Source organism: Grampus griseus (assembly GCF_964374135.1).
Source record: "Grampus griseus genome assembly, chromosome: Y".
Taxonomy (NCBI): Eukaryota; Metazoa; Chordata; class Mammalia; order Artiodactyla; family Delphinidae; genus Grampus; species Grampus griseus.
In genome coordinates, this window is record NC_139016.1 from 15,117,734 (window position 1) to 15,352,408 (window position 234,675).

The window sequence follows — 234,675 nt, forward strand, 5'->3', positions numbered from 1 at the left end:
GAGGAAGGAAAACCTAATCTTCCAGAACATGGCCAGAAACCATTCAAGCTCCAAGAAGTTAAAGAGGAGAGGGGTGTGGTATTCTCAAGACCTATTTACCCAGAAGAGGAGAAACAATTTTGAACTTTGGTGCTTTCAATATGCATGCTACAATTTCTACAGTTACCTTTTAAATAGCAGTATCAGAAATGGCTAACATTTAAAATCATTGAGGAAACATAACTACCGTATGACCCGGCAATCCCACTACTGGGCATATACCCTGAGAAAATCATAATTCAAAAAGAGTCATGTACCAAAATGTTCATTGCAGCTCTATTTACAATAGCCCGGAGATGGAAACAAGCTAAGTGTCCATCATCAGATGAATGTATAAAGAAGATGTGGCACATATACACAATGGAATATTACTCAGCCATAAAAAGAAATGAAATTGAGCTATTTGTAATGAGGTGGATAGACCTAGAGTCTGTCCTACAGAGTGAAGTAAGTCAGAAAGAGAAAGACAAATACTGTATGCTAACACATATATATGGAATTTAAGAAGGAAAGTGTCGTGAAGAACCTAGGGGTACGACAGGAATAAAGACACAGACCTATTAGAGAATGGATTTGAGGATATGGGGAGGGGGAAGTGTAAGCTGTGACAAAGTGAGAGAGAGGCATGGACATATACACACTACCAAACATAATGTAGATAGCTAGTGGGAAGCAGCCACATAGCACAGGGAGATCAGCTCGGTGCTTTGTGACCACCTGGAGGGGTGGGATAGGGAGGGTGGGAGGGAGGGAGACGCAAGAGGAAAGAGATATGGGAACATATGTATATGTATAACTAATTCACTTTGTTATAAAGCAGAAACTAACACACCACTGTAAAGCAATTATACTTCAATAAAGATGTAAAAAAGAAAAAAGTTTTGGTTATAGACAGTGGTGATGGTTACACAACACTGTGACTGTATTTAATGCCACTGAACTGTATATTTATAAATGGTTAAAATAAATATGCTTTATGTGTATTTTACCACAATACCAAAAGAGGAATATAAAAAATTTTTTAAAAAGTTGGAACATTACAAAATAATCAATCCAGGAAAGCTATGAAAGGGAAAGGGAGTGGGGGAAATAGCTGTACACAGAAGAGGCAGGACAAGCAGAAAGCACCATAAAAAGTGATATATATATGTGTGTGTGTGTGTGTGTGTATATATATATATATACACACATATAAATATATATCTCAAACCTTAAATGGGCCACACAAAAAGCCAGCATCAAAAAATAAAATACAGGTCAGGTTTATCAGGTTTACCTACGATCTACAGATATCAAATATCTGGAAAGAAACTGATATGCTGCATGAATGCTAAACAAAAGGATGCTATAAGAGGTGAACTACCAGGGAGATACTGTATTTTAAATTTGTGTGTTCTAACAAGCTTCAAGTAGATACTGCAAAAACTGACAAATATAAAAGGACATATAAAGAATATCACACCCAACATTCCTGGACACTATATTTAATTAAGCACCAAGACTGTCTCCACCATGCCAACCTTCTAGTGGGTCAAGCATGAGCTTTGAACTTGTTTCTACTATCATGAAAGAAATTACTGGAAATACAGTTTGGTTGAAAGAATGGCAGATCAGGATCAAGAACCCACTTCCTTAGATGAAACCTATTTTAAAATTTTATTTTATTATTAAAATTAAATAAATTTAATTTATTAAATTAATAATAAATTTAATTGGATCTTTGTTGCTGCGCACAGGCTTTCTCTAGTTGTGGCGAGTGGGGGCTACTCTTCGTTGTGGTGCACGGGCTTCTCATTGCAGTGGCTTCTCTTGTTGCGGAGCATGGGCTCTAGGCCCGCAGGCTTCAGTAGTTGCAGCACACCAGCTCAGAAGTTATGACACATTGGCCCTAGAGCACACAGGCTTCAGTAGTTGTGGCACATGGGCTTAGTTACTCCAGGTCATGTGGCATCTTCCCAGCCCAGGGATCAAACCCGTGTACCCTGCATCGGCAAGCAGATTTTTAACCACTGTGCCATCAGAGAAGTCCTGAAACTTTTTTGATTATACTTTTCCATACTGTTTTCTTCACTTCTGATACAATCAAATTGGTCTTACATATTCAAAGGATGTGGATGAACAGGGAAAAAAAAGAGGAACACAACCTCATACTGCAAACAGAAGCAAACAAGCCTATCCAACAGCACTCTGTTAACCAAGCATAGAGAAAATGCTGAGTAGTAAAGAGACTTCTAGTCTTTGCCTTCCTCAGCCCCAAGAGGTGACCTCTTAGCTCTTAGAACATCCAGCCTGGTAACAGTGTTTCTGGTGACCTGGGGGCTTCCGGCTACACTTGACAGTCTAACAGTGTGATATATGGTAGGGACTTGGGGCCATTGGGTATTAGCTCTACCACTGAAGGGACCAGAGGCTAGGATCAGCCACAGGGGTGGTCAGCCACATGGCTGAGCCCCAATAAAAACTCTGGACACTAAGGCTTGGGTGGGTCTGTCTGGTTGACCAAACTTCATGTCTGCTGTCACACGTCACAGCCAGGAATACTTAGCAATATCCATGACTTCACTGGGAGAAGACAATTGGAAGGTTTGTGTGTGTAGCTTTCCTAGACCCTGCCCTACTGCACCTCTTCCCTTGGCTGACTTTAATCGGTATCCTTTCCCTATAATAAATTGTAACCATGAGCGTAACAGCCTTCAGTGGGTATTGCAAGTTGTTCTAAAGTGTTATTAAATCCGGGTGTGGTTTGGGGAACCCTCCCACCCACAAACTTGCAAGTGGTATCAGATATCAGCGTGTGGTATTGAGGATGACAATCTAACACTGCCACTGCTCGTAATCTACCAATACCACATTAGTAATACCAGGAATATAATTCCAGGGTCAAAAAGAACTACAAAAACACCTTTGCCTCCACTCAGTGGATTTCTTGTCCCTAGGAAAACTGGCTTTGCAATTTTCATGTTATTTTATGTGTACTGTTTATAAAACTAAGTAACTTAATTAATACCAGGAGTTTCATCACAAGAGAAAGAGATACAGATATATGTAAAACAAAGTTAAGTTGGGGGGAAAATCTGTAAAGTTAAATTTTAACTGGAAATTTAATTTAATAAATAACGTTTACTTTAATTGGAAATAGGACATACAATTCAACTTCAAAAATTATTTTCAAAGGATTGCAAAAGTTGAGAAAATAAGAATAACGAGTCCCCATGTACGCACCCCCAGCTTCAACATTTTCTAACCCACGGCCAGCCTTGATTCATCTTTACCTAAGCAGTCCTGCACTGGGTCATTCTGAAACAAATGCCCAGCCACAGATCATTTGAACCTGAAATATTCTGGTACTCCTCTCTAAAAGGCAAGCAACTGCATCAGACTGCTAGGTTTCTTAGTCTCTTCCAATTTATGCTCTCCTCTCTCTTTTCATCCACGTTTGAGTCTGTTCTCCTTTTTGACAAGAATTCCTCACGAGAGGTATCGTGCACTGCCACTGGGAGGCACATCATGTCTGGTTATCTCTTTTGTTGTCATGTTGAAATCAAGCAACAGGTTTAGGTGTCATAAGCGTGACCCCCAACACTAATATCCACTCGCAATGTTTTCACTTAAGGAAAAGAACTTTGACATCAACGAAGTATTCTGGTCTACAATTTCCAGGTGAGTAGTAAATAATCAGGAGTGCAGGTAGCACAGGTGCAAAGTCCTTATGGTGCAATAATACTTGAACAATCCCAGACTGTGGAGTACTGAATTAGACAGGAAGCCTGTACTCTTTAAAATTCAAAACAGGGAGGCAAACTCAGGGTAAAAGAGTCCCAAAGAGACACTACAGAAAACTGTGTGTGAGAACATTGGCTGGTCCTTGGATCCACGTGGGGAAGGGAACACAGGCACAGGAAAAGAAAGAAAGAATATAAAAGCAATAGAACAAGATGTTAACAATCATTTGCAGGTAGGTAGAAAATAAGCTGCCATCGGTTATTTGTCGTTGCCCTATTTTTTCAGTCTTTCTATATTTTGTGGTATTTTTGTTAAAACCAGTTGGGGAAAATATTGTACTTCATTAGCACATCAGATACCAGCTAACACTGGATGTGAACCTCTGTCAGAGGAATCTGAGGAGTGGAGAGGGGAAACAACTCTGCAGAGAAACATTTCATCAACACTAGGTTAAGGTTATTCGGACACCTTTAGCCCTTTACCTCAAGGAACTCACCTAAAGTCATCAGAGTCGAAACACAAAGTTTCCCTCTCGTGGCCAACTGTAGTTTATATAGCTAACCTGCAGAGACTGGGCTGATGGATGCAGCCCAAAGGGAAGTCTCACAACTGTTTAGCGTCAAGTTCAAGAGACCGTCTGGCAACTTCTCGTCCTAAATGTGTGGACTGGGATGAGAATGGGACTCAAGGAGAACATCTCTGCCAGAAGCAACCGTCACTTCTCTCTCTGACTTCCACATTGCAGTTCTATCTAATCAAGGTAGGGTACAAGTAAAATAGAAGGAGCAACAGGAAAAAGGAAGAAAGAGAGAGAAGGTTGGGAGGGAAGAAAGGAAACAAATACTTACCTGTGTCCAATTTGATAAAGTTGGGTATCTTGCCAGTCCCTAAATCAATCAGTACTGTGTCGTTCACCTTGATGAGACAACCTGGGTATTGAACGGTACAAGCATATGAGTTACCAAGTGCAGGATTCCCTTTGTACCCACAGTTAACTTCCTCACTTCGCGTACTATCTCACACAGCAAAGAAAACCGATATAAAGTGTAAAAGCAAAGCCAACTGAAACCACCACCTAATTATTATCCCATCTGCATGATCAGATCCCCCAGATGGCTGTCCTCTTGCTCTCTGTACATCCCCTGCTGGACCAGTGCCTGCTTCGCCTACACCCTACTCACATGATTGACTTTGTCCTACATACCTGCCCCTGCCCCAGCTAGTGATTGCTGTAGCTTTAGATCAGAACACCTTTACCAGGATAGCTTAACAAAGGGGCAGTGAGGGGTGTGCCCCTCTACTAGTTTCCCTGGTAACTAATGAGCCAACCTGGTGTCAATTCCACCTATAACTGGTAACCTTCCCCCTACCCCAGGAGTCCTGCCTGCTGTGAGCTGCACATAATGGGGTGTTGCTCCAGGACCTTGCTTAGATGTGTAAGCCCCGCCCCCAGCCATTAAACCACTGATGTCTACCTTGCTGACCCCAGGCTCTTTCTTTGGTCTTAAAGCTGGGCAAGTGCAGGGTTTGCAGGCCTAGGGCTTGCAGGCCTCTGGCCTGCAGCCCAAGAGTGAGACAAAAGAAATCTCACAGGGATGAAAGATTCAGGATATATAAAATTTAAAAAATAATAAAGTAAGATAAAATAAAGTAAGGTCAATAGAACGCTATGATAGTTTGATTTAAAATAAGAAATATGTTACTTTGGTCTTCATCCAAGGTTCTTCCTAACACAGAAATCAGTGAAAAGGTGAAATCAATGTCTTTTTTTATTCCTAACAAGCTTTTCAACCATGAGTTTAATTTAATGAGGAGACTTTTGGAAAACCCTGGATTACTATAGGATGGCAGCTGAAATATTTACAGACAAAATGATATTGTGTGTGGGATTTGCTTCGAAATATGAGGAGAAGTGAATGGAAGTGTAAGAGAAACAAATTTGGCCATGACTGATTCATGTTGAAATTTGGTCAGAGGACCATAGGGATTTATTTTACTATTTTTATACATTTATAGTTCTCCAAAACTTAAAAGGAATTTTAAAATATATTTCCACTCTGTTTTAAGAACTCTAATTTTAAGAAATACTTTCAAACAATACAAATCGGAGGCAATGGTGACATAAGCAAAGAGAGGAATATTGATTATTACTTATTCCCACAACAGAAGAATATTTATTTAAGGAGTTTTCAACCAAAGTTTGACAACTCAGTGATCATAGGAAGAAAAAATTAGTTTACTTGTAGCTCTGTTTTAAAAGAAGCTGGTGGCAGCATTTTGACAGTTTCTTGAAAAGGGATATCAACATTTGCAATCTACCTCTGACTACCCTGAGTAAGACTGCCAATAAAATAGGGCAGTTTTCTTAATGACAAAGGAAACATATAAACATATTATGTCATACAGTTTATGATGCTCCCACGACGTCAGGAATTTATTCTAGGGCCTACAATAGTGCCAGGTAAGTAGCAGGTGTTCAGTAAATATGTTTTATTAATAAAGGAATGAATACATGAAAAAACATATGAATGACTGAGTTCTAAATTTTAATTGAGGAAGATATAGTATTTTATATCACTTCATCATGGGGACACAAAACTTAAGGATATAGAAAGATAAACATAAGGCAACAGGACTTAACTTTTCGTTCATGTGGGATATGCTCCTGACAGTCTTAATTGATCAGAAGTTGCAAAATCAAGCCCACCATCTGCTCCACCACAGCCTCTAACACAGACCATTTGTCTTTTCCAGCATGAACAATGAACACTCAAAAAGGGGTCCTCCACAGGCAGCACAGAACTTTTCTTCATTGGTCTCGATTTTACTTCCTTACTATGATCTTATAAAAGCAATCACATGCAAGGCAGAGCATGGAGAAGTAAATCAGAGAAGTGGCAAATGTAAGAGGCCACTGCACGGCCATAGAAGCTGCATTTGGCTAAGATGGGATTTAAAACAACAAAAATCCCCCAGCTCTCTATCAGGGAAACACTTCCAAATGGAAATCTGTTTGAGCTGGGGATAGAGGGTGGAGAGGGGTATGTTATTCAGTGTTATTCAAAAGCACCTGTCTGGGGCATTTCTATGCTGGCACAGCTGCTAAGAAGAAGCACAGAGAAAATGCATTCTGCAAGCCTCCTCACATGAATGGAGACTGTACCTCAGATATAAATAACTTGCCATTTGCATCCTCTAGAGTCCCGTGGTAGACAGTTCTTTGTTTGATTTTAAAGTTTCAAATAGCTCAGGGAAGTTAGAGAGGGCCTAACTGTCCTCACTTGCTTACCCATGCTGTCTGCTTGGCTGCTAATTCTACTAAGGAATGTTTTGTGAGTCTCTACTTCCACTGCCAGTATATACACTAAGAAATTGACGAGGGAAAAAAAATCAAAACAAAGATTAGAAACACATAGCAACAGATGACAACTGTGAATAGCATAAAGTTTTCAGTCTTAGTACTACTTACAAACTATTGTCCATATTTTCAACGGAAAAGAGGGAGAAGAAAGCTACAGGAAGAGTTGTATTTTCTTTCTGTCTTTCTTTCACATTTTGTGACTGATCTTGTTTACTCATCCAAAGCTTCATGAAGAAGAGTGCCTTTTAAATATAATAAGTATATATTAGGCAAAATATTTATATCACTTGGCAATTCAAAGAATAGTTGTACCCTTTTATTGAATAAAAATATTTTTCCTCATGAGCTAGTTCTAAGATTTCTTAAGAAATGTTGGCAAGATTCCAGCATGGGCAGGGGTCTTCTGAGCGAAAGCACATGCTCTCCTGTGAGTGACTCGCCTGGTAACTGTAGTTCCCACGGAAGCTGGCTTCCTCAAGAAAGCGCCTTCAAAGGTTATCGTGTCCATGTCGTGACTGCTCTATCCATCAGCGGATCCAGTGACTCAGTGAAAACACACCTTCCTTCTTCTATTTTCACTTTCCTGCAGGGCAGAGCAGCAGAGCAGAAGCTCCACCACTGCCCTCCTTGTCGGTCAGGATCAGATGGGGCGGACTGGAAAGGCAGGCGGGGCTGCCGAGGCCGGGTGAGGGTGGGCTGTGTGCCTGCCGGGGGGCTTCGTGACCAGCCTCAGACCCGGGGTGGGCACGGAAAGGTGCACGGAAACCAGGGGCTATGGGTGCCCAGCCCGCGCGGGAGACCAAGCTCCACAAAGCGCACCCCGCACTGACTTAGGACTGAGCCCCTAAGGTGGCATCTTAACAGAACATAAAGGGTGCGAAAGTGTACACTATACATGATAAATGCACACAGGAGAAACGGGACGAGTGACGAGTTCAGCACATAGTGTTTGCATTTCCGATGTCAGAACACAAAACCGGCCCCAAAGATCCATTCTACCACATGGCAAATACTGAAGAACCAAGTTTCAGTCTTAAAATACATCTTAAAGTCAGTATTCTCCTTCAAGGAGGAAGAAAAGAACCATGAATAAATGACAATAGAGTGAATTTGCCTGAGTTTCTGTCTTCCACCCTTCAAGTCAAAGAAAACTGCATGGAAACTGTCGAATCTTTACACAACAGCTACTCTTTTATAAAATAACCTGTTTGAGATGTTAATTTAACAACAAGGAAAAGCCAAGCCCTGCTCCTATCACTATCAAAAAATACATATTTATAGACTTTCGAAAAAAAAATTGTATATTAATAACTTTGCACACATATTTGAAAGACAATTTTAGCTAGACAATTTTAGAACTTCGCAGAAATAAAATAGGCAGATAAATACTCCAGCAAACATCATCAACCGGCAGCGGAGGTATGTTAGCCCGCGGTCTCGTGAAAAATGTTATCTTCTCCCTGGGTGGGCATGGAAAAAATTATGTTAGAAGGTGATATGCAGACACTGAAAGCTGGCAGGAAGCTCTCGTATCAATGATGGCTTTCCTTGTTCAAAGAATAATCAGAATTTGAATTTCCATAATATATGTTCGTATACAAATTTTCAAAATTTTAATAGAAGTTATGATACTCCTAGGAGGGCAGGGATTTATCTCCAGTGGCTGGAAGAGTGCCTGCTACATAGTGTTAACTCTTGTTCTATCAACAAATGAATACATTTTAAAAATATATCAATAGATGAATTCTAAATCAAAACTGAAGGAAGTGGTTATAATATCTTGTGTTATTTTATGATAAGGACATAAAAATTACAGGTATAGAAAAAAACAAAGCTAAAAGTCAGGCACAAAGTAGTATGGATAGAACTGTGTTAACTGCGGCTGTATAAAAGAACAAAACCATGCAAAACTAATTAATGTCATTAGAATTCAACACAGTGTTTAAGGAAATTTGCAGAGTAATCTGGAAATGCTGATAATGTTTTGATTTCTGTCATGTTCAGTTTATGAGAACTCACTAAACTATATTCGTAAGAAAAGAACATTTTCCTGAATATAGAGTATGCTTCACTCTAAATTTTAAAAAGCAAAGATAACACATACTATACATATGTAAATTGCTGTTATTTATGATCATAAACATAAAAAGATGTTACAAGAGCCGGTAAGTGATTTATGTTTATTAGATGAAATCAGTCATGAAAAAAATAACAGGTTAGGTAGTAACATGTGGTATGTTAATTCTTAATAAGCTGAGTGCAAAATTAAACAAAAATGATCATACCTGGCCTTAATTAAAGCTCCACAGAAAATAAATCAGGAGAAAAATCGCACAATGCTAACAGCAGTGGGGATTCCAGCTTTGTTCTCGACTTCCTTGTGGGTCTCTCTCAATACTTACTTTACTCTTCATAATGACAAAGGTATGACAGTAAAAATCAAGCGCGAGAGTGAGGCCTGGGCTTCTCCCCACCTGAACGCCTGCACCCAGCTGGATGGGCTCTTTGAGGTTCCGCCCGCGCAGCTGGCACACCCCTTTGGAGGCCTTCTTCAGCGTCTTCTCAGCTGCCTGTTCTTGAATGGAAGTCAAGTTTGGTCTGTCTCGTCTGGAACAGCAACGCGGGGTGAACCAGACGGGTTTGCTTCCAGTTTTAAGGAAGAGCGATGGAAGCCCCTGCCAGCTCCGGGCACCGGGAGGCGAGAAAGGCCCGGCCGCCTGCCCCCTCCCCGCGTTGGCGGGACGGGGCCTCACCTGCCTCTCGGCCTCCCGCAGCAGGCTCCGGAAGCGCTCGTCGCGCAGCAGCCAGGCCGGGGGCTCGGCGTGGCCGCGGAGCTGGGCGTCCTCCAGGCGCTGGCGCAGCTCGCGCAGGTCGCACCGCTCCTCGGTCAGCTGCCGCTGCCGCGTCCGCGACGCCTGGAGGTCCAGCTCCAGGTCCAGGGACGTGCGCGCCGCCAGCGCCGCCACGGAGGACCTGCAGGGCTGCGAGACCGCGGCCGTGAGCGCGCCCACCCCGCCCGCGCCCTTCCCGCAGCTTCTTCCCCGAGTGACCGACCCCACTGGAGACAGACAGCCGCAGCGTGGCCCGACGCCAACACAACACGGATGTGGGCCACACGGGTTCAAACCTCCACTCCGGTAACGAGCCAGGGACAGCAAGCTGTCCGCTGTAATGACGACCTAGGCTTTAGCTAAAGCGCAGAGAAACAGACCCTCTCACACGGGGCAGGAGGGCGTCATCTTTCTCAAGTGCTACTTGACAATATAAGCAAGAGCCACAAAATGTTGTGTTTTCTTTGGTTCTGAAATTTCATGTGACTTGCACCTGAAAGGCACAGCTGATGATGTGCAAAAGCTTTATGACAGAAAAATTCTAAATACCTGACAAGAGAAAAGTGATCAAATACATTATAAGGCCCGCAGAAAACGCAGCTACTGTAGAAAGATGAAAAATAGACCGACATGGCAAAATCTTAATGGCCTACTGTATAACGGGAAAAAAGCACGTTATAAACCACGTTGAGGGCTTTCTGGTTAAACACACACAAGCTGTCAAAAACGTTCCTCCCCAGGGAATTCCCTGGTAGTCCGATGGTTAGGACTCCCCGCTTCCAATGCTGGGCTGCAAATTCAATCCCTGGTCAGAGAACTACAACTGCAAGCCGCGCAGCGAGGCCGAACATCAACAACAACAACAACAAAAAACGCTCCTCCCCACACACGCCTGAAGTAAGCAAGTCTCCTGTTTTCAAGAAAGCTCTAAGACGACAATAGAATTTTGTACACGGAGCTGAGAGCAGTACTTCCCACGCCACGGCTAACAACGCTGGGGAAGGCAGTTAGTGCAACAAAATCACAAATCCACGAGCCTATCAGCGTTGTTGGGAGGACTGAATAACTGTATGCGTTTTACACACCCATAACACTATTTTGCACATATACAGAAGTTAAATGCAAATCTAAGTGACTTAATAAACACAAACTCATTTAAAAGCTCTCCTGAATTCATAGTAGAGCTCACTGGTTCCCAACCACGGGTGACTTGGGCCCTCCGGGGACATTTTTGGTCGTCACAACTGGGGGAGGGGGTGATACCGGCAACTAGTGGGTCAAGGCCAGGGATGCAGCTCAACGGCCCACAGTGCACAGGACAGCCCCCAACAAAGACAGACCTAGGCCAAAATGCCAACAGCATGGCTGCTGAGAAATACTTTCGTTGCTGAGTTATGTATTTTCTTATCACTCTCAGTCAGCGGCTACTCTAAATACAACCACCACAAGGAGATCTGGGAATTTCTTTTTCTTTCAAAGAATTCTTGCCCGGGAAAGTCAGGGAACCACTACCTTACAAATTAAAAGGAGCAAAACTGTGTACACTGGCGTGACGTGGAGAAAAAATCCGGTGTATATAAAGGAAAACTGTAGAACAGTCCTATGTAGGAGAATGCGCCACGGTGAAAGACCCAAATTTTCTAAACTGTATATACTCCCTTGTCAAAAAAGAAAGAAGAATCTCTTATACAGAATGGCTGTTTATTAATTTATTATATTTTAAAATGTAAAGATCATGTATTATCTTAGATTATGACATTATCTTAGGAAATTAACAAATACTGGTAACATTGACATTATATACACTTTTAAAAATTATATCTAAGTAAACAAGGAAATAAACATATTACCTTTCAATTAATCTTACCTAAAATATTACCCCTTCAGGTTTGTGGAAATAACTCCCAGCGTACATACAGACGGCAGATTAGTCTACGTGGCACATACCTGCTTATAGCGAAGGGTTCGTCTTTCCAAAGTGTTTCGGACAAGGGGGGACTTGCGGGCCAGCATTGAACTGTCGCTGTCACTACGATAAAGCTACACCAAAAAGATGGAGGTTCAGAAACACTTCCTCAAGAGTTCAACATTCATTCTCTGTGTACTCTGAACTGGATTATTTTGGTTCTCGTGCAGGTACTCAAACAGTTATGACGTTTAGAGCTTTTACCAAGACTTTGGGTTTCGCGTACAAGAAAACCCCACACAAGAGTTTCAGGCCAAACAAAGACAAACCAAATAAGCAGACCAACCCCCGGCCCCACCCCTGCTTCAGGTCCATCAACCGAACCAGCTGAGGTTTTCCAGGCTAATCGAGCAACTTCGGTCCTATCAATGCCAACTGCCACTTGGTACGGTGTGACGCTCATGAAAACCCGCACTCTCCTCAGCGCTTTTCACTTTTTATCAGTCATTCTCATTTGCTGTGTTTCTAGCTTTGGCAAGAGCTGGGAAGAGTGGCGTTCCAGATAAGAGCCTCGTTCCTGGCAGGAGGACAAGCCCACACCACTAACACCCACCCTGCCCGTCAAGGGAAAAGGCCTGTCTTTAAAAAGAAAAATAAATAATGCCGACTTCACGGGAGCCGAGACGTTACGTATTTCATTTGGCGGCAGGTTTTCATTTCAGGATCAACATGTATCTGTGTGAAAGCAAAGTCCTGGCCTTCACGGCCTTACTTTCCATGCCAGTGAACCCCAGATAGCAGGAAATGTTGCAGCACTGCACTTACGTGCCTCCCAGTCATCACAAACATATATAAAAACAGAGGCCTCTAGAAGCATCGCCGGTCAGTGCGTGTGCCTTTGTGCTGGGCACAAAGCACAGTGCAGGGGCTGGAGGCCTGTCTCTGGGGAGGTGAAGGGCTTCCTCCTTCACCGCCCCGTCCTCCTCAGCAAGCAGGCGGGAAGCTGCTCCACAGGGGTTCGGCAGGAGTCTAGGATAAGGAAGGATGGCCTTCGATCAGGCACCTCCAGCCGCGTGATGAAGCATCAGGCCCCACAGGGCCGCAGCCTGATGGGGCGGGACTGCCCCGCCTGACCCTGGGCTGCCCGGGGCAGTGCGACCGGGACACCTCACTGTGTGGGGAGAGGAGCTGCAGGCCTCGCAAACGTGGCCACCCGGGCCCCAGCCCCTGTTGCTCCCTCCTGTGAGTAAAGGATTCCCTGCCCAAGTATCCATTGACAGACGAATGGATAAAGCAGGCGTGGCACATATATACAGTGGAATATTCCTCAGCCATAAAAAGAAACGAAACTGAGTTACTTGTAGTGAGGTGGATGGACCTAGAGTCTGTCATACAAAGTAAAGTAAGTCAGAAAGAGAGAAAGAAATACCCGTATGCTAACACATATATATGGAATCTAAAAAAAAAGGCTCTGAAGAACCTAGGGGCAGGACAGGAATAAAGACGCAGACGTAGAGGATGGACTTGAGGACATGGGGAGGGGGAAGGGTGAGCTGGGACAAAGCGAGGGAGTGGCATGGACATATATACACTACCAAACGTAAAATAGATAGCTAGTGGGAAGCAGCCGCATAGCACAGGGATATCAGCTCAGTGCTTTGTGACGACCTAGAGGGGTGGGATAGGGAAGATGGGGGGCAGATGCAAGATGGAGGGGATATGGGGATATATGTATACATATAGCTGAAATATAGCCAAAATATCTGAAGAACTCCTATGAGTCAAAAACAAACAAATCTGATTTTAAAACTGGCAAAGAACTTAAAAAAGATATACAAAGAGCCATTAAGCTACATGAAAATATGATCACACTATGAATCCCTAGGGAAATAAAAAGCAATTCCACAACGAATACTACTTTACATCCATTAGGATAATTATTGTGAAAGAAGCAGAAAATAACAAGTTTTGGCAAAGACTGGGAGAAAATGGAACTTCAAGTGCACTGCTCACAGGAATGCAAAATTGTGCAGCCACTGTAGAAGAAAATATGATGGATTCTTAAAACATTTACTGTTGAATTACCATATGATGACCCATTTTTATCTCTAGGTATATACCCAAAAGAAATGAAAGCAGGGACTGAAACAGATATTTGTATAACAATTTTCTAGCAACATTATTCATCATAGCCAAAAGATGGATGCAACTCAAGTGTACATCGACAGATGAATGTATAAACAAAACGTGTCACATATGTACAGAGGAATATTGTTCAGCCTTAAAAAGAAAGGAAATTCTGATGCAACCAACATGGATGAACGCTGAAGACATATGCTAAGTGAAATAATTCAGACACAAAATTATAAATATTGTATGACCGCATTTATAGCAGGTAGCCAAACTAGGCAATCTCATAGAAACAGAAAGTGGAACAGTGTTTACTAAGACCTGGTTTGGGAAGAACTGGGAGTTACTATTCAATGGGTACAGAGTTTCAGTTTGAGATAATGGAAAAGTTCTGGAAATGTAATGGCAATGACTGTACAACATTATGAACGTACTTAATGCCACTAAATTATACACCTGAAAGGGTTAAATAGGTAAATTTTATGTTATATATTTGCCACAATAAAAAACTTAATAAAGCTTTAAAAGCTCAAAAGAATCAGTATTATACTTTACTGATTTATTTGGTCTCTTGCATGCATGCTCTTGAAAGCAGGGCTGTTTCTTTTCTGTGCTGTTGCATGTGCAATCGGTGGTACATAACAGGTGTTCAATAAATACTTGAGGAAAGAATAGATATGGCTAGTAGGTACTGGTATCTATAAAAATTAAAGAAAACTATATATTGTCCCTGCTATCAATAAATGTATCATCCATTGAGCAGATCAGTTACACGCATTAAATACCTGAAGAATTCCAAAGAAACATGAAAACAATATGCAACAGTGTAGTATTGACTGTAATATGTAAATACTCACGGAATTCAGGATGAATTACTACCGGAAAATCATCAAGAAGAAAATCTGAGTAATGTGCGACATAAAAGGAAAAAGAACGCAGTCTGAAATGGCATAGAGTGGGCACAAAGCAAATGTAAAAATTCAGGAGAAAACTTTAAAGTGGCACCAAAAAGACTAGGGGGTTGGGGGAAGCCATAAAAAGCCTATTAGATCTATTTAGCTAATAGCAGGTCTGCAAGTTAGGATAAAGTACCTAGGTTTGCACTGATGAGTCAGAAAAAAGATACAGCATCCTAAGCAAAGTGATGACCTAAGGGAAAGATGTTTAAGGGAATCAATCTGAGGCTGAAATGAAAAATAAACTAATGTGGGTGGAAAATAAAGGCAATTTATGCAAAAAGTTCCCATAATGATCCGTTAAAGATATACTGAAGCCTATGGATCCTCTCCCCAAGAAAAAAATCCATATACTTTGTTTGGCATATGATTATCAGGTTGAGGACCTCAGACCTAGGCTAAAGAACTGGCTGTGAAAAGAGAATGGCATGATTAAATCTAGGAGTTTACAATAAAGTAATGTAAAAAAAACTTAAAATCAGACACTTGTACTATGGATCCATTCACATAAATCAAATAGGACTAAAATTGACCGGTATTTTGATTTTTAGATCTATAAACTGTTCGCTCTCTAGGCACATGGTTTCCTAGGACTGCTTCAGGATTTTTAGCAAAGACTGAAACTCACAACTTCATGTTTTCTTTTAAAAGCATAAAACTAGCATCAAAATAAATGACAGTGTTGGATTATGATACAGAGGACAGGAAAACAAAGCTGTGATTCCAAACTTATAACAAAAAATTTACTTTTAAAAATTAAGGGGGACGATCTCCCCCCAAGACACTTATTAACTACAAGGGAAAAATATTAATTTTATTGTGGAGAAACGTTGACAGACGTCATTTTAACAACATAAATAAAGCTGACTTCTTTAGCAGTATAGCAAATTCACAACATGTGTCTCCTGATAGTATACATATGACTCAATGTCACTTCTAGATATTTCTGCCAAAAACACAAACCTGAATCTAATGAGGAAAAATCAGACAAAGCCACATGGAGGGACATCCCACAAAATAATGGGCCTGAATTTGTCAAACATGTTAAGGTCATAAAAGACAAAAATGTTCCAGAATAATGAAGATAAAGGGACTTGAGAGGTAAAAGCAAAGCATAAACCTTTATTGGAACCTTGACAAAATTTTTTTTCTTTTTCTTTAAACCACATTTGTGTTTCAATTGGTTAAATTTAAATATGTCTATAGATTTGAAAATAGTACTAATTAGTTAATTTTCTGATTTTGATTACTATGGTAATGAGGCAGAATCATTGTTTTTAGGAAAATACACTGAAGAATTTGACTGGAAAAGGGTATGATATCTATAACGTATTCTCAAAAAAATCAGAAAAGAAATTATATTATGTTAAGTAAATGGAACACTTGATTGTTAACTGGATCCCAAATAAACAACAAAAGAAACAAACCAAAATGCAACTAAATAATAAACAAATAGGACTTCAAAGGAAATACCTAACTTTTTAAAAATACTTATGAAGCTGTGGACTAAGGATGCCACCTGCCATATCAGTGAACAACAGCCATCAGCCACTACAGCTGCCGCCAGTGCTGAGCCCTGAGGGAACGGAACTCAAGATAAAAACAGGAAGCCCACCATCAAGCCCTCAGCCACTACAGCCGCCCCCGATGGTGCACCCAGAGGGGACTCAGGATGGGAAAGAACATGATTCTGACCCTAGATAGCTAAGGTGCATATCAAAGGAATGCTTTCAGTGAGCCCAGACTCTTGTATCTTCCCCTATGTAGAAAAGTGCTGCATTCATTCACTTGAGATGTCCGGTTTTGTATAATTAACTTGCAGCAGTGGTGGAGGCAAGTCCTTGTACTGTGCAACCATCCCTATGCGGAAACCCACTCATTTTAACGAAAGCTTGCTCTGCTGGGAGCACGGATAAGTTCTGAGCATTGTGGTGGTTTTACACTACCAGAGGGAAAACCCAAGACACGTAAAAGGAGCTAAAACGACTTTAGGGCAAAATCCCGGAGGAGTTAGACTCACAAGCAGCACACTGGCCCACCCCACAATTTCACTAGAAAATTTTATCCCCAACAAATTCAACTTTAAAATGGGAAACAGATACTCTCAAACAGAGAAACATGGAGTGTCAGAAAGCCAGCCTCCACGCTAACACTCTAGCCAGATTCACGTGCAATACGTATGGAGCTCACACTTACAAGCACCAACCGAATTAGGGCAATTACACTAAGAGATCTCAACCTTAAATGGCCAAATTGGGTCTGTTTTGACATGTGAAAACTGGGGGATTTTTTTTTGCATATGCAGCTAGAAAAAGATCAAACAGAAATGGAATGCTTATTTCAATTGGTATTTAGAAGCTTCTAAAAGGGGAAATGATAAAGTAACTTCTTCGCAAAAAATCAACAAAAGGTTGCTCAAAATGATACTAGAATTTTTAAAAGCCACTAGCGTTAACCTTGTCTCTCACTCCGTTCCTTCTTTATATCCTCCTTTATCCAAACTGCCTAACCCAGACGCGCTCTCTCTCTCTTCCACCAACCCATTCTCCTGCTGCTTCCCCCTCCCGGGAAAGGAAGACATAAGATCAGAAGTACTCATAGCTCCCTTGAAGGAGAAACCTATTACAGGAAGAGGTGAACTGTACTCTGCGCTTACGTACACATCCTGGACCCGAGCAGAACTTAGTTTAGCTAAGGACTTTCTCGAATGTAGTCAAGATCCATTGGGATTTGCTAAGGAATTTGAGCTAATCGTCCAAACCTATGAGCTCAGGTTTTCCGATTTATATCAAGTAATACAGCTATTAGTTTCTAAAAGTCAAACAAAGGAATAAGTAGAGAAAGCAGGATGGAGAGACCCCTTAACAAATTTTCATTTATACAACCTACAGGCTCAAGGTGAATGCAAGGAGTTAGCTCATAAATTACTCAGAATTATCACAGAGCTTTTTCCAAAAACTGCCGACTGGTCAAAGATTCAGCAAGTAAACAAACACAAGATGAATCAATCCTGGATCACTATGAGAGGTTCAAGGAAACTTTTAAACAATATTACGGCATGACACTCGAATCATTCTTTAACCACCAAGATGATTCTTTGCTTAACTCCATCTTTTTAGAAGGTCTGGATGAGGAATCGGCTGCTCTAAACGACACGATTTAGGCATGTTAATCATTTAGACATGATTTGTCTGTATCACATACAAATGCCCTTGTCATGCTGGCTGACCAACTTTTCAAAAGTACTAAAAAGAAAAAGATGCCTCTATAAAAATTATGAACATTCAGTTGCAACAATTAAATAATCAATGTCAGTCTAAAGTTAACCCAACCCTATTCAATCCGCGACTGGTAAATTCTGAAATTTGCTTTTACTGAAAAACACTGGGTCATTACTGGGGAAACTGCAAGACAAGAAAAGAGAGACCTAGAAGGGAAACCAGATACAGACTGTAATTTCAAGTTAAACAAGACTAAGGCTGATCTGAGGGAACATGGGGAGTCTTTCCCCTTCTCCTCTCTAACACCCTGGAAGAAATAGAAATGATTATATGAGAAGAAAACAATTAAAGCAGTAATAGATACAGGAGCTACCTTTTACATTTTGAACCCTATCAAAATTAAAGGCTCTCTCTCTCTAACACCTCAGTACAGATGGTAGGGGTTTCTAATGCAAATATTAAGACGCTCAGATCATTACCTTTAGAATTATAACTAGGAGAACTTAAAGGAACTCCTTTTTCCTAGTAGAATATACCCCTATGAACCTGAAAGGTATAGATTTATTAGGAACTTATGATGCTCATATTTCTTTTACTGTTAAGGGAGAAATGGTTTTAGCCCTAAAAGATTACTCAGATTTCTTCATCATATAATGTTTGTGACTGAGAGTGATGCTGAACAAGAAACTGTCAGGCTTAGTACCTGAAGAATTGGGGTCACTTGATCCTACTGACATAGGGAAAATACATTCTGCAGCAGCCATTAAAATTACCACAGACCAAAATAAACCCCTGTCCAATATCAGTCAATACCTATCGAGGTGGGAAGCCACAGAAGAAACAGAACTTTTGATATCAGCTTACATTAAGAAATGGCTTACTGTGCCTTACAGTAGCCCCTGTGACACTGCCATTCTGCCAGTTAAAAATCGAATGGCAAGAAAATTGAAATTGTCTCAAGCATCTTTTCTGACCACAACGCTATGAAACTAGATATCAATTACAGGAAAAGATCTGTAAAAATACAAACACATGGAGGCTAAACAATACACTACTTAATAACGAAGTCATAACTGAAGAAATCGAAGAGGAAATAAAAAATATCTAGAAACAAATGACAATGGAGACACAATGACCCAAAATCTATGGGATGCAGCATGGGCAGTTCTAAGAGGGAAGTTTGCAGCAATACAATCCTACCTTAAGAAACAGGAAACATCTCGAATAACAACCTAACCATGCACCTAAAGCAATTAGAGAAAGAAGAACAAAAAAACCCCCAGAGTTAGCAGAAGGAAAGAAATAATAAAGATCAGATCAGAAATAAATGAAAAAGAAATGAAGGAAACGATAGCAAAGATCAATAAAACTAAAAGCTGGTTCTTTGATAAGATAAACAAAATTGATAAGCCATTAGCCAGACTCATCAAGAAAAAAAGGGAGAAGACTCAAATCAATAGAATTAGAAATGAAAAAGGGGAAGTAACAACTGACACTGCAGAAATAGAAAAGATCATGAGAGATTACAACAAGCAACTCTATGCCAATAAAATGGACATCCTGGAAGAAATGGACAAATTCTTAGAAATGCACAACCTGCAAAGACTGAATCAGGAAGAAACAGAAAATATGAACAGACCAATCACAAGCACTGAAATTGAAACTGTGATTAAAAATCTTCCAACAAAGAAAAGCCCAGGACCAGATGGCTTCACAGGCGAAGTCTATCAAACATTTAAAGAAGAGCTAACACCTATCCTTCTCAAACTCTTCTAAAATATACATATGTATATGTATAACTGATTCACTTTGTTATAGAGCAGAAACTAACACAACATTGTAAAGCAATTATACTCCAATAAAGATGTAAACAAAAAAATCTAATGGCAAGAATTGGAGATTTGTACAAGGTTTGAGATCTATCAGTGCTACTATCTTCCTTGCTATTGTGCAGTGCCAAATACCCATACCTTACTGTCCTATATCCCTAAAATAGTGACTTCTTTACTGTGAAAGATTTCTGCAGTTCATTCTTTAGTATCCCTGTACATCCGGATGCCCAATATCTTTTTGCCTTTGCTTGGAATGAACTATAATATACATGGACCATGATGCCACAGGGCTACACTGAAAGCCCCACTTACTTTTCCCAGATATTAAAAGTGTACTTACAGGGGAGACCTTCAAGATGGCAGAGGAGTAAGACATGGAGGTCATCTTCCTCTCCACAAATACATCAGAAATACATGTACCCGTGGAACAACTCCTACAGAACACCTACTGAACGCTGGCAGAAGACCTCAGACTTCCCAAACAGCAAGAAACACCCCACATACCTGGGTAGGGCAAAAGAAAAAAGAAAAAACAGAGACAAAAGAATAGGGATGGGACCTGAACCTTGGGAGGTAGCTGTGAAGGAGGCAAAGATTCCACACACTAGGAAGCCTCTTCACTGGCGGAGATGGGGTGGGCAGTGGGGTGAAGCTTCCGAGCCATGGAGAGGGCAGTAATAGGGGTGCAGAGGGCAAAGCGGAGAGATTCCCGCACAGAGGCTCGGTGCAGACCAGCACTCACCAGCCGGAGACGCTTGCCTGCTCAGCCACCGGGGCGGGCTTCGGAGGGCAGGTCCCAGGGAGAGGACTGGGGTTGGCTGCGTGAACACAGCCTGAAGGGGGCTAGTGCGCCACAGCTAGCCGGGAGGGAGTCCAGGGAAAAGTCTGGAGCTGCCGAAGAGGCAAGAGACCATTGTTTCGGGGTGCGCGAGGAGAGGGGAATCAGAGCATGGCCTAAACGAGATCCAGAGACGGGTGTGAGCCGCGGCTGTCAGTGAGGACACAAGAGACGGGATTGAGACGCTAAAGCTGCCTGCTGCCACCACCAAGAAGCCTGTGTGCAAGCACAGGTCACTATCCACACCACCCCTCCCAGGAGCCTGTGCAGCCTGCCACTGCCAGGGTCCCATGATCCAAGGACAACTTCCCCGGGAGAACACAAGGCGCACCGCAGCCTGGTGCAACGTCATGCTGGTTTCTGTGGCCACAGGCTCACCCCACATCCGTATCCCTCCCTCCCCCCCGCCTGAGTGAGCCAGAGTCCCCGAAGCAGCGTCTCCTTTAACCCCGTCCTGTCTGAGAGAAGAACAGACGCCCACCGGCGACCTACACGCAGAGGCAGGGCCAAATCCAAAGCTGAGCCCCGGGAGCTGTGAGCACAAAGAAGATAAAGGGAAATCTCTCCCAGCAGCCTCAGGAGCAGAGGATTAAATTTCCACAATCAACTTGATGTACCCTGCATCTGTGGAATACATGAATAGACAACGATTCATCCCAAATTGAGGAGGTGGACTTTGGGAGGAACTGTAGACTTGAGGTTTGCTTTCTGCACTTAATTTCTTTTTGGTTTTATTTTTATCTTAGTTTAGTACTTAGAGTTGATTATCATTGGTAGATTTATTTATTTGGTTGCTCTCTTCCTTTTTTTTTAATATATAGATATATATTTTTTTCCTTTTTCTCTTTTTGTGAGTGCGTACGTGTATGCTTCTTGGTGTGATTTTCTCTGTACAGCTTTGCTTTTACCATTTGTCCTAGGGTTCTGTCTGTCCATTCTTTAGTATAGGTTTTAGCACTTACTATCACTGGTGGATGTGTTTTTTGGTTTGGTTATGCTTTTCTTTCTTTCTTTTTTATTTTTCTCTTCTTAATTACTTTTTAATTTTTTCAATTTTTAATATTTTTTTATTTTAATAACTTTCTTCCTCCCTCCTTCCCTCCCTCCCTCTCTCTCTCTTTCTTTCTTTTTTTTTTCTCCTGATCTGTGTGGCTGACAGGGCCTTGGTGCTCTGGTCACGTGTCAGGCCTGTGCCTCTGAGGTGAGAGAGCCGAGATCAGTACACTGGTCCACCAGAGACCTCCCGGCTCCATGCAATATCAAACGGCGAAAGCTCACCCAGAGATCTCCATCTCAACGCTAAGACCCAGCTCCACTCAGTGACCAGCAAGCTTCAGTGCTGGACACCCCATACCAAACAACTAGCAAGACAGGAACACAACCACACCCATTAGCAGAAAGGCTGCCTAAAATCATACTAAGTTCACACACAACCCAAAACACACCACCAGACGTGGACCTGCCCACCAGAAAAATAAGATCCAGCCTTATCCGCCAGAACACAGGCACCAGTCCCCTGCACCAGGAAACCTACACAGCCCACTGAACCAACCTTACCCAGTGCAGGCAGACACGAAAAACAACAGGAACTATGAACCTGCAGCCTGAGAAAAGGAGACCCCAAACAGAGTGAGTTAAGCAAAATGAGAAGACAGAGAAACACACAGCAGATGAAGGAGCAAGATAAAAACCCAGCAGACAAAACAAATTAAGAGGAAATAGGCAGTCTACCTGAATAAGAATTCACAGTAATGATAGTAAACATGATCCAAATTCTTGGAAACAGAATGGAGAAAATACAAGAAACATTTAACAAGGACCTAGAAGAACTAAAGAGCAAACAAACAATGATGAACAACACAATAAATGAAATTAAAAATTCTCTAGAAAGAAAAAAAAATTCTCTAGAAGGAATCAATAGCACAATAACTGAGGCAGAAGAACAGATTAGTGACCTGGATGATAAAATAGTGGAACTAACTACCACAGAGCAGAATAAAGAAAAAAATGAAAAGAATTGAGGACAGTCTTAGAGACCTCTGGGCAAAAATTAAACGCACTAACATTCGAATTATAGGGGTCTCAGAAAAAGAAGGAAAAAAAAAGGGTCTGAGAAACTATTTGAAGAGATTATAGCTGAAAACTTCCTTAACATGGGAAAGGAAATAGTCAACCAAGTCCAGGAAGCGCAGAGAGTCCCATACAGGATAAATCCAAGGAGAAACATGCCATGACACATATTAATCAAACTATCAAAAAAGAAATACAAAGAAAAAATATTAAAAGCAGCAAGGGTAAAACAACAAAAAACATACAAGGGAATCCCCATAAAGTTAACAGATCATCTTTCAGCATAAACTCTGCAAGCCAGAAGGGAGAAGTAAGTCATATTTAAAGTGATGAAATGGAAAAACCTACAAGCAAGATTATTCTACCCAGCAAGGATCTCGTTCAAATTCGATGGAGAAATTAAAACTTTTACAAACAAGCAAAAGCTAAGAGAATTCAGCACCACCAAACCAGCTTTGCAACGAATGATAAAGGAACTTCTCTAGGTAGGAAACACAAGAAAAGAAAAAGACCTACAATAACAAACCCAAAACATTAAGAAAATGGTAATAGGAACAAACATACTTATCTATAACTACCTTAAATGTAAATGGATTAAATGCTGCAACCAAAAGACACAGACTGCCTGAATGGATACGAAAACAAGACCTGTATATATGCTGTCTACAAGGGACCCACTTCAGACCTAGGGACACATACAGACTGAAAGTGAGGGGATGGAAAAAAGATATTACATGTAAATGGAAATCAAAGGAAATCTGGAGTAGCAATTCTCACAGCAGACAAAATAGACTTTAAAATAAAGACTATTACAAGACACAAAGAAGGACACTACATAATGAGCAAGGGATCAATCTAAGAAGAAGATATAACAATTGTAAATATTTATGCACCCAACATAGGAGCATCTCAATACATAAGGAAAATACTAACAGCCATAAAAGGGGAAATTGACAGTAACACAATCATAGTAGGATACTTTAACACCCCACTTTCTCCAATGGACAGATCACCCAAAATGATAATAAATAAGGAAACACAAGCTTTAAATGATACATTAAACAAGAGGGACTTATTTGATATTTATAGAACATTCCTTCCAAAAACAACAGGATACACTTTCTTCTCTAGTGCTCATGGAAAATTCTCCTGGATAGATCATATCTTGGGTCACATATCAAGCCTTGGCAAATTTAAGAAAATTGAAATCGTATCAAGAATATTTTCTGACCACAATGCTATGAGACTAGATATCAATTACAGGAAAAAATTTGTAGAAAATAGAAACACACGGAGGCTAAACAATACACTACTTAATAGACAAGAGATCACTGAAGAAATCAAAGAGGATATCAAAAAAATACCTAGAAACAAATAAGAATGAAAGCACGACGATCCAAAACCTATGGGATGCAGCGAAAGCAGTTCTAAGAGGGAAGTTTATAACAATTCAATCGTACGTCAAGAAATAAGAAACACCCCAAATAAACAATCTAACCTTACACCTAAAGCAATTAGAGAAAGAAGAACAAAAAAAAACCCCAAAGTTAGCAGGAGGAAGGAAATCATAAAGATCAGATCAGAGATAAATGAAAAAGAAATGAATGAAATGATAGCAAAGATCAATAAAATTAAAAGCTGATTCTTTGAGAAGATATACAAAATTGATAAACTATTAACAAGACTCATCAAGAATAAAATGGAGAAGACTCAAATCAATAGAATTAGAAATGAAAAAGGAGAAGTAACACTGCAGAAATACAAAGGATCATGAGAAATTACTATAAACAACTATATGCCAATAAAATGGACAAACTGGAAGAAATGGACAAATACTTAGAAAAGCACAACCTTCTGAGACTGTACCAGGAAGAAATAGAAAATATAAACAGACCACTCACAAGCATTGAAATTGAGAGTGTGATTAAAAATCTTCCAACGAACAAAAGCCCAGACCAGATGGCTTCAGATGGCTTCACAGGACCAGATGGCTTCACAGGTGAATTCTACCAAACATTTAGAGAAGAACTAAAAACTATCCTTCTCAAACTCTTCCAAAATACAGCAGAGGGAGGAACACTCCCAAACTCATTCTGTGAGGCCACCATCACCCTGATAACAAAACCAGACAAGGATGTCACAAAGAAAGAAAACTACAGGCCATTATCACTGATGAACATGGATGAAAAAATCCTCCACAAAATACTAGCAAACAACATCCAACAGCACATTAAAGGGAGTATACACCATGATCAAGTGGGGTTTATCCCAATATATGCAAATCAATCAATGTGATAAACTATATTAACAAATTGAAGGAGAAAAGCCATATAATCATGTCAATAGATGCAGAAAAAGCTTTTCACAAAATTCAACACCGATTTATGATAAAAACACTCCAGAAGCAGGCATAGAGGGAACTTACCTCAACATAATAAAGGCCATATATGACAAACCCACAGCCAACATCGTTCTCAATGGTGAAAAAGTGAAAACATTTCCTCTAAGATCAGGAACAAGACAAGGTTGTCCACTCTCACGACTATTATTCATCATACTTTTGGAAGTTTTAGCCACAGCAATCAAAGAAGAAAAATAAATAAATGGAATCCAAATTGGAAAAGAAGACATTAAGCTGTCACTGTTTGCAGATGACATGATACTATACATAGAGAATCCTACAGATGCTACAAGAAAACTACTGGAGCTAATCAATGAATTTGATAAAGTAGTATGATCAAAATTAATGCACGGAAATCTCTTGCAGTCCAATACACTAATGATGAAAAATCTGAAACAGAATTTAAGGAAACACTCCCATGTACCACTGCAACAGAAAGAATAAAATACCTTGGAATAAACCTACCGAAGGAGACGAAAGACCTGTATGCAGAAAACTGTAAGACACTGATGGAAGAAATTAAAGATGACACAAACAGATGATATAAACAGTGTTGTATCATCTGCGAAAATGACTCTACTACCCAAAGCAAGCTACAGATTCAGTGCAATCCCTATCAAACTACCAAGGGCATTTTTCACAGAACAAGCATAAAAAATTGCACAGTTTGTATGGGACCACCAAAGACGCCGAATAGCTAAAGCAATCTTGAGAAAGAAAAACTGAGCTGGAGGAATCAGGCTCCCTGACTTCAGACTATACTACAAAGCTACAGTAATCAAGACAGTAAGGTTCTGGCACAAAAACACAAATACAGATCAATGGAACAAGATAGCCCAGAGAAAAACCCATGCACATATGGTCACCTTGTTTTTGATAAAGGAGGCAAGAATATACAATGGAGAAAAGATAGCCTCTTCAATAAGTGGTGCTGGGAAAACTGGACAGCTACATGTAAAAGAATGAAATTAGAACACTCCCTAATACCATAAACAAAAATAAACTCAAAATGGATTAAAGACCTAAATGTAAGGCCAGACACTATAAACTCTTAGAGGAAAATATAGGGAGAGCACTCTATGACATAAATCACAGCAAGATCCTTTTTGACCCACCTCCTAGCGACATGGAAATAAAAACAAAAATAAACAAATGGGACCTAATGAAACTTCAAAGCTTTTGCATAGCAAAGGAAACCATAAACAAGACCAAAGGACAACTCTCAGAATGGGAGAAAATATTTTCAAATGAAGCAACTGACAAATGATTAATCTCCCAAGTTTACAAGCAGCTCAATATCAAAAAAACAAACAACCCAATCCAAAAAATGAGTAGAAGACCTAAACAGACATTTCTCCAAAGAAGATATATGGATTTCCAACAAACACATGAAAGGATGCTCAACGTCACTAATCATTAGAGAAATGCAAATCAAAACTACAATGAGGTATCACCTCACACCAGTCAGAATGGCCATCATCAAAAAGTCTACAAACAATAAATGCTGTAGAGGGTGTGGAGAAAAGGGAACCCTCTTGCACTGTTGGTGGGAATGTAAATTGATACACCCAATATGGAGAACAGTATGGAGATTCGTTAAAAATCTAAAAATAGAAGTAGCATACAACCCAGCCATCCCACTACTGGGCATATACCCTGAGAAAACCATAATTCAAAAAGAGTCATGTACCATAATGTTCACTACAGCTCTATTTACAATAGCCAGGACATGGAAGCAACCTAAGTGTCCATCAACAGATGAATGGATAAAGAAGAAGTGGCACATATATACAATGGAATATTACTCAGCCATAGAAATATACAAAACTTGAGTTATTTGTAATGAGGTGGATGGACCTAGAATCTGTCATGCAGAGTGAAGTAAGTCAGAAAGAGAAAAACAAATACCATATGCTAATATATATATATGGAATAAAAATTAAAACTGGTTCTGAATAATCTAGGGGCAGGACAGGAATAAAGATGCAGACGTAGAGAATGGACTTGAGGACACGGGGAGGGGGAAGGGTAAGCTAGGACGAAGTGAGCGAGTGGTATGGACATATATACACTACCAAATGTAAGATAGATAGGTACTGGGAAGCAGCCGCATAGCACAGGGAGATCAGCTCAGGTCTCTGTGACCACCTAGAGGGGTGGGATAGGGAGGGTGGGAGGGAGATGTAAGAGGGTGGAGATATGGGCATATATGTATATGTACAGTTGACTCACTTTGTTATACAGCAGAAACTAACACACCATTGTAAAGCAATTATACTCCAAAAAAGATGTTAAAAATAATAATAATTTTTTAAAATGTGGACTTAATGTGATCCAGCTTTTCCTCATAAGTCGATTTTCATACCATATGTAGATTATTTGCTGTTGTGTTCAAACCCTTGATACATAATCAGCAAGACACCCTGTGCTTGCTTCAGAAGTTAGCCTCAAAGGGATATAAAGCACCCAAAGAGTAATTACAATTTTGTGAGGCTAATGTAAAATACTTAGGATGTTTGGTATCTAAAGAAGGGGTTTCAATTGCTCTAGAGGCAATTTGGCTTTCCCTGCTCCTAAAACAAGAAGGCAAGTAAGGGGATTTCTAGGCCTTGCAGGCTACCAAAGGCGCTGGATTCCAAATTTTTCTTTAGTGTCTCGACCATAAATAATTTGCCTAAACAATACGAACCTGAACCTCTTGGTTGGGGAATTGACCATTGCGAAGCCTCTGGTTTCTCTAAAGGGCTTCCTGGCAAAGGGGCATCCGATCTATGATTTTCCCTTTTTTTTCTCTTTGTGCATAAAAACAAGGGTGCCACACTAGGAGTATTAACTCAACTGTATGGCAGTCACTAATGACCAATAGGATATTACTGCCAGCAGCTAAATCCAGTAGCTAAGGGCCTCCCCTTTGCCTCCAAGCTGTCACAGCAATAGCTGTTGTTTGTCAGACAACAGAGGAGACAGTCATGAGTCACCCTCTCACCGTCTTTGTTCCCCACTCCATGAAAACTCTACTAAACTCTCTTCACACACAATCTTATTCAGCAAGCCATTTAACTTGAGATTGTAATCATGAGATTGTATTCCTCTCACCAAACATAATTCTCCACAGGTGTAATGAACTTAGTCCAGTGACCTTGCTCCCAGAAGAATCAATAGCAATAATGAAAAGTAAGATTGCATTGTTTTAACTGACAATTTTTTATCTTAAGAATCAAATGGCAATAATGAAAATTATGATTGCATTGTTTTAACTGACAGTTTTTTATCTTCTAGGATTGACTGTCAAGAAAGCCCACTGTATAATCCTGACTTTATGTTATTCACTGATGGTTCATACTTAAGAGGACCTCGTGGAATGTACCAGGCTAGTAACGCTGTCGTTTCTCCACTGTGTATCCTTGAAAATGGGCCCTACCTAATATCTTTTCTGCCCAACAGGCTGAACTAACAGCACGAACAAGAGCCTGTCTGTCATTTGGCAAAAGGAAAATCTGCTAACATTTACACTGCCAGCCTCTATACTTTTGGGGTGGCACATGATTTTGGTATGCTTTTGGGAAAAAAAAGAGGGGGGATTTTTAACAACCTCAGGACAGCCTGCCAAAACTGGGAAACAAGTAGCAGAATTATTAGATGCAATTCTGTTGCCATGTGCACCTGCTGTTACTAAGGCATGGGGCCGTTCAAAGGCTGACACTGCAGAAGCAAAAGGAAACTCTCTAGTCGATCATGCTGCCACGACAGCAGCTCTGAAAAACAACAACAACCAACTAACCACTGTCTTTCCCTTTCAGCCTCCCAGTAACCTTACTGATATACTGCTGAAGTTTCAGGGAATGGTGTTTGCTGAAAATGGTTAAAGTTTTCAGAAAAAGGAAAAAGACACCTAAACACAGAATGGAGGAAGAGTCAACTAACAAAGAGCTGTGGACAGGTCCAAAGGGAAAGCCTATCTTTCTGTTTGGAGCTCAATATCCTATTTCACAATATATTTATGAGTTAACTCATTGGAACCCAGATAAGGTGGTATTACGACGTAAACAATATTTTTCAAAGCCTATTTTACAATAGCCCAGAAGGTTTACTCAAGATGTGCAACTTGTCCAAAATATAACCCAGGGAAGCATTTACACAGTTCTCAAAGAAATTTCCCATCACCTGCAGGTCTTTTTGAAATTTTGCATGTTCATTTTATACAAATGCCTCACTCAGAAGGTTATCAATACATTCTTGTTATATTTTGAATGTTTTCACATTGGGCTAAGACATTCCCATGCAGAAAGGCCACAGTGCAGTAAGTAGAGAAATCAATTTTAGAAAGGGTGATACCTCTTTGAACAATCCCCTCAGAAATACATAGTGATAAAGGAACTCATTTTACTGGCCAAATTATTAAGAAAATTTGCAAGATTTTTCCAATTACGCAGCACTTCTATTGTGTTTATAATCCCCAGTCTTCTGTTTAGTAGAAAGAACAAATGGAACAATTAAAAAACAACTGGCTAAAATTATGGATGCTTATTCCTCACCTGGCCTAAGGCCGTTCCATTTGTTCTCAACCTCATATCCACCTCTCTTGGCAAACATCACTTCTCTCTCTTTGAGATGATCACAGGGAGAACAATGAGATTGAATGATGAACTATATTAACATATTATTAAAAGGAGACGTATTACATCATGGCATAGGCTTAACTGCATTTTTCAAAGGATATTCTAAGCTTGTTTCTGAAGCATATCATAGTAATCTATCCTCAAACGAAGATCATATACCCCATGACTTACAACCTGGAGATTACGTACATTGGAAAAGGCAGTATTTAAAAGACTACCTCCACCCTAGATGCAAGGTCCCTTATCAGGTTCTTTTAACTAACTCATGTGCAGCAAAACTGAAGGGAACTGACTCTAGGATTCATGCTTCCCACCTAAAAAGGGCTCCTGCACCAGACTGGTCTATAGGGAGGACTGATGACCTCAAACTCACCTTAAAGTGATGCTCCAATAGGAAAGAAACACCAACACCAGGATGAGAAGGTGACATCAGAAATAGACAGCTATCCCAACAGGCTGGACCTGACCCATACGGTTATTTACAACATTTTATTCTTGGTTTCTTGGACTTCTGCACAGAAACCAAATGTTTTCCTATAATGGGAACAATTCTGTGCAAATTTTAGAAATCCCTCCAATTGTTGGGACTATGGTCAATTACCTGCACCCGGTACTTCTGGGTTATCTTGGTGGGTTTCTCCACTCCAAGGGTCTGATTGGATGGCCCTCAGGAAATTTATTTTAGAAGAAAGAAATTATAGTTCTGTCAGGCCACTACTGATATTACTAGATGGGACCCCCTCACTTGGCCAATCAAACATACTTATTCTGACCCTAGCCATAAATATGAGTTTTCCATTGAGGTCAGTCAAGCTCAGTCAGAACAATGAACTGAATTTCAATCAAAAGGTGTAACTTTTTAATTATTAGGAGTGACCCTCCCTCAGTTATGGGATGGATTTTTATGGCTGAAAATGGTCATCAAATACGCTATGGCCGTCTAAGTTTAAAGACCTCCCTACGTTGGGAACAGTTAAATCACTCTAAAAATCATCAGCCTGACGACACTAGTACATTATGAAAAATGGTAATATATCATTTCCCTTAAAGATAGTGATAGGTATGGAGCAGACTGGGTCAGGCGATGAGAATACAGTGGATCGTACGTAATGGAACTCAATGGCTTTGTGGGTCCAATATACGGCCCTGGCTTCCACCAGGATGGCTAGGAAGGTGTACTTTAGGATTTCCTTGGGCTCAAGCCCACTTATGTAAAATTTAGATATAAGTCCAGCAAATTTACCATCAGTATGAGCTCAATGGACCAAGAGATCTGTATCTCACTGGTATGATTACTTAGCAGTTATTTTTGTGCCTTCAGTAGGTCTGGAAGATATAGTTTCCCACATCGAAGGAGTAACAGAATTCAGTCAAAAGGCCTTAAATGATAGCAACCATGCTATTAGCCTACTGAATTCTGAAGTCTCTATGATGAGAAATGTGGTGCTACAAATTGCTTAACTTGAGGTGCCTGGTTTCCTTTAATTAACTATAATCTTTCAATGTTCCAACTACATGGTTTTTGTGGCAAAACCCCTATATATCCTGGCTCCTCCCTTACCTTTTTGGAGCAGTCTCTCAGAGCTACCTGAGAGGGTGTCTCCCAGGCTATAGTCCTCAGAAAGTCTGCCAAATAAAACAGAATTCTCAGCTTTTAGATTGTGCTTTTTTTTTTTTTTTTCAGTCAACAAAGCACAACGGAACAACGGAGGAATTTTGTGCGTGGACTTTATACTCGATGTCATTGTTATATTTTCTGAGTATAACTCTACTGTTAAGTATGAAAATGTGCTTGTTCTTAGATTTGTACTGAATTGTTTAGGAGGAATGTGTCACAATCTTGAATTAGTTTTCAAATGATTCAGAAGGAAAAAGAAGCTGGGTGCACACTCACATATATACACACAAAGAATGGAAATGTGAAGTATTAACAAAAGTGACTAGGGCATAATTTAAACGTTGGGGGAGGGGGAAATACCAAAACTGCATCCCATGGCTGCTTAATCTGATTTGGGTCAATGATTGTAAATAAAAGTGTTATAAAGTAGAACAATCATAATTATTGGCAGCCTAATCCAAAATAATTATTCCTGATGTAATGCACTTTAATCCACTTTAGAAAGATGCCAAGCGAGGGGCTGTATGTCCCCATTTGTTATGTGCTGAATAGTTTCGGAACAAATATCTCCTCACTGGAGATACGGTGATGGGCACAACTAGGATCAGGTGAACAGAAGGGCCAAAAGGATGCTTCACTGCTCTTAATGTCAGAAACGGAGAAAAACGACAAGCGTCCAAAACGTTAGGAACGCACAAAACACCCTGAGCCACACGCGGCCCTGAAGATGGCACCTGAAGGAGTAAAAATCCACCCCATTTAGTTGTCCTTTCCTTTTAATTTAAAGTAGACAGACGTTTCCATGGTACCTGCTGTTTACAGATCTGAGGCCACTCACTTCAGTTCCCTCGCGTAGGGCACACAGGCCCTCCTTCCAGGGCAGCACCTGGTGCTGTGAGGCAAAACATCAGGGGCTCCGCGAAATCCTTTGTCCTTTTGTTCTTACCTTCAGAGGTGGGGGCTGAAGTTTCTCCAGGCCGTAAGGGTCTGCCTGGCCAGCAAACGTGTGTCCGTGGATGGAGCTGACACCAACGCAGCAGGGCTCTGGGTGCGGGGGGCTGGTCTGGGCGCAGCTGCTACAGCCACTGTCCACCGAGTCGGCTTGCCAACTCCTTAAGGCGGGCATGGCAACAGCCCCCAAAACGTTCATCAGGGCACTGACTTTACTGCTGCACTCAGAGCACAGCAGCAGACACACCCAATATTTGCTTCCAGTGACTGAAGACGGTTGCTTTTCTTATAAAATGAAAGGCAGTTCTGTTTCGTAGGGAAGACAGAGCTACAAGGCCTTTCATTAAGAGGGTCTGTCTGTGTGTATCGCCCAGTTGCAGCCGCTGAAGACGCCAGCATCCCGGAACCCCTCTCCCCGAGCCCGCCCAGCCTCCTACCCATCCCTGAACACACACCCTTCCCCCTCTGCCGTGCACTTTCCCTTTCGGAAATAAATTCCTCTCGAAAATAAATCCAGAGAAAGCTATTAGGAAGAAGTAGCAAGCTTTGGAAACATGATGCTCTTTATGGAAAACCGTGGAAATAAAGCAACACGAAAGTGCTGCTGGAAAGGACCCGCCGGGAAGCGATTCCCTCGCGGTGCCTGCCCATCTGAGCTATTCCTCTACTGCAGACACGTCTGCCCCGAGTCCAGCGTTCACCCACGGGCTGCTCCGGGGAAGACGTAAAGGGGTATCGCAGGCTCCCGGGAGTCGCTGTGTCCCAGCCGCTCGTCCTCCCGCCACGGGGGCTCAGGGCCGGTGAACACCTGCACCGAGTACCAGCGCAGCTGCATCTCGCTCGAACCATTGTAATCAGCCAAGTTAATCTGACCAATGCCCTGCGTGGTGTTTAAAAAAAAAAAAAAAAAAAAGGCACAACAGGCCCTGAATGACTACACCTTAACAACCAATGGGCATCAAGGTTACCCTTGAACCTTAAGCAGAAAGAATGAAAGTATTTCATTCTTACTAACAGGACTAAGGTAAAATGAAAGTAGTGTTAAAGTGGTGTTGGAGGATCCTAGGGAGGATGGCTCTCATGTTGCTTATTCAGCTCTATTAGAAACTGCTAGGAAGGGAACAAGGACAGACAACAAAAGGTAACACACAGTGAAGAAAATGGAAACTTCAGGATTGGATCTCACCTAGACTCTGGCCTATATGCTTCCTCCCTTGCTGATTTTAATCTGTATGTTACTCTGAAACAAACTGTAACCAAACAGAAAAACAGACAGAAACTGAGGAAGAGAGACAGGAAGAAAAGCAGGATTAAGGGAGAAGACAGGACAAGAGAAAGACTGATGTCAGAGACTGACAAAAAGAGAGGGGGAGAGAGGGGTGGAAGGTAGGAAGGAGAGGGTGAGGAGGGCACCGTACCAGCAGTTCTTCCTGCAGCTGAGGATTCACTGAGCACATGTATAACTGAAGTGACTTCAACATCACCATGTCTAAATGCACGGGGATTCTGCAAACTTCATTAAACACCAAGGGGGCTTTCAATTCCAGAGCCTTAGAGCAGAACGTGTTTGGTGTGCCAGGGTCAAGCGGAGGCAAACAGACGCAGATGTGTCTGGAATCGAGACAGGGAGAAAAGAGCATGGACCACATACACGAACACCCCTGTATGTTACGCTTTGAATGTGAATAGGTAAAACTGAAAAGTCCTTTGGAAAAAGCCCTTTTCTCAACAAAAAGAAAGTCCAAAGAACTGACCTACCTTTGGAGAGGAAAAAAAAAAAAAGGAAAAGAAAAGAAAAGAAAAAATTAGCAAAAAGAAAACATAAAAATCAGCAATTATAACTTCAGGGGGAGTCAAACAGACTTTCTACTTTCATCATCTTTGTGGCAAAACATCTGCACTGATCTCTCCACGGCCCCCTGGCTCCCTCTCCAAGCCCTACCTGCCTTGCCTCTCAGAGTGCTGGCCCACCCAGGCACCCGCTGGGCTGGGCTCCCGGCCCTATCCACCCCCAGCGTGGAAGCCAGCACCCAGGAGAAGCTCCAGCATCAGTGGAGTGAAGTACACGTCAGGGCGAGCAGAATCCCAGGGCGAACCCTCAGCCGCTGAAAACCAGGCTGCTTCCAAGGCCTTCGGGAGGCCAGTTTACAAAGACGACTCACGGAAGGGGAGGGCACCGTCGGGCGTGAACACCCATCACCGGTGGGTTCACCCGCCAGGGTAAGTGGGACCTCACACCCCCATCGGGCACCCATCTCCCCACTGGGGACAACACAGATTTCCTTCTCCCTGCTCGGACAAGGATGCCTGAGCCCAGCCTGAGGCCTCTTCAGGCACCTCATCAGATCGCAAGAGCCGAGTGTGGCTGTGTCGCCACCAGCCTTGTGACCAGAATGGACGTTTTACGCCCCAACGCTGCTGATGATGGGCACCGGCACTTTGTCAGCACGGCCACGGCACATAATCAGCCTGGCTCCAGTAACTCCACCTGCCTCAAATAATAAACCAGCCTCTTCTTAAAACTTACAATCCTTTAGATTTCAGACAGACACCCCCTAGCGTTTTATTGTAAATTCAGGTTCCAAGACAGTCTTTTCCCTCCCCAAACTGCCACGTGCAGCAGGTCAGCCAGTGGTGCCATGTGGAGGAGGGCCCGGGGGGAGGACACGGCCCCCACTGGTGCGGGAGCTTACATTTTGCAGTCTTCCTTCACCACCAGCCCGGCAAAGTTCTTCAGCTGGAGCACGTTCACGAGGAGACACTCGCTGGCACTGTCGTGCCTAGAAAATAAAATGCACGTTCACAGACTGCAAATGCCCCACGGTGCAGAAATCCTGCTTGAACGCCTGCAGTGGTCCTCACCCCACCCCCAGGGGACCTGTGCAAAGTCTAGAGGCGTCTCTTACTGTCACACTGAGTGGAGGGGGGCTACTGCGTGTAGTGGGCGGAGGCCAGGGCTGCTGCTCAACACGCCAGAGGGCACAGCACGGCCCCCCACCAAGAGTGACCCAGCCCGAACGCCACGAGTGCCGGGAAACACTAGGATGACAAGAGTGAGCAAAAGAAAGCTGCTGGGATGTGAACATCCTGCCTCGTTCGTCTGAACACTGCTGGTTACTGCCTTTCTAGACACTGTAGCTAGAAACCAGAACGCTTAGTGTTGCACAGCACCTGGCTACCCCAGCTCCGGCGGGAACTTCCCCGAGGGCCGGACTGTGCCCATGGGGTGAGAGTCCCTGGCTGTGACTCGCTGTTGGAGGACGACAATGGAGCCGCTCTTGCCCATCTCTCCTTCCCGCCACCTCTGTCCTTTCACCTGAGACCGCTGAGATGGGCCCAGGGGCACCCAGGCCAGGGAGCAGCAGCCGGATCACGCGGGTCCCTCCATCCCTCCTGGCCTGTGTGTGGAGGTGTGAGTCGCCGGGCGGGCCCCAATCTACCCATCGTCTTTACGAGCAACAAGGAAGGAGTCTTCTGTACTCACAAAAATCCAACATGGATCTGGGGCCCCTCGTTACCGCAAGCGTCTCCACGCGCAGGGTCATCAGCATCCTCACTCCTGAACACAGTCGGAAAGGCACCGCGTTATTCCGGGGGGGCCTGGTTACCTCGGACTCGGCAGAAGCTCTCTCACACTAGGGGTGCTTCTTACTGAGAAGGGCTTTATTAAGTTGCAACATAAATAAATGCTTTAAGTGACTGGCAGGGCACGGCAGGTCCCCAGGATCCATGACGTCACCTCCCAGGGTACCTGCTGACGAAGTGGCCTTTTTCAGAAAATACCTCTCAAAACCACATGTGATATTCACGACAAAGTTCAAAAACATACTCTTAAAAGCTTTGCAGGCGGGACTTCCCTGGCGGTCCAGTGGTTAAGCTGAAAAAATGACATCAAAGGTCTCAAACAAAATAAAGCCCACAAGGAGTTTTGCCCTTGCAAAGTGATTCCTCCAGCTAAGGAAAGGGGATGGGGGGAACATCCATTTCTAGTGAATGTCCTTTCCAGAAAAGCAGGTCTCCCTCGCACACGGGTTCTCCTTTTCCGGCTCTACTGGGCTCATGCCTTCAAACCCCCGGGGCCAGAGAGAAAGCAGTCATGCTAGATGCCCGAAGCCAGGCCAGTCCCCAGACGCCACCTGGGAGCAGAGGGGGTCCGTGGGGATGCTCAGGGCCCCTACCGCATGGAGAGAAGCCAGGAAAGCTGCACCCCGGAGACACACAGAGTGTCAAGCCAGACAGGTCTCAGCAGGGGTGCCTTCTGGGAAGTCAGCCCAGGGAGGCCAGAAGGTCAGCTTCTAACCTTTCGGTGGGAGGTTCAAACACGCCGCTGTCGCTGGCCAGCGAGTAATCGGACAGGCAGGCGGACACGCAGCGCACTCTCCGCTCCAGCCTCTGGGCGTCGCTGTCTTCTTGGGGGGTCGCTGCTGCAGGCGAGAGAGACATGGCCAGTCTCAGAAGGCAACAGGGCGGGAGCCCAGGGCAGAGCAGAGACAAAGGCAGGAAGGGGCAGAGACAGGCCAGCACGTTTGCAGATGTGTGTTTACATGCACTCTGCTCCAGTCTTTTCTTATACTGGAACAAACAAATGGAACAAACAGGCTTCTGGCTACTTCTTTAAAAGCTCTTTAAATGATCATCAATCTCCCTTCACCTCCTTAATGAGCGCACAGGTCAGAAGGTGGCGGGAAGGCCCTTGGCGTGGCCCTTTGAGAGTGTGTCACACGGGAAAGCCTGGAGAGAGATTTCGCCTGCACGTGGACGGCAGAGCGCTCTCCGAGAAGCAGGTGGGGGATGTTTCCTCCTTGACGCTGCTTGGTATTCTCCATACTTTATACAAGGAACACAGGCTACACTGCTTTATAATCAGAAAACAGAGTTTTTAAAAATCATCAAATAACCCCCCAAAAAATGGAGTGACTTTCGAGTCAGAGGACACAGATGCACCCAGACTGGGCCTTTGCCAACGTCTCCGTGACCCCTCTGCCGCTCTAACTGCAGCATCCTCCTCAGCAGCCCTGGGGCCACACTGGCTTCTAGAACTGTCTCCTGGGATTAGGAAGGACCATGACTGGGCAGCTTATTTTTGTCTCATATCTATTGTAACCAAGAGCAAAGACAACTACTGACATTTTCCCTTTTATCATTTCATCAACTCTTTCTACTCCTTCCCTCACAGCAACAAGTTTCTTTTAACAAAAGCAACAGAAAGAGGCATGCTGTCTCCTGCTGCTAAATGTGACGACGGACACAGGAACCTCAATGCTTCTGAGAGAGGCACACACAGTTAGAACACAGGCTTAAAGCATGAAGCCCCAAACTGAGCCTCACTCTGGCATCACAATGCCTCTTGTTAATAATGCAGGTCCCTCTTGTCTTTCTATGTTCTCCGGCCATCTAAGCTCTAGAAACTGAAAATCTAGACATCTGTGCACCCCTGACACCAATGACCATCTCTTTTCTTTTTTTTTTCTTTTGCCTGCGTTGGGTCTTCGTTGCTGCGCTGGGCCTTCTCTAGTTGTGGCGAGCAGGGGCTACTCTTCATTCCAGTGCACGGGCTTTTCAGGGCGGAGGCTTCTCTTGTTGCAGAGCATGGGCTCAGTAGTTGTGGTACACAGGCCCTAGAGCATGCGGGCTTCAGTAGTTGCAGCTCTGGGCTCAGTAGTTGTGGCTCGCGGGCTCTAGAGGGCAGGCTCAGTAGTTGTGGTGCACGGGCTTAGCTGCTCTGTGGCATGTGGGATCTTCCTGGACCAGGTTTGAACCCGTGTTCCCTGCATTGGCAGGCGGATTCTTAACCACTGCGCCACCAGGGAAGTCCCCAACCATCTCTCTTTTCAGCCAAATTATTATTCACAGCAACCATTAAACCCAAATATATTCATCGGGGTACAAAACAGACAGGGCTGTGGCCTTTGGCCTCACGATGTTAACTGCAGACAAAAGCTGACCTTTCAAAGGCCTGCAGCGCCCAGTGTGGGGGCCACTGGCCCCGCCTTGGCCAAGGGCAGAAGCTGGCTCCGTCCTGGGGTGGCCGGAGGCACCGACTCTCAGATCGTAGATGACGACTCCCAAGTCCAGCTCTGCTCGTCACCCCGGCCCCATGGAAGGACCCAGAGCCTCCAGCTCTAAACTGCAGATAGAACCCCTCAGTTTGCTCCATGGAACCCCAGCAAACACAATGGCTCACTACTCCCATTCCCAGCCCTGACACTCGGCCCTACACGCCTTTAAGGAAGTAACACCACACAATGATCCAGTTAACTTCCAGGCAACCCAATGGTGTGACTGCCAAAATTTCTCTCTCATTGCAATGAAAGTGGATGAAGAGAGAAAGGAAATGGGGGAATCAATCCTCAGTGATCCTGAGCTTAGCACCTTCAAGGAGCAACTGGATGCAGGAGTTGACAGAAGGAGGTACGGTCAGCACTTGCCCTGGGTGAGAAAGAAAGCACACGGCACACCCCACAGTACACACCGCAACCATCTGCTCTTGGGTTTCAAGGCAACGAGACGGAGAGTGGGGAGCAATGCCAGTGAAGTAAGGAATAAACAAGCTTCCACACGTTCATTTTATAAACCTCAGACCTTTCCATCATTAAACACAGACAAACAGACACTGAAACCTAAGGACAGCAACGCTGCTTGACAAAAGGGAGGAAAGTATAAGGAAAATCACATCGTGGGCAAAGCTGCCAGCTGGCATATTAAAATAATGAAAGTGTTAAAGTCTGGGGAAAAAACGCAAGAAGGAAAAAATACGTCAAGCTCTTAGAAAAGTTCTTACACAACTTTCATAGCCAGGATGAATACCGTTCAAACGACAACAACAATAATAAGAGCAACTGTTGAGCTACATTAAAGCACAGCTATGAGCTATGCCCTTCCTGACCACACCCCAACCATCCTAAATACATTGATTCACTGCACAAAGATGTGGCACAGCCTGACCAGCAAGGCGAAGGAGAAGTCCAAGGTCACTTACAGTGAACGTTTCTGTCGAGCCGCATGAGAAAAGAGATTAAAAAAAAAAGCACAAAGTGAAAAAACTGTAGAATTTAAGACAACAATTTTAAACAGGGTATGAATGTAATAAAAACATCAATAAACAGATGAACAAAGTCAAAATATTTATGGACTTATATTAGCAAACACCAGTGCGAAATGAAAACAGGAACAGATTTTAGAATCGTGACACATTTGACTTTTAAAGTGTGGGGAATATAAAACTGTAGTAAACATGTAAAAACGGATAAAGATGACAGTTTATTTCCCCACTCCCTTGCCCCACCTTCTGTCCCCTCAGACTGACTTAAAACACAATGGGAAATTCTGAATTTTATGTTACTAAAATTTTTCTCACTAAAGCTTGCTTGAGTCAAACTTAGACTGTACTGTTCTTAGTCAGACTGGAGAGTGGAGGGAACTACATGACCTCGGGCATCATAAATGAGGGGTGGGGTTATTATAACGAGTACTGAGATCCTCGCCAACTTTATGAAGCTGCAATGACTCTAGGCTCAGGCATTCCCACAAGCATCAAGGGAGGCAAGGAGTCACCCTGTGTCCATGCCTGTAGCTGCTCACCCAGCCCTGCGCAAGCACCTGTCAGGATCCATTCACTGAGTCAAGTACCTCTAGTTTGTAAGGGCCCAATTCCACTCATATGTGAATGCACTACCAGGTGGCAGTATCTGACCGTACCGATAGCAAAGACCTCCCAGTCTAAGAAGCTTGAAGAACTATAACATCCACCACCAAGTGGTGGATGAAAAATAAGGAAATCAAGTCAGCTCTTCTCCTTCCCACCCAGTCTCTCCCGTGGACCGAAAGGGGTCCTTAAATCTTTTGCTGACTTTGTGTATAACTGGATTGATACTTCTATATTTCGGACGGTTTGCATAGCGAAAAGAAAAGTCTGCACAGGGAAAAGAAGAGTAAAGGCTAGACAATAAGTGAAAATGGAAAAGTTTTAAGGAAAGTTTGCAAAGGGAAAAGAAAAGAGTAAAGTTAGACAATGAGTGCAAATGGACAAGAGTATATGTGTATAAAAAAGAACAAAGTAAATGCAGCTTACATATGCATACGAACTATGGAAATAATTTATATTGGGATGTTGAAATAATGTATAAGCAGCATTTGCAAACAAAAAAGATAGGAAAACAATGGAGGTGCCAATTAGCCAAGGGACTGATTCAGAACATAGCTGGTCTGTCATTAGATATGTAAATGCTAAGAGAACTTTCTCTTCACTAAGAGAAACTAGTACTATGTATATAACCCATGGGTAACAAAATGGTGTATTTGTTGAAGAGCAATGAAGCCGAGAGTCAACCAGGTCTAAGGGTGTGCCCAAGGATATGCAGTTAGAGTTGAGTAGGCAAGGATTTGAAGAATACCAGAGAAAGTAATTTGGTAGAAATTACTAATGCTTACTGGGACAACTTCTGAAATCATGCAAAATACTGTCATTTCCTGTTTGACAGAATTAAGTCTTTGAAAATTCTGGGAACAAATGATGAAGAGATGAAGTCACAAGGCCAACGTCAGTAGAGATTTCTGCCGGGCCACAGCCAGACAGCAGTCCCAAGGCTGGTCTGAGGCGGGCACACAGAACATTGCATGTGGGCACACGCCCTGGAGACTTCATTAAGGCCCGAGTACTTCTTTAGCAGCCTCCGAATGAGGAGGAACTGTCTCATTTTTGACAAATAAGTATATTCTGAAAACAAGCCAAATGCCTGGGAAAGACTACTTTGCCAGTTTCCATGACATTTCAAGCACCCAGGGCAAAAGCACGCAGAACGAGCGAGCTAGCGAGCAGGCGGGTGTGGGGGCCTCCTCTTGCCCTGGAGGGTCCTAAGCTGAGGGCTCACTAGGCCACAGCAGAGCCAGCTGGCTTCTATGCGGATGCACGCAGCTTCCTCCCTGAACTCGAGACATTTCCTCCCCGGCCCTGGGTCACCCACCAGACTCATCCGTACGTACTTGCAGCCGTGGGAGCGGCAGCCGCTTGGGGTCCTCGCTCGCGAGGTCCTTCCCTGTCCCTGGGGCACCCGTGAGGCGGCAGGGACACCGCGCCAGGCGGGTCTTCTTCCCCCATGGTGGAGGCCTGAGCGCGCAGCCTGTCCAGGGTGCCCACTCCCGCCACTTCGAAGGCGTCCAGGAGCGGGCCACCCTCGGCGTCGGGCTTCTCGTACTGAGGGAAGCCATAGATGTCAGTGAAGCTGACGGAGCTCAGGAAGCCCCAGCTGGAGGCCAGGGAGCCGCGGCTGCTCCCCGAGGAGATGGTCAGGGTGCTGGCAGACAGGCTGAAATGAGAAGAGCAGCCTGGAGCCCGCGACTGGAGCCTGCCCGTCCCCACCGGGAGCCGCGCCTCCGGTCTGCTCCACAAGGAGCAACACTCTGCCTCGGGCCCGTTCACCCTGGCGCCTCTTCAACACCTCTGAGCATTTTAAGACACCCCCCCACCCCCGCCCCTTCGTAAATATTTCCTTTGTTTCTTTGAATGTCGGTCGAGAGCAGTAGTTAACTTCAAGGGCTCTTGCTCGAGTTCAAGTTCCAGCTCACACTCAAGACTAGCTGAATGCATTTGATTTGGTCAAGGGCTTTGCCCTTTCCCAGCCTCCCACCTTCTCACCCTGCACTGGGACGACAGCGGTTCCTGCCTCAAGGCGCTGTGAGGGGGAGAACTGAGAAAATAATACACAGAAAGCCCTTAACACTACACTTCACGATACGGTAAGTGCTTGAAAACTGGAGCTCTTACTGAGCATCCAAATCGGATTTTAAAGATATTCATGCCTAACTAAAATGAATATCTTAAAAGGAAATAATTAAACGCGTATGTGTGCATCTATGTAGATGGATATATACAGTCCTGATGCTGTGAGTGACAAAATCCTTCGATAAATCCGACTTAAGATTCATTATTCTGAAGTCACTTTTGGTTCTCCTCATATTCCTCGTGTCATATATAAGCAGCTCATCTTAAAAATACCCTGTCTTCACTTTCCTGTCCTGTGCTTACAACCACTGCAGGTTCTAAGTTCTGGGAGAGAAAACCAGGCTAAATGAATCATGAAGTTCACAGCCACTATGTTATAACATGATAATCAAGTTACCTACCTTTGTAACTGGGACTGGAGATAGGACATTAGTCAGGTGGCTTCTTCCAGTGGCATCAGGAGACAGTTTCTTTTTTCCTGAAGTATAATCCTGTAGGTACAAAAACAGTCCACTGGTGGATTTCAAAGTTGCCAAGTATATTTTCCTAACAAGAAATTAAACTATATATTCTGCCAAAACAGATTAATGACTATCAGTTCTAAAAGCACATCTATGTCACAAGTTCCAAGATAACTGTTTTTGTTTTATTTCACAAAGTACCTCTAGAATCCTGAACAGTGCAAGTGATCCACACTAGAAGTTGGATGTGTGATGGAACAGATGTATGGATAGAGAGATAAGATGGATGGATGGGAGGATGAGTGGGTGGACAGGCAGGTAAATAGACAGATGGATGGGAATCCAGCAGATGGGTTCAAAGGCAGGGCTCATAGAAAGCTACTGGATTTCCTTGGAATAAATCTGATTCCCTCATCCTAGGCAGTCTTCAAGGCAAAAAATAAATGCAATTCTAGTATCTAGAGAATAAAAGATCACAATCAAATAAAACAAAATATCAACAGTCATGGGTTGATATGGGTTGGAGGTATATATTTCTTCTTCCTTCTGCCTTCTTCTACTTCATAATTTTCTAGAATATTTTTCTCCTACTGTAGTAAGCTAACTGCCGAGACTAGAGCCCTACACATATAATAAATAATTGTTGAACTGTGGGGACTGATTAATCTTGCCTTTATAATGAAAGACTGATTTACAAATCAAAATGATTGCATTTTGATACGTGGCAGTGGAAAGAACCCATTAAACAAAGTTTTCCACCTGTTACGGAAGGCAAAATGCTCAAGGAGAGGAAACCAGAAGGAGGTGAACTTTGGCAGCAGCCAGAGTTACAAAGTTTTGACTATTACTGATAAGCAAAACTGATATACCGGGAACGAGGGGAAGATGGCGGAAGAGTAAGATGCGGAGATCACCTTCCTCCCCACAGGTACACCAGAAATACATCTAAACGTGGAACAGCTCCTACAGAACACCTACTGAACGCTGGCAGAAGACCTCAGACCTCCCAAAAGGCAAGAAAGTCCCCACGTACCTGGGTAGGGCATAAAAAAGAATAAACACAGACAAAAGGATAGGGACGGGACCTGCACCAGTGGGAGGGAGCTGTGAAGGAGGAAAGGTTTCCAACACACTAGGAAGCCCCTTCGAGGGCAGAGACTGCGGGGGTCAGAGGGTGAAAGCTTCGGAGAAGTGGAGGACAGCGCAGCAACAGGGGTGCGGAGGGCAAAGTGGGGAGATTCCCGCACAGAGGATTGGTGCCGAACGGCACTCACCAGCCCGAGAGGCTGGTCAGCTCACCCGCCGGGGTGGGCGGGGCTGCAAGCTGAGGCACAGGGAGCACAGGGAGAGGACTGTGGTTGGCGGCGTGAACACAGCCTGCAGGGGATTAGTGCACCACGGCTAGCCGGGAGGGAGTCCGGAAAGTCTGGACCTGCCGAAGAGGCCAGAGACTTTTTCTTCCCTCTTTGTTTCCTGGTGTGCAAGGAGAGGGGAATAAGAGCACTGCTTAAAGGAGGTCCAGAGACGGGTGCGAGCCATGGCTAAAAGCGCGGACCCCAGAGACAGGCATGAGACGCTAAGGCTGCTGCTGCCGCCACCAACAAGCCTGTGTGCGAGCACAGGTCACTATCCACACCCCTCTTCCGCGGAGCCTGTGCAGCCCGCCACTGCCAGTGTCCCGGGATCCAGGGACAACTCACCCAGGAGAACGCATGGCGAGCCTCAGGCTGGTGCAACGTCCCGCCGGCCTCTGCCGCCGCAGGCTCGCCCCGCACTCCGTACCCCTCCCTCACCACCCCCCTGAGTGAGCCAAATTCTCCGAAGCACCTGCTCCACTAACCCCGTCCTCTCTGAGCAAAGAACAGATGCCCTCAGGCGACCTACACGCTGAGGCGGGGCCAAATCCAAAGCTGAGCCCCAGGAGCTGTGAGAACAAATAAGAGAAAGGGAAATCTCTCCCAGCAGCCTCAGAAGCAGCGGATTAAAGCTCCACAATCACCTTGATATCCTGCATCTGTGGAATACCTGAATAGACAATGAATCAGCCCAAATTGAAAAGGTGGAATTTCAGAGCAAGATTTATGATTTTTTTCCCCTTTTCCTCTTGTTGTGACTGTGTATGTGTATGCTTCTGTATGAGATTTTCTCTGCATAGCTTTGTTTCCACCATCTGTCCTAGGGTTCTATCTGTCGGTTTTTATTTTGTTTTGCTTTGTTTTTCTTTTTTAAACAAAATTTTTTTCTTAATAATTATTTACTTTTATAACTTTATTTTATTTCATCTTACTTTATTTTACTTTATCTTCTCTTTCTTCCGTCCTTTCTGTCTTTCTTACTTTCCTTCTCTTTCTTTCTTTCTACTTTTTCTCCCTTTTATTACGAGCCATGATGAAAGGCTCTTGGTGCTCCAGACAGGTGTCAGTGCTGTGGCTTGGAGGTGGGAGAGCCAACTTCAGGACACTGGTCCACAAAAGACCTCCCAGCTTCATATAATATCAAACGGCAAACAATTCCCAGAGATCTCCATCTTAATGCCAAGACCCAGCTCAACTCAACGACTAGAAAACTACAGTGCTGGACACCCTATGACAAACAACTAGAAAGACAGGAACACAACCCCACCCATTAGCAGAGAGGATGCCTAAAATCATAGTAAGTCCACAGGCACACCTGCAGCCTGCAAAAAGGAGACCCCAAACACAGTAAGATAAGCAAAATGAGAAGACAGAAAAACACACAGTAGATGAAGGAGCAAGGTAAAAACCCACCAGACCTAACAAATGAAGAGGAAATAGGAGGTCTACCTGAAAAAAGAATTCAGAATAATGATAATAAAGATGATACAAAATCTTGGAAATAGAATAGAGAAAATGCAAGAAACATTTAAAAGGACCTAGAAGAACTTAAGAAACAAGCAACGATGAACAACACAATAAATGAAATTAAAAATACTCTAGATGGGATCAATAGCAGAATAACTGAGGCAGAAGAACGGATAACCGACCTGGAAGATAAACTAGTGGAAATAAATACTGCAGAGCAGAATAAAGAAAAAAGAATGACAAGAACTCAGGACAGTCTCAGAGACCTCTGGGACAACATTAAACACACCAATATTCGAATTATAGGGGCTCCAGAAGAAGAGAAAAAGAAAGGGACTGACAAAATATTTGAAGATTTTATACTTGAAAACTTCGCCAATATGGGAAAGGAAATAGTTAATCAACTTGAGGAAGGACAGAGAGTCCCATACAGGATAAATCCAAGGAGAAATACGCCAAGACAAATACTAATCAAACTGTCAAAAATTAAACACAAAGAAAACATATTAAAAGCAGCAAGGGAAAACAACAAATAACACACAAGGGAATCCCCATAAGGTTAACAGCTGATCTTACAGCAGAAACTCTGCAAGCCAGAAGGAACTGGCAGGACATATTTAAAGTGATGGAGGAGATAAACCTGCAACCAAGATTACTCTACCCAGCAAGGATCTCATTCAGATTTGATGGAGAAATTAAAACCTTCACAGACAAGCAAAAGCTGAGAGACTTCAGCACCACCAAACCAGCTTTACAACAAATGCTAAAGGAACGTCTCTAGGCAAGTAACACAAGAGAAGGAAAAGACCTACAATAATGAACCCAAAACAATTAAGAAAATGGGAATAGGAACATACATATCGATAATTACCTTAAATGTAAAGGGACTAAATGCTCCCACCAAAAGACACAGACTGGCTGAATGGATACAAAAACCAGACCCATATGTATGCTGTCTACAAGAGACCCACTTCAGACCTAGAGACACGTACAGACTGAAAGTAAGGGGATGCAAAAATATATTCCATGCAAATGCAAACCAAAAGAAAGCTGGAGTAGCAATTCTTATATCAGACAAAATAGACTTTAAAGTAAAGACTGTTAGAAGAGACAAAGAAGGACACTACATAATGAACAAGGGATCGATCCAAGAAGAAGATATAACCATTGTAAATATTTATGCACCCAACATAGAAGCACCTCAAAACATAAGTCAAATACTAACAGCTATAAAAGGGAAAATCGACAGTAACACACTCATAGTAGGGGACTTTAACAACCCACTTTCACCAATGGACAGATCATCCAAAATGAAAATAAAAAGGGAAACACAAGCTTTAAATGATACATTAAACAAGATGGACTTAATTGATATGTATAGGACATTCCATCCAAAAACAACAGAATACACATTTTTCTCAAGTGCTCATGGAACATTCTCCAGGATAGATCATATCTTGGGTCACAAATCAAGCATTGGTAAATTTAAGAAAATTGAAATTATATCAAGTATCTTTTCTGACCAAAACGCTATGAGACTAGATATCAATTACAGGAAAAGATCTGTAAAATAATACAAACACATGGAGGCTAAACAATACACTACTTAATAATGAAGTGATCACTGAAGAAATCAAAGAGGAAATCCAAAAACACCTAGAAACAAACGACAATGGAGACATGATGAACCACAACCTGTGGGATGCAGCGAAAGCAGTTTTAAGAGGGAAGTTTATAGCAATACAAGCCCACCTTAAGAAGCAAGAAACATCTCAAATAAACAACCTAACCTTGCACCTAAAGCAATTAGAGAAAGAAGAACAAAAAAACCCCAAAGTTAGCAGAAGGAAAGAAATTATAAAAATAAGATCAGAAATAAATGAAAAAGAAATGAAGGAAATGACAGCAAAGATCAATAAAACTAAAAGCTGGTTCTTTGAGAAGATAAACCAAATTGACAAACCATTAGCCAGACTCATAAAGAAAAAAGGGAGAAGACTCAAATCAATAGAATTAGAAATGAAAAAGGAGAAGTAACAACTGACATTGCAGAACTACAAAAGATCATGAGAGATTACTACATGCAACTCCATGCCAATAAAATGGACAACCTGGAAGAAATGGACAAATTCTTAGAAATGCACAACCTGCCAAGACTGAATCAGGAAGAAATAGAAAATATGAACAGACCAATCACAAGCACTGAAATTGAAACTGTGATTAAGAATCTTCCAACAAACAAAAGCCCAGGACCAGATGGCTTCACAGGCGACTTCTATCAAGCATTTAGAGAAGAGCTAACAGCTATCCTTCTCAAACTCTTCCAAAATATAGCAGAGGGAGGAACACTTCCAAACTCATTCTATGAGGCCACCCTCTTCTTGATACCAAAACCAGACAAGGATGTCGCAAAGAAAGAAAACTACAGGCCAATATCACTGATGAACATAGATGCAAAAATCCTCAAAAAATACTAGCAAACAGAATCCAACAGCACATTAAAAGTATCATACAGGCTTGCCTGGGTGGCGCAGCGGTTGAGAGTCCGCCTGCTGATGCAGGGGACAGGAGTTCGTGCCACGTGCCGCAGAGCGGCTGGGCCCGTGAGCCATGGCCGCTAAGCCTGTGCTCCGCACGGGACAGGCCACAAAACTGAGAAGCCTGCGTACAACAACAACAAAAGAAGGATCATACACCATAATCAAGTGGCGTTTATTCCAAGAATGCAAGGATTCTTCAATATACGCAAATCAATCAACGTGATACACCATATTAACAAATTGAAGTAGAATAACCATATGATCATCTCATTGGATGCAGAGAAAGCTTTCAACAAAATTCAACACCCATTTATGATAAAAACCCTGCCGAAAGTAGGCATAGAGGGAACTTTCCTCAACATAATAAAGGCCATATATGACAAACCCCCAGCCAACATCGTCCTAAATGGTGAAAAACTGAAAGCATTTCCACTAAGGTCAGGAACAAGACAAGGTTGCCCACTCTCACCACTCTTATTCAATATAGTTTTGGAAGTTTTAGCCACAGCAATCACAGAAGAAAAGGAAATAAAAGGATTCCAAATCGGAAAAGAAGAAATTAAGCTGTCACTGTTTGCAGAGGACATGATATTATACATGGAGAAATCTAAAAATGCTACCAGAAAACTACTAGAGCTAATCAATGAATTTGGTACAGTAGCAGGATACAAAATTAATGCACAGAAATCTCTGGCATTCTTATACACTAGTGATGAAAAATCTGAAAGTGAAATTAAGAAAACACTCCCATTTACCACTATAACAAAAGAATAAAATAGGAATAAACCCACCTAAGGAGACAAAAGACCTGTATGCAGAAAATTATAAGACACTGATGAAAGAAATTAAAGATGATACAAATAGATGGAGAGATATACCATGTTCTTGGATTGGAAAAATCAACATTGTGAAAATGACTCTACTACCCAAAGCAATCTAGAGATTCAATGCAATCCCTATCAAACTACCACTGGCATTTTTCACAAAACTAGAACAAAAAATTTCACAATTTGTATGGAAACACAAGAGACCCCGAATATCCGAAGCAATCTTTTTTTTTTTTTTTACATCTTTATCGGGGTATAACTGTTTTACAATGGTGTGTTAGTTTCTGCTTTATAACAAAGTGAATCAGTTATACATATACATATATATATTACCGTATCTCTTCCCTCTTGCATCTCCATCCCTCCCACCCTCCCTATCCCACCCTCCAGGCGGTCACAAAGCACCGAGCTGATCTCCCTGTGCTGTGCGGCTGCTTCCCACTAGCTATCTATCTTATGTTTGGTAGTGTATATATGTCCATGCCTCTCTCTTGCTTTGTCACAGCTCACACTTCCCCTTCCCCATATCCTCAAGTCCATTCTCTAGTATGTCTGTGTCTTTATTCCTGTCTCACCCCTAGGTTCTTCATGACATTTTTGTTTTCTTAAATTCCATATATATGTGTTAGCATACAGTATATGTCTTTCTCTTTCTGACTTACTTCACTCTGTATGACAGACTCTAGGTCTATCCACCTCATTACCAATAGCTCAATTTCGTTTCTTTTTATGGCTGAGTAATATTCCATTGTATATATGTGCCACATCTTCTTTATCCAGTCATCAAATGATGGACACTTAGGTTCTTTCCATCTCCGGGCTATTGTAAATAGAGCTGCAATGAACATTTTGGTACATGACTCTTTTTGAATTACGGTTTTCTCAGGGTATATGCCCAGTAGTGGGATTGCTGCGTCATATGGTAGTTCTATTTGTAGTTTTTTAAGGAACCTCCATACTGTTCTCCATAGAGGCTGTACCACTTCACATTCCCCCCAGCACTACAAGAGTGTTCTCTTTTCTCCAAAACCTGTCCAACATTTATTGTTTCTAAATGTTTTGATGATGGCCATTCTGACTGGTGTGAGATGATATCTCATGGTAGTATTGATTTGCATTTCTCTAATGATTAATGAAGGTGAGCATTCTTTCATGTGTCTGTTGACAGTCTGTATATCTTCTTTGGAGAAATGTCTATTTAGGTCTTCCGCCCATTTTTGGATTGGGTTGTTTGTTTTTTTGTTATTGAGCTGCAGGGCTGCTTGTAAATTTTGGAGATTAATCCTTTCTCATTTCCTTCATTTGCAAATATTTTCTCCATTCTTAGGGTTGTCTTTTGGTCTTGTTTATGGTTTCCTTAACTGTGCAAAAGCTTTGAAGTTTCATTAGGTCCCATTTGTTTATTTTTTTTTAATTTCCATTTCTCTACGAGGTGGGGCAAGAAGGGTCTTGCTGTGATTGATGTCACAGAGCGTTCTGCCTATGTTGTCCTCTAGGAGTTTGATAGTTTCTAGCCTTACCTTTAGGTCTTTAATCCATTTTGAGCTTATTTTTGTGTATGGTGTTAGGGAGTGATCTAATCTTATAGTTTTACATGTACCTGTCCAGTTTTCCCAGCACCACTTATTGAAGTGACTTTCCTTTTTCCACTGAACACTCCTGCCTACTTTATCAAAGACAAGGTAACCATATGTGTATGGATTTATGTCTGGGATTTCTATCCTGTTCCATTGATCTATCTTTCTGTTTTTATGCCAGTACCATACTGTCTTGATTACTATAGCTTTGTAGTATAGTCTGAAATCAGGGAGCCTGAGTTCTCCAGCTCCGTTTTTTGTTCTCAAGGTTGCTTTGAGTATTCGGGGTCTTTTGTGTTTCCATACAAATTGTGGAATGTTTTCTTCTAGTTCTGTGAAAAATGCCAGTGGTAGTTTGATAGGGATTGCATTGAATCTGTAGTTTGCTTTGGGTAGTATATTCATTTTCACAATGTTGATTCTTCCAATCCAAGAACATGGTATATCTCTCCATCTATTTGTATCATCTTTAAGTTCTTTCATCAGTGTCTTATAATTTTCTGCATACAGGTCTTTAGTCTCCTTAAGTAGGTTTATTCCTAGATATTTTATTCTTTTTGTTGCAATGGTAAATGGGAGTGTTTTCTTGATTTCATCTTCAGATTTTTCATCATTATTGTATACGAATGCCAGAGATTTCCGTGCATTAATTTTGTATCCTGCTACTTTACCAAATTCATTGATTAGCTCTAGTAGTTTTCTGGTAGCATTTTTAGGATTCTCTATATATAGTATCATATCATCTGCAAACACTGATAGCGTTACTTCTTTTCTGATTTGGATTCCTTTTATTTCCTTTTCTTCTCTGATTGCTGTGGCTAAAACTTCCTAAACTATGTTGAATAAGAGTGGTGAGAGTGGGAAACCTTGTGTTGTTACTGATCTTAGTGGAAATGCTTTCAGTTTTTCACCATTCAGGAAGATGTTGGCTGTGGGTTTGTCATATATGGCCTTTATCATGTTGAGGAAAGTTCCCTCTATGCCTACTTTCGGCAGGGTTTTTATCATAAATGGGTGTTGAATGTTGTTGAAAGCTTTCTCTGCATCTATTGAGTTCATCATATGTTTTTTTCTCCATCAATTTGTTAATATGGTATATCACATTGATTGATTTGCGAGTATTGAAGATTCCTTGCATTCCTGGAATAAACACCACTTGATCATGGTGTATGATCCTTTTAATGTGCTGTTGGATTCTGTTTGCTAGTATTTTTTTGAGGATTTTTGCATCTATGTTCATCAGTGATATTGACCTGTAGTTTTCTTTCTTTGTGACATGCTTGTCTGGTTTTTGTATGAAGGTGATGGTGGCCTCCTAGAATGAATTTGGGAGAGTTGCTACCTCTGCTATATTTTGGAAGAGTTTGAGGGGAGAGGTGTTAGCTCTTCTCTAAATGTTTGATAGAATTCGGCTGTGGTGTCATCTGGTCCTCGGCTTTTGTTTGCTGGAAGATTTTTAATCACAGCTACAATTTTTGTGCTTGTGATTTGTCTGTTCATATTTTCTATTTCTTCCTCATTCAGTCTTGGCAGGCTGTGCATATCTGAAAATTGGTCCATTACTTCCAGGTTGTCCATTTCATTGGCATAGAGTTGCATGTAGTCATCTCTCATGATCTTTTGTATTTCTGCAGTGTCAGTTGTTATTTCTCCTTTTTCATTTCTAATTCTATTGATTTGAGTCTTCTCCCTTTTTTTTTTGATGTGTCTGGCTAATGGTTTGTCAATTTGGTTTATCTTCTCAAAGAACCAGCTTTTAGTTTTATTGATCTTTGCTATCGTTTCCTTCATTTCTTTTTCATCTATTTCTGATCTGATTTTTATGATTTCTTACTTTCTGCTAATTTTGGGGTACTTTTGTTCTCCTTTCTCTAATGCTTTACGTGCAAGGTTAGGTTTTTTATTCGAGATGTTTCCTGTTTCTTAATGTGGGATTGTATTGGTATAAACTTCCCTCTTAGAACTGCTTTTCCTGCATCCCATTGGTTTTGGGTCGTCGTATCTCCATTGTCATTTTTTTCTAGGTATTTTTTGATTTCATCTTTGATTTCTTCAGTGATCACTTCGTTATTAAGTGGTGTATTGCTTAGCCTACATGTGTTTGTATTTTTTTCAGATCTTTTCTTGTAATTGATATCTAGTCTCATAGCGTTCTGGTTGGAATAGTTACCTGATAGAATTTCAGTTTTCTTAAATGTACCAATGCTTGAATTGTGACCCAAGATATGATCTATCCTGGAGAATGTTCCATGAGCACTTGAGAAAAATGTGTATTCTATTGTTTTTGGATGGAATGTCCTATACATATCAATTAAGTCCATCTTGTTTAATGTATCATGTAAAGGTTGTGTTTCCTTTTTTATTTTCATTTTGGATGATCTGTCCATTGGTGAAAGTGGGTTGTTAAAGTCCCCTACTATGGGGCTTCCCTGGTGGCGCAGATGGTTGACAGTCCACCTGCCGATGCAGGGGACACGGGTTCGTGCCCTGGTCCGGGAGGATCCCACATGCCGCGGAGCAGCTGGGCCCGTGAGCCATGGCCGCTGAGCCTGCGCGTCTGGAGCCTGTGCTCCGCAGCGGGAGAGGCCACAGCAGTGAGAGGCCCACGTACTGCAAAAAAAAAAAAAAAAAGTCCCCTACTATGAATGTGTTACAGTCGATTTCTCCTTTTATGGCTGTCAGTATTTGCTTTATGTATTGAGGTGCTCCTATGTTGGGTGCATAAATATTTACAATTGTTATATCTTCTTCTTGGATTGATCCATTGATCATTACGTAGTGTCCTTCTTTGTCTCTTCTAATAGTCTTTATTTTAAAGTCTATTTTGTCTGATATGAGAATTGCTACTTCAGCTTTCTTTTCATTTCCATTTGCATGGAATATCTTTTTGCATCCCCTTACTTTCAGTCTGTATGTGTCTCTAGGTCTGAAGTGGGTCTCTTGTAGACAGCATATATATGGGTCTTGCTTTTGTATCCATTCAGCCAATATTGTCTTTTGGTGGGAGAATTTAGTCCATTTACATTTAAGGTAATTATCAATATGTATGTTCCTATTCTTATTTTCTTAATTGTTTTGGGTTAGTTATTGTAGGTCTTTTCCTTCTCTTGTGTTACTTGCCTAAAGAAGTTCCTTTAGCATTTGTTGTAAAGCTGGTTTGGTGGTGCTGAACTCTCTCAGCATTTGCTTGTCTGTAAAGGTTTTAATTTCTCCATTAAATCTGAATGAGATCCTTCCTGGGTAGAGTAATCTTGGGTGTAGGATTTTCTCCTTCATCACTTTAAATATGTCTTGCCACTCCCTTCTGACTTGCAGAGTTTCTGCGGAAAGATCAGCTGTTAACCTTATGGGGATTCCCTTATGTGTTATTTGTTGTTTTTCCCTTGCTGCTTTTAATATGTTTTCTTTGTATTTAATTTTTGACAGTTTGACTGATATTTGTCTTGGCATATTTCTACTTGGATTTATCCTGTATGGGACTCCTTGTGCTTCCTGGACTTGATTAACTATTTCCTTTCCCATATTAGGGAAGTTTTCAAGTATCATCTCTTCAAATATTTTCTCAGTCCCTTTCTTTCTCTCTTTCTCTTCTGGAACACCTATAATTCGTATGTTGGTGTGTTTAATGTTTTCCCAGAGGTCTCTGAGACTGTCCTCAGTTTTATTCATTCTTTTTTCTTTATTCTGCTCTGCAGTAGTTATTTCCACTATTTTATCTTCCAGGTCATTTATCCTTTCTTCTGCCTCAGTTATTCTGCTAATGATCCTATCTAGAGTATTTTTAATTTCATTTATTGTGTTGTTCATTGTTGTTTGTTTCATCTTTAGTTCTTCTAGGTCCTTTTAAATGTTTCTTGCATTTTGTCTATTCTATTTCCAAGATTTTGGATCATCTTTACTATCATTATTCTGAATTCTTTTTCAGGTAGACTGCCTATTTCCTCTTCATTTGTTAGGTTTGGTGGGTTTTTATCTTGCTCCTTCTTCTGCTGTGTCTTTCTGTCTTTCCATTTTGCTTATCTGTGTTTGGGGTCTCCCTTTTGCAGGCTGCAGGTTCATAGTTCCCATTGTTTTTGGTGTCTGTCCCCAGTGGCTAAGGTTGGTTCAGTGGGTTGTGTAGGCTTCCTGGTGGAGGGGACTAGTGCCTGTGTTCTGGTGGATGAGGCTGGATCTTGTCTTTCTGGTGTGCAGGTCCACGTCTCGTGGTTTGTTTTGGGGTGTCTGTGGACTTATTATGATTTTAGGCAGCCTCTCTGTTAATGGGTGGCTTTGTGTTCCTTTTTATCTAGTTTTTTGGCATAGGGTGTCCAGCACTGTAGCTTGCTGGTTGTTGAGTGAAGCTGGGTGCTGGCGTTGAGATGGAGATCTCTGGGAGGTTTTCGTCATGTGATATTATGTGGAGCTGGGAGGTCTCTTGTTGACCAGGGCCCTGAAGTTGGCTCTCCCACCTCAGAGGCACAGCACTGACTCCTGGCTGCAGCACCAAGAGCCTTTCATCCACACGGCTCAGAATAAATGGGAAAAAAGTAGAGAGAAAGAATTAGTAGAAGTAGGAAGAAAGAAAGAAAGAAACAAACAAAGGAAGGAAGGAAGAAAGAAAGGAAAGAAGGAAGGAAGGAAGGAGGAAGAAAGAAGGAAAGAAGGAAAGAAAGGAGGGAGGGAGGGAGGGAGGAAAGAAGGAAGGAAGGAAGGAGGGAAGGAAGGAAAAAAGAAAGAAAGAAGATAAAGAAAAATAAACTAAAGTAAAATATAATAGAGTTACTAAATTAAAAAAATAATTATCAAGAAAAAAATTGTTTAAAAACAAAACATAAACAACAAAACAAAAACAAAAAACCAAATGGACAGAACCCTAGGACAAGTGGTGGAAGCAAAGCTATACAGACAAAATCTGATAGAGATGCATACACGTACACACTCACAAAAAGAGAAAAAGGGGAAAACATCATAAATCTTTCTCTCAAAGTCCACCTCCTCAATATGGGATGATTCGTTGTCTAAAGGTGGGAAGGAAGGAAAGAAAGAATGCAAGAAAGATAAAGTAAAATAAAGTTATTAAAATAAAAAATAATTATTAAGAAAAAATTATTTTAAAAAAATGAACGGATAGAACCCTAGGACAAATGGTGGACGCAAAGCTATACAGACAAAATCTCACAAAGAAGCATACACATACACACTCACAAGAAGAGGAAAAGGGAAAAAATCATAAATCTTCATCTCAAAGTCCAACTCCTCAATTTGGAATGATTCGTTGTGTATTCATGTATTCCACAGATGCAGGGTACATCAAGTTGATTGTGGAGCTTTAATCCACTACTTCTGAGGTTGCTGGGAGAGATTTCCCTTTCTCTTCTTTGTTCTCACAGCTCCCAGGGGCTCAGATTTGGATTTGGCCCTGCCTCTGCGTGTAGGTCACCGGAGGGCGTCTGTTTTTCCCTCAGACAGGACGGGGTTAAAGGAGCTGCTGCTTTGGGGGCTCTGGCTCACTCAGGCTGGGGGGAGGGAGGGGCACAGAGTGTGGGGCGAGCCTGCAGCGGCAGAGGCCAGCGTGACGTTGCAGCAGCCTGAGGCTTGCCGTGCGTTCTCCCGGGGAAATTCTCCCTGGATCCCGGGAACCTCACAGTGGCGGGCTGCACAGGCTCCCCAGAAGGGAGGTGTGGGTAGTGACCTGTGCTTGCACACAGGATGTTGGTGGCGGCAGCAGCAGCCTTAGCTTCTTCTACCCATCTGGAGTCCGTGCTTTTAGCCGCGGCTCACGCCCGTCTCCTTTAAGCAGCGCTCTTAATCCTCTTAATCCTCTCCTCCCACACCAGGAAACAAAGAGGAAAGAAAAAGTCTCTTGCCTCTTCGGCAGCTTCAGACCTTTTCCTTGACTCCCTCCCGGGTAGCTGTGGTGCACTAACCCCTTCAGGCTGTGTTCACGCTGCCAACCACAGTCCTCTCCCTGCGCTCCAACCAACGGAAGCCTGAGCCTCAGCTCACAGCCCCGCCCACCCCAGCGGGTGAGCAGACAAGCCTCTCGGGCTGGTGAGTGCCACTCAGCACCGATCCTCTATGTGGGAATCTCCCTGCTTTGCCCTCCACACCCCTGTTGCTGCGCTCTCCTCCGCGGCTTCGAAGCTCCCCTGCTCTGCCACCCCCAGTCTTCGCCCGCAAAGGGGCTTCCTAGTGTGTGGAAACCTTTCCTCTTTCACAGCTCTCTCCCACTGGTGCAGGTCCCGTCCCTATTCTTTTGTCTCTGTTTTTTCTTTTTTCTTTTGCCGTACCCAGGTACGTGGGGAGTTCTTGCCTTTTGGGAGGTCTGAGGTCTTCTGCGAGTGTTCAGTAGGTGTTCTGTAGGAGTTGCTCCACGTGTAGATGTATTTCTGGCGTATCTGTCGGGAGGAAGGTGATCTCCGCATCTTACTCTTCCATCATCTTCCCCTCGTACCCCAAAGCAATCTTGAGAACGAAAAACGGAGCTGGAGGAATCAGGCTCCCTGACTTCAGACTATACTACAAAGCTACAGTAATCAAGACAGTATGGTACTGGCACAAAAACAGAAAGATAGATCAATGGAACATGATAGAAAGCCCAGAGATAAACCCACGCAAATATGGTCACCTTATCTTTGATAAAGGAGGCAGGAATGTTCAGTGGAGAAAGGACAGCCTCTTCAATAAGTGGTGCTGGGAAAACTGCACAGGTACATGTAAAAGCATGAGATTAGAACACTCCCTCACACCATACACAAAAATAAGCTCAAAATGGATTAAAGACGTAAATGTAAGGCCAGAAACTACCAAACTCTTAGAGGAAAACATAGGCAGAACACTCTATGACATAAATCACAGCAAGATCCTTTCTGACCCACCTCCTAGAGAAATGGAAATAAAAACAAAAATAAACAAATGGGACCTAATGAAACTTCAAAGTTTTGCACAGCAAAGGAAACCATAAACAAGACCAAAAGACAACCCTCAGAATGGGAGAAAATATTTGCAAATGAAGCAACCGACAAAGGATTAATCTCCAAAATTTACAAGCAGCTCATGCAGCTCAATAACAAAAAAACAAACAACCCAATCCAAAAATGGGCAGAAGACCTAAATAGACATTTCTCCAAAGAAGATATACAGACTGCCAACAAACACATGAAAGAATGCTCAACATCATTAATCATTAGAGAAATGCAAATCAAAACTACAATGAGATATCATCTCACACCAGTCAGAATGGCCATCATCAAAAAATCTAGAAACAATAAATGCTGGAGAGGGTGTGGAGAAAAGGGAACACTCTTGCACTGCTGGTGGGAATATGAATTGGTTCAGCCACTATGGAGAACAGTATGGAGGTTCCTTTAAAAAGTACGAATAGAACTACCACATGACCCAGCAATCCCACTACTGGGCATATACCCCGAGAAAACCAAAATTCAAAAAGAGTCATGTACCAAAATGTTCACTCTAGCTCTATTTACAATAGCCCAGAAATGGAAAGAACCTAAGTGTCCATCATTTGATGAATGGATAAAGAAGATGTGGCACATATATATAATGCAATATTACTCAGCCATAAAAAGAAACGAAATTGAGCTATTTGTAATGAGGTGGATGGACCTAGAGTCTGTCATACAGAGTGAAGTAAGTCAGAAAGAGAAAGACAAATACTGTATGCTAACACATATATATGGAATCTAAGGAAAAAAATGTCATGGAGAACCTAGGGGTGAGACAGGAATAAAGACACAGACCTACTAGAGAGTGGACTTGACGATATCGGGAGAAGGCAGGGTGAGCTGTGACAAAGCGAGAGAGAGGCATGGACATATATACACTACCACATGTAAGGTAGATAGCTAGTGGGGAGCAGCCGCATGGCACAGGGAGATCAGGTCGGTGCTTTGTGACCACCTAGAGGGGTGGGATAGGGAGTGTGGGAGGGAGGGAGACGCAAAAGGGAAGAGATATGGGAACATATGTATATGTATAACTGATTCACTTTGTTATAGAGCAGAAACTAACACACCATTGTAAAACAATTATACTCTGATAAAGATGTAAAAAAAAAAAAGAGGTTCCCACTTGAAGGAAAAAAAGAACCTCTGATATATTACTATCTACAAAGTGGAAGACAAGCTACTCAGAATTAATTTAAAGCCTGAATGATAAACATAAACTCTATCATACCTTTGTTTCTCTTAGATGGAAACAGAACTTCAAAATGTTTCCATGTAAAGCTCTTGTTTCATAGGAAAGACACATCATTCCTTTATAATCTAGCGTGCAGGAATCACAGTACTTTCTGACTAATCAAATACCTTCTTAGCAAGAGCAAATTACCAAATTTAAATCTGATTTGTAAACGAGTGGTTTTCCAGGTGTCATCCAAGGATCAACGGGGATCCCAGACACCCTTTTACGCTGTCTAGTAAGGCTCCATTTCTCAATGACACATCCATATGCAGTCAGATTTTCTTCATATACCTAATCAAACTGACACCTCACAACACCTGGTCAAGCAGCTTTCTTTCACTAAGTAAACTACTTGACAAAAAATGTAAAACCATACCACTCTTCTACACAATTATTAAAAAATACTTTTTATAAAATAAATTTTTCATGTTAAACTATGATGGGCGTTATTATCACATAATAGATGATAAATATTTTTAAACTTCTCCATTCTGATTACTCATACATTAAATATAATCAGATAAAATCCACATAAACAAAAGTGCTTGAGGATCCTTAGACTTTTTTTTTTTAAACATCTCTATTGGAGCTTAACTGCTCCATAATGGTGTGTCAGCCTCCACTGTACAACAAAGTGAATCAGCTACACACACACACACAAACACACACACACAAACACACACACACATCCCCAAATCTCCTCCCTCTTGCGTCTCCTTCCCACCCTCCCTATCTCACCCCTCTAGGTGGTCACAAAGCACTGAGCTGATCTCCCTGTGCTACACAGCTGCTTCCCACTAGCTATCTATTTTACGTTTGGTAGTGTATATATGTCCATGCTGCTCTCTCACTTCGTCCCAGCTTACCCTTCCCCCACCCCATGTCCTTAAGTCCATTCTCTACAACTGCGTCTTTATTCCTGTCCTGCCCCTAGGTTCTTCACAACCTTTTTTTTTTTGTTTAATTCCATATATATGTGTTACCATATGGTATTTGTTTTTCTCTTTCTGACTTCACTCTGTATGACAGACTCTAGGTCTATCCACCTCACTATAAATAACTCAATTTTGTTCCTTTTTATGGCTGAGTAATATTCCATTGTATATATGTGCCACATCTTCTTTATCCATTCACCTGTCAATGGACACTATTGTAAACAGAGCTGCAATGAACATTGTGGTACATGACTCTTGTTTTTGAACTATGGTTTTCTCAGGGTATATGCCCAGTAGTGCGATTGTTGGGTCATATGGTTGTTCTATTTTTAGTTTTTTTAAGGAACCTCCACATAGACATTTTAATAGTGTAAAAATGTTCTAGAACCAAAAACATCAAAAATGCTACAGTAAATTTTTCTAACTATAGGCTTTTAAAGTATCCATTTCCCTATAACATTTTAATATTTAGGGAAAATATTTTAGTAAAGTCTTGTATAAAATGAAAATAACTTTTTAAAAGCAATTCTGAAGTTATAGTGAATGAATTCTTTATATCATAATGCAAGAGACATATTATCTAACAAAAGCAGCACAGTATGATTGCCCATTTCAGGATGGCAACATGGAAAGATCCTGAACTCACGTCCTCCCACAAACATGTTGAATCTACAGATACATATGGAACAGTTTCCTCTGGAGAAAACATAAGAATGGGTGGAGTGACCCGTTCACATCAGGCAAATGAGAGGAGAACACACTCAAGTAGGTAGGAAAGGCTGAGACACAGTTTTGCCATACCCAGCATGGTGACCCACAACCAGTAGGGAAGTCAAAACCAAGAGTTTCTCCCTGAGAAGCAAAGAGTTTGAACCCCACGTTGGGCACCTCAACTTTTAAGGCCTGCACCTGAGCGATGAGCACCCAAAACATATGACTGAAGACTGGTGGGGCTGACACCCACAAGACCTGCAGCGCTGTGGTGAACTAAAAGTCCTTAAAGGACCCCCACATGAGCTCATCCACCCCAGGGCCCAGGGCAGAAGCATCACTTTGAAAAGGATGAAATGAGTGAATTTGCTAATTATAAAGTGTTGGTCTGAGGGGCAGAGGGCTGGCTGTGATACTCTCTGGTGATGGAGGCTGGGGGTGCCATCCTCCTGCTTTCCCTCTGCCTTGCTAAATCTAACTTGTACCACATTTTTCCTTTCCACTGGGTACCATCTTTCATGGTGTCCCTTTGCGTTGCTAATGCTAGTGGGTGCCCTATTGGTTTGCTTGTTTCTTTTCATTTCTTTTTTTTCTGTTTATTTCTCCCCCACCCCTTTTTCTGGGTGCCATTTTTATGCTCTGTGTTTTAGGTCACCTGTATATCTAAGAGGGGGCCTTCTACACATATCCTGTACCCCAATTTTTATGTGTGGTAATGAGGTCTTTGTGGCTGCCCCTTGATTGCCTGGCTGTGGAAGTCCAGAGTCTTGGGTGTCTGGGTCCCTCAGGACTGTAACAATTGAAAGACAGCTCTTGGCAACCTACCACTCGGAGGGCACTGCACAGACAACAGACTTAAACCCAGCCTTAGTCTTTCTGAGAAAGAGGACTGTTTGCTTGTCCAGGAGCTTTAGCTTGAGGGGAAGGCTTCTAGTGTGGCACACTTCTAAAGGCCTGTGGAGTTGCTGTCAGGGAACAGAGGCTGGAGGACAGGATCTTTGCACTCTCCCTCTGCTTTGCTTCAGGTTGCTGCTATCTTCCATAACGCACCTTATCTGGTGCCCCAGTTGTTGTGTCTGCTGCCAGGGGACACCTCTACATTGCTTGGTTCTGGGGGCCAGTGATGGTCAGTGGGTACCAGAAGACCGTATCCAATGGAGGAAAGTTCTTAAACAGCTACCATCCCAGAGCACAGCAGGAGGCAATGGAACAGGGAGCTAGGGCTTTCTGTGAAAGAGGCTGATGAGCTTATTTTCATGGCTGTGGACTGAGGGGCAGGCTTCTAAGTTAAACACACATCAAAGGGCTAACTGTAAGCCTTCCAGAGACCTAGGAAAGCAGGTGTTATCTTTGAGCTCCCCCTCTTATGCTCCAGAGTGCTAGACTCTCTTGGAGCGGAGCTCTTAACACGTGTCTGGTGCCTTGCTTTTGTGGCTGCTACCCATGAAATCCCCCTCTCACCCCCTCCAATGAATGCCTGGCCTGTTGCCCTGCAAGGTTTGTGTACCTGGGTCCCACAAGAGTCAGAGACACAGCTGGCTACCACAACCAGGGCACTGCACTGATAGCACACTGAAAACACCCCCTCCTTCTGTGGAAGAAGCCTGTTTGCTTGTCCAGGAACGTTGGTGTGAGGGTCAGTCTTTGGGTTTTGCACACATCCAGAGGCCTATGGACTCGCTTTCTAGGAAAACAGGCTGAAGGATGACATCTTTGTACTCTCCCATTGCCTCACTACAGCTTACCATAATCCCCAAGAAGGTGCTTATCCATTCTTATGGAGGCCTGAATTTTACAACTGTCACCAAAGGGGCACCTGCAGATGGCCTGGTCTGGTAGCCAGCAGAGCTTAGCTCACAGTTGTATGGGACTGTACATATTTGCATTTTTTAAAAGCTGCTGCCTTTCAGGGTCAGGCTTCCAATCAGCCTGAACCTAGGTTGTGCTGAAGTCTCCCCTGACCTCTTTGGGACACTGACAAGTCCTGGAACACACTCAACAACTGGGAGATATTAAAAATAAAATGAGCTGCTTGGACAAGCAATCACCAACGTTTGAGACACAAGCAAGAGCTGCAAGGTTGAAGGATAAGATTCATCTCCTAAATGAGGCCACTCCCCCAAGACTGGGAGAGGTGGATATTTCATGGACTGTATAAAAGCAAACACAGAAAGTCAAGCAAGATGAGGAAGAGGGGAAATATGCTGTACGTGGAACAATAAAATAAAACATTGGAGAAAAACATAATGAAATGGATATAGGTAATTTACCTATTAAAGTAATACTCATAAAGATGCCCACTGAGCTAGGAGAAGAATGCATGAACACAGTGAGGAGTTCAACAAAAACAGAAAATATAAGAAAGTAACAAATCGAAGTCACAGAACTAAAAAATTGAAAAACACTGAAAAATACACTAGTGGGGTTCAATAGAACCCTTAGATGAAGCAGAAGAAAGGATCAGTGAACTCAAAGCAAGGGCAGTGGAATTCACCCCAGCAGAGCAGCAAAAGGAGAAAAAAAAAATTTTAAAGTGAAGGCAGCTTTAGGAATGTGTGAGACAACATCAGGTGGACTAACATGCATATTATAGGGGACCCAGAAGGAGAAAAGAGAGAGAAATGGGCAGAACTCTTATTTGAAAAAGAATGACTGAAAAGTTCCTTAACCTGGGGGAGGAAACACATCCAGCTCCGAGTTCCAAATAAGCTGTACTCGAAGGAAACCACAGCAAGATGCAGTATAATTAAAATAATTATAAAAAAAGTTAGAGACTTAGGGCAGCAAGAGAAAAAGCAATTTGTTACACATAAGGGAATACTCAGAAGACTATCAGCAGGTGTTTCAGCACAAACTTTGCTGCCCAGAAAGAAGCTGCACAATATAATCAAAGTGCTGAAAGAAAAAAAAGAATACCTAGTAAAGTTACCATTCAGAAGGAGAGAATTTTCCATATAAGCAACCCTACAGGAGGTGATCACCACTAAACCAGTCTTATAAGAAAAGTTAAAGGGACTTCTTTAAGCTGAAAAGAAAGGGCACTAAATAACAGGAACATATATCAAAATATAAATCACTGGTAAAGGTAAATATATATGAAAGGCAGTGGATTAATCTTTGTAAAGCTAGTATGAAGGTTAAAAGATGAAAGTAGTAAAAATTACTGTAAAAATAATAATTGGTATTAGGAAATACACAAGACAAAAGATGTAAAACATGACATCAAAAACATAAATATTGTGTGTGGGAAAATAAAAACTTAGAGCTTTAGAATGTATTCAAACTTAAGTTGTTATCAACTTAAAATACACTGTTATAAGCTGTTACATGTAAGCCTCATGGTAACTACAAAGCAACAATCTGTGGTAGATAACACAAAAAATAATGACAAAGGAATCTAAGCATACCATTTGCAAACTGCAAAGGAAGAGAGCAAGAAACAAGAAAGGAATGCTGGAACGAGAAAACAATTTTTAAAAAAATGAAATGGCAATAAATACAAATGGACTAAATTCTCCATTCAGAAGTAGTAGAGTGACTGAATGGCTAAAATAAATAACATATTTATACACTGCCTACAAGAGACTCACTTCAGGTTTCAGGACAGGCACAGACTAAGAGTGAAAGGGGGGACAAAGATATTCCATAGGAATGGAAACCAGAAGAAAGCTGTGGCAGGTATATATATATCAGATAAAATAGAGTTTATGAACAAAGACTGTAATAAGAGACAAAGAAAGGGATTACATAATGATAAAGGGGTCAGTACAGTAAGAGGATACAACATATGTAAACATTTATGCACCCAACACAGAACCATCTAAATATATAAGCAAATATTAACAGTCCTAATGGGAGAAATAGACATCAATACAATAATAGTAGGGGATTCTAATACTCCACTTATATCAACAATACAGATCATCCAGGCAGAAAATCAGTAAGAAAACGTAGGCCTTAAAGAACATGTGAGATCACATAGATTTATCAGATATATACAGAACATTCCATCAAAAAAAAAAATCAGCAGAATCACACATTTTTCTGAAGAGCATATGGAACATTCTGGAGAAGAAATTATTTTTTAGGCCACAAAACAAGCCTTAATAAATAAAGGAAGATTCAAGTGTATTCAACAACAGGTGTAAAAGTAGAGATCAATTATGAAACAAAACTGGAAAGTTCACAAATGTGTGAGATCAAACAACATGTAGTGAACCGCCCATGGGTCAATGAGGAAATCAAAAGAGAAATTTAAAGAAAAACAACCTCAAGAAAATGAGAATACAACATAACAGATTTATGGAACGCAGCAAAAGCAGTTGTAAGAGGTAGGTTCTTGGTGATAAAATAAGAGGTAGGTTCTTGGTGATAAAATGCCTAACTCAAGAAACAAACTAACTTCACACACGAAGAAAATAGAAAAAGACCAAATGAAGCCCCAAGTTACTATTAGGAAAGAAATAACAAAGATCGGGATGGAAATAAATGTAACAAAGACTCAAGAGACAATAGAAGAGAGGAATGAAATTAAGAAGCTTTTTTTCTTTTAAAAGATAGACAAATTGACGAAAGTTTAGCTAACCTTGTCAAGAAAAGGACAGGGCTTAAATACATAAAATCAGAAATAAAAGAGGAGACGTTACAACAGACACCATGGAATACAAAGGATTACAAGAGGCTGCTATAAACAATTATATGTCAGCAAATTGAATGACGCAAAAGAAATGGATGCATCCTAGAAACATACAAGGCAGGACTGAATTATGAAGAAATAGAAAACTGAACATACCAATAAATAGTAAGGACATTGAATCAGTAATCCAACACTTCCCACCAAACAAAAGTTCAGGACCAGCAGGCTTCTCTGGTCAATTTTACCAGTCAAAGAAGATTTACTACCTGTCTTTCTCAAACTTTCTGAAAATGTTGAAGGTGAGGGATGCTTCTTAACTAATGATGCTAGCATTACCCTGTTACTAAAACCTGACAAGGACACCACAAGAAAAAGAAAATTATACTTCTATATCTGTACACACCAAATACACACATCAAACTTCTGGAATGCTACACAGCAGTTCTAAGAGCAATGTTTTTAGTGATACCTATTACAAGACATAAGAAAATCTTCAAATACACAGCCTAACTTTGAACCTCAAGGAATTAGATAAAGAAGAACAAATGAAGCCTAAAGTTAGCCCAAGGAAGGAAATATTAAAGATGAGAGCAGAAATAAATGAAATAGAGGCTAAAAAGACAGTAGAAATTATCAATGAAACCGAGAGCAGGTTCTTTGAAAAGATAAACAAAATTGACAAAGCTTTAACCAGGCTCACCAAGAAAAAAAGACAATTAAAATCAGAAATATCACAAATAATTAAACTAAGAAATGAATGAGGAGACATAACTAATACCACAGAAGTACAAAGGATCATAAGAGACTACTATGAACAATTACATACCAACAAATTGGACAACCTATGAGAAATAAATTTCTAGAAACATATAACCTTCCAAGACCAAACCATAAAGAAACAAAATTTGAAGAGACAGTTTACTAGTAACAAGACTGAATCTGTAATTAACAACCTCCCCCAAAAGTCCTGGAGCACATGATTTCACTAGTGAATTCTACCAAACTTTCAAAGAAGACTTAATAACAATTTTTCCCCAACTCTACCAAAAAATAGAAGATGAAGGAACAATTTCAAACTCATTTTATGATGCCAGCATTACCCTGTTAACAAAACCTGACAAGGACACTACAAGAAAAGAAAGTTACAGGCCAATATCCCTGATGAACATAGACGAAAAAATCACCAGCAAAATATTAGCAAAGTGAATTCAACAATAAATTAAAAGATTCATACACTATAATCAAGTGGGAATTATTCCAGAGATGCAATAATGGTTCAATATTTGCAAATCAACATTGTATACCACATTAACAAGATGAAGGACAAAAATGATATGATTATCTCAATAGATAAAAAAAAAGCATTTAACAAAATTCAAACCATTTTTGACAAAAACTCTAAAAAAAGTGGGTATACAGGGAGCATACCTGAACATAATAAAGGTCATTATGACAAACCCACAGCAAACATCATACTCAAACATGAAAAACTAAAAGCTTTTCCTCTAAGACCAGGAACAAGGCAAAGATGCTCACTCTCGCCACTTTTATTCAACATAGTATTGAAAGTCCTAGGCACAGCAATCTGACTAGAAAAAGAAAGAAATCCAAAATGGAAAGGAATAAGTACACCTATAACTATCTGCAGATGACATGATATGACATATAGGGAACTCTAAGGACTCCACCAAAAAGTTGTTAGAACTAATAAATGAAGTTGCAATAAATTTGCAGGATACAAAACCAATATAGAGAAATATTTTACATTTCTAAACACTAACAGTGATCTGTCAGAAAGACAAATGATGAAAGACAATCCCATTTACAATTGTATCAAAAAGAATAAAATACCAGGAATAAATTGAACGACGGAGGTGAAAAACCTGTACAATGATGAGAGAAACTGAAGAAAAAAACAAATAAATAGAAAGATATTCTGTGCTTGTGGATTGGCAGAATTAATACTGTTAAAATGTCAATAATACTCAAAGCAATCTACAGAGTCAATGCAATCCCTATCAAAATACCAATGGCATTTCCCACAGAAAGGGAATAAACAATCCTAAAATTGGCATCCACAAATGACCCCAATAGTCAAAGCAATCTTGAGAAAGAACTAACCTGGAAGAATCACACTTCCTGACTTCAAACTAAATAACAAAGCTATAGTCAAATCAGTATGATATCTGTTTAAAAGACACATAGATCAATGGAGGAGAGCAGACAGCCTAGAAGTAAACCTACTCATATATGGTCAGTTAACTTACAACAAAAGAGACAAGAATATAAAATGGGGAAAGGACATTCTCTTCAATAAATAGTGATAAGAATACTAGACAGCCACACACAAAAGAATGAAACCGGACCACTAGCTTACACCATATAAAAAATTAACCAAAATGGATTAAAGATTTGGCTATAAGATGTGAAACTACAAAACTCCAAGAGGAAAACATAGGTGGTATGTCAAAACCCTGACACTGTTCTTGGTGACAACATTTTGGATTTGACATCAAAAACACAGGCAAAAGTAGCAAAAATAAGCAAATGTACTATATCAAACTAAAAACTTTCTGCACAGCAAAGGAAACCATTAACCAAATAAAAAGGCAACCTAATGAGTGGGAAAAGATACCTTCAAATTCTATATCTCATATGGGGTTAATATCCAAAATATATAAAAAATTCACACAACTCAATTGAAAAAAACAAAAAAATCAATTAAAAAAATGGCCAAAGAATCTGAAATAGACATTTATCTAAAGACATACAGATGACCAACACATGTAAAGGCACATGTAAAGATGCTCAACATCTCTAATTATTAGAGAAGTGCAAATCAAAACCACAGTGAGATACCACCTCACACCTGTCAAAATGGCTATAATCAAAAAGAACAGAAATAACAAGATTTAGTGAGGATGTGGAGAAAGGGGAACCCTCCTACACCGTTGGTGGGAATGTAAATTGGTGCAGCCACTATGAACAATAATATGGAGGTTCCTTAAAAATCAAAAATAGAGTTACCATATGATCAAGCAACACCACTTCTGGATATTTATCCAAAAAGAAATAAGTGATAACATTAATTTGAAAAGATACATGTATCTCAATATTTATAACAGCATTAGTTACAACAGCCAAGATATGCAAACAAGGTAAGTGGCCATTGTCAGGTGAATGAATAAAGAAGATGTGGTAAATACACACACACGTTGGAATATTACTCAGCCAGAAAAGAAGAAAATCTTGTCATTTGTGACAACATGGAGAAATCTTGACAGTACTGTGCTAAAATGAGGTAAGTCAAAGACATAAAGTATGGTCTCACTTATATGTGGAATCTAAAACAAACAAACTAAGACGGTCATAGATACAGAGAGAAGATTGGTGGTGGCCAGAGCTGAAGGACAGAGTGAAATGAGTAAAGGTGCTAGACTTAATCATTCTGTATTGTGTATTTGAAAGTTGCTATGAAAGTAAATCTTATAGGTTCTCATCACAAGAAAAAAAAAAGTTGTAACCATGGTGGTGATGAACGTAAATGTAAATTCCCTGTAAAACAGAGGTGGAAACATTTATACAAGACAGTCTATCAATTATTGAGAGATGTAAAAACTGTCTGGGATGTAAGCGGTCATATTTCTTTTCTGTTTTTCTATAAAAATAGGAATCTTAAATACATGCCAAACTTCTGTACACATTTTTTCTACTAGGAAGCAAAAGACATACAGGAAACTTGCCAGGGTTCAGCCCTAGAAGTAGAGTCTCATGTTTGCACATTAAAGAAGGTGAACTTCTAAGAACATTAAGAACTCCTTCTACAAAGAGGAGTATTTTAAGAGATAATAGATTTTAAAATGTAGAGTCTAATTTACTATCTTTAAGTCATTTACTTTAAATAGTACTTTACTTTTTAAATGTTTATTTTTTATTAATTTCTACTGAAGTATAGTTGCTTTATAATGTGTTAGTTTCAGGTGTACAGTCAAGTGATTCAGTTATACATATATAAACAGATATTGCCTTTTTATACTCTATTCCATTATAGGTTATTACAAGATATTGAGTATAGTTCCCAGCGCTATACTGTAGGTCCTTGATGGTTATCTATTTTATATATACTAGTATGTATATTTTAATCCCAAACTAATTTATCCATCCTCCCTTTCCCCTCTACCATTTCTGACCCAGGACCAATATATTTCATGCTCAGAAGACAAGTTCACTTCTCCTTCTTCACCCCATGGTTTCAGATCCCAAGACTCAGCTCCTGCATTGTTCCCACAAAAGACCGCATAAACTGGACAAGTTTGGAGGACCCAGGCCTTGAATCCAAGCATAATGGTAACACCTGCTCTGGGGGTTCCCTGGATTTGTGCCCTGGGATCTCCACATGGCAAGGGCAGAATCAGTCACTGGTGTGTGGGTGTCAGGTCCTCAGAAGCAAGTAGTATTCACAGGACTGAATCCATCCCATTAACAGAGAACCAAGTGGAACTGCCAGGGCCTCCCACCCAGAACGTACACAAGAGAATACCATGGGAAGAATGGAAAGTGATATTAAGCGGAAACAATACAGAAGCACAAGAGCACAGATGAAACTTCCATTTCATATCCCTTTGCAGAGTCAGAAGCAATAAATTCTGGGTTTATTTTGAGCGAGGTGAGAGGGCACTCTACCATGCCAGGCAAATTAGAATGTACTCTGCCCATTCCTATGCACTGGACTCTCCAAACCACACCGCTTCCCTCCAGCGCTGACATTAGCCCCTAAGGACAGGACACAGACCTATCAATTAATGATGAATAACCAAGCAGAGATAACCCCCAGCAAATACAGAGGACAATCCTAACATTCGATGAAACAGTCATTATAAGGGCATCTGTACTAACCAAATAATTCAGGTGACTATTAAACTCTACCTAGAGAATGCTCACAGAGATACAGCTTATGATCCTGGTAATACAGTGAATTTTAAGGAGCCAGTATGTTATCAAATGGGCGGTGGGCTCTCCAAAGCTCAGCAAATATCCCCAAACTTCTAACAGCTGTGCAACGTGGAAAGCAGACCCAGCCTTCCACGCAATCCGTGATCACACAGCAATCTGTGATCACACACAGCAAACGCAAACCAGGAGACAGGGCACACGATGAAAGGGCGAGCAACAGAGGACAAAGGACTCTGTGCTGGCTTCATGTGTCCCACACTGGGAGAGCCCCAAGACCAACTGAAGAGGCGCACGTTCAGAAAGACATGCGAGAGAGCGGAGACTTCCTGCTGCCAAAAGGGCAGCCTTTGCTGGCGAGAAATCAAAGTCTGAGATAAAAGTAAGAGGTAGACTGCGGAAACGGAGATGCTGCTGATGTCAGGAACGAGGTTCCTCCGTGGTCACGGAGCCGACCACCACCTGCCTCCGGCCCCCTGTTGGCTGGAGACCCGACACCTGTCCTGGGCGCTGTCCTGGAAACACAGGGGCCGGGTGCACCCGGTACCTGCAGCGGGAGTGGGCGGGGTCTAAGTGGTGGGTTCCCTGGTCTTCCTTACTCTATCCGGTTCTCGACCACCTCCCACTTGTAATAGGGACCGGGAGCCTCTGAGCCCTGGGCACCCCCTGCAGATGGCAGGCACCGGCTCCCTCCACCTTCCGCCAGGCCGTAGCTGCCTGAGTAACAAGGCTTCGGCTTTGCCAGCTGCTCCTCCGCCGGAAGCCGGCCCCGCCTGCCCAGCCAGCCCACCTTTCCGTGGCACCCTGCACGGATGTGGCCCGGGAGCGCTGGATCTCCTCCTCCAGGCGCCGCCGCTCCTCCTCCAGCCGGGCCACGTCCTCCGCCGGCCTCCTCTGCTGGATGATGAGCTGCAGCTCCTGAAGCAGGGCCTCCTTCTCCTTGATGAGCTTCAGCCGGTCCCTGTCGGCCTCGGCCATGCGCGGCCAGGACTCGCTCTCAAACTGGGCCACCTGCCTCTGGATATTTGCGACTCTGCGAGACAGGGACACTGAAAAATCCATGAACTTCATTTTTAAAATTCTCTTCACAATACAGACGCTAAAATCCTCAACTAAGTATTAGCAAATAGAATCCAACATAACACAAAAAGATTTACACCACAACCATCAAGTGGGATTTATCCTAGATGTGCTGGTTCAACATTCAAAAATCAATTAATATAATCCATCACAGCAACAGATTAAAAAAGATCATGTGACCATATCAAGAGATGCAGAACAAGCATCTGACAAAATCTAGCATTCATTTAGTATATATGAAAAACAAAACCAAAAACACCCCTCTAAAATAGAAACTTCCTCAATTTGATAAAGCACATCTACAAAAAAAAAATAATAATACAACTAATACCATTCTGTTTTTAATTTTTTTATTAATTTATTTTGGGCTGTGTTGGGTCTTCATTTCTGTGCGAGGGCTTTCTCTAGTTGTGGCAAGTGGGGGCCACTCCTCATCACAGTGTGCAGGCCTCTCACTATCGCGGCCTCTCTTGTTGCGGAGCACAGGCTCCAGACGCACAGGCTCAGCAGTTGTGGCTCACGGGCCTAGTTGCTCCGTGGCATGTGGGATCCTCCCAGACCAGGGCTCGAACCCGTGTTCCCTGCATTAGCAGGCAGATTCTCAACCACTGCGCCACTAGGGAAGCCCCAATACCATTCTTAATGGTGTGAAGCTCAAGCTTTCTCACTGATATCAACTTCAAAACAACGGTTTACCCCATCACTAATCCTTTTCAACGTCATATGGAAGTCCTAACTAATGGAATAACATAAAAGGAATACACTGTGCACAGATTGGAAAGAAAGACATAAAACAGTCCTTGTTCACAGCTCACATAATCATCTATGAGGAAAACCCAAAAGAAACTGATAAAAAAAAATTTCCCTTGGAACTCTTAAGCAATTAGTGCAAGATTGAAGTATACAAGCTTATACAAAAGTCAATTGCTTTCCTAAATACCATCAATAAACAAGTGGATCTTAAATTTAAAACACAATACCATTCACATGGCACCTCCAAAAATGAAATACTTAGTTATAAGTCTAACAAAACTTGTACAAGATCTATACAAAGGAAATTACAAAACTGTGATGAACTGAAACAAAGAAGAACTAAATAAATGAAGAAACATTCCATGTTCATGGATAGGAAAGATTCGACACTGTCAAGATGTCACTTCTTCCCAGCTTGCTCTATAGATACAAAACAATCCCAATCAAAATTCTAGCAACTTGTATTTGTGGACATAACGAAATTGATTCTAAAGGGACAACAGGCCCAGAACAGTCAACACAATACTTAAGGAAGAGAACAAAGCTGGAGAACTGACACTATGAGACCTCAAGACTTAATATAAAGCAGTACGGTAATCAAGATAGTGTGGCACTGGCGAAAGAATATGATAGCAAAGACAGTCTTTTCATCAAATGGTGCAGGAACAACTGGACATCCACATGCAAAAAAAAAAATCATCTAGACACAGACTTCACACCCTTCACAAAATTTAACTCAAGACCTAAATATAAAATGCAAAACTATAAAACTCTTAGGAGATTACATAGGAGAAAACTAATAAGACCTTGGTTTGGAAATGTCATTTTAGATACAATACCAAAGGCATGATCCATGAAAGAAATAATGGGTAAGTTCAACTTCATTAAAATTAAAACTTCTGCTCAGTGAAAGCCAATGTCAACACATGTGAGACAACAAATCACAGACTGGGAGGAAACATTTGCAAAAGACACATCTGATCAGAACTGTTATCCAAAATATAGAAAGAATACTTAAAACTCAACAGTGAGAGAACAAAGAACTCAATTAAATGGGCCACCACCAATTAATGGACACCTCACTGAAGAAGATAAACAGACAGCAAAGCATATGAAAAAAAGATGCTCTAAATCATACGTCACCAGGGAAATGAAAATTAAAACAACAGTGAGGTTCTACTGCACACCTATTAGAATGGCCAAAATGAGGACACTGACAACGTCAAATGCCGGTGAGGATGTGGAGTAACAGGAACTCCCATTCACTGCTGGAAGGAATGCAGAATGCTACAGCCACTTTGGCAGTTTCTCACAAAACTAAACACTCTTACCATGTGATCCAGCAGTCACACTCCTTGGTGTTTACCCAAAAGAGCTGAAATTTTATGTCCACACAAATCTACACATGGATGTTTTTAGCAGCTTTGTTTATAACAGACAAACCTTGGAAGCAATTTGTTTCCATCTCACTGCTTATTCATTTTGTCCTGCTTTTATTTATATCGTCTATGTATCAAGAAACACTTCCCTTTATGTTTTTACATTTTATCAATGGAAATATACGTTTATTCCATCAATAATATTGTACATAGGATAAAAAAATAAACTTGGAAGCAACCAAGATGTCCTACTTTAGTAGATGAACAGAGAAATAAACTATGGTACATTTAAACAATGGGATATTATTCAGCACTAAAAAGGAATGAGCCATCAAGACATGAAATACAGGAAGGAAATTTACACAGTATTATAAGTGAAGAAGTCAATCTGAAAAGGCTACATACTGCATGATTATATGTATATGACTTTCTGGAAAACTATGGAGTTAGTAAATACTCAGTGGTTTTCATAGGTTAGTGCTGAGGAAGGAATGAGTAGGCAAAGCACTGTGGATTTTTAGGGAAGTGAAAAGACTGTACTGAATACCATAATATTGGATACATGTCATTATACATTTGTCCAAATGCACAGAATGTACAATACCATGAATGAACCCTAATGTAAAGGAACGATGGACTTCAGGTGATTATGATGTGACAATGTAGGTTCATGAATTGTAACAAATGTACCTACCCTCTGGTACATCTCTGGAGATGTTTATAGTGAGGGAGGTTACATGTGTAGATAGGTAAGAAGTACATGGGAACTCTATATTGTCCACTGAGTTTTGCTGTAAACCTGAAAATGCTCTAAAAAATAAAATATATGTAAAATATAAAATATACATAAGAAGGTGAAATGCAATGTTCTTTCATGAATAATCTACCTAAGTAGTTACCTAGACATTTTAAAGGTTATTCACTGTAACCTTATAGGTTACATCTCTAGAAAATAAGAAATCACTCACTGTGTTTGGTAAATGTTACAGCAAAACATGTAACAATTACTTGCTAAGCATAGCATTGACCTATTTTCTGAGTTTAGTGCAGCCTGGCAAATTCCAGCCTACACTATGCATTTTCAGAACAAACATGCAAAATGCCCAGAGGAATATTCACAAGAGGCAACATTCCTTCAAAAAATACGAGCAGGCTAAAGAGAAGAAGTATATGATTAATAATGTGACCACTGTAGATAATCAATATGGATAATGAATTTTGAAATATTACATGTGGAAATTTTAAAGTCCAACACTACTACATCATAACAAGCAAGAATAAATTGAATATAAAACCACTTAGCAAACTGAAGACCTAGGTCAGTTAATGCTTGTCCTTAGCAGGGAGTCATGTGAGCTGCTTCTGTTGATATTTTTACATTTCCTAAGAAGCCAAGAAAAGTGAAATTCCAGACATACATAAATTATACACAATGATGAGAGCCAATTATTTAGCCAGAAAGTATCCTCCTTACACTAGCTGGTATCCTGCTGTTTTGTCTTCAAGATAGTATTTCATTTTTGACGAAAGAAATTTCTTTTTGATACGTTTTATAGCTTTAAGTACGACATATTTTAAACAACTGTGTTTTAACAAGTTACCAAAGGGTGAAAAGAGATAAAGTCGCTAAGCAGGTGACAGTAATGCTAAAGCAGTGGGACAATATTGAAAACAAGGGGCCCTAAGCATTTGAGGAGAAATATGACGTATTAATTGTCTCAGTTTTGCCCATGTTCTAAAATTAAGACTAGGAAAGATAAACAAACAGGCACAAATATAGTCAAATACTGAATTTCAGAAGCCAGACTATTTATTATTATTTAGGTCAATATAAATAATTGCATCTAAATTCTTTCAAACAAAATGAAATGGAATATCTACTGCTATTACCTGTTACTCTAGTACTTAAAATGTCTTTGAAAACAATTATGTGTGGCTTTTTCCATTAATGGCTCAACATTAACCTATTGAGCTAAATAACTAAAAGGAAAAAACAATAGTTTAACTTAGGCTGGTCTGAGGGACTGATAGTCTAAGAGGAAGGAAAAAGGGAGTTCTCAGCCAGAAGGATAAAAAAAAGCTGAAAAATCTCCATTCTTAATGAATCAGATCTTTACAAGTGTTAGCAATATTTTGAATTTGACATTTTAAATGCACTTGACATTTTGTTACATGTATTCGGAAGCTAAACAAAAAATGAGAATCCATTATTTTGTATTAAATTAGACACTGCATTTTGGTAAAATTGTAGGTAGACACATACTGAACTGTGTTCAATTTCTCTCCAGGGAAAAAGAAGTAAGCAGGAGGCAAGATATTTAAAATGAGTTTCTTACCTCTTTCTGGCCTCCTCACATTGCCGATTAAGTCTGACTTGGTCTACAAGGTTTGCTTTATCATCAAAGGCAAACTTTGGGGAATAAAAGAAAAACAATAAAAATTCACATTAAAACATTTTCAAAATTGTAAATTCATTTAAATTTCAGCAACAGTTAAAAATATTCTTTTAATTCTTCTTTAAATTTCAATTTTTTAAAGCACTGGAAGGAAATGTACCAAATAAAATTCTGTTGCAATCTCTGACCAGAGGGGTTTGGGAATCTGGGTTTAATATTATCTAAACAGTGGACTTTTTTTCCCCAGGGGAAAAATATTCGTTTGTTATTATATCAAACAAAATTGAAGTTTTTTGTTTTTGTTTTTTGTGGTACGCGGGCCTCTCACTGTTGTGGCCTCTCCTGTTGCGGAGCACAGGCTCCGGACATGCAGGCTCAGCAGCCATGGCTCACGAGCCCAGCCACTCCGCGGCATGTGGGATCTTCCCGGACTGGGGCACGAACATGTGTCCCCTGCATCGGCAGGGGAACTCTCAACCACTGCGCTACCAGGGAAGCCCAAAATTGAAGTTTTTAAAGAAAGAAATAATTTATTAAGAGTTGATACAAAGTTTAAAATATTACCCCATTTTGTACAGTGTTCTCAAATATCAAGTTTCTCAATGAATACGGAATGATCATGTCCTACTAAGAAATAATAAAATCTGAAGAAGACAGACTAGTATGTGTTTGGGATATAGGATACCTCTCTCCAATATGGTATGCTATATAAAAGAACAAAATGTAAAAATAAGGAAATCAAAGAATAAAAATGACTGGGATTGGGCAATATTACTTTAAGAGCTAGAATATAAAATGTGGTGTTCTGGATCCAATCAGTAGTTGTATTTAAATATTTTTCCTACTAATTACACTGAAGTGAACGACATGCTAGACAAAACAAAAAGACCTATACGAAACACAACTGTGGCTTACTTTTTTTCATTCCTGGAAATGTCATAAAAATGTATTTTCAACAAATCCTTCAGGGACTTCCCTGGTGGTGCACGGGTTAAGAACCCTCCTGCCAATGCAGGGGACACGGGTTCAATTCCTGGTCCAGGAAGATCCTACATGCCATGGAGCAACTAAGCCTGTGCACCGCAACTACTGAGCCTGTGCTCTAGAGCCTGCAAGCCACAACTACTGAGCCTGCATGCTGCAACTAATGAAGCCCGCGCACCTATAGCCCATGCTGCGCAAGAGAAGCCACCACAATGAGAAGCCCGCGCACCACAATGAAGAGTAGCCCCCGCTTGCTGCAACTAGAGAAAGCCTGCACACAACAAAGACCCAACGCAGCCAACAATAAATAAATTTTAAAAAAATCCTTCTAGGTGTAGACTTGACTTTATTAGATCATATATTATGACCACTAAGTCTTTTTCCTTTTAATAACTTCATGTCAACAAATATTTAAGAACATTCTACTTGAATGATTAGTAATTTATCTGTTGATACACATTTTGATAAGTTTCTATTGTGAATTTCTCTACACGTGTATTGCCTTGGAAATATACTGAACAACAAGATGAAGAAGTGGCTTATGGTGCACTGAAAATTCTCCAATGAAATGAGTCACAATCATATATTTAAACAGTTCTATCAGCTCACCCTTTCCACAAACTCTGCTCAGTATACATATTTCGATATGAAGTTTGACATCTTCAGAAACTTTCCAGAAAGGAAATGCTCTACTTGTCTTTTCATCATCCTCTTTATCACTGAGCTGATTCTTCAGTGAGATTAATACACTTCACTCCTTAAATCTCTTCTAAAAGTAATTTACAAACTTGTAGGCTTCACTCTTCTTTGAGACAAATAAAAATGTTTTAGTCAAAAACAAAGCAACCTACAATTAAAAAATACCAAAATGGTTCCTGTCTCAGTTTCTATATAGTCCTATACCATGTACCACAAATTCCAAATTCCAATGTTATGCTGATATTGCTTGTAAGTCTCTGGTTACAAATCCCTATTCTTGGAAAACATGTCATATACCTAACACCTGTCCTCAAAACTGGCTCATAATATTAACTAAAATAGATACACTTCTAAGTTGGCCCTCAACAATCTTCACTTTCTGTTATTCAGCCCAGGTGTGTTCACCTCTACTAGAAAGTAGGTTGGACCCAGTGACTTGATTCGATCCAACAGAAAAGAGCAAAAGTAAAGAAAAGTCATTTCTGTGATTAGGTTACAATGGATTGTTACTCCCATTATGTTAGGTGACTTTCTCTATTGCCTTCTCAGCTTGCACATTTTGGTGAAACAAACTGCCATGCTGAAGAGTATAGGTGATTTACAATGTTGTGTTAGTTTCAGGTGTATAGCAAAGTGAATCAGTTTTACATATACATGTATCCACTCTTTTTAAAATTCTTTTCCCACGTAGGTCATTACAGACTGTTGAGTAGAGTTCCCTATGCTATAGAGTAGGTCCTTATTAGCTATAAACTTTACACATAGTAGTGTCTATATGTCAATCCCAATCTTCCAGTTTATCCCTCCTCCCCTTTCCCCGTCTAACCACAGTTTGTTTTCTACATCTGTGACTCTATTTCTGTTTTGTATATAGGTTCATTTGTATCGTTTTTTTTGATTCCACATATAAGCAATATCATATATTTGTCTTTCTCTGTCTGACCTACTTCACTTAGTATGGTAATCTCTAGTTCCATCCATATTGCTGCAAATGGCATTATTTCATTCTTTTTTATGGCTGAGTAGTATTCCATTGTATATATGTACCACATCTTTATCATTCCATGGTCAATGGACACTTAGCTTGCTTCCATGTCCTGGCTATTGTAAATAGTGCTGCAGTGAACACTGGGGTGCATGTATTTTTTCGAATTATGGTTTTCTCTGGATATATGCCCAGGATTGGGATAGCAGGATCATATGTAGCTCTATTTTTAGCTTTTTAAGGAAGCTCCATACTGTTATCCATAGTGGCTGCACCAGTTTACATTTCCAACAACAGTGGAATTTATTGCTTGTAGACTTTTTGATAATGGGCATTCTGACTGCTGTGAGGTGATATCGCATTGTAATTTTGATTTGCATTTCTCCGATAATTAGTGATGTTGAGCATATTTTCATGTGACTTTTGGCGATCAGTATGTCTTATTTTGAGAAATGTCTACTTAGATCTTCCACCCATTTTTTTGATTGCCTTGTTTGTTTCTTTTTGATATCCAGCTGCATGAGCTGTTTGTATATTTTGGAGATTTATCCCTTGTTGGTCACTCTGCAAATATTTTTTCTCATCTGTCTTTCCCTAGTCTTTTCATTTTGTTTATGGTTTCCTTTGCTGGCAGAAGATTTTCAGTTTAATGAGGTCCCATTTGCTTATTTTTGTTTTTATTTTCATTACTCTAGGAGGTGGGTCAAAAATGATCTTCCTGTGATTTATGTCAAAGACTGTTCTTCCTATGTTTTCCTCTAAGAGTTTTATAGCGTCTGGTCTTACTAACCCATTTTGAGTTTATTTTTGTGTATGATGTCAGAGAATGTTCTAATTTCATTCTTTTACATGTAGCTGTCCAGTTTTCCCAGCACTCCTTATTGAAGAGACTGTCTTTTCCCCCTTGTACATTCTTGCTTGTTTGGTCACCTAATCTGAGACTGACTTTCTAATTGACCTGACACTTTGACTGCAGTTTTAAAACCCACATAGCAAGAGCTAATATATGATATCATATGTACTTATGATATAGGGCATAGCTTTTTGGTATTTTTCTCTATAGTAACATGATGTAGTAGACAGTGCAGGAGTTTAATCATCAGAGATGTAATTTTGAACCCAGACTTGCCTCTCTCAGCTTTAAGACCTTAGGTAACCTGGCACCTTAGTCTCCTCATCATACTACGTAACAGAGATGGGAACAACTGGTTAAAATGAGGTCAGACGTGGGAAGATGCCTGCCCCCGTACACTTAAGAGTTTCATCAATAAGAAGAATTTACTGCTATTGTTATTATAACTCTGTAACAAGCTTCACACCAAAAGGTTTAGGACATTCTATATAAATCATTACAAAAGTTTTTGATCTAACCCCTTTCTCCTCATGCTAGTTAGAAATAAATACATTCTAATTCTAACCTCCTGACAAGAAGCAATGACTAACTAAAGAAACTGAGTGAGTCAGAATTCTTTCCTTCTCTCAGTCACTCCAAAATCTTTAGAAAAAAATATTATTTTTTGGGTTAACAGATTCTTCCCTGTGTGTTACAGTTAGTGACCATATTCTTTAAACCACATAATACATGTGGTTGAAAATGTACAAGTGTACAATTAGGAAAATGAGGGGAAAACTGAAAATAGGCTGTTCCAGAAAATTCAAGAAATACTCATTATTTACTATACTTCCAAAAGAGGAAACGTTTGCTGAGTTTCAAAATAGTAGCTAATTATTTTTTTTCTCATTTTGAATATTTAATGACTAGTACTGTTAACAACACAAGATTTACAATCAAACAAGAATAAGCTGTGTGACCTTGGGCAAGTCACTTCACCTCTCTGAGCCTCAAATTCCAAACCTGCAATATAAAAATTTTTTTAACATCTTTATGGGAGTATAATTCTTTTACAATAGTGTGTTAGTTTCTGCTTTATAACAAACTGAATCAGCTATACATACACATATGTTCCCATATCTCTTCCCTCTTGCGTCTCCCTCCGTCCCACATTCCCTATCCCACCCCTCTATGTGGTCTCAAAGCACCAAGTCGATCTACCTGTGTTTTGCGGCTGCTTCCCACTAGCTATCTATTTTACATATGGTAGTGTATATATGTCCATGCCACTCTCTCGCTTTGTCACAGCTTACCCTTCCCAGTCCCCATATCCTTAAGTCCATTCTCTACTAGGTCTGTGTCTCTATTCCTGTCTTACCCCTAGGTTCTTCATGACATTTTTTTCTTAAATTCCATATATATGTGTTAGCATATGGTATTTGTCTTTCTCTTTCTGACTTACATCGCTCTGTATGACAGACTCTAGGTCCATCCACCTCATTACAAATAGCTCAATTTCGTTTCTTTCTATGTCTGAGTATATTGCATTATATATATGTGCCACATCTTCTTTATCCATTCATCCAATGATGGACACTTAGGTTGTTTCCATCTCTGGGCTATTGTAAATAGAGGTGCAATGAACATTTTGGTACATGAATCTTTTTGAATTATGGTTTTTTCAGGGTATATGCCCAGTAGTGGTATTGCTGGGTCATATGGTAGTTCTATTTGTAGTTTTTAATGAACCTCCATACTGTTCTCCACAGTGCCTATCTCAATTTACATTCCAACCAACAGTGGAAGAGGGTTCCCTTTTCTCCACACCCTCTCCGGCATTTATTGTTTCTAGATTTTTTGATGATGGCTTTTCTGACTGCTGTGAGATGATATCTCATCGTAGTTTTGATTTGCATTTCTCTAATGATTAATGAAGTTGAGCATTCTTTCATGTGTTTGTTGGCAGTCTGTATATCTTCTTTGGAAAAATGTCTATTTAGGTCGTCTGCCCATTTTTGGATTGGATTGTTTGTTTTTTTGTTATTGAGCTGCATGAGCTGCATATAAAATTTGGAGGTTAATCCTTTGTCAGTTGCTTCATTTGCAAATATTTTCTACCATTCTGAGGGTTGTCTTTTGGTATTTTTTTATGGTTCCTTTGCTGTGCAAAAGCTTTGAAGTTTCATTAGGTCCCATTTGTTTATTTTTGTTTTTATTTCCATTTCTCTAGGAGGTGGGTCAAAAAAGATTTTGCTGTGATTTATGTCATAGAGTACTCTACCTACGTTTTCCTCTAAGAGTTTGATAGTTTTTCTCCTTACATTTAGGTCTTTAATCCATTTTGAGTTTTTTTGTGTGTGTGGTGTTAGGGAGTGATCTAATCTCATACTTTTACATGTACCTGTCCAGTTTTCGCAGTACCACTTCCTGAAGAGGCTGTCCTTTCTCCATTGTACATTCCTGTCTCCTTTATCAAAGATAAGGTGACCATATGTGCATGGGTTTATATCTGGGCTTTCTATCCTGTTCCATTGATCTATCTTTCTGTTTTTGTGCCAGTACCATACTGTCTTGATTACTGTAGCTTTGTAGTATAGTCTGAAGTCAGTGAGCCTGATTCCTACTGCTCCGTTTTTTATTCTCAAGATTGCTTTGGCTATTCGGAGTCTCTTGTAATTCCATACAAATTGTGAATTTTTTTGTCCTAGTTCTGTGAAAAATTTCAGTGGTAGTTTGATAGGGATTGCATTGAATCTGTAGATTGCTTTGGGTAGTGGAGTCAGTTTCACAATGCTGATTCTTCCAATCCAAGAACATGGTATATCTCTCCATCTATTTGTATCATCTTTAATTTCTTTCATCAGTGTCTGATAATTTTCTGCATACAGGTCTTTTGTCTCCTTAGGCAGGTTTATTCCTAGATATTTTATTTTTGTTACAATGGTAAATGGGAGTGTTTTCTTAATTTCACTTTCAGATTTTTCATCATTAGTGTATAGGAATGCCAGAGATTTCTGTGCATTAACTTTGTATCCTGCTACTTTACCAAATTCATTGATTAGCTCTAGTAGTTTTCTGGTAGCATATTTAGGATTCTCTATGTGTAGTATCATGTCATCTGCAAACAGTGACAGCTTTACTTCTTCTTTTCCAATTTGGATTCCTTTCATTTCCTTTTCTTCTGTGATTGCTGTGGCTAAAACTCCCAAAACTATGTTGAATAAGAGTGGTGAGATAGGGCAACGTTGTCTTGTTCCTGATCTTAGTGGAAATGATTTCAGTTTTTCACCATTGAGGACAATGTTGGCTGTGGGTTTGTCATATATAGCCTTTATTATGTTGAGGAAAGTTCCCTCTATGCCTACTTTGTGCAGGGTTTTTACCATAAATGGGTGTGAATTTTGTCAAAAACTTTCACTGCATCTATCGAGATGATCATATGGTTTTTCTCCTTTAATTTGTTAATATGGTGTATCACTTGATCACGGTGTATGATCCTTTTAATGTGCTGTTGGTTCTGTTTGCCAGTATCTTGTTGAGGATTTTTGCATGTATGTTCATCAGTGATATTGGCCTGTAGTTTTCTGTCTTTGTGACATCCTTGTCTGGTTTTGGTATCAGGGTGATGGTGGCCTTGTAGAATGAGTTTGGGAGTGTTCCTCCCTCTGCTATATTTTGGAAGAGTTTGAGAAGGATAGGTGTTAGCTCTTCTCTAAATGTTTGATGGAATTTGCCTGTGAAGCCATCTGGTCTTGGGCTTTTGTTTGTTGGGAGATTTTTAATCACAGTTTCAATTTCATTGCCTGTGATTGGTCTGTTCATATTATCTATTTTTTCCTGATTCAGTCTTGGCAGGTTGTGTATTTCTAAGAATTTGTCCATTTCTTCCAGGTTGTCCATTTTATTGGCATAGAGTTGCTTGTTGTCATCTCTCATGATCTTTTGTATTTCTGCAGTGTCAGTTGTTACCTCTCCTTTTTCATTTCTAATTCTATTGAGTCTTCTCCCTTTTTTTCTTGCTGAGTCTGGCTAATGGTTTATCAATAATATTTATCTTGTCAAAGAACCAGCTTTTAGTTTTATTGATATTTGCTATCATTTCCTTCATTTCTTTTTCATTTACTTCTGATTTTATGATTTCTTTCCTTCCACTAACTTTGGGGTACTTTTGTTCTTCTTTCTCTATTTGCTTTAGGTGCAAGGTTAGGTTGTTAATTCGAGATGTTTCCTGTTTCTTAAGGTAGGATGTATTGCTATAAACTTCCCTCTTAGAACTGCTTTTGCTGCATCCCATAGGTTTTGGGTCGTCGTGTCTCCATTGTCATTTGTTTCTAGGTATATTTTGATTTCCTCTTTGATTTCTTCAGTGATCACTTCGTTATTAAGTACTGTATTGTTTAGCCTCCATGTATTTGTATTTTCTACAGATCTTTCCCTGTAGTTGACATCTAGTCTCATAGCATTGTGGTCGGAAAGGAAACTTGATACAATTTCAATTTTCTTAAATTTACCAATGCTTGATTTGTGACCCTAGATTTGATCTATCGTGGAGATGTTCCATGAACACTTGAGAGAAATGTGTGTTCTGTTGTTTTTGGATGGAATGTCCTATAAATATCAATTAAGTCCATGTTGTTTAATGTATTATTTAAAGCTTGTTTTTCCTTTTTTATTTTCATTTTGGATGATCTTTCCATTGGTGAAAGCGGGTTGTTAAAGTCCCCTACTATGAATGTGTTACTGTCGATTTCCCCTTTTATGGCTGTTAGTATTTGCTTTATGTATTGAGGTGCTTCTATGTTGGGTGCATAAATATTTACAATTATTATATCTTCTTCTCGGATCGATCCCTTGATCATTGTATAGTGTCCTTCTTTGTCTCTTGTAGTAGTCTTTATTTTCAATCTATATTGTCTTATATGAGAATTGCTACTCCAGCTTTCTTTTCATTTCCATTTGTATGGAATATCTTTTTCCATTCTCTCACTTTCAGTCTGTATGTGTCCCTAGGTCTGAAGTGGGTCTCTTATAGACAGCACACATATGCGTCTTCTTTTTGTATCCATTCAGGCAGTCTGTGTCTTTCGGTGGAAGCATTTAACCACTTACATTGAAGGTAATTATCGATATGTATGCTCCTATTCCCATTTCTTAATTGTTTTGGATTTGTTACTGTAGGTCTTTTCCTCCTCTTGTGTTTCTTGCCTAGACAAGTTCGTTTAGCATTTCTTTTAAAGCTGGTTGGTGCTGCTCCACTCTCTCAGCTTTTGCTTGTCTGTAAAGTTTTAATTTCTCCATCAAATCTGAGTGAGATCCTTGCTGGGTAGTGTAATCTTGGTTGTATGTTTTTCTCCTTCATCACTTTAAATATGTCCTGCCAGTCCCTTCTGGCTTGCAGAGTTTATGCTGAAAGATCAGCTGTTAATCTTATGGGGATTCTGTTGTGTGTTATTTTTCCCTTGCTGCTTTTAATATGTTTTCTTTGTATTTAATTTTTGACAGTTTGATTAATATGTGTCTTGGTGCGTTTCTCCATGGATTTATGCTGTATGGGACCCTCTGTGCTTCGTGGACTTGATTAACTATTTCCTTTCCCAAACTGGGGAAGTTTTCAACTATAATCTCTTCAAATATTTTCTCAGTCCCTTTCTTTTTCTCTTCTTCTTCTGGGACCCCTATGATTTGAATGTTGGTGTCTTTACTGTTGTCCCAGAGGTCTCTGAGACTGTCCTCAGTTCTTTTCATTCTTTTTTCTTTATTCTGCTCTGCAGTAGGTATTTCCACTATTTTATCTTCCAGGTCACTGTCTTCAGGTCTTCTGTCTCAGTTATTCTGCCATTGATCCCTTCTAGAGTATTTTTAATTTCATTTATTGTGGTGTTCATCATTGCCTGTTTCATCTTTAGTTCTTCTAGGTTCTTGTTAAATGTTTCTTGCATTTTCTCTATTCTATTTCAAACATTTTGGATCATCTTTACTAACATTATTCTGAATTCTTCTTCAGGTAGACTGCCTATATCCTCTTCATTTGTTAGGTCTGGTGGGTTTTTGTCTTGCTCCTTCTGCTGTGTGTTTTTCTGTTTCTCATTTTGCTCATCTTACTGTGTTTGGGGTCTCCTTTTTGCAGGCTGCAGGTTCGTGGTTCCCTTTATTTTTGGTGTCTGCCCCCAGTGGTTAAGGTTGGTTCATTGGGTTGTGTAGGCTTCCTGGTAAAAGGGACTAGTGCCTGTGTTCCGGTGGATGCGGCTGGATCTTTTCTTTCTGGTGGGTGGTCCACATCTGGTGGTTTGGGCGTGTCTCTGGTCTTATTATGTTTTTTGGCAGCGTCTCTGCTAATGGGTGGGGTTGTGTTACTGTCTTCTAGTTTTTTGGCATAGAGTGTCCAGCACTGTAGCTTGCTGGTGTTGAGTGCAGCTGTGTGTTGGTGGTGAGATGGAGATCTCTGGGAGGTTTTCACCACGTGATATTACGTGGAGCTGGGACATGTCTTTTGGACCAGTGTGGAGAAAAAGAAAGCAAGAAAGAAGGAAGGAAGGAAGGAAGGAAGGAAGGAAGGGAGGGAGGGAGGGAGGGAGGGAGGGAGGGTGGGAGGGACGGAGGGAGGGAGGGAGGAAGGGAGCAAGGGAGGGAGGAAGGGAGCAAGGGAGGGAGGAAAGGAGGTAGGAAGGAAGGAAGGAAAGAAGGACGGAAAGAAAGAATGAAAGAAAGAGGATAAAATAAAATAAAGATAAAACAAAATAGAATTATTAAAATAAAAAATAATTATTAAGAAAAAAAATTTTTTTAAGTAAAAAAATAACTGGACGGGCAGAGTCCTAGGACAAATGGTGAAACCAAAGCTATACAGACAAAATCTCACACAGAAGCATACACAAAGACACTCACAAAAAAAGGAAAAGGGGAAAAAATAATACACCTTTTAATATATTAAAATTCTCAAAATCTACCTCCTCAATTTGGGATGATTTGGGGGCTCTGGCTCACTCAGGCTGCGGGGAGGGAGGGATCCGGATGTGGGGCGAGCCCATGTGGCAGAGGCCGGCGTGACGTTGCAGCAGCCTGAGGCTCGTCATGTGTTCTCACCAGGAAGTTGTCCCTGGATCCTGGGACCCTGGCAGTGGCGGGCTGCACAGGCTCCCGGGAGGGGAGGTGTGTAGAGTGACCTGTGCTCGCACACAGGCTTCTTGGTGGTGGCAACAGTGGCCTTAGCGTCTCCCGCCCATCTCTGGGGTCCGCGCTGTTAGCCGCGGCTCGCGCCTGTCTCTGGAGGTCCTTTAAGCAGCACTCGTAATCCCCTCTCCTTGTTCACCAGGAAACAAAGAGGGAAGGAAAAGTCTCTTGACTCTCAAGCAGGTCCAGACATTTCCCCGGACTCCCTCCCAGCTAGCCGTGGTGTATTAACCCCCTGCAGGCTGTGTTCAGGCCACCAACCCCAGTCCTCTCCTTGCACTCCAACCGAAGCCTGAGTCTCAGCTCCCAGCCCCGCCTGCCCCGGCAGGTGAGCTGACAAGCCTCTCGGGCTGGTGAGTGCCAGTTGGCACTGATCCTCTGTGCAGGAATCTCAATGCTTTGCCCACCACACCCGTTTCTGTGCTCTCCTCCGTGGCTCCAAAGTTCCCCCCTCCACCACCCGCAGTCTCCGCCCGTGAAGGGCCTTCTAGTGTGTAGAAACTTTTCCTCCTTCACAGCTCCCTTCCACTGGTGCAGGTCCCATCCCTATTCTTTTGTCTCTGTTTATTCTTTTTTCTTTTGCCCTACTCAGGTACGCAAGGAGTTTCTTGCCTTTTGGGAGGTCTGAGGTCTTCTGCCAGCGTTCAGTAGGTGTTCTGTAGGAGTTGTTCCACGTGTAGATGTATTTCTTATGTATCTGTGGGGAAGAAGGTGATCTCCGCGTGTTACTCTTCCACCATCTTCCCCCTGCAGTACTAATTATTTCAAGACCTGAGTTTTATGTCAATCTATTTTCTTTATTCTCTCATCTTTTTCTGTCTTCACTTTTCCACTTACACATCTCTGTTTAATAAGTCTTAGGAAAAAGAAGCAGTCCAAGTGGCTTTCTATTTGGTAAAATCTTAACAGCAAATGTCACTCAATGACATTACAAAAGTACTGCTTTTAAATATCCACAGTCCAGTTTCAAATACTGATTCCCAATCCTCACCTAACTCAAAGATTCACACATTATCAAAAGTGCATTTTGAAATTCTACCAAGTCTCAAACAAAATTAATTTTAATTCAGGTAAATTTCCTAACCTTTTTTTAGAACAATGACAAACAGTATCAAAGTAGAAGCCAAGAGTGCCTCAGCTACAAAGACTTTAGTAACCTAGTGTTGTAAAGTCAATCCTCAGGCAACCAGGGGAAAAATCCATTCTGCCACCTAATAAGTAAAGTTTTATAGGAACATAGTCACACCAATTTGTTCTTCTAGAACCTATGGGTCCTTGTGTACTAGATGGCAGAGCTGAATAGCTGACAGACACCACATCCCTGAAAAGCCTAATACATTCACTGTCTGATCCTTCTACAGAAAAAGCTTGCCAATCTGTGCATTAGAAAGTCATGTTTTGTTGAAAAAGTGTTTAATCTCAACTCTGCAAAGAGTTCTTTTAAAAAATCTAAGTCACAAGGACAAAGGTAGCTAAAAATTTAACTGCATCCCATACCATTGAACCTTCACAAGAGGGAATCAAACAATATGCTGTCTTTCAACCTAACTGCATAAAACATTAAATATTTGTGAAAATGGAAAATTAAACAAAACTGCTGATGGCAACACAAAAGAAGCCCTTCTCTCTCAGCACACTTGTTTCTTGTCCCTTAAGCAAGCATACCTCTCCAATGATATCCGTTTGAGATGAAGCATCACAGAACTGTTGAGGCAAATGAGAATCTACAAGTGAGCCCGAACTCTGAGAAAAATCCTGCAGAGAGTCAGTAATAAAGGAGAAATTCTTGAAACCATTGGTAAGGTTCACCAGGCTCTGTAACAGAATAAGACAAACTATTTGAAGAGAGATGTAATGCTTCCCTTCTCTTTAAAGCAGTCATTTCACTCCAATTATAGGTCTCCAACTCTCACTGGGCAGTTGACCCACCCCACTCTCCATTCTTGTTAGATTTAAAAGAAAATTTTCTCACTACTTGCACCTTTAATAAAATTTTTTATAATTTAAACCAGTGATTGACTGATTCTGATGGATTGTGACTAAAATGGCAAATAATTGTGGTACCATTTTAACTAGCTTTTAAAATCTTTGTTTCCTAAAGAAAAACAGTTATGTTAGTAAGAAAAAAATGCTAACATCCCTTGAGATCTTCATAGATAAACCACAGAGAATGTGAAAACAATTCCCATACTGTGCTCATATATGTTTTAGAGAGCTCAAATGCACCTAACACAATGCTTTCAAACTGAACCATTCTGTGGCAGTTAATGCAATCACCATGTTGTACAACCACTGCTTCTTATCTAGTTCCAAAACATTTCCACTGCCCCAAGAGGAAACTTGTAACTCTTTGAACAGGCAGTATCACTGGTTCCCTGACCTTAAGCAAATGACAATCACTTTTTTCCTCTAACGATTTACTTATTGTGAATATTTCATATAAAAAAATCATACAAAATCATACAACTTATGTCTGGCTCCTTTCATTTATAACAACATTTCTGAGATTCAAACATATAGCATGTTAACTACTTCACTCCTTTTTATGGCTGAATAATATTCCATTCTATATATAATTGAATATATATGCATTCATCGGCTGATAGGCACAAGCTATTTCTATCTCTTTTCTACTGAAAAATAATGCTGCTATGAATATGTATGAATTCATATGAATACCTGTTTTAAACTCTTTTACATATAGATAAATTTGGCAGTGGAACTGCTGGATCATACAGTAAGTTGTACTTTTTGAAGTATTCTCAAACTGCTTTCCAGAATGGCTGCATGTTTTATAATCAACAGCAACATACAAGGGTTCGATTTCTCCATATCCTCACCAACGCTTGTTATTTGCAGTTTTTAAATTATATACCATCTTATTGTGCGGGAAATATTATTTCACTGTTCTTGGCTTTGCATTTCCTCAATGATTAATGATGCTGAGCATTTTTTCATATGCTTACTAGCCATTTGTCCATCTTCTTTCAAGAAATATCTGTTTAGGTTTTACCCCCTTTCAATTGAATTGTTTGCCTTTCTTTTGTTAGGTTTAAGAGTTTTTTTGTTCTTGTTCTGCATGCTACTTAAAAAATATATGATTTGCAAATATTTTCTCTGATTTTTGTGGATACCTTTTAACTGCTGGCATCACTTAATGCATAACACTTTATTTGAATTACAAAGTTTCTATTTTTTCTTTTATTCTCTGTGCTGTCTTGTGTTATATCCAAGAAAAGACTACCAAATCCAATGCTCTGAAGATTTTCCTCTGTGTTTTCCTCAAAGAGTTTTGTAATCTTAGCTCCTGCATTTACATCCTTCATCAATTCTGAGTTAACCTTTTTATAGTGTAAAGTAAGGCTGCAGCTTCATTCCCCTGCATGTGAATATCCAGTTTTCCAAACACCATTTGTTGAACAGAGTGTCCTTTCCAGTAATGAATAACAGTCTTGACTCCTTTGTGGAAAATCAATTGACCATATATATGAGAGCTTATATATGGGCTCTGTATTCTATTCCATTGGTCCACATGTTTGTCCTTATGCCAGTAGCACACAGTCTTACTTATTGTGGCTTTGTGCTAAGTTTTGAAATCAGGAAGTATGAGTCCTTTCACCTTGGTCTTTCTTTTGCAAAATGTTTTGGCTACCTAGGGGATCCCTTGAAATTCCATATGAAGTTGAGGACGGATTTTCTATTTCTGAAAAAGAAAACACTATTGGGGCTTTGACAGGGATTGAACTAAAACTACTGATTACCATGGATAGTATAATCCTTTGAATAATGTTAAGTCTTCAAATCCATGAGCATGGAATAACCTTCTTTTATTTATGTTTTCTTTACCGATTGTTCATCATTAGCATACAGCATTTTCCTTTGTCAGTATTCTCATTTTGTTCACACTGTTTTCTCGACTTACTGTAGTATTTTGTCCACATTTTTTATTATGCTTTTCGATGATGTCTTACACGTGTGTTTTAAACTCTTTGTAGAGGGAGTTGAGGAAGATGGCGGAAGAGTAAGACGAAGAGATCACCATCATTCCCACAGATACATCAGAAATACATCTCTGCATACCTGGGTAGGGCAAAAGAAAAAACAGAGACAAAAGAATAGGGACGGGAACTGCACCAGTGGTAGGGAGCAATGAAGGAGGAGAGGTTTCCACACACTAGGAAGCCAACCAAGAAGCCTGTGTGCGAGCACAGGTCACTATCCACACACCCCTTCCGGGGAGCCTGTACAGCCCACCACTGCCAGGGTCCCGGGATCCAGGGACAACATCCCCAGGAGAACGCACAGCGCGCCTCAGGCTGGTGCAACGTCACACTGGCCTCTGCAGTCGCAGGCTCACCCCGTACTCCGTGCCCCTCCCTTCTCCTGGCCTGAGTGAGCCAGAGCCCCCGAATCAGTGGCTCCTTTAACCCCGTCCTGTCTGAGCGAAAAACAGATGCCCTCAGGCGACCTACATGCAGAGGTGGGGCCAAATCCAAAGCTGAGCCCCGGGAGCTGTGCAAACAAAGAAGAGAAAGGGAAATCTCTCTCAGCAGCCTCAGGAGCAGCGGATTAAAGCTCCACAATCAACTTGATATACCCTGCATCTGTGGAATACACGAATAGACAACAAATCAGCCCAAATTGAGGAGGTGGATTTGGGACTAATATATATTATTTTTTTCCCTTTTTCTCTTTTTCTGAGTGTGTATGTGTATGCTTCTGTGTGAGATTTTGTCTGTATAGCTTTGCTTTCACCATTTGTCCTAGGGTTCTGTCCGTCCGTTTTTATATTTGTTTGTATTTTTACTTTTTTAAAATATTTTTCTTAATAATTATTTTTTATTTTACTAGCTTTATTTTGCTTGATCTACTTTATTTTATTTTATCCTATTTCTTTCTTTCATTCTTTCTATTTTTTCTGCCTTTTATTCTGAGCCATGTGAATGAAATGCTCTTGGTGCTGCAGCCAGGAGTCACTGCTGTGCCTCTGAGGTGGGAGAGCCAACTTCAGGACACTGGTCCACAAGAGACCTCCCAGTTCCCTGTGATATCAAACGGCAAAAATCTCCCACAGATCTCCATCTCAACACCAGCACCCAGCTTCACTCAACAACCAGCAAGCTACAGTGCTGGACACCCTATGCCAAGCAACTAGCAAGATAAGAAACCAACCCCACCCATTAGCAGAGAGGCTACCTAAAATCATTATAAGGCCACAGACATGCCAAAACACACCACCAGATGTGGACCTGCCCACCAGAAAGACAAGATCCAGGCTCATCCACCAGAACACAGGCACTAGTCCCCTCCACTGGGAAGCCTACACAGCCCACTGAACCAACCTTACCACTGGGAACAGACACCAAAACAACAGGAACTATGAACTTACAGCCTGCAAAAAGGAGACCCCAAACACAGAAGATAAGCAAAATGAGAAGACAGAAAAACATGAAGGAGCAAGATAAAAACCCACCAGACCTAACAAATAAAGAGGAAATAGGCAGTCTACCTGAAAAAGAATTCAGAATAATGATAGTAAAGATGATCCAAAATCTTGGAAATAGAATAGACAAAATGCAAGAAACGTTTAACAAGGACCTAGAAGAACTAAAGATGAAACAAACAACGATGAACAACACAATAAATCAAATGAAAAATACTCTAGAAGGGATCAATGGCAGAATAACAGAGGCAGAAGAACGGATAACTGACCTGGAAGATAAAACAGTTGAAATAACTACTGCACAGCAGAATAAAGAAAAAAGAATGTAAAGAACTGAGGACAGTCTCAGAGACCTCTGGGAAACATTAAACGCACCAACATTCAAATCATAGGGGTCCCAGAAGAAGAAGAGAAAAACAAAGGGACTGAGAAAATATTTAAAGGGATTATAGTTGAAAACTTCCCTAATATGGGAAAGGAAATAGTTAATCAAGTCCAGGAAGCACAGAGAGTCCCATACAGGATAAATCCATGGAGAAACATGCCAAGACACATATTAATAAAACTATCAAAAATTAAATACAAAGAAAACATATTAAAAGCAGCAAAGATGCCGCAGAACGGCTGGGCCTGTGAGCCATGGACACTGGGCCTGCACATCCGGAGCTTGTGCTCCACAACGGGAGTGGCCACAACAGTGAGAGGCCCGCGTACCACAAAAAAAACAAAACAAAAAACTCACAAACAAACAAAAAGCAGCAAGGGAAAAACAACAAATAACATACAAGGGAATTCCCATAAGGTTAACAGCTGATCTTTCAGGAGAAACTCTGCAAGCCAGAAGGAAGTGGCAGGACATATTTCAACTGATGAAGGAGAAAAACCTACAACCAAGATTGCTCTACCCAGCAAGGATCTCATTCATATTTGATGGAGAAATTAAAACCTTTCCAGACAAGGAAAAGCGGAGAGAGTTCTGCATGACCAAACCAGTTTTACAACACATGCCAAAGGAACTTCTCTAGGCAAGAAACACAAGAGAAGAACAACACCTACCATAACAAACCCAAAACAATTAACAAAATGGGAATAGGAACATACATATCGATAACTACCTTAAATGTAAATGGATTAAATGCTCCCACCAAAACACTCAGACTGGCCGAATGGATACAAAAACAAGGCCCATATATATACTGTCTACAAGAGACCCACTTCAAACCTACAGACACAACAGACTGAAAGTGAGGGGATGGAAAAGATATTCCGTGCAAATGGAACTCAAAACAAAGCTGGAGTAGCAATTCTCATATCAGACAAAATAGACTTTAAAATAAAGACTATTAGAAGAGACAAAGAAGGACACTACATAATGATCAAGGGATCGATCCAAGAAGTAGATATAAAATTGTAAATATTTATGCACCCAACACAGGAGCACCTCAATACATAAGGCAAATACTAACAGCCATAAAAGGGGAAATCGACAGTAACACAGTCATAGTAGTGGACTTTTAACACCCCACTTTCACCAATGGACAGATCATCCAAAATGAAAATAAATAAGAAAACACAAGCTTTAAATGATACATTAAACAAGATGGAATAATCGATATTTATAGGACATTCCATCCAAAAACAACAGAATACACATTTTTCTCAAGTGTTCATGGAACATTCTCCATGATAAATCATATTTTGGGTCCGAAATAAAGCCTTGGTAAATTTAAGAAAACTGAAATCATACCAAGTATCTTTTCTGACCACAACGCTATGAGACTAGACATCAATTACAGGAAAAGATCTGTAAAAAATTTAAACACATGGAGGCAAAACAATACACTACTTAATAACAAACTGATCACTGAAGAAATCAAAGAGGAAATCAAAAAATACCTAGAATCAAATGACAATGGAGACAAGATGACCCAAAACCTATGGGATGCAGCAAAAGCAGTTCTAAGAGGGAAGTTTATAGCAATACATCCTACCTTAAGAAACAGGAAACATCTCAAATAAACAGCCCATCCTTGCACCTAAAGTAATTAGAAAAAGAAGAACAAAAAAACCCCAAAGTTAGCAGAAGGAAAGAAATCATAAAGACCAGATCAGAAATAAATGAAAAAGAAATGAAGGAAACGATAGCAAATATCAATAAAACTAAGAGATGGTTCTTTGAGAAGATACACAAAATTGATAAACCATTAGCCACACTCAACAAGAAAAAAAGGGAGAAGACTCAAATCAATAGAATTAGAAATGAAAAAGGAGAAGTAACAACTGACACTGCACAAATACAAAAGATCATGAGAGACTACTACAAGCAACTCTATGCCAATAAAATGGACAACCTGGAAGAAGTGGACAAATTCTTAGAAATGCACAACCTGCCAAGACTGAATCAGGAAGAAATAGAAAATATGAACAGACCAATCACAAGCACTGAAATTGAAACTGTGATTAAAAATCACGGTTGATAGAATCTTCCAACAAACAAAAGCCCAGGACCAGATGGCTTCACAGAAGAATAGTGTCAAATATTTAGAGAAGAGTTAACACTTATCCATCTCAAACTCTTCCAAAATATAGCAGAGGGAGGAACACTCCAAAACTCATCCTACGAGACCACCATCACCCTGATACCAAAACCAGACAAAGATGTCACAAAGAAAGAAAAGTACAGGCCAATTTCACTGATGAAATAGATGCAAAAACCCTCAACAAAATACTAGCAAACAGAATCCAACAGCACATTAAAAGGATCATACACCGTGATCAAGTGGGGTTTAATCCAGTAATACAAGGATTCTTCAGTATATGCAAATCAATCAATGTTATACACCATATTAACAAATTGAAGGAGGAAAACCATATGATCATCTCAATAGATGCAGAGAAAGCTTTCAACAAAATTCAACACCCATTTAGATAAACACCCTGCAGAAAGTAGGCATAGAGGGAACTTTCCTCAAAATAATAAAGGCCATATATGACAAACCCACAGCCAACATCATCCTCAATGGTGAAAAACTGAAACCATTTCCAATAAGATCAGGAACAAGACATGGTTGCCCACTCTCACTACTCTTATTCCACATAGTTTTGGAAGTTTTAGACACAGCAATCAGAGAAGAAAAAGAAATAAAAGGAATCCAAATGGAATAGAAGTAAAGCTGCCACTGCTTGTAGATGACATGATATTCTACATACAGAATACTAAACATGCTACCAGAAAACTATTAGAGCTAATCACTGAATTTGGTAAAGTAGCAGGATACGTATTAATGCACAGAAATACCTGGCATTCCTACACACTAATGATGAAAAATCTGAAAGTGAAATTAAGAAAACACTCCTATTTACCACTGCAACAAAAAGAATAAAATATCTAGGAATAAACCTACCTAGGGTGACAAAAGACCTGTATGCAGAAAATTATAAGACACTGATGAAAGAACTTAAAGATGATACAAATAGATGGAGAGATATACCATGTTCTTGGATTGGAAGAATCAACATTGTGAAAATGACTCTACTACCCAAAGCAATCTACAGATTCAATGCAATCCCTATCAAACTACCACTGGCATTTTTCATAACTAGAACAAAAATTTCACAATTTGTATGTAAACACAAAAGTCCCCGAATAGCCAAAGCTATCTTGAGAATAAAAAACGGAGCGGTAGGAATCAGGCTCCCTGACTTCAGACTATACTACAAAGCTACAGTAATCAAAACAGTATGGTACTGGCACAAAAACAGAAATATAGATCAATGGAACAGGATAGAAAGCCCAGAGATAGAACCACTCACATATGGTCACCTTATCTTTGATAAAGGAGCCAAGAATATACAGTGGAGAAATGGCAGCCTCTTCAATAAGGGGTGCTGGGAAAACTGGACAGGTACATGTAAAAGTATTAAATTAGAACACTCCCTAACACCATACACAAAAATAAACTCAAAATGGATTGAAGACCTACATGTAAGGCCAGTCACTAACAAACTGTTAGAGACAAAACATAGACAGCACACTGTATGACATTAATCACAGCAAGATCATTTTTGACCCACCTCCTAAAGAAATGGAAAGAAAAACAAACAAATGAAACCTAATGAAACTTCAAAGCTTTTGCACAGCAAAGGAAATAAAGAAGACCAAAAGACCACCATCAGAATGGGAGAAAATATCTGCAAATGAAGCAACTGGCAAAGGATTAATCTCCAAGATTTACAAGCAGCACATGCAGCTCAATAACAAAAAAACAAACAACCCAATCCAAAATTGGGCAGAACACCTAAATAGATATTTCTGCAAAGAAGATATACATATTGCCAACAAACACTTGAAAGAATGTTCAACATCATTAATCATTACAGAAATGCAAATCAAAACTACAATGAGATATCATCTCACCAGTCAGAATGGCCATCATCAAAAAAATCTAGAAACAATAAATGCTGGAGAGGGTGTGGAGAAAAGGGAACACTCGTGCACTGTTGGTGGGTATGTAAATTGATACAGCCACTATGGAGAACAGTATGGAGGTTCCGTAAAAAACTAAAAATAGAACTACCATACAACCCAGCAATCCCACTACTGGGCATATACCCTGAGAAAACCATAATTCAAAAACAGTCATATACCAAAATGTCCGTTGCAGTTCTATTTACAATAGCCAGGACATGGAAGCAACCTAAATGTCCATCATTGGATGAATGGATAAAGAAGATGTGGCACATATATGCAATGGAATATTAGCCATAAAATGAAATGAAATTGAGATATTTGTAGTGAGGTGGATGGACCTAGAATCTGTCATACAGAGTGAAGTAAATCAGAAAGAGAAAAACAAATACTGTATGCTAACACACATAAATGCAATCTAAAAAAAAAAAAGATCATGAAGAACCTAGGGGTAAGACGGGAATAAAGCCACAGACCTACTAGAGAATGGACTTGAGGATATGGGGAGGGGGAAGGGTAAGCTGTGACAAAGGGAGAGAGTGGCATGGACATATATACACTACCGTACGTAAAACAGATAGCTAGTGGGAAGCAGCTGCATAGCACAGGGAGATCAGCTTGTTGTTTTGTGACCACCTAGAGGGGTGGGATAGGGAGGGTGGGACGGAGGGAGACATGATAGAGAAGAGATATGGGAACATATGTATATGTATAACCGAATCACTTTGTTATAAAGCAGAAACTAACACAGCAGTGTAAAGTAATTATACTCCAATAAAGATGCTAAAAATAAATAAAGTCTTTGTAGAATATGTTTGATATCTGGGATTCTTACAGGTAATTTCTATCAATTAATTTCCTCCCTTGAATGAACCATGTTTTCCTGGGTTTTTTTTTTTATGCCATGTGATTTTCTCTTGAAAACTGAACATTTAACTTTATAATGTGGTAATTCTTAAAATCAAGTACTCCCTCTTCCCCATGGTACTTTTTTTTTTTTTGGAAAGTTACAAAAGTCCGTTTGTTTTTACAAACTATATTTGCAAAGACTATTTCTAATTATGTGTGATCACCAAAGTCTGGTTCCTTTATCTAATGTTTCGCTAATGTTTGATAGTGACTTCATTGAATGCCAGGAGCTGCAAAAACAAAAGTAAACCACCTCTCTATCTTTGTAGACTGGCTCTGTTTTCAGGCATTCCTCTACCATTTAGCTATACTTAGCTTATACTCTGAGTCTAAGAGAGCAGCACAAGCTCTAAAGCTCTTCTGAGGACTTTTCTGAGTATGTCTTTTACCTTTGCATACCCATAGCTTTCTAAATTCCTCCTCATATATAACTGCTTTAGATGTCCTAGTTTACCAGAGTCTCATCCCAACTTCTTCTCAGGTCCTTAAATAGTCTACTGTATGACTCCACTCATAAGCTCTCATCCAAGGTAAGTCCATGCTTACAGTCAGCCTTGTAACTTTTAGACTAGTGACTGATGTTTTTCTCATGCAGGTTCCAAGTTATACAAAATGAACACCTCGCGTCAGATTTTAAGGTAATCCCAAAATAGGTTTGAACAGGTATACACATTAATTTCTACATAAGGTCTGCTGTGATCCCTCCAGTTCAAGGCAGGGAGCTAGATCACCATTTCCTCAAGACCTAGATAGTGCTGCATTGGTAATGGAATGGGGCAACGGCAAGGGATGGGGTATCAAGTAAAAATGCCATGAAATTTCACAGTGTTTTGAACATAGATTTTTCTTGATTGTAAATTTGTGTGGTTCCTATAAGCCTCTGTCTGTTTTGTAGAATGCCCACAAAGTTGGATCAGTCAGTGTTTCATTTTTTTTTCTTTTTTTTCTTTTTCCAAGGGCTTGGGACTTCTGAATCTTCCATGTCACCTCTACTATGTGTTTCTACAACCTAATATTTTCCACCCTAATTGTACAGAGTTAAGATTAATATACATGCTAGTTTGCCAAAAAACACAGAAACTTTGGCAAACAGAACCTCTCAATATAAAAATTAAACAGATTTCAAATTTTCTACACTGATTTTACATTTCTAAACATACTCCTCTTCCACAGTTCTTACTACAAACTCAAGAACCAGAATACCTTGGTGCAATATAACTTGTATATGTGGTTGTAAACAAAAGTTTCTTAGAAGGGGTCAGTTTTTAGCATAAGAAAGCTAAAATAATTTATTTGATTTTAAAATAACTTATTTGATTTTAGTGCAATATAACTTGTATACGTAGTTGTAAACATAAGTTTCTTAGAAGGTGTCAGTTTTTAGTATAAGAAAGCTAAAATAACTTATTTGATTTTAGTGAAAGAGGGTGTTGCTCTTGCCTCTTCCTGGAGGTTCCCATAGATTGTGAAGCTATGGACATCTCAGAGAAAATTCTGAGGCCTGAAACTCCTTCCATAAACTCTCTATCCTTTCTCAAGCAACACAAGTGGATGATTTATCCACTGCTATGCACTGTAGCCTCAGAGGGGCCAGAGCAGGGAAACCAACTTCAACCTGGGCCAAAGCCTCCATATATATACTATCAAACACCACTGCGTTCACTCTGAGGTTTTGGCTAGGCTTAGATGGGTAATGCAGGCAGAACATCTTGTCCAATTCTGCACACACAGAAGGTTCACTAATGGTAGCTAGTCTTGTTACCATTGTTCACAGCAAAACTAAGAATACATCATTTACCTACCATGACCTGGAAAGTCATTTACAAATACAGATTTGTGGGCCCCAACTACATCATTCTAATTCACTAGAATAGGTTAGGGCCCAACAATGTGCATTTTAACCACCATTTAGGAAACTCTACTTAATTCACTGCAGCCTTGACTTTAGGAAGCACTGGTATACATTAAAATTATATATATGCATCTGTCTTATTTTGCCTCTATGTTTGATATTTACTTTATATATCCCTGTATGTCTTATACTGTGCAGAATCTACATAAATGTGTATAACGTAGTACCTGCCCACTTGGCGGATTGAGTACATGAAGAAAAACTGAAAAGAAATTTAAAAAAACTATAACTAAAATGAGACCATAGGGATCTCCCTGGTGGTCCAGTGGTTAAGACTCCGGCCTTCCACTGCAGGGTACAGAGGTTCAATCCCTGGTCAGGGAACTAATATTCCACAAGCCACGTGCTACAGCCAGAAAAAAAAGAAGTAAAAACGAGAGAACGTAAAAGGAAAAACTGAATGCATTACAGCATCAAGCAAAAAGACCATCATATATCCACCTGCAAAAGCACATCTTTTTCTAAAAATAACAGAAGCTACAGGAGTTAAGGGGCCAAAAAGATAGTAATAACAATAAAGCAAAATAAAACTAACGATCTCAGATATATAATTTTTCAACATCCACATTATGGAATACTGTGCAGTTATAACTAAAGAATAAAGAGGTATTTGTGTATTTATTTGCAAAAGTACAGGATAGTATTATTATATGAGTAAGACAGCAAGATCAAACTGTATGTACATAATTAGCTTTTGCATGAAGGCTATTTTTGTGTCTTTATAAACACTAGAAGAGTACACAAGAAACCATTAAAAGCAGTTATGGGCTATGAAAGAACATGGTGATTCCAAGACCTCTTATTGTATACCTTTTGAATTGTTTTGATTATTGAACAACATGAACATTCCCAATTTTTAAAAAAAACTTTTAAACATAAATTACATATACATAACAAGTAATAAACCTATTAAAATGCATGTGTGTATAGATACACGGACATATATAGATGAGAAAGGGAGGATACATATGTATGTATGTGAATATATACAGAGAGGAAAGGAAGACAGACAAGCAGGCAGGCAGACGGAAGGACAGATGTGGGTTCTGAAGAGCACCGGGGCCTCTTACGTGCATCAGGTCCCGTCTTTCCTTCTCGCCTGTACAAATGGTTTTTTTGATGGTCCTGAGCTCGCTCATTATAGCCTGTGCCTCATCCAGTTTGTAGTTGGTGTGAGCACTTGACATCTTTCCATCAATCCTGGTTCAAAAAGAAATATGTGAGATTATAACATTCCATTAAATAATAGTAACAGTAACCCCAAAAGTTACACACACAAAAAAACAGACAGCAAGAAAAAAAAAAAACCCTTCTTTCTTTCTGGTACATAAAAATAAATAAACGTTAAGTGAGATCTATGTGCAGGGAGAATATATGGGTAAAGCTAAAAACAGTAAAGTATCAGTAACAGTGCTTTGTGCAAAGTTGAAAATTTCTACATTTCTTCTACATATCTCTTTTATTTCATTCTGGTTCCAATTTATTACTCTTTCCTAGCCATCTCCTAAATTCTTTCCTTCAATTCAAATACATATAAAAGGAACTTTTTCTCCTCCTTCCTTTCTTTTCTTTCTTCTTTCCTTATATCTACCCACCCACAAATCACAAACTAATATACTTCCTTCCTTATTTCCTTTCATTTCTTCTTGTTCCTTCCTCCTGCCTTCACTCCCTTCCATCCATCTATTCATACATTCTTCCAGCCAATCCCTGTGTGCAGCAAGGGTGGTAGACGCAGAGCACTGAAGAAGACAAGGCTTGGCTCCACCCTTTAAAGAATACGCAGTTTTCTGTAGCCAGAGAGAGAACGAACTCCTTCTCTGGAAAGTCACCAGATACACGATGACACAGATTCTAGCTCTAAACTGTTTCCCCCATGTTACCCAAAAATCCAGATGCTTAACGGCCAGCCCAAATGCCCTTCTGTTCCACTCACAAGAGCATCCTGGCATGCTGGTGAGTACAAGTGACACTCCAGCTCTACAGTGGGACCCTGGGCAAGACACTTAACCTCTTTAAACCTCAGTTTCCTCATGCCTCAGATGAGGACACTAAAACTGTCCCTCCCACTTAATGAGAAATGTAAGGAAAGGGCTTACTTGGCAGAGACCTGGCATATAATGTCTGCACTGATTATTATTATCAGGATAATGCTCAGTCTACTTACTCATGGGAGAAAAAGTAAAAAATGCACCAACTCCGGTACTTTATTATCATTAACAAATTCCTGGCCACAAATGTCACAACTCACAGCAAAACTCAGCACCAGAGCTGATCTGAGCTATCAGCACCACTGGAATGAGAGAACAAGCAGGAAATCATTCTCTCCCTTCGAAATAGGGCTTCAGGGCTCAACAGCACTGCTATGATTGCCATCAACAAACAAAATATTTATGAAAACTGGGCCAAGTGCTCTCCCTTGGAGAGTGGATACAGATGCACTGGGGGACCCCACACATTGAATGGTGACACCTCTACATCCCAACAAGGTCTGGCCTCATGGGCACTTCCATAATGGATCAGTTACAGAGATGTATGTTCCTCATATACACATTGCTTTGAATGTTCCTATAAAGCATAAAGCTTTACTTATACATTTTTAGAGAAAGGTACATATATTTTTTAACTACAGAGTGTTTCATGAAGAAAGTTAAAATAAGTGAACAAAAACTAAAACTTGGACTACAGGCAAATTTTCTTTCTTTTTTCTCTGCTCTCATTAAACCCCTACTTCAGCTCTTTCATGCAACAGTTCATCCAAACCATTGAGGGGGTAAGCTTTAACCCTATATCACCTTTGAGTCACTGTCAGATTCAGTGATAAAATATAAAAAGTTCCTCTTGGTGGCTATTAAAAACTGGGAGCCAAAAACAAGGACGGCAGCAGTAGGCATATTAGCTTTTTATACATTCTTTTATGTCATCCCTCAAAACCAGCCCCACCTTTACCAAAATCACTGGCTTTCTCCCTCACTGCTAAGTGCCTTAAGCAGACTTATAAGTCACAAGTGACATGCATAAACGGTCCATCTCATACATTCTTACCAGTACAAACTCACAAAAAATCAGTGTAATTCACTACAATTTTACACAGGAGGCATTATGTGGTTGTACAATGTGATGACACCAGAAGTCAGGAGATGACTCTTGGTCCAAGATCTCATGCAAGTTAACTGTGTCATCTTGAGAAGTTTCTGAACTCCCAGAAGCCTTGGTGACTTCATGAGGATGCCAAGTCTGCAATGGGATTCCCAAACCCAGCTGATCATCAGGACTATCTGGATCCCTACTGAACTTCACTCTCTAGAGGTAGAAGTTCATACATTTGTTCATACATTAATCAGGTCCCAGAACAACCAAGTTGGAGGAGTCTCTTCTTACAATGATTACTTTTAGCTGGCGGATGTTACTTATAATTAGACTGACCTCCATGCTCTCAGTACAGTTTTAAATATGCAGGGAATTGACACTAGAAAGAGAGAGCCATTATTCCAGGACTGAGATACATCAGAAATACAGATGATGTTCTCCTCCATGTCCAGTTCAGAGCTCAGACTCAGAGTGAGGTCCCTTGAACAGGGCTGTTCATCCACAGACTGCAGAAACACCAGGACATACATCGTAGGAAAACATAAAACAGAATGAAAGCCCAGGGCTTCCCTGGTGGTGCAGTGGTTAAGAATCCGCCTGCCAATGCAGGGGACATGGGTGCGATCCCTAGCCCGGGAGGATCCCACATGCCACGGAGCAACTAAGCATGTGTGCCACAACTACTGAAGCCCGTGCACCTAGAGCCCATGAGCCACAACTACTGAGCCCACGTGCCACAACTACTGAAGCCCGCACACCTACAGCCCATGCTCCCCAACAAGAGAAGCCACCACAATGAGAAGCCAGTGCACCACAATGAAGAGTAGCCCCCGCTCACCACAACTAGAGAAAGCCTGCACACAGCAACGAAGACCCAACACAGCCAAAAATTTAAAAAAACAAACAAAAACAAAAAAAAAGAAGAAAAGCCCACACAGTTTTCCACTGTAGGCACTCTATGGAGAACCAAGATTCTCTAACACAAGGCAGAAATAAAAGACCATCATTCTCACAGGACTGCATCTACCAAGGACGTGGCCCAACTTTTCTTTAGGAAAAAATGAAAATTACTTACATGGTAATGTATTCTTTCATTCATCCTGTGAAAAGGATGTATATCATACATTTATGTATATATTTACATTTTAATTTCATCACTCAAATGAAATCTGTAGACTTTCAAACAAAAACCCAAGGCCAGAAAAGTGTGATTTCTCTGTAAGAGTCAATGCCACTGCTAACCAGGTCTACCGGCTCCTCCAGAATGAAAAATACAGCAAATGAATTGTCACTTGACACTGACACCCATATAGAGAAATGAAATTCTACTGCATTGAACAAAGTGGTTTCAATTGCTTGAAAGTCAATGGTAATCAAATAGTCATAGAGTATAAACACACAACCACTGTTAAGGCCGCGACGTAAGATGCTAACCACATCAGCTTCAGCTTCGTACTTAGGTGTTGTGACTTCCTTACAGATTTTAGCAGCTGCAGAGTCTAAGTGCAGCCATCAGTAAAGCCAGGCACTGCACCAGCTGCCTGTCAAGGCACCAGCATCTACAATGGGAATGGCCGCTACCAGGGATCCCACAACCCTGGCTACCACTGCCTCTGAACACCTATACACTACCAAGTCATTGGAGCAGACTTGTGTGCATTGGGGCAGCCTCTGGAGCAGACCCCTGTGGTGGCCCACACACAAAGATGGGGCTGAAACCATAGCTGAGACCCAAGGGCCAGGTAACTAAGGACAGTGAGGTCCACCACACTACACCTACCTAGGGGTCTTGGAGGATCTCCTGGGGAGGCAAAGATCGACTATAGCTCACTGTGAGGGCAAGGACACTGGTAGCAAACACCCCAGGGAATACTGATTAGAGTGAGCTCTCCCAGAGGTCCACATTTCAGCACCAAAAACCAGGCTCATGCAGCAACTTGCCCGCTCCAGTGCTGGAAAGCTTCAGGCCAAACAACCACCAAAACTGGAACACAGCTCCACCAATTAGCAGACTAAAGACATACTGCGCTCACAGCCACCTCAAAGCACACCCCTTCACAAGGCCCTGCCCATCAGAGGGACAAGACCCAGCACCAACCTCCCGAGCGCAGACACCAGTCCTTCCCGCCAGGAAGCCTGCACAGACTCCTGGACCAACCTGACCCATCAGGGGGCAGAAACAAGAGCAAGAGTAACCACAATCCTGTAGCCTGTGGAAAGAAGACCACAAACACAGGATGTGAGACAAAGTGAGATGGCACAGAAATATGCTGAAAACAAAGAAAGAAAATAAAACCCCACAATAACAACTAAATGAAGAGAAGATAGGCAATTCACCTGAAAAAGAATTTAGAGTAATGATAGTAAAGATGATGCGAAATCACAGAAAAAGATTGGAGGCACAGAGTGAGAAGATACCAGATATGTTGAACAACGAGCTAGAAGAGTTAAAGAACAAACAGAGATGAACGCAATAACTGCAATGAAAAATACACTGGAAAGGATCAATAGCAGAATAACTGAGACAGAAGAAGAAATAAGTAAACTGGAAGACAGAATGCTGGAAATCACTACCACAGAACAGAATAAAGAAAAAAGAATGAAAAGAAATGAGGAAAGTCTCAGCGACCTCTGGGACAATATTAAAAGCACCAACATTTGCATTATAGCAGTCCCAGAAAAAGAAGAGAAGAAAGGAAAGGGCTGGAGAAAATATTTGAAGATATTACAGCCAAAAACTTCCCTAACATGACAAAGGAAACACTCACTCAAGTCCAGGAATCACGGAGAGCCCCATACAGGATGAACCCAAGGAGGAACATGGCAAGACACATATTAATCAAAGTGATAAAAATAAAAGAAAAAATGTTAAAAGGAACACAAAACATACAAGGGAATCCCCATAAGGTTATCAGCTGATTATTCAGCAGAAACTCTGCAGGCCAGAAGGGAGTAGCACGATATATTTCAAGTGATAAAAGGGAAAAACTTACAACCAAGAATACTCTACTCTGCAAGGTTTTCATTCAAATTTGATGGCGAAATCAAAAGCTTTACAGACAAGCAAAAGCTAACAGAATTCACCACCACTAAACCAGTTTACAACAAATGCTAAAGGAACTCTTCTAGGTGGGAAAGAGACCAGCAAATTTAAAACAGCCTTGTACATATACAGACTGCTGTATCAAAACCTCATGGGTTGTAATGAGGTGGATAGACCTAGAGTCTGTCATACAGAGTGAAGTCAGAAAGAGAAAAACAAATGCTGTATGCTAATGAACACATAAAGAATCTAAAAAAATGGTACTGATGAACTGAGTGACAGGACAGGAATAAAGACACTGATGTAGAGAATGTACCTGAAGACATGGGGAGGAAGGGGAAGCTGGGATGAAGCGACAGAGTAACACTGACACATATACACTACCAAATGTAAAATGGATAGCTAGTGGGAAGCTGCTGCATAGCAAAGGTAGATCAACTTGATGCTCTGTGACCACCTACAGGGATGAGAGGGATGCTCAAGAGGGAGGGGATATAGGGATATAAGTATACATATAGTGGATTCACTTTGCTGTATAGCACAAACTAACATAAGATTGTAAAGCAATTACACTCCAATAAAGATATTAAAAAAATAAACCTCATGGGCACAGCAAATGCAAAAACAACAGATACACAAACACAAAACAAACAGCAACCCTAACACAACACTAAAGATGATCATCAAATGACAAAGGAACAAAAGAGGAAGGAAAGGGAAAAAACCTACAAAAACAAACCCCAAACAATTAAGAAACTGATAACAGCAACATACATATCCATAATTACCTTAAGTGTAAATGGACTAAATGTTCCAACCAAAAGACACAGACTGGCTGAATGGATACAAAACAAGATCCATATATATGCTGTCTACAAGAGACCCACTTCAGACCTAGGGACACATACAGACTGAAAGTGAGGGAATGGAAAAAGATATCCAATGCAAATGGAAATCAAAAGAAACCTGGAGTAGCAATACACATATCAGACAAAATAGACTTTAAAATAAAGACTGTTAACAGACAAGGAAGGACATTACATAACAATCAAGGGATAGATCCAAGAAGAAAATATAACAGTTATAAATATATGTGCACCCAACATACGAGCATCTCAATACATAAGGCAAATGATATCAGCCATAAAAGGGGATATCAGCCATAAAAGGGGAAATCAGCAGCAGTGCAAAAATAATGGAGAACATTAAAACCTCACTTACACCAATGGAGAGATCATCCAAACAGAAAATAAAGCAGGAAAAACAAGCTTTAAATGACACAATACTCTAGATAGATTTAATTGATGTTTATAGGATATTCCATCTGAAAGCAGCAGAATACGCTTTCTTCTGAAGTGCACATGGAACATTCTCCAGGAATGATCACATCTTGGGCCACAAATAAAGCCTTGAAAAATTTAAGAAAACTGAAATTTTATCAAGTATCTTTTCCAACCACAATTCCATGAGATTAGGAATCAATTACAGGAAAAAAAAAAACTATAAAAACACAAACACATGGAGGTTAATAACGAAAACACTACTAAATAACCAAGAGATCACTGAAGAAATCAAAGAGGAAATCAAAATACATAGAAACAAATGACAATAAAATCACAACAACCGAAAACCTATAGGATGCAGCAAAAGCAGTTCTAAGAGGGAAGTTTATAACAATACAATCTTACCTCAGGAAAACAGAAAAATCTCAAAGAAACAACCTAACTTTATACCTGAAGCAACCAGAGAAAAAACAAACAAAACTCAAAATCAGTAGAAGGAAAGAAATCATAAAAATCAGAGTAGAAATAAAAACAAAGAAAACAACAGCAAAAATCAATTAGACTACAAGCTACTTATTTTAGAAGATAAATGAATTTGATAATCCTTTAGCCAGACTCATCAAGAAAACAAACGAGAGGACTCAAATCCATAAAATTAGAAACAAAAAAGCAGAAGTTACAGTGGACACCAAAGAAATACGAAGGATCCTCAGAGACTACTATGAGCAACCATATACCAGTAAAATGGAGAACCTAGAAGAAATCCACAAATTCTTAGAGAGGTACAACCTTCCAAAAATGAACCAGGAAAAAACAGAAAATATGAACAGACCAATCACAAGTACTGAAATTGAAACTGTGAATAAAAAACTTCCAACAAGGGCCTCCCTGGTGGCACAGTGGTTGAGAGTCCGCCTGCCGATGCAGGGGACGCGGGTTCGTGCCCCGGTCCAGGAAGATCCCACATGCTGCACAGCAGCTAGGCCAGTGAGCCATGGCCGCTGAGCCTGCGTGTCCAGAGCCCGTGCTCTGCAATGGGAGAGGCCACAACAGTGAGAGGCCCCCATACAGCAAAAAAAAACCTTCCAACAAAAAAAAATCCAGTACCAGAAGGCTTCACAGGCAAATTTTACCAAACATTCAGACAAGAGTTACCCATCTGAAATTCTTCCAGACCAGTTCCTCTCATCAGGAAGCTTGCACAAGCCTCTTAGATAGCCTCATCCACAGAGGGCAGACAGCAGAAGCAAGAAGAACTACAATCTTGCAGCCTGTGAGAGGAAAAGCACATTCACAGAAAGACAGACAAAGTGAAAAGGCAGAGGACTATGTACCAGATGAAGGAACAAGACAAAATCCCAGTAAAACAACTAAATGAAGTGGAGATAGGCAACCTTCAATAAAAAGAATTCAGAATAATGATAGTGAAGGTTATCCAGAACCTCGGAAAAGAATGGAGGCAAAGATCGAGAAGATGCAAACAATGTTTAACAAAGACCTAGAAGAATTAAAAAACAAACACTGATGAAAAATACAATAACTGAAATGAAGAATACACTAGAAGGAATCAATAGCAGAATAACTGAGGCAGAAGAACAGATAAACGACCTGGAAGACAGAATGGTGGAATTCACTGCCATGGAACAAAGTAAAGAAAAAAGAATGAAAAGAAATGAAGACAGCCTAAGAGATCTCTAGACAACATTAAATGCACCCGGATCCACATTATAGGGGTCCCAAAAGGAGAAGAGAGAGAGAAAGGATACAAGAAAATATTTGAAGAGATTATAGTTGAAAACTTCCCTAACATGGGAAAGGAAACAGCCACCTAAGTCAGGGAGCACAGAGAGTCCCAGGCAGGACAAACCCAAGGGGAAACACACTGAGACACATAGTAATAAATTCACAAAAATTAAAAACAAAGAAAAATTATTAAAAGCAACGAGGGAAAAATGATAAATAACATACAAGGGAACTCCCATAAGGTAAACAGCTGATTTTTCAGCAGAAACTCTACAAGCCAGAAGGGGTGGCACAACATATTTACAGTGATGAAATGGAAGAACCTACAACCAAGATTACCCTACCTGGCAAGGATGTCATTCAGACTTGACGGAGAAATTAAAAACTTTACGGACAAGCAAAAGCTAAGAGAATTCAGCACCACCAAACCAGCTTTACAACGAATGATAAAGGAACTTCTCTAGGCAAGAAACACAAGAGAAGGAAAAGACCTACAATAACAAACCCAAAACAGTTAAGAAAGTGGTAATAGGAACACACATATTGATAATTACCTTAAATGTAAATGGATCAAATGCTCCAACCAAAAGACACAGACTGGCTGAATGGATAAAAAACAAGACCCATATATATGCTGTCTACAAGAGACCCACTTCACCTAGGGACACATACAGACTGAAAGTGAGGGGATGAAAAAGATATTCCATGCAAATGGAAATCAAAAGAAAGCTGGAGTAGCAATACTCATATCACAGAAACAAGGCTTTAAAATAAAGACTATTACAAGAGACAAAGAAGGACACTACATAATGATCAAGGGATCAATCCAAAAAGAAGATAAGACACTTGAAAATATTTATGCATCCAATATAGGAGTACCTCAATACATAAGGCAAATGCTAAGAGCCATAAAAGGGGAAATTGACAGTAACACAATCATAGTAGGGGCCTTTAACACCCCACTTACATCAATGTACAGATCATCCAAAATAAAATTAAATAAGAAAACATAAGCTTTAAATGATACATTAACCAAGATAGACAGTTAATATCTATAGGATATTCCATACAAAAACAACAGAATATGCTTTCTTCTTAAGGGCTCATGGAACATTCTCCAGGTTAGATCATATCTTGGGTCACAAATCAGGCCTTGGTAAATTTAAGAAAATTGAAATTATATTAAGTATCTTTTCCGACAACAATGCTATGACACTAGATATCAATTATAGGAAGAAAACTGTAAAAAATACAAACACATGGAGGCTAAGCAATATGCTACTAAATAATCAAGAGATCCCTGAAGAAATCAAAGAGGAAATTTAAAAATACCTAGAAAGAGATGACAATGAAAAAACGATGACCCAAAACCTATGGGATGCAGCAAAGGCATTCTAAGAGGGAAGTTTATAGTAATACATTCCCCCTCAAGGAACAAGAAAAATATCAAATAAACAACCTACCCTTACACCTAAAGTAATTGGAGAAAGAAGAACAAAAAAAACCCCAAAGTTAGCAGAAGGAAAGAAATAAAAATCAGATCAGATATGAAAAAGGAATGAGGGAAACAATAGCAAAGATCAATAAAATTAAAAGCTGGTTCTTTGAGAAGGTAAACAAAATTGACCAACTAGTAGCCAGTCTCATCAAGAAAAAAAGGGGAAAGACTCAAATCAACAGTTAGAAATGAAAAAGAAGTAACAACTAACACTGCAGAAATACAAAGGATCATGAGAGATTACTACAAGCAACTCTATGCCAATAAAAGTGACAACCTGGAAGAAATGGACAAATTCTTAGAAAAGCAAACCTTCTGAGACTGAACCATGAAGAAACAGAAAATATAAACAGATCAGTCACAAGCACTTGAGACTGTGATTAAAATCTTCCAAAAAACAAAAGCCCAGGACCAGATGGCTTCACCGGCGGATTCTATCAAACATTTACAGAGGAGCTAACACCTATCTTTCTCAAACTCTTCCAAAATATAGCAGAGGGAGGAACACTCCAAAACTCATTCTACGAGGCCACCATCCCCATGATACCAAAACCAGACAAAGATGTCACAAAAAAAGAAAATTACAGACCAGAATTACTAACGAACATAGATGTAAATATCCTCAACAAAATACTAGCAAACAGAATCCAACAGCACATTAGAAGAATCATACACCATGATCAAGTGGGGTTTATCCCAGGAATGCAAGTATTCTTCAATATACGCAAATCAATCAATGTGATAAATCATATTAACAAACCGACGGATGAAAACCATGATAAACTCAATACATGGAGAAAAAGCTTTCAACAAAATTCAACACCGATTTAAGATAAAAACTCTCCAGAAAGTGGGCACAGAGGGAATCCACCTCCACATAACAAAGGCCATATATGACAAAGCCACAGCCAACTTCATTCTCAATGGTGAAAAACTGAAACCATTTCCTCTAAGATCAGGAACAAGACAAGGTTGCCCACCATCACCGCTATTATTCAACATAGTTTTGGAAGTTTTAGCCACAGCAATCAGACAAGAAAAAGAAATAAAAGGAATCCAAATCGGAAAAGCAAAAGTAAAGGTGTCACTGTTTGCAGATGACATGATACTATACATAGAGAATCCTAAAGATGCTACCAGAAAACTACTAGAGCTAATCAATGAATTTGGTACAGCAGCAGTATACAAATTGAATGCACAGAAATCTCTTCCATTACTATACATTAATGATGAAAAATCTGAAACAGAAATTAAGGAAACACTCCTATTTACCACTGCAACAAAAAGAATAAAATACCTAGGAATAAACCTGCCTAAGGAGACAAAAGACCTGTATGCCAAAAACTATAATACCCTGATGAAAGAAATTAAAGGTGATACAAACAGATGGAGAGATATACCATGTTCTTGGATTGGAAGAATCAACATTGTGAAAATGACTCTACTACCCAAAGCAATCTACAGATGCAATGCAATTCCTAGAAAACTAACAATGGCATTTTTCACAGAAACAGAACAAAAAATTGCACAATTTGTATGGAAACACAAATTATCATGAAGAGCCAAAGGAATCTTGAGAAAGAAAAATGGAGTGGGAGGAATCAGGCTCCCTGACTTCGGACTACACTACAAAGCTACAGTAATCAAAACAGTATGGAACTGGCACAAAAACAGAGATATAGATCAATGGTACAGGATAGAAAACCCAGATATAAACTCGCCCACATATAGTCACCTAATTTACGACAAAGGAGGCAAGAACATACAATGGAGAAAAGATAGCCTCTTCAATAAGTGGCCCTGGGAAACTGGACAGCTACATGTAAAAGAATGAAATTAGAACACCCCTAACACCATACACAAAAATAAACTCAAAATGGATTAAAGACCTAAATGTAAGACTGGATACTATAAAACTCTTGGAGCAAAACATAGGCCGAACACACTATGACATTAACTGCAGCAAAATCTCTCTTGATCCAGCTCATAATGAAAATAAAAACAAAAATAAACAAATGGGACCTCATTAAACTTAGAAGCTTCTGCACAGCAAAGGAAACCATAAACAAAAGACAACCCTCAGAATGGGAAAATATTTGCAAATGAAGACACCAACAAGGGATTAATCTCCAAAATATACAAACAGCTCATGCAGCTCAGTATCAAAAAAAACCAAACAAGCCAGTCAAAAAATGGTCAGAAGATCTAAATAGACATTTCTCCAAAGACATACAGATGGCCAAGATGCCAATGAAAGATTGTGAACATCACTAATTATCAGAAAAATGCAAATCAAAACTGCAATGAGGTATCACCTCACACCAGTCAGAAAATCAGAAAATCTACAAACAATAAATGCTGGAGAGGGTGTGGAGAAAAGGGAACTCTCTTGCACTGTTGGTGGGAATGTAAACTGATATAGCAAATATGGAGAACAGTATGAAGCTTCCTTGAAAAACTAAAACTGTAGCTACCATATGATCCAGAAATCCCAATCCTGGGCATATATCCAGAGAAAACATTAATTCAAAAAGATATATGCACCCCATGCTCATTGCAGCACTATTTACAAGAGCCAGGACATGGAAGCAACCTAAATGTCCACCAACAGAGGGATGGGTAAAGAAGATTGGTACATACATGCAATGTATAAAAAGGAACAAAATAATGCCATTTGCAGCAACGTGGATGGACCTAGAGATTGTCATACTGAGTGAAGTCAGACAGAGAGAGACAAATACATGACATCGCTTATATGTGGAATCTAAAAACATGGTATAAATGATGTTATTCACAAACAGAAAAAGAGTCACAGATGCAGAAAGCAAACATATGGTTACCAGGGGGAAAGGGAGGAAGGATAAACTGGGAGATTGGGATTGATATACAGACACTACCATATATAAAATACTTAACTAATAAGGGCCTAGTGTATAGCACAGGAAACTCTACTCAATACTCTGTAATGACCTATACAGGTAAATAATATATAAAAGAGTGGACATATGTATGTATAGCTGACTCACTTTGCTGTATACCTGAAACTAACAGAACACTGTAAATCAACTATGTTCCAATAAAAATTATTTTTAAAAATTAAAAAAAAAATCAGTGGACTCTGAGCAAAACATTAGTCTGCATAACGTGGGTGGGCTTTATCCAATCAGATGTATGTTCTTGGGCATCACCCATTTGGGAAACTCATTCTGAGTCCTCCCTGCTATGTCTCTGGATGCTAGTAATGAGTTACATGAAGAAAATCTTTCAAAGCAAGCTTCAGGAACTTTAGGGCAGCAGAGCCTACTAGTTCTTTCACTGGATAAGGATAGCCCAATTTATCTGGGGACTTTAACTACTTGTTGTAAGAGTTTTCAATATTTGTTTACACCAAGTATTTCACACATTTTATACATGTTCTGAAGTGTTTTATAAAAGGCCTCAAAAGAAATGTGAAATAATACTACACTGAGAAATTTCTCCTATAATACTGACAAAAACACTAAGGTTTGACAACACATGCTGTTAGTAAAGTTCTGGAAAACAGAATCACCTGTATCAGTGATGGAAATCCAAAATGGTGCAATATCTAACTATACAGCAAACGCATTTGCCATTTGGCCCAGAAATTCCTCTTTCAGGAAATCATCCTGAAAAGATATATGTGTAAAACCTTAAGTAAAAAGCTGACGGGAAATGTTATAAATGCATGCATCAGATTGACAATACAAAACCCCAGTGAGTAGCTTCACACCAAGAAAAGAGACAACCAGCCCCTTAGCAGAAGTGACCCAGGAGGACACAGCCACAGCACATACAGAAGCACCCTAGCAGGCATCTGAGCATCTGGATGTGGGCAGGGTTTTACAGAGTAAAATTACAGAACGGGTACTGGTGCACCGGGAAGCATCACAAAGATGGACAAAATGAGTAACAAAACCAGTAGCTGATGTTGAAAATGAAGCTTGATTTGCTTAAGAGAAAAACAATTTTACATGCTGTGCTAACTGACTATAGATAATTAAAGAACTCCTTTTGTAGATCCAAATCAGAGGAGAATGAACACAATGCTGGGTAATGGTCAGGGAAGCAAAAGAAGACGATTAGTTTAAAAGACTTCGGATCAGATCAAGATGACATAGAAGACACAATCCTCCATCCCCCCACAGAGATCAACAATGAGTTATCTAGGAATAAAACAGCTCTGGGAGAGCTCTGGGTTCCATTGAGACACTTCAGCAACACAGTGAAACAAAAACCCTGAGAATAACTGCACAAAAAGGGAATGAAGAACAGCCTCATTTTATCTGCTGGTCCCCTTCCCCAGGCAGCACTATTTAGCATCAGGTGAGAACCACTCAGCTATAAAGAGTTCCCCTTGCCAATAAAGGGACAGTGGGGTAAGCAACCACCTTACCCTGCTTACTAGGGCATGAGAGCAAGGACTCACTTTGGTTCACCCCACTGAGACATTGACAGACTGAGATGTAGAGAGATGGCTAAGAAGAAGGAAGAGCAGAGGTTTCCAACAGCAGGAGAAGCAACTGTGGTTCCCAGTAATCTGGCCTGCAGTGGACCTTACCACTGAAGAAACATATAGCCTGCTCAATTGCCACAGCTACCCTGCAGATTTCATCAGCCCCTTGCCATTGGTATTACTGTTTGTTGATGCCAGCCCTACCCTCCCTCCAGAGCCCAGGATCTGCACTCGTAGCCAGCCCAGGCCTCTGTAGCTGCGTGAATTACCAATACCATGCTGAGGCCCACCAGTATGCACATGCTTAGGACTGGCTTCTCCTGCTATTCATCTGAATGCTATGTGCCTGAACCCTCATCACCGGGCTCAACAAACAGCAGTACACACACCTGGGCAGTACACACACACATCTGTGCAGCCACAGGAGTGCACACCAACAACTAATACACCGCAGCAGCTTGCGGGTCCGGATTCTGCCCTCTCTCCAGTCACTGGCCTGCAACACTGTACACCTGCAACTAGCTCCTCCAGCTGTGCACTTGCAAAATCCCAGTCCACCCCCAGCCACTGTCTCCACTGCCATGCCCTTCTGTCAAGAACCAGTAGACACAGTAGTGTACATCAACAGCCAGGGTCTTTGCAGCTGCCAGTGAGCCCACACTTGGCCCCAGTCCTTACCCTGGCCCCCACCAATAAATGTGTCTGGAAACAGCCACTGCTACTACATAGGCACCTGGGGCTGGCCCCACAGCCAAGTATATGCAAAACCACTGGTTCTAGCCACCACTGCTCTTTTCCCTTTTCTCTAGCCACTATACCCAGAGTAACTGCTGAAGACCTCAACAGCCATTGCAGCCACTACAGGACACCTGCAGTTGTCAATGCGGGGGACCTGAAAGCCTCTGCTAATGAGTCACCAAACCCTCCACATGTCTAGTCCAGGTATATGCCATGACAACTGGTGCCCCATACCACTAAACTATGGGTCAGAGCACTCTCCAACATGATGTAAAGCATAAGGACATCCACTATGTTAAGGTCTTTCCAACTGAAGACACAGTCATAAATTGAACTTGAAACCATCAAGTCTGGAATAGGTGATGGCTTCTTCAGATGCACAGACACCTACACGAGGCACAGGGATCATGAAGAGTCATAACATTTTCTAAGGAAAACAGTAAAGTAATAGAGAACACAGTAAGAATACAATAATTCACCCAAAGAAACGGAGATTCAGGAATTACCAGAGAAATAATTCAAAATAATTATTCTAAAGATGACCACAGAGCTGCAAGAGAACATAGAAAATTAATAGTGCTTTCAGGAAAACAACACAAGCACAAAATAAGTTCAACAAGCAGATAGAAAGCATTAAAAAGAAATAAAGAATGAACTGAAGAATTCAATAGCTTCAATAACAGACTTGATAAGGAAGACAAGCAGAAGAAAGAATCAGGGACCTCCAAGACAGATCATTGGAAATTATCCATCCTGAGGAGCAAAAAGAAGGATGAATGAAAAGGAATTAAGAAAGCCTACAGGACCAATGGGATGACAATAAGAGAAACAATTTACACATCACTGGAGTCCCAGAAGGAGAAGAGCAGGAGAAAGGATTGTGGAAAGCTTATTTGAAGGAATAATGGCTGAGAAGTTCCCAAACCTTGGAACAGATTTGGACACCAAAGTTCATAAAGCAATTAGGTCACTCCAAAATTCCAATCCAAAGTTTTTTTCTCCAAGAGTCATTATAATAAAACCCTCTAACATCAAAAACAATGTTAAGCCATCAAGAGAAAAATCATTCTCTCATACAAAGGAACCCGCATAAGGCTATGAGAGGATTTCTCAACAAAAACCTTACAGACCAGGAGAGAACAGAACGATATATTCAAAGGGCTGAAGCAAAAAACACTGCCAACCAAGAATGCTTTATCCAGCAAAGTTGTCCTTCAGAATTAAAGACAAAATAAAGCCATTCCTTATAAACAAAAGCTAAGGGAATTTATCACCACTAGACCTATCTCACAAGAAATCCTGGAAGGAGTTCTTCAAGTTAACACAAAAAGATGCTAATTGGTAACATGAAAATACATAAGACACAGGTAAAGCCATGTCTATATATTCAGTTTCAGAATATTCTAACACTTTAACATGGAGGCATGTTGACCACTTAATTCTAGTATATTGGTTGAAGGGCAAAAGAACTGAATACAGCTGGCATAACAATAACTTGTTAATGAATATAATTTTAAAAACAAGTGAAGTGTGATATCAAAAATATCAAATGGGTACGGGGGGTATCGAGGGTTGAGTTTTTGTATACAATCAAAATTAAGTTTTTATCAGCTTAAAATAGATTGTCATATCTTTAAGACATTTCATGTGAGCCTCTCACAAAACAAAACTCTGTAACAGATACCAACAAGTAAGAAGAAGAAAATCAGAGTACCAACTACAAAAATCATTAATTCACAAAGGAAGACAGCAAGAGAAAAAAGGAACAAAGAAACTTTTAAAACAGTCAGTAAAGAATGAACACATCATTGTGGCATGTGGGATCTTTAGTAACATCATGTGGAATCCTTAGCTGCAGCCTGCATGATGCAACTAAAAAAAAAAGAAGATTCCACATGCCACAGTGAAGATCTTGCATGTGGCAAGGAAGATCCCGAGTGCCACGACTAAGACCCGGCACAGCCAAATAAATAAATCTTTTCTTTTAAAAAAAAGAAGAATTGGGCTTCCCTGGTGGTGCAGTGGTTGAGAGTCTGCCTGCCGATGCAGGGGACATGGGTTCGTGCCACGGTCCGAGAAGATCCCACATGCCGCGGAGCGGCTGGGCCCGTGAGCCATGGCCGCTGAGCCTGTGCGTCCGGAGCCTGTGCTCCGTAACAGGAGAGGCCACAACAGTGAGAGGCCCGCGTACCACAAAAAAACAATAATAATAAAAAAAAGAAAAAAAGAAGAATTAACATGTCAGCAATAACTCCTTACATATCAATAATTCTTTTAAATGTAAATGGGCTAAATGCGCCAATCAAAAGGCATAGAGTGGCTAGACGGATAAATAAACAAACCAACGTATATGCTGCCTACAAGGGACTCACTTCTGATTCAAGGACACAAATAGGCTCAAAGTGAGGGGATGAAAAGATACTCCAAGCAAGTAAAGAGCAAAATACTTACAACAGACAATATGGACTTCAAGCTAAAAACAGGAAGAAGAATCAAAGAAGGTCAAATAATGTAAGGTTTATAATTACATTATAATAATATAATTATAAAGGGTCAATTCGTCAAGAAGATACAACAATATTAAATATATACGAATCCAATATTAGAGCTAAATATATTAAGCAAATACTAACAAATCTGAAGGGAGTAATAAACAACGATCCAGCAATGGTACGAGACTTTAATACCCTGCTTTCAACAATAGATAGGGTTTCCCTGGTGGCACACTGGTTAAGAATCCACCTACCAATGCAGGGAACACGGGTTCGAGCTCTGGTCCAGGAAGATCTCACATGCCTTGGAGCAACTGTGTCCCTGCACTACAACTACTGAGCCTGTGCATTAGAGCTCACGAGCCACAACTACTTAGCCTGCATGCCACAACTACTGAAGCCCACACGCCTAGAGCCCATGCCCCACAACAAGAGAAGCCACCACAATGAGAAGCCCACGCACCACAATGAAGAGTAGGCCCCACTTGCTGCAACTAGAGAAAGCCCACAGCAGCAACGAAGATCCAACACAGCCAAAAATAAATAAATAAAATAAATAATTTTAAATATCACCAATAAAGCATAAAAAAAGGGATAGATCATCCAGACAGAAAATCAAGTTGAACTGTAGACAAAATGGACCTAACAGGACATTCCATCCAACAGCAACAGAATACCCTTCTCCTCAAGAACACATGGAATATTCCCCAGGACAGATCATGTGTTAGGTCACAAAACTATCTTTAAGAAATCTTAAAATCTTATCCTTAATCTTAAAAGACTGACATTACACCAAGTATCTTCTCTGATCACAAATATAAAACAAGATATCAATGACAGGAGAGAAACTGGAAAATTCACAAATATGTGGAAATTAAATAATACACACCTGAAAAACCAATGGCTCAAAGATGAAATCAAAAAGGAAATTTAAAAACATCTTGAAACAAATTTAAGTGTAAACACAACATACTAAAATCTATGGGATGCTGCAAAAGCAGTTGTAAGAGGGAAGTTTAAAGGCAATAAACACCATATATTATGAGGGGAGAAAAAGGTCTCAAAAAAAAATTACTTTTACACCTCAGGGGAAGAGTAAAACAAACTAAGCCCAAACTTAGCAGAAAGAAGGAAATAAAGATCAGAGAAGAAATAAATGAAGTACAAATTAGAGAAAATTTTTAAAAATCAACAAAACTGTGTTTTTTTTTAAAGATAAACAAAATTTTAGCTAGACTTACCAAGAAAAAAAAGAGAGAGAAGACTCAAAAAAATTATGAATGAAAATGAAGACACATAAAAAGGATTATAAAAAGCTACTAACAATTATATGTCAGCAAGTGAACAACCTACAAGAAATGGGAAAATTCCTAGAAACATAAAACCTAACAAGAGTGAATCATGAAGAAATAGAAAATGTAAACAAACCGATAACAATAAGGAGACTGAATCAAAATCTCTCAATAAAGAATAGTCCAGGTCCAGAAGGCTTCATGGCTAAACTCCAGCAAACATTTGAAGAAGAATGAATATATATCCCTCTCAAACTCTTCCCAAAAATTAAAGAGGAGGGAACACTCCAAAACTTATTTTACTAAGTCAGCATTACCCTGGCATTACCAAAGCTACCTAGATAAGGTTACTACAAGAAAAGAAATCAGCAGACCAATATCCCTGATAAATATAAATGCAAACATTCTCAACAAAATACTAACAAACAGAATTCAACAATACTTTAAAAGGGTCATACACCTTGATCAAATGGCATTAGTTCCTGGGATGTTGGCATATTTCAACATACATAAATCAATCCATAGATTACACAATAATAGAATGAAGGATAAAAGTCATATAAAGTGGATGATTGTGGAAGAGTAAGACGCGGAGATCACCTTCCTCCCCACAGATACATAAGAAATACATCTACACGTGGAACAAGTCCAACAGAATACCTACTGAACGCTGGCAGAAGACCTCAGACCTCCCAAAAGGCAAGAACCCCCGCCACGTACCTGGGTAGGGCAAAAGAAAAAACTAAACAGAGACAAAAGGAATAGGGACGGTACCTGCACCAGTAGGAGGGAGCTGTGAAGGAGGAAAGGTTTCCACACAGTAGGAAACTTCTTCGTGTGCGGAGACTGCGGGTGGCGGAGAGGGGAGCTTCGAAGCTGCGGAGGAGAGCACAGCAACAGCGGTGCAGAAGGCAAAGCGGGGAGATTCCCGCACAGAGGATCAGGGCCGACCGGCACTCACCAGCCCGAGAGGCTTGTCTGCTCACCCGCAGGGGCAGGCAGGGCTCGGAGTTGAGTCTCTGGCTTTGGTCAGAGCGCCGGGAGAGGACTGGGGTTGGCGGCGTGAACACAGTCTGAAGGGGTTAGTGCACCACGGCTAGCCCGGACGGAGTCCAGGAAAAGGTCTGGAGCTGCCGAAGAAGCAAGAGACTTTTTCTTCCCTCTTTGTTTCCTGGTGCGCGAGGAGTGGGGATTAAGAGCGCTGCTTAAAGGACCTCCAGAGACAGGCACGAGCCGCAGCTAAAAGCGCGGACCCCAGAGACGGGCAGGAGACGCTAAGGCTGCTGCTGTCGCCACCAAGAAGCCTGTGTGCGAGCCCAGGTCACTATCCACACCCCCCTTCCGGGAAGCCTGTGCAGCCCGCCACTACCAGGTCCCCGGGATCCAGGGACAACTTCCCCGGGAGAACGCACAGCGCGCCTCAGGCTGGTGCAAGGTCACACCGGACTCTTCTGCCGCAGGCTCGCCCCACACTCCATACCCCTCCCTCCCCACGGCTTGAGTGAGCTGGAGCCCCTGAAGCAGCGGCTCCTTTAACCCCGTCCTGTCTGAGCAAAAAACAGACGCCCTCCGGCAACCTACACGCAGAGGCGGGGCCAAATCCAAAGCTGAGCCCCTGGGAGCTGTGAGAACAAAGAAGAGAAAGGGAAATCTCTCCCAGCAGCCTCAGGAACAGCGGATTAAAGCTCCACAATCAACCTGATGTACCTGCATCTGTGGAATACATGAATAGACAGCAAATCATCCCAAAATGAGACGGTGGACTTTGAGAGCAAGATTTATTATTTTTTCCCTTCTCCTCTTTTTGTGAGTGTGTATGTGTATGCTTCTGTGTGAGATGTTGTCTGTATAGCTTTGCTTCCACCATTTGTCCTAGGGTTCTATTCGTCCGTATTTTTTTTTCCTAATAATTATTTATTTTAATAACTTTATTTTATTTTACTTTATTTTATTTTACTTTATCTTCTTTCTTTCTATTTTCTTTCCTTCCCTCCTTCCTTCCTTCCCTCCTTCCTATCTTCCACCATCTGTCCCTCCCTCCTTTCTTTCATTCTTTCTTCCTTTCTTTCTTTCTTCCTTCCTTCCTTCCTTTTCTTTCTTTCTTCCTACTTCTACTAATTCTTTCTCTCTACTTTTTCTCGCTTTTATTCTGAGCTGTGTGGATGAAAGGCTCTTGGTGCTGCAGCCAGGAGCCAGTGCTGTGCCTCCGAGGTGGGAGAGCCAACTTCAGGGCCCTGGTCAACAAGAGACCTCCCAGCTCCTCATAATATCAAATGCGAAAATCTCCCAGACATCTCCATCTCAATGCTAGCACCCAGGTTCACTCAACGACCAGCAAGCTACAGTGCTGGACACCCTATGCCAAACAACTAGCAAGACAGGAACACAACCCCACCTATTAGCAGAGAGGCTGCCTAAAATCATAATAAGTCCACAGACACCCCAAAACACACCACCAGATGTGGATCTGCCCACCAGAGAGACAAGATCCAGCCTCATCCACCAGAACACAGGCACTAGTCCCCTCCACCAGGAAGCCTACAAACCCACTGAACCAACCTTAGCCATGGGGACAGACAGCAAAAACAAAGGGAACTACGAACGTGCAGCCTGCAAAAAGAAGACCCCAAACACGGTAAGATAAGCAAAATGAGAAGACAGAAAGACACACAACAGATGAAGGAGCAAGATAAAAACCCACCAGACCTAACAAATGAAGAGGAAATAGGCAGTCTACCTGAAAAAGAATTCAGAATAATGATAGTAAAGATGATCCAAAATCTTGGAAATAGAATAGACAAAAGGAAAGAAACATTTAACAAGGACCTAGAAGAACTAAAGATGAAACAGGCAATGATGAACACCACAATAAATGAAATGAAAGATACTCTAGAAGGGATCAATAGCAGAATAACTGAGGCAGAAGAACGGATAAGTGACCTGCAAGATATAATAGTGGAAATAACTACTGTACAGCAGAATAAAGAAAAAACAATGAAAGGAACTGAGGACAGTCTCAGAGACCTCTGGGACAACATTAAATGCACCAAAATTCGAATTATAGGGGTTCCAGAAGAAGAAGAGAAAAAGAAAGGGACTGAGAAAATATTTGAAGAGATTATAGCTGAAAACTTCCCTAATATGGGAAAGGAAATAGTTAATCAAGTCCAGGAAGCACAGAGAGTCCCATACAGGATAAATCCAAGGAGAAATATGCCAAGACACATATTAATCAAACTGTCAAAAATTAAATACAAAGAAAGCATATTAAAAGCAGCAAGGGAAAAACAACAAATAACACACAAGGGAATCCCTATAAGGTTAACAGCTGATCTTTCAGCAGAAACTCTGCAAGCCAGAAGGGAGTGGCAGCACATATTGCAAGTGATGAAGGAGAAAAACCTGCAACCAAGATTACTCTACCCAGCAAGGATCTCATTCAGATTTGATGGAGAAATTAAAACCTTTACAGACAAGCAAAAGCTGAGAGAGTTCAGCACCACCAAACCAGCTTTACAACAAATGCTAAAGGAACGTCTCTAGGCAAGAAACACAAGAGAAGGAAAAGACCAACAATAATGAACCCAAAACAATTTAGAAAGTGGGAATGGGAACATACATATCGATAATTACCTGAAATATAAATGGACTAAATGTTCCCACCAAAAAACACAGATTGGCTGAATGGATACAAAAACAATACCCACATATAAGCTGTGTAAAGGAGACCCACTTCAGACCTAGAGACACATACAGACTGAAAGTAAAGGGATGGAAAAAGATATTCCATGCAAATGGAAACCAAAACAAAACTGGAGTAGCAATTCTCATATCAGACAAAATAGATTTTAAAATAAAGACTATTAGAAGAGACAAAGAAGGACACTACATAATGATCAAGGGATCGATCCAAGAAGAAGATATAACAATTGTAAATATTTATGCACCCAACACAGGAGCACCTCAATACATAAGGCAAATACTAACAGCCATAAAAGGGGAAATCGACATTAACACATTCATAGTAGGGAACTTTAACACCCCACTTTCACCAATGGACAGATCATCCAAAATGAAAATGAATAAAGGAAACACAAGCTTTAAATGACACATTAAACAAGATGGACTTGATATTTATAGGAAACTCCATCCAAAAACAACAGAATACACATTTTTCTCAAGTGCTCATGGAACCTTCTCCAGGATAGACCATATCTTGGGTCACAAATCAAGCCTTGGTAAATTTAAGAAAATTGTATCAAGTATCTTTTCTGACCACATGCTATGATACTAGATATCAATTACAGGAAACTGTGAAAAATACAAAAACATGGAGGGTAAACAATACACTACTTAATAACGAAGTGATCACTGAAGAAATCAAAAAAATCAAAAGATACCTAGAAACAAATGACAATGGAGACACGATGACCCAACACCTATGGGATGCAGCAAAAGAGTTCTAAGAGGGAAGTTTATAGCAATACAAGCCCACCGTAAGAAACAGAAAACATCTCAAATAAACAACCAAACATTGCACCTAAAGCAATTAGAGAAAGAAGAACAAAAAAACCCTGAAGTTAGCAGAATGAAAGAAATCATAAAAATCAGATCAGAAATAAATGAAAAAGAAATGAAGGAAACGATAGCAAAGATCAATAAAACTAAAAGCTGGTTCTTTGAGAAGATAAACAAAATTGACAAACCATTAGCCAGACTCATCAAGAGAAAAAGGGAGAAGACTCAAATCAATAGAATTAGAAATGAAAAAGGAGAAGTAACAACTGACACTGCAGAAATACAAAAGATCATTGAGTGATTACTACAAGCAACTCTATGCCAATAAAACGGACAGCCTGGAAGAAATGGACAAAGTCTTAGAAATGCAAAACCTGCCAAGACTGAATCAGGAAGAAATAGAAAATATGAACAGACAAATCACAAGCACTGAAATTGAAACTGTGATTAAAAATCTTCCAAAAAAAAAAAAACCCAGGACCAGATGGCTTCACAGGTGAATTCTATCAAACATTTAAAGAAGAGCTAACACCTTTCCTTCTCAAACTCTTCCAAAATATAGCAGAAGGAGGAACACTCCCAAATTCATTCTATGAGGCCACCATCACCTTGATACCAAAACCAGACAAGGATTTCACAAAGAATGAAAACTACAGGCCAATATCATTGATGAACATAAATTCAAAAATCCTCAACAAAATACTAGCAAACAGAATCCAACAGCACATTAAAAGGATCATACACCATGATCAAGTGGGGTTTCTTCCAGGGTTGCAAGGATTCTTCAATATACACAAATCAATCAATGTGATACACCATATTAACAAATTGAAGGAGAAAAACCATATGATCATCTCAATAGATGCAGAGAAAGCTATTGACAAAATTCAACACCCATTTATGATAAAAACCCTGTAGAAAGTAGGCATAGAGGGAACTTTCCTCAACATAATGAAGGCCATATATGACAAACCCACAGCCAACATCATCCTCAATGGTGAAAAACCGAAAGCATTTCCACTAAGATAAGGAACAAGACAAGGTTGCCCACTCTCACCACTCTTACTTAACATAGTTTTGGAAGTTTTAGCCACAGCAATCAGAAAAGAAAAGGAAATAAAAAGAATACAAATCGGAAAGAAGTAAAGCTGTCACTGTTTGTAGATGAAATGACACTATACATAGAGAATCCTAAAGATGCTACCAGAAAACTACTAGAGCTAATCAATGAATTTGGTAAAGTAGCAGGATACAAAATTAATGCACGGAAATCTCTGGCATTCCTATACAATAATGATGAAAAATCTGAAAGTGAAATCAAGAAAACACTCCTATTTACCACTGCACCAAAAATAATAAAATATCTAGGAATAAACCTACCTAAGGAGACAAAAGACCTGTATGCAGAAAATTATAAGACACTGATGAAAGAACTTAAAAATGATACAAATAGATGGAGAGATATACCATGTTCTTGGATTGGAAGAATCAACATTGTGAAAATGACACTACTATCCAAAGCAATCTACAGATTCAATGCAATCCCTATCAAACTACCACTGGCATTTTTCACAGAACTAGAACAAAAAATTTCACAATGTGTATGGAAACACAAAAGACCCCGAAAACCAAAGCAATCTTGAGAACGAAAAAGAGAGCTGGAGGAATCAGGCTCCCTGACTTCAGACTATACTACAAAGCTACAGTAATCAAGACAGTACGGTACTGGCACAAAAACAGAAAGATAGATCAATGGAACACGATAGAAAGCCCAGAGATAAACCCAGGCACATATGGTCACCTTATCTTTGATAAATGAGGCAAGAATGTACAGTGGAGAAAGGACAGCCTCTTCAATAAGTGGTGCTGGGATAACTGGACAGGTACATGAAAAAGTATGAGATTAGATCACTGTCTAACACCATACACAAAAATAAGCTCAAAATGGATTAAAAACCTAAATGTAAGGCTGGAAACTATCAATCTGTTAGAGGAGAACATAGGCAGAACATTCTATGACATAAATCACAGCAAGATCCTTTTTGACCCACCTCCTAGAGAAATGGAAATAAAAACAAAAATAAACAAATGGGACCAAATGAAACCTCAAATCTTTTGCACAGCAAAGGAAACCATAAACAAGACCAAAAGACAACCCTCTGAATACGAGAAAATATTTGCAAATGAAGTAACTGACAAAGGAGTAATTTCCAAAATTTACAAGCAGCTCATGCAGCTCAATAACAAAAAAACAAAAAACCCAATCCAAAAATGGGCAGAACACCTAAATAGACATTTTTCCAAAGAAGATATACAGACTGCCAACAACCACATGAAAGAATGCTCAACATCATTAATCATTAGAGAAATGCAAATCAAAACTACAATGAGATATCATCTCACACCGGTCAGAATGGCCATCATCAAAAATTCTAGAAACAATAAATGCTGGAGAGGGTGTGGAGAAAAGGGAACAACCTTGCAATGCTGGTGGGAATATGAATTGGTACAGCTGCTATGGAGAACAGTATGGAGGTTCCTTTAAAAACTACAAATAGAACTACCATATGACCCAGCAATCTCACTACTGGGCATATACCCTTAGAAAACCGTAATTCAAAAAGAGTCATATACGAAAATGTTCATTGCAGCTATATTTACAATAGCCAGGAGATGGAAACAACCTAAGTGTCCATCATCGGATGAATGGATAAAGAAGATGTGGCACATATATACAGTGGAATGTTACTCAGCCATAAAAAGAAACGATATGGAGCTATTTGTAATGAGGTGGATAGACCTAGAGTCTGTCATACAGAGTGATGTAAGTCGGAAAGAGAAAGACAAATACCATATGCTAACAAATATATATGGAATTTAAGAAAAAAAATGTCATGAAGAACCTAGGGGTAAGACAGGAATAAAGACACAGACCTACTAGAGAACAGACTTGAGGATATGGGGAGGGGGAAGGGTAAGCTGTGACAAAGTGAGACAGTGACATGGACATATATACACTACCAAGCGTACAACAGACAGCTAGTGGGAAGCAGTCGCATAGCACAGGGAGATCAGCTCAGTGCTTTGTGACCACCTAGAGGGGTGGGATAGGGAGGGTGGGAGGGAGAGAGATGCAAGAGGGAAGAGATATGGGAACATATGTATATGTATAACTCATTCACTTTGTTATAAAGCAGAAACTAACACACCATTGTAAAGCAACTATACCCCAATAAAGATGTTAAAATAAATAAATAAATAAAAGCCATACAAAGTATTTGATAATTTTCAACATGTTTTCATGATAAACGTTCTCAACAAATTGGTTGTAGAAAGAACATACCTCAACATAATATAGGACATAACATGACAAATCCACAGCTAATACACTCAGGTGAAAGACTGAAAGAAACCTTTTCATCTAAGATGGTAAGAGGCATGCTCTAGCCACTTTTACTCAACACAGTACTGGAATTCCTAACCAGGGCAATTAGGCAAGAAAAGAAATTTCAAACTGGAAAGGAAGAAGTCTCTGTCTCCATGTGACATATGCCTGTATATGGAAAATCCTGAAGACCCCACCAACAAAACAGTCCTAATAAAAAAATTCAGCAAAGTTGCAGCATTCAGTGTCAAGGTACAAACATCAGTTGTGTTTCTACACACTACAATGAAATATCAGAAAGAGAAATAAAGAAAAAAAATCCATTCACAATAGCACTAAGACCAACAAAATACTAGGAATGAGTTTAACCAAGGAAGTGAAAGTTCTATACATTGAAACCTACAAGACAGTAATTAAAGAAATGAAAAACATGAATGAAAGGTTTCTCATGTCAATGATCAGAAGAGACAACACTGTTAAAATATCCATGCCATTCAAAGGCATCTATAGACTCTATGCAATCCCTATCAAAACTCCAAAGGCATTTTTCACAGAATTAGTAAAGAACAATTCTAAATGTGTAAAAAAGATCTCATAAAGCCAAAGCAATAATGAGAAAGAAGAAAGCCGGAGGAATCAAACTATCTGATTTTAAACTATACGACAGAACTATATTTATCAAAACAGTATGGTACTGATATACACACATAGACCAATGTAGCCAAACTGAGAGCCCACTATAGGTTAAATTAATATTTGACAAGGCAGCCAAGAATATTCAAGGGGAAAGAAAAGTCTCTTCAATAAACGGTATTGGGAAAACTGGATATTCATATGCAGAACAGTGAAACTGGACACATATCTTACACCATTCACAAAAATTAACTTCAAACAGATTAAGGATTTAAATTAAATGTAAGACCTGCAAATGTAAAATTTCTCCAAGAGAACACAAGGAAAAAGTTCCTTGCCATTGGAATTAACACAAAATATATAAAAAACTCATACAATTCAATAGCAAAATAACAAACAATCCAATTTAAAAATAAGGGGAGATAGCTAGTGGGAGGTAGCCACATAGCACAGGGAGATCAGCTCAGTGCTTTGTGACCACCTAGAGGTGTGGGATAGGGAGGGTGGGAGGGAGACACAACAGGGAGGGGATATGGGGATATATGTATATGTATAGCTGATTCACTTTGTTATACAGTAGAAACTAACACACAATTGTGAAGCAATTATACTCTAATAAAGATGTAATAAATAAATAAATAAGAAAAGAAATTCAATTCCAACTGGCCTAAAACCAAAAAGGGAAATTACTGATTAAAAACTCATTTATTAAAAGTAAATAAATAGGGCTTCCCTGGTGGCGCAGTTGTTGGGGGTCCGCCTGCCGATGCAGGGGACATGGGTTCGTGCCCCGGTCCGGGAGGATCCCGCATGCTGCAGAGCAGCTGGGCCCCTGAGCCATGGCCGCTGGGCCTGCGCGTCCGGAGCCTGTGCTGTCCGAGACGGGAGAGGCCACAACAGTGAGAGGCCTGCGTACCACAAAAAAAATAAATAAGGGGAGGATCTGAATAGACAGTTTCCTAAGAAGACCTACAGATGGCCAATAGGCACATGAAAATATGATTAATATCATTAAGACTCAAGTAAATTCAAATCAAAACCACAATGAGATACCACCTGACACCTGTCAGAATGGCTATCATCAAAATGATGAGAAATGCTTTTGGTGAGGATGTGGAGAAAAGGGAATTCTTGTACATTGTTGGTGGCAATACAACTACTACAGAAAACATAATGGAGGTTCTTCAAAAAAAATAAAAGTAGAGCTAACATATGATCCAGCATTTCTACTTCTTGGTATATATTACAAGGAAATGAAACCTCCATCAAATAATATGCACTCCCATATTCACTGCAGCATTATTCACAATAACCAAGTCACAGAAAGAACCTAATGATCCACTGACAGATGACTGGATAAAGATATACATACACACAGTGCAATATTATTCAGCCACTAAAAAGAATGGTACCTTACCATCTGTGATAACCTAAAGAGAGCTGGAGGCTTTATGCTAAGTGAAATAAGTCAGACAGAAAAGAAAAATGTTGTATTATTTCACTTATATGTGGAATCTAAAAAAAAAATTGAATTCACAGAAACAGAGAATAGAGTAGTGGTTACCAGGGACTAAAGGGTGGGGGAAATGTGGAGATGCTGGTCAAATGGTACGGACTTTCAGTTATAAGATGAATAAATTCCAGAGTTGTAATGTCCATAAAACAACAACAACAACAACAACAACCCCTCCCCCACAAAAGACAAATGACTCATAAACCCAACCAGTCTAGATAATTAAGAAAATTAATTTCAACCAAGTATTAAAGAACAGGACTTGACCTATGTTAATTACCTTTATATGACACTGAAATAATATATTTGTTGAACAGTGACATTTATCTTTTACCTTATAAACAACAATACTGCAGTCACATCTGACACAGGATTTTTGAATCTACATATTGGATGCAAAGAGTGGAATGCTTCTACATTTACCAATAATAGTAACCACATGGATTCCCACCATAAACTGAAAGCTATGTATTAGATGCTGCTGCTGTTATCAGAATGATTACCATTCACAAATCAATGAGAAACGTAGGCACAGAAAATGTGAAGCCTGTGCTCAAGTTCAGGAAATGAAGATAGGATATAAATCAAGAATAATTTCATCCAAAAAGTAAACCAGTAATGTTATCATTGGTAAAATAACACTTGTTCATTAACTTAATATAGCTCACAAATTATAAGAAATTCATCCCCAAACTCTTAATAGGAATATAAGGAATATAAACAGAATAATTGTAAAGATGACTTCAGGAGGAAGACCTATAAACTATATTGTCAAATAGAACATTCTGTAATGATGGAAATGTTCTATTATTTGAGTTGTCCAATACAGTCGTCGTTAGCCTGGTGGTTCTCAACTGAGGGGTAATGTGTCCACCTAGGAGATATCTACCAGTACTGGAGAACATTTTTGGTTGTCACAATCAAGAGGTGCCACTGGTATCCAGTGGGGAGAACCCAGGGATGCTGCCAAATATCATACAATGGACAGCACATCCTCCATAAAATATCATAGGACAACTGAAAATGTCAATTGCGTTGAGGTAGAGAAAAGCTGAACTAACCACGTACAGCTAATAAGCACTTGAGTATGGCTAATGAGAAAGGAGAACTTAATTTTTAAATTAATGTACTTCTAATTAAGAAAATTTAATTTAATAATGATTATACAGCTTTATCTACATATATAAAGTATGTAGCTAGAGATAATGAGCATAATATAAAAATAAGGATCTTGTTTCTCAAGTATTTTAAAAGCTGAGCATCTTCAAAGAACAGATTCTGTGATTAACATATACACACTACTAAATATAAAATTGATAACCAGCAAAGACCTACTGCATAGCACAGGGGACTATACTCAATATTATGTAATAACCTATAATGGAAAAGAATATATATGTATATGTATATACATAACAGAATCACTTTGCTGTATACCTGAAACTAACACAACACTGTAAATCAACTATACTCAATACAATTTTTTTTAATTTAGGGAAATAATGAGCATAAATAAAAGCATAAAAGTGAACACCCGTGAAGCTTTAGGACACATGTCCCGGCACCAAACAGGAAATCGCAGGGAAACTCTCCGTCTGTCACTGCAGGCCACTCACTCTTGCAGGGTCTCCACCCCCTTTTCTTTGTACTTCAGTTCTTGCTTCATCTGGGTCAGCTCTTGTTTTAATCTGCAAAGCTAAAGACAAATTACATTTTTTTTTCCACAAAAAGAAGCTGTGAGAAATGATTTCTTCAGTTGTTAGTATTGTCATCTAAGTTTCTGAATAGCTTGCAATTCACGGGGTCACCCAGTCTCTCCATGACCTCCCATCCCTGGCATATCAAACAGCCCTGGCAGAGGGGCTGGCTCGCTTAGACACAGAAGGCCCGGGTCACCAAACAGCTTTCTACCCATGTGGAGCCCTGGAACCGGCAACAATTTTCTTTTTCAAGGTATTGATTTACACATTGCAATGAGCAAACTTTGTCATACTTTTTTCATCCTCTCTTCTGCTTACTTCCCATAGATCTCACCTAGGAAGCTCTGTTGCTCAAAGCATGGCTTCCCACTACCTGAAAGTCAGTCGCCTGCAGTGCTTATTTAAACAGGTGCTAGGACCCACTCCAGGCCTTGTTAAAACTCCACCTCCAGTTCCTTCAGAAGAAACCCCGCGTCTTCCCCCGGTCCCCCTGAGAAGGTCCCCCACACTCACTCCCCCTCTTCCATACCCAGTGACACACGTGTGGGGACGAATCGAGGACATGGTGACTGCACGGGACAGGGAGGGCTTGTAGACCCAGGGCAGCCCCTCCGAGCCCCTCGTGGAGGAGAGAGGCCCCTCCACCCACTTCTGGAGAAGCCTGCCGGTCCTGGAGCCTGGTGACAAAATGCTTTCCGAGCAAGGGGACAAAGGGCAATGCCCAGGAAGTGATTTTAAACCTAATGGTTCCCATGTCTTTTGTTCAACATCTTTGGGGCACCTGGCAGGCCTGCTCACACAGCACCCAGTGAAAATCGCAGGAAGGCTGACGTCTGGGATCTCGTAACAGGCGCAGCACCTGGTCACAGGCTGGGGCGAGCTCATGTGTCTAAGATGCCGAGAAAAATCCCCACGCAGGTGTCTGATCGCTCCAGAAAGCAGGCATACTGACAGCCCTTCTGAACCATGCTGGCTGGGGTTGGGAGCCATCTCTGGCAGCCGAGCGAGCAGGGGACACTTAATTGTGGGCCGTTTGCTGGCAGGGAGCCCTGACTCTTCCAGGGGCAGCCAGCATGGTAATGAGACAGTTTCTATGGAAATGGGGATGGGGCTCACACCTTGAACTGATGCCCCAGGTGTTTTTTGTTGGTGCACTAGAATGTGAGAACCACAGCACTAAAACAGACACTCTGGTTTAGGCACTGAGACACTAGGATGGGAGGCTTGGTCTCCAAGATGTCTCCTGTCCCCCCTCCCAGACACCAAAGACAAGAGGATGAAGGGATGGAACACGGTGGCACACAAAGAACCTGACACCACTGGCAAGGAGCACCAGCACCTTCTGGTCAAACACCATCGCAGGCAAGATTTCTCTGGGAATACAGAGACCAGGGAAGAACGGCAGATGGTAAATCTGCCAAGGGACAGAGCTGGCCTCCCACTAATACAGGGAAGCAGCCCTGTGAGCTCGGGCCTGGACATCGCCAAATCTTTCCAAATGTTGGGTGAATCTAGCCCTATGAAATACACAGAGGGATACAAGCAATTTGTTGTTAGATGGGCTGACGCTTTAAAATGAAACTTTTCTCTTCCTATCAAAGGAATTAAGTAAATCATAATAAGTGATGTTATCAGTATATAAAGAATACACAAGCTGCTTCTAGTGTAAAAACACTCATTTTTACTCACCCTGTCCTGATGACTTGCTATTTCTGCTTTTATTTGCAGTGGGCTGTACTTAGTATTTGTTGAATATCCAGAAAAGGCTAAATAGAAAGAAAATATTTTATTTTACAATAGATCCATTAAATTACATACATGCATACAGATAAGAACTTCATATTCACCTTATTAATTACCTCTTAGCATCACACATACAAATTAACATTAGCACTGACAACTAAAGAACTAACATTTCACAGCCTCAAATATTTTTAATGGTTGATTTTTACTTAAGGATTTGTTTGCAGATGACTTGACCTTTATATGAAAAATCTGAAAAAAATGACCAAAAGACTTCCAGTAACTAATAAATGATTATAACAAGACTGTAGGATATAAGGTTAAGATATAGAAGTTAACTGCTTTCCTAAATACCATCAATAAACAAGTAGATCTGAAATTTAAAACACAATACCATTCACATGGCACCCCCAAAAGTGAAATACTTAGTTATAAGTTTAACAAAACTTGTACAGGAGCTATACAAAGAAAATTACAAATCTCTGATGAACTGAAACAAAGAAGAACTAAATAAATGAAGAGACATTCCATGTTCATGGATGGGAAAGATTCAATACTGTCAAGATGTCACTTCTTGGGGCTTCCCTGCTGGCGCAGTGGTTGCGAGTCCGCCTGCTGATGCAGGGGACATGGGTTCGTGCCCCAAGGCCGGGAAGATCCCACATGCCGCCGAGAGGCTGGGCCCGTGAGCCATGGCCGCTGGGCCTGCGCGTCCGGAGCCTGTGCTCTGCAACGGGAGAGGCCACAGCGATGAGAGGCCCGCGTACCGCAAAAAAATAAATAAATAAATAAAAAGTTTAAAAAAAAAAAAAAAAAAAAGATGTCACTTCTTCCCAGCTTGCTCTATAGATTCAAAACAATCCCAATCAAAATTCTAGCAACTTATTTTGTGGACATCAACAAATTGATTCTAAAGCAGCAATAGGCCCAGGACAGCCAACACAATACTGAAGAAGAACAAAGCTGGAGAACCTATCAGAACCTATCAGACCTCAAGACAATATAAAGCTACAGTAATCAAGAAAGTATGGTAGTGGCAAAATAATATGATAGCAAAGACAGTCTTTCAACAAATGGTGCTGGAACAACTGGACATCCACATGCAAAAAAAAAAATCATCTAGACACAGACTTCACACCCTTCATAAAATTTAACTCAAGACCTAAATATAAAACGCAAAACTATAAAACTCTTAGAAGATTACACAGGAGAAAACTAAGAGGACCTTGGTTTGGAAATGTCATTTTAGATACAATACCAAAGGCATGATCTATGAAAGAAATAATGGGTAAGTTCAACTTCATTAAAATTAAAACTTCTGCTCAGTGAAAGCCAATGTCAACACATGTGAGACAACAAATCACAGACTGGGAGGAAACATTTGCAAAAGACACATCTGATCAGAACTGTTATCCAAAATATAGAAAGAATACTTAAAACTCAACAGTGAGAGAACAAAGAACTCAATTAAATGGGCCACCACCAATTAATGGACACCTCACTGAAGAAGATAAACAGACAGCAAAGCATATGAAAAAAAGATGCTCTAAATCATACGTCACAAGGGAAATGAAAATTAAAACAACAGTGAGGTTCTACCGCACACCTGTTAGAATGGCCAAAATGAGGACACTGACAACATCAAATGCCGGTGAGGATGTGGAGTAACAGGAACTCCCATTCACTGCTGGAAGGAATGCAGAATGCTACAGCCACTTTGGCAGTTTCTCACAAAACTAAACACTCTTACCATGTGATCCAGCAGTCACACTCCTTGGTGTTTACCCAAAAGAGCTGAAATTTTATATCTACATAAAAACCTGCACACTGCAGAAGGTTCATAACTCAAAACTGCCAAAACCTGGAAGCAACCTAGATGATCTTCAACAGGTGAATGGTAAATAAACTTTATTTCAACCAGACCATACAGTATTATTCAGCACTAAAAAAGAGAAAAGAAATAAAAAGTCAGGAAGCCATAAAAAGATATGAAGAAACCTAAAATATACACGTGAAAAAATATACAAGTGACAAAAGCCCATCTGAAAAGTCTGCATGCTATATGATTCCAAGTATATGATAATCTGGAAAAGGCAAAAACTGCGTATCCTACAGCAAAAGAATCAGTCATTGCCACAGGTTGTAAGGGGGAATTAATAGCTAGAAACCAGAATATTTTTAGAGAAGTAAAAATACTCTAAAAGATACTATAATGATACATACATGTCAGTATATGTAGGTCCAAACTCACAGAATGTACAGTACCAAGAGACAGCCTAATATAAAGATGAATGCTGGGTAATGATGATATGTCAATATATATTCATCAGTTGTAACAAATGTGCCCTTTGGTAAGTGATGGGGGAGGTTGTGTATGTGTAGGAGCAGTGGAATATGGGAACTTTCTGCTGAATTTTGCTGTAAATGTAAAACTGTAAAAGATAAAGTTTTTTAAAGGTAGCTTTATAGTAATCTGTCAGTATATGGCAGGCCTGAGAAAATGCAATTCCTCCAAGGTTTTTTCCCCACACACACTGAAGAGCCCACAATTTTATCCTGAGTTGGATTTCACAGATATGTAATAGCTAAAATACAATACATGGCTTACTGCTTTCATAAACAGTGAAGTGCACATGATTTAAAGTTCTTTAACAGGCACAGCATCATTACCAAGAATAACCCATATCTAGGGGTGAATAAGACAGAACTTTTACACAGTCAGCCACTTTCTGGCAGCACAGAGTGCTGCAAGCCTTTTCCAGTGTCTCGACACCTAGACCACTTTACTGGCCGTTTCTAATTTCTATCACCCCGTCCACCTCTCTGCATCCCTTTTTCTTGATGCTTCTGTCTCCTTTCTCTTAGGCCTTGAAGGTACGGTGACTTGGTTCCTGTCCCCTTCTGAGTTGTGGAGACTCCTCTTTCTTCATCTGAGAGTCACCCCACACTGGTGTATTCTGCATCCAGGTCATTTTCATTAGTTTCTCCTGCTTATAAGACCCAACTGCAGGGCCAGCATCCATTCTTTTATTCCTTTGATCTGGGTACTGAAGGCTATCATTCAGGTAACTTAGGTGGCAACACCTAGAAACTAGGTCAAAATCATTTCCTGACCTCATATAGGTGAGTGTGGCTTGTAGAGGAAGAATGTCATCTGCCATATCAGTAAGCAAAGCAGGCACCTCCAATGGTACACCCTGAGGAAACACAGGATACTGGCTCCAGATAGCTGAAGTGCATATCAAAGCAATGATTTCAGTGAGCCAGACTCTTCCATCTTCCCATACATGGGAAAGCACTAAATTCCTTAATGTGACATATCTGCTTTCTTTTATAAACAGTAAACTTTTACCTGTTTTTCTGTTGCAAAACTCTTCTATATGCTGGCCCTCCCTTACCTCTTTGGATCAGTCCCTCAGAGCTATCTGAGACACTGCCTCACGGGCTTGAGTCTTCAGTAAGAGCCCCGAAAAAAACAAATCCCAACGTTTAGATTGTGCATCCTTCAGTCAGCAGCTACAGACCTGAAGTGGCTTAAACACCAACAATGTTCAATAGCTCCACAATCAACCAAATCCAAATAATTTGAACAGGTCAGAACTTCCTATTTAAAAAACAAACAAACACAAAAAAAACTTTTCTCTGTAAAACTTACTTAACTATCAGTCAGAATTCCAAACAACTGTATCCACTGGAAATAAATTTCTATAACAGCTAAAATATTTGCCAAAATTACCTCAAATTTTCATTTACTAAGAATCATAGTTACACAAACACAATGGATTAAGTATTTAAAGAATATAAATCATCCATAGGCCAAGTCCTATTCCTTTTGTTTTGCCTTTTTCTTTCCATTTATTAAGATCACAAACAAAATGAATACCTCAAACAATGCCACTGAAAGAAATCATTCATACAAAATCTCCACGTTAAAGTCCTGGGACTCAAACACAGTAAGTTAAGCAAAATGAGAAGACAGAGAAACACACAGCAGATGAAAAGGCAAAGTAAAAACCCACCAGACCAAACAAATGAATAGGAAATAGGCAGTCTACCTAAAAAAGAATTCAGAGTAATGACAGTAAACATGACCCCAAATCTTGGAAATAGAATAAACACAAGAAACGTTTAACAATGACCTAGAAGAACTAAAGAGCAAACAAACAATGATGAACACAATAAATGAAATTTAAAATTCTCTAGAAGGAATCAATAGCAGAATAACTGAGGCAGAAGAATGGATAAGTAACCTGGGAGATAAAGTAGTGGAAATAACTATTTCTAGTGGAATAGTAGTAGAATAACTATTATTCTGCAGCGCAGAATAAAGAAAAAAAAGAAAAAAAATTGAGAACAGTTTCAGAGACCTCTGGGACAATATTAAACACACCAACATTCAAATTATAGGGAAACCAGAAGAAGAAGAGAAAAACAAAGGGACTGAGAAAATATTTGAAGAGATAATAGTTGAAAACTATACTAATATGGGAAAGGAAATAGTTAATCAAGTCCACGAAGCACAGAGAGTCCCATACAGGATAAATCCAAGGAGAAACAAGACAAATACTAATCAAACTATCAAAAATAAAATACAAAAAAAAATATTAAAAGCAACAAAGGAAAAACAATAAATAACATACACGGGAATCCTCATAAGATTAACAGATGATCTTTCAGCAGAAACTCTGCAAGCCAGAAGGGAGTGGCAGGACATATTTAAAGTGATGAAAGGGAAAAACCTACAACCAAGATTACTCTACCTAGCAAGGATCCCATTCAGATATGACAGAGAAATTAAAACTTTTACAGAGAAGCAAAAGCTAAGCAAATTCAGCACCACCAAACCAGCTTTACAACAAATGCTAAAGGAACTTCTCTACGCAGGAAACACAAGAGAAGGAAAAGACCTACAATAATAAACCCAAAACAATTAAGAAAATGGTAAGTGGAGCATACAAACCAAAAATTACCTTAAATGTAAATAGATTAAATGCTCCAACGAAAAGACAAACACTCACTGAATGGATACAAAAACAAGACCCATATATATGCTGTCTAAAAGAGAACCATTTCAGACTTAGGGACACATACAGAGTGAAACTGAGGGGATGGAAAACGATATTCCATGCAAATGGAAGTCAAAAGGAAGCTAGAGTAGGAATACTCCTATCAGATAAAATAGACTTTAAAATAAAGACCATTACATGAGACAAAGAAGGACACTACGTAATGATCAAGGGATCAATCCAAGCAGAAGATATAACAAGTGTAAATATTTATGCACCCAACACAGGAGAACCTCAATACATAAGGTAAATGCTAACAGCCATAAAAGGGGAAATCAACAGTAACACAATCATACTAGGGGACTTTAACACCCCACTTTCACCAATGGAGACATCAACAAAAATGAAAATAAATAAGTAAACACAAGCTTTAAATGATACATTCGACAAGTTGGACTTAATTGATATTTACAGGACATTCCATACAAAAACAACAGAATACACTTTCTTCTCAAATGCTCATGGAACATTCTCCAGGATAGATCATATCTTGGGTCACAAATTAAGCCTTGGTAAATCTACGAAAATAGAAATCGTATCAAGTATCGTTTCCGATCACAGCGCTATGACACGAGATATCAATTACAGTAAAAACTCTGTAAAAAATACAAACACATGGAAGCTAAACAATACACTACTTAATAAACAAGAGATCACTGAAGAAATCAAAGAGGAAATCAAGAAACACCTAGAAACAAATGACAATGAAAACACAACAACCCAAAACCTACACAATGCAGCAAAAGCAGTTTTAAGAGGGGAGTTTATAGCAATACAATACTACCTCAAAAAACAGGAAACATGTCAAACAAACAACCGAATCCTACACCTAAAGCAATTCGAGAAAGAACAAAAAAAAAAAAACACCTAAAGTTAGCAGAAGGAAGAAATCATAAAGATCAGATCAGAAATAAATGAAAAAGAAATGAAGGAAACTATAGCAAAGGTCAATAAAATTAAAAGCTGGTTCCTTGAGAACATAAACAAAATTGAAAAACCATTAGCCAGACACATCAAGAAAAAAAGGGAGAAGACTCAAATCAACAGAATTTGAAATGAAAAAGGAGAAATAACAACTGACACTGCAGAAATACAAAGAGTCATGAGAGACTACTAGAAACAACTATACATCAATAAAATGGACAACCTGGAAGAAATGGACAAATTCTTAGAAAAGCACATCCTTCTCAGACTGAACCAGGAAGAAACAGAAAATACACACAGAACCATCACAAGCAGTGAAATTGAGACTGTGATTAAAAATCTTCCAACAAACAAAAGCCCAAGACCAGATGGCTTCACAGGGGTTTAGTATCAAACATTTAGAGAACAGCTAACACCTTTCCTTCTCAAACTCTTCCAAAATATAGCAGAGGGAGGAACACACCCAAACTCATTCTACGAGGCCACCATCCCCCTGATACCAAAACCACACAAAGATGTCACAAAGGAAGAAAACTACAGGCCAATTTCACTGATAAGCATAGATGCAAAAGTCCTCAATAAAATACTAGCAAACAGAATCCAACAGCACATTAAAAGGATCATAGACCATGATCAAGTGGGGTTTATCGCAGGAATGCAAGGATTCTTCAATATATGCAAATCAATCAATGTGATACACCATATTAACAAACTGAAGGCAAAAAAACCATATGGTCATCTCAATAGATGCAGAAAAAGTTTTCATCAAAATTCAACACCGATTTAAGATACCCCGCCCCCAGAAAGTAGGTATAGAGGGAACTTACTTCAACATAATAAAGGCTGTATATGACAAACCCACATCCAACATCATTCTCAATGGTGAAAAATTGAAACCATTTGCTCTAAGATCAGGAATAAGACAAGGTTGTCCACTCTCACAACTATTATTCAACATAGTTTTGGAAGTTTTAACCACAGCAATCAGAGAAAAAAAGGAAATAAAAGGAATCCAAATCGGAAAAGCAAAAGTAAAGGTGTCACTGTTTGCAGATGACATGATACTATACATAGAGAATCCTAAAGATGCTACCAGAAAACTACTAGAGCTAATCAATGAATTTGGTAAAGCAGCAGTATACAAATCTACATGTAATGAATGTAAGAATGTAAGAATGAAGAATGTAAGAATGTAAGAATGAAATTCTAATTTCATGTAAGAATGAAATTAGAACACTCCCTAACACAATACTCAAATATCAACTCAAAATGGATTAAAGACCTAAATGTTAAGGCCCGACACTATAAAACTCTTAGAGGGAAACACGGGCAGAACACTCTGTGACGTAAATCACAGCAAGATCCTTTTTGACCCACCTCCTAGAGAAATGGAAATAAAAACAAAAATAAACAAATGGGACCTAATGAAAATTAAAAGCTTTTGCACAGCAAAGGAAACCATAAACAAGACCAAAAGACAACCCTCAGAATGGGAGAAAATATTTGCAAATGAAGCACCTGACAAAGGATTGATCTCCAAAATTTAAAAGCAGCTCATACAGCTCAATATCAAAACACAAATCACCCAATACAAAAATGGGCAGAAGACCTACACAGACATTTCTCCAAAGAAGATATACAGACTGCCAACAAACACATGAAAGGATGCTCAACATCACTAATCATTAGAGAAATGCAAATCAAAACTACAATATGGTATCACCTCACACCCGTCAGAATGGCCATCATCAAAAAATCTATAAACTGTAAATGCTGGAGAGGGTGTGGAGAAAAGGGAACACTCCTGCACTGTTGGTGGTACGTAAATTGATATAGCCACTATGGAGAACAGTATGGAGGTTCCTTAAAAAACTAAAAATAGAACTACCATACGACCCAGCAATCCCACTCCTGGGCATATACTCTGAGAACACCATAATTCAAGAAGGGTAATGTACCACAATGTTCACTGCAGCTCTATTTACAATAGCCAGGACACGGAAGCAACCTACATTTCCATTGACAGATGAGTGGTTAAAGAAGATGTGGCACATATATACAATGGAATATTACTCAGCCATAAAAACAAATAAAATTGAGTTATTTGTGGTGAGGTGGATGGACTTATGAGTCTGTCATACAGAGTGAAGTAAGTCAGAAAGAGAAAAACAAATACCACATGCTAACACATATATATGGAATCTAAAAAAAAAAGTGGTTATGAAGAACAAGGGGCAGGACAGGAATAAAGACACAGATGTAGAGAATGGACTTGAGGACATGGGGAGGGGGAAGGGTAAGCTGGGACGAAGTGAAAGAGTGGCATGGACATATATACACTACCAAATGTAAAATAGATAGCTAGTGGGAAGCAGCCCCATAGCACAGGAAGATCAGCTCGGTGCTTTGTGTCCACGTAGAGGGGTGGGATAGGGAGGGTGGGAGGGAGACGCAAGAGGGAGGGGATATGGGGATATATGAATATGTATAGCTGATTCACTTTGTTATAAAGCAGAAACTAACACACCATTGTAAACTCCAATTAAACTCCAATAAAGATGTTAACAAAAAAAAGAGAGAACCCCCTACAGAACCAAGACTACAAGAACGATTCCCACATAATCAGAGAGGAAGGGGGAAAAGTACTGAGTTGGCACCTGTGACCCTGGGAGGGAACTAAGAAGAAAAGGGAGGCTACGTAGGCAAAGACCAGCTCTGGGGAGTGAGCAGGTCAAGCCACAGACTGCATCCTACATGCAGGAGACGAGCACTGTGAGACCTGGCTGCAAGGAGAACTGCTGGGACCAACAGAAAGGCTGGAGAATCTGACACTCCACACCTGAGAAGTGTTTGTGTGCTGCCTTGCCCTCAGGCAGGATTTACAGCATGGATTGAGAAGACACAGGTGGCTGGCTGATTTCTCGTGAACCCCTGGGCGCATTGATTCCGCAGACTGATCCAAGCAAACACCCTAGTAGGCTTGCTGCATGTCACAGCTCCACAGTAGCCTGGCAAGCCAAGGACAGAAAACTTGGCCATGGGAGGCAGAGGCACCTCAGACCTTAAAGAGGTTATCTGCATGGGGCAGAGGCAGCCATTTCTGGCACTCACTTTCAGGAGAAAGTTCCTCTTTCTCTTACACTGCTCCAGCAACATGGGACCTGACCACACCTTGGATAGGGCAGTAATAGTCACTGAACAGAAGAGAAGCCCTGGTTCAAACTGGCTCTGGCTCTAGGCCCTCCATGTCCAGCCCCACCACCTACCAAGGTGATAGCTGCCAGCACACCCTGAGGAAAGACGTGACTAGTGATCACATCAGATCGAGCTCTCCCAACAAAGCCAATGGGCACAGGCAGAAAAAGCATTTGACAAAATTGAATATCATTCATTATAAAAATTTTAATCAAAATTGGTATAGAGAGAACTTATCTCAACATAATGAAGGCCATTTATGACAAAGCCAGTCAACATAAGTACTCAATGGTGAAAAGCTGAAAGCCTTTCCTCTAGAATGAGAAAGAAAACAAGGATGCCCACTCCTCCCTCTTCTATTCAACTTAGTAGTGAATACCTGGACATAGCAATCAGACAGGAAAAAGAAATTAAAAGATCCAAACTGGAAGGGAAGACATAAAACTGTCATTATTTGCAGGTGACAAGATACTCTATATGGAAAACTCTAACGTCTTCAACAAAAAACTATTAAAACTAATAAATGAATTCAGTAAACTTGCAAGATACAAGATTAATATTCAGAAATCTGTTGCTTTTCTATACACTAACAATGAAATATCAGAAAAAGAAAGCAAGAAAACAAACCTGTGTAAAATGTCATCAAAAAATTAAATAAAATATCTAGGAATAAACTTAACCAAGGAGATGAAAGACCTATACACTGAAAACTATAAAATACTGGTGAATTAAATATGATGCAAAGAAGTAGAAAGATAACCTATGCTCTCTGCTTGGAAGAATTAATATTATTAAAAGGGCCACACTGCTCAAAACAATCTACAATTTAAAGCTATCACTATCAAAATATCAGGACATTTGTCACAGAACTAAAACAAATAATCACAAAATTTATATGGAACCACAAAAGACCCCAAGTTGCCAAAACAATCTTGAGAAAAAGGAACAAAGCTGGAGGTATCACACTCCCTGATTTCAGACTACATTACAAAGCTATGATAATCAAAATGACACGATATTAGCACAAAAACACTCACATAGATCAATGAAAGAGAATAGAGAGACGAGAAATAAACCCACACACCTATAGTCAACTAACCTATGAAAAAGGAGGCAAGAATAACAATGGAGAAAAGACAGTCTCTTCAGCAAGTGGTGCTGGGAAAGCTGGACAGCTGCATGTAAATCAATGAGATTAGAACATTTCCTCACACTGTACACAAAAACAAACTCAAAATACTCTAAAGACCTACATGAAAGCCCAGAAATCATAAAACTTCTGGAAGAGAATAGAGGTGAAACACTCTGACATAAATTGTAGCAATATTTCTTTGGATCACTCTCCTAAGGCAAAAGAAATAAAAGCAAAAATAAACAAATGGGACTCAATTAAGCCTAAAAGCTTTTGTACCTCAAAGGAAACCATCCACAAAACAAAAAGACAACCTATGGAATGGGAGAAGATATTTACAAATTATGTGACCAACAAGGGGTTAATGTCCAAAATATACAAACAGCTCATACAACTCAATATCAAACAAACAAACAACCCAAACAAAACATGGGCAGAAAACTTGAATAGACATCTTTCCAAAGAAGACACACAGATGGCTAACAGGCACTTGAAAAGATGCTCAACATCACTAATTATGAAGGAAATGCAAATCAAAACTACAGTGAGGTATCCTCTCACACCTGTCAGAATGGCCATGATCAGAAAGTCTACAAACAACAAAATGTTGGTGAGAATGTGGAGAAATGGAACTCTTGTATGCTGTCGGTGGGAAAGGAAACTGGTGCATACACTGTGGAGACCAGTATGGAGACTTGTTATATAAATTAAAAATAGAGCTACCATATATGACCCAGTAATTCCACTCCTGTATATATCCAGAACAAGAATGAAAGCACTAATTTGAAAAAATGCTTGTACCCAATGTTCACAGTTGCTTTATTTACAATAGCCAAGATATGGAAGCAACCTACGTGTCCATCAACAGACAACTGGATTAAGAAGATGTGATATATGTATATATATATATATACACAATGGGGTATCACTCAGTTATAAAAAAGACTGAAATCCTGCAATTTGCAACAACATGGATGGACCTAGAGAATATCATCCTTAGTGAAATGAGTCAGAGAAAGAAAGAAAAATACCATATGTTATTACTTATATGTGGAATCTAAAAATAAAACAAACTACTGAGTATAACAAAACAGTAACAAACTCACAGCTACAGAAAACAAACTAGTGGTTACCAGTGGGAGATGGAAGTGGGGAGGGACAAACTAGGGGTAGGAGATTAAGAGACACAAATTACTGGATTTGAGGATACAGGGAGGGGGAAGGGTGAGCTGTGACAAAGCGAGAGAGAGGCATGGACATATATGCACTACCAAACGTAAGGTAGATAGCTAGTGGGAAGCAGCCGCATAGCACAGGGAGATCACCTTGGTGCTTTGTGACCGCCTGGAGGGGTGGGATAGGGAGGGTGGGAGGGAGGGAGACGCAAGAGTGAAGAGATATGGGAACATATGTATATGTATAACTGATTCACTTTGTTATAAAACAGAAACTAACACACCATTGTAAAGCAATTATACCCCAATAAAGATGTTAAAAAAAAGAGACACAAATTACTATATATAAAGTAAATAAGCCACATAGATATATTGTATAGGACACAGTATATATATTTGGTATAACTTAAATCAGTATAATCTATAAAAATACTGAATCACTGTGTTGTATACCTAAAACTAATACAGTATTTTAAATCACTATACTTCAATTTTTAAAAAGTAAAACAACAAAAAACATTGACAAGTTTATTTCATGTCACTACCTGAAACGTGCTTGTTTATCTTCTCCCTTCCCCAGCCGCACGGAAGCTCCGTGAGGGCAGGGGCCTCTCCTTTCTTGGGGTTCCCCGTGTTGCAGTGCCTGGGCACAAGGCGGACACTTGATCAACATTTGCTGAAGGAGCGGTAGTGAATGACCGTCGGATTCCAGTGTGGAAGACTGACTACCTAACAATCTGCGATTAGAAAATTTAGGAAGCTGTCTTGCCTGACTCAAGCTCAGTGTCTGCAAAAAGCCTAGCAGAGAGACAGCTTTGGAAGTCACGCGTGTTAACCGCGGGGGACGGTGAACTCACAGCTGGCGTACGAGCGGCCGTCATCCTCGCACATCTTGTGCAGCTGCTGGTATTCCTCCTGGGCCAGCTCGAAACGCTGCTGCTTAATCTGGTAGATTTCTTTCTTGGCGTTGAGGGCCTCCTGGGCTACAATTAAATACTCCTTCAGCATCCGTTCCTGCTCCCGCCTCCACTGTTCTCTGGGATCCTCAATCTGGGTAAGCTCTGAAATTGAAAGGGTAACATAAGGGACTTCAAAGTAAAATCTTTACATTGACCAATAATCATGCAGTTATATGACTAGTCGATGAGAAAATTAATTAACTACCAGGAGGTACATTATGGAAGCGTCTACATAACGAACCTCCCAGAGTGCGGATCACCTCCTATTTACATATCCACACTTGGGACGAGAAGAAAGCTCTGTAGACATGCAATAGCTCCATGGAGGGGAAGATGGTACCAGGCAACTTTTCACACTCTAAGTAAATGTTGGTGGACATGAACCCAAAGGAGGTCATCCCTGTCAAACTAAGACACACGTCCAAGCTTCCTCTCCCTGCCTTCTTCAAGCCAGGCTGCTGTGGGCTCTGCTGTCCCCGTGGCTGGCTCGCTCCCCTTCTCCCACCTCCCATGCCAGACAACTGCATTCTTCGTGGACTTCCCATAAATCCCCCATTTTCCGCTCTGGCTCTCTCACTCTAGCAGCTCCCGTAAGGGCTCATGCCCACCTCTGGCTCCTACCTCTCCCCTGAGCACCCATCCTTTCCTTCCTCCTCCCTCCTAGAGGCATCTTCACCTGGACGGATGCAAAGTAATTCTGAGTCACTCGTCCAAAGCATGAGCAAGCAGAGTTTACAAAGATGAGCCAGAAGAGGTGGGTCCCAGGCCACAGAGGCAGGTAGGCAGCATTTGCAGAAAGGTTATGTAAGGCGGCCACCTGTGCCATTCAGTACTGCCACACAGACCCGGAGAGGCCAAAGCCGTAGTACAGGTGTGCCCAGCCCACAGCTCAGGGAAGGTCGCCCAGACAGACAGACACCCTGGCCGCAAGCAATCCAGGGGCACTGGGCCAGCTGGGCCAGGGGGAGGGCGGCGCTTGGGTACAGCCTCGCTACTCACCATGCCCAGACCCGCCTGGAAGCCCTCCTGCCACTGGGATAACTGCCAGGGAGGGCAGCAGGACCAGGGCAGCACTCACACCCCTGCCCAATCCCTGGGTAAGAGCCGCAGTCACATGAAGGCTGAGGGTACAGATTGGAAACTCCCCTGCCCCAGGACCCAGCCAGGATGCCTCGCCATTCAGGGTTCCAAATGCTGAACCCCGGAGGCCAGCTGGCAAGTGACAATGCAGGAATCAGCCCTGAAGATACAAACCCCGGTCGATCACACTAAGGGGACAGGAGGAGCCGTGAGGAAGGAACTTTGTCACTCACATGCTGGGCACCGTGCATCTACAGGAGCCCCCAGCCTCCCCTGCACTCAACGAATCAAAGGACAGAAAGCACACTAAGGGGAACTTGGTGTCCCCAGTAGTAACAACAATGACAGAAACACTGGGCAGCTTGAACAAAAATTGGAGTGTGATGAAATGCGAATCTGAAAGAGAAATGGATCCCTAACTGGAACCCAATGGAGAGTAGTATAATAATCAAATGTGGCACTCTACTTACTTTTTATGTGGTTCATGTAATAAATGCCAACTTGTTTATCATATACAGTTTCCCATCCTAAAGGAAGTTCATCCCCAACACAATCAGCAAAGGTCAGCGGCTTTGTTATCCTATAAAATAAAGCAATGAAGATAAATTTGAAATTCAAGACAATTTTGTATGTATACTGAATCAATCTGATAATTAAATCTTATACTTAATCCTATAATTGTAATTATTCCTATAATTAATCCTTAACAAAAACATATTATCTAATCCATTTGATTAGATAATATTGCAAACATCTGCTCCAATATTCTACTGAAAAACTAATTCACAAGCTTTTCCAGAAAAAACAACTAGATCAGTACACTTATAATTAACACCATTAAAATCTCAAAATTCAATGTTTAACTGCAGTGTAAATATATAAAGTAAAAATAAAACTGTTAAACAAGCATTTTTCAAATAATCATATTTAATGACATTATGCAAAAGAGATGTCACTCATTTTGAACAACAGAATACTTATCTTCTGTTCTCATCCCCTGAGAAATGTTTCTATCCAAATGTTTCAGTTTCTCTACTTCAAATATGAACACTGGCTTAAATCTATATACTAAATGCTTATGTAATATTTTCATTGATGAGTGTTAATGAATTCCACATTAACCATTAATCAGTTACAAAAACCACAGTATATTAGCAAACTCTATCCAGCAGCATATTAAATACCCACAAAAAGAGACAATAAACAAGTTCTGCAAAGTTGCAGAATATAAAATGACCTTGTAAAATTATACATTCTTTCCAAGTATACATGAAATATTCTCCAGGATAGATCACATACTAGGTCATAAAACTAGCCTCAACAAATTTAAGAGGACAGAAATTATATCAAGCAGTTTTCCAACCTCAGCAGTATGAAGCTAGAAATCAACTACAGAAAGAAAAAGGAGAAATGAACACACATATGGAGACTCAACATTTTACTGAAAAATCAATGGTTAAATGATGAATTCAAGAAGAAAATCAGAAAATACCTCAAAATAAATTAAAATGAAACCACAACTTTCCAAAATCTATGGGATGCAGCAAAAGCAGTTCTAAGAAGAGATAAATCTTCCTCAAGAAACAAGAAAACTCTCAAACAACATAGCCTACCACCTAAACAAACTAGAAAAACAAGAACAAACTAAGCTCAAAGTTAGCAGCAGGGAGGAAATAATAAAGATCAGAGAGGAAGTAAACAAAATAGAGACGAAAAAAGCAATACAAAAGATCAATAAGGCAAGAGCTGCTTTTTTCAAAACATAAACAAAATTGATAAACCTTTAGCCATGCCCACCAAGAAACAAAAAAGAGAGAGAGGAGATCCAAGTAAACAAAGTAAGAAATGAAAGAGGAGAAATAACCACCATACTACAGAGATACAAAAAATCGGAATACTATTTACAGTTATATGCCAACAAACTGGACAACACAGAAGAACTGGACAAGTTTCTAGAAGCATACGGCCTGCCAAAATTGAGTAAGGAAGAAACAGACAATCTTAATAGGATGATCACTATCAGTGAAATTGAAATTGTAATAATAATAATTTTTTTAACACTCCCAAAAAAGAGAAGTCCAGGAACAGACAGCTTCACAGGAGAATTCTACCAAATATAAAGAAAAGTTATTACTCTTTAAATTATTCCCAAAAAAACTGAAGAGGAGGGAACAATCCAAAATCATTCTACGAGGTCACCATCACCCTGATAACAAAACCAATCAAAACACTACCAAAGGGCCTCCCTGGTGGCGCAGTGGTTGAGGGTCTGCCTGCCAATGCAGAGGACACAGGTTTGCGCCCTGATCTGGGAGGATCCCACATGCCACGGAGTGGCTGGGCCCGTGAGCCATGGCCACTGGGACTGCGCGTCCGGAGCCTGTGCTCTGCAATGGGAGAGGCCACAACAGTGAGAGGTCTGCATACCGCAAAACAAAAAAAAACAAAAAAAAGATTATAGGCCAATAACTGATGAATATAGACCCAAAAATCCTCAACAAAATATTAGCAAACTGAATCAACATTATATGAAAAGAATCATACACCATGATTAAGTTGAATTCTTTCCAGTGTCATTTGGATAGTTCAACATATGCAAATCAATTACTATGATACACCATATGAACAAAAGGTAAAGATAGAAACCACATGACCATCTCAATGCTGACAAAATTCAACATTAATTCATGATTTAAAAAAACTCTCATCAAGGTGGCTGTAGAAGGGACACATCTCTACATGATAAAGGCCATTTACAACAAACCCTACAGCCAACATAATACTCAATGGTAAAAGCTGAAAGCCTTTCTTCTAAAATGGGAAAAAAAGACAGATGCCCACTCTCATCACTTCTATTTAACACTGAAACTATTTGAAGTCCAAGCCACAGAAATCAGACAAGAAAAAGCAATAAAAGGAATCCAAAGTGGAAGGGAAAAAGTAAAACATTATTTGTGGACAACAAGATACTCTATATAGAGAATCTTAAAGCCTCCATCAAAAAAGTATCAGACTTGGGGCTTCCCTGGTGGCACAGTGGTTGAGAGTCCGCCTGCTGATGCAGGGGACACGGGTTCATGCCGCGGTCCAGGAGGATCCCTCATGCTGCGGAGTGGCTGGGCCCGTGAGCCATGGCTGCTGAGCCTGCGCGTCCGGAGCCTGTGTCCACAACGGGAGAGGCCACAACAGTGAGAGGCCCGCGTACCACAAAAAAAAAAAAAAAAAGTATCAGACTCAGTGAATTCAGCAACGCTGCAAGATATAAGATTAATATTTAGAAATCCACTGAGTTTCTATATTCTAACAATTAAATACCAGAAAGAGAAAAGGTTTTTTTTAAATCCTATTTATAATCACATTAAAAACAAACAAAAAACACAACCTAGGAATAAACTTAACCAAGGAAGTGAAAGACCTATATTTTGAAAACTATAAAACACTGATGAATGTTACTGAACAAGATTCAAAGAAATGAAAAGATATCCCATACTCTTATATTAGAAGAATTAATGTTATAAAAAAGGTCATACTTCCCAAAGCAATCTACAGATTTAATGTGATCACTATCAAAATACCCAGGACATTTGTCAGAAAGCTAAAACAAATAATCCTAAAATTTATATGGAACCACAAAAGACCCCAGGTTGCTAAAACATTCTTGAGAAAAAGGAACAAAGCTGGAGGTACCACACTCCCTGATTTCAGACTACATTACAAAAGCTACGATAACCAAAACGACACGACATTAGCACAAAAACACTCACATAGATCAATGAAAGAGAATAGAGAGACGAGAAATAAACCCACACACCTATAGTCAACTAACCTATGAAAAAGGAGGCAAGAATAACAATGGAGAAAAGACAGTCTCTTCAGCAAGTGGTGCTGGGAAAGCTGGACAGCTGCATGTAAATCAATGAGATTAGAACATTTCCTCACACTGTACACAAAAACAAACTCAAAATACTCTAAAGACCTACATGAAAGCCCAGAAATCATAAAACTTCTGGAAGAGAATAGAGGTGAAACACTCTGACATAAATTGTAGCAATATTTCTTTGGATCACTCTCCTAAGGCAAAAGAAATAAAAGCAAAAATAAACAAATGGGACTCAATTAAGCCTAAAAGCTTTTGTACCTCAAAGGAAACCATCCACAAAACAAAAAGACAACCTATGGAATGGGAGAAGATATTTACAAATTATGTGACCAACAAGGGGTTAATGTCCAAAAATACAAACAGTTCATACAACTCAATATCAAAAAGCAAACAAACAGGGCTTCCCTGGTGGCGTAGTGGTTGAGAGTCTGCCTGCCGATGCAGGGAATGCAGGTTCGTGCCCCGGTCCGGGAGGACCCCATATGCCACGGAGCGGCTGGGCCCATGAGCCTTGGCTACTGAGCCTGCGCGTCCGGAGCCTGTGTTCCACAACGGGAGAGGCCACACAGTGAGAGGCCTGCGTACGGCAAAAAAAAAAAAAAAAAAAAGCAAACAAACAACCCAAACAAATCATGGGCAGAAGACTTGAACAGACATCTTTCCAAAGAAGACACACAGATGGCTAACAGGCACTTGAAAAGATGCTCAACATCACTAATTATGAAGGAAATGCAAATCAAAACTACAGTGAGGTATCCTCTCACACCTGTCAGAATGGCCATGATCAGAAAGTCTACAAACAACAAAATGTTGGTGAGAATGTGGAGAAATGGAACTCTTGTATGCTGTCGGTGGGAAAGGAAACTGGTGCATACACTGTGGAGACCAGTATGGAGACTTGTTATATAAATTAAAAATAGAGCTACCATATATGACCCAGTAATTCCACTCCTGTATATATCCAGAACAAGAATGAAAGCACTAATTTGAAAAAATGCTTGTACCCAATGTTCACAGTTGCTTTATTTACAATAGCCAAGATACGGAAGCAACCTACGTGTCCACCAACGGACAACTGGATTAAGAAAATGTGATATTTGTATATATCTATATATGTGTATATATAGATATATATATGTGTATATATAGATATATGTATATATGTATACACAATGGGATATCAGTCAGTTATAGAAAAAGACTGAAATCCTGCGATTTGCAACAGTATGTACGGACCTAGAGAATATCATGCTTAGTGAAATAAGTCAGACAGAAAAAGACAAATACTATCTGATATCACTTACATGTGGAATTCAGAAATAATTATAATAGTAATAATAATACAATGGCTGTATCAGCAAAACAGAAACAGACTCAGATACAGAAAACAAACTGGTGGTTACCAAAGGTGACAGAGTAGGGGGAAGAGACAAATTAGGGGTATGGGATCAATGGATACAAGCTGCTATTAAACTACTATTAAAATAGATAAGAAACAAGAATATAACGTACAGCACAGGGAATTATACCCAGTACCTGGTAATCACCTACAGTGAAATATAATTTCTGCAAAAAAATTTTTTTAAAAAGCAAGCCTACCCAATATCTCTGTAATTGGGAGGTATACCTCAGTCCTGGTCAGGTGACCATGAGTGAACCAGAGGGACTTGCAGAGTTCCCCTGCCGGGATCAGAGAAGAAAAGAAATTAGTCCCAGTCCCAGCTAGGTCACCATGGGAAAACTTTCTTTCTCCATAGACATCCCCTTCCCTTAACAGGAAACAGATATTGAAACAGTAATGAAGACTCACTCATGGGTGATTCCTGCAGTGTTAAAATGAATTTACATTCCTATAGAAAGAGAAAAAAAAGGATTTACATTTTGAAAAGAAATACAACTTAAAATACTTCCACAGCAAAAAAAAAAAAAAAGAAGAAGAAGAAGAAAATTCCACTTGAAAATAGCACCTAGAAGAAATAAATACTTAAAAACAAGTTTATGGATAATCGAAGATGGCGTAAGAGTAAGACGCCGAGATCACCTTCCTCCCCACAGATACACCAGAAATACAACTACACGTGGAACAACTCCTACAGAACACCTACTGAACGCTGGCAGAAGACCTCAGGCCTCCCAAAAGGCAAGAAACTCCCTACGTACCTGGGTAGGGCAAAAGAAAAAAGAGAACACAGAGACAAAAGAATAGGGACGGGACCTGCACCTCTGGAAGGGAGCTGTGAAGGAGGAGATGTTTCCACACACTAGGAGCCCCTTCGCGGGTGGAGACTGCGGGTGGCGGAGCGGGGAAGCTTCGAAGCCGCGGAGGAGAGCGCAGCAACAGGGGTGCCGAGGGCAAAGCAGAGAGATTCCCGCACAGAGGACCGGTGCCGACCAGCACTCACCAGCCCGAGAGGCTTGTCTGCTCACCCGCCGGGGTGGGCGGGGCTGGGAGCTGAGGCTCAGGCTTCAGTCCGAGCGCAGTGAGAGGACTGGGGTTGGCGGCATGAACACAGCCTGCAGGGAGTTATTGCACCACGGCTGGCCAGGAGGAAGTCCGGGGAAAAGTCTAGACCTGCCGAAAGGCAAGAGACTTTTTCTTCTCTTTGTTTCCTGGTGCGCGAGGAGATTAACAGCAACGCTTAAAGGAGCTCCAGAGACTGCGCGAGCCGCGGCTATCAGCGCGGACCACAGAGACGGGCATGAGACGCTAAGGCTGCTTCTGCCGCCACCAAGAAGTCTGTATGTGATCACAGGTCACTCTCCACGCCTCCCCTCCCGGGAGCCTGTGCAGCCCGCCACTACCAGGGTTCCGTGATACAGGGACAACTTCCCCAGGAGAACAAACAGCGCACCTCAGGCTGTTGCAGAGTCACACCGGCCTCTTCGGCCACAGGCTCACGCCGCAGCCGCACCCCTCCCTCCCCCCAGCCTGAGTGAGCCAGAGCCTCTGAATCAGCTGCTTCTTTAACCCCGTCCTGTCTGGGCGAAAAACAGACGCCCTCAGGCGCCCTAAACGCAGAGGCGGTTCCAAATCCAAAGATGAACCCCGGGAGCTGTGCTAACAAAGAAGAGAAAGGGATATTTCTCCCAGCAGCCTCAGGAGCAGAGGATTAAATCTCCAAAATCAACTTGATGCACCTGCATCTGTGGAATACCTGAATAGACAACAAATCATCCCAAATTGAGGAGGTGGACTTTGGCAGCAAAGATATATATTTTTTCCCTTTTTCTCTTTTTGTGAGTGTGTATGTGTATGCTTCTGTGTGCGATTTTGTCTGTAATAGCTTTGCTTTTACCAATTGTCCTACAGTTCTGTCCTTTTTTATTTATTACTTTTTACAATTTTCTCTTAGTAATTATTTTTTAATTTTAATAACTATTTTATTTTATCTTCTTTCTATTTTTTCTCCCTTTTATTCTGAGCCATGTGGATGAAAGGCTCGTGATGCTGCAGCCATGTGTCAGTGATGTGCCTCTGAGCTGGGAGAGCCAACTTCACGACACTGCTCAACAACAGACCTCCCGGCCCGACGTAATATCAACAGCGAAAATCTCCCAGAGATCTCCATCTCAACGCCAAGACCCACCTTCACTCAACGACCAGCAAGCTACAGTGCTTGGACACTCTATGCCAAACAACTAGCAAGACAGGAACACAACCCCACCTATTAGCAGAGAGGCTGCCTAAAATCATAATAAGGCCACAGACGTGCCAAAACACAGCACCAGACGTGGACCTGCCCACCAGAAAGACAAGATCCAGCCTCATCCACCAGAACACAGGCACTAGTCCCCTCCACGAGGAAGCCAACACAGCCCACTGAACAAACCTTACCACTGGGGACAGACATCAAAAACAACTAGAACTACAAATCTGCAGACTGTGAAAAGGAGACCCCAAACACAGTAAGATAAGCAAAATGAGAAGACAGAAAAACAAACAGAGGTGAAGGAGCAAGATAAAAACCCACCAGACCTAACAAATGAAGAGGAAATAGGCAGTCTACCTGAAAAAGAATTCAGAATAATGATAGTAAAGATGATCCAAAATCTTGGAAATAGAATAGACAAAATGCAAGAAACATTTAACAAGGACCTAGAAGAACTAAAGATGAAACAAGCAACGATGAACAACACAAAAATTGAAATTAAAAATACTCTAGAAGGGATCAATAGCAGAATAACTGAGGCAGAAGAATGGATAAGTGACCTGGAAGATAAAATAGTGGAAATAAGTTCTGGAGAGCAAAGTAAAGAAAAAACAATGAAAAGAAATGAGGACAGTCTCAGAGACCTCTGGGACAACATTAAACTCACCAACATTCAAATTACAGGTGTTCCGAAGATGAAGAGAAACAGAAAGGGACTGAGAAAATATTTGAAGAGATTAGAGTTGAAAACTTCCTAATATGGGAAAGGAAATAGTTAATCAAGTCCAGGAAGCACAGAGAGTCCCATACAGGATAAATCCAAGGAGAAATACGCCAAGACACATATTAATCAAACTGTCAAAAATTAAATGCAAAGAAAACATATTAAAAGCACCAAGGGAAAAACAACAAATAACACACAAGGGAATCCCCATAAGGTTAACAGCTGATCTTTCAGCAAAAACTCTGCAAGCCAAAAGGGACTGGCAGGACATATTTAAAGTGATGAAGGAGAAAAAACTACAACCAAGACTGCTCTACCCAGCATGGATCTCATTCAGATTTAATGGAGAAATTAAAACCTTTACAGGCAAGAAAAAGCTAAGAGAGTTCAGCACCACCAGACCAGCTTTACAACAAATGCTAAAGGAACTTCTCTAGGTAAGGACACAAGAGAAGGAAAAGACCTACAATAACAAACCAAAAACAATTTAGAAAGTGGGAATAGGAACATACATATCGATAATTACCTTCAATGTAAATGGATTAAATGCTCCCACTAAAAGACACAGATTGGCTGAATGGATACAAAATCAAGACCCATATGTATGCTGTCTACAAGAGACCCACTTCAGACCTACGGACACATACAGACTGAAACTCAGGGGATGAAAAAAGATATTCCATGCAAATGGAAATCGAAAGAAAGCTGGAGTAGCAATTCTCACATCAGACAAAATAGACTTTAAAATAAAGACTATTACAAGACACCAAGAAGGACACTACATAATGAGCAAGGGATCGATCCAAGAAGAAGATACAACAATTGTAAACATTTATGCACCAAACATAGGAGCACCTCAATACAAAAGGCAAATACTAACAGCCATAAAAGGGGAAATCGACAGTAACACATTCATAGCAGGGGACTTTAACACCCCACTTTCACCAATGTACAGATCATCCAAAATGAAAATAAATAAGGAAACACAAGCTTTAAATGATACATTAAACAAGATGGACTTAATTGATATTTATGGGACATTCCATCCAAAAACAACAGAATACACATTTTTCTCAAGTGCTCATAGAACATTCTCCAGGATCGATCACATCGTGGGTCACAAATCAAGCCTTGGTAAATTTAAGAAAACTGACACTGTATCAAGTATCTTTTCTGACCACAATGCTATGAGATTAGATATCAATTACAGGAAAAGATCTGTAAAAAATAGAAACACATAGAGGCTAAAAATACACTACTTAATAACCAAGTGATCACTGAAGAAATCAAACAGGAAATCAAAATATACCTAGAAACAAATAACAGTGGAGACACGATGACCCAAAACCTATGGGATACAGGAAAAGCAGTTCTAAGAGGGAAGTTTATACCAATACAATCCTATCTTAAGAAACAGGAAACATCTCAAATAAACAACGTAACTTTGCACCTAAAGCAACTGGAGAAAGAACCAAAAAAATGCCAAAGTTAGCAGAAGGAAAGAAATCATAAACATCAGATCAGAAATAAATGAAAAAAAAAAGAAGGAAACAATAGCAAAGATCTATAAAACTAAAAGCTGGTTTTATAAAAAAGTGAGAGAGTGGCATGGACATATATACACTACCAAACATAAAATAGATAGCTAGTGGGAAGCAGCCGCATAGCAGAGGGTGATCAGCTAGGTGCTTTGTGACCACCTAGAGGGATGGGATAGGGAGGCTGAGAAGGAAGGAGATGCAAGAGGGAAGAGATATGGGAACATATGTATATGTATAACTGATTCACTTTTTATAAAGCAGAAACTAACACACCATTGAAAAGCAATTATAGTCCAATAAAGATGTAAAAAAGGTGGGGGGCTTCCCTGGTGGCGCAGTGGTTGGGAGTCCGCCTGCCTATGCAGGGGGCGCGGATTCGTGCTCCGGTCCTGGAGGATCCCGCGTGCTGCGGAGCGGCTGGGCCTGTGAGCCGTGGCCGCTGGGCCTGCGCGTCGGAGCCTGTGCTCCACAATGGGGGAGGCCACGGAAATGAGAGGCCCGCGTACCGCAAAAAAAAAAAAAAAGTGGTTCTTTAACAAGATAAACAAAATTGATAAACCATTAGCCAGACTCATCGAGAAAAAGAAGAAGACTCAAATCAATAGAATTAGAAATGAAAAAGGAGAAGTAACAACTGACATTGCAGAAATACAAAAGATCATGAGAGATTACTACAAGCAACTCCATGCCAATAAAATGGACAACCTGGAAGAAATGGACAAATTCTTAGAAATGCACAACCTGCCAAGACTGAATCAGGAAGAAATAGAAAATATGAACAGACCAATCACAAGCACTGAAATTGAAACTGTGATTAAAAATCTTCCAACAGGGGCTTCTCTGGTGGCGCAGTGGTTGAGAGTCTGCCTGCTGATGCAGGGGACACGGGTTCGTGCCCCGGTCTGGGAGGATCGCACATGCCGCGGACCGGCTAGGCCTGTGGCCATGACCGCTGAGCCTGCGCATCCAGATGGCTTCACAGGCGAATTCTATTAAACATTTAGAGAAGAGCTAACACCTATCCTTCTCAAACTCTTCCAAAATATAGCAGAGGGAGGAACACTCCCAAACTCATTCTATGAGGCCAACATGACCCTGATACAAAAACCAGACAAGGATGTCACAAAGAAAGAAAACTACAGGCCAATATCACTGATGAACATAGATGCAAAAATCCTCAAAAAAATACTAGCAAAGAGTATCCAACAGCACATTAAAAGGATCATACACCATGATCAAGTGGCGTTTACTCCAGGAAACAAGGATTCTTCAATATACACAAATCAATCAATGTGATACACCATATTAACAAATTGAAGGAGAAAAACCATATTATCATCTCATAGATGCAGAGAAAGCTTTCGACAAAATTCAACACCCATGTATTATAAAAACCCTGCAGAAAGTAGGCATAGAGGGAACTTTCCTCAACATAATAAAGGCCATATATGACAAACCGACAGGCAATATCATCCTCAACGGTAAAAAAACTGAAAGCATTTCCACTAAGATCAGGAACAAGACAAGGTTGCCCAGTCTCACCACTCTTATTCAACATAGTTTTGGAAGTTTTAGCCACAGCAATCAGACAAGAAAAGGCAATAAAAGGAATCCAAATCGGAAAAGAAGAAATTAAGCTGTCACTGTTTGCAGAGGACATGATATTATACATGGAGAAATCTAAAAATGCTACCAGAAAACTACTAGAGCTAATCAATGAATTTGGTAAAGTAGCAGAATACTAAGTTAATGCACAGAACTATCTGGCATTCCTATATACTAATGATGAAAAATCTGAAAGTGATATCAAGAAAACACTCCCATTTACCATTGCAACAAAAGGAATAAAATATCTAGGAATAAAGCTACCTAAGGAGACAAAACATCTGTATGCAGAAAATTATAAGACACTGATGAAAGAAATTAAAGATGATACAAATAGATGGAGAGATATACCATGTTCTTGGATTGGAAGAATCAACACAGTGAAAACGACTCTACTACCCAAAGCAATCTACAGATTCAATGCAATCCCTATCAAACTACCACTGGCATTTTTCACAGAACTAGAACAAAAAATTTCACAATTTGTATGGAAACACAAAAGACCCCGATAGCCAAAGGAATCTTGAGAATGAAAAATGGAGCTGGAGGAATCAGGCTCCCTGACTTGATAGTATACCCCAAAGCTACATTAATCAAGACAGTATGGTACCGGCACAAAAACAGAAAGATAGATCAATGGAACACGATAGAAAGCCCAGAGATAAACCCATGCACATATGGTCACCTTATTTTGATAAAGGAGGCAGGAATGTACAGTGGAGAAAGGACAGCCTCTTCAGTAAGTACCGCTGGGAAAACTGGATAGGTACATGTAAAAGTATGAGATTAGATCACTCCCTAACACCATACACAAAAATAAGCTCAAAATGGATTAAAGACCTAACTGTAAGGCAAGAAACTATCAACATCTTAGAGGAAAACATAGGCAGAACACTCTATGACATAAATCACAGCAAGGTCCTTTCTGACCCACCTCCTAGAGAAATGGAAATAAAAACAAAAATAAACAAATGGGACCTAATGAAACTTCAAAGCTTTTGCACAGCAAAGGAAACCATAAACAAGACCAAAAGACAACCCTCAGAATGGGAGAAAATATTTTCAAATGAAGCAACTGACAAAGGATTAATCTCCATAATTTATAAGCAGCTCATGCAGCTCAATAACAAAAAAACAAACAACCGAATTCAAAAATGGGCAGAGACCTAAATAGACATTTCTCCAAAGAAGATATACAGACTTCCAAGAAACACATGAAAGAATGCTCAACATCATTAATCATTACAGAAATGCAAATCAAAACTACAATGAGATATCATCTCACCAGTCAGAATGGCCATCATCAAAAAATCTAGAAACAATAAATGCTGGAGAGGGTGTGGAGAAAAAGGAACACTCTTGCACTGCTGGTGGGAATGTGAATTGGTACAGCCACTATGGAGAACAGTATGGAGGTTCCTTAAAAAAGTACAAATAGAACGACCATATGACCCAGCAATCCCACTACTGGGCATATACCCTGAGAAAACCATAATTCAAAAAGAGTCATGTACCAATAGTTCATTGCAGCACTATTTACAATAGCCCAGAGATGGATAAAACCTAAGTGTCCATCATCAGATGAATGGATAAAGAAGATGTGGCACATATATACAATGGAATATTACTCAGCCATAAATAGAAACGAAATTGAGCTATTTGTAATGAGGTGGTTGGACCTAGAGTCTGTCATACAGAGTGAAGTAACTCAGAAAGAGAAAGAAAAATACCGTATGCTAACACATATATATGGAATCTAGAGGGAAAAAATGTCATGAAGAACCTAGGGGTAAGACGGGAATAAAGACACAGACCTACAAGAGAACGGACTTGAGGATATGGGGAGGGGGAAGGGTAAGCTGTGACAACGTGAGAGAGTGGCATGGACATATATACACTACCAAACGTAAAACAGATAGCTAGTGGGAAGCAGCTGCATAGCACAGGGAGACCAGCTCGGTGCTTTGTGACCACCTAGAGGGGTGGGATAGGGAGGGTGGGAGGGAGGAAGACACAAGAGGGAAGAGATATGGGGACATATGTATATGTATAACTGATTCACTTTGTTATACAGCAGAAACTAACACACCATTTTAAAGCAATTATACTCCAATAAAGATGTTAAAAAAAAATCTGTCTTCAAATGCTGTATGGTATCATTTTGTTTGCCTCTCCTATCCCTGCCCCTATCTTAACAGTTCCCCAAACCATCCTCCCAAACACATAAACTTTTTGAATAATTTCTTAGGTTTGTAACTGATCTTTATACATCTACAAGACAGTCTGAATACTGACACTTATTCCCACACAAGTGGTTATATTTGAGCTCATAAGACAGTAACTGTTAACATTTTACACTTGTGCATTACTTGGACAACCAGACCAGTAGACTTTCTCATCTCTCTCCTCTTAACGACCAACTTGCCAATTAGAGTCCTGTGCAATGTTTGTGTTCTGTATGCAACTAACAACAGCTGCCATTTTTGTAGTTCTGCGCACGGCCTTAGTTCATTTAAAAATCACCGGAGTAAGACGCATGGATCACCTTCCTCCCCACAGATACACCAGAAATATATCTACACGTGGAACAACTCCTACAGAACACCTAGTGAACGCTGGCAGAAGACCTCAGACCTCCCAAAAGGCAAGAAAGTCCCCACGTACCTGGGTACGGCAAAAGAGAAAAAGAATAAACAGAGACAAAAGAATAGGGACGGGCCCTGCACCAGTGGGAGGGAGCTGTGAAGAAGAAAGGTTTCCACAGACTAGAAAGCCCCTTTGCGGGCGGAGACTGCGGGTGGCGGAGGGGGGAGCTTCGGAGCCGCGGAGTAGAGCACAGCAACAGCGGTGCAGAGAGCAAAGCAGGGAGGTTCCCGCACAGAGGATCGGTGCCGACCGGCACTCACCAGCCCGAGAGGCTTGTCTGCTCACCTGCCGGGTCAGGCGGGGTTTGGAGCTGAGGCTCGGGCTTCGGTCAGAGCGCCGGGAGAGGACTGTGGTTGGCGGCATGAACACAGCCTGCAGGGGGTTAGTGCGCCACGTCTAGCCAGGAGGGAGTCCGGGAAAAGGTCTGGAGCTGCCGAAGAGGCAAGAGACTTTTTCTTCCCTCTTTGTTTCCTGGTGCGCGAGGAGAGGGGATTAAGAGCGCTGCTTAAAGAAGATCCAGAAACGGGCGCGATCCGCGGCTAAAAGCGAGGACCTCAGAGACGGGCAGGAGACGCTAAGGCTGCTGCTGCCGCCACCAAGAAGCCTGTGTGCGAGCCCAGGTCACTATCCACAGACCCATTCCGGGGAGCCTGTGCAGCCCGTCACTGCCAGGGTCCCGGGATCCAGGGACAACTCCCCCGGGAGAACGCACAGCGCGCCTCAGTCTGGTGCAACGTAATGCCAGCCTCTGCCGCCGAAGGCCAGCCCCGCACTCTATGCCCCTCCCTCCCGCGGGCCTCAGGGAGCCAGAGCCCCAGAATCAGCAGCTCCTATAACCCCGTCCTGTCTGAGCGAAGAACAGACGCCCTCCGGCGATCTACGCGTCGAGGCGGGGCCAAACCAAAGCTGAGCCCCTGGGGGCTGTGCGAACAAAGAAGAGAAAGGGAAATCTCTCCCAGCAGCCTCAGGAGCAGCGGATTAAAGCTCCACAATAAACTTGATATACCTGCATCTGTGGAATACATGAATAGACAACGAATCATCCCAAATTGAGGAGGTGGCCTTTGAGAGCAAGATTTATGATTTTCCCCCTTTTCCTCTTTTTGTGAGTGTGTATGTGTATGCTTCTGTGTGAGATTTTGTCTGTATAGCTTTGCTTCCACCATTTGTCCTAGGGCTCTATCTGTCCGTTTTTGTTTTTGTTTTAATTTTTTTCTTAATAATTACTTTTTATTTTAATAACTTTATTTTATTTTACTTTATATTCTTTCTTTCCTTCCTTCCTTCCCTCCTTTAGACAACGAATCATCCCAAATTGAGGAGGTGGACTTTGACAGCAATATTTAAGATTTTTTTCCCTTTTTCCTCTTTTTGTGAGTGTGAATGTGTATGCTTCTGTGTCAGATTTTGTCTGTATAGCTTTGCTTCAACCATTTGTCCTAGAGTTCTATCTGTCCTTTTTATTTTTAAGTTTTTTTCCTTGTATTTTCTCTTAATAATTATTTTTTTATTTTCATAACTTTATTATATTTTATCTTACTTTATTTTACTTTACTTTATCTTCTCTCTTTCTTTTTTCCTTCCTTCCCTCCTTCCTTCCTTCCTCCCTCCCTCCTTCCCTCCCTCCCTCTTCTTTCTTTTTTACTTTCTTTCCATCCTTCCTTCCTTCCTTCTTTCTTTCTTTACTCCTTTCTTTCTTTCTTTCTTTCTTTCTTTCTTTCTTCTACTAATTCTATCTTTCTACTTTTTCTCCCTTTTATTCTGAGCCATGTGGATGAAGGGCTCTTGGTCCTACGGCCAGGAGCCACTGCTGTGCCTCTGAGGTGGGAGAGCCAACTTCAGGACACTGGTCAACAAGAGACCTCCCAGCCCCATATAATATCAAATGGCGAAAATCTCCCAGACATCTCCATCTCACACCAGCACCCAGCTTCACTCAACGACCAGCAAGCTACAGCTGGACATCCTATGCCAAACAACTAGCAAGACAGGAACACAACCCCACCCATTAGCAGAGAGGCTGCCTAAAATCATAATAAGTCCACAGACACCCCAAAACACAACACCAGACATGGACCTGCCCACGAGAAAGAAAAGATCCAGCCTCATCCACCAGAACATAGGCACTAGTCCCCTCCACCAGGAAGCCTATGCAACACACTGAACCAACCTTAACCACTGAGGACAGACACCAAAAACAACAGGAACTAAGAACTTGCAGCCTGCAAAAAGGAGACCCCAAACACAGTAAGATAAGCAAAATGAGAAGACAGAAAAACACACAACAGATGAAGGAGCAAGATAAAAATCCACCAGACCTAACAAATGAAGAGGAAATAGGCAGTCTACCTGAAAAAGAATTCAGAATAATGATAGTAAAGATGATCCAAAATCTTGGAAATAGAATAGAGAAAATGCAAGAAACATTTAACAAGGACCTAGAAGAACTAAAGATGAAACAAGCAATGATGAACAACAAAATAAATGAAATTAAAAATACTCTAGAAGGGATCAATAGCAGAATAACTGAGACAGAAGAATGGATAAGTGACCTGGAAGATAAACTAGTGGAAATAACTACTGCACAGCAGAATAAAGAAAAAAGAATGAAAAGAACTGAGGACAGTCTCAGAGACCTCTGGGACAACATTAAACACACCAACATACGAATTATAGGGGTTCCAGAAGAAGAAGAGAAAAAGAAAGGGACCGAGAAAATATTTGAAGAGATTAGAGTTGAAAACTTCCCTAATATGGGAAAGGAAATAGTTAATCAAGTCCAGGAAGCACAGAGAGTCCCATATAGGATAAATCCAAGGAGAAATACGCCAAGACACATATTAATCAAACTGTCAAAAATTAAATACAAAGAAAATATATTAAAAGCACCAAGGGAAAAACAACAAATAACACACAAGGGAATCCCCATAAGGTTAAGAGCTCATCTTTCAGCAGAAACTCTGCAAGACAGAAGGGAGTGGCAGGACATATTTAAAGTGATGAAGGAGAAAAACCTACAACCAAGATTACTCTACCCAGCAAGGATCTCATTCACATTTGATGGAGAAATTAAAAACTTTACAGACAAGCAAAACCTGAGAGAGTTCAGCACCACCAAACCAGCTTTACAACAAATGCTAAAGGAACTTCTCTAGGCAAGAAACACAAGAGAAGAAAAATACCTACAATAACGAACCCAAAACAATTAAGAAAATGGGAATAGGAACATACATATCGATAATTACCTTAAATGTAAATGGACTAAATGCTCCCACCAAAAGACACAAACTGGATGAATGGATACACAAACAAGACCCATATATTTCCTGTCTACAACAGACCCACTTCAGACCTAGAGACACATACAGACTGAAAGTAAGGGGATGGAAAAAGATATTTCATGCAAATGGAAACCAAAAGAAAGCTGGAGTAGCAATTCTCATATCAGACAAAATAGACTTTAAAATAAAGATTAATAGAAGAGACAAAGAAGGACACTACATAATGATCAAGGGATCGATCCAAGAAGAAGACATAACAATTGTAAATATTTATGCACCAAACATAGGAGCACCTCAATACAAAAGGCAAATACTAACAGCCAGAAAAGGGGAAATCGACAGTAACACATTCATAGTAGGGGACTTTAACACCCCACTTTCACCAATGGACAGATCATCCAAAATGAAAATAAATAAGGAAACACAAGCTTTAAATGATACATTAAACAAGATGGACTTAATTGATATTTATAGGAAATTCCATCTAAAAACAACAGAATACACATTTTTCTCAAGTGCTCGTGGAACATTTTCCAGGATAGATCATATCTTGGGTCACAAATTAAGCCTTGGTAAATTTAAGAAAATCAAAATTATATCAAGTATCTTTTCTGACCACAACGCTATGAGACTAGGTATCAATTATAGGAAAAGATCTGTAAAAAATACAAACACATGGAGGCTAAACAATATACTACTTAATAACGAAGTGATCACGGAAGAAATCAAAGAGGAAATCAAAAAATACCTAGAAACAAAGGACAATGGAGACACGACGACCCAAAATCTATGGGATGCAGCAAAAGCAGTTCTAAGTGGGGAGTTTATAGCAATACAATCCTACCTTAAGAAACAGGAAACATCCTGAATAAACAACCTAACCTTGCACCTAAAGCAATTAGAGAAAGAAGAACAAAATACCCCCAAAGTTAGCAGAAGGCAAGAAATCATAAAAATCAGATCAGAAATAAATGAAAAAGAATGAAGGAAACAATAGCAAAGATCAATAAAACTAAAAGCTTGTTCTTTGAGAAGATAAACAAAATTGATAAACCATTAGCCAGACTCATCAAGAAAAAAAGGGAGAAGACTCAAATCAATAGAATTAGAAATGAAAAAGGAGAAGTAACAACTGACACTGCAGAAATACAAAAGATCATGAGAGATTACTACAAGCAACTCTATGCCAATAAAATACACAACCTGGAAGATATGTACAAATTCTTAGAAATGCACAACCTGCCAAGACTGAATCTGGAAGAAATAGAAAATATGAACAGACCAATCACAAGCACTGAAATTGAAACTGTGATTAAAAATCTTCCAACAAACAAAGCCCAGGACCAGATGGCTTCACAGGCGAATTCTATCAAGCATTTAGAGAACAGCTAAACCTCTCCTTCTCAAACTCTTCCAAAATATAGCAGAGGGAGGAACACACCCAAATTCATTCTATGAGGCCAACATCACCCTGATACCAAAACCAGACAAGGATGTCACAAAGAAAGAAAACTACAGGCCAATCTCACTGATGAACATAGAAGCAAAAATCCTTAACAAAATATTAGCAAGCAGAATCCAACAGCACATTAAACGGATCATACACCATGATCAAGTGGGGTTTATTCTAGGAATGCAAGGATTCTTCAATATATGCAAATCAATCAACATGATACACCATATTAACAACTTGAAGGAGAAAAACCATATGGTCATCTCAATAGATTCAGAGAAGGCTTTTGACAAAATTCAACACCCATGTATTATAAAAACCCTGCAGAAAGTAGGCATAGAGGGAACTTTCCTCAACCTAATAAAGGCCATTTATGACAAACCCACAGCCAACATCGTCCTCAATGGTGAAAAACTGAAACCGTTTCCACTAAGATCAGGAACAAGACATGGTTGCCCAGTCTCACCACTCTTATTTAACATAGTTTTGGAAGTTTTAGCCACAGCAATAAGACAAGAAAAGGCAATAAAAGGAATCCAAATCAGAAAAGAAGAAGTAAAGCTGTCACTGCTTGCAGATGACATGATACTATACATAGAGAATCCTAAATATGCTACTAAGAAACTACTAGAGCTAATCAATGAATTTGGTAAAGTAGTAGGATACAAAATTAATACACAGAAATCTCTGGCATTCCTATACACTAATGATGAAAAATCTGAAAGTGAAATCAAGAAAACACTCCCATTTACCATTGCAACAAAAAGAATAAAATATCTAGGAATAAACCTACCTAAGGAGAAAGAAGACCTGTATGCAGAAAATTATAAGACACTGATGAAAGAAATTATAGATGATACAAATAGATGGAGAGATATAACATGTTCCTGTATGGAAGAATCAACATTGTGAAAATTACTCTACTACCCAAAGCAATCTACAGATTCAATGCAATCCCTATCAAACTACCACTGGCATTTTTCACAGAACTAGAACAAATATTTCACAATTTGTATGGAAACACAAAAGACCCTGGATAGCCAAAGCAATCTTGAGAACGAAAAATGGAGCTGGAGGAATTAGGCTCCCTGACTTCAGGCTATACTACAAAGCTACAGTAATCAAGACAGTATGGTACCGGCACAAAAACAGAAAGATAGATAAATGGAACATGATAGAAAGCTCAGAGATAAACCCATGCACATATGGTCACATTATCTTTGACAAAGGAGGCAGGAATATACAGTGGAGAAAGGACAGCCTCTTCAATAAGTGGTGCTGGGAAAACTGGGCAGGTACATGTTAAAGTATGAGATTAGATCACTCCCTAACACCATACACAAAAATAAGCTCAAAATGGATTAAAGACCTAACTGTAAGGCAAGAAACTATCAACATCTTAGAGGAAAACATAGGCAGAACACTCTATGACATAAATCACAGCAAGGTCCTTTCTGACCCACCTCCTAGAGAAATGGAAATAAAAACAAAAATAAACAAATGGGACCTAATGAAACTTCAAAGCTTTTGCACAGCAAAGGAAACCATAAACAAGACCAAAAGACAACCCTCAGAATGGGAGAAAATATTTGCAGATGAAGCAACTGACAAAGAATTAATCTCCAAAATTTATAAGCAGCTCATGCAGCTCAATAACAAAAAAACCAAACAACCCAATCCAAAAATGGACAGAAGACCTAAATAGACATTTCTCCAAAGAAGATATACAGACTGCCAACAAACACATGAAAGAATGCTCAACATCATTAGTCATTAGAGAAATGCAAGTCAAACTACAATGAGATACCATCTCACAGCAGTCAGAAAAGCCATCATCAAAAAATCTAGAAACAATAAATGCTGGAGAGGGTGTGGAGAAAAGGGAACACTCTTGCACTGCTGGTGGGAATGTGAATTGGTACAGCCACTATAGAGAACAGTATGAAGGTTCCTTAAAAAAACTACAAATAGAACTACCATATGACCCAGGAATCCCACTACTGGGCAGACACCCCTAAGAATACCATAACTCAAAAAGAGTCATGTACCAAAATGTTCATTGCACCTCTATTTACAATAGCCCAGAGATGGAAACAACCTAAGTGTCTATCATCGGATGAATGGATAAAGAAGATGTGGCACGTATATACAATGGAATATTACTCAGCCATTAAAAAAAACGAAATTGAGCTATTTGTAATGAGGTTGATGGACCTAGAGTCTGTCATACAGAGTGAAGTAAGTCAGAAAGAGAAAGACAAATACCATATGCTAACACATATATATGGCATTTAAGAAAAAAAATGTCATGAAGAACCTAGGGATAAGACAGGAATAAAGACACAGACCTACTAGAGAACGGACTTGAGGATATGGGGAGGGGGAAGGGTAAGCTGTGACTACGCGAGAGAGAGGCATGGACATATACACACTACCAAACGTAAGGTAGATAGCTAGTGGGAAGCAGCCACATAGCACAGGGAGATCAGCTCGGTGCTTTGTGACTGCCTGGAGGGCTGGGATTGGGAGGGAGGGAGATGCAAAAGGGAGGAGATATGGGAACATATGTATATGTATAACTGAGTCACTTTTTATAAAGCAGAAACTAACACACCATTGTAAAGCAATTATACCCCAATAAAGATGTTAAAAAAATACATATATATAAAAAAAATGAAAAAAAAAAAAAAGCAGAAACTAACACACCATTGTAAAGCAATTATACTCTAAAGATGTAAAAAAAAAAAAAAGACAGTATGGTACTGGCACAAAAACAGAAATATAGGGGCTTCCCTGGTGGCGCAGTGGTAGAGAGTCCGCCTGCCGATGCAGGAGATACGGGTTCGTGCCCTGGTCAGGGAAGATCCCGCATGCCGTGAAGCAGCTGTGCCCGTGAGCCATGGCCACTGAGCCTGCGCATCCGGAGCCTGTGCTCCACAACAGAGAGGCCACAACAGAGAGAGGTCCGTGTACCACAATAAAAAAAAAAAAAAAAAAAAAAAAACAGACATATAGATCAATGGAACAGGATAGAAAGCGCAGAGATAAACCCACTACATATGGTCACCTTGTTTTTGATAAAGGAGGCAAGAATATACAATGGAGAAAAGATAGCCTCTTCAATAAGTGGTGCTGGGAAAACTGGACAGCTACATGTAAAAGAAGTAATTAGAACACTTCTTAACACCATACACAAAAATTAACTCAAAATGGATTAGAGACCTAAATGTAAGGCCAGATACTATCAAACTCTTAGAGGAAAAAAAACGGAACAGTCTATGACATAAATCACAGCAAGATCCTTTTTGACCCACCTCCTAGAGAAATGGAAATAAAAACAAAAATAAACAAATGGGACTTAATGAAACTTCAAAGCTTTTGCACAGCAAAGGAAACCATAAACAAGAGCAAAAGACAGCCCTTAGAATGGGAGAAAATATTTGCAAATGAAGCAACTGAAAAAGGATTAATCTCCAAAATTTACAAGCAGCTCATGCAGCTCAGTATCAAAAAAACAAACAACCCAATCCAAACACGGACAGAAGACCTACACAGACATTTCTCCAAAGAAGATATACAGACTTCCAAGAAACACATTAAAGGATGCTCAACATCACTAATCATTAGAGAAATGCAAATCAAAACTACAATGAGGTATCACCTCACACTGGTCAGAAGGGGCATCATCAAAAGGTCTACAAACAATAAACGCTGGAGAGTGTGTGGAGAAAAGAAAACCCTCCTACACTGTTGGTGGGAATGTAAATTGGTATAGCCACTATGGAGACCAGTATGGAGGTTCATTAAAAAACTAAAAATAGAACTACCATACGACCCAGCAATCCCACTACTGGGCATATACCCTGAGAAAACCATAATTCAAAGAGAGCATGTACCAAAATGTTCACTGCAGCTCTACTTACAATAGCCAGGACATGGAAGCAACCTAAGTGTCCATCAACAGATGAATGGATAAAGAAGATGTGGCACAAATATACAATGGAATATTACTCAGCCATAAAAAGAAACGAATTTGGTTATTTGTAGTGAGGTGGATGGACCTAGAGTCTGTCATACAGAGTGAAGTAAGACAGAAAGAGAAAAATGAATACCGTATGCTAACACATATATATATATATATGGAATCTAAGAAAAAAAAAAGATCATGAAGAACCTAGGGGTAAGATGGGAATAAAGACACAGACCTACTAGAGAATGGACTTGAGGATATGGGGAGGGGGAAGGGTAAGCTGTGACAAAGTGAGCGTCACGGACATATATACACTACCAAACATAAAATAGATAGCTAGTGGGTAGCAGCCGCATAGCACAGGGAGATCAGCTCGGTGCTTTGTGACCACCTAGAGGGGTGGGATAGGGAGGATGGGAGGGAGGGGGACGCAAGAGGGAAGAGATATGGGAACATATGTATATCTATAACTGCTTCACTTTGTTACAGAGCAGAAACTAACACATCATTGTAAAGCAATTATACTCCAATAAAGATGTTTAAAAAAAAAAAAGATGGTCTTCCCTGGTGGTGCAGTGGTTGAGAGTCCGCCTGCCGATGCAGGGGACACGGATTCGTGCCCCGGTCCGGGAAGATCCCACATGCCGCGGAGCGGCTGGGCCCGTGAGCCATGGCCGCTGAGCCTGCGCGTCCGGAGCCTGTGCTCCGCGGGAGTGGCCACAACAGTGAGAGGCCCGCATACAGCAAAAAAAAAAAAAGATGTGGCACATACATACATGGAATATTACTCAGCCATAAAAAGAAATGAAACTGAGTTACTGTAGTGAGGTGGATGGACCTAGAATCTGTCATACAGAGTGAAGTCAGAAAGAAAAACAAATACTGTACGCTAACACATATATATGGAATTAAAAAAAAAAAAGGTTGTGAAGAACCTAGGGGCAGGACAGGAATAAAGACCCAGATGTGGAGAATGGACTTGAGAACACAGGGAGGGGGAAGGGTAAGCTGGGACGAAGTGAGAGAGTAACATTGACATATATACTCCACCCAATGTGAAATAACTAGTGGGAAGCAGCTGCATAGCACAGGGAGATCAGTTCGGTGCTTCCTGACCACCTAGAGGGGTGAGATGGGGAAGGTGGGAGGGAGACGCAACAGGGAGGAGATATGGGGATATATGTATTTGTATAGCTGATTCGCTTTGATATAAAGCAGAAAGTAACACACGTTGTGAAGCAATTATACTCCAATAAAGATGTTTTAAAAAAATTATCTCGAGGCTTCCCTGGTGGCGCAGTGGGTGAAAGTCTGCCTGCCGATGCAGGGGACGCGGGTTTGTGCCCCGGTCCGGGAGGATCCCACGTGCCGCGGAGCGGCTGGGCCCGTGAGCCATGGCCGCTGGGCCTGAGAGTCTGGAGCCTGTGTTCCGCAATGGGAGAGGCCACAGCAGTGAGAGGCCCGCATACTGCAAAAAAAAAAAAAAAAAAAAGGTAAAAAAATTATCTCATAGAAGACTCATGTGTTGTTACTTTGCAAAAAAAAAAAAGTAGCAACATATTCACTTTTGTTCACTGGATTGGTACTTTTAGCATTTAAGTGGTACTTTTTTTGAACCTGTAGCTAAGTGATGTTGAAAAAGAAGTGTAAAATGCTATTCAATTACACAAACTAATCTTCATAGAAAGGAAGCTAGGAAATGTATCTGAATGACATGGAAATGAAGATTATACAACCTGATTTCTATAGTCTGCTCACTTATGTTGCTTGATTTATCATTAAAACAGAAACTTACACATTCGTAGTTTCATTATGAATCCCCACTCCAAGACAAATTTTTATATTACCCTCATAAAATCACCCGTGGCCTCTTCTAAGCAAAAACAGTACGTTTAATTGGCTCATTTTCCAGTTGTTTGGATTTTTAACAGACTTACAGCATAAAAAGACACCATATTCCAAGCAGTTTTAGTAACTCCAGAACCATCCAAGTCTTGATCAGACAGCTGTGGCTCTAGCTTTTGGTTAAAATTATATGATCTCATCTCATAGTTACATTTTCAACATAACTAACAATCTTACTAACCTTTAAATTTCTGCTAGGATTCATATAAATTTCTGAGTCCAGAAGGTTGCAACACTGAGAATGAATGTTAGGGAATCGATCCTTTTGCTTGGTTTTTCCCTATCAGAACCCAGAGAAATCCTTAAACAATAATTCAGCAGATTGTCTCCTTTTTTATAAAATAAAAGAGCGTATTTTGAAATGCCTGTGCCAGAAGCACTGCCTTTCCAGTGCAGGTAGGAGGAATCAGGAGCCTGTCACCACACTGGGCGTTTTCAGATTTTCTTCTGAAAATCACTGGGAAGCTTGCAGTATTTCCTTTCTGGCATTCAGGCCCAGGGTGGAGAGAAGTTGCTCCAGACAGAACAAGATATCAGATAATCACTGGAAAGGCTCAGTTTGAACAGAATTCCAACTCCACAAAAAAATCCATCTCTCTAAAAGCGGCTGAACATTGAAAGCAGCAGACAATTGAGCAAAAATTAAGAGAAAGCATCATTAGATGAACTTAAATTTAATATGGTAGTAGTTTTAAAGGTATTCGTTTTTACTCCATAAGATTTATTTATATGAATAATAAGACTTAGTGGTCTTTTCGTATCTTGCACAAAACGGTAACCTAAAATTTAACTCTTTTTTTCCCTTTGTTCAAAAAGCATATGGGTCTAATCACAATCCATTCTCGCCGCAGTACACAGGCTTTTTCAATCAGATTTTTAACTCAACTTTTAACTTTTAAGGTTACTCCAAAGAATCGGGAATCCCTGAAGTGTCCCATCTGGCACAGTCTTCGAATGGAAACTAGGCTCAGCCCGCCAGACAAGGAACCCACACCACGAGGCTGGGGCGCACGTTTGTGCTCCAAGATGATAGCTCATCTGGCCACCGCGAGGTCGTGGGGCGCCTGTAGGGCCACAGCCTGGGGGTGGTGGGCCGCGGAGGCCCGACAGGGATAGGCGAGACCGCGGAGGAAAAAGGAAGAGAGGGCCATCCGTCAGCCCCTGGAGAGGAAATTCCAGGCGCCCAGCTCCCAGCCGTCGGTCAGCGGGTGACGTGACCAAGGAAGAGACTTCGCTGTGCAGAGGGAATCCCAGAGGTCAAGACTCCGCGTTCAGTAGTGTCACAAGCTTGCAGAGCGTACGACCCAATTAACTCCTTCGACCTATCGGGTAATCCACGGACCGGACCCAAATTTAGGGGCTCCGGACGGCTCCGAGCTGGGCGGAGCATATCGCCAGTGCATCCGCCAGTGCTTCAGCCGCCGGAGGTGGCACTCCCTCAGAGTCACACCGCCCCCGCGCCCCCCTTACCTGTCGCGGGGGTCAATCCACGACGTCTGGCGCGTGTTGTGGTCGATGTAGAAGACGCGGCCGTCGTAGTCGCGCGCCTCCTCCCAGCCGGCGGGCAGCTGCAGCTCGGCGCTCTCCCGGGCCCTCAAGGGTGGCTGCGCGGAGGGCGCGGGGGCCGCGGGCAACGGCTGCTCCCGCGGGGCCTCGCGCGGCTGTCCCCGCCGCCGCCGCCTGCCGCCGCTCATCCACGGCATGACGGCGAGGGCCCTGCTGCCGCCCGGCAGCCCCACTCTCGCCGCCTCCTCCGCCAGCCCTAAGGCCCAGCGTCTGGGGCGCGGGGGCGGCCGCGGGGAACCGACCGTAGCGCCCGGTGCATCCTCCGCCCGGTGCCCGCGCACCGGCGCCCGTCTGCAGCCCGCCAGCCGACGCCCGCTTCTCTGCTTCGCCTGGATAGCCGACACTTGCGCGGAGTCACAGGCTAGGAGTCAAAGCCACGGCCCCTCCTGAATGCCTATTTTCAAGGAACGCACAACCGCTTTCGCACAGTTTGCAGCCGTACTGGGTGTGGGCGGGAGTGTAGTTAGCAAAAGACCCCACCTCCTTCCTACGCCCGGTGGCTCCTCCCACAATCTTCATGGAGTGTTCTTACTCCTCCAGCAGCGATCTGTTCCGCCTCGGGCTCTGTCTTGCTCTAAATCGCTCAGCTGCTTTATTCTTCAGGCATGCTACGGACTGAAGACTGTCATGCCAACCCCCCTCCCATATGCGTACCAGAAGGTAAGGATATTTGGAGGTAAGTTTTCAAATCTCTGTTTAAGTTAAAACGAGGCCCTCAGAATGGAGCCTACCATTTAATGCAATCTGACTGGTCCCTTAATTTTAAGAAGATGAAATTTTTGCAGGCAGGTTTGTACATACAAAGAGAATACAGTCAGAGAGAGGGTATCCATCTCCAAGCTAAATAGAGGAAACTAACCCTGCCAGCACCTTGGGCTTCAACTTCCACCCCCTAGAACTGTCAGAAAGTAAATTTTTGTGGTTTTGGCCACCGAAGTCTGTACTATTTTGTTAAGGCAGCCCTAGCAAACTAATACCAGAGTCCTGATTGCAATACTTTATCGCAGGAAAATATGGACGTTTTGTTTTGTTATTTTTTTAATGAAATATAATTGCCATATAGTATTATGTTAGTTTCAAGTATACAACATAAAGATTTCATATTTGTGTATATTGGGAAATGATCACCACAATAAGTGGAGTTAAATCAGTTACCATACATTGTTACATTTTTTCTTGTGATGAGAATTTTTAAGATTTACTCTCTTCACAAATTTCAAATGCACAGTACAGCATTGACTATAGTCACCATGCAGTACATTACATCCTCATGACTTATGTATTTTATAACTGGAACTTTCTAACTTTTGACCCATTTCACCCATCTCCCCATGCCCTGGTGTCTGGCAAGCACCTATGTTCTCTATTTTTGTTGTTGTTGTTGTTTATAATGCCACATATAAAATCATACAGTATTCATCATTCTCTTTCTGACTTATTGCACTTAGCATAATGCCCTTAAGTCCATCCATGGCATCTCAAATGGTAAGTTTTCCTTCTTTTTTAATGGCCAAATTCCATTGTATATATACACCACATCTTTTTTATTCATTCATCTGTTATGTATGGTATACGATAGTAGTTCAGTTTCATTCTTTTACATATAGTTTAGTTTTCCCAGCACCATTTATTGAAGAGACTGTGTTTTCCCCATTGTACCTTCTTGGCTCCTTTGTCACAAAGCAATTGATCATGTAACTGTGAGTTTATTTCTGGGTTCTCTGTTCTGTTCCACTGATCTGTGTGTCTGTTTTTATGCTTCTATCATACTGTTTTGATTACTATAGCTTTATAGTATAAATAGAAATCAGGAAATAGTATGCCTCCAACTTTGTTCTTGTTGCTCAATATTTCTTTGGGTATTTGGGGTCTTTTGTGGTTCCATACAAATTTGGGGATTGTTTGTTCTATTTATTTGAAAAATGTCATTGGAATTTTGATAGGGATTGCATTGAATTCATAGATTGTATGGACATTTTAACAACATTAATTCTTCCAAACAATGAGCACAGAATATCGTTCCATTTATATGTGTTTGTGTTTTTTTTTATCAGTATCTTACAGTTTTCAGTGTGCAGGTCTTTCTCCTCCTTGCTTAAATTTATCCCTAAGTATTTTATCTTTTTGATGCAGTTGTAAATGGGATTGTTTTCTTAATTTCTTTTTCTGTTGGTTTGTTACTAGAGTATAGAAATGCAACATTGATTTTTTATCCTGCAACTTTACTGAATTTGTTTCTTAGTTCTAACAGTTTTTTAGTTGAGTCTTTAGGGTTTTCTATATATAATATCCTGTCATCTGCAAGAGTGACAGTTTTACTTCTTCCTTTCTTTTCTTGCCTAATTGCTCTGGCTAGGACTTCCTATAATACAATGAATAAAAGCAGCAACAGTTTTGTTCCTGATCTTGGTGACAAGCTTTCTGCTTTTCACCATTCAGTGTAAATTTACTTGTGGGTTTGTCACATGTAGTCTTTATTATGCTTAGATATGTTCCCTGTATACCCTCTTTGTTGAGAGTTTTTTTCATAAAAGGATGTTGAATTTTGTCATATTATTTTTCTGCATCTCTTGAGATGATCATATGATTTTTATCCTTCATTTTGTTAATGTGGTGTATTACGTTGACTGATTTCTGGTTGTTAAACCACTTTTGCATCCCTGGAATTAGTCCCACTGGATGAAGATGTATGCTTCTTTTAATATGTTGTTGGATTCTGTTTGCTAATGTTTTTAGAAGATTTTTACATCTATGTTTATGAGAGATATTGGCCTGTAATTTTCCTTCCTTGTAGTGTCCTTGTAGTGTCTGGTTTTGGTATCGGCAATGCTGGCATCATAAAATGAGTTTGTGTTCTCTCTTCTTTTATTTTTTGGAATAGTTCCAGAAGAATTACTATTAATTCTTTAAATGTTTGTTAGAATTCACTAATGAAGCAGGCTGGCCCTCGGCTTCATTGTGGGATGTTTTTAATTACTGATTCAATCTCCTTCCTAGTTTTCTGACTGTACTGATTTTCTACTTCTTTATGATTCAGTCTCAGTAGGTTGTACGTTTCTAGGATTTCTATATTTCTTCTAGGTTTATCCTATTTTTGGCATATAATTGTTCATAGCAGTCTCCTATGACCTTTGTATTTCTGTAGTATTTCTACAGTTTGTTTTGGGTTTTTTTTAGTCTCTATTACATTCATTTCTGCTCTGATCTTTATTATTCCCTTCCTTCTACTATCTTTGAGCTTAGTTTGTCTCTTTTTCTAGTTCTGTGAAGTACTAAATTAGGTTGTTTATTTGAAATATTTTTTGTTTTATGATAAATGCCTTAAGTTGTGGTATGTGGTATTTTCATCTTGTCTCAAGGTAAATTTTTTATTTCCCTTCTTTTTAAAATTGAAGTAGAATTGACTTACAATATTGTGTTAGTTACAAGTATACAGCATATTGATTCGATTATAAATATATATATACATATATAAATATATACCTGTATATATATTCTTTTTCAAATTCTTTTCTACTATACGTTGTTACAAGATACTGAATATAGTTCCCTGTGCTATACAGTTGGTATTTATCTATTTTATGTATAGTAGTATGTATCTGTTAATCCCAAACACATATTTCTATTTTGATTTCTTCATTGACCAATTGGCTGTTCAGTACCATTGTCTAATCTTCATATATTTGTGAATTTTCTAGTTTTTTTCTTGTATTTGATTTCTAGTTTCATACCATTATAGTCAGAAAAGATGCTTGATGTGTTTTCAGTCTTCTTTAAATTTATTGACTTGCTTTGTTGCCTGACATATAATCCATCCTGAAGAATGTTTTATATACACTGGAGAAGAGTGTATATTCTCTTGCTTTTGGAGGGGATGGTTTGTAAATGTTGTTTTACATTGACTTTGTCCAGTGTATCATTAAGCAAAATGTCTTCAAGTTTAATCCATGTAGCATATTTCAATTTCATTCCTTTTTATGACTGAATAATGTATCATTATATGAATATACACTTTTTGTTTATTCATTCCTGTATTCAATGAAAATTTGGGGGTTTTTTCCCCATCTTTTGGCTATGGTAAATAATGCTCCACTGAACATTGGCATGTAAGTATCCATGAATGTGATGTTGGCACAGGTTCAAAAAGTATGTGTCCTCCTTTTTACCAGCATATAGTTGGATAAACCTATTGTGTAGTCAAGGCAATCCATGGAGTATCATTATTAAGAATAAATCTTGGGACTTCCCTGTGGTCCAGTGGGTAAGATTCTGCACTCCCAATCCAGGGGGCCCAGGTTCTATCCTGGGTCAAGGCACTAGATCCCACTTGCATGCCGCAACTAAGAGTTCGCATGCTGCACCTGAAGATCTCCCAGGCCGCAGCTAAGACCTGGTACAGCCTAAATAAATAAATAAATATTTTTAAAAAAAGGAAAGAAAAGAAATTTCATTACATCAGGCAAACTGATTAAGGAGAAAGGTTTCATTTTGTATGTGAAATCAAATTCCAAAAAGCCTGCCAGAAACTAAAGTGTCTTTTATATGTTTTATGATATATATTTATAGCAGCTTTTCAGATAGTAAGGAAGGTCACTTACTGGCATGCCGGGAACATTAGGAGATTTGGGGAACCTTGAGGAGACATGATTTACCACATTTGTAGGCACTATAGTTGAAATACTAGAACCAAATTTCTTGGGTTTCCTAGTCATGATATTCAAAAACAAATAACAAAGTCTTTAAAATTCTTTTATCTCTTTATAAAAGATACTTTATAAAATCTCTTTAGGTAAAAAGATTTTTGCCCAATACCTCTAGATTTAGTGACCATGCTATAAAGAAGAGTTATGGCTGCCTTATGTAAATTAATCAGGCCAGAACACAATAAGGTCAGTCCTTTTTGTGTATGATTAAGAGGATCTTTGGAAAATGTTAAGGGGGAGGGAGTTTTAAGAAAAATTATGTAAAATTGGTCATTAGGCAAAAGGATGACTGCATATCCTTTTAATGTTATAAGGGAGTATGGTTCAACAGACTTTATTATTTAATTATGTAGGCATATACCTTTGTTTGACTTGCTGTTACTACTAGTTAAGGCCCAGACTCTCTGAAGTTACATGTTTTTTTGCCTGGTTTTGCCTGGTTTAGGTGAAAATTATTTTTGTCAAGGAGAGAAAATAACCCTAAAGTTTACAGTTTTATTGTTCTTTAGGACATTAACTAGTTTCACCTCTTAATTAGCAAACTTATTCAAGCATTCCCTTTCTATCTGGTTATAAATCTCTATTTCTTACATTCTCTTAGAATCAGCTTCTGATTAATGATTTAATTTTTAAAAATTTTTCTTTGACACGAGTTAACGTGGACTTTGGGGTTAAGGCTTAAAATGACATTACTGAGAATTTGCTGCACAGTTAAGTATAGCATTTACCCTAGTAAATTACCCGCTTAGTATCTGTCCCAGGTTTTTTTTTTAACATCTTTATTGGAGTATAATTGCTTTACAATGGTGTGTTAGTTTCTGCTTTATAACAAAGTGAATCAGTTATACATATACACATGTTCCCATATCTCTTTCCTCCTGTGTCTCCCTCCCTCCCACTCTCCCTATCCCACCCCTCTAGGCGGTCACACATCACCTTGCTGATCCCCCTGTGCTACGCGGCTGCTTCCCACTAGCTATCCACTTTACGCTTGGTAGTGTATATATGTCCAGGCCACTCTCTCAACTCATCACAGCTTACCCCTCCCCCTTCCCATATCCTCAAGTCCGTGCTCTAGTAGGTCTGTGTCTTTATTCCCGTCTTACCCCTAGGTTCTTCATGATCTTTTTTTTTTTCTTAGATTCCATATATATGTGATAGCATATGGTATTTGTTGTTCTCTTTCTGACTTACTTCACTCTGTATGACAGACTTTAGGTCTATCCACCTCACTACAAATAACTCAATTTCATTTCTTTTTATGGCTGAGTAATATTCCATTGTATATATGTGCCACATCTTTTTTTTTACATCTTTATTGAAGTATAATTGCTTTACAATGTTGTGTTAGTTTCTGCTTTATAACAAAGTGAATCAGTTAGACATATACATATGTTCCCGTATCTCTTCCCTCCTGCATCTCCCTCCCTCCCACCCTCCCTATCCCACCCCTCCAGGCGGTCACAAAGCACCGAGCTGATCTCCCTGTGCTATGCAGCTGCTTCCCACTAGCTATCTACCTTACATTTGGTAGTGTATATATGTCCATGCCTCTCTCTCACTTTGTCACAGCTTACCCTTCCCCTCCCCATATCCTCAAGTCCATTCTCTAGTAGGTCTGTGTCTTTATTCCTGTCTTACCCCTAGGTTCTTCATGACATTTTTTTCTTAAATTCCATATATATGTGTTAGCATACGGTATTTGTCTTTCTCTTTCTGACTTACTTCACTCTGTATGACAGACTCTAGGTCTATTCACCTCATTACAAATAGCTCAATTTCGTTTCTTTTAATGGCTGAGTAATATTCCATTGTATATACGTGCCACATCTTCTTTATCCATTCATCTGTTGATGGACACTTAGGTTGCTTCCATGTCCTTTTCCCAGATTCTTTTAAAGAGAAGGCAATAATACAGATATTCTTGAAACCCACTGCATGTTTTTATATTTTCACTGCATATGTATGAATTGATATGCAATATCTAGTTTTACTTTGCATGTTTTGAAACTATTTATAAACACTATTGTATTGCATGAATTCCTTTGTTAATTACTATTTTTTTTAATTTGAGCTTACTTTTTTAAAACTAAACTTTTTATTGGGAATAATTTTAGATTTACAGAAAAGTTGTAATGCAGGACAGCTTCCTCTAATGTTAACATCATACATAACCACATACAATTGTTGAAACTAAGAAATAAACATTGGCACAGTACTACTAACTAGACTACACACTTTTTTTCAGATTTCACCTGTTTTTCCAGTAATTCTGTCTTCCTATTCCAGGTTCCAGTCTAGGGCACCACATTGCATTTAGCAGATTACATTCTGAAGATTTATAATGACACATAGTATTCTAATTCATGCACTTTAACTGAAGTAAGAATTTATTCTGCTATTGCTGTTGGTTGTTTCCAAACACCATGGTACAGTCTATACCATGTATTATTTACCCTATTAGGAAACATAGAAAAAGCCTGTGACTTATGGTAAAATCCGTACCTTTAACTTCAAAATCTGACTCTGATGTTTTTTTCCCTAGGCTTATCCTCTTATCCTCAGCCCAGCCTTTCTTCAGTGTTTTCAAAACCTCCCCACTGCTTTTGTTTTCCAGCTTTGCCTTTTCTAGTCAGTCATCTTCCTCACGCCACCCCTAGCGACAGCCGTGTCTGTTAGAATGCTCTGCAGTTTAAGAGAAGAATGTGAAAGCTTAGGAAAGTTCAGGAAAACTTGGACTTGGAATGAAATAGCGTTAAGTTCATATCTTTCTATATCTTCATTTGACAAAGAGTTACTAATCATCTCCTGTATGCCAGAAACTGCTAGGTACCCAGAGGTTTTTCCTTAAATTCTTCTCTTCCAATTTTACATGCCAGGTGGATCTCATTTATTCTAATTGTTTCAACTAAGAAATTACACCTTTTGCCAGACTTTGCTTCTGAGCTTCTAGCCTATATATCTAACTGCTTCCTGGACATCTGCATTTGGATATCTCATAAGTAATCTGAGTCAACCCATTCAAAAATTAATTTCTCATCTGTAAACATGCTCTTAACTGCTCCTCTTCTAATATTGCCTATCTTAGGGAGTGCCATCAGCAATCTTCCAGGAACAGCTGGAGTTTTCCTTGATTCTTTCTCTTATCTAACATGAATCCAATGCAGTATCAAGTTCTGTCTGTTCCATTACCTTAGCACTGCTCATATTTGTCTATTGCACTTATTTATTCATTCATCCTCCATTTATTCAGTGCTTTTTAGTGACAGAACCTGTCTTGTGTTCTCAGGAAACAGATAAACTAGTGCTTCTCAAACTATCTGGTAAAAGGCTGTTGTTGTTTTTCTTTTCTCTTTGCAATTAGTCATGGGTAGATTGTCTGGTAAAATACAATGAAACTTAATTAGTAGACAAATGAAATGAAAAGAACATTCAAAGTTCCCCATTTTTCATTATCAGTTTCAGTAAACAAAAAATTGTTTGCCAAATTACTTATAAAAGTTTCTAAATGCTTCTCAAAATTTTTTTACCTATGAGGTTGCACACTGGTAAAGTTTGCTACCTAGCATCATGCATGACCTCATTTTGAGTTAAAAGAATCACAACTGCCATGGATGGTGGGGTTCAGATGATGGGTTGGGGGACTCCTCAGTGACCCAGGACTGCATTGTAGAGGCCCCAATTTATAAGGGAGGTGAGAAGAGAAACAGTCATTCTCAGGCACAAGGTGTGCTTTTCTAGAATGGACTGTTGGTGGAGGATGAGGCTAGAGCAGTAGGCAGGACTGGATGTGGGGTTCAAACTTTTTTACTCCTAAGGGAGAAGCTCCAAGTTTTAAGTTTTCTCATGAGATAAGTACTGTACTAGAATGGGTTTATGGCAAAATTATGTCACCCTCTCCTGCCTGCTTTGATGTGGGTATTTTTTTTCTTGTTTCCCCAATGTGTAGGAATTACTTAGCTAGCTTGTAGGTTACTTTCAGATTTGTGTATGTTTGTGGGAGGGTGTGAGTCCAGATTATCCTACATCACCATTTCGACAAGATCCTCCTCAATGTTTTTGAAACACTGTTAAAGTGATACAAAAATAGCTAGTAAAAACTCTTAACACTGTAACAAATGCAGATTTACAGGGGAAGGAAGCATAGAGAACAATGTCAGGAAGTGCTCACAGCAGTTTGCATTCCTTTAGTAGAGCTAATACTAGACCAACCCATCTTTAAGCAAAGATTGACTTTTGCCTTTTTTTCCCATGCATCTCTATCCAGGACTGGTTACATATTTTGTGTGTAAACCAGTGCAAAATGAAAGTGTGGGGATATTTGTTCAAAAAATATTGAGTTTCATGTTGGTGACAATATAGCTTTAAATCAAGTACAGAAGCCATCTGTATGGGACTCTGTGCACAACACAGGTCAGATGCCAGTTAAGCTGGCCTTGTCCTCTGACTTGTGTCCTTTAAAAATTCCAAACAAATAGTAATTTTCAAAAAGAAAATCCCGAGGGGTAAGACAGGAATAAAGACACAGACTTACTAGAGAATGGACTTGAGGATATGGGGAGGGGGAAGGGTAAGCTGTGACAAAGCGAGAGAGAAGCATGGACATATATGCACTACCAAATGTAAGGTAGATAGCTAGTGGGAAGCAGCCGCGTAGCACAGGGAGATCAGCTCGGTGCTTTGTGACCGCCTGGAGGGGTGGGATAGGGAGGGTGGGAGGGAGGGAGACGCAAGAGTGAAGAGATATGGGAACATATGTATATGTCTAACTGATTCACTTTGTTATAAAGCAGATACTAACACACCATTGTAAAGCAATTATACTCTAATAAAGACGTAAAAAAAAAAAAACGAGTGAATTTCCTATGGCTTGGATGCAAATTTTTAGTTACTGAAAGAATTAAATGTGTTTTTAAAACTTCAACAAACCTTTTCAAAATAAACAGAGCCAGCCTAAAAAAAAAAAATCATTTTGGACAAAGAATTTGTTATTAAATTAGTTGTTACTGACGACTCCTCTGCCAGCCAGTTGTGTCTCAGAGGTCAGTCTCAGCCCCTCAATAGCGGTGCTATTGGCTCAGAATGCCTGAGGCACTCACCTGGGCCTGCATTTCTGGTCATAAGTTTGCATGGACATGTTCCCAACCAGAGACAATGGACCAGCCCTTGTAATTCTTATTATGCTTGCAGAACATGCCTGGCAACAGCCCTCAGAAAGCTTTGGAAAAACAAGCTTTCTTACTCACAGGTCCTGGAGCGCACCATAGCACACCCAGCGCCACACAGCAAAGTTGAGAGTAGAGAGGGGAACAACATGGACCTGCAGTTCTGCCTTTATTGTTGCCTAAGGGTGGGGTGCCTCAGGTTTTGAGGTTCACTATTAGTGAATTTAAAACATAAGAACAGGAATTAAAGTGCAGGAAGGGAAAACCGGGTTCACTCAAGTGGTCAGTTATCTAGGTAAGCCAGGACTTTCTAAAAGGGGAATTTCATGGGTGGGGTGGCCTGGTTTCCTTTTTAGTTTGTTTACTAGAGGCTGTGTCATATAACTGGCAATGCAATATATTTAGTCAAGATGGCTGTCTGAAATCAATGCTCCAGAAATCAAAAGCTTAGTGTCAGGCACTTAACACTACAATAGAATTGTGTTCATGACATCCCAGTTAGAGCTAGGAAATCCCAAAAAAGAGAATTCTCCCATGACAGCCTCAGAAATAACAACAAATCCAAGAGCTCCAGTATAAAACACCTGAGTCTGTGACCACCTTCCATAAACAGTACTAGCTAGTAGGCCAAAGGCGATCCAGAAATTTCCATAAATGAAATGTAATGCTCGAAGTTCAGATTTACCTTGCACCTCTTGATAACCAGTCTGTACTTGAGGGGAAGTATTCCCTTATGGAATCATTCCAGCAAATCATGAAGAAGGAATCATAGAAGTACAATGTCATCATTTTCAATTCTACAAGAATTAAAATGGAGCTCAGCTTTGAGCAGCAGTAGCTGCTACAATTATAAGAATATGTTACCTCTCCGTGGAATTAAACACCACCACTTAGGACATAGTATTGTCCAAAACTCAAACCTGAATTTGATCAAAGCTTTTGGACCCTGTAACAGCTGGCAGGACACACAGATATCAGAGAAAAGATTAAAACATCAGGATGCAATTAGTAAAATCTAGACTGTGGAAACTACCCAACAAATGATCGTTTTTCTTTGACAAATAGCCAGTGAAGAGAGGGAGGTAGAGAAGAAACTGTGCATTAAAAAGGAACTTAATTTCAGGTGCACAGCAAAGCGACTCAGCCATACATATACATGTATCCATTCTACCCCAAACTCCCCTCCCATCCAGGCTGCTACATAACATTGAGCAGAGTTCCCTGTGTTATACAGTAGGTCCTTGTTGTTATCCATCTTAAATATAGTAGTATGTACATGTCAATACCAAACTCCCTAACTATCCCTTCTCCCCATTTTCCCCCGGTAATCAAAAGTTCGCTCTCTAAGTCTATACCCAAATATAAAATTAAAACAATTTTTAAAAAGGAACTTAAGAGATATAACATGATGTGGGCCATATTTGGAATCAGATTCATACAAACAAGCTGGGCATACTTTTGTGATACTTATGAGACAGTTGGAAATGTGAATACTCTCTGGATATTTAATGATATTAAGAAGTAATTTTTTGTAAATTTGAATTTAAAAATTTAGATTTAATAGTGGTATTTCATTTATTTTCTTAAGTGTCCACACACATTTGGAAATAATTATAAAAATATGACATATTTAAGTCTTAATTCAAAATAATTGGATAGAAGGGAATGGGAAGAATTGGATATAAAGCAAGTTTGCCAAGACTTAATGTTGAATTTGATGGTAGATCACAGAAGTTCATTATCCTATTTTTAATTTGTATATGGGAGACAGGAGTGATATTGGCATCTTATGATTATAGCCTACAGATTTCAAACCACAGCACAATACAGTAAGTCTTTATTTTATTTATGGCCTAAAATATCAGTAGTACTGAAGATGTGAAACCTTGAACTAAAAGCAACATTAAGAAAGCATGTCTGTTTTTTCACCACTGCATAATCTGGCAAAAAGCAAGTAATAAATATTTGTGGACTAAATAAATTATTATGCTCACAATCACATACATCACAAAGAGAGACAATCGTATATGATGTGCCTCTGTGGAAGAAAACACCACCACCTATGATGTAAGCCTGCCTAAAAATAAGGACAATCTGGCCAGCTTCTCTATAGAGATTTTATGGAATCTGGAAGTCTTTATTAGCTTAATTTTTCCCTCTAATTTTGGAAGAAAAATTTTGTCAAATATAGAATTCTTAGTTGAAAGTTTTTTTTGTTTTTTTTTTTCCACTAGCATTTTAAATATATCATCCCACTGCCTTCCAGGCTATGAGATTTCTGCTGAGAAATTACCTGGTAGTTTTTAGAGGCTCCCTTATAACTTGTTGATTCTTTTCCTTTTGCTACTTTCAAGATTCCTTGTCTTTGACTTTTGACTGTTTGATATAATGTGTCTCAGTGTGGGTCTATTTGGCTTTTTCCTAACTGGAGTTGACTGAGTTTCTTGGATTTGTTGATTTATGTCTTTTTTTCTCAAATTTAAAAAGTTTTCATTCATTATTTTTTCAAATAATCTTTATATATATGCTTTTGTCTCTGTCTCTTCTCCTTCTGGGACTTCTATAATGCATATATTGGTCCTGTTGCTTGTATCCCACAAGTTTCTAAGCTCTGTTCACTTTCTTCATTCTTTTCTCTTTGTTTCTTTCCTAAATAATATTAAATGTTCTGTGCTCAAGTTCACTGATTCTTTCTTACTGCATGCACAAGTCTGCTATTGAACTTCTCCAGTGAAATATTCAATCTGGCTCCTTTAGTTTTCAGCTTCAGAATTTGATTCCCTTTTTAGAATTTATGTTTCTTTGTTGCTGTTCTCTTTTTGTTCATATACCACCTTCCTGCTCTCCTTTAATTTTTTTAAAACATATTTAAGACAGTTGTTTTAAATATCTTTTCCTAGTAAGTCCAATTCCTGTTTTCTTGGGGATGGTTTCTGCCGCTTGATTTTCTTCCATTGAATGGGTCATGTTTCCCTGTTTCTTAGTATGCCTTGTGATCTTTTGCTGATAATTGGGCATTTGGAGAAACATTCACCTTTCCAGACTGACTTTTTACCATGGACACTCTTCACTAATTAGCTGTGTATAACATAGCCTTGATGTCATCCTGAGGAGAAAGTTTCTTAGCTCTTTTCTGAACATTAAGTATTGCTTGTGCCTGTGTATGCTTTTTTCCATTTCTCTGTACATATGACTGATTACTAAATGTCATATAAAAATTTTTAAGATAATTATCCATCCAACGATTCTTCTTGATTTTATCACTTCCTATCAGTGTTTACTGTATCTTGTGTATTTTACTTTTCATTTCCTTGATAACAAATGAGAATGAGATCTTTTCAAATATATATTGGCCATCTAAAAATTTATTTTGTTCTGTGCCAGATTAAATCCTTTGGGGGACTTATATTTTATATCCCACTATATTTTATATCCCACATTTTTTCTGTGTCCTGTTTCTTCTGTATGGATGGCCTGTCTTTCCCAGACCCTTGTATGAATTGTTTTTACTATTTTGTAAGAAATGTGCCCTTTTCCTTGAAGAGCAGCCACTATCTCTTTCTCTAAAAGATTGTACAGTTTTACACAAGGTAGGCCTCCGTTTTCCTGGGGTAGAAATAATATATATTTAATTTATATTTGATATTTTTTCTCTTTTATTGAGATATAATTGACATACACATTATATTAGTTTCAGGTGTGCAACATAATGATTTGATCTTTGTATATATTATGAAATGATCACCATAGTAAATCTAGTTAACATCTGTCACTCTACGTAGATACAGAATTTTTTTCTTTTGATGAGAACTTTTAAGATCTACTCTTTTAGCAACATTCAAATATATAATGCAGTATGATTAACTATTGTTGCCATCTTAATTTAATATTTTTAAATCAATGGACATTGTTCTGAAGAGTTTACAAATATACTCTCATATAATCCTCCTGACATTTCTATGAGGCTGGTACTAATTATTATTTCAGTTTTTAAGATGAGGAAACTTAGGTATATAGGGGTTAATAACAAGCCAAGGTAACACTGATGTTATGTGGTGGGCTGAGATTTGAACCCAGACAATCTAGCAACACAGCCTGCACAACTACATAATAGGTGTTGGCACTAAAGTCATCTGCTGCCCCTGAGAGAGTTTTTAATATTGCATATCTTCTGCTCTCTTCCTAGTATCCTCCTGTTCTCACCAAACTTTTTCTTTCCTTCTCTTGTTCTCTTTTGACTTATTGCTACTCAGTCAACAATGTTTAATTACCATGTACTTTACCAGCTACCTTTCCTTTACCAGCAGCTACAAGAGAAAATACTTGACTAGTGATATTTGTGCACAAGGTCATTCCTGAAGGCATTTATCATTCTTCAAAAATTATTAATAGTATCTAACAAAAATAACTTAGTTTTTAACCTGAATGCCCATGATCTCTGACCATTGTGTCATCAAGGTTCATTTTTTTCTTATTGATTTGCAAGAATTCTTTATAATTAAAAGGTAGCAACTCATTTTATAGTAAGCCTGCTTGAGATACTTCTCCAACATTTTGTCTGCTTCAAAATTTTTTATATATACATGTGTATACAGAAGCTTCAGTTTCTGTGGGAAATATAAGAAATTCTGTCTTGATAGTATCTTAATTTGCAGTAAGAAATTAAATAAACAACTACCCACATATTCTTCCAGATCTGTGTTTAGTCATGACTCATAATTTGTGGGAAAATACTTTTTAAAGGCCTATACTCCAAAAATTTTCCAATTTTACTAGTAATTTAATTAAGGAAATAAACACGACAGCAGTGTTGAGAGTAAAACCATTTTGGAAAACTAGCATTTTATATTAGAGTTTAACAGATGCATACCTTACTATGCATTTGTTTTATCCTTTGATATATATGCAACAGAAATGCAAAATATATGCACCACAACACATTACACGGGTTTTACACAGTACTGTACATCGTGGCCTCAAACTGGAAAGTACTCAAATGCCTATAACCAGCAGAATGGATACAGAAATTGTAGCACATTAATACAATGGCATATGGTATATAGCAGTTGGGGGGTAATGTCTGAAAGAGGGCCTTATGGTTGTTTCTGGACCTAATGTTTTATCTTGATCTGGGTGTTGGTTAAATGGTCCTAACAAGTTTGTGAAAACTGATCACTCTTTACAGTTTGGATATGTGCACTCTCTTATATGTACATGTAACTTAAGTTTTCTTTAAAACCTTTTTAAAAATCATCTCCATGCTCTACTTTTTATCTAACTAAATGGCAAATTTTTTTTTAATTTACAGATGTTTGTGAGGGCACAGGAAAACATAAAATCTAAAGGGATTTTATGATCATGGGCAGACTCTGCCTTCATGAAAGGGAGGGCTAGGTAAACTCCCACTGAGGTAGAAAGGAAGGTTGTTTCTTGATGTCGCTCCAAAGGAAGGAGATGGTAAACAATCCCTTGAGAAAACAAAACCTCAAGCGTGTATAACACAGGAGTCTGAATGTACAACATCCTTATCGAGTAGTAAAAGAACAGCTGAGAATATATCAGCATAGAAAGACATGAATGCTCAGAGCAGATAAACGAGACCCAACTCTAGCATATAGAAGTGAAATTAAAATTTCTGAACACAAAAGCCAAGTGAAAATTTTGAGAACAGGGAAAAAATTACCAACAGTGAAAAATGAAGTAGTTTAACAATATGAATTACATCAGCAGGAAAAAAAAAAAGCAGGAAAACAATGAAATATCTCTAAGCGCCACCAACTTAGAATTCTGACAACTGAGAAGTTAAAAAGAAATGTGCAAAACATATGTAACAAAATCTTAAAATATTAGTAGAAGACCTAAAAGCTTGAAAAGGTGGAAGAACATATCAGATATACATTCATTATGGAAGAACATATCAGATACACGTTCTTTAGGAAATCCCCAGATTAAAGTTTTCAAAAGTAATGAGAATATATTTTAGAAATACATTACTTTAAAGTTAATATGGAAAAATTGGCAAACAAAGGCAGGGAAAAAATTAAGAAAAGAGTAAATGGTCGCAGGCAGTACTAGGACTATTAAATATTAAATACATTATAAATGCGTTAATTTTATGGGTACAGTTCTGAAACATCGACAGATTAATGGGTAAAACTGCCTGAAATTAGTACATAGCATAAAAATTATTATATAAGAAAGTGATATTGTGTAAGTGTATGGAGAATGGGATTATTTAATAAATAGCAAACTTGACAAATTTGTAGTCACTTAGAAAAAAATCATGTGGATCTTATCCAAAGAGTGGTAGTTGTCCTCCAAACTCCATTTTCTCCTTCTCCCTGGGTACATAGATACATTTAATAGCCCCTTTCATGGTTGGGTGTAACTATACAACAAAGTTGTTGCCAAAAGAGAATGAGTATAAGTAATAGGTGAGTTTCCAGCCTAGATTTAAGACCTTGAATTTAACTCCTCCTTACTCTCATATTTCTTCCAATTTGTTGCCACCCAGAGGTAGAATCACCCCAGAATTGACAAAGGTGACATCTGAGGGGATGGAGGGAGGATAAAATAGAAACTGGACCCCTAAATGATGTTTGGAAGCAAACCGCCCACTGGTCTGGAATGACCACCTTAGTCATTGCTGTGAGCTGAATGTTTGTTATCTCCCCAAAATTTATATGTTGAAATCGTAACCCCCAATATGATGCTATTTGTAGGTGGGACCCTTTGGGAGGTCATGAGGTCATGAGGATAGGGCCCTCATGAATGGGACTAGGGCTCCTATAAAGATCCCAGAGAGACCCCTAACCTGTACCACCATATGAGAACATAGAGAATAGACAGCTATCTATGAACCAGGAGGAAGTCCTTTATGAGATACAGAATCTGCCAAAGTTTTGACCTTGGACTTACCAGAATCCAGAACTGTGAGACATAAATGATTGTTGTTTGATTCCCAGTCTATGGTATTTTATTATAGTAGCCCAAACTGACATCTTGTGAGATTTATATTTTCAGCTACTGAACATTTTAGAATTTTATTTCTAAAGCAGAGTAACCTTCACAGTTTCTCATAGAGATCTTTAACTCACATCCCAGCTTAACAAAGTCTAGGTGTATTAAAATTTAAATTTAATAAATGATATATGGGAGACTTAAATTTTTTTTTATTTTGAAATGAGCATAGTTTCACAGGAAGTTGTAAAGTTAGTACCGCGAGCTTTTCTGTGCCCAACAGAGATATCATTGTGTGCATTATTCAGGTTTCCCCCAATGAGTTATCTTACATAGATGTAGTACAATATGAAATTAACATTGGTAGAGTGACATTTTATCACATATATAGATTCATTTAACCACAACTACAATCAAGACACAGAACCATTTTATTACTGTGAATATCTCCTTCCTTCTACTCCTTCATAGTCATACCTACTTCCCTGTCTGAGGTCTCTATTCTGTTCTATTTATATGTGTGTTTATCCTTCCTCTAATACTATACCTCCAATACCAGTAGTACTTCCAAATCAATGAATATAGCTATTTAAATGTCTTGAAATCATGTGGTCTGATTCTTCTTTATACTTACTTTTCAATTTAACAACTCTAATTCCTTTGCCTTTTCACATAAATTTAAAATAGTTCTCCCTAAATCCTTAAAAAGTCTTGCTGAGATTTTATAGGAATTGAGTTAATCCTGTCAATTTAGGGATAATTAACATCTTTACTCTATTGAGACTCCTTATCCATGAATACAGTATGTGTCTCCATTTATTTAGATCCTTTTTGTAGCTTTGCAGCTTTCAAGTTATGAATATACTTTGTTAGATTCACACCTAAATATTTCAGTTTTAGATTGACTGTAATGGTATTATATTTTTTAATTTCATGTATTCATTGCTGTTATATGTATTCATTGCTGTTATATCGGAATACAATAAGTTTTGCATGTTAATCTTTCAAATCGCAAAGTTGCTTAACTTACCAATTCTAGGAGGTTTTATATAGACTCAGTGGAATTTTCTACATAGACCACCATGACATTTGCAAATATTTTATTTCTCTCCTATCTGTGTAGGTCTTATTTCCTTTCCTGCCTTATGCAGTGGTGAGAACTAGGAAGTACTATGCTGAATAGCAGTGATGAGGTAGGACATCCTTCCTTTTTTTCTTCTCCAGTAGTATGTTAGCTATAGGGGTTTTGTAGATATTCTTTATCAAGTTCAGGAAGGTCCCCTCTATTTCTGGTTTAGTGAAAGTCCTTATCATAAATTGCTGACGAATTTTGTCAAGTGCTTTCTCTGTATCAACCAGTGTAGTCACATGACTTTTCTTAACCACCCTGTTAATATGTCAGTTAAATTGAGTGATTTTTAAACAATATTGAACCAGCCTTGCCTCACTGGAATGAACCCACTTAGTCATGTATATAATTTATTAATTCATTTTGGAGTTTGATTTGCTTATATTTTCCTGAGCATTTTTGTTTCTAAGTTCATGAGAGATATTGGTCTATAATTTTTTTAAATATACTTTTTTGTCTGGTTTTGGTATCATAGTAACATAAAATGAACTGGAAAATATTCCTTCCTCTTCTATTTTTTGGAAAAGATTGTGTAAAATTGCTCTGTTTGTATGCATATGGAGTCTCAGAGTGGGGAAGGTCTTTTTCAAATTGTAAAAATCCAGATGCTGTAAAGTAAATAATTGAAAATATGTGATCACACAAAAATAAAAATATATCTCAGGGGATAAACTATTAATTTTTAGTAAATAAATCCTAAAAGAAGAAAAACAACATAAATAATATCAGAAGTTAATAAACTGGGGGTAATTGGTAACTGATATGACCAAAAAACGAATCAATTTTCAATTTTCTACATAAAGAATTTCTATAAAACAATTAGAAAATTACAACCACAAATTAGGAAAATGGGCAAGGAGATAGAAATGGCTCTTAAACATGTGAACAAAGATTCGGTCTTACCCATAGTAAAAGAAATACAGATTAAACTCTGAAGTTATCGTCCATTTATGAGATTGGGCTAAAAATGTTATATAACATAAGGTATAGATGTTGGAGTATAAATTGACATTACTGCTCTGAAGAACAGTTTATCTATTGGGAGTACTCTCTAAACCTAGAAATTCTATTTCTGCAAATATATTTTGCAGATTGCCTTGCAACATATATGTCCAGAAATACCTATGTACAAAGACTATTTGTTGTAGTAAAGAGTTGAAATCAACTTAAATATTTATCAGTAAGATATTTGTTAAATAAGTTATCTCCACACAATGGAATGTTGTGAAGCTATTAAAAAGAATAAGGTGTTCTGTGTGCACGTGTTTGAAGCCATTTGTAAAACATTTTAAGTGAAAGAGCCAGGTACAGCTACAAGTGTATTGCATACTACGATTTAAAAACTGAGAATTGTTCTTTTTTTTTTTTTTTTTTTGAGAATTGTTCTTTTAATCATCGCTGGCAACCAGTATGAACTGAGGCTGGTGCTCCGGCCCCACCCTGGCTTAACGGTGGGGACTCTGGAGAGGTTGGGGGACAGGGGGTGCTAAGAAGGCAGGAAGTGTGGGCTTACTGCCCTGACTCCCGGTCTGTGGAGGGAGCTGGCTGTGACCCTCCACCAGAGCTTGGCTCCTGGGCGTCAGAAACTTCGAAGTTTTTACCCTCCCGCGAGCTCAGAAGTCAGCTTGCCCCGGTTTCATGCGCATATCCTGATGGAAGGCACCAGAGCCCTGGTCAGAGGCACAGACTTTATTACAGCAAAATGCAGCAGCCAGAGCAGTGTCTTTACTTGATACCCAGCTCGCCGGTTCCCACAGGGCGACGTAACAAGAGCGCTGTCACCTGCCCGTGGTGGGGACGCGGCAGAGCACAGGAGCCCTGAGTTAGGAGCCGAGCTGTCAGCAGGGCTGCTGCTGGCCCGCCCTCCTCTCCTGCGGAGAGATGACTTTCCCTGGGATGCAAGCCAAACTCCCAGGGCCTGAGCCGGAGGCTCTCCAGCTTTGTTGCCCTGGAAGGCGAGCAAAGTTCTCCCGGTTGAGAAGGAGAAGGCCGAGGGACCCGGATGGCTCCGGAAGTGCCACGTTCTTAGTCTGCAATATCCACTCTCTTCAGCTCTCTGGGCTGGCTGCTGTCCCATCATCCTCTAACAAAGCCTCTCAGCGTCCTTTGCTCAGAAGATTCGGACCATATACAGGAACACCAAAAATCTCTGAATAATTGTCCTCAGAGCTTCTTTTTCACATCAAACCGAAAGTGGTGAGGACTCACCAGTGTTACCAGCCTTGACTGTTGCATGATCCCTTATTGGTTTTCCTCCACATCTGCTCTTACTTTTGTAATAATCAAAATCTCCTTAATTACCCATTTGTGCATGGCACACACACTTAGAGACCTTGTCTTAATTAAGCATATATTCAAAACATTTAGAAATCAATAAGAAAAAAGATATACAATCCAACAGGGTAATAAACAAAGGCTATGAACAGGAAATTCACAAAAGATGGAATCTTGTTGGCCAAGAAGCATTAAAAGATGTCTAACCGCAAAGATGCTTAACACAACATCTCACAACACACAGTGGTGGCAAGGTTGTGAGGAAATGAAACTTTCATTCACTACTGGCTGAAGTGTGCAATTTGCCAGTATCTAGAGGAACTGAAATAGCACATGCCTCTAACAAGATATTCCTCTTCCAGGAATCTCAGATTCCTTAAATTGGTACAGTTAATTCTTCTCCAGGCATATCCCCTAGAGAAAGTCTAGGTAAACTCTTGAACACGTGTTCAATCATAAGAGCATTGATTCTAAATTACTTGAAACAACCTATGTGTTTATTAGTAGAAAAACTGTGAATAAATTACATTAATATATTTATAAATTATAATATAAGGGTTACAATGAACTCCATGTATGTCAACATGAGTAAATTTCAAAATCAGGGCTTCCCTGGTGGCGCAGTGGTTGAGAGTCCGCCTGCCGATGCAGGGGACACGGGTTCGTGCCCCGGTCCAGGAGGATCCCACATGCCACGGAGCAGCTAGGCCCATGAGCCATGGCCACTGGGCCTGTGCGTCGGAGCCTGTGCTCTGCAACGGGAGAGGCCCCAACAGTGAGACACCCACATACCGAAAAAAAAAAAAAATTTCAAAATCATAGTGTTAAGAGAATTAAAGGTATGTACTTGCATTTTATGTGTAGAATTTTAAAAACACAGAGAAAATTTATATTATTTATGGATACACAGTTTGTAGTTAAATAATGAACTAAAGAATAAGAAAACAAACCAAAAAAATAGAATAGGAAGAACAATCACCAATTTAAGATTAGGGATTAATTTTGGGATGGCAGGGTAGGAATAATTGGATAAAGCTTCAACTCTATATGTAAACTTTTCTTTCTTTTTTTGGCCACACCAACCTGCTTGTGGGATTTTAGTTCTCCAACTACGGATTGAACCCTGGCCCTTGGTAGTGAAACCATGGAGTCCTAACCAGTGGACTACCAGGGAATTCCCCTGTAAACTTTTATCCTAAAATATAATCTGAAGTGAAAGGTAACAGAAAATAAATGTGTGTCAAATTTAGGTAGTGACATATTTTATAAATAATCAAAACAGTTTAAATGACCAATTTAAATAAGCTAAACAAGGGACAGTGCATCCACAGGTTGGAACACCATCCAGTCTTTAAAGATTACTTACTATATCAAAAAATACTTAGTATGGGTAAATGCTCAAGATACATTTGAACTGAGAGATTAATTAGAAAAAACTTGTATAAAGGCAACATATTTTGTTTTAAAATGTGTAGATTCCTCTTTTCATCACTTACCTTTAAAATTGAAGGCAGTAGCAAGGCTTTAAATCATGGCTGTCTTTTAATAATGTGACTATCTATAAATGATATGTATTTTCTCCAGTAAACAGACTTTCCAAAGAACATATAGTCATCAGAAAAATAAACAGGTGAACAACTCATTTTTACAAGTAACATGTCAAAGTAAACAACCGAGCATACTCAATTTCAGACAAAAATACAAGAAATTACTGTTGTAGCATGTATTAGTGCTCCATTCATACTGTGGCTGAATAATATTTCAGTTACTCGTTTATACCACCATTTGTTTATCCTTTCATTTGTTGATGGACTTTGGTTGTGTTAGCCTTTTGACATTATGAATAATGCTAGTATGAACATTCATGTAAATGTTTTTGTGTAGACAAATATTTTTAATTGTTTAGGGTATATACTGAGGAGTGGAGTTGCTGGCACATAAAGAAGAAAAGTTTTTGACTCCCATATGTGCCATTTCTGCAAACTAGCATCCTCCAACCTCCAACCCCATCTCAGATTGGCTTTACTTAGTCTTTACGGGTATAAGGCAGGGATTCTCAACACTGGCTGCCAGTAGGCTGTCCAACTGTCTTGGTTACCTGCAACTCTCATTTTTACTGAAAGCCCGGTGTCCTGGTGAAACCTCTTAGTTTTCCTTAGTCCTAGGCAAACTAGAATAGTTAGTTACCCCACCGTTGGAACCACTGGATCCATCAAGAAACCTGGTGCTGTACCCCACCTCCAAAGATGCTGATGTAATTGGTCTGGGGTGAGGCTTGGGCACCGGGATTTTTAAAGCTACCCAAGTACATCTAATATGCAGCTAGACTGAAAAGCCACTGGTGTGTTTTGCTCTAGGTATCACAGTTGGGAGCTGTTCTGATAGCTGTACTGGCAACAGAAAGGACTCTTGTCTTCCCCTGGATGTGGTTCCATCTATGGCTCTCAGGACTTTACAAAATGGATTTTGTTCTTGAGTACTGCTGGTAGATTTTGCTCTTTGTATTTTCATCTTTGTTTCCAAGTATCTGATAGCAATTGTATAAGGAGTTCTTAATTTACCCAACTACCACACTGAGAAACTCAAGTACCAGACTAATCTGTATGAAACTATTCTCTTTCTATTTGTACCAATCAGGTTTCCTAATTAGAAGCAATGGAAACCTACTCCATTTGATTTAAACAGAATGGGATTTAACAGATGAATATTTTTGGAATCTGGGAAAGATCAGGGAATAATGATTCCTGAAATCACCAGGAACAATGGTTAGAACCACCCCACAAGGGGAGTTTATAAAGACACTAATGCTTGCTTCCAGCACAGGCACACTTACACATCATTTGCATGAATGATGCTAAGCTCTGATGCTACCCTGAGAAGTGCAAGCTATGCTTCTGCCTCTGACACTGGCTGTCACTAGCCTCACCAGCAAGATCCCAGACTTTGTCTCCAACTCAGTGTCTGATAGATGCACTAGTTGGAAAAGTGTGGGACGCATGCACTCACTGACTGAAAGGGAAGCTGGCAAGATCAGGTTCTACAATGGGAGATGTTATTCTGCTACATAAGAAGGAAATTCCCCAAATGTAGGAAATTTTAGATTTTGGGAGCCAAAACTTAGTGATGAATAGCCACTAACCTGTCCACACAAAGAAGTGACGTTAGGGGGAAAAAATGTCATCATCCAGAAGGTCATCATATGTCAGAACAACTGGATGTGGAAATTTTCATGAATTCCTAGAAAATTGCACTGGGTAGTTGTTTAAGATGCAAGTTGCCTATCAAGCCACACTCACAATTTGCCTAGAACTTTCAATTTTATATATGGGTCTCCTTGACTGGAATGTAAACACTTAAAAGGGCATAGTCTAAGTTCATATGATTGTGTTCCTTTGCCTATTAGTGTAGGCATCTGCCCTGGAGGTGAAGCTCCAACTTCATGGTAGAAGTGGAACAGTGGAACAGCAATGAAAGCATAGTTGGTGGTACCTAAAATCAAACCATGGACAAGTTCAGCCTGGGAACCCTGAATGAGGTTTATGGTACATTCCCAGTTGATACCAGGAGGTTGTTATGAGTGACTCTGAGCTGGTAGAGGTAGCACAAAAGCCAGAATTTCAAAACAGAGTCAAGACCAACCATGGGGAAGCAGAGATAAAGTACAGGGATAGAGCCCTCCTAGTCCTCATAGTCATACAGGGATAAATTAATTCTACTGGACAGTATTATTCACAATTGGATCTTTTTCTTTAAGTGGATCTGGGTTTTTGTTGTGGTAAAATATATGTAACATAAGACTTGACACCTAAACCATTTCTACATGTACAGTTTGGTAGCGTTAAGTAACTTCACATTGCTAGGCAACCAATCTCCAGAACTTTTCATCATGCAAAACTAAAATTCTATACCCATTAAACAACTCCTCATTTTCCCCATATGCAAATCCTGGAACCCACGATTCCACTTTCTGTTTCTATGAATTTTACTACTTTCAAGTACTCCATACCAGTATTTGTCCTTTTATAACTAGATTATTTCACTTAATGTCTTTGAAGTTCATCCATGTTTTAGCATAATGTCAGAATTTTGTTCCTTTTTAAGATTGAATAAGAGTCGTTTTATGCACAGGCCACATTTTGTTTATTCACCTCTTGATGGACATTTGGGTTGTTTCCACATTTAGCTAATGTTAACAACAGTGATGTAAATGCTGCTGTGCAAGTATCTGCTTGATACCTGCTTTAAATTTTTTTATATATATAGCTAGGACCAGAATTGCTGGATCATGCTGTAATGCTGTGCTTAAATTTTGAGGAGAACCAAACTGTTTTCCATATTGGCTGCCCCATTTTGCATTCCCTCCAAGGATCCAGATTTCTTCACAATTTCCCCAAAGCTTATTTTCCATTAAAAATATATGTATCATAATAGCTATGAAGTGGTTTTCATTTGCATTTACCTAATGAATAATGATGTTGAGTCTCCTTTCACGTGCTTATTGTTCATGAGTGTATCTTATTTGGAGAAATCTCTATTACGCTCTTTACCCTTTTTTAAAATTGAGTTTTTGTTGTTGTTACTGTTGAATTATAGGAATTTTTTACATCTTTGGATATTAATCGCTTATCATATATATGAGTCATAGACATTTTCTCCCAATCTGTGGGTTGCCCTTTCACTCTGTTGATAGTACACTTGATACCAAAAAAATTTTAATTTTGTTGAAATTCAATTTATTTTTTTATTTTGCTCCCTGTGATTTGGTCACGTCAAAAAAAATTAGTGTCAGATCCAATATCATGAAGCTTCTCCTGATGTTTTCTTCCAAGAGTTTATATTTTAATGTCTTATATTTAGGTCTTTGATTCATTTTGAGTTAATTCTTGTATACAAGGGTCCAACTTCATTATTTTGCATACAGGTATTCATTCTCCCTGGCACCATTTCTGGAAAAGACTGTCTTCACCCACCAAATGTTCTTGGCATCCTGTAACTGGCTGGCTGTTCTACTTAATTGGTATTTTGCCTTTATGCCAGTATCATACTGTTTTGATTATTGTAGGTTTTAGCGTATTTGCAATGAAGCAGTACGAATCTTCCAACTTTGTTCTTCAATTATTTTGGCTATTTAGTATCCCTTGAGAATCCAGTTAAAATTTAGGATTGATTTTTCTATATCTGTAAAAAATTATTTTGAGATTTTGATAAGAATTGCATTAAATCTGTAGATTCTTTGGGTATGTTATAATATAACATTATATATATAATATATATTATATATATATAACATAATATAATAATGTTATAATTATCATTATAACATTATTGTCTTTTAATCCATGAATACAGTATGGCTTTATATTTATCTAGGTCTTATTTACTGTCTTTTAGCAACATTTTGTACTTTTTATCATACAAGTCTTTCCTCTCTTTGATTAAATTTATACCTAAGTATTTTATTCTTTTTGATGCTATTTTAAATGAAACTGTTTTCTTAATTTTCTTTTTGTTCATTACCAGAGTACCTAAATGCAATTGATTTTGAATGTGTGTGTTGATTTTGTATAATGAAAATTGGTAGAATTTGTTTATTAGCTCTAACTTTTTTTTTATGTCTGGGATCTTTAGGTTTTCTACATATAAGTTTACGTCATTAGTAAACAGAGATAATTTTACTGCTTCCTTTCCAATTTGGATAACTTTTATATTTATTTATTTATTTATTTTTGGCTGTGTTGGGTCTTCGTTTCTGCACGAGGGCTTTCTCCAGTTGCGGCGAGCGGGGGCCACTCTTCATCGTGGTGCGCGGGCCTCCCAATTTGGATAACTTTTATTTCTTTTTCTTGCCTAAATGTTGTGCCTTCAATTTTCAGTATAGTATTGAATGGAAGTGGTGAAAGTGGGCATTCTTAATCCTGATTTGATGGGAAATAATTTTAGTTTTTCTCCATGCAGTAAGAGAGATTACCTGTTATTGTTACTGAGGATCCCATGTAAGTGATGAGTATCTTCTTTCTTGCTGCTTTCAAAATTCTATATCTTTAGATTTAGACAATTTCATTACAACATGTTTTGGTTTGGGGTCTCTTTGAGTTTATCTTGCCTATGGTTTGTTGTGCTTCTTGACCATGTATATTCCTGTCATATTCAAATTAGGGAAGTTTTGTTCCACTACTCTTTCAAGATATTTTCTGCTCCTTTATCTCTCTTTTCTCCTTTAGGAACTCCTATAAAGTGTATGTTGATATGTTTGGTTGTGTCCTATAAGTACCGCAGACTTTGTTAATTCTTCCCCATTTTTTTTCCTGCTTATCAGATAGAATACTTTCATTGGGTTATCTTTAAGTTCACTAATCCTTTATTTTGCCTGATCAAATCTGATGTGGACACATCTATTCAGTATTTCACTTCAGGTCTTGTACTTTGCTGTCCCAGAATTTCTTTTTGGGTTTTTTTTTTAATATAATTTCTATCCCTTTATTTTCATTTTGCTTGGACATTATTTTCCCAATTTCCTTCAGTTCTTTTCCCATTGTTTCCTTAGCTCATTGGACCTACTTAAGACAACTGATTTAAGAGTGACATCAACTTTACGGAGGCATAAGATGTTCCTCTTTTTTTGTCCCCATCTTTACCAACAAAAATATGCTATCTGTCGATATCTGTCCATGAACAAAAAAAAGTGCATCCTTGAGAGATGTGAGATCCTCACCATACAACAAGGGACCCGGGAGGATTTTTTGCCCACCTGTGCATTGAGTTATAGGTAGATGGACTTTGATTCAACCTGTGGAGCATGGATGAGAGTGTAAACAAGTACCAGTCTTTCTTGGCCACAGTCTGGGAGTACCTGGAGAATACTGACTGGGTCAGTCCCCATGGACAAGAGAGCCTTTGTGGAAGTCCAGGCTCCCAGAGGAGAAATTTCAGCACTCTGTTGGAGGGGAATAAAAACAAGTTTTGGTGCATTGGAATGGGTAAGAAGAACAGCTTGACTTTGCCCACATCAATCCCTACAATAAGGGGGCACAGCTTAGGGCTAAATGAGACCCTCTCAGGCTGTTTTTTTCCTCAGAGGGTAAATGAAATTGTGGCTTCACAGCTCTGTGTGACTCTGCCAAATAAACTCATTTGTCTCTCACAGCATCCAGAGTTTTAAATTAGGGCCTCCATCACTGTGGGGAGGGAAAAGATTAGGAGAGCAGCAAAAAAGGCATTAAAGGGATACAATTTCTGCTCACTGTGCTATGGACTCCATCAGGAAGCCTAGTGCATGAGCCATTGGGAAAGCCTCACCTGTAGAAACCCTCAGCTGACCTATGGGAACCCTCAGCATCTCACATGACAAACTCACATTTTCCCTACTCTATGGCAGTATATCTGAGTGCCCTCCTGAGGGCATCAAGAGTGACATTTGGTCAAACTGGTAGGGAAAATATAGAATTGTCACTTTGTGCAGATGACAAGATTCTACATGTAGAAAACCCTAAAAACTTCACACAAAAACTACTAGAACTATAAATTCAACAAGGTAGCAGGAGACAAGATTAACTTACAGTAATCAGTTGCATTTCTTTAACAATAAAATATCAAAAAGTGAAAGTAAACAGACAATCCCTTTTAAAATGACATTAAAAAATAAAATACATAGAAATAAACCTCACCAAGGAGGTGAGAGACTTATATGCTAAGAACTACAAAACATTAATAAAGGAAATTGAAGATGATTCAAAGAAATAGAAAGATATCCCATGCTCTTGGATTGGAAGAATTAATATTGTTAAAAGTGGCCATACTACCCAAAGCAATATACAGATTTAATGCAATATCTATCAAAATACTCATGACATTTTTCACAGAACTATAACAAATATCATAAAATTTATATGGAACCATAAAAGTCCCAGTAGTGCCAAAAGAATCCTGAGGAAAGAGAACAAAGCAAGAGGTGACACCCTTTGACTTCAGACAATACTTCAAAGCTACAGTTATCAAAACAGCATAATTTTTGCACAAAAACAGCCATTTGAATCAAAGAACAGAGTAGAAAGCCCAGAAATAAGTTCACACACCTGTAGTCAATTAATCTTCAATAAAGGTGGCAAGAATAAACCATGGAAAAAATACATTCTCTTCAGCAAATGGTGTTGGGAAGGTATGACAGCTGCATGTAAATCAATGAAGATAAAACACACCATACACAAAAATAAACTCAAAATGGGTTAAAGACTTAAACATAAGAAATAACGCGATAAAACTCCTGGAAGAGAGCATAGGCAAAACATTATCATATGACATAAATCATATGAAAAGACAACCTACAGAATGGGAAAAAAATATTTGCAACTAGTGCAACCAATGGGGCTTAATCTCCAAAATATACAAACAGCTCATACAATTGAATAAAGAAAATAAAGAACCCAATCAAAAAATGGGCAGAAGACCTTAATAGACATCTTTCCAAAGAAGACATACAGATGGCCAGTATGCACATGGAAAGATGCTCAACAACACTATCAGAGAAATGCAAATCAAAACTACAATAAGGGATCACCTCACACCAGTCAGAATGGCCATCATCAAAAAATCTACAAACAGTAAATGCTGGAGAGGGTGTGGCATAAAGGGAACCCTCCTACACTGTTGATGGGAGTTTAAATTGGTGCAGTCACTATGGAGAACACTATGGAGGTTCCTTATAAAAGCAAAATACAGCTACCATATGATCCAGCAATCCCACTTCTGGGCATATACCCAGAGAAAAACATAATTTGAAAAAAAATACATGCACCCCAATGTTCATTACAGCACTATTTACAATAGCCAGGACATGGAAGCAACCTCAATGTCCATCAACAGAGGAATGGATAGGGACTTACCTGGTGGTCCAGCGGTTAAGAATCCACCTTCCAATGCAGGGGGCATGGGTTCAATCCCTGGTCAGGGAACTAAGACGCCACATGCCACAGGGCAACTACTGAGCCTGAGCGTCTCAACCACAGAGCCCATGTGCCGCAACTGGAGAGAAGCTCACATGCCACAACAAAGAGCTCGTGTGCTGCAACAAAAGATCCTATGTGCCTCAACTAAGATTTGATGTAGCAAAAAATAAAAATTAGGTAATTATTTTTTAATAAAAACAGATAAACAGGGCTTCCCTGGTGGTGCAGTGGTTGAGAGTCTGCCTGCTGATGCAGGGGACATGGGTTCATGCCCCAGTCTGGGAAGATCCCACATGCCACGGCTAGGCCCGTGAGCCATGGCCGCTGAGCCTGTGCGTCCGGAGCCTGTGCTCCGCAACGGGAGAGGCCATAGCAGTGAGAGGCCTGAGTACCGCAAAAAAAAAAAAACAAAAACCATAAAACAGATAAACAGATAAAGGAGATGTGGTATATATCTACAGTGGAATATAACTCAGCAATAAAAATGAACAAAATAATGCCATTTGCAGCAACATGGATGGACCTAGATATTGTCATATTGAGTGAAGTAAGTCAGACATAGCAAACCAAATATCATAAGATATCTCTTATATGTGGAATCTAGAAAAAGGGTAAAAATGAATTTATTTACAAAACAGAAGTAGAGTCAGGGATGTAAACAAAAATCCTACAGTGCAATGTTAAAATGGTATTCTTTTCATAAAACTTGTTAAGTTCTAATTTTTAGCTAAGGTTCCCAAATGATGTTTGTGCCTAATGCCAATTTTGGAAACATGAACACCACAAGGAAGCAAAACTTCCCCATCTCAGTATGTGATATCCCATATTTGATCAGTTATCTTGCCAGAGGTCATAATGCATCACACTTATCTAGAAGTTAGTTCTGTACTGCCTCAGTAGAAGCTTTCAAAAAAAGTAAAAAATTCCAAAGGGGTGGTGAGATTTCTGTGGCCTAAAGTCCTGTGGAACTTGGAAAAAGCACTCACAAGAACACCAAAATCAAAGAGACGCACTAGTTAGAGTTATTCTGTCTCCCACAATTTTTCTGAAACTAAACAAAAAAGGTTATACGGGCTTCCCTGGTGGCGCAGTGGTTGGGAGTCCGCCTGCCGATGCAGGGGACACGGGTTCCTGCCCCGGTCCGGGAGGATCCCACATGCCGCGGAGTGGCTGGGCTCGTGAGCCATGGCCGCTGGGCCTGTGCGTCCGGAGCCTGTGCTCCTCAGCGGGAGAGGCCGCGACAGTGAGAGGCCCGCGTACGGTAAAAAAAATTTAAAAAAAAAAGGTTATAAAGTGCAATATTCTGACTGATTTGATATTTGGACCAATGAGTAAGTTTTCTTTAAAGTCTGGAATCTGTGCAGTGGCATTTTCTGTAACACATCCAAAATTATGGTAAGACCTGCAGAACACCAAGAACATAACTCCATGTAAACCTTTGGGCAAAGAAAGACCATTCTCTAGGATAGCTACTACCAGCATAAAGCAGTGTCCCTAGGATGACCTCATTAAAAAACCTGCTTGAGGAGGTTGAATGCTGCCAAAAGAATTTACCTGAATATAGGCCCCATGCCCTCCCTCTCATAGAGCATTAACTAATTACAAATGTGAATCCTTTCTCTGCTGTGATGTTTCTGTACCTCCTACAACCCAGGAGTGTCTTTCTCAATGACCTGAAAGCCATTCCTCTGAAATGTAAGCATCAGGAAGGATAGGCCCAGAGATAAACCCATGCACATATGGTAAACTTATTTTTGATTTTGATAAATGTAAGGCCAGAAACTATCAAACGCTTACAGGAAAAAAAAGGCAGAACACTCTGTGACATAAATCACAACAAGATCTTTCTTTTACCCACCTCCTAGAAAAATGGAAATAAAAGCAAAAATAAACAAATGGGACCTAATGAAACTTAAAAGCTTTTGCACAGCAAAGGAAACCATAATCAAGACCAAAAGACAACCCTTAGAATGGGAGAAGATATTTGCAAATGAAACAACTGACAAAGGATTAATGTCCAAAATTTACAAGCAGCTCATGCAGCTCTATATCAAAAAAACAAACAACCCAATCCAAAATGGGCAGAAGATCTAAATAGACGTTTCTCCAAAGAAGATATACAGATTGCCAACAAACACATGAAAGAATGCTCAACATCATTAATCATTAGAGAAATGCAAATCAAAACTACAATGAGGGGCTTCCCTGGCGGCACAGTGGTTGAGAGGCCGCCTGCCGATGCAGGGGACGCAGGTACGTGCCCCGGTCTGGGAAGATCCCACATGCCGTGGAGTGGCTGGGCCCGTGAGCCATGGCCACTGAGCCTGCGCATCCGGAGCCTGTGCTCTGCAACAGGAGAGGCCACAACAGTGAGAGGGCCATGTACCGCAAAAAAAAAAAAAAAAAAAAGCTACAATGAGATATCATCTCACACCAGTCAGAATGGCCATCATCAAAAAATCTAGAAATAATAAATGCTGGATAGGGTGTGGAGAAAAGGGAACACTCTTGCACTGTTGGTAGGAATGTAAATTGATACAGCCACTATGGAGAACAGTATGGAGGTTCCTTAAAAAACTACAAATAGAACTACCATACGACCCAGCAATCCCACTACTGGGCATATACCCTGCGAAAACCATAATTCAAAAAGAGTCATGTACCAAAATGTTCATTGCAGCTCTATTTACAATAACCAGGACATGGAAGCAACCTAAGTGTCCATCAACAGGTGAATGGATAAAGAAGATGTGGCACATATATACAATGGTTTATTACTCAGCCATAAAAAGAAACGAAATTGAGTTATTTGTACTGAGATGGACGGACCTAGAGTCTGTCATACAGAGTGAAGTAAGTCAGAGAGAGAAAAACAAATACCGTGTGCTAACACATATATATGGAATCTAAAAAACTAAAGGTCGTGAAGAACCTAGGGGCAAGATGGGAATAAAGACACAGGCCTACTAGAGAATGGACTTGAGGATATAGGGAGGGGGAAGGGTAACCTGTGACAAAGTGTGAGAGTGACATGGACATATATACACTACCAAACGTAAAATAGATAGCTAGTGGGAAGCAGCCGCATAGCACAGGGAGATCAGCTTGGTGCTTTGTGACCACCTAGAGGGGTAGGATGGGGAGGGTGGGCGGCTGGGAAATGCAGGAGGGAAGAGATGTGGGAACATATGTATGTGTATAGCTGATTCGGTTTGTTGTGAAGCAGAAACTAACACACCATTGTGGGACAGTTATCCTCCAATAAAGATATTTTAAAAATAAAAAAAACTGCAAAAAAATACAATGGTGGAACAAGTATACAATAAATGTTCTCAAAGAAATAAATTTGAAAGGAGAATAGAGTCATGAGTTCCAAGAAAGAATGAATCCTACCAAGGCAAATTATATTCAGTTTAAGAAAATGTTTTGTTGGGGATCTCTGGTCGCACAGTAGTTAAGAATCCGCCTGCCAAGGCAGGGGAAATGGGTTTGAGCCCTGGTCCGGGAAGATCTCACATGCCACGGGCAACTAAGCCCATGCACCACAACTACTGAAGCTCACACGCCTAGAGCCCGTGTTCTGCAACATGGGAAGCCACTGCAATGAGAAGCCTGTGCACCGCAATGAAGAGTAGCACCTGCTTGCCACAACTAGAGAAAGCCTGTGTGCAGCAATGAAGACCCAAGGCAGCCAAAAATTAACTAATTCATTTTTTAAAAAAACTCTCATCAAAGTGGGTTTTGGGGCAACATATCTCAACATAATAAAGACCATATATGACAGACCCACAGCTAACATCATGTTCAAAAGTGAAAAGCTGAAAACTTTGTTTTTAAAATCAGGAACAAGACAAAGATGCCCACTCTGGCCACTTCTATTTAATGTAGTATTGGAAGTCCTAGCCACAGCAATCAAACTAGAAAAAAAAATAATAAAATGAATCCAAATTGGGAGGGAAGGAGTAATGCTGTCACTATTTGCAGATGACATGATACTAACATATAGAATACCTAAAGTCTCCACCAAAAAATGTGTATATTTTTATATATGTATATATGTATATATAATATGTTGTGTATATATACATATACATATTAGAACAAATAAATAAATTTGGTAAAGTTGCAGGATACAATATTAATACACAGAAATCTGGTGCTTTTCTATATACTAATAAGGAACCATCCAGAAAGAGAAAGCAAGAAAAAATCCTGTTTACAATCACATTAAAAAGAGTAAAATATCTGTGAATAAACTTAACTAAGGAATTGAAAAATCTATACTCTGTAACTATAAAACATTGATGAAGTAAAAACTGAAAATTATACAAAGAAATGGAAAGATATTGCATGTTCATGGATTGGAAGGATTAATATTGTTAAAATGTTTATATGACCCAAAGCAATCTACAGATTTAATGCAATCTCTAGTAAAATACCCAGGGCCTTTTTCACAGAACTAGAAAAATAATTTTATGAAATTTATGTGGAACCACATAAAACTCCCAGGTAGCCAAAATAATCTGGAGAAGAAGAGAAAAAAGTTGGAGGTATTACTCCCTGACTTCAGCCTGTACTACAAAGCTACAGTAATCAAAATGGTATGCTACTGGTACAAAAAACAGAAACAGAGTTGAAACACAATAGAGAGTCCAAAAATAAACCCACCCACTATGGTTAATTAATCTACAACAAAAGTGGCAAGAATATACAATGGAGAAAAGACAGTCTCTTCAATAAGTGGTGCTGGAAGAACTGGACAACTATATGTAAAAGAATAAAATTAGAACATTTTCTCATATGATATACAAAAATAAACTAAAAATAGATTAAAGACCTAAATGTAGGGCCGGAAACAATAAAACTCCTAGAAGAAAAGATAGGCAAAACACTCTTTGATAAAAATCATAGCAATATTTTTTGGATCTGTCTCCTAGAGCAAAGGAAACAAAAACAAAAATGAACAAATGAGACCTAATTAAACTTAGAAGCTTTTGCACAACAAAAGAAACCATTGACAAACAAAAAGACAATTGATGAAATGGGAGAAAATATTTCCAGTGATATGACTGATAAGGTGTTAATACCCAAAATATATAAACAGCTCATACAATTCAATAACTACATTAAAATAATTGGCAAAAGACCTAGGTAGACATTCCTCCAAAGAAGACATACAGATGGCCAACAGGCACATGAAAAGGTGCTCAACAACGGAAGTCTTCAGAGAAATGCAAATCAAAGCACAAGGAGATATTGCCTCACACCTGTCAGAATGGCTATCATCAAAAAGACCAGAAGTAGCAACAGTTGGCAAGGATGTGGGGAAGAGAACCCTCATGCATTATTGGCAGAAATGTATATTGGTTCATCCACTATGGAAAAGAGTATGGAGGTGCCTTGAAAAAATAAAAATAGCGCTACCATGTAACCCAGAAATTCTACCTCTGGAAATGAAAACACTAATTTGAAAAGTTTCATGGACCCCAATGTTCATAGCAGCTTTAAATACAACAGCCAAGTTATAGAAGAAACCTAAGTATCCACTGACAAATGAATGGGCAAAAAAGATATGGTATATACCACAGAATTCTACTCGAGCGAAAAATGAATGAAATATCGCCATTTGCATTAACATGGATGAGGCTGGAAAGTATTATGCTTAATGAAATAAGTCAAACAGAGAAAGATGAATACCGTGTGTTTTCACTTATATGTGGAATCTAAAAAACAAAAATAAAAGAATGAATGTAGTAAAACAGAAACAGACTCACAGATATTGAGGACAAACTAGTGATTACCTGTGGAAAAAGGGAAGTGGGCTGGGCAAGTAGAAGTAGGGTATAAGACTTACAAACTACTTAGCTACAAGATATATTGTACCGCACAGGTAATATAGCCAATCTTATAATATCTTTAAATGGAATATAACGTATAAAATTGTTGAATCTTTATGTAGTACACCTGCAACTAATTTAATATTGTAAAGCACCTATGCTTCAATTAAAAAACATTTTTAAAGGATACATTTAGTGTATTTTAAAAGGACATATTAAGTTAATAAATTAATTTTATAAAGGATGTTAATTAACTCCAAAAGTCAAATGGATATTAAATAATGGAGCAGGACTTGAACCAATATCTGTTTAACTGGATTGCCCCATTGCAGTTAAGAGTATCTCCCAATGACGTTAAAAATAGTTTAGTATAACCAAGCAAACTTGTGGTTGGCCATTACTGTCAATACTAGTATTAATTGCTTCTAATTGGCTGGTAGATTGTTTGATTGTTCCACTCATCAGTCACTGATGAACATTTCATTAAATACAGGTTCTACTGAGTCTGCGCTCTGGAGCCCGTGCTCCACAACAAGAGAAGCCACCACAATGAGAAACCCGTGCACTGTAGCGAAGACCCAACACAGCCAAAAATAAAATAAATAAATTTATTCTTTAAAAATACAGATTCTATCAACTGTGTTTTACATTCATGTAATGTTTGCATTACTTGTTTTACACAGTGCCTAAAATTTTGTTTTAAGTAAGTATTTGACAATGTTCAGTTGAAAATATTCTGCAAGTTATATTTTCCTATGTATAATATCTTTCCCTTCAAAGAGCCTAATGGAAACATACTGTGGTTTACAAACTCAGAATTTGTGTAACAAATAGGCAATATATTCATATGTAATTTTACTGTAACCAAGCTCAAGTCCATGGCATGTGATGACCCTTGAACATTTGAGGTTGATGGCACATGGCCAGGGGTATCAACCCTTTAAAATCCTCCCTTCTACTAAACAAAAAAATCTCACATGCCCTCCCCAGCCAGGATTACTCTGATACCAAAGTCAGACAAATATACCACTAGAAAAGAAAACTACAGACAAATATCCTTGATGAATATTGATGTAAAATCCTCAACAAAATACTAGCCAACTGAACTTACCAGCATGTTTAAAGAATTATATAAGGGCTTCCCTGTGGTGCAGTGGTTGAGAGTCCACCTGCCGATGCAGGGGACACGGGTTTGTGCCCCGGTCCGGGAAGATCCCATATGCCACGGAGCAGCTGGGCCCGTAAGCCATGGCCGCTGAGCCTGCGTGTCAGAGCCTGTGCTCTGCAACGAGAGAGGCCACAACAGTGAGAGGCCCGCGTACTGCAAAAAAAAAAAAAAAAAAAAAAAGAAGACATAACATGGCCAGGTGCATTTTACCTATTAATTGAACGGTAGTTCAGCATACAAAAATCAACCAATGTAACAAACCACAGGAATTGAATGAAGAGGGGGAAACACGATTGGTGCAGAAAAATTATTTGACAACACACAGTATCTTTTCAAGATAGATACTCAACAAAGCAGAAACAGCAAGGAAATCTCCCCAATAATAGAATGTTTATGGAATAAAACCAGAGCTAACATCATACTCAATGGTACAGAGTGAAATATTTCCCCCATATGATTAGGAACAAAATAATGTTTCATGCTTTTACCACTGCTACTCACATTGTACTGAAATTGCTAGGCAGAGCAATTAGGAAAGAAAAAGAAATTAATGGAATCCAAATTGGAAAAAAAAAAAACCCTCTATTTCTCTTTATTTAAAAAAAAATCAAAGAATTTACAAGAACATTAATTTAGCAAAATTTTGTGATACAAGATTTACACACAAAAACTCTGTAATTTTCACTGAGGGGAGGAGGAAGTGGGGAATTTCCATTCAATGGGTATAGAACTTCATTTTTACAAAATACAAAAAGTTCAGGAGATCTGTTGCACAAAAATGTAGTAAACAGTACTGGAGTGCATATATAAAATGGTTAAGATGGTACATTTTATGCTGTAAGTTTTTAAATTTTTTTAGAATTAAATTTGATAGCCATATTTTCTGCATGAGTTTTTAAATAATTTTACAGTTGTCTCTAAAATTATAGCATTATCTGATCTACCAATAAAAGTATATAAAGGAAATATTAAGGCATTTATATTTACAAGTGAGGAGAAGGAGAGTAAAAGGATGTAAGATTTCTATACCTCACTCAAAGTGGTAAGGTGTTGATACTACTAGACCATAATAAGTAACATATACACATCGTAATAACTAGAGCAATCAAAAAAGTATACAGAGAGATAAATTTTAAAACACTTAAACAAATGTAGAATTCTAAATATATTTCCTGTTATACCACAAAAAGACCCAAAATTGGAAAAAGAAAAGAAACAGACATAATGAACAGAACACAGTAAATGTAGAGTTTAATTTTTTTTAATAAATAATTGTGTATATATGTCAATCCCAATATCCCAGTTCATCCCACCACCACCCCCGCCACATTTTCCCCCCTTCGTATCCATACGTTTTTTTCTCTACATCTGTGTCTCTATTTCTGCCTTGCACTCTGGTTCATCTGTACCATTTTTCTAGATTCCACATATATATGTTAATATACAATATTTGTTTTCTCTTTCTGACTTACTTCACTCTGTGTGACAGTCTCTAGGTCCATCCACGTCTCTACAAATGACACAATTTCTATCCTTTATATGGCTGAGTAATATTCCATTGTATTTATGTACCACAACTTCTTTATCCATTCATCTGTTGATGGGCATTTAGTTTGCTTCCATGACCTAGTTATTGTAAATAGTGCTGCAATGAATATTGGAGTGCATGTTTCTCTTGAATTATGGTTTTCTCACGGTACATAGCCAGTAGTGGGATTGCTGGGTCACATGGTAGTTCTATTTGCAGTTTTTAAAGGAACCTCTGTACTGTTCTCAATAGTGGCTGCATCCATTTACATTCCCACCAGTAGTGCAAGAGGAATCCCTTTTCTCCACATCCTCTCCAGCGTTTGTTGTGTGTAGATTTTCTGATGATGCTCATTCTAACTGGTGTGAGGTGATACCTCACTGTAGTTTTGATTTGCATTTCTTTAATAATTAGTGATGTTGAGCATCTTTTCATGTGCCTCTTGGCCATCTGTATGTCTTCTTTGGAGAAATGTCTATTTAGGTCTTCTGCCCATATTTTGATTGGGTTGTGTGTTATTTTGCTATTGAGCTACATGAGCTATTTGTATATTTTGGAGATTAATCCTTTGTCAGTTGCTTCATTTGCAAATATTTTCTCCCATTCTGAGGTTGCCTTTTCATCTTGTTTATGATTTCCTTTGCTGTGCAAAAGCTTTTAAGTTTCATTAGGTCCCATTTGTTTATTTTTGTTTCATTTCCATTTCTCTAGGAGGTGGGTCAAAAAAGATCTTGCTGTGTTTTATGTCAAAGGTGTTTTCCTCTAAGAGTTTTATAGTGTCCGGTCTTACACTTAGGTCTTTAATCCATTTTGAGTTTATTTTTGTGTATGGTGTTAGGGAGTGTTATAATTTCATTCTTTTACATGTAGCTGTCCAGTCTTTCCAGCACCACTTATTGAAGAGACTGTCTTTTCTTCATTGTATATCCTTGCCTCCTTTGTCATAGATTAGTTGACCATAGGTGCATGGGTTTATCTCTGGGCTTTCTATCCTGTTCCATTGATCTATATTTCTGTTTTTGTGCCAGTACCATATTGTCTCGATTACTATAGCTTTGTAGTATAGTCTGAAGTCAGAGAACCTGATTCCTCCAGCTCCGGTTTTTTCCCTCAAGATTTCTTCAGCTATTCAGGGTCTGCATACAAATTTTAAGATTCTTGTTCTAGTCCTGTAAAAAATGTCATTGGTAATTTGATAGGGATTGCATTGAATCTGTAGATTGCTTTGGGTAGTATAGTCATTTTCACAATATTGATTCTTTCAATCCAAGAATATGGTGTATCTCTCCATCTGTTTGTGTCTTTTTTTTTTAACATTTTTATTGGAGTAAAATTGCTTTACAGTGTTGTGTTAGTTTCTGCTGTATAACAAAGTGAATCAGCTATACCTACACATATATCCCCATATCCCCTCCCTCTTGTGCCTCCCTCCCACCATCCCAATCCAAATCCTCTAGGTGGTCACAAAACACTGAGCTGGTCTCCCTGTGCTATGCAGCTGCTTCCGACTGCTATCTATTTTACCTTTTGTAGTGTATATATGAGTTTGTGTCACATTTGATTTCTTTCATCGGTGTCTTATAGTTTTCTGAGTACAGGTTTTTACCTTCTTAGATAGGTTTATTTCTAGGCATTTTATTCTTTTTGTTGCAGTGGTGAATGGGATTGTTACCTTAATTCCTCTTTCTGAATTTTCATCATTAGTGTATAGAAATGCAAGAGGTTTCTGTGCATTAATTTTGTATCCTGCAACTTTACCAAATTCACTGATTCTGGTAGTTTTCTGGTGGCATCTTTAGAATTCTCGATGTATAGTATCATATCTTCAAAGAGTGACAGTTTTACTTCTTCTTTTCTAATTTGTATTCCTTTCATTTCTTTTTATTCTATGATTGCCATGGCTAGGACTTCCAAAACTATGTTGAATAATAGTGGCGAGAGTGGACATCCTTGTCTTGTTTCTGATCTTAGAGGAAATGCTTTCGGTTTTTCACCATTGAGAATGATGTTTGCTGTGGGCTTGTCATATATGGCCTTTATGATGTTGATGTAGGTTCCCTCTATGCCCACTTCCTGGAAAGTTTTTATCATAAATGGGTGTTGAATTTTGTCAAAAGTCTTTTTCTGCATCTACTGAGATGATCATATGGTTTTTATTCTTCAATTTGGCAATAGGGTGTATCACATTGATTGAATTGCATATACTGAAGAAGCCTTGCATCCCTGGGATAAATCCCACTTGATCATGGTGTATGAACCTTTTAACGTATTGTTGGATTTTGTTTGCTAGTATTCTATTGAGGATTTTTTCATCTATATTCATCAGTGATATTGGTCTGTAATTTTCTTTTTTGTAGTATCTCTGTGTGGTTTTGGTGTCAGGGTGATGGTGGCCACGTAGAATGAGTTTGGGAGTGTTCCTCCCTCTGCAGTTTTTTGGAAGAGTTTGAGAAGGATGGGTGTTAGCTCTTCTCTAAGTGTTTGATAGAATTCACCTGTGAAGCCATCTGGTCCTGGACATTTGTATCTTGGAAGATTTTTAATCATGTTTTCAATTTCATTACTTGTGATTGGTCTGTTCACATTTTCTATTTCTTTCTGGTGCAGTCTTGGAAGGCTATACGTTTCTAAGAATTTGTCCATTTCTTCCAGATTGTCCATTTTATTGTCATAGAGTTGCTTGTATCTTCTGATGCTTTGTATTTCTGTAGTGTCTGTTGTAACTTCTCCTTATTCAATTGTAATTTTATTGATTTAGTCCTCTCTCTCTTTTTTTTTGATGAGTCTGGCTAAAGATCTATCAATTTTGTTTATATTCTCAAAGAATCAGCTTTTCATTTTTTGATCTTTGCTATTGTTTCCTTTGTTTCTATTTCATTTATTTCTGCTTTCATCTTTATGTTTTCTTTCCTCCTACTAACTTGGGTTTTGTTTGTTCTTCTTTCTCTAGTTCCTTTAGGTGTAAAGTTAGATTGTTTATTTGAGATTTTTCTTGTTTCTTGAGATAGGCTTGTATAGCTATAAACTTCCCTTTTAGAACTGCTTTTGCTGCATCCCATAGGTTTTGGATCATCATGTTTTCACTGTAATTTGGCCCTAGATATTTTTTTATTTCCTCTTTGATTTCTTCAGTGACCTCTTGATTGTTTAGTAATGTATTTAGTAATGTATTGTTTACAATACATTGTTACAACACATTGTTACAATACATTGTTAATGTATTGTTCATGTGTTTGCATTTTTTACGTTTCTCCCCTATAATTGATTTCTAATCTCATAGCGTGTTCAGAAAACCACAGGCTTGACTTGTGACCCAAGATGTGATCTATCCTGGTGAATGTTCCGTGTGCATTGAGAAGAAAGTGTAATCTGCTGTTTTTGGTTGGAATGTCCTGTAATTATCCATTAAATTTATCCAGTCTATTGTGTCATTTAAAGTTTGTGTTTCCTTATTAATTTCCTGTCTGGATGATCTGTCCATTGGTGTAAGTGAGGTGTTAAAGTTCTCCACTATTATTGGGTTACTGTCTATTTCCTGTTTTATAGCTATTAGCAATTGCCTTATGTATTGAGATGCTCCTATGTTGGGTGCATATATATTTGTAATTGTTATATCTTCTTCTTGATTGATCCCTTGATCATTATGTAGGGTTCTTCCTTGTGTCTTGTAACATTCTTTATTTTAAAGTCTATTTTATCTGATATCAGTATGCTACTCCAGCTTTCTTTTGATTTCCATTTGCATGGAATATCTTCTCCATCCCCCCACTTTCAGTCTGTATGTGTCCCTAGGTCTGAAGTGGGTCTCTTGTAGACAGCATATATATGGGTCTTGTTTTTGTATCCATTCAGTGAGCCTGTGTCTTTGGGTTGGAACATTTAATCCATTCACATTTAAGGTAATTATTGATATGTATGTTCCTATTACCTTTTTCTTAATTGTTAGGGATTTGTTTTTGTAGGTCCTTTTCTCCTCTTGTATTTCCCACTTATAGAAGTTCCTTTAACATTTGTTGTAGAGCTGGTTTTGTGGTGCTGAATTGTCCAAGCTTTTGCTTGTCTGTTAAGCTTTTGATTTCTCCGTTGAATCTGAATGAGACCCTTGCCAGGCAGAGTAATCTTGGTTGTAAGTTCTTCCCTTTCATCACTTTAATTATATCATGCCACTCCCTTCTGGCTTGTAGAGTTTCTGCTGAGAAATCAGCTCTTAACCTTATGGGAGTTCCCTTGTATGAGATTTGTTATTTTTCCCTTGTTGCTTTTAATAAGTGTTCTTTGTCTTTAATTTTTTTTTAATTTGATTACACTGTGTCTCAGCATGTTTCTCCTTGGGTTTAACCTGTCTGGAACTCTCTGTGCTTCTTGGACTTGAGTGGCTATTTCCTTTCTCTTGTTAGGGAAGTTTTCAACTATAATCTCTTCAAATATTTTCTTAGGTCCTTTCTCTCTCTCTTCTCCTCCTGGTACCCCTATAATGCAAATGTTGTTGCATTTAATGTTGTCCTAGAGGTCTCTTAGGCTGTCTTCATTTCTTTTAATTCTTTTTTCTTTATTGTGTCCTGTGGCATTGAATTCCACCATTCTCTCTTCTAGTTCACTTATCCATTCTTCTGCCTCAGTTATTCTGCTATTGAGTCCTCCTGGTGTATTTTTCATTTCAGTTATTATATTTCTGTTTGTTTGTTCTTTAATTCTTCTAGGTCTTTGTTAACTATTACTTGCATCTTCTCAATCTTTGCTTCCATTCTTTTTCCGAGGTCCTGGATCATCTTTACTATCATTATTCTGAATTCTTTTTCAGAATAAGGTTGCCTATCTCCACTTTGTTTTTCTGGGGTTTTATCTTGTTCCTTCATCTGATATATAGTCCTATGGCTTTTCATCTTGTCTATCTTTCTGTGAATGTGGTTTTCATTCCACAGGCTGCAGAATTGTAGTTCTTCTTGCTTCTGCTGTCTGCCTTCTGGTGGATGAGGTTATCTAAGAGGCTTGTTCAAGTTCCAGACGGGAGGGACTGGTGGTGGGTAGAGCTGAGTGTTGCTCTGGTGGCCAGAGCTCAGTAAAACTTTAATCCGCTTGAATGCTGATGGATGGGGCTAGGTTCCCTCCCTGTTGTTTGTTTGGCCTGAGGTGACCTAGCACTGGAGGCTACCTCTTTGGTGGGGCTAATGGCAGACTCTGGGAGGGCTCATGACAAGGAATAGTTCCAAGAACTTCTGCTGCCAGTGTCCTTGTCCTTGTGGTGAGCCACGGCCACCACCCGCCTCTGCAGGAGACCCTCCAACACTAGCAGGTAGGTCTGGTTCAGTCTCCTATGGGGTCACTGCTCCTTCCCCCTGGGTCCTAATGTTCACAGTACTTTGTGTGTGCCCCCCAAGAGTGGAGTCTCCACTCACTCCAGTACTGTTGAAGTCCTACAATCAAATCCTGCCAGCATTCAAAGTCTGATTCTCTAGGAATTCCTCTTCCCATTGCCGGACCCCTGCGGGGGAAGACTGACATGGGGCCAGAACCTTCACTCCAGTGGGTGGACTTCTGTGGTACAAGTGTTCTCCAGTTTGTGAGTCACCCACCCAGCAGGTATGGGATTTGATTTTATTGTGATTGTGCCCCATGACCATCTCATTATGGCTTTTCCTCTGTCCTTGGATCTGAGGTATCTATTTTGGTGAGTTCCAGTGTCTTCCTATCAATGATTGTTCAGCAGTTAGTTGTGATTGCAGTGCTCTTGCAAGAGGGAGTCAGTAAAGGTAGACTTTTAAAACTCAGTTATATTTCTACACAAAATAAACAATCTAAAAATGATATTAATAATTCAATTTACAGTGTTATCAAAAAGTACTTAGCAAAAACTTTAAACAGTAGTGCAAGATGTGCACACTCAAACCTTGGTGAAGAGAATTAGAGAAAACCTAAATAAATGCAGACATTTGTGTTCACTGATTGGTACAACTAATATTGTTAAGGTGGCAATATCCCTCAAAGCCAATGACAGATTCAATGCAATCTTTATCAAAATCTCACCAACATTTTTTGCAGAATGGAAAAGCTTAACCTCAGATTTATAGGAAATTGTAAGTTATTGCAAATAATCGAAAAAATCTTGAAAGAGAAAAAAATTGGAAGACTTGCATTATTGGTTTCAAAAATTACTACAAGTCTACAACAATCAAGACAGTGTAGTACTGACATAAGGATAGACATATAGACCAATTAAGTTGAATTGACAGTCCCCCCTAAAACCCCTCTGTCTATAAAGTCAGATAATTTTTTTTTAAGGTCAGATAATTTTTGATGTGCATCAAAACCACTTAATGGGGAAAGAAATGTTTCCACAGATGGTTCTGGGACAATTGGATATCCACATGCAGAAGAATGAGGTAGTACTTCTATATCACAGCATATATAAAATTAATACAAAATGGGTTAAAAAAAAAACCTAAATACAACAGCTACAACTATAGAATTTTGAATAAAACATAAGAGTAAATTTGGCCTTGGATTTGGCAATAAATTCTTAGATATGACACCAAAAATAGGATAAACTCAAAGAGAGCTTCCTTTATAAAGGTCAGTAATTTCACTGAATGAATATTCCATGTTTTGTTTATTTATGGACATTTTGCTTTCATTTCTTAGCTGTTGTGAATAATGCTGCTATGAATATATATGTACTAATATCTGTGCTCATTTACATTTAACGTAATTACTGGTGAGTGACTGTCATTTTGCCCTTTGTTTCTTATATTTCATATAGATTTTTGCCCCTCATATCCTACATTATGTGTTCTTTTGTGTTTAGTGGGTTTATGTAGTTAAACCTTATAATTCCTTTCTCATTTCCTTTTATATATCCTAATGGTATTTTTGTAGTTAGTATGGTCATTACATTTAGCTTCCTAAAATTATGATACTCTAATAAGAACTTATACAAGCTTAACTTCAATAATAAACAAAACTCTCCTCCTACTCAACTTTGTCTGCACCCTCTTTCAGTTGATGTTGTAAAATGACAATTTTATACATTGTGAGTCCAAAAACATAGACTAATAATTTTACCTTTTATGCATTCAAATCATATAGAAGACAATGGGGATTTACAAAGTTACAGTATAATACTAGATGTACTAAAATTGTCCAGAGAAACTGAAACAAATATATGATATTTGTTGTCCACTGTCTCTGGACTCCAAGTTTTCATATGAAAAAAATCTGCTGATCTTATTAGGACCTCTTACGTATGTAAAAGGAGATTATAGGAATTGGTTTTTGTAGTTATGGAGGCCTAGACAGCCCACAATCTGTGATCTGCAAGCAAAACAAGAAAAGCTGGTGATATAATTCAGACCAAGTCCAAAGGACTGAAAATTGGGGGCCAATGGTATAAATCCTGGTCTCAGTTCAAAAGCCCAAGAACTGGGAACACTGATATCCAATGGCAGGAGAAAAGATAGATGTCTCTTCAAAGGAAGAAAGAGCAAATTCATTCTTTCTGCACATTTTGTTCTACTTAAACCCTCAACGGATTGGATAATGCCCACTCATATTGGTGACAGTGATCATCTTTGCTGAGTCTATTGATGGAAAGGATAATCTTTTCCAGAGACACCTTATAGGCACATCCAGAAATAATGTTTTGCCAGCTATGTTGGCATCCCTTAGTCCAGTGAAGTTGACACATGAAATTGAGCATTAAATAGCTTTTGTAATTGTCCATGTATTTGCCTTTACCAGAGATTACATACTATAGTACTACATGGAAGAACCTTGAAGAGATAATGATAAGTGAAATAAGCCAATCACATACACACACACACACACACACATACACACACACATTAACCCAAACTATATTTTATTCATCTGAGGTACTTAGTATAGTAAAATTCTTAAAGATAGAGAGTAAAATGTTGGTTGTCAAGGGTTGGCAGGAGAAAGGATGTACTTTTTTTTTAAAGGACACAGAGTCTCAGTTTTGTAAGATTAAAAAGTTCTAGAGATAGATAGTTGTGATGTAAATACACTCAATGCTTCAGGGCTGAATACTTAAAAATTATTAAAGTGGAGAATTTCATGGTTTGCATGTTTTACAACTGTGTATGTGAATGTATGATGTCACCAAGATGGCAGACTAGGAAGCTCCAAGCCTCACCTCACCTCACCCCACAGAAATACAAAACACAACAGACTGAGTAAATAGCTTTTATGAGCTTTAGAAACCAGTTAATGATCTGCAGACACTAAACTAATGCCCCGTGAAGAAAAAGACACATTCAAATGTACAGAATTTTGTGAAGTTTTTCTCACCTATGCCCAAACCTTTCCTCAGTATGGCATGGTCAGGAGGAAGCCACCAAATCACCTGTTCCTCCCTTTGGATAGAGGGAAAAAATTGAGCTTATTTGCAAGGTTCTGGAATGTTGAATTCAAAGGACTGGATTCTGTTTCACACAATTCAGAGCACTGACAAGAATGATGGCATAGTTTAGAAATCAGGTTGGAGTCACTGAAAGCAATAGAAATGCCACAGTGCAGGACACTTGCAGGAACACTGCAGAACTAGAGGGGCAGAGGAATAAAAGACAACATATAAGATGAGAAAAAGCAAGAATGAGACTGTTATGGAGTTTAAGATATTTAAAACAGCTGGGTATATAGTAAGAAGTACATTCACAGTTGTAAGGGAGACACATGCCCAGAAAAGGCCTCAAGGGACATTAAGCCTTCACACCTGGCTGATTAGCAAAGATCTTCCTCTGAATGGAGAGACTCAGCAAATTCTGGGAATAGTGGGGTTTTTTTCAAATGGCCACATTGTTGCAAAAGATCAGAGGGCATACAATGAAATAAGAAATATGATGCATTCAAAGAAATCATATAAATCTCCAGAAAGTGATCCTAAAGAAACACAGGCTATGTATTTAGCAGACAAAGATTTTACAACAACTTTCTTAAATATGCTAAAAGAGGTAAAGTATAACATGGACAGGAACTAACAGACATTGGGAAAACAATATACTGAAACTTGTGTGATGCAGTACTAAGCAGGAGGTTTATAGCAATAAACTCTCACATTAAAAAAGAAAGATCTCAAATCAGAAACATAACTCTCCATTTCTAGTAATTAGAACAAAATAACCCAAAAGTTAGCAAAAGGAAGAAACAAATATTACAGTAGAAATAAATGAAATGTAGATTAAAAAACTAGAACCAAGGAAACTATGAATTAACTTTTTTTAAAAGAAAGACAAAATTGGCAAATCCTTAGTTAGACTAATTTTAAAAGATATGACTCAAATAAGCACCAGAAATGAGACATTAAAACTGATGCCACAGATCTAAAAGGGATTATAAGAAGCTACTATAAACAATTATAAGCCAATAAAATGAGTAATGAATCAGGAATGAATAAAAAAATGTGAACAGACCTGTAACTAGTAAAGAGATTGAATTAGTAATCAAAAACTTCCCAACAAAGAAAAGCACAGGACTAGATGGTTTTATAATAGAATTCTACTGAACATTTAAAGAAGATTTATACCATTCCTAATAAAATAAATTCAAAAAAATTGAAGGAAGGAATACTTCCAAACTTATTCTAAGAAGCCAGATTTACCATGATACCAAAGGCCAGAAAAAATACTACAATATTGATACAAAAATACTTAACAAAATACTAGCAAAGCAAATTTAATAACATTAAAAGGCTTAGCCAACATAATAAAATGGGATCAGTTCCTGGAATTCAAGGTAGTTCAACATACAAAAATCAATATAATATACCACATTAACAGGATATAGGACAAAAACCACATGACCATCTTAATTGAAGCAGAGGCATTTAACAAAATTTGACACCCTCATATGAAAAACACAGTCAACAAACTAGGAATAGAAAGAAACTACCTCAACATAATTAAGGACACATATGAAAAGTCCACTACTAACATAACATTATATTCAGTGATGAAAAACTAACGTTTTCTTCTAAAGTAAGGAACAATTTAGAAACCTACTCTAGGCAAGAAAAATAATATTAGGCACCCAACTGGAAATGAAAAAAAAAATTCTCAAATTATGTCATCTTAGATGTAGTAAACCCCAACAATTCCACACACAAAAAATGTGTTAGACTACTAAACAAATTAGACAAAGTAGCAGGATACAAAAAGAATGCTCAAAAAATTCATGACATTTTAATATACTAACAATAAACAATTTGAAGAGGAATTTGAGAAAATCCAAATAGCATAAAACATTCTTAGAAATAAACTTAACTGAGGAGTCAAAATTTGTATAATGAAAACTACAAAACCTTGCTGAAAAACACTGAAGTTACAAATAAATAGAAAGACATCCTACGTTCATGTATAGGAAGGCTTAATATTTTTAAGTGTCCATTTTACCCAGAGAGATCTACAGATTAAATTGAGTATTTCTCTAAATCTCAATGACATTTTGTAGAAATAGAAAGAAAATCTAAAATTCATATGAAATCTCAAAAAACACCGAGTAATCAAAACAATTTTGAAAAATAATATCACAACTGATTTCAAAGTGTATTATATATCTATAATAATCAACACAGGACAGGTACCAGCATAAAGACAGAAATAAAATAAAGAGCCCAGAAATAAACCCTCCTGTATATGGTTCAATAATCTTCAGTAGTGGTGCCACAGCTACCCAATGGGAAAAAGAGGTCTCTTAAACAAGAGAGAGTGTAAAGAAAACTTGATGCTCACATGCAGAAGAAGTAGACACTTAATTTCTATTTTACACAAAAATGTACTAAAAATTTAATGATCAAATGTAAGTCCTGAGACTATACAACTCCTGAAAGAAACATACGGTAAGACCTTCATAATCTAATGTTGAATTTGTCAGTGAATTCTTGGATACAACATTAAAAGCACAGGCAAGAAAAGCAAAACTAGATAGTTGGTACTTGATTATACTTAAAATCTGCACAGCAAAGGAAATAATCACCAGAGTGAAAAGGCAACTTCAAGAATGGAGAAAGTATTGGCAAACCATGTATCTGGTTAATAATAAGAATATATTTTAAAACTCTAAAAACTCAACAAGTAAACAAATAAGGTGGCATTACAATACACAAAGGATTTGAATAGATATTCCTCCAAAGAAGATATAAAAATGACCAGTAAGCATATGACAAGATGCTCAAAATCACTAATCATCAGGGAAAGGTAAATCAAACTAAAAATAAGTTATTACCTCATATACATTAGGATAGCCACTAGTTTAAAAAATAGTGTAGGATAGGATGTGGAAAATTGGAACTCTTTTGCATTATTGGTAAGACTATAAAGTGGTAAAGCCATTTTGGAAAACAACAAGTAGTTAAATATTAAAAATAGAATGACCTTGTGATCCAGCAATCCTACTTCTGGCATATGTACATATTTTTTTAAAACGGAAATCCTATCATGTGCAATAACATGGAGGGAACTTGAGGACATTATGCTATGTGAAATAAGCCAAAAAGATGGCTGTCTACAGGCCAGGAAGCCAACTCACCCTTTATCTCAGACTTTGAGTCCCCAAACTACGAGAAAAACAAACTTCTGTTATTTATGCTACCCAGTCCATGGTATTTTGTTATGGCCTGAGTTGACTAAGACCAGAAGTATGATTAGCTCCTTGCTATATACCACACACACTATCTCAAGAGCGTGGCCTGCATATTTAAAACTAAGACTATAGTATCAGCCCTGGCAAGGCATTTGGAGCACTACTTGCCTCTTTTCAGTAGAAGGTAAAGATTACCTCCTTGATAACACCCTGAGGTGCATCCAGGAATGGAAAATTGGAACATGTCCTGCATCTTCTGGTCAGGTTTGAGTACGTGTGTATCCGTGTATAAAATCAGCTTCCCTGTCAGCACCACAGAAACTCTGTCTGCAGTAGTATTAGAGTACCACCAGCATCATCTGGAAGTACAGAAGATGAACTATCCACAGTTCAAGAATTACTATCCCAGCATGCAAATTGGGTCAGTATTTTTTCAGAGGGAAGAGAAAATTAACTCCCAGCTCAGCCCCACCAACATATGCAAGGGAATTGGAGAAATGCATATATCTTACTGGCATCAGTTTTCATGCTCAGAACTGCAAACACTGTCCCAGCATTTGGACTGAACACAACATGGATCATCTAGATTGGATATGAAGATCAACTCCCCAGTATAACCTGATGACATTATCCTGAGAGGGAAACTGAAGCACCACTGGCATCTTTTAAGAGTGGTGATACATGAACAGCTCCCTGTTGTAAACAGAGGACAGTGTCTTCATTGGGACTACAGTACCATGTACATTGTGTGAGTTAAAGGTGGAAGATCAGCTCTTAGCACAAACTCATAAACATTATTTATTGTAGCAGGGGAAATTAAGGATTACCTTTATGTGCTGAAGGGTGTTTGAAACATCAACTCTCTGCTCAGGCCCACAGACACAATTCCAACTAGAAATTAAAGTGCCAGTGCATCTAGGATGCATCTGAAGAATCAGTTCTCCACTCAGATCCATACATACACCTTACCAGCAAGCAGAAGTGGAGAAACACCTGTACTTTTTGAAGGTGTCGGTGAAGAAGTTATCTCCTTGCTCTGAACAGCAGAGAACTATGCAGTCAGTGGAATTAGTGAGCCAGCTGAAGTTTCCAGGTTGGATGGAGTAGATGTGGGAGAGGGTATACTACCATCTTCCCTCTCTAACTTGAAGACACTATGCTACGAGGGCAGTTGAAGCATGGCCTTCAACTTTTGTGAAAGGGGGGATGGGAGCTCAATTTACCTCTCAGTAAACAGATGCTATCCTGGCAGGATAGAGAACTGCCTTCATCTTTAGGGGAGGGGAGAAATTCAGCTCCCCTCTCTGACTCTCAGACCCTATCTATATGACACTATATGTCAGGGAAATTGGAGCACTGCCTGCATCCTCTGGTGGGGGTCAGGTGCGGGTTGTATGTTCATCTCTCCTCTAAGCACTGCAGATAATTTTTGTGAGTTGGAATTGTAACAGTGCCTGCAAACCTGGTGGTGGTGGAATGGAAAATCGTTCCCTGCTCAGTCTCTTAGATACCCCTGCAAGGGTACGGAAACATTGCCTGTACCTTCCTGCTGACAGATGAATATTAGCTCCCTGTTATATTTGCAGACAGTCTTCTGACAACACAATTAAAGCACATGTGCACTTTCTGCATGGAGGATGGAAAATCAGAATGCCTCTGTCTTGCAGACCCTATGACTTCAGATGATTTGGAGTACCACCTGCACTTTTTAGATGCAGGATGCATAATAAACCCTCACTGAGTCCCACAGATCATATCTGGGACAATAATTTCTTCACCAAATGGTTCTGGGAAAACAGTATAAATACATGTGAAAGAATAAAGTTAGGAAATTTCCTGGCGGTCCAATGGTTAGGACTTGGCACTTTCACTGCCAGGGCTGGTTTCAGTCCCTGGTCAGGCAACTAAGATCCCGCATGCCACACAGCGTGGACAGAAAAAAAGAAAAAATGAGGTTAGACTCTTGTCTTATACCATATACAAATACAGAAATTAATTCAAGTGGATTAAAGAACTTAAACTATAAAACTCTGAAGAAAATTGTGTATTTTAAACTATCTGCTCTTACAGAGAAAATATTGGACTTGACAATGATTTATTACATATAACACCAAAGGCACCGGCAACAAAAGTAAAAATAAACAAGTGGAATTACTTCAAACTTAAAACTTCTTTGCATCAAAGGGCACAATTAACAGAGTGAAAAGGCAACTGATGTAATGGGAGACAATATTTGCAAATCATATATCTGATAAGGGGTTAATATCCAGAATACACAAGGGATTCCTACAACTCAAGAACAATAAACCAAATAACCTTATTTAAAAATAAGCATAAGATTTGAACAGATTTTCCTCTAAAGAACATATATAAATGACCAAACAAAAAGATGAAATTGCTCAACATGACTAATCATTAGAGAAACGCAAATGAAAAATGCAAAGATGTTACTTCGCATCCATTAGGATGGCTACTATGAAAACATACAATAACAAAAAAAGAAAGTAAAAAGTGTTGGCAAAGAAGTTAAGAAATTGGAAATTGGTGTGCACTATTGATGGGTAGATAAAATGGTGCAGGCATTATGAAAATACAATATGGAATTTCCTCAAATATCAAACATATAGTTTCCATATGATCCAACAACCCAACTTTTGAGTATATATCCAAAAGAACAGAAAGCAGGATTTCAAAGAAATATTTGTACACCCATTTTCATTGCAAAATTATTGACAATAGCCAAGAGGTAGAAGCAACCCTAAAGTCCACTGATGGATAAGTGGATAAACATACAATGAAACATTATTAACCTTAATAAATGAGGAAATCTTGTCAATTGCTACAATAAGGATAAACTTTGAGGACAGTATGATAAGTGAAATAAGTCGGTCACTAAAAGACAGTGTATGCTTCTCCTTATATGAGGTGTCTAAAGTACTCAAACATACAGAAGCAGAAAGCAGAATGGTGGTTGCCATGGGCTGAGGATAGAGAAAAATAGGAAAAAAAAAAAAAAACCACCAAGAATAATCTTGTTTAATATGTGTAGGGTTTCAGTTTTGCAAGACGAAAAAGATGGCATGGTCTATATTTTGATCCAAATTGTGATTACAGAGATGAATATATATGTAAAAACATTAAGCTGAACATTTGAAATTTATATATGTATAAATACATTAAAAATATACAAAGGTAGTATATACAACTTATATATACTTATATTTGTTAAGTTACACCTCAATGGGAAGAAGAGAGTGGGTGAAATAACAGAAGTGTCATTGGCCAGACTGTTTGGGGAGTTAATTTCACTTATGCCATAGTAATTATGAAATTATTGTCATGGCTTATTGAGCCTGAAGCAGGGTGCTGCTCTGAGGCAACCACACTGGGCAGTAAAATGGAGTTACAGTCCTTGAAGACTTGAATGTCAGTACTGTGCTTAGAATCTAATCAGTGGGAAGAACTGGTGTGTTATGATCAGTTACTAGGTAACTTACAAACTATTCATTGGTAATTATAAGTCACTAACGTTTTTAATAAATTTCTTTTATTTAAATTCATAATATGTACATTTGTTAAATTAAATCTTATAAAAGGGTTTACAGTGAAAATCCATTTAACTTCCACCTTTATCTTCAAAATACAGTCTCTGGGACTTTGCTGGTGGCGCAGTGGTTGAGAATCCACCCGCTAATGCAGGGGACATGGGTTCGAGCCCTGGTCTGGAAAGATCCCACATGCCTGCGGAGCAACTAAGCCGGTGCACCGCAACTACTGAGCCTGCGCTCTAGAGCCCGTGAACCACAACTACTGAGACCACACGCCACAACTACTGAGCCATATGCCTAGAGCCGGTGCTCCACAACAAGAGAAGCCACTGCAATGAGAAGACTGCGCACCACAACAAAGAGTAGCTCCCATTTGCAGCAACTAGAGAAAGCCTACACGCAGCCAAAAAAACAAAACAAAACAAAAAACCCCAAAACCCCAGTCTCCCAGACTTCCTTTTCAGAGGCAAGCAGTATTATCAGCTTCTTGAATATTCTTCCACAGACAGTCTATAAATATTCATGAGTGATTTCCTTAAAATCAAAACCAATTCAAGGTATGCTTATAATCTTTCAAATGGTTATGCTTTTATTTTCAAAATGGAATTAAATTTTTATTATAAAAATAATACACACTTATGTTTTAAATTGTATAACGTGAAAGTGAAACCCCCAGCCCCCAATTTACCACCTCCCTATAATAAGCATTGTTGATACTCTGTAACTGATGAATGTATGTCCAGGTGTTGCAGGAAGTTATTTACCTCTTCACTGCACTGTGGGTTTTCATGGGTGTGACAGGTCATATAGCAAGCCCTGGAACCAAAGCCCTAAGAACTATGTTTCATTTCCGGCCCAATCAAAAACGTCTCCACCTAACAACTTCCTGCCATTATGGTAATGAATGCTTTCCCCTTGCTCACTCAGCTTTCTGACTGTTCCTACTGTTTCTACAGGTCACTCTGCGTGGTGTGGGGGCCTCCCCTCCTCTTGGAACTATGACTAATAAGTTCTTCTTTCAATTATATATATATATGACCTGTGACATTACTCAATCATACCTGTAAAGTGAATTCCAGTGATTTAATTAAATCACTTTACAGATTAATTTGAACAAAACTGGTGAAGTATGCCGAGTGACCCAGTAATGGATAGAGAATACATGCCTCTAGAGTGCTTGTAGGTAAGTAACTGGATACACCCAACAGCAAGCACTGCCCGGAAAGGCAATTCTGGCCGTTGGCAAGTTGTGTTTTGACTGTGTCTGCTATTACTTAGTCTGGCTTTCTACCCTAAATTGTCACATGAGCCAAGGGGAGAAATTCTAGACATCTACTAATTTTAGGATTGCTGTAGTGTGGGATTACCCCAGTTGGTATCCCTACCACATGTGTCACATAGCTAGTGTCCATGCCCTGTTCCCCATTGGCATGTAAGGTGGTCAATTTACAAGGCAAAGGCTTCCTCTGCCCAAGAGAGCTTCCCCTGAGATGCCAAGGGGTGAGTCTGATTCACCAAACTGGCAGCATCAGGTGGAAGGACCATCAACAGAATTGCTGTACTCCAAGATAACCCATCTCCAGTGGCATTTCCTATCTCTTTAAGAATTTGTAGAACACAGTCTGGAATATTCAATCCTAAGGCAGTCCCCATTTGACTTTATAAGTACTTGGGCACACATTTTTGCTGTCAGAGAGATACAGGGTGCCCTCCCCATGGAAAGTCATAGCATGGAAAGGCATGGCATCAGACAAACGTAAATGGTGCCTTAAGGTAAGCAAATCATGAGGTTGTCATGATTTGTCACCCAAACCAGTGGAATATTAGGGATCCCACCCGTGGAGATCAGTGGCCCAATGTCTAATGAAAAAGGAAAAGGGGGAGAAATAGTTTATCCCACTTTCTTCCCCCTAAGACAGTGGCCCCTGACTTTTTAGCACCAAGGACCAATTTCATGGAAGACAATTGTTCCACCAACGGGGGCGGATGAGGGGGTGATGGGGGCTATGGTTCAGGCAGTAATGTGAGTGATGGTTCAGGCGGTAATGCAAGCGGGGAGTGATGGGGAGCAGCAGATGAAGTTTTGCTAGCTTGCCCACCGCACACCTCCTGCTGTGAGGCTCAGTTCCTAACAGGCCGCGGATCTGTACCTCGGGGTTGGGGACCCCTGCCCTAAGACAGGAGTTTTCTCAATTTATAGGAGATTGCATATCTCTTGGTTAACATACTTAGGTACTCCTAAGTGCTGTCTTCAGCATGCTAAAAGACTCATTTTGAAAACCAAATAACCACAAAATCAGTATGCTGCTACCACTGCTCCTCTGATATGGACCTCATCCTCTCTGAGTTTCATTGGTACACCCTAGAAAGGGAAGTTGTCACTCACAGAAGAGGCTAACTCTAGGGAATTCCTTGGTGGCGCAGTGGTTAAGAATCCGCCTGCCAATGCAGGGGACACGAGTTCAAGTCCGGGAAGATCCCATATGCCATGCAGCAAGTAAGCCTGTGCGCCACAACTACTGAGCCTGTGCTCTAGAGCCCACAAGCCACAACTACTGAAGCCTGCATGCCTAGAGCCTGTGCTCTGCAACAAGAGAAACCACCGCAATGAGAAGCCCACACACTGCAGCAAAGAGTAGCTCCAGCTCGACGCCACTAGAGAAAGCCCACGCTCAGCAACAAAGATCCAATGCGACCAAAAATAAATAAATAAAAATTGATTCTAAAAAAAAAAAGTACAATTAAACTTGAAAAATTATTAAAAAAGAAGAGGCTAACTCTAAACAACAAGGGATTTATTAGGTAAACACCCAAAGGAAAATTTAAAACCAAATGGTCAAGGACACACAAAACAAAAATAAACAAATGAAAAATTAGGGGGTACAGGTGAAATGTTTGGGGAACAGGACTGACTTCACTGCAGACAGGGACCTTTCTAGAGACAATCTGCTGAATAGAGGTACTGAATCTCTTCCCTCTCCTCCAGAGACAGAAATTAAAAATCTTTTCTTCAGGTAGTTAAAAGCCTAAAACAGGAAAAAAAAAAAAAAAGGCAGGAGCTATGGGGAAACCACAACAAATAGAAGGGAAATGAAAGATAATTAAATTAATTGTATATGTGTAAATATACACACACATAAACATATAGCACATATACCTTTAACTTTTCATTATATACACTTATATATATAATTTTAAAATTAAGTAAAGGTATATATAATATATAACTAAATGAAAAAAGGTCCATAATGTGACTCTCAAATTTATTCTCTAAAAATTTATGTAACAAGTTATATGTAATACATATATGTACACATTTTTTAAAATAAAATTTATATACTAAAGGAATTATATACAAAAGTATAAACAGGTGCTGGTTGGCTTTGTGCCTCTACAACCTAGATTATCAACTATCTTTAGCATTTGCTAAAATAACCCATTAACAAAACTTCATGGATTTAATCAATTCTGGGACTCAAATTGTACTTATACTTGGGGATCACACCAGTTTAAACACTGTCACTCCCCATAATTAGGAAAAGTTTAGAAAAACTAAATGTAAAATAGAGAAGAAAGGGTATACCTAAATTTTCCATAGTCATAGTACCCCTCCTCCTAAAATATTCAATATTGGGCATAGACACTAAAAACAATGAATAATTATATTTAAAGAAAGACTTTGGCATTTACAAATTGACTTGATAAAATGGAATCCCATGGAAACTCTAATTAAAATAGTTAATGTTGCCCAATGTAAGTAGGACCTTCAAGGATTATAACTCATTTTGTAAAACCTAAGTAAAGGGGTGATTCTTCCCACTGCTTCTCCATTTAAAGCTCAATTTGCCTGTTGCTAAACATGAAAAATATGACACCTCATGGTGGATTACCACAACCTTAATGCTATGATACCATTCATTAGGGGCCTCATATCCAATATACAATGTTGTTAAAATTATTGACTATCCAAACAACAAACACGAAATATTTCTCTCTTATAAACTGGGTAATATATTCTATTCCATGTCTTACCTCTCAGCTTCAGTTTGCAATAATCTGCAAATGGTCACAATACAAAGGGCACCCCAACAGCCTTGCCATGAAAGTCTTTGCAGACATCTTAATGATAGCCACATTTCACTAGGAACACAGGTATGACATTACATTGGCAACATCCTCATCCAAGGAGATTTACTTGACACACTCATTACAGACACATAAGTCTGACATCTTTTAGTCTTTTTTTGGTTCTGAGGGCAATATACTCGGTATTAACAAATTTTACTTCATCCCATTGATGCTGCTAGTTACAAATCATCAACCCACCCTCAATGGGACCCTTCCAATAAAAGAGTCTAAAATCTATTCCCATTAAAATCAATAGGCACTCCCATTAGTGCCCTCAGGGACTCTGTCACTAAAGACTTTGGCAACCTTCTCTCATGCCTCCTATGATGCCATAGTAGCCTAAGGACTTATCTAATATAAGAAGCTGTTCCTCTTGGCTCCATGCTATACAACATTACAACTACAATTGCTGGCCATATCCTGGGCTCTTCTGGAAAGAGAGGATCTCATGGGACCTGAGTCTGGCCCTCCATACCTAGCTACACATATACTTTGGGTCATGGAAATAGTATTCCACAAGCTTGGCACAGCTACTGAGGCCTCATTATTATTGGATGCAGCCAAACCTGGGCCTTCTGACATATTCTACCTGCAGGAGAGCGTGTCCTCCTTGTCCTAGTCCCTTTCAGATGTTCTGGTGATAAAGGAGGTCACCCTTCCCCTGACCAGTTGGCTACCTGGGGAACCCCTTGGGATTAACTGAGTGAACAGCAATGGGAGTCAGTAGACTAGCAGTAAATGGCACTCTGTGGAATGTTACTGCTTTCCATCTGTGAGCCAGCATATCCCAGAAAGGATGGAACCCAGGAAACAACATTCTTGGCCAAACTTCAGCCAACTTAGTGCTGGGTGACTTTACCAAGTGCTCCCCATCTTTACATTATAAATTATTGGGCCATTGCCTAAGTGTTACCCCTTGAGGACAAAGAACTGGGAATTTCTTACCTCAGAGATACCTGACATACATCAAAATCAAAATCATACATGTCTTTACATATAGTAAAGCCACAGTAAAAGGCATTGCCAGGACATTCTATATTCCTTTCAGAGTTACAAACATTACTGATAATAAGCAAGGCATACATTTCACTTGTCAAATTCACAATGCTGGGCTCTTGGAAAAGGCATTCAAGGAGTTTTATGTTCTTGATAGGATGCAGATAGCCAATTTAATTAAGAAACACATAATACATCTCTTGTAACAACTCCATTACAAATTGCAGTCCAGCAAATGAACCCCTAAATGCATCTCCATCTTGCCCCAGGTCTTAACCTCTATTTACAACTCCAGGGTTAGAGAACCTGGAAATTTCAGATCCATATCTGGGTTAATAATATACAAATGGGAAACTTAGATATGGACCAACCTAAAAAAACTCCTTGTATTTCAATTTGTGTTGCTCCTTTCTATCCTCATTTTTAAAATGTTTTACACTGCTTAAGGCAACTTATGTCCTCATCTCTAAAAGTTTCCACTATTACTCCCCAGTTTTCTTGATATGATTCCTAAACATTGGATACCTCTTCTCTGCAGCGTGGGTTTTCACAGATGTATGGAAATCATATTGCAAACCTCCAATGCAAACTCCAACATGTGTTTTACTTCCTGATCAATCAAAAACATCCTCACCTAACAGCTTTCCACCTCTACAATAATAGAGGTAATACAGTAAGAAGTACATCATTTTTCCCCCTTGCTCTGTATGTCTGCTTACCAATCCTAATAATTCCCTATGTGGCACAGCATCCTAGTAGGGCAGAAAACACTTCTGTGTGTCTCCTCTACTCTCAATATGTTTGGGATCATATGTATTTAGGTTTTCGTCATAAGCAAAGCAGTTCTCCAACATCAGCTGAGCGTCCTATGATTTAACTCAATTATAATACTATCTACCTGGAGATAGCATCAGATCCCACAGGTCAAGCGTTCAGTCTTATAAGACTCTCTCATCACCCCCTCCCCCACCCCAACAGACACCAATCACAAGACCTGTTCTTCACACCAACTGGCTGGCCTGAAGATAGGAGGTTCCTATGATTTCCTCCTGGGTTAAGTTAATTTGCTAGAGTGGCCCACAGAAACATTTTAATTACTAGATTACATTTATTATGAAAGGAATTCAGGAATAGCCAGACAGAAGAGAGGCATACAGCAAGCACGCCTCTCCATGCTCAACTTCCATGCTCTCTGGGCACACCATTCTCCCCACCCCTTCTCCTCCTGGCAGTCAGCCCAAACTTTTGGTCCTTTACAAAGGTCACCTAACAGAAACTCACGTGTGGTTGAAATGAATTTGTTATGAATATCAAGACATTTTTATCCCCCTTATCACTTAGTAAATTCCAGGGTTTTAGGAGTTCTGTGCCAGAAACAGGATAAAGACCAAATGTATATATTTCTTATTAAATCACCAATATCATGCTGCTCCTCTTGGGAACTGTAAATAATGAACTCTCCTTTCAATGGCATTGACTTTTTGTGTCATCATTCAGTCATACCTAAAAATTAAATCCTGGGTACATTTTAAAGATTCCTATCCCTCAATTCCATAGTTAAGTACTGTTAACAGTTTCCTGTGTGGCCTCTCCAACAACTTTATACCTGAATAAACATACATGGAATATTACTATAAAGTTATTTTACAACCTTCTTTTCACCAACAATAGAGAAATCCTTTCACATCTCTTATGCATAGCTCTATCTATTTAACCTTCTTAATGCCTGCATAGCATTAAATGTTTTCCAGTAGGAGGGAAAAGGGTACAGATATGGAAGGAATTACACATAAATTTGTCCATCTGAAAGCACCATGTGTCCCAGATGAATAAATGTTAAGAGCAGGGCTTCCCTGGTGCCGCAGTGGTTGAGTCCGCCTACCGATGCAGGGGGCACGGGTTCGTGCCCCGGTCCGGGAGGATCCCACGTGCCGCGGAGCGGCTGGGACCGTGAGCCATGGCCGCCTGCGCGTCCGGAGCCTGTGCTCTGCAGTAGGAGAGGCCACGACAGTGAAAGGCCCGCGTATGGCAAAAACAAAAACAAAACCAAAAATACATCTAAATTTTAAGAGCAGCTGTTTTAAACCACTAAGGTCACAGTTTCTCATCTGCAAAATGGAGACAATAACAGTCCCAGCCACCTTAACAAGATTTTCATGAGGATTACACAGACAGCAAAAGAATGTGTAACAGAATACTTTGAAAACTTAAAAGAAATATGAGACTATTATTCCTGGAAGGAAGAAGGGAGGGTCTAAGGTCTAACTATCAGCAACTATTGCTTCTCTTGTCCATCACAGCCAAATGAACTGTTCATCTTTGCACAATTGAGACCATTCACTGAGTTCTTACTTTGCCAGGTATTCTCCTACAATATATTTATTTAATCTGAACAACTCTATGAGATAGGTACTTTCATTGTCCTTGTTTCACTGATGAGGGAATTGTGGCTGACAATTGGGAAATAGTAATCTTACTTCTGAACTGCACTAACTGCATATAGTTGGACCATTAAATTAAAAAAATTTTATATACTTCATATATTATATATTTATATATATTAAAATATTTTAATCGTTCAACTATATGATATCTACAGATTAACTTCGCATCCAAAAATACAAGAATGAAAGGGTGAAAAAAGATAGTTCATGCAAACAGTGACCTAAAGGGTGCTACGGTAGCTATACTGGTATCAGGCAAAATAAAATTCCACTGAGTAAATTTTCAAGACCTTACTGGATTCAGTCAATGATATGTGAATCAGGCAACATATCATCCATCAGACAGAAATGAGCTCAAAGTAGCTGTACAAAATGAAAGGCTTTCATAGGCAGAAGGAACAAAGAAGTTACACTCTGCAAAAACAAAATGAGTTGGTTATTGCAAAGTTACTTTCCTTTAGGAGCCGGCAGAGGGTATATCTAGCAGATTATCTAACCAGTGCTGATCAGGTGATTCCTAATTGACTGGTTTAAGACTCCACTTCTGGGAGAGCAGAAGCTGTAATTAACTTAAACCTCTATTTGGGGCTTAGCATAAGCCACTGCATTTTGGACCTATTGTCTAGTTTTTAACAACTCAAAAACTGCTACAAGATACAAAGGACATTATATATTGACAAAAGGGTTAATCGATAATCAGATATGAAGATATGATATCAGATATGAAGATAAGATATGATAATCAGATATGAATCGATAATCAGATATATGAAGATCTCTCCCACTTCTGGGAGAGCAGAAGCTGTAATTAACTTAAACCTCTATTTGGGGCTTAGCATAAGCCACTGCATTTTGGACCTATTGTCTAGTTTTTAACAACTCAAAAACTGCTACAAGATACAAAGGACATTATATATTGACAAAAGGGTTAATCGATAATCAGATATGAAGATATGACAATCAGATACACACCAAATAAAAAAAAAAGGAAACCAATTTATATGAAATACATATAGACAGAACTGAATGAGAAACAGCTCTCCAATAAAGACTTCAGGCTCACATTCAAAAATGGATAAAAACACCAGAAAAAAAGATGAAACAAGGAATGGAGGAACTGAACACTCTATAAACAGAATTCTGATTCCAAGAGCTAACTACACCTTTCCCTCAAATGCACATGGAAAATTCTCCAGTGTAGACTATACATTAGGCCATAAAACAAGTCTAAGTAATTTTTTTTAAAAGTTGAATTCATATAAAGTATCTTTTCAACCACAATGGAATGAAGCCAGAAATCAGTAACACAAGAAAAACTGGAAAATTTACAAAAACATGGAAATTAAATGACATAGTATTAAACAAGCAATGGAAAAAAAAATCACTAATGAAATTAGGGAAAAAAACCTTAAGTCAAATGAAAATGAATACAATAAACCAAAACTTAATAGATGCAGAGAAAACCGTTCCCAGAGGGAAATCTATAAACACCTACATTAAAAATAAGAATCTTTCATAAATAAACTGTTTAAACCTTAAAGTACTGTGTTTTAGTATAGCAAAACTAAACACAATGCAAGAAGGAAAAAAACAATGAAGGTTAGTGCAGAAATGAATGAAACAGAAAAATAACAGAATTAACAAAACCAAAAGCCATGCTTTGAAAAAAATTGATGAAACATTAGGTAGACTAAGAAAGCTAGAAAAAAACATTAAGTTACCTAAATCAGTAATGAAGGTAGGGACATTACTACTGATGCTTACACAGAAAAAAAGAAGTTAAAATACATTAATATTATCAAAAATTCAACACCAGCAATTTAGACAACCTAGATGAAATGGAGAAATTCCTGGAAATGCATAAATTACCAGAACTTAAGAAGAAATAAAATAAATACAATAAACAAGTGAATATAACAACAAAGCACTCTCACAGATACAGAGAAAAAAACTAGTGGTTACCAGTGGGGAGAGGGAAGGGGGGAAGGGCATGATAGGGGTAGGGGTTTAGAAGGTATAATCTATTATGTATAAAATAAGTTACAAGGATATATTGTATAACACAAGGAATACAGCCAATATTTTATTAACTATAAATGGAGTATAACGTTTAAAAATTGTGAATCGCTTAAATTGTACACCTGTAAGAATTAACACCAATAATAGTAAAAATATTCCCCAAATACAGAATACTTCCAGATTCATTCTACGAAATGACATTATCTGATACCAAATCCAGAAAAAGGCGTTATAAGAAAACTACAGACCAATATTCCTGATGAATATTGATGAAAAAATCCTCAACAAAATATGAGTAAATCTTAAGCACTACTGAAGTGTATACTTAAAGATGTTAAATTTTGTTACGTGTATTTTTACAAGAACAAAATAGGTTGCTAGGTCCTATGCAGTTTCTGATGTAGTGCGTATATAGCGCACCCAAAAATCTGTATTTCAAACACGTTTCCAAGTAATGCTGATACTAGACATCCTT

The 234,675-nt window shown here is 39.4% G+C and overlaps 1 protein-coding gene and 1 long non-coding RNA gene across 2 annotated transcripts; one reads left to right on the forward strand and one right to left on the reverse strand.

Annotated features, from left to right (window-relative positions):
* Window positions 1-8,465: 8,465 nt before the first annotated feature.
* LOC309817700 (protein WWC3-like) lies at window positions 8,466-171,901 on the reverse strand (the record flags this gene model as incomplete). The annotated part of the gene is given in 23 exon segments (XM_082646966.1): window positions 8,466-8,579; window positions 9,598-9,702; window positions 9,704-9,730; window positions 9,877-10,104; window positions 11,902-11,994; window positions 32,492-32,781; window positions 33,202-33,376; window positions 33,915-34,107; window positions 35,190-35,276; window positions 35,981-36,055; window positions 36,797-36,920; window positions 41,479-41,801; window positions 42,619-42,650; window positions 42,654-42,708; window positions 70,648-70,890; window positions 75,406-75,479; window positions 87,801-87,950; window positions 99,938-100,067; window positions 130,186-130,265; window positions 131,959-132,035; window positions 144,362-144,565; window positions 146,014-146,123; window positions 171,669-171,901. Coding segments are annotated over 23 exon segments (3,222 nt in total).
* A 437-nt stretch (window positions 171,902-172,338) lies between these two features.
* LOC309817760 lies at window positions 172,339-207,387 on the forward strand. Its single transcript, XR_014296248.1, has 3 exons — window positions 172,339-172,424; window positions 189,716-189,785; window positions 207,268-207,387. It is a non-coding gene; the product is annotated as an uncharacterized lncRNA (long non-coding RNA).
* Window positions 207,388-234,675: the final 27,288 nt, after the last annotated feature.